At 40.3% G+C, this 247,719-nt stretch overlaps 1 protein-coding gene across 1 annotated transcript; it reads left to right on the forward strand.

Moving 5' to 3' along the window:
* Nucleotides 1–14,784: 14,784 nt before the first annotated feature.
* ANO4 (anoctamin 4) lies at nucleotides 14,785–230,511 on the forward strand. The gene is made up of 26 exons (XM_069541243.1): nucleotides 14,785–14,815; nucleotides 35,117–35,253; nucleotides 37,702–37,860; nucleotides 69,372–69,472; nucleotides 72,809–72,853; nucleotides 82,628–82,759; nucleotides 114,900–115,006; nucleotides 121,267–121,322; nucleotides 123,561–123,682; nucleotides 126,845–126,979; nucleotides 128,055–128,151; nucleotides 133,495–133,555; nucleotides 151,622–151,704; nucleotides 157,758–157,898; nucleotides 160,437–160,601; nucleotides 166,023–166,059; nucleotides 168,165–168,276; nucleotides 169,235–169,292; nucleotides 169,433–169,530; nucleotides 171,370–171,512; nucleotides 198,158–198,310; nucleotides 199,317–199,464; nucleotides 206,461–206,580; nucleotides 225,754–225,859; nucleotides 227,399–227,594; nucleotides 229,754–230,511. Coding segments are annotated over exons 1-25 (2,709 nt in total). The 5' UTR covers nucleotides 14,785–14,814; the 3' UTR covers nucleotides 227,591–227,594; nucleotides 229,754–230,511.
* Nucleotides 230,512–247,719: the final 17,208 nt, after the last annotated feature.

Genomic DNA, 247,719 nt, shown 5'->3' on the forward strand with positions numbered 1-247,719 from the left:
TACTCAGCCATAAAAAGGAACAAAACTGGGTCATTTGTAGAGATGTGGATGGACCTAGACACTATCATACAGAGTGAAGTAAGTCAGAAAGAGAAAAAAAACATTGTATATTAACACATATATGTGGAATCTAAAAAAATGGTATAGATGATCTTATTTGCAAAGCAGAAATAAAGACACAGATGTAGAGAACAAACATTTGGATACCAAGGGAGGAGTGGGATGAATTGGGAGACGGGGATTGACATATATACAATATTGATATTATGTAAAAATAGATAACTAAGGAGAACCTACTGTACAGCACAGGGAACTCTACTCAGTGCTCTGTGGTGACCTAAATGGGAAGGAAATCCAAAAAAGAGGGAATATATGTATACATATAGCTGATTCACTTTGCTGCACAGTAAAAACTAACACAACATTGTAAAGCAACTATACTCCAATAAAAATTTAAAAATAAAATAAAGTTGGGCCACAGAGTTTCAATGGATTAGATGTGGGATAAGAGAGAAAGGAGAGCTAAGTATGACTATATGGTTTTGGACTTGAGTAAATGTGTTTGGTATCAACTGAGATGGAGAAGGCTGAAGGCAAAGCGGACTTAGTGGATTTGAGGGCAGAAGTGGGGTCAGGATCGGAAGTCTGTGGGCAACTGGAGAGATCACGTGGGTGGTGGGATAAACATATTTGGAGTTTGAGAGATTGGTCTGGGAAGGAGATATAAAATCGACTGTTGTTGACAAGTCATCTGAGATGACCAGATGGAGAAGGGGGAGACGATTAAGGGCTGAAATCTGGTACACCCCAATAGTAAAGGTCAGAACATGAAAAGCAAAACACAAGCAAAGAAGGCCGAGAAGGAATGGCCAGCAAGGGTGGAGAGAAGCCAGAAATTACACGTCTTGGAAGTTAAGTAAAGAAAGTTTATCACAAGGAGAGGAGTGATTATCTAGGTTAAATGTTGCTAAAAGTCAAGTAAGATGAGAAATAAGAATTGGCCGTTGATTTTAGTAAAGTGGAGATCGATGGTGATTTTGAGAAGGACAGCTTTGGTGAAGTGGTGGGGATGAAACTCTGATTAAAGTGTGTCTCAGACAGAATGGAAGCATATGAATTGGATACTGAGAATATAGACAACTTTTTAAAAGTAGTTTTGCTGTGAAGGGTAGCGAAGAACTAGGCCAGCCGCCGGGGGAGAAGCGAGGTCAAGAGAGTTTCTTTGCAAAATAGCAAATCTCCAGCAGATAAGTGGCGTTGGGGAGAGGGAAGAATTCATGATGTGAGGATTGGTGAGAGAAATGAGAGCCGTGTGCACCACAGAATCATGAACAGTTTATCTGTGATAACAGATGGGAAGGGAGAGTGTGTAGATGTTGGCAATGTGAGGAGGGTCTGAGAAGTTCTTTTGCTGCTGTTTCAGTTTTATCTGTAATGTGGTAAGGAAGGTCATAACTGAGAACGAGAAGGGAGTAAGATTGTTTGAGAGGATGGTAGGATGGTGTAAACGGTGGAATGTGGTTGCCGGCCCACATTAAATGGCTGTTTGAGGTTCATGGTCATGAAATTAAACTAGGACTAGTTACCATGGTTGTGTGTTTTTCTTTGACCTTGTTTAGCTACGTGAATGAAAACAAAGAATATATCAATATATAGAGTTATATTTAGTCAGGGTTTTGATTTTACCAAGGAATTAGGAAAAGAGGGAGAGAGAGGGAATCAAAGGTGCACTAGAGAGAATGATAACAGTCGATCATGTGTTTTAAGCTTAATACACAGGGAAGTGAAGACATCCGGAGGAGGGAGTGAGTTTCAGTGGAAAGTTGATAGGATCACTTGGTTGGAGGTTCAAGAGGGGATTAAAGCGTACTGAGGTTAGGACAGGGGAAGAAGAGCTGAAAAGAGATGGTAGTGAAAGAGTAGAATGCAGGGCACTGATACTAAGAAGGGCGTTGCTGTTATTAGTAATGATGAGGTTGAGGTTAGGGTATGAAGTTAGTGAGGATGGAGGGCAAGGTCAGTGGAGGAAAGTATTCTCAGAATGAGAGGCCAGGGTTTGGGAAGGATCATCTACATAGATATTGAAATTGAATTGAATAGTTTTGGGAGAGTGACATAAGCCAGGAGGTAACCTCATCAGGAAATGAGGAAGCATGATCTGGAAGCAGCAGGTGGGTGCAGTGATGACACGGAGAGAAGGTGATATAATAAAACAACCTAAGATTCAAGGCTGGGAGAGTTTAGGGAAGGAGGAAGAACAATGGTCTGAAGGTGGCATGAGGACTCAAGGAAGACACCCGCCCCCCCACCCCCCATGCTCCAGATCCTTTGGTGTCAGGGCTGTGGGACAAAAATAGTACCATAGGAAAGAGCCACGGGGAAGCTGTGACCTCTGGGAAGAGCCAGGCTTTCATGAAAGCAAGAAGATGAAGGGGCCAATCTGAGAAAAGGCTGATGGGAAGAGAATTCTGGAAGGCCCAGTGAGCCCAGTTTTTGAAATCTCTACAGTTTCACCTCTCCCTGTTTTTCCTGGCATCTTTTATACTAGGTAACCTGCCTTGTTCTACTTTCTCCACAGCTCTGCACTATTTCTCAAGTAGGCTTTTACTCTTCCAGTTCTCTGCTATTATTCAAGTTCCTCGCTCTTTTTGGAATGCCCCTACCTCAATGCATCTCTCTCAAGCCCTTCTCATTCCTCAAAGTGTATCCCAAATCCCCCCTCCTCCCAAAAGCCTTTCTGATCCAACTGGTCAGAGCTTGGAAGCCTTATCAAAGGCTGATTATTTGCTGTTTGTCGCAATCTATTGCACTCACTGGGTATAGGTTTGCATTCTGAAGCTATGCAGGGTAAATCTATTCTTCTTTCAATGCTGATCTTTTAGTTGTTCAAAAACTCATCTTGAGCTATTTGCCAACTGAAACATTTTCTAGTTCCTTCGATGCTTCCTTCAAACAGCATGGTTTTCACCTTCTTTACCATCCTACCCACTCCACTCTTAGAAAAAGTCTTATTTCATGACTGCATCTTTGGAAATACAGTGCCCAGAATTGTACAGAATATTCTGTTTGTGTTTGACCCAGTCAGAGAAGAGTCAGTCTTTGACATCCTCTACTGATATTAATGTAATAAACATTTGAAGAAATGTTAAGATATTTCCTAATGGTGTGATGTCAGCATATCTTGTCACTGCTCTTACCTTAAAACACGCATCACTACATTTATCTATCATAATTTTATCATCGATTCTTGAACCCTGCTTGCATTGGCTATTGGTTGAAAATATAAGTAAAACCAATTCTTTAGCACATAATTATCGTTAAGAAAAATCATATTAAACAAATTATGATTAGAAACCTGTTTTTGAAAATATATGTATTTAAAACACGTTATTGAGATAGATGTGACTTCAATTCCATCCATTTATTTTTAGTGTACTTTTACTAATGCATCATCGTTCTCTGTTGGGAGATTATAGAAGAGCTCTCAAACCGAGTTTCTTATTTGCAGTGAATCATAGATCTTAGAAGCAGCGTGTGCATTTTAGTCATAGTGAGGCCTATTAAATCATCCATCTACTTTTTACAAAGTTAATAATCTCGATTCCCAAAGCACTTTCTAAAAGCCCACTCAGACTGGTCGAAAAGAAAGAACAAGAAAATCGTGTAGATCTTCTGTGCCATCAGCCCTGAACAAATTCAGTTCATTTATTCCCCTTTGAGTTTACAAACACTTCTGAGTGCCTACTATGTCCTAACAAATATTTATTTGGAGGGTACTTCATTGGGGCTGGAATGGTGTAGAACTCTATTGCACATGGACCTTGGGGAGCTCACAGTCATGTCCAGAAAGACCATCAGTCAGGGCTCTTTGGTTATAAATAACTGAAAGCAATTATTTAATCCAAGCAAAGAAGGAATTTAAATTTGAAGGATATGGATGGAAAGGCTGGAGAACTGGCCTTGGAAAAGGAACAGATACCAAGAGAAGGACTATTTGACTTTCTGGAATAAACGAACCCTTACCATTTTTCTTGGTTTTTGCATCATTTGACTCAGTTTTTGAAGACCTGGAAGAGATTCTATCAGCCATGTGCCTTTCCCTTGGTTGGGCTGTGAGTGATGAGAGATAAAAGGATAGGACAGAGGAGGCCTCCCTCTTCAGCTTTGATAATAGGAGGATAGGACGCCTTGATTTCTCCTCCCACCCAGGCTGCACACAGTAAGGGAAAGACATTTCCCCAAAAGGAAATAGAGGTGATGTTAGAAAAGGGAAATGTATATGGAAGAATATCCACTACTTAACCTGCTATAATAGAATTCATTGTATTAAGGGCTAGAATAGAGATATAAATAAAATTATGGAAACATTATTACTAGGGAAAAGATATAAGAAGGATTCTACAGATTGGACTTTGAAGGTCAGCTAAGACATTAACAGGAAGATGGAGGGGTGACCATTCAGATATAGGAAAGAGCGTAATAATAGTGCATTATAGTGGTGAGCAGTGCAAGCTTTGTTGTTAGATGTTTTAAACCCACATACGTTCCCTAATAGCTGTGCAGACTTGGGCAAATGACTTAATTTCTCTGAATCTTTTTCCTCATCAGCAAAATGAGCAATACTATCTCACAGTGTTAGGATTGCCAGATGAAACACAGGACTTGGTTAAATTTCAGATAAACAACAAATACCTTTTGGTGTAAGAATGTCCCATGAATTGCATGAGGCAGACTTATGATAAAAATTTATTAGTTTATTTGAAATTCAAATTACCTGAGCGCCCTATATTTTTATGTGTTATATCTGGCAACCCTATGTGGCATTGTTATGCCAGGTAAATTCATTCATGTAAAATGCTCTATATGATCCTTGCACAGTAAGGCGACAGGAGCAAAGGATCATTTTTGTTGTCACCATCATCCTAGACAAAATTCACAAGCCTGAAAGTACTTATGTCCCAGAAGCATTTCTCACTCGGTCCTTGAAGCATAGAGCAGTTTCCCAGTTAACTTGAGCCAGGTTAACAATTAAGACGGTTTCCCTTTATGCTTCACTGACGCAGGAGCTGTTTACCTTCATCTTGTATTTGTATGATTTCTCTTTCCTTCTGATTGTTTCAGATGTTTCTCTTGTGTACTGATTTCATTTTGACCTTATCTTTTAGCCGCTCGTAATTAATGAATATCGTTCCACTTTATAGGCCAATAATAAAAGTATTAAATAGCACCAGGCTTGGAACTGTCATTTAAGGGTCAAGAACAGAGTCAACTGAAGCACTGATCGCGAATTTTTGAATTTGAAAGTGTAAAGCTTAGTGAGTATGGGTCACATTATCCCAGTTTAATGACTGTGCCACACAAAATAGAATTAGAAGCTTTGTGAAATCTAAAATATTTCTTCTATTGCTTTTCCTTTATATGATAGGCCCATCGTATAGTCCTAGGGAAATGCCATTAGTCACAGAATTTGTCCTTTATTCTCTTCTGGAGTTGGTAAAATGATGTTTTGCTGATATATTTCATTATTTTCCCAAGTAATTTCTAACACATTCCTTTTATCTCCCTTTCCCCTTTTATGCATGATTATTTTTCCCTTATATAGATATGTATTTAAATGCTGGGACAAGTTGATTTCACAGGAGAGAAACTTTAGGATTTTGTTGTTTCCAGTGAGCTAGAACAACATGTATACATGTCATCTGTATACTGTCGTCTTATGCTATCTGTATACAGACGGTACTAAATGTTTGACAATAATAAAATTACAGCCCCCCTTAAATACTCTACTGTATTCCCAACCTCAAAAACTGTTTAGCTATTTGCATTCATTATTTCATTTAATTCCATAATATCCTCATGCTGTCAGCCTTATTTTATGGTTGGGGAAACTAAGGCACAGAGAAGGTTTAAGTAACTTGCCCCAAAACACGCAGCCAGTAAGTGGCGGAGGCAGGATTCCAACTCTGGTGGTTTGATCCTCTCATTACCTTCTTCAGACAACTTGGTAGCAGTATTTCTAGCAAGTTTGTGTACCAGACCTTTGGAAAATTTAAAGCCCTGTAATAGTTCAACCCATAGCATAAGAAGACTATATTGAGGAAGGGACCAGTTAGATTCCACTGAAAACATAGTCACCGAAACCAGTTATTTCTTTCTATATCAGTGATGCTCCACTTTGTAGCATCATTTTTGTTCTACTCTGCATTAGACCTTTGTTTTTTCATCTTCCCTTTTTCAAATTCCAGTATTATGTCAAGGCCTGATCTCAAATTAGGGAAACAGAATTAACTCAGCAAGTACCTTTCACATTCTGTTTAACGTAAGTACCAGAGGCTGTGGGGAAAAGGAGAGAAAGGGAGCAATTAAGCAGAGATTTGAAAAAAGAAAGACAGCAAAGAAAGACCTGTGTGTTGGCTGACTTGTTTCTAGTTCTGCCAAGATAAGAGTCAAGATTCAGCTCATTCTTTAGGGGAAAAAAGTAAACATATGGCTAATCTTGACCACAATAATAATCATGGTACCACCACCTTATGTTAGATGATGCTCCATTGTCTCCAGAGGGCTTCCACAAATATTTCTCCTGCATCTCACTGAGTTCTCACAGTGGTCTGTGAGGCAGAATTAGCCCTGCTTTACTGTGCCTCAGGAAATGAAATTGCTTGACGAAAAGTACAAAATTAGTCATTGATGGACCCTAGCTAAAACCCATGTCTTTAGTTTCTTACCAGTGTTTTTTCCCACTGAGCCAGTTTTTTTTCCTTGAGGGTGAAAATAGTTGAGTGTGAAATTTAGTGTTTTCTCATCACCTTATCCCGGAACAGACATTTTACTGAGAATTGTGCCCTGAAACTTCTTTGTTGAACCTGAGGAGTCTGGCTACTCTTCTTGAATGAATCTGAATCTTGGATGAAAATATATATTTACTTTTCTATTTGTGAAATGGATTTTTGGTGTGGCTGGAAGATAAGATCTTCCACATGGCTTTGAGAATATGTGGGAGAAAAAGTATAAGAGCTACTTTGGGCCTCTGTTTTATTTCTCATTGCCTTGAAGGTGAATGTGGTATCTTTCTAAACTATGGTTTAGAAATAACGCTAATCATCCTTCATTTGAATCTCTTCCTCTTTAAGTGGGTGTTTTGTAAAATGTGTGATGTGAGTTTAGTAAATAGAGGGGTGCTTAGGAAAAGAAGCTGTTTTGAGCCTTGAAATGTGGGCATTGGGATCTGTGCGCCTTGCTATCATTTGCTGAGTAACAAAATGGAGTTTTCCAAAAATACATACCAAATTCTTCCCTTAGAAATGTTCACTTTTTCCCCTTTGCTGAGGGACATATGCACATATTTTGACCTATGTAGTGCATTTAGAGAGAATTTTCTGAAGAATCTTTTCACAACCATTTGAATATACAAAGTGAGTAAAGAAAAGCTACAGAAATGGCATCCACAGAGACAACTATTTCTGGAAAGAGTGTTGTGTTTTAATGGAATTCAGAACTGCATCTTCTGCCCAAGTCTACTTCAAATAACTTTATATTTAAGAAGCTTGGAGAGATTTAAATAAATACTAACTCAAGATCATATGACTATAACTAGTGGCCTGAGCCCTAAACCTAAACTAAGTTCTTCATCGTGGTAGATAGACGGTTAATAGTAAGCTTCTGCTCTACTGACTTAATTCCCTGAGTTAGAGATAAGAGGCCGATGCACAAGATGGACAGAGCCCTGGCTCTCAAGAGGCTTGTCGTTTTGCAAGGCCATTCTCTTTCATGCATTCATCTTAGGCCCTTCTGAAGATTTACTGTGCAAGTTAAAAGAGTAAACAACATTATAGTGATGCTGAAAGTATCATGGTTTCTACTCCGTAACCCCTCCTAATCCTGAGTTTCTCTCTTCCCTTCCTCGGCAAGAGTCACCGTTGTCATAGCAACAGAACTCAGCATCTAGGAGATTGGAAGACCCCCATGGAGCCCTGCCTACACTCCCACACAAATCCTTCCTGCCATTTAAGGCTTTGCAGCTCCGGTTTCCAGGCCCTCTTTGGAACTCTTAATGCAGGCATTCTGTATAATTTAGGAGATCACTATCTTGCCAATCCTGGGAAACATAGAAGTAATTTTGTTGAAGGTCAGCCATTACTGGCTGAAGCAGTGGGATTATTATTTCTATTTTAGACCTGAGAACCATTCACCCGCTGTTAGCTAAATATGGTTCTCCAGTAAGGACCCAGTCCAGAATTGGGTCCTTAGAACTACTCAGTGTTAATCATTTGAAGAAATGTCTTTAGCTTTGATAGTGATGGGTGTGGGTGAATCAGTCTGCGTATTCCTGCTAATACAAAGCCGAGCTTTCTTCTGTAAAAGAATGATCTTGCAAATCACTAGATGTATAGTTAAGCAACACTAATATGAAAGAGTAGGATTTGTGTGTCTTTTTACAATAGCACGTATGAAGCATCTTCTGTTGTGAAGGTTTTTTAGCTTATGGTACACTAAATAGAGTTTGGTAAGCACTATAAATGAAGTTAAGAAACACAGATGGAAAGTTTTTCCAGAACCAGTGAAATATCCCACAAGTAAATCTAGGGTTTCCAATGTCAGATCCTCCAGAAGAATTGGGTTCATTTCCCCGCTTCCTTCCTAGAAGATTTATTGTGGACACTGGCTGATATAGGGAAAGTCTGAAAAGAAGACAGACTATACCTCCCTCCCTTCTTAATATCATTCTCCATCTTACCACTGTCTTAGGAACACTGAATTCATTCATGGGGAATTGAAAACACACTCCCAGTTTCAAAAATGGTGTCTTTGCAGCCTATTAAGTCCAAAAATATTACATGTGAGGGTTCATTTTAGATATTTATATCAAGTGTTGAAATATCACTGCTCTCTATTCTGTAAAAAATGCTGCATTTGAGGATTTGTATTAAATATACCTCTCTGGACAGGAACTACCAATTTTATTTGCAGAATATAAATTGAATGTAGACAGAAGCTTAGATAGAGCATCATTTATTATGAGGTAGTCATGGAAAATACCATTTGTCCCCTTAAGCTTACTTTACAGGGTCCTCCATCTTTTGTGTTTCATGGGGAAGTTAAGATTTGATTTGTCACACTTTCCTTTACTTGTTTCAATGTGGAGTAACTATTCCAAATCCAAACTACAGGATTTTTTTTGTTACTAAATTGTTTTTATTTAGTATAGGTCCTAAACCTGGAATTGGCCCTCATTTTGCAGAGAAGGAATATATCACTTAAAATTTTTAGTGGATCATGATGGCTTAACACTATGAACCAAATTATTTACATATGTGTAAATAATTGATAATTTTTAAAAGCGCTCAAAAAATTGTCCCTTCATTTTATAAATGAGGAAAATGAGGTTCATTATTTAATGGCTTAGGAACACAGAAAAATGGAATTTGAATCCAGGTCAGTGTAGTGTCAAAATATGCTTTTTGTATCATTTTGTGTTAACTTGCAAATATAAGATCATCTGTATTTGATTGAACAAAAAAATTGAATTTTAAGTAATTTATTTAAAGCTACTATACTAAGGCAATATAATAGAAAAATTATATCAATAATAATGATTTGATGGGTGAGTGGGGGGCAAGGGGGAGTGGCAGTAATAGTAAGTTATATTGTCTTGTATCATAGCAGAAAACTATGTAACAGATATTTGATCCTTAAACAATGGGGGGAGGCGGTTAATCTGCATATAATATATAGTTGGCTCTCCCAGTCAGTGGTTCCTTCCCATCAGCGGATTCAACCACGTGCACTCTTAAGTACTGTACTATTTACTCTTGAAAAATAGTCCTGTATAAGTGCACCTATGCAGTTCAAACCCGAGTTGTTCAAGGGTCAACTGTATAAAATTGATCAAGAAACAATGGGATACACATATAGAGAGATCTAAAGGAAGTAAAAACAGAAACTCTTAAAAGTGGTTGGACTGAGGATATAGGATTGGGGTTGAAGAAGGGGTAGAGTTGTCCACTGCTGATTTTCGTTATAAGCTCTTTGGTACTTGAAGGTTTTCTTTATTATTTGACAAATTTTAAAAAGAAGGGAAGGGAAGAGCAAATGTATGATTTAGAATATGACTTTCATAGTCATCTATAGCAGCGGTCCCCAACCTTTTTGGCACCAGGGACCAGTTTCGTGAAAGACAACTTTTCCACGGGCCGGGGTCTGGTGGTTGGTTCAGGGAGTAACGTGAGCAGTGGAGAGTGGCAGATGAAGCTTCTCTCGCTCCCCCTCCACTCATCTCCGAGGTACCCGTCCTCGGCCCAGGGGTTGGGCACCCCTGATCTATAGATAACCTATCAAGATGTGTTAAAGTTGTGGACGAAAGGAAAGCTGGGGCATTTTCTTAGTCAGTATCCACTGCTGTTGCTAGTAATGTGAAATTGCCGTAAAAGAGCTTTAACCGAGACACTAATATGTTCAAGGCCTTGTCCTAGGTTCTGTAGGAGACAAAAAGGTGGATGCAGTTTGGTGCCAGGCCTGCATCAACTTACAATCTAGTCAAAAGTGCTAGAGATGAGGAAGAAATCTAGGCAGGGAGGACTAGGAACTCACATTTGTCTGTGTCTACACGGTGCTAGGTAATTTTGATGGAAAACATGTACTGTAAAAAAGATAAAATATAGATATAGATATGGGTTCAGTGGGTGAAAAAAGGTATTTACTTGTTAGAATCAAGAAATGCTTGAAGCACAGAGCATTTAGGAGGGGCCTTAAAAGTAGAAAGGGAGGCATCCCTAGTGGCGCAGTGGTTGAGAGTCTGCCTGCCGATGCAGGGGACACAGGTTCGTGCCCCGGTCCGGGAGGATCCCACATGCCGTGGAGCGGCTGGGCCTGTGAGCCATGGCTGCTGAGCCTGCGCGTCTGGAGCCTGTGCTCCCCAACGGGAGGGGCCACAACAGTGAGCGGCCCGTGTACCGAAAAAAAAAACAAAAAAAAAAGGTAGAAAGGGATTTCTATAGACAAGAGATGGTTGGGATGGGAGAGGAATCGACATATTTGGTAACTAAGAAATTCATATTTGAAGCTTTTTTTGGTTCCTTTTGTATATAAGCATTAGCTAAAATCCATGTACGCCAGGTACAAATCTAAAGTGAATTTTTAAGATGTTTGCTCAGCTGAAGACGTTTTATTGAATGCAAGTGCTGTTATCAGGTTTACTTTTATCGAAACTACTTTCAGTTTTACTCATACTACAAATCACAATTAAGATTTGAATTTACTCACTCCTGTCAATCAAGCGTGAGAAAAGCTAAAGGTAAATTTGGAGATCGCATGAATTTTGTTGCTATTTTTCATTTTTAAAAATTGTTCAGTAGGTTCTCCACACCTTTAGGAAATGTTTTTAGCTTCCCTCTCTAATGTAACTTATTTGTTTCCTTTTCTTGGGATTGCACTTAGTTGCATGTCAATTACTGAGGCCCTTCAGTTTGAAGCCATGACACCTTCACCCACTTGCCTAGTTTTTTCAGAGCTTTGTGTTTTGACTCAAAGTCAGAGACATCCGTGACCATAGGAAGAAGTCCAGTTCTCAACTTTTAGAAATCACACCAACACTGCAGGATTAACAATGATTAATTAAATATCAGAAGTCCAAAGTAGACACACAACTTCTTGTATATTGAAGTTATTCAGGCTCTTTCACTTGGGCAGTACGTGCTAAGGGGTGAAGATTGTCACCTTGACGGATTCATTTGAAAATATCCTTGTCCAGTGATCACTCTCCATTTAGGAAGGTGTACAGTAGTCCTTGTTTTACAGCATCCCCTACTTCGTCATCTTAGACTTTAGTGAATGCCTTACTGCCGGAAATTCCAGACCCTTATATTTTATGAAAGTATATTTTCATAAAATACACTTTTTTGGACTTTATGAAATACGTCTTGTATTTCATAAAATAAATAAATTTTGTATTTCTTCTAGAGCAGAGGAAGAAAAATGCCTTATATTTTAAGGATTCTAAATGCGATCTTAATGTTTACTATGAATAGAATGTTGTATCTTGCAATTTAGATTGACTTATATAGGTTAAGAATTGTATTAATTTGGAAAAAGTTTTATTAAATTAGTTCCTTAATGGTTTAACATCTGTAGTCTTTAAGTCTTGAATCCTTAATTTTAAAAACTTAATATCCTCTACTGCCACAATCTGAATTTTTAAATAACTTTAAAATATTTTGCATATTGTGAAAAACATAGAAAAAAATAAAGAATAAAACAAAATATACCCATTTCACAGCTGAGAGAACTTCTGTACCTAATGCAGTATTTTCTTCCTTTTCGAGTCATATAAAATGGTGTGGTTTTTAGTGTACTTGAGATATATCTATATTTTTATCTGTATCCTTATATCCACTTTCTTCACTTTTTTCTTCCCCACGTCTTTAATATTCTTTAAAGACAGACTTTGATGACCTTAATGCCTCTTTATGTTTCTTCTTTTGTGACTTCTTATGCTCTTACCTGTCCTCTAACAAAAAATTTATTAAAAATTATGGACTTTCAGTTATGAAAAATGAGTTATTTCATAGTCATAACTACTTCCACATGAATTTATGAACTCCTGTGACAAACAGCAAGGAAATAAATTGGGCTTCTATTTATTAGACTATTTTAGAAGTCATTTGCTTTTTTAGGTTATGTAATGACTTTTGTCCTGGTGTGGAGTCCTGGACTATTGTTAAGTCCAGTGAAAATTGGTAAATTGTCTTATTTCTAACAGCCTGTGTTTTTGACTGCTTGGATGTGTGATTTTAAAGACCAGTTAAGGGCATGGGTTGGTATTACATCTTTACAACTTAATAGCTTTTGGGGGCGAATTACTACTTCTTACTGCACCTCCTTTTCAAGGTTAGAGTAAAAACTAAGTGAGATAATAAAGTACATAGCACGCAGCCTGGCTGAAAAGTGGTACTGAATTTTTTTTTTTTCCCTGTCGATGTCATTGTGAGATCTTTGGGTCTTTGGTTATTGAGCAGAACAAAGGTGACTAGCGTTAGTAGAGGCTGAAAAGCATCAAAACTTTTCCCTACCCATTCAAGGTAGCTGGCCATGGTGGAGAAAAAAGCAGATAGCTCATTTAAATTCTGGGCCAGCAGGAAGACATCTTTGTTCTGTTCCATTGAGAAGCTTAGTCTCACCGATAACTTCAGCCCTCGCAATGAGCCAACTGAATGCATGCATTTAAAAATTCACTGCTGTGTCTGCAGTGCTTAACTGTCACTTTAAATGCATGCTGGTCCCAAATAATTGACTTACGGATTCTTTCTCATTATTCAATTGGCTGGATAGTTTCTGTAGAAATGCCAGTGTTGCTATATAATAAATTATTATGGATGATAATAGTAATGGCTTCCATTTACTGAGTGCTATGACAGCTAAGAGCTTTTCATGCATTATCTCATTTAATCCTCATGGCTACTCTGTGTGACTGTTACAATCACCCATTTCATGGATGAGGAAACTAAGATCTAGAGAGATTTGGTGTTCCCTAGTAAGAATTTGAATGCTGGTTTGTCTGCCTCTGGAATCTGAGCTTATAGCTTTACTTGTTACTCTCCTGCCTTTGTTTCATAAGTACCGCATATCCTCATAAATTCATTCCATCTACATTAGTTCAGGGCCTACTCTGCTAGACACTGTTCTAAGTGATGGATTATAGCATGCAGACAAAAGTTCCTGCCCTCCTAAGGCTCACCTTCTATTATAGTTACTTGTGTCCATTCCCCTCCCAGAATGAGTGTTCTTGTAAGATAGCAACTGTGTCATTCTTCTTGAGTTCTAGGGATGTAACTGAAATTTTATTCAAGGCTAATAATAATTCCTGGGCTTATAAAAGAATTATTTCTACAAAAATTTTGGAAGCTAGAGTGTGCCCCATTTTATTTATCAGGCGCTCTGTTTATTTTAGCACTGACGTTTAGCCCGTCCAGACTCATCAGATTGAGATGTTCTTACTGATTATTTTAAGAAGCATTCAGAGATTTATTATTATTAATGATAAAGCTACTTTTTGATATCTTGGTTTCTTTGACTTCCTTAAATGTCGTATAGGTGTGTGGAGCAGCATTAAAAAACCCTCTTTCTTTAGAACACACCAAAAATACACTGGGCAAACCTAGTACAAGGGCCTTAACTACTTCATAGAATAAATTAAAGTATTCTGGTATAATTGAAAAGTAAATGATATAACAGGGGAAGTCCAACTGTGAGAGAAAAAATTGATACCGTTTTTCTGTGATATCAGGAATATTAAATCCTTTCCTTTAAATAAATTATTACCATTTTAAGGAAGATGGTTTCATAAAGTATTAGTGGTGAATGTCCCTTTTTAGCCATGTAGAAGCTGAGAATAATTTTAAATGTCCTTGGGTGGAGGCTAGCATATTATATTCTTCACCTAGGAAATCATCCATAAATACTATGAAGTATGTGGTATTTTAATAAAGTAATTGCCTTATTTTTGCCTTGGAAATACAATTAAACCTTTTTGGTCCCATAAGGGGCAAATGGCTGGTAATGTTCCTCATTTTTTAAAAGTCATTTGTCCACGTGGGAGGATCATTGGCAAACCAGCTGGCTGTTCTTTTTAGATTTTGACATTGCTTCTCCTTGGGACCCTGATGCTGGGCTGTCTGATAACCAGTGCAAACTCCATGAATATCTTTCGTTTCTCTAGAAGGAGGTGTGGATTTGCAAAGCTACCAGCTGGATACGCAAATACTACCTGACGGGCCAAAGAGTGATGTGGACTTTTCAGAGATTCTTAATGCAATACAAGAAAGTAAGTTTCACTCCCATTTTAAATTCACCGTGAAAGGAGAAAGTGTTATAACACTTGGGAGGGGTAGTAAAACTAGAAACCTTAGATGCCAAGCTTTAAAATAAAATGATGTCTTAAAAGAGATGCTGTGTAAAATAATTTTGATACCAGAAGAGATGGTTAGTGAAATGCTGGTTTAATTTTTGAAACTGAACCACATAGCTTTGGGGTCTTCGATGAAGCCTAGTGGGAAAACTGTAGAGGGATTATAAATTCTGTATAGTTAGTATGCTATAATATTTAGTAAGTAACTGGGTATTATAATTTTTTGGATTCCTTGATTAATCATAATCAAAGAAAAATCTTTAAGAAAACAGAATACTATTCCTTCACTCAGATATCAGTAGTAAGAAGTAAATGTTGACGCAGTAAGCTGAAATCAGGGGAATTTTATTGTCCAAAATGGGTATTGGAGTCATTGATGCTGGGCCGTGACCGAGAAGTAAACTCCTCTTTTCTAAGCATTTTGATTAATCAAGGTTTACTCTTCTTCCGCTGTTTTATTGTTATACAGTTTTCACTAAGAACTTTATCATAATCAATACATTTGCTCAGGTTAGAGATTTAGCATTGAGGTTGGGGATGCAGTATCACATACTAAGTCATCAGCATTCATGTTCTGCTGTCAGAGCTCTAATTCTAGATAATGTTAGTCTTTTAATATCAAATAGTATTATGTAATATTGGATTTGAAGAGTGTAGACTGGACGAGCCTTGTATAAAGAACTACTGCAATCTTTTGCTACTTTTAGTTTTGTGACATTGCATTTCTATACAATGAAATACATATTTCTAAATTATATTTATATTTCTATATTTTCTGTGAACATTTTAAAGCATTTTAGTACTATTTATCCCCTTTTGTCATTGCACTACCCTCCTGACCTTATGGGGTAATTACTAAGTCCACTTTACAGGTAGGACAGCTCAGGGTGGGAGAAGTTAAGTGCTGACATAATAAGATAAATAATGGAGACCAGAGTGGAATGGAGAGTCTCCTACCCTTCGTTTAATTCCTTCATGAATGTACTTGGTATAGGGTTTAAACACTGAGGTGAAGGATCCTGGAATTGAAGGAGATGAGGCTACTTCTGAGAGAAATATTTTTAATGAAGACTATAAGAGGACCAACTATTTGTTCTGGGTGGGCAATCCCTTCATACTAGGTTACTGAATAAAAGCGAAAAAATGTCCCCAGGAGAATAAAAATCAAATTAATAGACATTGGAAAGAAATTAACTTTTCATGGAAAGTTATAAAATTGTGTAATTACTTCCTTTGATTTGAAAGATGATAGATTATACTTTGCTGAAGGGATTTTTTTTTTAATAAATGATAAAAGCTGGCTTCTATGCAGATATAGGAGATGAACTTCGATTTTTTTAGGGCTGAATGATCTTAGGATGGGAATAAAGACGCAGATCTACTAGAGAATGGACTTGAGGACACGGGGAGGGGGAAGGGTAAGCTGGGACAAAGTGAGAGAGTGGCGTGAACATACATACACTACCAAATGTAAAATAGCTAGCTAGTGGGAAGCAGCCGCATAGCACACGGAGATCAGCTCGGTGCTTTGTGACCACCTAGAGGGGTGGGATAGAGAGGGTGAGACGGAGGGAGATGCAAGAGGGAGGAGTTATGGGGATATATGTATACGTATAGCTGATTCACTTTGTTATAAAGCAGAAACTAACACACCATTGTAAAGCAATTATACTCCAATAAAGATGTTAAAAAAACTTATCAAAAAGCTAGTAATATTGTAAAAAAAATGAACTAAATGTTCATAAGACTATTTTTATCATAGTTTTTGTGAGCACACCTTAGTAAAAACACATTTGTTTATGATGTTAACTGTTTTATAGTTTAGAATGGTGATCTCTTTATGAACAAGTAGAAGAGTACAAGTTTGTGAGAACTTAATATTTAAATTTAAAAACAAGAAAAGGGAAATATTACTTCATTTTAGAAAGCAAATCAAGTTTTATAGGTTTAAGAATTTTCCAATGTTTGAGAATTAATCTGTTTATTTTCTTGTTTAAAAAACAAGTTTTATGCTAAGTAGGTTTGGGAAGCTGTCCACATAGTCTGGGGCAACTCGTGTAAGAAAGATTTGGGCCGTTTATCTACCTTTAGAGTCTAACTAGAGATTCCAAATATGATTCAGATGTTTAACCAGTTCATTGAAATTTCTAAGTATAAAAACACATGGCTTGGTTCTTCAAGGGACTGTACCTTAGATTATTGTTTGTAGAAAGCTTTGAAAGACCAAAATATAAAAAATGTAAAAAATATAGGATTTGAACATCAGTAAAACTCCTTGTCTGCTACAAATGTTTTTATTGGGATTAGCAGGATGATGGAAAGATTTCACTGTTTCTTAGAATTTGTGGACATATATGTATGACCTTCAAGATTGAGCTAGAAGACTCTGTGTGTGTGTGTGTGTGTGTGTGTGCGCGCGTGCGTGTGTGTGCGTGCGTGTATGTGCGCGCATGTTTCAAACATTTCTTGAGTGTCTTAGCAGCCATCATAGTAAGTGCTCTCCCTTACTATCTCTTGTCATTGTTAAAACAACTGTAATTAATAGATACTATTTTCTCCATTTTAAAGGTGAATATACCTCCCCAGGCGATATGATTAATATATGATAAAGTCAATATTTCATTGTATGTCAGTCCTTGTTATGCTAAATAAAAAGTGAGATAAAAATGATTAGGAAAAAATGAACTACTTTGGATTTTTACAGTTTGATTCTTATGTTGTTACATCTGGATGCAAGAAATCCTCTACCATTCTTCTACATGGTAAAATACATTTTTTCCTATATTGCTTATGCCCTAAGTATAGCTTCATCTGTTCAAAAGAAGATGTCTCAGAATGGTTAACCGTCCATAAGTTGTTTTTCAACTTCCCCCGTATCAGATGTATGGCTTATAGGAAGGAAAGAGTTATTTTATCCATCCATTCATGTATCCATCTCACCTGTCATATGCCAGGTACGGTACTAGGCATAACTCTTTAAAGCAGTGGTGAACGTTTTGGTGCACAGTTGGATTCAGGAAAAACTTTGTCTTATTGTTCAAAGTGAAAGCAACCCATTTGCTTTCTAGGAGAAAAGCCTTTATATGTGGCAGTCTAATGTAAGGGGATACTTGTGTTTGGGTGTGTGTGTATTGTTTCCTTCATGTTTTTTTTCCCTCCCTTTCTATTCTCATCCCAAGTTAGCAGCCAGGTCTCTTCAATGCCTTTGTTTCAGCAGAGTTTTTTGTTTGTTTTTTTTTTAAGTAAGTTTATTTATTTATTTATTTGCTTGTTTTTGGGTGCATTGGGTCTTCTTGCTGTGTGCGGGCTATACTTCATTGTGGTTCCCGGGCTTCTCATTGTGGTGGCTTCTCTTGTTGCGGAGCGCAGGCTCTAGGCGCGTGGGCTTCAGTAGTTGTGGCATGTGTGCTCAGTAGTTGTGGCTTGCGGGCTTCAGAGCTCAGGCTCAGTAGTTGTGGGTCATGGGTTTAGTTGCTCCGCGGCATGTTGGATTTTCCCAGACCAGAGCTTGAACCCATGTCCCCTGCATTGGCAGGCGGATCCTTAACCACTGCGCCACCAGGGAAGTCCTCTGCAGAGTTTTGTGTTGCCTAAAGTTCCTGCCTCTTGTTCTCTGAAAGTCTGAGCTCCTGAGTGCCTGATGCTTAGATAGGAGAAGAAGAGAGAGAGAGAGAGAGAGAAATAGACAGGAGGAATGTCCTAAGACAGGCTTCCTTGGAGTGTCCTGCAGTGGTAGCATGGCTTCTTGTAGGTGGATGGGAAGAGAGGGAGTGGTTGTGTTGTGTGCCTGTGGGACCTGTGCCTGGGCTACCTGAACTGCCAGCCATGGCTGAGATTCTGCAGCCTGAGGAAGGAACAGATCCTTCAGCATTCAGGGAACTTTGGAGGCTCTGTGAAGGCAGCAGTCTCATCTTCCTGTTTCTTTGTTGTATACCCAGTTCCTTGAGCAGAGTATGGAGTATAGTAGCTGCTCAGTAAATTTTGTTAATGCATGAGTGAGTGAATTCCACTGTAGACTCACAAAGGGGGCAGCTCAGCAGTAGCCAGTGGAGCACTTTGGAGACCAGAGTAGTTTGCAAAACCTCTAGAACCTTTGTGCAGCTCTGGATATGTGAGGTAGAGGAGTGGGAATGTCAGCAATAACTGAATGAAACTGTCTGCTGCAGATGGGTTGGTTGTATCCTCAGATGGGAAACCTGTGGATATAGAGGGCCAACTGTATAGACTCTGGGGACTCCTGAGCGGCATTCATACCCTGCAGACTTTATTGTGATGTAGCCCATTAGGTTCTAATGGACTAGGGAACGAGAGAGAGCAAATAGCAAAGTATTTGGAAGGAGAACTGGGAGGTTGGAAGGATTATTGGATGATTGTTACGCTATAGTCCGACCCTTTGTGCCTGCATATGCCCCTAAGCAATCCTATAGCTGTTCCCACGTTGGTGGTGCTCTTGCTTCTGTGGGTGATGAGACTTAGTCATTTCTCAGTGACATCCAGTGAGTCGTTTTGAATCCAGTGTCTTGAGCCCTGATTTCCCATTGTATTTTTTTTTTCAGTACGCGGGCCTCTCACTGTTGTGGCCTCTCGCGTTGCCTCTCCCACAGCCTCCGGACACGCAGGCTCAGCGGCCATGGCTCACGGGCCCAGCCGCTCCGCGGCATGCGGGATCTTCCCGGACCGGGGCACGAACCCGCGTCCCCTGCATCGGCAGGCGGACTCTCAATCACTGCGCCACCAGGGAAGCCCTCCCATTGTATTTTTAATTCACATGGCTATGCTGTTTCAAAGGGGAAGATGGGGGAGAGGGAGGAACTGACATCAGTTGAACATCTTGTCTGGCAACTCTGTGGTTGACTTTTTACCTGTATTATTTTATTTAGTCTTAAACTCTCTTTGCCTTAATTTCCACATCTATAAAAGGGAGGTAGTTATAGAAAATCTGTGCAAAACCCTTAGTGCCTGGCACACGGTAAGCGCTGTGGACGTGTTGGCGGCCACCTTCTCTTCATTCCTCACAACAATCCTCTCTGGTACGTTGTATTATCCCCACTTAAAAGGTAAAGAAATTAAAGCTTGAACAAGTTAAAGCACCCAATCTAATAGTAAGTGGGAGGACTAGTGTTTGAACCCAGGTTTGTCTACATCCAAAGCTCACGCTCTTTCCAGAGAAGGGACAATTATGGTCAGTAGACTTTTAGGGTTTTTAATGCACAACATCACTGATCTTGCTTCTAGTTGTGAGAAGGGAACCGAGACTACTGAGCAAAGTTTGCATCAGGTATACAGTCCTTCTCTATGTCGTTCCCAGTGCTGGAAGAGGTGCCGTCATTAGCTGCCTTGTTGCAGAAGTGGCCAAGGTGTCTGTCTTCTCTTTAGAATGGAGCAGTTGCAGGAGAAGCTCCTCTTAAGAAACACGCTGTCTTGGGCACGAGTTAATGATCTCGGCCCCTTTGCAGAGTGTGTTGTGGGCACCCCATGCCGTCGTGTATGCTCTGTAATTTTATAAACAGCATCCTTCCCAACCACACATCTTTAAAAAACTCATGACTTGTTTTTTTTAAAGGCACATTTTGAATCTTACAGCATTTGAGTTACCTTCCCACGGCAGAAGAAAAGTGCCTGCTCTCACATCTGTAACCATTAGAACCCCAGCTTGCTTGTCCCCGTTTTTCTTTGGGGAAATGTTAACATACCCATTTAATTGTTGCCATAACACACTAGCAGCGGTCTCCAAACTTTTTAAAAGTTGGAATCTGTCTTTTCCCCCCCATATATTTTTATATATAATATCAATAATATTGATATTATGTAATATAAATATATAATTAGAATATAATTATATATTATATTATCACATATAATATCTGTGTAAGACAGATAACTGAGCTGCTTGGAGTAGGTAGGGGTAAACGGTGTAGGACTTTGCGCAGTTTCCTTTTTGGCCTCCATGGCCCCTGAAGTTCCTCAAAAGAATCCTGGGGTTCCCAGGAGCACACTTTGAAAACCACTGACCTATTAGAAAGGAATAAAGCCAGCTAAGGAAGGATTTGTGTCCTTTCCAGTTATTTATTTTGAGTTTTCTAAATTAGGCTTACTTTTTCTTCTTCTTGGTCCACCAGGCAGTCTCTGCCTTAGGGACGTCATCAGATTCATTTGAAGAGCAGAGGGTCCTAGAGGGACCCTCTTTCTCTTTTCTCTTTGAACTTCTAGAGGGTCCTAGTCTTGCTAGTGCCATATAAATGCTAAGCAGTGTTTGGTTCTTAAAATCCCAGCCTAAGGTGCTCAAAGCTGTGCTAAGGCTCTGTGTTTTCCTGAATTTTTAAAAAAACATTTAATTTGATCTATTTGTTAAATTTGTAAAAGTGTCAGACTTGTCGGGCTACAGATGTAAAGTCTAGCTTTATTCAGATAAATGTTAAAACTGTGACAGTTGTTTGCTGGTTAAATGACTTCCTGTTCTTGAAAGCCAAACATGATTTAAGAACAGTAGAATGCTTTCCACAAAACCAAGGAGTCAGCTAGAAATAGCCTGGATTCGGGAGTCAGTCCTGGGTTCAGGTTCATCTCTGTCACTTATGAGCTGTGTGACCATACTTAGCACCTCTGAACCTGGCTTCTTTCTCGTACTGCCTGTCTCCTAAGGTGTTCTCAGGCTGAAAGCCTCACAATCCTTCACACCTGGCTGGCTCTGAATAAATTGTCGTCCTTTCCCACTTTCTTCCTGTTTAACTCGGAATCCAAGAGAAAAACGGATTCTTTCAAGCAACGGCACTGAGATAATTAGAATAAGAAGAGAATGACAATTGATATCATCTTAAACCAGCTTTTATTTTAAATGAGCATTGAGCACCTCTTGTTTGCTAGCCAGCCCTTGGGTCAAATTTGGAGCTGCCTTGGGCCTTACCTGAAAGGGACCCTAAATGTAAAGATGAACTGGTTATAAAACAGCCAGGTAAGTGTTTAAACTGAGACATGAACAATCCTTTTTCTTTTTTTTTTCATTTTCTAATGAGGCTTTGAGGTCAATATGTAATACCTTCAGAATTCTGTGCATCAGATGTAATAATTTGGAACTCGGGATAAAAATAGTGTAATGAATTGGCACGCTGGAGGACAAATATAGATACTTGGATTATACTGCACAGCCCTTTCATGTCTTCTTCAGTGACCTATCATTTCACTTTATTTTCTCTGCACCAGAAAATACTGAGATTAAAGTACTCCTGAACTATAATGCCAAGGTGGGGTTATTTTTTAAAAAGAGCAGGGAGTCGAACGATTTGATTTTTTGGAATTTATTTTTTACTCTTTTAGACTGTTTCTAAAACAGTCTAAACATTTGCGATTTGTTTTTTTGTTGCCTTTATAGCACCGCTTCCTCAATTTCATCCTCTTGTCTGGAAGTACAAGGCTTCCCACTCATGTCTTGGTCATGTTTATACCTCCCACACCTAAACTAAATGTTGGTTTAATGAACAAGTGACAGAAGAGAATCAGTTCACTTGTTTGTTTGAGCCCTTGCGGTATATTTGCAGTCTCTTTTCCCAAGAGAATCGAATAATCGCTAACATCCCCAATGATTTTCACTGAAGGAATAATGGAAATAATTGCAGATATTTGATGAGTAGATTCAGTACTCTGGCGGCAAATTTGCCTTCCCACACAGGAAGAATATCAGCATCTCCTGCTTCCTGGCCCTCTGCCTTCTCTGTTCTGCCTCCGTTCTGGGAGAGTATCACAAGCCAGCCCTCAGAAATCTCTTTTCTATGCTGAGTTTGTGGCTTTACTCAGAGGCTGTAGCTGAATTTTGGTCTCCCAGGCAATTTGAGTTTCTTGACCCTTGTTCAGTTGTTAAATGTGATTCCCTGCTGTTTAGTTCCTGGGTCTCTTTAGGCTGAGTGCCTGCTTTTTGCAAAAGAGAATCATTTGGGAATCTCTCTTGCTTTCCCAAATGCATGGTACCCACCTACTGGGACCCATGTTAACTGCCAAGTTTTGTTCACACAGCCCTTCCTGAGTCTGAGTACAATGCAGGTCCATACCTGGTTTGCGTGGAATTTTAAAATTCTCTCTCTTTCTCTCTCTTGCCATTCTTAATTGACTTCTCTGAACATTGGACTCTCTTATTTAATGACCCTAATTACAGAATTCTACCAGGCAGATAATTATCAAACATTTTTTTATTTGAGAAAAAAAGTATGAGGGAGGTAAAGGGATCCATTAACAAGTGACCTTGTTTGCATGAAGAGGATGTTTGTCACGTCTGTGCCAGAGAAGGAGAGGCCCTGCTCCCACCTTGGCTGGACCCTGAGCTCTGTGAGGTCAGGGGTCCTGCCTGTCATGTCTAGTACTTAAGCTCCAGCTTTTAGCCCAGCACACTGTCTGCCCAGGGTAGGTACTCAGTAACTACTTGTTGAATAAATAGATTTCTAAAAATAGGTGAACTTCAGTGTTGGGGGTTTTCTTAAAGAACAGAATGAAAGTTCGCATCAAAGGAGGTTGCACTTTGTTCCTAAACTTTACCTTGTAGTTAAAGTGGATCTACCAGTGACAATGGTGAAATACTGACAAAGGACACATGTTTATTCTGCGGAGTGTTTACACGTTCTACAGTCTTCTTACTGACCACATGTTCAGCTGAGTATTTTCTTTTCTCTTTTTTCTTTTTTTAAAAAAAATTTTTAATTTAATTTTTCTTTTTTTATACAGCAGGTTCTTATTAGTCATCCATTTTATACACATCAGTGTATACATGTCAATCCCAATCGCCCAATTCATCACACCACCACCCCCACCTCCCCGCCGCCTTCCCCCCTTGGTGTCCATACGTTTGTTCTCTACATCTGTGTCTCTATTTATGCCCTGCAAACCGGTTCATCTGTACCATTTTTCTAGGCTCCACATATATGCGTTAACATACAATATTTGTTTTTCTCTTTCTGACTTACTTCACTCTGTATGACAGTCTCCAGATCCATCCACGTCTCAACAAATGACCCAATTTCATTCCTTTTTATGGCTGAGTAATATTCCATTGTATATATGTACTACATCTTCTTTATCCATTCGTCTGTCGATGGGCATTTAGGTTGCTTCCATGACCTGGCTATTGTAAATAGTGCTGCAATGAACATTGGGGTGCATGTGTCTTTTTGAATTATGGTTTTCTCTGGGTATATACCAAGTAGTGGGTTTGCTGGATCATATGGTAATTCTATTTTTAGTTTTTTAAGGAACCTCCATACTGTTCTCCATAGTGGCTGTATCAATTTACATTCCCACAAACAGTGCAAGAGGGTTCCCTTTTCACCACACCCTCTCCAGCATTTGTTGTTTGTAGATTTTCTGATGATGCCCATTCTGCCTGGTGTGAGGTGATACCTCATTGTAGTTTTGATTTGCATTTCTCTAATAATTAGTGATGTTGAGCAGTTTTTCATATGCTTCTTGGCCATCTGTTTGTCTTCTTTGGAGAAATCTCTATTTAGGTCTTCTGCCCATTTTTGGATTGGGTTGTTTGTTTTTTTAATATTGAGCTGCATGAGCTGTTTATATATTTTGGAGATTAATCCTTTGTCCGTTGATTCATTTGCAAATATTTTCTCCCGTTCTGAGGTTTGTCTTTTCGTCTTGTTTATGGTTCCTTTGCTGTGCCAAAGCTTTGAAGTTTCATGAGGTCCCATTTGTTTATTTTTGTTTTTATTTCCATTACTGTAGAAGGTGGATCAAAAAAGATCTTGCTGGGACTTACGTCAAAGAGTGTTCTTCCTACGTTTTCCTCTAAGAGTTTTATAGTGTCCGGTGTTACGTTTAGGTCTCTAATCCATTTGGAGTTTATTTTTGTGTATGGTGTTAGGGAATGTTCTAATTTCATTTTTTTACAAGTAGCTGTCCTGTTTTCCGAGCACCACTTATTGAAGAGACTGTCTTTTCTCCATTGTATATTCTTGCCTCCTTTGTCATAGATTAGTTGACCATAGGTGCGTGGGTTTATCTCTGGGCTTTCTGTCTTGTTCCATTGATCTATGTTTCTGTTTTTGGGACAGTACCATATTGTCTTGTTTACTGTAGCTTTGTAGTATAGTCTGAAGTCAGGTATTCCGATTCCTCCAGCTCCGTTTTTCTCCCTCAAGACTGCTGTGGCTATTCAGGGTCTTTTGTGTTTCCATACAAATTTTAAGATTTTTTGTTCTAGTTCTGTAAAAAATGCCGTTGGGAATTTGATAGGGATTGCATTGAATCTGTAGATTGCTTTTTAGTATAGTCATTTTCACAATATTGATTCTTCCAATCCAACAACATGGTATATCTCTCCATCTGTTGGTATCATTTTTAATGTCTTTCATCAGTGTCTTACAGTTTTCTGCACAAAGGTCTTTTGTCTCCCTAGGTAAGTTTATTCCTAGGTATTTTATTCTTTTTGTTGCAGTGGTAAATGGGAGTGTTTCCTTAATTTCTCTTTCAGATTTTTCATCACTGGTGTATAGGAATGCAAAAGATTTCTGTGCATTAATTTTGTATCCTGCGACTTTACCAAATTCACTGATTAGCTCTAGTAGTTTCCTGGTGGCATCTTTAGGATTCTCTCTATATAGTATCATGTCATCTGCAAACAGTGACAGTTTTACTTCCTGTTTTCCAATTTGTATTCCTTTTATTTCTTTTTCTTCTCTGATTGCCGTGGCTAGGACTTCCAAAACTGTGTTGAAGAATAGTGGTGAGAGTGGACATCCTTGTCTTGTTCCTGACCTTAGAGGAAATGCTTTCAGTGTTTCACCATTGATAATGTTCTTTGCTGTGGGTTTGTCATATATGGCCTTTATTATGTTGACGTAGGTTCCCTCTATCCCCACTTTCTGTAGAGTTTTTATCATAAATGGGTGTTGAATTTTGCCAGAAGCTTTTTCTGCATCTACTGAGTTGATAATGTGGTTTTTATTCTTCAATTTATTAATATGGTGTATCACATTTATTGATTTGCATATATTGAAGAATCCTTGCATCCCTTGGATAAATCCCAGGGATGATCATGGCATATGATCCTTTAAATGTGTTGTTGGATTCTGTGCTAGTATTTTGTTGAGGATTTTTGCATCTATATTCATCAGTGATATTGGTCTGTAATTTTCTTTTTTTGTAGTATCTTTGTCTGGTTTTGGTATCAGGGTGATGGTGGCCTCATAGAATGAGTTTGGGCGTGCTCCTTCCTCTGCAATTCTTTGGAAGAGTTTGAGAAGGATGGATGTTAGCTCTTCTCTAAATGTTTGATAGAATTCACCTGTGAAGCCATCTGGTCCTGGACTTTTGTTTTTAGGAAGATTTTTAATCAGTTGCAATTTCATCACTTGTGATTGGTCTGTTCATATTTTGTATTTCTTCCTGGTTCAGTCTTGGAAGGTTATACCTTTCTAAGAATTTGTCCATTTCTTCCAGGTTGTCCATTTTATTAGCATAGAGTTACTTGCAGTAGTCTCTTAGGATGCTTTGTATTTCTGTTGTGTCTGTTGTAACTTCTCCTTTTTCATTTCTAATTTTATTGATTTGAGTCCTCTCCTTCTTTTTCTTGATGAGTCTGGCTAATGGTTTATCAATTTTGTTTATCTTCTCAAAGAACCAGCTTGTAGTTTTATTGATCTTTGCTATTGTTTTCTTTGTTTCTATTTCATTTATTTCTGCTCTGGTCTTTATGATTTCTTTCCTTCTGCTAACTTTGGGTTTTGTTTGTTCTTCCTTCTCTAGTTCCTTTTTTTTTTTTTTTAACATCTTTATTGGGGGTATAATTGCTTTACAATGGTGTGTTAGTTTCTGCTTTATAACAAAGTGAATCAGTTATACATATACATATGTTCCCATATCTCTTCCCTCTTGCATCTCCCTCCCTCCCACCCTCCCTATCCCACCCTTCCCGGTGGTCACAAAGCACTGAGCTGATCTCCCTGTGCTATGCGGCTGCTTCCCACTAGCTATCTACCTTACGTTGGGTAGTGTATATATGTCCATGCCTCTCTCTGTCTTTGTCACAGCTCACCCTTCCCCCTCCCCTTATCCTCAAGTTCGTTCTCTAGTAGGTCTGTGTCTTTATTCCTGTCTTACCCCTAGGTTCTTCATGACACTTTTTTCCCTTGAATTCCATATGTGTTAGCATATGGTATTTGTCTTTCTCTTTCTGACTTACTTCACTCTGTATGACAGACTCTAGGTCTATCCACCTCATTACAAATAGCTCAATTTCGTTTCTTTTTATGGCTGAGTAATATTCCATTGTATATATGTGCCACATCTTCTTTATCCATTCATCCGAAGTTGGGCACTTAGCTTGTTTCCATCTCTGGGCTATTGTAAATAGAGCTGCAATGAACATTTTGGTACATGACTCTTTTTGAATTATGGTTTTCTCAGGGTATATGCCCAATAGGGGGATTGCTGGGTCATATGGTAGTTCTATTTGTAGTTTTTTAAGGAGCCTCCATACTGTTCTCCATAGTGGCTGTACCAATTCACATTCCCACCAGCAGTGCAAGAGTGTTCCCTTTTCTCCACACCCTCTCCTGCATTTATTGTTTCTAGATTTTTTGATGATGGCCATTCTGACTGGTGTGAGATGATATCTCATTGTAGTTTTGATTTGCATTTCTCTAATGATTAATGATGTTGAGCGTTCTTTCATGTGTTTGTTGGCAGTCTGTATATCTTCTTTGGAGAAATGTCTATTTAGGTCTTCTGCCCATTTTGGGATTGGGTTGTTTGTTTTTTTGTTATTGACCTGCATGAGCTGCTTGTAAATTTTGGAAATTAATCCTTTGTCAGTTGCTTCATTTGCAAATATTTTCTCCCATTCTGAGGGTTGTCTTTTGGTCTTGTTTATGGTTTCCTTTGCTGTGCCAAAGCTTTTAAGTTTCATTAGGTCCCATTTGTTTACTTTTGTTTTTATTTCCATTTCTCTAGGAGGTGGGTCAAAAAGGATCTTGCTGTGATTTATGTCATAAAGTGTTCTGCCTATGTTTTCCTCTAAGAGTTTGATAGTTTCTGGTCTTATATTTAGGTCTTTAATCCATTTGAGCTTATTTTTGTATATGGTGTTAGGAAGTGATCTAATCTCATACTTTTACATGTACCTAGTTCCTTTAGGTGTAAGGTTAGATTGTTTATTTGAGATTTTTCTTGTTTCTTGAGGTAGGCTTGTATAGCTATAAACTTCCCTCTTAGAACTGCTTTTGCTGCATCCCATAGCTTTTGGATTGTTGTGTTTTCATTGTCATTTGTCTCTAAGTATTTTTTCATTTTCTCTTTGATCTCTTCAGTGATCTCTTGGTTATTCAATAATGTATTGTTTAGACTCCATGTGTTTGTCTTTTTTACATTTTTTCCCCTGTAATTCGTTTCTAATCTCATAACGTTGTGGTCTGAAATGATGCTTGATATGATTTCAATTTTCTTAAATTTACTGAGGCTCGATGTGTGACCCAAGATGTGATCTATCCTGGAGAATGTTGCATGTGCACTTGAGAAGAAAGTGTAATCTTCTATTTTTGGATGGAATGTCCTATAATTATCAATTAAATCTATCTGGTGTATTGTGTCATTTAAAGCTTGTGTTTCCTTATTTATTTTCATTTTGGATGATCTGTCCATTGGTGTAAGTGAGGTGTTAAAGTCCTCCACTATTAGTGTGTTACTGTCGATTTCCTCTTTTATAGCTCTGAGCAGTTGCCTTATGTATTGAGGTGCTCCTATGTTGGGTGCATATATATTTATAATTGTTATATCTTCTTCTTGTATTGATCCCTTGATCATTATGAAGTGTCCTTCCTTGGCTCTTGTAACATACTTTATTTTAAAGTCTACTTTATCTGATATGAGTTTTGCTACTCCAGCTTTCTTTTGATTTCCATTTGCATGGAATATCTATTTCCATCACTTCACTTTCAGTCTGTATGTATCCCTATGTCTGAAGTGGGTGTCTTGTAGAGAGCCTATATATGGGTCTTGTTTTTGTATCCATTCAGCAAGCCTATGTCTTTTGGTTGGAGCATTTAATCCATTCACGTTTGAGGTAATTATTGATATGTATGTTCCTATGACCATTTTCGTAATTGTTTTGGGTTTGTTTTTGTAGGTCCTTTTCTTCTCTTGTGTTTCCCACTTAGAGAAGTTCCTTTAGCATTTGTTGTAGAGCTGGTTTGGTGGTGCTGAATTCTCTTAGCTTTTGCTTGTCTGTAAAGCTTTTGATTTCTCCATCGAATCTGAATGAGATCCTTGCTGGGTAGAGTAATCTTGGTTGTAGGTTCTTCCCTTCATCACTTTAAGTATATCATGCCACTCCCTTCTGGCTTGTAGACTTTCTGCTGAGAAATCAGCTGTTAACCTTTTGAGAGTTCCCTTGTATGTTATTTGTCGTTTTTCCCTTGTTGCTTTCAATAAGTTTTCTTTGTCTTTAATTTTTGTCAGTTTGATTACCATGGGTCTTGGAGTGTTTCTCTTTGGGTTTATCCTGCCTGGGACTCTCTGCGCTTCCTGCACTTGGGTTGCTATTTCCTTTCCCATGTTAAGGAAGTTTTTGATTATAATCTGTTCAAATATTTTTTCTCTCTCTCTTTCCTTTCTCTCTCTCTTCTCTTTCTGGCACCCCTATAATGCGAATGTGGTTGCGTTTAATGTTGTCCCAGAGGTCTCTTAGGCTGTCTTCATTTCTTTTCATTCTTTTTTCTTTATTCTATTCTGCAGTAGTGAATTCCACCATTCTGTCTTCCAGGTCACTTATCCGTTCTTCTCCCTCAGTTATTCTGCTATTGATTCCTTGTAGTGTAGTTTTCATTTCAGTTATTGTATTGTTCATCTCTGTTTGTTTGTTCTTTAATTGTTCTAGGTATTTGTTAAACATTTCTTGCATCTTCTCAGTCTTTACCTCCATTCTTTTTCCGAGGTCCTGGATCATCTTCACTATCATTATTCTGAATTCTTTTTCTGGAAAGTTGCCTATCTCCACTTCATGTAGTTGTTTTTCTGGGGGTTTTATCTTGTTCCTTCATCTGGTACATAGCCCTCTGCCTTTTCATCTTGTCTATCTTTCTGTGAATGTGGGTTTTATTCCACAGGCTGCAGGATTGTAGTTCTTCTTGCTTCTGCTGTCTGCCCTCTGGTGGATGAGTCTGCCTAAGAGGCTTGTGCAAGTTTCCTGATGGAAGGGACCTGTGATGGGTAGAGCTAGTGGGCAGAGCTCATTAAAACTTTAATCCATCAGTTGAGCATTTTCTGACGCTTCAGCATTTCTAATCTAGGCTGAAGCTCTTGAGAGACTGGCAGGTAATAATGATGCCTTCATACCACTCATTCTCCAAAACTCAGATTGCCTGACATACTGATTTCCCTTGAGTGCCCAGGTAGCATCAGTCCCATAATAACTTCCAGACAGTAATTCTGGTGGGCAGCAATAAGGAAAGCAAAGGGCTTCTCTCCCTTTTCCCATGATAGCTGGTCCCTCTAGAATCAAGTAGTTGGGCCTTTAATGTAGAGCAGAATTTCTCAACCTCAGCACCGTTGACATTTTCGGCTGGAGAACTCTATGCTGTAAGGGCTGTTCTGCGCATTGTAGGATATTTAGCAGCATCCCTGGCTTCTTCCCACTAGATATGACTAGCATCACCCCTCGATATCAAAAATGTCTCCAGACCATACCAGATGCCTTCAGGGTGACAGTTTAGGGCCAGTTGAGGACCATAGATGTCAAAGGCTTTCTTGAACAGATTGTGCCAACACCAGAAAGTGATACTGGTGGAAGATGACGTGGTAATTTTCTATCCTTGGCGAAAGCATAAGGGCAATTCCTCATGGATGGATGAATGGATAGTCAAGAGTTTCTCCCCAGTGAGAGCCAGTCACCAAGACAAAAATCTCAGTGTGCTCTTTAGCTTCCCCCTTTATCTCTCATCTCATCCCAATCCATCCCTCTGAATAAGCATTCCAACTTGTAAATGCTTCCTCTGCCTTTTTGTATTGATGATGCTAAAATGCTAACTTAAGGTCCCAGAGTCTAAAATTAAGAAACCAACATTTCTTATGGATCTGCCATGTGTCGGCCACCCTGCTAATGTGCACATAATCTCACATAATACTCTCAGCCACCCTTAAAGAAGTTTTCTGTACCTGTCTCACCTGTGAGGAGTTGGGAACACAAATTCACACCGCTAAGCGGTAGAGTTTGGAAAAGAATATTTTTACCCCATTGTTCACATATATCCGATATCTACTTAGAAAGTCATCACTATCTGTTTGAAAATTTAACCGGTATCTACTTGAAACTCTGGAGCTCCTGGCTTGTGAATAAGAATTGTGTTTGGAGAAACGTATATGCAAGGTCCCAGAGCCGTAGAACGGTGGAGAAAATAGGACTCTTACACATCATTAGACAGTGACCACTTCGAGGTCATTCTGTTATTCAACAAATATGAGTTGAGGGCTTACTCCATGCCTGGACCTCTGTACACCAGTCAAGACAGACAGGGTCCCTGCCCTTATGGAACTTATATTCTAATAGGGTAGACATCCAGCATACAAGTAAACAAATGAATAAATAATTACAGACTATGATACATGCTGTGAAGGAAATGAGCAGTGAGAGGAGGAGATGGAGAGTAATTGGGTGAGGGGCAGCTTCTTTACATAGGGTGGTCAGGGAAGTTGTCTTTGACTTTGACATCTCCCACAGCATACTGTACTTCCTCAAAAGTGTTACTGCTTCTTCTTGATCACCTGGCACAGTGTAGATGCTCCTAAACCTTGATTGTATGAAAAGATTATGATGTTTTTCCTTGGTAGCCTCAGAGCCTAAAAACCTCTAGTAAGTGTATTAGTTACTTCTTGCTGCTGTAACAAATTACCACAAACTTAGTAACTTAAAACAGCACAGATTGTTATCTTACAGTTCTGAAGGTCAGACATCCTCAGGTGTCAGTAAGACTGTGTTCCTTCTAGAGGCTCTAGGGGAGAATCTGCTTTCTTGCCTTTTCTATCTTCTCGATTCCTTGACTTGTGACCTTGTCCTCTATTTTCAAAGCCAGCAGCATAGCATCTTCCAGTGTCTCTCTCTCTCTCATTCTGACCTTCCTGCCTCTCTTGTAATTACATTGGCCTACTCATATAATCCTGGATAATCTCCCCATTTTAAGATCCTTGACTTAATCAAATCGATGAAGTCCCTTTTCCCATATAAGGTAACACATTCACACGTTCCAGGGATTAGGTCACCTTTGGGGTCCGGATTCAGCCTATCACAGTAAGCAATAAATGTTCATTTTATTCCCATGCCTGTTTTATTTTACAAATGAAAAACTTGCCGTTAAATGAATTGCCCAAAATCACACACTTGGATACAGCTTTATATCCTGGTCACCCCGTCTAAGTACATTATCATTATTCTCTCTATATCTATATTCTCTCTATATCTAGACTCTGTTCTTTATAGCACTCAGCACACTTCACATTTCTTTGATTATTTGCTTTGTTATTACCAGAAGGGCAGGAAGACACATCACTTATTCACCAAGTTACAGTCACTGCACAGCTCGGTGCCTGACACATAGTGTGAACACCTCTAAAATTTTTTTAGGTGAAAGAATGAATACTCTTTTGTATGCTTGGGTAAATAGAACTCAAATTCCTATAAATGATACTGGTCAGCAGCTTCTCATAGGTTAAAAATCCTTAGCTGTTCTTAAAGCATCAAAGAAAAAAATGAACTTCAATGTTGGCATATAATTTGAGTCAATAAAGAAGGGGCCCCAAAAGCAAAAATAAACAACTGGGACCTAATTTAACTTAAAAGCTTTTGCACAGCAAAGGAAACCATAAACAAAACAAGAAGACAACCTATGGACTGAGAGAAAATATTTGCAAACAATGCGACTGACAAGGGCTTAATTTCCAAAATACACAAACAACTTATACAGCTCAGTATCAAAAAACAAAACAACCCAATCAAAAAATGGGCAGAATACCTAAATAGACATTACTCCAAAGAAGACATACAGATGGCCAACAGGCCCATGAAAATATGCTCAATATCACTAATTATTAGAGAAATGCAAATCAAAACTATAATGAGGTATCACACCAGTCAGAATGGCCATCATCAAAAAGTCTACAAATAGGGCTTCCCTGGTGGTGCAGTGGTTGAGAGTCCGCCTGCCGATGCAGGGGACACGGGTTCGTGCCCCAGTCCGGGAAGATCCCACATGCTGCGGAGCGGCTAGGCCCATGAGCCATGGCCGCTGAGCCTGCACGTCTGGAGCCTGTGCTCTGCAACAGGAGAGGCCACAACAGTGAGAGGCCCACGTACTGCAAAAAAAAAAACAAGTCTACAAATAATAAATGCTGGAGAAGGTGTGGAGAGAAGGGAACCCTCCTACACTGTTGGTGGGAATGTAAATTGGTGCAGCCGCTATGGAGAATAGAATGGAGTTTTCCTTAAAAAAGTAAAAATGATTCTGCAGTGCCAATCCTGGGCATACATCTGGAGAAAACTCTAATTCAAAAAGATACATGCACCCCGATGTTCATAGTAGCACTGTTTACAATAGCCAAGACATGGAAGCAACCTAAATGTCTATTGACAGATGAATGGATAAAGAAGATGTGATACATATATACAATGGAATATTACTCAGCCATAAAAAAGAATGAAATAATGCCATTTGCAGCAACATGGATGGACCTAGAGATTATGATACTAAGTGAAGTCAGAGAGAGAAAGCCAAATATCATATTTAACTTATATGTGGAATCTAAAATATGATACAACTGAACATATTTACAAAACAGAAATAGACTCACAGACATAGAAAACAAACATACAGTCACCAAAGGCGAAAGAGGGGGAAGGATAAATTGTGAATTTGGGATTAACAGGTATACACTACTATATATAAAAATAGATAAACAACAGGGACCTACTGTATAACATAGGGAACTATATTCAGTATCTTGTAATAACCTATAATGGAAAAGAATCTGAAAAAGAATATATACATAAATGTACATTCTTCCTGTACACCTGAAACATTGTAAATCAACTGTACTTCAATAAAAAATAACGAAGGAACCCATACCTGGCATTATATTTTCCCATCCACTAGTGTTGAACTTTGCCATCTGGTGTACTGCAACACTGTGTGCATTTGAGTGTGGTATTCTGTATTTACGACTCCATATACAGTACTTTATCTGTTGACATATTAGCATCAAGAGTCTTTTGGGAGAGTTCCTGAGTAGCTCAATTCGTAATTCCAATTCATGATTAGAGGAAGAAGAAAGGCAAAAAACCTAACTGCATGCTTTATTAGTGCATCAGCTTTTCTCTGTTAGGCCTTAAAGAAGTAACAAAGGGGAAATAAAATCACAGTTCTTACTGAACTATGCAAGTAGCACATTTACGGGTTCACTTAGCAAGTTGTATGGCATTTAAATAAAAACAAAAAATTTTAAAAATATAGGTCATCTCCAACACAAGATGAGTTCTTAGAAGTCTTAAAGAACCTTATGCTAAACAACTGTATGAAGGAAAGCTAAACAAACGCAATGCCTCCTGTTATCATGGAAGACAAGTTATATTTACACTATGAAGATACTTTGCTTCACGTTGTCCATCTTGCCTAATGAAGACACTGTTTGGTCAAACATGTTTTACATCTGACATCCATTTCTCTTAGGAAATAATATACCTGTCATTCAAGGGGTTATTGAAACAAAAAATATGAAGCCAAAGGGAGATGTCTTTACTTTTTTTTTTAAAGTGTCTTAATTTTTTTTTAATTAATTTTTATTTTTGGCTGTGTTGGGTCTTCATTGCTGTGCACGGGCTTTCTCTAGTTGTGGCGAGCGGGGGCTACTCTTTGTTGCAGCGCGCAGGCTTTTCATTGTGGTGGCTTCTCTTATTGCAGAGCACGGGCTCTAGGCATGCGGACTTCAGTAGCTGTGGCATGCAGCCTCAGTAGTTGTGACGCGCGGGCTCTAGAGTGCAGGCTCTGTAGTTGTGGCACGTGGGCTTAGTTGCTCCACGGCATATGGGATCTTCCCGGACCAGGGCTCAAACCCCTGTCCCTTGCATTGGCAGGCGGATTCTTAACTGCTGCACCACCAGCAAAGTCCGGAGATGTCTTTACTTTTAGTATTGCTTTTAAGATCCCAGATTCTTACCCCGACTTGTATTTACTTTGATTCTAGTGGCCAAGGATGTCAATATTCTTTTTGATGAATTGGAAGCTGTCAACAGTCCTTGCAAAGATGACGATTCTCTCCTTCACCCTGGAAACCTGACCAGTACTTCAGATGATGCTAGCAGATTGGAAGCAGGGGGAGAGGTAAGTGTGTGCGATTTCTTAAAAACACAATTCTTGATCCAGGCAGGAACCTGACAAGCATGATCCAGTAGATTGTTTAAAGTCATCATCTCATTGAACTGTGGGTTCCTGAGGGAAAAAAAGGACCAGGTCTTGTAATCCTGTGATGTCCTCTAGGAGTCTAGTACATTTCAGGGATCTGAAATCCACTTACTCTCAAAACAAACTTTCAGTGGGTCATACACTTACCTTATACCTAAAGGCATTTTGTTTTTATAGAGAAGATTCTTAAAACCACCTATCATTTTAAAATGATCTACGTTCTGGGTGTCGCTAACTAGTAAAAAGTTAGCTTTACAAGGATGTTGAAATCTTGTAAAATTGAAATGAAATCAATTTCTGTTGAAATCTCCCAGCATGTAGAACAGTGACACAGAGTGGACCAGACCTCAGTAGGTGTTGGGTTGTCTGAAGGCTCTCTGAGTTTCCATTTGCCTCTGTAATCTGGGAACTCATTGCAATTGTAAATAGACCCATCTGTTCATGTGTCATTTTGGGGGGAAAAATAAGTATTTTGTTAAAGGCATTCACTGTTGCTCAGCTGTGTCTCAGTGGAGTTTAATATCTCCTTTGTATATGCACTAGGTTTAGGTGATAGGAGCACAGATCGGAGTCAACTAATTTATTGTGTATTCTTAACATTCTTTAAGAATACACAACTAATTTATTGTGTATTCTTTATTATTCCAGAGGCTGTTAACTAGTGAAAGGATAACACCTTTGACCAGGGAAAATTGTTTACTTCTACCAAGCTTCCCAGTCCTCTCTATAAATACCATATGCTACTTATCTATGTGTGGGGGGTTTTTTTGTTTGTTTTTGTTTTCTGTAAGAAAAAACTCATTCTATCATCATCTTTTCACACAGAAACTTTGGATGCCATAATCTGGCATAAAGGAAGGACCTTGAAAGGCACCTCAAAAAGCAGCTAGTGTAATCCCCTTAATTTATAGATGATGAAACAGTCTCAGGTAGGTTAGGGCTTTGCTAACCCTCCTCTTGAAGCCTTGGCTGGTTTTGCAGATAGATGCTAATTGTTAAATCTACAGGATAGTTCCCTTCCCTGGCAGATGATTGTTAAGAAAGTGTTTATTTGGGTAGACTTCTGTGTACTTCTTAAAGCAGAAGCCAAAAATCGTCAGTGAGGATTGGTCATCAATTATAAATACCTACACCAGCTATGAGACGTGTTATTTCCATCACTCCCGACTGAGATTTTCGTTTTGGATGAGGTTGCATGCATGTCACTTGTGCGTGAGTATGGATTCTAGCAGTGGCCTTGGAGGTCTGGCCTGTGTTCCTTCTTCATACTACTATTTGGAAACTGACGTGTACTGTGTCCTCCAGTTTTTTGTGTGTTTATGCATACGGTTGACCCTTGAATGACGTAGGTTTGAACTGTGCGGGTCCGCCTATACATGGAAGTTTTTCCATAGTAGACACTACATGACTACGTGGTATGTGGTTGGTTGAATCCGTGATGCCGAGGAACTGTGGATATGGAGGCCCCACTATGACTATAAGTTACACGTGGATTTAACCCCGTTGTTCACAACTGTATACACAAATATCACAAGAAAAATACTTTTCTTATTGTGGGAAAAAAATTTGAGAAATCCTGAACTAAAGTATTACTAAAACCATCAAACCACTTGTGGTCCCATCCTTCTCTCCTCCCGGATGGACTGTCTTCCTGAATTTTTGTGTTTTTTATTCTCTTGCTCTAAGAATGGTTTTACCATGCATACATAAGTAGCCTTAACAACTTATTTTACATTGATTTTATTTAGTGCTTTATAAAAAATGGTATCATGCAGTATAAAGTCTTTTGTGACTTGCTTTTTTCTGTCAATATTGTTCTTAAGATTTTTGCTTACTATTAGATGCATCAGTAGTTCGTTTTCACTGCTGTATAATATTCCACTGTATCACTGTTCTACAGTCTATTTATCTATTTGCCTCTTCATTGATTTGCACTGATTCCTATGTTTAAATTTTTTTCTCTTATGAATAATGCTGCTGTGAACATTCATATACATGTTTCCTAGTTGCTTTACCAGGAATTTCTGTAGGGATATATGTTATGTAAATGTTCCATTTTACAAGATGATGCTAGTGTGTTTTCCAGAGTAAATATATCAATTTTCACTCTCACCTGTAGAATGTGAGAATTCTCAGTAGCTCCACATCCTTGCCAACATTTGGTATTGTTAGGTGACTTAAGTTTTGCCCATTTGACTGCTTTTTCCAATTTTTATTTTGTTTCCTCTTGTTTACATTTTTCATTAATAAAAGTGTAATTTTGATAAAACACAAGGAAATGCATTTAGTTTTAATCGTTCTTTAATATTACTCACCCAAGGCTCAATTTTGAGTGTCTTAAACTGGTCCCTTTCTCTTTGTGTGCAGACAGTACCAGAAAAAAACAAATCAAATGGACTTTACTTCAGAGATGGAAAGTGTAGAATTGACTACATTCTTGTGTACAGAAAATCCAACCCCCAGATGGAAAAGAGAGAAATATTTGAAAGAAATATTAGAGCAGAAGGATTACAAATGGAGAAAGAGGTAAATAGTTTGCTTGGATGAGAAAATTATAAATATACATCTATTCATATTGGGAGACAATTAAAAAATAAGCAGTTAGTCATTATGTTAACTGAATGTTTCATTTGCTGAGGGTTTGCCAATCTGCAGTGTGTGGAGAATGTTCTAGCAATTAGATTTTCGCAGCACAGTTTGCCTTTGAGAGCATTTTAATGCCAAAAGATTCCGTAAAAATCAAAATATTCAAGTTAAATGGATTGTTTCAAAGTGTTATAATTTACCTGATTTCCTACATCTACTGCTTCTCGATGTTAATGGCGGGCTCTATTTGCATGGATTAAAGAGAACTTCGGATAAAATGCAATCACCCCACCACAGAGGCTCTGTTTACATTTCAGGAAACATGATGGGTTTGGGTATCCTCACACACAAGCAGAAGACACTGGCTGATTGGGCCAAAAACAGCTGGGACTTACAGAGTGATTCTGTTTTTAAAAGACATTCAGGTTGTTTTTATCAAGTTCCCAAACTCAAGGATTACCTTATCAGTGTTTACTCTTCCCCTTTTCTCCTCTGCAGGGGAAGTTTGAGGATGGTACAAGAGGCCCAGCCTCTGATAATAATCCACAATGGGATTATTGTGTACCCAGAAACGCTGTGCGCGTTTCTAGAACTTGGCCTTGTTGGCTGGATTATGTAACTCTTCTCAGATTTTCCCTGAACACTGTGCACAGCTTCTGGAGCTTTTCATAGTCCAGAAGAACATGTTGCCAATTAAAAGGGTTTGCTTCTGATTCTGCTTTTCAAGGCTAAAGGATAGATCTTTGAAGTCAGACATCCATGTTTTTCTTTATACGGTGAAGGTTGCATGCTAATCTTGGTACACTTTAGATAAATAGGATGTTTCCAGGTCTGTTAGACTAGCCTCCACTCTGGAGCATTTATAAAACAGAAGTGATATTTTTCTGGACGTCTCCAAAAAGAGAATTAGAAAAACAGTGAGATGAGTATAGCCTTAAGGGAACAGGTTCTCATTCTCAGGAAAGTGGAAGCAGATAGCTCAAAAGACTGCTTCAGCTGGAGTTTCCCCCAGAGCAACAAATGGAGTTAAATATGTTGTTTTTTCCTCTTTTGTGGGGTTCCAGAAAATCTTTCCTATACCCGCTGAACATGCCTTTGATAAATCTTGTTCTTTAAGTTTCTCTTGAGACAGTGGTGTATTCTTATCTTAACATTGATAGTGCAGTAATATTTTATCCCTAAAAATCTTTTCTTCATCTTTTATTCTAAGTTTCAGAATTTTTATGTAAAGAAATAAAAGATCTGTATTGCGACATGATCTGAAATAACGAAAGTCCTTCGTGTGATTCATTCTGACTCTGTCCGAGTTTTGATTCCCATCAAAACTAGGTAACTTGCTTCAGTTAATGAAAGATTTATATTTGGAGCTTCGTAACTATTCTCTCCACTCCTGGGGCTTCTTTTGTGTAGGTCTTTTCAATGTCATTTTGTGGCTTACGAGTTAAAACTCAAAAAGCCTAATACTTTTCCAAAAAAAATACCTTACTAAAGAAATGACACATCTCCTGTATGTCTCCTAAAAATCATCTGTACTACAGTATTCAGCTGCCAGGATTAGAGCAGGTAGCTGAGGACGGTTATTCTGTCTTTTAGTGTGCAGTCCAGGGTTGACCATAGTGTGTTAGATGTTCAGCTCATATGATTTTAGTGGTATACAAGATAATTTTGTTCTAATTTGGTTCTAATTGAAAACAAATTTTAATACCTAGGTATTTATTTTAATGTTTACTGGAAAAAATAGCAGTTGGGAAAAGGGCAATATCACCATATGGCAAAACTTCATAAAAACTTATCTAAGCATCTCTTTCTCTCCCTTCCCCCCAAAAGTTCCTCTCTTGGTGGCAGCTTCCCTACAGTCCTCTATCCACTACCAACAGCTTGGTTTTCTGGAAACTTCTTCCTAAGCAGCTTTTCCCTGTGGCCCAAACTCTGCATAAGCAGCACAGTTTGACTCTAACTCTGTCTCTGAGCTCTGCTTTGCGTCCTCACAGCCACAGCCAGTTCAGCAAGAAGCGGGGGATCTCTGCACATCCTTCCTTGCTTAGAGGCAGCAGGAAATTATAGCTAAATTAATTTTCCCTGTCACAACTAATTAAAATAAAATGTCCCTTGTATGAACAGTAAATCTGTATCTCCATTGTATAATTAGATTTAAAACCCATCGGAAGCACTTTTATTTAAATCTAGTGTTTTCATAAATAGTTTCAGTAGAAAGACAGCAATTTTAATAGCTATTTCAGCTTCCAGAAGTTACTTCCACCTTTTATACATAAAACAAAGCACATAGTTCAAGGTGGAAAAGAAGAAAGAAAACCCAGGGGGCTTCCTGTGAATCCACATGTACCTGATGTATGATCAGTATCGTCTTCATTACCTGTGTGTCATGATGTCCAACAGTTACAGAAAATGTGTCACAGACTTAGAAGCTTTTGTTTCCAAATCAGTAAAGACAGGCTCTGTAGTTGAACAGTTTAATAGAAAGAGAATCTTTATCTCTTTTCACATTGAAAGTCAAGAAGCACAGCCAGGAAAATCTTTAATTCATGATAAAAGTGAGGATGTAGTCAAATTTCATCTTTCGTGGAAACTATGCCCCCCACCTGATTAGTCAGCAGGTAAGTGCTTGTTTTAGCGCCCTGGGTCTTTAATATTCTGTAACTCATCTTTCATATAAGCCCAGAGAAAGCAATTCACAGCAAAGTTCCCAAAGAAAGTATCAAATCCAAGTGATTTTCTTCTTAAGTGTCTGTCTGTTTAAAGAGATTCCCTTCTTTAAAGGTAAATTCATATTTATAAATTCACATTTTGATGAATTTGTAAATAAAAAATAATTTTTTTTCATTTTTAATTTTATGTCCATCATTGACTCTTTGGTACCTATTTTTAAATCATTATCAATAAGAGGTTTATATCTTCCTTCATATGAAGGGTCAGGTCATGGATGACTTTGGGATTATTTGGGGTGTATGAGTACCAGTTAGATTAATGGAGCACCCTTCCTCTTGAGAATCACACAGAGCACGGGTGGAAACTCATATCATCAGTTGTTTACCAAATAACTGTATTTATATAAATTGTACCATCTTGATGGTAGTTAACTTCATTCAACACATATTTATTACACACTTACTCTCTGCCAGGCACTGCCTTAAGCACTAAGAACTCAGCAGTGAATAAAAAAGACAAAAAATTCCTGCTGGGCTTCCCTGGTGGCGCAGCGGTTGAGAGTCTGCCTGCCGATGAAGGGGACACCGGGTTCGTGCCCCGATCCGGGAAGATCCCACATGCCGCGGAGCGGCTGGGCCCGTGAGCCATGGCCACTGAGCCTGCACGTCCGGAGCCTGTGCTCTGCAATGGGAGAGGTCGCAACAGTGAGAGGCCCACGTACCACAAAAAAAAAAAAAAAAAAAAAATTCCTGCCCTGTGGGAAATTAAGAACAAACTAAATGAGGAAATCTGTGTTGAAGAACAATAAATGCTAAGGAGAAAAAAGTAAAGCAGGAAGTGTCGAGAAGGGCTTGCAATTTTATGAAAGTTGGTAAAGGCGGGCCTCTTTCCCAGGGAACAAGAACAGCATGTGCAAAGGCCCTGAGTCAGGAGCATGCCTGGTGTGTTTATGGAACAGTAAAGAGGCCAGTATGACAGGAGTTGACTGAGCAGAGTAGAGAATAGTGAGAAATTATATCAGAGAGGCAACAGAAGCCAGATGACATCAGGTCTTATTGGTCACTGGGCAACTTTAGTTTTTCTCTGCATGACATGGGAAATCACCGGACAGTTTTGAGCCAAGGCATGATAAGATCTGGTTTCTGTTTTATTAGGGTCATTGGGGTTTCCTGGTGATAGTAGACTGTGGGAAGTGGGGAGGTGGTGAGGGCAGAATCAGAGAGGTCAGTGAGGAGATTCGTCACAAGAGTCCAAGAGAGAGGTGATGGTGGCTTGGCCAAGCGCACAGCAGAAGAGATGCTGAGAAGAGTAGGAAGTAGAGCCGACGGGAACTGAAGACAGATTGAATGAGTGATGTGAAGGAGTCACAGGCCATTCATCTGTCATACACTGTTCATTTAAAGAGTTGGAAGAGGGACTTCCCTGGTGGTTCAGTGGTTACAAACCCGCCCTTCCAGTGCAGGGGGCGTGACTTGGATCCCCGATCGGGGAACTAAGATCCCACATGCTGCATGACATGGCCAAAACCAGAAAAATAAAGTTGGAAGAACTGCCATTTACAGGGCAGCAGAGGGAAGTGGGTTCCCTTGTAGACGTGTTGAGTTTGAGGTGTCCCGGTGGTGGAGATGTTGAATAGGAGGGAAGAGTCTGGAAGACAGGCAGAGATCTGGGCTGGAAAACCTAGAGGGTGTGGTGCCTGGAGGGAAGTGTTTCAGGAGGGAAGGAGCAGTTGTGTCAGATGCTGCTGCTGGACGGGGTGAGTAAGATGAAGACTGAAAGTTAGTCACTGAATTTAGCGATGTGGAGGGCTCTGGGGAGCTGGGCAAGAGAAGTTTCCACGGAGAGGTGGAAGTGAAATCATGGCTAAATGTGTTCAAGAATTGGGGGAGAAAATATGGAGACAGCAGATAGAAATAGCTTTTTCACGGAGTTTCACTGTAAAGGAAAAGAGAAATGGAGTGATAACTGGTGTAAGACTTTGGGTCAAGAAAGCGTTCTTTTTATTTAAGATGGGAGAAATAACTGCATGATTTCATGCTAATAGAAATAATTTGAGAGGCAAACTTGATGTTGGGGAAAAGTGAGGGAAGAATTTTTGGAGCAGCGTCCTCAAAGCAATAAAAAAGAACGGCCACGAGTTCCTCCCATGCAGGGACCCACCTGCCTGCATCTATGTCCACAAATGCAGCCGTGCCCCTGCTGCTGAGGGTGTTCTGACTGTGCTCCTAGCTTAAGCCAACCCTTTGCTTTGGACATAACACCCCATCCTCTCAGTCCTACTCAAGGACATTGCCCCCTCCAAAGAGAAAATATAGTAAGCTTTAAAAACAGAAATTCACAAAACAGTGCAATGTGTCAAAATAGCCTGTTTGTGTTTTCACTTGTTTCTCAGAAGGATTGGAATATCTCACTGTAGTAATCACATGCATAGCACTCAGGGTTGGGAATCTTGGACATTTTCTTTGAGATGATGACAAAAAATAGTATTAAATTCTCACTCTTGCCTTCGTGAATCACGTACTATTATCATCTCCATTTTATAGGTGAGACAATTGAGGCAAAGCAGTAACTTGCCCCAGGTGGCAAAGCCAGTAAGAGATAAAGCCGAGATTCTAACTTGAGCCTACTTACTCTTTAACCCTTATATCATGTTGATTCCTGGTATTTAAAAATGAATCTCAGTAAAGAAGATGTGGCACATATATATACAATGGAATATTAGCCATAAAAAGAAATGAAACTGAGTTATTTGTAATGAGGTGGATGGACCTAGAGTCTGTCATACAGAGTGAAGTAAGAAAGAGAAAAACAAATACCGTATGCTAACACATATATGTGGAATCTAAAAAAAATGGTTCTGATGAACCTAAGGGGAGACAGGAATAAAGACACAGATGTAGAGAATGGACTTGAGCACATGGGGAGGGAGAAGGGTAAGCTGGGACAAAGTGAGAGAGTGGCATGGACATATATACACTACCAAACGTAAAATAGATAGCTAGTGGGAAGCAGCCGCCTAGCACAGGGAGATCAGCTCAGTGCTTTGTGACCACCTAGAGGGGTGGGATAGGGAGGGTGGGAGGGAGACGCAGAGGGAGGAGATATGGGGATATACATATGCATATAGCTAACTCATTTGGTTATACAGCAGAAACTAACACAGCATTGTAAAGCAATTATACTCCAATAAAGATGTTAAAAAAGAAAAAGAATCTCAGGGTTGAAGAAGTTAGGACACAAGTGGAGTTATGAAAGGGAACCAGGAAAATCGGGGTGCTGAATGAAATTGGGTGCTATCTTGACTGTATTTCCTTGCACTTTGGCTGCCAGTAGCCATGGATTTGAATCTTGATACAACTACTTATTAGCTGGGTGGTCTTGAGCAGTTTTTCAAACTTCTCTGGATCTCAGCTTCCACATTTTTAATAATGAGGATAATATTATTTACCATGAACTGTGTGAGGATTAAGTGAGCCCGTGCAGGTGAATACACAGTACAGTGTAAATCTTTTTTATTTTACCTGTTTTACCTTCTATTCATGGCAAACAATTTATGACTGTGATATAAAAGTTCTTTGTAAAGTATTTTTAAAAGTGAGTCAAGGGCTTCCCTGGTGGTGCAGTGGTTGAGAGTCTGCCTGCCCATGCAGGGGACACGGGTTCGTGCCCCGGTCCGGGAAGATCCCACATGCCATGGAGCAGCTGGGTCCGTGAGCCATGGCCGCTGAGCCTGCGCGTCCGGAGCCTGTGCTCCACAATGGGAGAGGCCACAACAGTGAGAGGCCCGCGTACCGCAAAAAAAAAAAGTGAGTCAAATTCAGGAAATACAGGAAAGTGGCACAAGCATGATTGCAGTCTGTTACCTGGCTAGTTGTTGTGGTGGACAGACCCTAAAGTCTGTGATGCCTGCCTCCTGGTTTTCATGCCTTTGTGCAATTTCCTCCCCTTGAGTGCACGTGAGACCTGTGACTTGCTTTTACCCAACAGAATATGGCGAATGTAGTGGGATGTTACTTCTGTGGTTATTTATATTATGGTATATAAAACCCTGTCTCAGCTGACTGGAGTTAGAGAGACTCTCCTTTACTGACTTTGAAGAAGTAAGCTCCCATATTGTGAAACAGTCCATGAAGGGAGCCCCTATGCAAAGAAAGGCGGGGGGTGGCCTCTAGGAGCTGAGAGTTGCTCCCAGCTGACAGCTGGCCAGAGAACAGGGACCTCAGTCCTACAACCACAAGGTGAGCTCTGCCAACAAATGGCGGATCTTGAAAATAGATCTTGCCTCAGTCGAGTCTCTCCTGAGACTGCAGCCCTGGCCAAGACCTGTATTGCAGCCTGGTGAGACCCTGAAGCAGAGGACCCAGCTAAGCTGTGTCTGGATTCCTGACCTACAGAAACTGTAAACTCGTTAATATGTGTTGTTTTAAGCCTCTAAATTTGTGGTAATTTGTTACACAGCAACAGTTAACTAACACAGTGGTTAAGAGTCTGGGTTAGACATTCCGAATTCTCATTTGTTTTCATTATTAAAAGCTATGTGCTCCTAGGAAAGTTAGCTCATCTGCAAAATGAGGCTAATGATGAGATCTATTTCATGAGTTATTATGATAATTAAATGAAATCATTCATATCAAGTGCTTATCTTTGTACCTGTCATATTGTAAGCAATTAATACATCTATTACCATCATTATAGTTATCATAACAGCTAAACACAGTGTATTAACATTTTTACTTTTAAAATAGTTTTTCGGGCTTCCCTGGTGGCACAGTGGTTGAGAGTCCACCTGCCGATGCAGAGGACACAGGTTCGTGCCCCAGTCTGGGAAGATCCCACATGCTACGGAGTGGCTGGGTCCATGAGCCATGGCCGCTGAGCCTGCACGTCCGGAGCCTGTGCTCCACAACGGGAGAGGCCACAACAGTGAGAGGCCTGCGTACTGCAAAAAAAAAAAAAAATTTTTCAAGGCAAAGTTTTTGGAAAATTTTTCATACAGTTTATAGATTCCTTAAAATGTAACCATTAGGATAGCAACATCAACTGACTATATATTGCTAATAATGTATATGCATGAATGAGATTAATGATTACTTTCAGTGCTCTTGGAAAAACTTAGAATACCTTAGGTAACATGTTTAACATTGTCAACCTTCAGACATTTATCTGCCCAGAGGATTTGGTTTTAGATTCATCAGGGAATAAAATTATAGAGCAACCCAGAACTGAAAAACTATACTTGATCGCCCATCCTAGTCTGCCTTTACACCTATTCAAGGGAAGACTATACAAAGATTCCCCATGGAAGGTGCTAATCTCACCTAGATTGTTCTCTGCCTTCACAGGCTTCCTGCCCATCCTACCCTTCCTATTTTCATCCCTGTTCATGTTCTGCAACCACTGTTACTATAGATGTTCTCTCTGGATCCAGAGCTCTGAGAATGAAGGGGAAAGAACCAGAGTCTCCTCCTTTCTTTTATAGTTCAAACTATGATGATTGTCTAAAATAAATCTGTCTGGACAAACTGAACTATGCAAATTCCTGTCCTCTACTATTTTCTGGACCCTCAAAAGAGACTTAGACCTTACTCCACTTAATAATCTCCATTTTCTGATATGTCATATATATGTATTACCAAGGGTCTCAAGTTGGAGTTGAAGGGAAAGGAAAATTAAGGACAGTCCTAAGCAAAGAGTGAAGAAGGCAGATTTTCTTTTGAAAATCAAAGCCCTGGAAATTCCTTGAGTATTTGTCTTAATCTAACTGGGCCGCTATAACAAAATACCATAGGCTGGGTGGGTTGTAAATAACAAAAACTTATTTCTCAGTTCTAAAGGCTGGAAGTTCCAGATCAAGGTGCTGATGAGGACCCTGTTCCTGGTTCATAGACAGCATCTTCTTGCTGTGTCTTCACATGGTGAAAGGAGGTAGAGAGCTCTCTGAGGTCTCTTTTTTAAAGGAGCTTTAAATCCCATTTTTGATGACTCCATGACCTAATGACCTCTCAAAGGCCCCACCTCCTACTACCATCACATGGGGGGTTAGAATTTCAACATATGAATTTTAAGGGGATACAATTCAGATCAGAGCAGTACCTTTCAGGAGTTCATTGTTGATCTGTACTGGCAGTGGACTTTTTAAAAAGTGGTGTCTGAGGTTGAATTTCTTTCCTAAACAGAAACAGAGCCTGAGGCAAGGATTCTTGCTAAAGTTGTTGATGGGTGGAGTGCTCTCAGGAGAAAGGGGAGTGAGGGAAGTAGAAGAGGTCAGAGGAGAAAAGCTACACTGAGAGTATAGTCTCTGCTCCAAGCGGGAAGCTCTGGAGCAGAGGGAGCACCGCAGAGGTGGTTCACCTTTAAAGCAGAGGTCCCCCTGCCTATCCGTCATTGGCTGAGGCTGGGGGAGGTGATGGGAGGTGAGTGCTGCTTCTGCTTGGCAGAGGGTAGTTCTTCAACACCCACAGCTGCTCGGCTTCTGGGCTGTCAACCATCAGAATTCATTGCCACTGACACTGATATCTCTACTGATAGTAGAGAGGCTGCCAAATCTGTGCTTTTAGATGGCCCACTTTGAGATTGCAGCAGTCAGGGAATTCATGGTGGTCTTGATGGAAGTGAAAAAAAGAGCAGGTGCACAGGGGCATTTCTTCTGCTTTAATTTGTTCAGATTTTCCTCTAAGTTTAGGATACTCCATCCTAAAAGCAAGGATTCCACGTGGCTGGTATAATCACTTTGAGTCAGAGACGGTGTCTTACGGGTTTTTTACAGTAAGACCGAGCCCAGTGCTTAGCTTGTGGGATTTTGAGTTTGTTGCGAGAGATTGTAAATAGCTGATTTCCATGGCTGTGTCTGGGTAACATCAACCAATTTAGCTCTAGGATTTCTCAACCTCAGCACTGTTGACGTTTGAGGCTGGGTAATTCTTTGTTGTAGGCGGCTGTTCAGTGTACTGTAGGATGTTTAGCAGCGTCCCTAGCCTCTATCCACTAGATCCCAGCAGTATTCCTCCTCCCACCTCACTAAGTTACGACAACCAAAAATGTCTCCAAGTATGGTCCTGTGTCCGCAGGAGCAGGTGTATAAGATTGTCCCTAGCTGAGAACTACTGAGTTAGACTCTTAGTGCCACAAACTGCATAGAGTTGTATCTATGAGATATCTAGAGGAATTCAAGGCAGCTATTCCGTCTTTCTTCCACCTGGACCAGCTAACTTAAGCACTCTTAATATCAGACTCTTGAATCGTGAAGATGCCTATGTCTTTGAGGAGAGAATAGGGTAAATTAAGATTGGCCTTTCAAACCAGACAACAGGGATTCAGATCCACTGGTACTTTCTCACTTACTGAGTAAATATCCAGGCAAGGCTCTTAACCACGCTGTGCCTTAGCTTCTTCATTTATTAAACAGTAGATAATCCTAACTAATGGGGCTACTATGTAGATAAAATGAGCTAATACATTATAACACGCTTAGAAGAGAGTCCAGCACGTATTAGGTGGTTGTTGGTATTGATAAAGAAGGGAGTGGCTCCAGCCCCTGGTCACCCTGTGTTCTGATCTCAGGCACTCAACCCCATGCCCTCTTGGACTGAGGGTCCCTGGCTTGTGTCTAGGGAAACCTGGGGGGATCTGGTGTGTGACAAGACATACCAATAGTAAGTCCCACCTCATCACCAGGATTTGGTCCTTCTGGTGTCACCTACCATTGCCCTAGATCAGTCCATCAGAATTAGAGCCTCATTCTCACTGGTCCCTCTTCCTAAGGTAGTTTCATCAAATGGTGGGAGCGAGGGGGCTCTCTCCTTCTCTCTCTCTGTCTCATTCTCTCTTTCTCTGTCTTTGTTTCTCTCTCCCTCTTTCTGTCTCTGTCTTCCTCTCCCCACCACTCCTCCTTATTCTCACTCTAATTTTTGAGACCAGTTTAAAGAGCTGAGGGCCTACTTATTTTTACCTCAACTGCTTTTGCTTGTTTAGGAAGACAGAGTTTAATCAAAATATTTCTGTTGCCAGGTCAAGATGACCAGTACAAGTTATCCTGAACTGATTTACTCAAAGGATCATTCTAAACCAATACATATTTCATGTGACTCATGCATATTCCTTTGCTCAAGAAAAAACAACGTTAAGGAAAAAATATACCCATTATATAAGGCACAGCTGAAGAACTCATGTCACATTATGAACTATTGTTACCAATCCCACGAGAAGAAAATTAATCTAAGAGATCTTCTCACTGGTCTAAAATGAACTTGTCTGATATAAAACACATTTTGCATTGTCATTTGTTACTTACCAAATGTGGGCATTGTAGAGTTGCAGCTGTGAAAGGAACTGAAAGTCTTTTCTTGACTGTTATTTTTTTTCCTGTTGTTCTTACTATGTGTTATGTTAAATTGCTGAAAACTACACAAAGTATATACTAGGGATATGACATTAATTATTAATTCATGAGATGGAGTGATTTCAGAGTTTTGAAGCAGTCTAGAGAGCTGTAAATCCATGGTCTTCTGCTTGTAATCCTTACAAGTGGATAACTTGAAAAAGGTGAACTGCAAGCTGAAGTTTATGAACCAAGCCTGATGTACTTCAACTGCAAAAGTGATGATGCAGCACTGTCCCTGGAGGCAAAGACCAAGGCTTAACTCGCTTCCTGTTGTGTCTTAGGCATATTTTAAGAGCAGTCAATGGCATCCGATGATTCCATTTCCAGATGGAGTCATTCTTCATTCATTCATCAAATATCTAATGAGCATCGTGTCTACTGTGAGGGAAGAGAAGCATTAAATGTGTCAGGTGCGATGAGTACTGTGGAGAAAATATGCAGGAATCCTGGGAGGGAGTCACTGTTTTGTTCAGGAGTTCAAGGCAAGTCTCCAGGATAATGAGCAAACTAAGAGAGAAGTTGGCATGTGCATTCCTAAACCCAGCTCTCAAAGCCCCTCAGAGTTTTCCCACTGTTGGGACTACTTCTGCCTTGCGTTTTCCCATGTGTGGACTGGGATGAGGGTTGGAAGAATAAGTGGAACCACTAAGTAGGGTGAGGGTGTGTCCTATAGAAGGAGGGGAACTGGCTGGATTTGGCTGGGGTGGGGGTGGGGAAGATGACAGGGTTTGCATCTCCACAGCCTCTCCCAGGGCACAGAGCAGGGACAAATCAAGTGCCTGAGAAGTGTTGGGGCCTTTGCGGAGACCTGACCTGGTTGCAAACCCCTCCCTAACTTGTCCTTTGCTATTCATTAGTTTAGCTTCCACCCCTTTTGGTGCTACGTCTTTCATGGCCTTCCACACTTTTGTCTACACGTACGTCAAGTTTCGTCTTTGAAGGTCTTCCCTCGTGCTTGTAACTGCTTGGCCCCTCTTCAGTTAGAGTTCTGCAGAAAACAAGCCACTCTGTGTCTTCCAAGAATGAAGGCTTTGATACAGAGGCTTACACCATCGATGAAAAGGGCAGGGAAGTCACCTCCAGCTGCTTCCTGAAGCATCGTAGCGGTGGTCCCAAGCGCTGGCCTGGAAGCCCCTAGGGGTCCCAAGAATGCTGGACTGTGACACACATGATTCTCAGAAGACTTACCTGAAGCTGTCTCTAACTTACACAACTGTGTCTAGCTGCCTACCTGGAGGAAAAAACAGCCTCTTCCACTTTCCAGATTTTACTTACCCCTCGTTGTTAACTCTAACCCAGAGCCCCCCAGGGAAGGGGATTCTGGGAAATGCAGTCCCAGCTTCTCCTCAGCAATTCAGAGGAGACTTCAGAAAGAGGGGGACAGAGATGCTAAGATGACAGCAAACAGCGTGGCACAGCCACTAGACCTCCTCCTACCAGGATTGACTGGACACCTGACCCTTCATCTAAGGCTATGTCAGCCCCTTCTCTGTCATACCCAAAGGGTTACAGTTGTAAGTGATGAATACTAATACTGTCCCTCAGGGTGATGGTGGAACAGCTTTTTCTGGTGTTTCATGTGGCCGTAGCTGGATACCTTGACCACAGACACAGTACCTCCCTCACACCCAAACCTTTGTTCTGATGCTACCACTAGACAATTCTTTGTTCACAGCAGAGCTGAATTCATTGAGACCAAATCTTTGGGAGTCAGACAGCAGCAGTCACAAGCCCACATAAGGAGACATCTGTGGGTCTGTGCTGCAGGAGGAAGGGAGAGGACAAAGGAAAGACAAGCTGAAAACTCCTCTCACAATTGAGAAAAGAGGAAGGTTCCCTCCACCACTTGCGGCTCCTATGGTGTTAGAGTGTCAGTCACCATGCGTACAGATGTCTATCACATTCCAGGCTCTGTGCCAGGCAGAATAAAAAATGAAAGAGTGCTCCCGTTATCAATTGTTGCCTAACAGACAACTCCAGAACTTGTGGCTTAAAACAACAGTCGTTTATTTTATTCTCAAGTCTGCAGTTGGGCAGGGCTCTGCAGGACCAGCTCTTCTCTGTTCAATGGGCATCAGCAGGGGCCGTGCTCCCAGGGAGGCTGGCAGACCCCCTTTCAAAGTGACTCTCAGCTGAGAGCTCAGCCAGGCCTGGGGGCTGTAGGCTTGGTTTCTTTCCCTGTGGATCTCTGCACAGGCTTCTCTGAGGCTCCCCTGCCTCAGGCATCCTCGTGACGTGGTACCTATGTTCCAAGAGAATGAGACAGATGTGCATTTTTTTAAACTGAAGTATAGTTGATTTGCAATATTGTGTTAGTTTCAGGTATACAGCAAAGTGATTCAGTTATATATTTTTCAGGTTCTTTTCCATTATAGGTTATTACAAGACATTGAATATATAATAGTTCCCTGTTCTGTACAATAGGTCCTTGTTGCTTATCTATTTTACGTATAGTAGTTTGTATCTGTTAATCCCACACTCCTATTTAATCCCTTCCCCTCCTCCCTTTCCCCTTTGGTAGCCATATGTTTGTTTTTATGACTATGAGTCTGTTTCTGTTTTATGTATAGAGTCATTTGTATTATTTTTTAGATTCCACATATAAGTGATATCATATAATATCTCTTTCTCTACCTGACTTAACTTCACTTAGTGTGATATCCTCTATATCCATTCATGTTGCTGCACATGGTAATATTTCATTCCTTTTTATGGCTGAGTAATATTCCATTGTATATATACACCACTTCTTCTTAAACCCATCAATGGATGTGCATTTTTATGACCTAGATCCAGAAGTGTTTATTCTGCTCTCCATTCGCAGAGGTGGGAACAAAGGGAGGGGACATAGATCCCACCTCTCGATGGAGAGAGGCAAAGTTCTGGAAGACATATGGGGTGAAAGCTATTGTCAGGGCCGTCTTTGGAAAATACAGCCACGTTATGCTCAGTGCGTTTGAGGAGCTCGTTGACTAGAGGTGAAGACAGGCGTGAAACAGATGATTAGGATACAGCCTGAAAAGTTCCTATGAAAGCATGAAGGGAACTTCAGATTCTTCCCAGAGGTTTTAGGAAAATTAGAGGAAGTGACCTAGATCTTGAAAGATGAATTGACAGGGCAGCAAAATACAAGGGCATGGTGTTCGGACAGGAAGCAGTATGAGCAGAGGCACAGTAACTTGTGATGGAGACATCGCAGCTCCTCTGGCAGCTCTGCTTCCCCAGTAGGAGTGGGAATCCCGTGAGGACCACACAGGTTTCCCCACAGAGCCTTGCATAATGCCTGGCTCAGCACTTCACCTCGACTTTCAAGCTGTTTATGCTCATTCAGCAGTTTCCCATGAATGTCATTTACGTCAGATATAATTGTCCTCCTAGGCCTTGATGACTGGACTGATACTGGCCAGATAAGCATTTTTTAGTCACTTTTCTCCAAAATCGTCTAAACGAACATCATTTAGCTTCTTTGCAACCAAATCCATGACACTGTACTTCTGTTTAAGTAAAGTGTCATCTGGTTCCTGGATCTCTTTCAGGCCAACTGTTTTACTAAGCCAACCATACCACTATCACCTGAAAACTCAACCAAGATCATGATGGTCTTCCAGGAAGATGGTATTTATTGCTCACGAGAGTTCTTTGTTTTTCATCTCCGTTCTCCATTCTGACTTTTTCTACATAGGTTGAAATTAAAAAGAGCTTTATAGAAGGCTGGGAGCAGAGCAGGCAGAAGAATGAAACTGTACTGCGCACAATTTTCCTTGACCTTAGCAGTCCAGTAGGCAGGAAAGAAAACGACACGTGGTGAGACCTGGTGTCCGTTAGTGTTTCAGAAATGCGTTCTGTCTCCTCTCAGGGCCTCTCCTCTTCTGCAGCCTGTCGGTTCCTTGGTTTAGCCAGTATACTATTTTGGATTGCACAGCAGTAAATCACTTTGGCATTCACCTGAGGCTGCCTTGATTCAGTCTTTCAGACTCTAATAAGTGCCTGTGGGTCTTCTAAAATCTAGTCCTAAATTCGGTGACTCGTGGATTACACTGTACACATTATGTCTGACGTGTCCACTCTTGCTTCTGATTGCCGGAAGGGCTCTCCCACCCTGCAGTTCTCTATACAAACTCCAGTCAAATGAAAAACCCCTAGTCTTGATTCTTGTTGTCACACAGTCCTTTATTTGGTTGGCAAAACAAAGATAGCAATTAGCAGGTAAGTACTGAAGTTTAGTTGGTAGTTGTCCTTTTCTTCTTTTTCTGTTTATACTTAGCAAAGCTATACCTTAATCTCTCTTTGAAATGAAGTCTCTTTAGGGAAAGACAGTTCTAAGTAAACCCTAAAATACTTGCAACTGAAACCTGCTTTCGAACGGGTTTAAATATTTTAAAATGTCACTGGAGAGTACATTGACTATGATGATTCATTGTCCCAACCACTCTTTTGACCATCATTTCATTCCCCTCCTTACTTCTCTTTGATTCCATGGTCCATCATCATGACCACTCATTTTCAAGCACCTCAATTCTCTTATCCCTTTGTTTCTTTGACTTATTTGCCTGGCAAAGCCGTGACCTTGATTAAACCCCACCTTCTTTGTGCCTCCACCTGAGCATGTTGAAGGTTGCTAGAAAAACATGCTGACTGGTTCACTTTATGGCCACCATCTCAGATGAGGACCAGAGTAACAAAGAATGCCAGGTAGCCTAGTAGGTTTGCTTCCCCCATCACCATAATGAGGAATTATCTTCATTTCTCCTTCCCACCCTTCCTTTCTTGGCCTCCTCCTTTCATTCATTCATTTTTAAAAGTTTATTCATTCAGTAAGTAGACAGTGCCTGGCACAGTTCCAGGCATTCAGAATACATCAGGGAACCAACCAAAGAGCCCCTTTCCTTGAGGTGTTCACCTTCTAATGAGTGAGACAGTGAACAATAAACTTAAGTAAATAGCATAGTATGTTAGAAGGTGATACGGCAAAGGAAAGAGTAGAACAAAGTGTGAGAGTGCTGGGGGGTGAAGGGATATGCATTCTAAATACGCTGTGATGTAGGGGGCTCACTGAACATGACATCCGACCAAAGACTGCATAGGTGAGGGAGTTGGCTAGCTGTGATTCCCCACCATCTTCTTGCCCCTCCACCGTCTCACCTCCTTTATCTGTATCTCCACCACCCACACACAGGCTCTGCTGATAACCTTGTCTATACTTTGATAGAGGATAGAATCAATCGGACAGGGTCTTCTGAGGCCATCCCCACGCTCACTCTCTGCCTTCCCACCACGACTACGCTTGAAGTGTCTGCCACTGTTCCCAGAGCCCCCCTGTTGTGTGCTGAATTCCCTCCCATTTCACCTTCTCAAGGACTTGGCTCCTATGATCGTCTCTTCTCTCTCCTGCATCATCAATTTTTGCTCTCTTTCAATTATTATAAATATGCTCCTGTAACTCATATCTTAAGAAAAATCCCTTGAGCCCCACATTCTCCTCCAATGACCACCTTGTTTCTCTTCTCCACTTCACAAAAGTCTTCTTCAAAGATTTGTCCAGCGTCATTGCCTCCATATCCTCACCTACCATTCTCTCTCTTTTTTTTTTGCGGTACGCGGGCCTCTAGCTGTTGTGGCCTCTCCTGTTGTGGAGCACAGGCTCCAGACGTGCAGGCTCAGTGGCCATGGCTCACGGTTCCAGCCACTCCGTGGCATGTGAGATCTTCCCGGACCGGGGCACGAACCCGTGTCCCTGCATTGGCAGGTGGACTCTCAACCACTGTGCCACCAGGGAAGCCCTCTCTTTTTTTAATTGAAGTATAGTTGATCTACGACACTGTGTTAGCTTTAGGTGTACAGCAAAGTGATTCAGTTATACATTGTTTCGGATTATATTCCATTACAGGTTATTACAAGGTATTGAATATAATTCCCTGTGCTGTATAGTTTGTCCTCATTGCTTATCTATTTTAGGTATAGTAGTTTGTATCTGTTAATCCCATACTACTAATTTGTCCCTCCTTCCCTCCCTTTCCCCTTTGATAACCATAAGTTTGTTTTCTACATCTGTGAGTCTGTTTCTGTTTTGTAAATAAGTTCATTTGTATCATTTTTTTGGAGTCTCCATATAAGTGATATCATATGATATTTGTCTTTGACTTATTTAGTATGATCATTTCTAGGCTCATCCATGTTGCTGCAAATGGCATTATTTCCTTCTTTTTTATGGCTGAGTAATATTCCATTATCAGTATATATACCACATCATCTTACAGCAGTCATCTGTGGATGGCTCTTTTCAAACTACTTGATCTGGGCTTTCTCCCTCTATAGACACTGTTTTTATTAAGGTCAGCTTTAACCAAATCCAGTGCTCGTGCCACCTCTGTTATCTTACTGGCTTTGTCAACAGCATTTGTCCACACGGTGGATTGTTCCTTCCCTGAAAAACATTCTTTTCTTGACTTGGGAGACATATCATGCTCTCCTGGATTTCTCCCTTCTTCGTTTGCTCACCCTCCTCTTCCATTTGACCTCCAAATGTTAGTACATCCTAAGACCTGTTCTGGGTGCCTCTCCTTCTATATCTCTGTCTCCTTGTGATCCCATGAAGTTCCATGCAGAGCTTTTATATAACTTCTATATTGCAGTCAGGGCTTGAGCCAACAGGATTTACTACTTGATCTCAGGATAGCAGGGGAGGGGGAAGAGTTACCAGTTACTTGCGGTTACCAGGGACCCAGCATAACAGTAGCTTCATCCAGAAACCTTCCTCTGTGGAAGGGAATGGCAGATCACACACCAGTCTTCAAGGCTTCTAATCACAGCTCAATGGCCAGAGCTCCAGATGAACACTGGGCCCGGAAGCTCCCATGTCCATGTGCCCAGAGATACACTAATGGCTCCCACACAAGGTTTCTTGCATTATATGATTTTATATGTAATTCATATCTATATATACTTTATATATAGATATCTGGCCATATCTATATCTATCTATCTATCTTAGCCTTATAAAGTAGGCAAAGGAGTTATATCAGCATTACACCAATGAGGAACTGATATGGGTGGAGGTATAATCTATCAGCTACATTTTTGTTATTAAAGATCATGTGAGCCCCATTTCTTGACAGCTTTTTCACAACCGTTAGGTAAAAAGCCATTTGTAAGCTACCACTACATGTGCCGTTACTGCATCCTCTAATTTTGATCAGCATTCCACCAAGAGATAAACAGAATAGGCCTAGGAGGGATGTCATAACCTTTCCAAGTACGTTAGAAAGTATTTCCAAAGTTAAATTGCTGCTTCACTGGCAGCAGACAACCTGCTTACTTGTCCTTTCTGGCTCACGCTTGTTTGATGGCTGTTAATCTCTGCAGTTTATTAAGGGCATAATGACACATGGGTTATTGACTGGGTCACAACTGTGAATACTTATCAGCTGGTCAGTCATTTGTGATCATATAAAGTATAACTGTGATGATATAGTTGTCCCCAAGTTCAACTTATCTAATATACCACCTTGAAGGATGAAAGAAATGTTATGATGAGGACTTTTGATGGAGTTGGGCAGATCAGAACTGACATGGCTTTCTTCTGAGGAGAGATTTAGTACTGCATGGAGGGAACATCCACAAAGGGAGCATTTTCTCTCCTGTGCTCCCATAGGACATGAGACCAACTTCTATTCATATTCATCACATGTCTTAGCCTTCTCTGTATCCCAACATAGTACCCAGGATGTAGTTAAGTTTATCTTTAGGTGTTTGTTGAATGACTTTATGAGTGGTTATGTTGTGAGGTAGATAAGACATTTGTTTTACATAATAGATGCACTGTGATACTAAGTAGGTGTTGGAGGAAGGATATTCGGTATCAGTGTGTATTCATTAGCACTACTCATCGGGTATAATCCCTCTTCCTGGTGGCCTCACAGACAAGTCCATATGACGACTTCTGTCCCGTGAGCTAGGCGCAGAAGTGGTGTATGTCCTTATGAAACCCTCTGAGCTCTGCCTTCCCTCTGGCACAGTGACCCATCAGCATGAATCACTGAGTCACTGCAGTAAGCTGACCTGCAGTGGACATGTAACATAAACAGGAAGTAGACCTTTATCATAGCACCAGGCAATAGAAATAATGTAATTTAAATTTTTTGGTAACAATATATGAAAAGTAAAAAGCAGATGGAATTAATTTTAATGTTTTATTTCATCCAGTAGATCTAAATTATCATTTAAACATGTAATCAGTAGAGAAATTGTTGAGATACTTTACATTCTTTTTTTTCAGACCTCTAAGTCTTCAAAATCTAGTGCATATTTTCCCCAGATCTCAATTTGGACTAGCTATATTTTAAGTACTTAGTAGCTACCATATGGACAGTACAGCGCTACCATTTCAAGTCACTGATATTTAGAGTTACTTGTTGCTGCAGCATAACTTAGCTTATCCTGACCGATAACACCAAACTTGGATTTTCTTCAGCTATCCCGATGCAGTGAGTTTCCTAGGTTTGATGTAGGAATCACCAGGGTTGATGCAGAGTAACCGAGAGCATGTTGCATCAGTGTTCACTTAATTGAAACACAGGGAACCTCTGAAGAAACATGGAAATTTGTGCTTAGCTCTTCGACTTTGGACCTCTCCTCCTTGTGATCTAGAGGAGTGTTTACCTAAGCTTCTCATATGTAAATTTAAACCACCTTGAAACCTCTGTGGTGGCAAGAAGGTGAATTTTTCTGTCTAATAGTAGTGTTTTAACAAGATAATCAATAACGTGAGAAAGTTACTCACCCCAAGTAATTAGTTATTAATTAATTAATTGAGGAATTAATTAATTAGTTAATTAATTCCTCAATTAATCTGTGATCCCAAGATGTTCACAGATTAATTGAGGAAATGTTCATTCTCCATGACTACATGCTTAGTAACATACTAAGCATGTAGTATGTCCTCTCCATGACTACATGCTTAGTAACATACTGGGAATATAGTTGTGGGGAAGCTGTACACTTTCCTAAAGACAGCAGTGAAATATGTAATTTCAGAATTAATGGGGATATAACCTGTATTAGTTTTATACTGCTGCATAAGAGATGACCTCAAACTCAGAGGCTTACAACAGCCCATGTTTATGATCTCATCGTTTCTCTGTGGGTCAGAAGTCTGGATAAAACCCAGTGGGGTCTTCCAGTCAGGATGCCACAAGGTTGCCATCAGGGTGTCAGCCAGGCTGTGTTCCTTTCTGGAGTTCAAGGTCCTTTTACATGGTTATTGGCAGAATTTATTTCCTGGCGGTTGTCAGACTGTGGTCCCCCTTTTCTTGCTGGCTGTCAGTCAGGGGCTGCTCTCAGCTGAGGCTGTTTACGACTCTTAGCCCTCCTGGGCCCTCTCACATTGGTACCTTACTTCTTCCAAGCCAGCAGAAGAATCTCTCTGACCTCGAGACTCTCTTTTAAGTACTGACCTGATTGGTTCAGGCCAATCCAGGATAATCTTTCTTTTGATTAACTCAAAGTCAACAGATTAGTATCCCAACCCCAGGAATGCCATCCCTCATATTCACAGGTCCCTCCCACACTCAAGGAGTGGTGATTATCTGGTTATTCAGGATGTGTAATCCAGTGGGGTGGGAATCTTGGGGGCCGTCTTAGAATTTACCTTGCCACGTAACTTGAGATCTAAAGAAGCAGAGGGCTTCCCTGGTGGCGCAGTGGTTGAGAGTCCGCCTGCCAATGCAGGGGACACGGGTTCGTGCGCCGGTCTGGGAGGATCCCACATGCCGCAGGGCAGCTGGGCCCGTGAGCCATGGCCGCTGAGCCTGCGCTTCCGGAGCCTGTGCTCCGCAACAGGAGAGGCCACAACAGTGAGAGGCCCGCGTACCGCAAAAAAAAACAAAAACAAAAACAAAAGCAAAAAAAAACAAAATAAAGAAGCAGAAATTTATCAGGCAGAGAAAATAGCATGTGAGAAAACCCCAAGACTGTCAGGAGTTTGGGGATGTGGAAAGAAGAAGAGATGAGGGCCATGTGACTGGAACCCAGAGAAAGGAAAAATGATACAAGATAAAGGAGTAGCCGGATCATGCACTGGCCGCCTTAGTGATTTTCCAGAGGGCCATGGGAAACCGTGGATCACGATGCATTTTTAAAGGCGTCTCTGATGTCAGCGACAATACACACGGCAAGAACGGAACTGGAGGGAGCCCAGCTTCGAGGAGTCTTCAAGGAGCTCGATGATGGAGACTTACAGGGGGGTGGGGTGGTGGAGATGGAGAGAAGTGGACGGATTGGAGAGAGATGTAGGAGGTAGAGTCAGTCAAACACAGTGATTGACTGAATGGGGGCCAAGGAAAACGAAGTCAAAGGTGACTCTTGGAATTGAGGGACTGGGAGGAGGATTGTGCCGCTTCCTGAATCCGGGGACACTGAGGAGAAGAGCATTTTTTTCCAGAGAAGTGGGTCTCTCTTAGACACATTGAGTCTGATGTGCCCATGCAACAGCCAGGGGTAGACACCATGTTGGCCGTTGGCGTTGCTGATCTGGAACTCGGAAGAGGGTTCTGAGCCAAAGACAGGGATCTGGAAGAATCAGATGATAGGTGACATCTAAAGCCACACACCTATTTCCTGTCACTGATGCTAATGTCATCTTCAGGGGGTGAGCATTGTGACCATTTAGGAACATACAGTAGCTCAGAGGCTTTTCTCTACCAGGGCACAATAAGTGTGTGTGTGTGTGTGTGTGTGTGTGTGTGCGCGCACGCATGTACATGAGTTGTGGAGAGAGAATTGCGTCCGAATCAGCTGAAGAGTTTTTTTGAACTACACTCCGAAATTCTGATGAGTCCTCAGGGAATTGAGAATTAAAAAAATGAAAAGAAACAAAGTCTTTTTAGGGAGTTATGCCCTCATTTTTCAGAGAAAACTGAAACTCAGGAAAGTGCAAGTCATTTGCCTGGTGACACACAGCTGAGTAGATGGCAGCCCCACTGAGAGGAGTTGAAATGGCTTAGCGATTACTTTGAGTCTTTTAAGCCTCCAGAAATGTACACTTCTCCATCCATTTCAGAGACTGGATTCCAGATCCACCAAAAAAAATTCCGCCATTAGCTATAAATTAGCAGAATGTTCCCCGAGCATTCTATGGGAGGAAGAAGGAAAGTCTTAGCTGTTGAACCACCCGCAGTGGTTGTAAGCTGACAACCGTGTCAGCTTCAGAGCAGTCATGCCTGGTATTGTCCTCATTTTACAGAGGAGGAAACAGGCTCATGAGCTTGTGTCGTGCCAGAAACACACAGGGAGCGTGAGCGGCAGAACCAGGCTTCAAGTTTGTTTCTACCGCTGGCCTTACATTCATTTTAGGATGTTTAGAGGGAACTGTATGCACTGTACCTTGGATTTCAATACGTAATTAAGTATTTTTCAGAAAAAATAAAATGACAATGGAATTGAATCCACAAAGAAAACGTATTCATGAGCCCCACGTTCCTCTTGTGAAGCAGCGGTTCTGGAGCCCAGCTGCCTTGGTGAGAATCCGGGCTCCCTCGTTACTCACTGTGTGATCATAGCCAAGATCTTTGTGCTTTAGTTCCTCATCTGCAGTAAAACAGGATAATGATGCTGGCTGCATAGGGTTGGTGTGAAGATTAGGTTATTTAACATGTGTAAACGTCCTAAAACACTACGTAGCAAGTGGTAGCACTATGTAACTGCTCCCACCTCTACTGTTCCTATTTTTTTTCTCCAAGAGGCTTATCTGAGTTCTCAATTGGAAATTCATCTCTCCTTTCTTGTCCCCAGAGTGTCAGGGGTTCGCTTTGTTCTCCTGGCAACATAGTTATGAGAGAGTGAAATCCAGGTAGTTGCCTGAGGGGGTACAGAAGAGATGCAAGTGGCTATCCTGATTCGACCCTTTGTGCCCAATAGATTGAAACGTGGAGCGTCTTTATGCCTCAGGTTTTCAGCCATTAACTTGTCCCTGCCCGGAATGCGCTCTCCCTGGATAATGGAACAGCCTTCTTTCCTACTTCTTCAGGTTTCTGTTCAAACGTCACCTTATCAAAAGGCCTGTCCGCAGCACTCTGTCTAAATAGCATCTCCTTCTCACCGTTATTTTGTGTTTTCCTCCCCTTCTTTATTCTTCTTCGAAGCACACCGTCAGAAATATCGTGTGTCTGTTCATTGAGGGTTGTGTCCCCCGTAGAACCTGAGCTCCACGAGGGCAGGGATTCGGCCTGTTTCGTTCACAGCTGTACTCCCAGCACCTAGGACAGTCCCTGGCGCATAGAAGGCCCGCAGTGAAGGTTTGTGGATGACGTGAATGGATGAGTGAGTGAATGCTAAATTACAATTCACGTGATGAGATGCGTGGTCAGCTGCAGAGACCACCATGATTTCCAGGTGCCCTTCTGCTGAACAAGTTTGGAGCAAACTGAATGATTCTAGCCCCTTCTTTGCAGGTGAGGAAATCGAGGGCAGGGAAGAGGCCAGGTTCCAAATCTAAGGTGCAGCCAGAGAGCCAGGATTGGACAGTTTTCAACATGTTTTCACAGGCCATTTTAGTCTGCGCCTCAAAATAGCCTTAGACGTTTGCAGCTCCGGGAGTCATGTTGTCTCCGTGTGGCCAGTGAGAGAACTGAGGTGACTTACCCAAACTCGCAAGGCAGAGCTGTGACAGGACCTGGCCCAGGTGTTCTTTCCACCACAGAGCAGCACATGGTTGGCTGTTGGCCAGTGATCACCTAACAAGTCACATCAAGGGGACTTCTAGAAAGTATCTAAGCCTAGGTCTCCTGTAGTCTTCTGTGCTCTAATGAAGTTCCAGCTCTTTTAAAACGGTTTTCTTCAAGGTTAAAAAAGGATTGGGGATCATCTTTTGAGCTGAGTGGCTTTTTTAAGTTCAGCAGCCTCTTGCAGGGCGTCCGGTTGACATAGGATACTCTGGGCTGCCGTAGACCCATGGGGGCTATTTCCAAACAGACCCCTGTTTCGTTCCCCGTTTCCTGCTCACCTGTTCCCTGTCCCTGTTTGGCACAAATGTAACCCCAGGATGCACTTTGTGTCTTAGATGAATGAAATGAGCTTGCATGTGAGAGACAGGCAACTTCCTTCAAGCCAGGCGTTCACTCTGTGATATCTGTGGAGAGGAACATAGTTCAGTTTGCAGATGCAGCTGTCTCTCCTGGTCCCTCCAGGCAAGCACCTTTGTGTTCCTAATGTTCCATGGATATACTTTCATGGCCAAGATTTGGAAACCTGGTGGGAAGAAAGAAATCTTGTTCCTCAATTAAAGCTTTAACTTAAAAAAATATTTTTACCTGCCACAATTATTTACAAGCCTTCCTTCTTACTGTTTAAAGAGTATTTTTAGTGCACAAGGAACTGGCTAAGTACTTTGCATACAGTAAAGCTTGTAGTCCTCTGAAGAAATCTGAAGCGCTGCTGTTGTTCCCATTTCACAGATGAGAGAACTGAGGGTTACAGAGATTAAGTAACTTGTGCAAGGTCACCAGCTACTAATATCAGATCTGGCACTTGAACCCTAACTCCAAAGCTTGGACTTTTAACCACTACACTGTGTGCTTTCTCTACTCTGTTTTCCCTCAGTGTCTAAAGGAAGGTTGCATATCCTCATGCAGCCCTTGTTTTGTAATTCTACTTAAATTCCACATATACATTTCTTATCTCCATGGCTAGGGTATTAGCGTCTCAGGGGCAGGAATTTTCTCATTTTTGTATAGCCCAAAGCCAGTTGCCTTATTATAACATAAACGACCCTTTCTCAGCACAAGGCAAGTGGTTAATGCACTTGCAATAAATGTTTGATAAATGATTAACCAAATGTTTTAAATTGCTTTCCTTTCTCCTGCTACCTTTTAAAATGTGCCACCATCGTTTCAGTATAACCCAGTCAGTGAAAGTGGACCTGAAATCAAAAGAGATTGATAAAAATTTCCCAGAATAAGGTTTCTATGGCAAACGTGATTTCTAGTACATTTCCTTGTTGCATGCACACACATTATCTGCGTGTGACTCTGTACAAGACCGTGATCTCATTCAGGCAAACATCACAGACGTCAAACGGAACCCAAAATTGCAATGAGTTTTTTCTTTGAAATCAGAGATGTGTGTCTAATGAGAGCCTGCAGGGGGAGGGAGGTCCCATCTGCACGTCTACCTGGGGAATCCTTGGAGGTTGCTAGGAGTGTTCATTGTCTCGGAATCCCTGGCAGGTGTGCGAGAGCTACAGCCTGGGAACCTTGGGCACAGAGCGGAGACGAGCCGCTTCTGACTTCTTGACAAGATGCTCTGAAGCGGCGATAGCTTTCCCCAGCGTGGGCCAGGGGAGTCGCATATGGGCTTCATTCGCTGGTTTGTGGGTGGCAGGGAGGTGTGCTTGGGAGACAGACACAGCTTGGTGCCCGTGTGCCCTCCTCGAACTCAGCTCTGACTCAGGAAAGCCAGCCAGAACATGGAAGTTCCAAGTTTCCCTGCAGGGGACAAGCTGGACACTGTTAGAAGTGGAGTTCCACCTCAGCTGTACATCAGCAGCAGGTCGGGGGCCAAGGGCAGTGTCAGCAGGCAAAGGGGAGGCGGCCACAGCAGCAAGGCTGGGACAAAGGGCACTGATGAATGAGGCCACTTCTAGCCAGCAGCCCAGGCGTAGCTGCGGGAAGGGTTACCTGAGCTGCCCCTGGCTTATCTGACACAGCTCATCACTTCATCCTTCTAGAAACCCATTCCTCCTGGGTTCTGCTTTGCCTTTGTCCCTCTCCTTGCTTCCCTCCCTCTCTGATGGCTCCTTCTCAGTCTGCTTTGATGGTTGCTTTCTCCTCTTCCAAACCTCTAAATGTTAGTGTGCCCTGGGGCTCAGTCCTTCCCTGTACTCTTTCCTTAGGTGACCTCATCAAGTTCTATGCTTTTAAATGTCAGCTACATGCCTGCAATTCTCAATAAGTCCCACCCTCTGAGAGCCAGACTCCCATATCCATTTGCCTGCTTCAAACTTCTGTGTACCTATCGCCCAGGTACCTCAAACACGCACATCCCAGAGTAAACAGCCATCTTCTCCCTGACTCTCGTCTACATAGTGCGTGGTATTAACCATCCCAGTTTCCCAGACAAAACAACCTGCACATGCTTCTAAGAGGCCGGATTCTTTTCTCACTCTCCTCGTTTGATCAATCCCAAGTCCTTTCAAATCTACCTTCAGGTAGATCTCAAGTCTGTCCATTTCTCCCTTCCTTGCCGCATTTACCTTCTGGTTCCAGCCACCATCTTGTCTCACCTGGCCTCCTGGAATAACTTTTCTAGTGAATTTTTCAGCCCTGTGCTCCCCCTGGGACATTCCCCACAGGGCATTCAGAGTGTACTTTCTGAAACAAGTGATGCCGTCACCCCTGTCTTTAATCCATTGGTAACTTCCCATTGACCTTAGGAATAAAGTCCAAATTCCTTACAGCACTGAACCTGGCCTGGCAGTGTGTGTCCCCAGCTCTCCTCTTCAGCCCTATTATCAGGTATTCTCCCTGCCTCACACTTTACAGTATCCAGTCACCTGAGCCTTTTCAGTTCCTAGTGTCATCTCCCATCTCTGGGTCTTCGTACTTGCCGTTCCTTCTGCTTGGAATGCTTTTCACTTGGCTTCTCCCATAGCTGACATCTTCTCAGCTTTTGGATCTGAGGTTAGATGTTATGGCGGCAGGGATCAAACAGCTGTACCCTGCCTTCTACTGGCCCACAGCACTGTAATTCTTGTCCTTTTTACCACCTTTCATAATTTTAAATCATATGTTTATTTGTTGTTCAATGTCTGCCTCCTGCTTCAGACTGTAAGTTTGGGCTACCGTAATATATCCAGGCACCTAGCAGAGTACCTGGTACATAGTCGTCACAGTGTAGGTAGAGTGTAGGTAGTCGTCATAGTCGTCAGGTAGACATATGAATATGAATATGGGCTGTCAAACCTCAGAGTCTGCATTCCTAACTAACGTCTGGTCCAGCTAGCCACGTGGCTCTGTACCTGTACTCTCTCCCAGATTGACCTCATCCAATCCCATGGATTTAAATATTGTCTATGTCCTGGCCACACTTACTTTGTATCTGTGGCCCAGACTGCTCCCCTGAGCTCCAGACTCATTTATCTACACACAGGACATCTTCTCGTGACCATCACAAACTTACTTAGCATTTCCCAAACTGAGCTCATGATGTGCCTCCATGCCCCTGCTCCCAGACCCTCTTCCAGCCATGGTTTTGGGGGTCGTGAGATGGAGAGATGTGTGCATCTGCATGTCTCTGAGAGGTGGGTTGCTTGCGTTAGATCATGGCGTGCTATTTATTCTTTTCCTTACTGTTGCCGTATCTAACCTTCAGGTCAAGGACCATGATTTATATATCTTTGCATTCCCAGCCTCTAGTACATAGAAGGTGTTCAATATGTTCTTGTTGAATGAACAAGAAAGAAGGAATGTTTTCTGTGAATCCTACCTATTTCTCCTCCAGGTGTTTTCCATGCTACTTCTTAATTTCTCCAATCATTCTTCTAAGGAGATTTTCCAGACTCCTCTAAATGGTCATTTTTCTTCTCCCCAGTGTTCTAACCTAAGGGATTTTTATTGCAGTATATTAATGAAACAACTGTATGTTTCAAAAAATTCATTTTTATTTCTTTTCATTTTGGCACTTGCACACTTGGATTTATGTGGAAAGGAATACTTAATAACGAGGAAAAACCTATTTAAGCACAGTAGCGTAATCATTCAGCACTGGAGAAAAGAGTGATATATGAGCTATATAATTAGCAATCATCTGTTTCACATTTATTTGTCTGGGCTGAAGTTCAGTTTTTCCTTAAAAACAGAGTATAAGTAATAAGTCCCATAGACACAGGTGTGCAAGCATGCACACACACACACACACGAATAGACACTCATCATCATTAATGGGAATTCAATTAACATTTTTCTCAAGATCATCTTAAATATAGCTTAATTTTCCCTCTTTGTTTTTGTTGCTTTGTTTTCTGAAATACGAAATTCTTTTCAGATTAGTTTGTATAAACTGATAAAGAATTCAGAGATTGTGTCTTCAATGCACATAAAAGCCATGGATTTATTTAAACTTCAGAGTTTATCAGATAAAATTGACAAGGGAGTCAGGGGATGTGGCTGTGGACTCAGCTTTGCCTGGGATAAACTTTCAGTTTGGCTGTGGGTGACTTACTTGACTTAGTCTCTTCCTTCTTTAAGAAATTGAAGTAAAGCCTCTCTTACAAGTTGGAGAATAAGATGAGGTAATGTGTAAAAGTGCTTCTAAAATTATAAAGCAACTAAAAACTAGAGTGATGGTTTTATAATTATTGTTCTAATTGAAATAATAGGAAAATGGAGTTATTTTTATGCTGAATTAATCAAAGCAGTTGCTCTTTTATGCAGAAAATGGTTGAGATCCCACATTAGAAGTTTAGTTGACTCAGTATGTGTTCAGATGAACTTGGCTTTTCCAACACACAGAAGTATGGCACGTAAAACGTGCCCTAAATGGAATGTAGTACTGTATTCTCCTTAATATTTTCATACATTCATGGGAGATCTACAAAATGATTATCCTTGCAATAGAGTGTATATTTTCTGTAAAACTAGCAATCACAGTAATTCCATGAAGAGAGTATATTCTGAGATTATCCTCTATCTAAATCAAGGTTTGATTGATTCTGTAAATCAGTCACATTCCCATCTTCTTTATTTTGCACAATTTTACTCGTTCTCTCATGGGAATATGAGAGAAGAAATAGCAGGAAGTGAGAACCTTGTCAGAAAGCTAGGTGAATTTAAAGCATTCCCGGTATTACCATGAAACCTCCCAAGTGAGGAAGCTACAAAACCTTCCCAGACTCTGAAGCGTATCTTTAGTATAAACAAAAAGGCCCATTTTTTTTTTTTTTTTTTTTTTTTTTTTTTGCGGTACGCGGGCCTCTCACTGTTGTGGCCTCTCCCGTCGTGGAGCACAGGCTCCGGACGCGCAGGCTCAGCGGCCATGGCTCACGGGCCCAGCCGCTCCGCGGCATGTGAGATCCTCCCGGACCGGGGCACGAACCCGTGTCCCCTGCATCAACAGGCGGACTCTCAACCGCTGCGCCACCAGGGAAGCCCCAGAAAGGCCCATTTTAAGGAAAAATAATCTTTCTTCTGCTTTTTAACTTAGAAAACTATATTATATATGGAAAAACAAGTGGCAATCTTTTCCAAAGCACAAGAATGCTCAACTGATAAGCTTTGAGAACATCTCAGATCAAGGCATCAGCGCGTCCACAGACATGAATGGGACACGATGGAGAGTGTGTGTGCTGTGTTTCTGTATATTCCTGTGTGGACATTGCCACCCATGAGCTCATTCACACTACCCCTGGCTACCTGGCTCTAAGAACCCAGTGCAGGGAGGTAATAGGTTACTAAACAGAAAACCAGTCTGTGCAAAGAGACACAGCCCTAGTCATTGCTTCTTCAGTGGTTGCTGGCGTGTTTGTTCCCTGCGTGGGCACCTTATTTGCAGTAATCGGCTATGTGGGCTCCAAGAGTCAATCTTCTTCACTTCTGGCTTCATAGGACTCCCAGCTTTCACTGGAGCCAGGACTAACTATTCACATTTCACTAGACAAATATTGGTTGAGTGTACCGTCTATAGTAGGCACTGTGCTAGGCCCAGAGGATTCACCCGTGAATAACAGAAACTTTCCTTGTTCTCAAGGAGCTTAGAGACAGGGGTCTGCTTATCCTAAGCTGAAAGATAAAACCTTATTTCAGCCCAAACTGCCAGAAAGTTTGATTTTCCTAACCAATATCAAAGGGTACCCCACCACCACCATTGTGGATTTGGGCCTTGGCCCTCCGCCCCATGGGAAATTCAGTGTCACCAAAGTCCCTGAGAACATTGTAGTTGACACCAGCTTGATTTTCATAATATCTTGAGGAGTTCTTATGAATTAAGTACACTATTTATATAAGCCTAACCAGAAGACCCTGAATGAAAATACAAGAGATGAATTACAATTGCATTTCATCTGCAATATAAAAACAATTCCCTGTAGTGCAAATGCACCCCAGCTAAAGCATAAAGTTGAGCTTTTTTTGTCAGCTGTGTAAAAATATTGGCTTGTTTATAAATACTATTATAGGGAGAGTTCAGCCACAAAGGCCTAACATATCTTAAACTACAAAATTTTAAATTGATACTCTTAAACTGTAAAACTTTAAATAGTATGCAGTTCAGAACGACTGTGTGTGAGAAGGATATGGCTAAATAATTGGCCGTTTTGCTAATTTTAAACTGCTCTGGCTTACTGTTTCTCATCTTTCTTCTGCTTCCTTCCACAACTCAGCCCTCCCCCTGGGAAATGACTTCTGAAGGAAATCTCCTAATTGGAGATGTCCCCTTGGTCAGAGGCATAGATCAAAATGTGTTGGGGGGTTAACAGAGTATGAAGCTCTAGTTTTACTTGCTTGTCTAAGTTCTGTGTTGATAAGAAGCCCCAGAGGAGGCAAAGGTTTGGGGCCAAAGAACACAGTCCTTTGAAAAACCCTTGCTGATACTGACCCAGATTTAAGACTCACATCCCTTAGGTCCCTTTATCTCCACCACCACCAACTATTGCTTTTGCCTGTATGATTGAGAGCCTCTCTCTTTCTCTCTGCTTTCGCTGTAACTCTCCCTTGTTTATCCTCCACGCAGTAGCCACAGTGATCTTTGAACGCCTAAATCAAAATGACTTCCCCGTGGCCCTAGAATAAAGTTTAACCATCTTGTTGTGGCCTGTGAAGCACTACATGTTCCTGCCCACCTTTCCACCCTCTGCTCGCTCCGGTCTCCATGATTAATCCACCCCAGCCCGTCTACTTGCCTCCCTGTCCCTCGACCATAGGACATACCAAGCTATTTCCCAACCTAGGGCCTTGGCACCCAGAACATTCATCCCATGCTCTTTATCCAGCTGGCTCCTTCTCTATATCTCAGCTCACATGTCCCCTCCTCAGAGAGGACTTTCCTTGGCCCTTGCCCAAAGAAATGGGTACCCTACCCCAACTCTTCCTCCTAAGACTTTGTTGTCTTCAGAATACTCGTAGCTCTGAATCTGTCCCTCTCTCTTTAACTTGTTTTTGCCTGTCTCCTTTTGTGTGTGTTTTTGCAGAATGTAAATGCCGTGCATATCTCTTTTGCTCCTAAACTGGTTCTCTAGTGCCTGCCACACAGTGGTGTATTGGTTGAGTGGATATATGCGCACATAAGGAGCCAGCTTGTCGCTGAAGAATGCCCCCCATCTTAAACTCTGTACAAGTTCATGTGTTCTAAGTTCCAACTCAATTGAAACCATAGGAGACTTGGATATACTTTTCAATTTAGTTTCTTTTTTCTGTTTCAGTCCTCTCTAATAAATAGTGACATTATCTTTGTGAAGTTGCATGCCCCATGGGAAGTGCTCGGAAGATATGCAGAACAAATGAATGTAAGAATGCCTTTCAGGTAGGTGTAAAAGTATCCCCGCCCCCCCATTCTCTCTGCTACTAATGTACTCCTCTCTCAAAACAAGTAAAACTGAAATGCGGACTGGAACACTCTAAGAAAATCCTTTAAGTGTTTAGGAAATGCAATAAGTACCTCATGGCTAATAATGGCTTCATGGCTTTTTGTGAAAATGTCTGGCTAATTCAGTCCTTAGAAGGGCACATAGTTCACCTGCCTGTGAGAAAGAAATATTTTCCAAGTGGCGTTTTCATTTCCAAAGTGCCATTTTTAGAAACCCTTGTGTACCACTTCTTTGAATGGCCAGACCCCAGGATCAGTGGTGCAGGTCCTTACTGACTGGTCCCTTCCAGAAAAAAATTCAAATCTACTTCCATTGAAACAAGTTCAAGAAATTTCAGGAAAATGTGATCTTATTTATTTTTTTTTGATCTTATTTCTTTAAATAACCTATTTTTAAATTTAAAAAAATCAGGTCATAAATACTGCACAAGCATTGATATTTATTCCTAGGGGAATAGAAAACACTTTGCATGGATTTCTCAGTTATTTAAAGAGATTAATTTTCCTCCATCTTACAGGGAATATTCTTATTTTCCCTATAGATTAAGAAAAAGTGATCATTGGCTAGATGGAAATGAAATAAAGTATTAAACCTCAAGTTATAAATGCCAAGATATGTGGAAATAATGGAATCTCTCAAAGGAGGTGGAGGGATGTAGTACCAAGGACAGTTCCAAAGGGACTAAAGAATTAAATACTTTCAGTTCACAATTTGCCCATAAAGACCAAGTCAGTGGGCAGATATTAGACAAACTGCCAATTCTAAAATGTACCTCTTAATGAGCTGTGGAAAGTTATCGACACAAAGAACCATCTACATTCTTAGAAACGAAGAGGAGCTAGGAACACATTTAGAGAAGGGCAATTTCCATTCATAGGGCTGTAATATATCTCCTTGGTGCACCTTATTTTCTTTGTTTACTGGTCTTTATGTCCTAATACCAATTCAAAATAGAGGCTGGATTTCTAGCATCTATTTTCCTTAAGGCAAAATTCCCGAAAGAATTGAGACAAACATAGTTCTAAACTTTTCAGTTATTTATCAATGTGAATCAATACTATATCACACATAAGGACCAAAAATAAATCTATGCTTAGATAGAGTCATATATCAGACCAACATCTTATAGCCCACAGAGCTAAAAAGTCTACCTTTTGATAGTAGTAGTAGTTTTACAGTAGTCAAACCTAGTGAAACTGATACCCCCCTCCCCAGTAGCAACCTCATAAAACCTTTTGCCAGAACACACTTCTCAAGCACAGAACCTGAGCAGATTGTAGAAACATGAGCAAATTCCCTTAGTACCTGGAAGCATTTCGTCTCTGAAGCGCCTGGCTGCATCATAGATAATACCTCTGTGTGCTCATTACATAGCAGAAAAATGCTGCCTGCAAGCAGCATTAATACTTTTCTTATGCAGTATTCAGAGACTGTGATCCAGGCAATAAAATGAAAACCATAATAGCTATGAATAATAATCTTAAACGTAGGAATTCCTACAGGGCAATATTTTAGGAGGAAATACTGTTAGTGTGTGGCCACTAATTGGCCTCATTAATATTGATGTGAGTTTACCTAAGCATAGCTTCATTTGATGCAACTTGGTGCATTTAAAATTTATGCTTTCATTTTGTCCGGTGTTTTAGACAGATAACTCTAGCTTATTTGTCTGTTTGTCTATGGAGACATATGTATTTCCAAAGCAGGAATTGTCCTGCCATGTCAGTTCACCAAAATGTTCAAATGTCAATTTAGCTGACTATTTAAATGCCTCCAAGAATCTTTATTTATTATTTTCTGTAGACTGCACTTCTGAACCCCAGGTTTAGTCTCCTAGGATTTTTATTTCTCCAATGTTTAAAAGGAAGTCGAGTAATAGGTTTCTTGTGGGAAGTTGTCAATAAAGCCTGCTTCTGCTAAATACCTGTATGTCCGTGGATATGGGTTTTTTAAATAGACTGTTTTTAAAACAGTTTTAGGTTTACAGACAATTAAATAGATAGTACAGAGTGTTCGCATATACCCCCTCTCACCCTACTTACAGTTTCCTTATTATTAATATCTTGCATTAGTGTGGTATATTTGTTACAATGGATGGACCAACATTGGTACATTATTACTATCTAAAGTCCATAGTTCACTTTAGGGTTCACTTCTTGCCTTGTACAGTGCTATGGGTTTTGACAAATGCATAGTGTCAGGTACCCCCTATTATAGTATCACGCAGAATAGTTTCACTGCCCTTAAAAATCCCCTTTACTCTGCCTATTCATCCCTTCTCCCCCCAACCCAAACCCCTGGCAGCCACTGATCTTTCTCTTGTCTCTATAATTTGCCTGTTAACAACATGGGATATGTTTTTATGTTTTCACAGATATGCAAAATAAATTTTGGTGTATAAACTTCCCATTCTCTCTAAGTGAGATATCTCAGGAACGGTTCAGAATTCATACAAACCGTGTTCATTTCATTACCACCCCATTGGTTGAAGCCCACACTATAGAAAGGGAGACTGCATTTTAACAAAGCATCTGATACGTGTGCTCTCCATTCACGCTACACCCAGAATTTACATTTGTAATGCTTTTTAAAATGCAGGTGTATAGAAGTCCAACAGATCCTTAATAAGTCTGATTTTTAAAAAGATTTTTTCCCAGGATTCCTTGGTGTATCTCTTAAATTCACCTGTCTGAGGGCCAGGGGTTAGGCAGTATGTTCTAGTGTGGTTATTCATAACAGGATGTTGACACCTATTTGTTAGTGTCTTTCCCGTACTGATTGTCAAATATGAATATGTAGTTTTATATTACCCTTGCCTATATCACATGAGAGAAGCATTCTCTAAACTTAAAGCGCTATATAAATACTAGTTAATGTGATCCTGTGCCCACTAAATTATGTATGTTGCCAGCAGGCTGGCAACCCATCTCGGCCTCCTGAAAAAAGAGCTGACCTCAGCCGAATTCCTACAAATACCAATTGCTCCAAATTATTGCTCTGCACAGGTTCTGTAGGCGAAGAGCAGCCGTAAACAATGATGGTAACACGGAGAGGGGGCGATATCAATGGAGACGATTTCATATGATTTCATGACTCAAAAAATGCATGCCCTCCGTTCCCACTACATTTCTCACTGTTAATCTCTTTTTAGTTTTTTCTTCTTCACCTCTTACAGGCTTCTATCTTCAATCTCCTTTCCTTCCTTGCTAGTTCAAACTGTAACTGACGATGGGTTTTCTTCTCGACTGGCTTCATTTTTGCTGTTCTTCCAGGAGAAAAATCTATTACCTGCCCCGCCGGTACAAGTTCATGAGCAGGTTAGTAGCATGCTCTGTCATGACGGCGTTTGTTTTAGCTGTTGGCCTGTGCGCTCCAACAGTGACAAGGAATACAAGCTGGGGAAGACGGGCCTTTGTCACACGGGAAAGCCGGCTGCCGTGCCAAAAATCGCTATTTCAGGTTAGGGAAATAGCCTAGGGAAAAAAAAAAAGCAAAGATGGAAATGTTCCTCTTAGAGTCTTCCCTGTGATTTCACACTTGGGAGGACAGAATTTATCTGCAAGTCTACTGAGGCTGGGTTTGGGGTTTTTTCTCTCCCCATTCTATTAGATAAATTACCAGAAAGGCCCGCTGTTTAGAAAGCATCTTTGGTCTGAATGTTACTCTTTTCCCCACACAGATTCCTCCCTCTGCTATAAGTAACTTGAAATCTAAGTGCAGACAATCACCCTCTCCAAAAGCAGATGGTTTCTTGGCCCTCTGGGTGGGGCCTGCCTATGTTAGTAATAGTTTGTTAATAAAGTAGGCAGATGTATGACCTTATTCAGAAGCCCTCCTACCCTCTTTTTACCCCTCCTCCCCAAAAATACTACTGGATGAAGATTGCCTTTACTGTGCTATGAATCCTTCCTAAGCTTGTCTCTCCTTGTTTTCTGAGAAGCCAGGGATGAAAGGGAGGCGTCAGTGATGTCCTTTAATTTGACTCTGTGGTGATCATTGGCATTCTAATTTCAAGCTTTTAATTGGTCTTATGTAACCATTCACCCTGAGCTGAGCTGATAGTTAAACTTGGATACCATTGCATTTGTCTGAAAATCTTAGAGTTCAGTTCTGTGAGATTTAAGATTCCTATTCACTCTGTTAATGTGCTATGCAGAAGGATAAGTAGAAGAGTAGTTGATATATTTTAGTGAGTTACTCAAATACACGTGCACTCAACAAAGTATGACATGAGAATGGGCTTTTAAAGAAACTAAGACGTGGTTTCCAAACATTTCCCTGAGCAGCATCCTTACTAGCAATCCTTCTTTCATCAGGCAGTTGCCATGGCATTTGGATTCACCACAATGAGACGAATCCCTTTTCATATAATGACCTTCTACAAAAACTTGGTGCACACTTTAGCCTATTTCAGTAGTTTTCAAACTTTAGCCAGCATCAGAATCACCTGGAGGGCTTATTAAAACACAGATTACTGGGCCTGTGCTGTAATCTATGATGTAGATGTCCAACTCTCCACCTGGAAGGTATATGAAGGCAAGGATGGCTCATCCAATTCCTTGTTTCCAGCAGCTAGCATGTAGTAGGTGGGGCAAATGAATGAGTGAATCTCCGTACACAGGTGTGAGAATTTGCTTGGGGGAAAAGGAGACCACAAAGAAAAGTATAGAAAAACCAGGACTGCCTGAAGTGTCAGACACAGACTGGGGACTGAAGAGGTGAGGGCTTGAAAGAAAATGGTGATAAAAGGACCCATATAATCTCGGGGTTGGAGGGATATCAAATGTCATCAAGTCTAACCACTCATCGGCTACTTGAACCTCTGCTGTATCATCAGGCAGCCTGTGTTTGAACATCTCTGGAGACAGCGTATTCCTAAACCCATCTGTGAACACCTGACTTAGAAAGTGCTTCCTTAAAATAAGGCATAATCTCTCTCTCTTTAGCTTTCACTCTAAAACATTCAGATTGTAGTTCCCCCTGAATAGCCAAAAGATAGTCTACAAAGTAAACAGCAAAATATATGAGAAAGATTGTGAAATTATAGGCAAAAGGACTTAGCAGGTATTTGGAAAACAAGAGATGGTGGCAGATAGAAAGAGGTTTCCGTATTAAGGGATCGGGAGGCAAAAGAAGAGTAGAAATTCAGAGAGATACAGGTGTGGTAAGGAAGGTGGTGAATTTTGTTTTAATAATTCTACATTGACTCACAGTAGGTCTTTGAGGTGTTGGTGTCCTGAAGGCTTTTGAAACTGATGGCACAGCAGTTGAAGCTAGAGGTAAAGCCAGAGAACCCAGTTTGGGAGACAGAGCCATAGGGGTCATGACCTTAGCCAGGGGAGTAGATGGAATTTCCCAGGAAACGATGCAGGGAGTGAAGAGAAGAGGGCCAGTACCAATTGCTCAGAAAGTCTGCTTTAAGGAGACAGGAAGAGATGGGGGAGGATGAAACGGAACGATTTAAGAAGTAGGAGGAGAACTAAGGGAAGGCAGTGCCAAAGGCACCACGTATGAGTTCCCATAGGAAGGGGTGTTCTTCAGCTACTGATGAAGGATGAGAGATGAGAATTGAGTTTTGGTCACCATGGTAACCACCGTGCTAGCAGTCTCCATGGAGTGGTGGTTCTCAAACTTTAGCGTGCGTCAGGATCACCTGCAGGGCTTTTTAATACTCATGTTGCTGGGCCCATCGCCACAGGTGAGGCTCAAGAATTTGCACTTGTACCAAGATCCCAAGTGATGCTGATGTTGCTGGTCTGGAACTAGTACATTTTGAGAATGATGACTACGGAGTAGAGGGTAATAGAAACCAAATTACAGCTGGTGGAGAATGGACAGGGTCCTGATGAATCAGAGGCAGTGAGGGGTCACTACTACCTTAGAACAGGAGCAAGAGGAGGAAAGCAGAGGAGGCTGTGACCACGTGACTCATAGGTACTCCATGTGTATAGAAGGGAGGCTGGGAGTGAATAAGAGCTGGGGAAACCCTTGTTCCTGGAACTGGAAGAACAGCTTACTAAATACTAATTTTGGGCCTGGAAAACTTGATGCTACTTCCTGAATAGAGAATGGACTTGAGGACATGGGGAGGGGGAAGGGTAAGCTGGGACGAAGTGAGAGAGTGGCATGGACATATATACACTACCAAATGTAAAACCGATAGCTAGTGGGAAGCAGCCGCATAGCACAGGGAGATCAGCTCAGTGCTTTGTGACCACCTAGAGGGGTGGGATAGGGAGGGTGGGAGGGCGATGCAAGAGGGAGGGGATATGGGGATATATGTATCTGTATAGCTGATTCACTTTGTTATAAAGCAGAAACTAACACACCATTGTAAAGCAATTATACTCCAAAAAAGATGTTAAAAAAAATGTTAATACTACTTAAGTGCACACATTACAACTGTAGAAAAATCTAGGCCTTAGGAGGCACCGGAAGACTCTGGGTCAAAATAAAGGGGAAAAAAGTCCGAACTATGGTTTTATGACACACTGATTCAGAATGACCTCTTAAGCTTTACTGCTTACCAATAGGATTAAATCTGGGACATCAGTTTGGTGGTATAACTTATTGAAGCCCAGTGTCTGGTGCAAATTTTTAAATGCAGTTTGTCAGAAAATTTTGTATCTACTTTAACTCTTCACCTCAGAACAGCCTGATTTAGATGATGAAGAGTGTGTGTCTCTTTGTAGCCAGGGATGACATTACAAATTGAAGGGCACATCTATAACTTGTTATCCTAGTTGTACATCAGTAGTAAAATATTGACTTCCAGTGTTCTAAAGTTCTCATGTCATGCTACGTATGGATATTTAATTGAGCTTTTAGTTTCATTCTTACAAATGATATTCCACTTCATTAATCTGTGAAAGCACCCTTGAAACAAACCTACCTCCTTTCAGGATAAGAGAGATGAATTAGAAATTGTGAAGTTTCTGAGCAGGCAGAAAAATAGAGCGTCATTTCACAAATATCTTTATTTATGAAAGGTCACCTGACGTCATAAAGCACACTCATGTAATTCAGATATGTATTTCTGGAGTAAATGCTCTTTTCATTCACATACTTGGTTTATTAAAGGCTGCTTCAACACTTACCTTTGGGCAGACTTACAGGTATTACAAATTACCTATCCAGTCAGGAAAGGAAATTTATCATCGTTCTTCTGCCTTACTATTATTATTTTTTTGCCTTCACCAAATCGTACAAATATAATCTGCAGAAGATATGCTTACAAAGTAATAAATCTGTTGACTGTGGGTGGCTTGTAGCTGCAGTCTCATTACTGCTCATTCTTTTTGCCTCCACGCCCCCATGCACATCCTGCCTGATGTTCTCCTTTGCGATGCTTGGCAGAAGGAATGCTGGTCCCTACTGCATTATACGCTCAGTGCCATCGTAATCTTATCTGATGAGTATACAGGCAACATGACAAAACGGCTTGGATGTTTCCATCCTCGTCTTAAACAAATTAACATACGTAAATGTTCCAAAGCCTTTGGACTCTTCTAAGCTGTGCCCCAGTTAGCAGCCTTGTGACCTAAAAGAATGGCAGTAGCTTCCCAAGATCCCTAGCTATCCAAGGAGAGGCTGCAAATACAGGGTACTCATCTGTAGGTGCTCTCTGGGCACGTGATCTCTGAAAATGTAATCTAACTGTTCGAAACCTAATGCTATTATTATAATATTCTGGTCTGGGGAAAAGCAGGTGTCTCTGAAGTAGCCCGTTTCATTTAATTCAGCCTAATTAAGTTGTCCTTAGTACAAACTCCCTCCTGGGTTGTTAGTGGCTCCAGGGAAAGGTCCTTGTTTTCTGCTTCTTCAGGGTACACCCTCAGCATCCAGGTTGGGACTCTGTGCACAGCCAGCGATTTATAAAAGCCTGCAGACAGGTTAGCCTGTTAGGGGTGAAGTCCTTTGCATGTGGCCTTTTCCGTAATCATCACCACTCCTGAAGGTGGGTAAGATTGTCTCTCTCCCCTCTACAACTGAGATAACTTGACCTTTACAACGGAGGTCAAGTTGTTTTAACAAGGACCTTCCCGAGGCACATTTCCAAGAACACCCTGGAAAGGCACAGCCTGGAAGAAGCGGCAGGTCTGTGCCCATTTGTCTGTGCTTGTTCTGTGCCGGCAGCTCTTTCCAGCTATGCAGAACCTCACCTGTCATGAACCGGCATTTGGTCCAGGACCCTGAACTTACCACCAGAACGACTTTCTTAAGAAAGTAACTCACCTTTTAGTCTAGATATTACCTTGACAGGTCAAGGGCACAAATGCCCAAGTGGATGATCCATCTTTATTGAGGTGCCTGTGCAGTCTGCGAGGCAGCTTTTGCTCAGTAAATGGCAGAAATGGAAGAGAGTGACAGTGTATCCAACCAAAGTCAGTGCTCCCTCATTAAGCTGATGTTTCCTCTTCCCCGTCAGAGGACATTTTACTAAGTATCAGCCCTGCTCCTATGTTGAAGAGACAGATGGGGTGCTTCCTGGTTAGTTGGTTTCTTGACTTTTACAGACCTAAGTAAATATCAGGATTGCCTGTTTAGGGATGTTTGTGAGACATGGAAGCACAGACCTCAATATACAAGGGAGAATCATAGCTCTTGAACGTCTGTTGAGAACTCGGTTAATAAAAGTTCATTGTCATCATCATTTTCTTCATCCTAGAAACCACTACTTCATTGAGCATTTTGTCCATCCAAGGCATTGTGCGAACACTTATGCATTATCCTTCCCACTTCCTTAGGTAATGGGTATATTAGCTCAGAGGAGTTTAGTCCCTTCCCCAGCGTGACACTCACCATTTTCGTTCTGGGCAATGAGGATGTGAATCCGCTTCCAGCTGACTCCAGAGTCGTCATTCTATATGAAAGGTTATCCACTGTGCCTCTTGAAAAGGAAAGCTCTTTTTTTGACCCCAGCATGCCGGATCTTCGTTCCCCAGCCAGGGATCGAACCCACACCCCCTGCAGTGGAAGCGCAGAGTTTTAACCACTGGACCGCCAGAGACATCCCTAAAGGAAAACTCTTTATTAACTCGAGTTTGTTTAAAATGGTAGAGCCAAGATATTATTGCTGAAGTCACCACCATGTATTGAGAAAGCATCTGATTTTTCATCTTAGAGATGAGGCTACTAGGGCCCCGTGAGGATAAAAGGCTTGTCCCAGGCATCCAGCTTAAGTCTCATGCTTTCCAACCTGGTGGCTTTTGCACTATGTGTCTTTCCTTTGCAAGGTGAAAGGGGTCCTCACTGATGTCTGAGTGGCACAGTTTGGGGACAGGAGTGGGTTTGTGGAAGAGTGACCATTCGTCATCCTGCCACAGAGGGACAGACCCCTTGTTCCCCGAGCCACCTACCTGGGAGGTAGGGGCAACGTGTAGAACGTCAGTCTCAGCCCATGGGGGCCTGGCTGGCCAAGGTCAGGTCTCAAGGGGAAGATGGGCCCAAGACTGGAGAGGTGTGTTGGTCTCCCATTGCTGTTACAATACATTCCCGCACTTAGCGGCATAGAACAGCACAAATTTATTATCTCAGTTCTTCAAGTCACAAGTCTGGGCTGGGGGAGGTTTCAACTGGTTTCTCTGCTTGGGGTCTCACAGGCTGAAATCATGGCGTCAGCCAGCCAGGCTCTTCTTTGCAGGCGCTGGGGAAGAATTGGCTTCCAGGCTCAGCCAGGTGGCTGGCACAGTTCAGGGCCATGCAGTCGTAGCACTGGGGTCTCCGTTTCCCGACTGGCTGTTAACCAAAGGCCTTTCTCAGCTTCTAGAGGCTGCCTACACTCCCTGGCTCCTGCCCCCCTTCATCTTCAAAGCCAGCTGTGGCCGGTTGAATCCTTCTCATGCTTTGAATCTCTCTGGCCTCCCTTTTGCCTCATCTCTCCTGTCTCCAGCCAGAGAAAGTTCTCTGCTATTAAATGGCTTCGTGGTTAAATGGATCCCCCTGAGTAATCCAGGATGCTTTCCTTAATTTAAGGCCCATCACCTTACACCTGCAAAGTCCCTTTGCCATGTCACACAACATATTTACAGGTTCCGGGATTAGGGTGCAGAAATCTTTGGGGGGGCCTTTCTGCCAACCGGAAGAGAACACAAGCTGCTGCTCACATCTGAACATTTTTTCTGTCCATTGTGAGCACACAGCCTGGACTGGCATGTGTGGTGGGACCGAGACAGCCCATGCTTTGTCTTCCTGTTTCTTCTCAGGCTGCCCCGATGAAGACCGGTTCACACCCTCCACCCCCAGTTAGTGTCTCAGGGGGCTTGTTTTTAAGATATCTTTTGAATATCTTTCTTCTACCATAGTGTTTCAAAAGCCCACTTCCTCTCCTTTCCATCCCTTTTACCTTAGCCTCCATGGTCCTCAAGGAGTTATTAATAACACTGCTTTCTGCCTAGCAGCTTCTCCAAAGCATTTCATGCACGTCCTCTTTTCTAAGCCTCCTAGCAACGCTGTGAGGTCAATAAGATGATGATGATCGTAATGACCCCATTTTAAAACCCTTGAAAAATAAAGCTCAGAAAGGTGAGTGATGTGTGGGAGGTCACACAGCTGATAAGCAACAGAGCCAGGATTTAGGCATTCCAAGGACAAATCCCAGCTCCTTTCCACCATGCCAAGCAGCCTCCTCTCACTTCCTTTCCCCCCCTCCTCATTTTTCAATGAACTCATCACTTTCATACTCTGTTCTCTCTCTCCACCATCTCCACATTTCACTTAAATTGTGATGCCACAAGCTGGTTGCTGAAAGCTACCATTTCGTTCCCATGGAGTATTTATGCCTGAATTTTTACAGCTTTGTTTTTATCCACACTGAGCACTGTACCCATCTGGATTTAATTCATAGTCATTGCACGCAGAGCCCAGATTCTGTGAGAATGCGAATTTTGCAAAGTGTAATCCGATTAGTGCTGCCGACTGGAGAGATGTGGGAGGTGAAAGCTCTATTACGGAAAACCTCTGGGCCAAAGTCTTCTTTCGTGAACAACTTTTAAGGCAATCAGATGAAATAAAGCCAAGAGCCACAGGGAAGGCAACCAGCTTAACCTAGGAAGTCTAATTTAAGGACTATATCATTGAACTTGGACGAGTGATAGATGCTGGTGAAGCATAATTAACCTTTTGAATTGAAAGGCAGAAGGACAAAAATGTTAAGAGGCAAACTGGTTGCTCAAATGCTTGTCTTTGGGAAAAAAGAAAAGATAGTGATAATAGCCAGTGTTCACTGTGCACCAGACACCGTTCTGGAGACATTGTATACGTATTGATCAGTTAATCATCACAACCCTATGAATTGAGCATCGTTATCATGCCCATTTTACAGATAAGGAAATTGAGACATGGCAAAGTTAAATAACTTGCCCAAGGTCACACTGCTAATAATTACAGAGCCAGGGCTTGAATCTGGGCACTCCAGCCTCAGGGTTCATGTTCTCAACCACTGTGTCATATCACCTCTCTGAAGCTTATCATCTCACTGTATTTTAAGTGTCTTTAAAGAGATGATGGGGAGAATGGGGTGGACTTGAAGGATGAAGGAGATGGGAACTTTTTCCCTTTCTTCAGTCTTTGGGCCATTCTAATCTATTATTCTTTTCTGGGTACATGACCCTGAGTAGGGTCTTTACTTCTGTGTGTGTATATGTGGTGGGGACAGGTCCTCTTGGAGACGAGGGTCTTAAAGAAGCCGGAGGATTCTTTCCAGTTTGAACTTTCAGGGACTCTGGAAAAAAGACAGCCACCACCAGGCAGAGTGGGGGGTTGTGGTGAGGCTGGAACAAAGCTGAGGATAAAAGGTGGTAGAAGAGAAGATTACTGTTATTTTTCATTTTGAAGTTGATTGGTTATATAAAAAATAATCCCTTCAGCTGAGAGTTTCACGGAAAAGGATAAATTGCCATGTAAATGATTTTAATTGGGAAAAGAAACAAAACATACCCAAATTCCATATGTTGTCAGTTAATGGACTTAGAAGGCATTTAAAGATTTTCATCCCCAGTGAAATGTGTCCCTTGAATAGCCCCTAAGTGAAGATTCCCATTATCAACTACTTTGATGGGGGTGATCTTTAAAATCAAGAGTGTGGGATCTGCCATCTGGTTCTGGCTTTATTCACTGGCTGGATAATCACCCTTTTGGGTCTCTTTTGTGATGTGTAAAACGCGAATGGTACCTGTTCAGTCTGCTTCACAGAGATGCTATTTGATATGTGCCCTTGGAGAAAAAACATTTCAGGGGTACAGATACCTGAGGTAGCATAATCATTTAAAAGTCTGCTGTGGTATTTGCTCCCTCTAATGGTTGGCCGTGAGTGGGTGAGAATCTGGTCACTTGGAAGCCAGATGTTTTCATCAGCAGAAATCAGAGGGAACAGGGAGGTAGCGGGGGGGGGGGGAGAACCATGGCTTGAAAACCACTTTGGAGACAGTGTCATTTCCCTTGCCTTGGTATCATCGTGTGCCCTGGCCAGAGTGACACACGTGTGTCATGATGCCCCAGCACCTTGAGAACTTTCATGTCTCAGCTTGAAAAGAGACATGAAAGTTAAACAGCATGCCATCTGCTGAGAGCCTGCTTGGGGAAGGTGTGAGGGGCAGGAAGCAAATCGTGCCGTTGGGCTCTCTGTGTACGGTCCATCCCCTGGGATGCACTGTCACCCCTCACTCAAAGCTAACTATAGCTACAGCTCTTCCCAGACCTCAGATGGGGAGATTTTCCAAGCACACAATGAGTTTCTGGAATCTGCAGGATGGACAAAGTTAAGGTCTCCGCTGCTTTGCTTAAGGGACTGTCCACTTCCTTTCCAGAGCCTTCCAGCCTTGTTCTGTTCCTTGGTCATTCACTGGCATGTGTAGACATATGACTCACAGCTGTGATATCATGGACAATCATATCAAAGCCCCTTGGTGAAATCCCAAGAGCACTGAGTTTCGGCTCTCTTCTTTCTGTCTGTTGAGTGGGAGTTTCGTGAGTGCAGTGAGCATGCCTGCAGTGTGGGGGTCATATTTACGGCTCTGTGGAGACTTCCCTCCCGTGTTTTGGGGCAATGCTGACGTGCTGTACCCTTTGGTCTTGCCTTTCATGTACCACAGGATCGATAAACAAATAAGCAGTTTTCGGAGATGGTTACCTAAGAAGCCAATGAGGCTGGACAAGGAGACACTGCCAGACCTGGAGGAGAATGACTGCTACACTGCCCCTTTCAGCCAGCAAAGGATCCACCAGTGAGTGTTTCCCGTGAAAGCCCTTGTCTTACTAAGGACATGCAGCTGTGGTAGAGCCCTCTCTGCGCGCCTTTGATTCCTTGGAAGGAACAGCGTAGTGCCCTTCTCCCCTGACAGTCCTGTGAGTGTTCATATCCCTTTTATATTAGTCAGGGTAAGCAAACTGCTCTAACAGACAATCCCCACGTCTCAGCGACTTAACACAATTGAACGCTCGTCCGTGTGTGTGTTGGTGAACCACATTCTGCGTGGTGATTCAGAGACCCAGACTTCTGTCTTGTGGCTTCGCCAAAGCTCAGTGCTTGGAGCCCCCTGAAGGCTCATCTGCCTTAAGCCAGCAGGTAAGGAAGCTGGTCTACACCTTGCCCTATTAAAAAGAGGGATTGTTGAGTTAAAAAAAAAAAAAAACTCAGTTCACCTTTCAGCTCCCCTTTCTTTAAAAACTCACCAAGTTGCCCCAGGAAAAGCCACAAAACCTAGCAGCTGGCTTCCTGGCTCATCTGTCAGTCTCTGAACAGTAATTTGTCACTTTTTACATGTGTGGTTGGGGGAGGGAGGTTAGCCAAGTAATTGAGTGTTTGAGGAATTGTGAAAGTGATAAAGAATTAACTCTGAAGCTTCTGATTTGACAAGAAATCATGGCCGGACGGCAGGGTCGGTGGTAGGAGAGAAAACCATGCCAAAGACGATAAACAACCAGGCAAAGACAGCCTCTTAAAAGGAGGATAAATCAAGTCAGCCTGGCCTTGATCCCAGCCAGGCTTCAGGAATTCCTGGCTCTCCCTGTTCCAGCCATATAACAACAGCCTCAGTAAAAATGACTTGCCTGAAGGGAAGAAAAGGGGTGACAGATTTTAAAAAAAATAGGTTGCCAACTTTGACAAAAAAATAAACCAAGTGGCAGTTGCAGGGAGTGCAAGCTGGGGGCACATTTCAGCAACAGAAAATCAGTTAAAGCCTGTGGGCTTCTAGAGGGCGAAGGAGAGAAGAAAAATCAAAGAATAGATGCTCTGCATCAAAACGTATAATGCACGGGAAGCAACTCCATTAAACTACTGAAATAGCCAAACTTTGGATCCGCACAGGTTAGATTGATGCCAAACAAGCCCCATTATGTGAATGTTTAATAGGGTTATTGAAGAAGACGTGAAACTCAGAGCCCACCCTCAAAATTCTAGTTAAATCCTCCATGGGAAATAAGAACTGAGCGAGATTTCATGTAAAGTCAGAGATCAGGACCTAGCATGTTTTCTGAAAAGAAAAAGACAGATGAAAGCTGATGTGTTTCCACTCTTAATTTAAACCCTCACTGTGCCTGTGTTGTTCATCTTGAAGTTTCTTACACAAGTGGTTGTTTGTTTTTAAATCCTCCTGGAGTAGAGTCTGGTGTACGTGCAGGTTTTCACTTTGCTTCTTACCTGCTCGAGAGAGTGCCTAGCACAGTGTAGGAGGGTCTCAAAAATTTTAGACGGATGGATGGGTGGAAGAATCAATGAAATATATGTTGTGTGCCTGGGGTTTGTTTTACTTCAAAGGGACACAGGTAAATGGAAGAGGAAGATTTCCTACTCATTTTCATGCTGGTTATGTTTCCTCATGTTCTGGCTTTAGAACAAAGTTTCTCAGGAGGGTTCTCAAAATCTGAAGCACCTGGGCACCCATCAGGATCTTTAGGGACTAGAACTGAGAATCATACCTTTACAGGTATTTTAAACTATATAATAAATGAGAGATGGTAGCATGTGGGATGGCGGCGTTCAGCCATCTCTCACGTATATTTGAGAAGGTTTTTTGACATGTTTTGGTATTCACTCACTGAATTATTGATTCATTCAGCGGTCACTAATTTGATGCCTGCTTCTTGCCAGACACTGTCTTGGTACAGGGGATATAAAGATAAATCAGACACAGCCTTGACCTTACCTAGTAAATAGATCATTTTATTTTACTTTAAATTATGTTGGAGCCTAGTTGATTTACAATGTTGTGTTAGTTTCAGGTGTACAGCATAGTGATGCAGTTACACATATATTCATTCTTTTTCAGATTCTTTTCCCATATAGGTTATTACAGAATATTGAGGAGAGTTCCCTGTGCTATGCAGTAGGTCCTTGTTGGTTCTCTGTTTTATATATAGTAGTGTATATATATTAACCCCAAGCTCCTGATTTATCCCTCCCCCACCCCCCTTTCCCTTTGGTAACCATAAGTTAGTTTTCAAAATGTGTGATTCTGTTTCTGTTTTTTTTTAAAAATTAGGTTCCCCTAATTTTATGATATGAGTGATATCATATGATATCACATCATATGATATGAGTGATATCATATGATATTGTCTTTCTCTGTCTGACTTACTTCACTTAGTATGATCATCTCTAGGTCCATCCATGTTGCCGCCAATGGCATTATTTTGTTCTTTTTATGGCTGAGGAGTATTCTTCTTTATCCATTCCTCTGAGAGTACACCGTTTTAAATAATTGTAGACAGTATGTTGGGTGTGACTTAAAAGAGGGAGTGCTCCATCCTCCAGATTTGGAAGGAGGTTGATAAGAGATGAGGGTGGGTCACAAGAAGAAAATGCTTGAGATGGGTCTTGAAGGATGACAGGTGTCCAGGTAGGTAAGGGAGAAGCACATCCTAAAAAGAGAGAATAACATATGTGTAAAAGTATAAAAACACGAGCTTCCCTGGTGGCGCAGTGGTTGAGAGTCCGCCTGCCGATGCAGGAGACACGGGTTCGTGCCCCGGTCCGGGAAGATCCCACATGCCGTGGAGCGGCTGGGCCCGTGAGCCATGGCCGCTGAGCCTGCGCGTCCGGAGCCTGTGCTCCGCAACGGGAGAGGCCACAGCAGTGAGAGGCCCACGGACCACAGAAAAAAAAAAAAAAAAAAAAAAAAAAAAAAAAAAATATATATATATATATATATATATATATATAAATATATATATAAAGACATGAAACAGAATGGGGTGCTTGAAAAACCACAAGTAGTTTTCTGTGAGAAAGCCTGGCATTATTGTTTGAAAAAAGAGAGTGATCAGTGGAAAATGAGCTTTCAAGATAGGAGAACTAAGGAGGAAAAAGCAGAGGGACAGTTGGAACAAAGCAAACCTAAGAACCAGACCTCAGTGGGACCAAGAGAATAGTGTAGGCAGTTCTGTTGTGCCATTGGGAGGTGAAAAATTGAACAAGTGTCTTGAATGTTATGGGCGGGGGGATTTCTTTCTCTTTGAAAATTGTCATGCCACGTGGACAACATCTCTTTAATGATAGTATAAAAGTAAGACGTGAAGAACACTGGCTGTCAAGTTGGAAACAGTTGTTTGGTACAATTAGAAAAGGGTTTCCCTAGGATGGTTCGAGAGTGATTTTAGTGGGTTTAAAGTAATCAGAAGTAACTGGTTAATGAGCTCTGGGATTTATAACATGATCTCTTGGTTTTCCAAATGCAGTCAGAAATCTCATGTGACTTCTCAGTTTTGCAGAGTGTTTGATATTGTGTTAATCTAGGAATAAAAAAGGATAATAGAAATTTAGGGGTGTGTGTACATGAATGTAGGAGAAAGAGAAGACAATTGGAAATTTAACAAATAATGACCAAAATGGAAAAGAGCCTTAAGAATACTCTGCTCTCAGGATAAAACCCAGAATCCTAGCTTGGCCCACCAGCTCCTGCTTCTGTGGGCTTTGGCCGCGCTGAGCTGCTTTGACCTCATTAACTCTCTGTGCACTCTTGTCTCCTGTCTACACGTGCTCTTCCCTTGCCTGGAATACCCTTTCCCTTAGGCTCCCTTCTTGCATGTTGCATCAGAGACGTTTCCTCCAGAAAACCTCCCATAATTTCCAACCTTCACCCCCGATTCTGGGTGTGGGGCACTCTTCTATGTCTAAGTAATAATTTTTTTCCTATCGTAGCTCTTAACAGTATCACCCGTTTTCATAGCTTTCTCCTAGACCATAAGCTCCTTGAAAGACTGTCTGCATCACCACTGTGAGTCCCATAGTTGGTACTTAATAATGATTTGTTAAATGAGAAAATAGATGAATACATAGAAATGAAAATAGGAGAATCATATTATGAGCAAAGAATAAAGATGATGTGAAGTTAGTTCACTGCATACTCATCTCAAACCAAACTCGACATTTTCTCCTCAAACGTGGTCCACCTTCATTAGCCCCTGTCCCGTAATGGCACTAATTTTTGTCCAGTTGCAGAAACCAAGGCCTGAAAGCTATTCTAGACACCTCCCTCACCTCCGCTTCCCACATCTAATACATCTCCAAAGGCTGATGATTTTATGTGCTAAGTGTCCCTTTAATCCAGCCATCTCTGCCACCATGCTCTCACCTCTAAAACCCAGAAATAATATAACAGGTTCCCTGGCTCTACCCTTGCCTACCTCCATTCCATTCTCTTAAGTGAGTACAGAATGAGGTTTTAAAGATGCACGACTGGGCTTCCCTGGTGGCGCAGTGGTTGAGAGTCCGCCTGCCGATGCAGGGGACGCAGGTTCATGCCCCGGTCCGGGAGGATCCCACATGCCGTGGAGCGGCTGGGCCCATGAGCCATGGCCACTGAGCCTGCGCGTCCAGAGCCTGTGCTCTGCAGCGGGAGAGGCCACAACAGTGAGAGGCCCACGTACTGCAAAAGAAAAGAAAAAAAAGAAAGATGCACGACTAATCATGTCACTTCACCCAGTTTAAAAACCTTAGAACAAATATGAAAATTATTGAGAATGACCTACAAGGCCTTGAATGACCTGGCCATGCTGCCAACTCCTCTCCAGCCTTATCTGCCTTCACTGCCTTCCACCCCTCACTTCTTATGATCCATACACATACAGCCTCCCTCAGTTCTTTGGATGTACTCTGCCTCAGGACATTTGCACATGATGTTTCCTTTCCTAGCATTCTCTTCCCGTTCCTTCCCCCCTTCCCCAAGTTTATTCTTATTCATCCTTCAAAACTCAGCTCAAGAGACTTCCCTGGGAAGCCTTCCTCCCATCCTTCCAAAGACCAGGTCTCTTTGCTTTAGCAGAATGTTTCCCATGTAACATTTTTCATATATTAGATTTTATAATTATTTGGGTGTTATATGATTAATGCCTCACTCTCCAGGTAAACTTTGAACTCCATGGAGGCATAGGCCATGTCTGTTTCTGCTCACAGTTATATCTCCAATACTTAACACAATGCTTAGCGTACAGTAGATGCTTCATACTTGTCTATTAAATGAAGTAAGGATCAAAGTAATAAAGATAACATGGAGTAATCATAATTTTTTGAACTGCATTGTACAAAAGAATTCAAACTTGAGACTCAAAACACAAATAGCCTAGCTTTCTAGTTTCTAGTTAGTTCAAACAAATACCCATGTTGGGAAGCAATAAAAGCAAACCTGTGGGTACACATCTTTATATAAATCAACGTATAGTGCCGTCAGTCACTTTATATGGTGTCACCGAAGGTGGTCCTACAGATGGGAAAACTTTATTAGATGCCAGATGCTATTTTAAAGACTTTAATCCTCACAGCAACCTGATGGGAGAGGAGGTATTATTATCACCATTCAACAGAGGAAGAAATCAAGGCACAAAGAGGTTAAGGAACCTGCAGTAGGTTACACAGCTAGACTAGTCCACCTGCCTGAACAACCCCCAAGTATCAGCGGTTTAACTCTGTAGAAGTCTGTCTGTTGTTCACATCATGGTCTAGTGCGGGTCACCACATGGAGGGAGGTGCATTGTCCCTTCTCCATACAGACATTCGGGTACCCAGGCTACTTCTGTCTGGTGACTCTGCCATCCCCTAAATCCCTTCCATCTGGTTTACCAAAGGGGGTGGGGAAGAGAGATGAGTGATTTTGTAGGAAGTTTTATGGGCCAGTTTTAGAAGTGGGGTACAGCACTTTTGCCCACATTTCATGGGCCAGAGCTCTTCAGGTAGCGACCCCTAACTCGAGGGAGGCTAACATAAATACCTGTGTGCCCAGGAGGAAAAGGGAAATAGGTTTGCTGAATAACTAGACAGTGATGGATCAGGAATTCAGATTCAGCCAGAGAGGCACTAGGTCCCACACTGTTCAACATCGTGCTCCGCTGCAGGATGTCTCAGCCTCGGCACTTTGGTATTTTGGGCTGAATAACTCTGCTGTGGGGGCCTGTCCTGTGCATTGCAGGATGGTTCATATTATCCATGGCTTCTATCCATCAGATGCTAATAGCAATTTCCTGCCTCTCCCCTTAGTTGTGAAAATCAAAAACGTCTCCAGACAGTGGCACGTTTTCCCTTGTGGTGGTTGGTAGATTGAATACAAGATCCCACCCCCTCCCTCCTTGAGAACTGTCTCTCTACTGTCTTTTATCACATGGCACCCTTCAGGCAGGCCCACCCACTCTCTGAGATAAATTAAACTCTGGTTGAAGCTGATGGCTGTGACGGATAAGTCCATTCGGGAATGAATTTCTTCCTCTTCTCCTCCTTGCCTGTGAGTGTTGGCCTTCTTCAGTAGCACTGCCCTTCATTCTTAAAATGGCATCAGCAGTAATACCCTTGAGGCAATTACCTTCTAAGGTCGATACTCATAATAAACTTTTTCTACTGGGAGACAGAGAAAAGGAAATGTGCGAAAAAGTGTCATGTCACTTTTTGTAATATAAAAATACGGTGTATTCTTTCAAGAAATAGATCAATTCTAAAATGCCTTTCAGAAAAATATTTGTGTAAGGTACAGAGAAAAATGTTCCTTCCTGAAATTGAAATTTTCTATCATTACCATTATTTTATTTTGATGAAAATCCATAAAAAGTGAGGTGAAATTAAATACTGATCACTTCCTAATGGAAGAATCTGAAATGTTTGTTTGTTGTGTGTGCGTGTGTTTAAATAAATATTCCTTCATTCCCATGCTCCACGCCTGTTGTTGTTCTGGGGGCTTGGGAATCAACAGTGGATAAATAGGCCGAGATTCCTGCCCTCCTGGAGCTTCCATTTTAGCTGGAGGTGACCAACACTAAGTTATAAACCAGTGGGTCTCAATCAGGAGAGTGATTTGGCAACGTCTGGAAACATTTTTGGTGATCCCAACCTAGGATGAGGGCTGCTACTGGCATCTAAGGGGTGGTATGGTATCTAAGGGGTGCTACTGATATCTAAGGGGTGCTTGGTATCTAAGGGGTGGTATGGTATCTAAGGGGTGGTATGGTATCTAAGGGGTGCTACTGATATCTAAGGGGTGCTACTGGTATCTAAGGGGTGGTATGGTATCTAAGGGGTGCTACTGGTATCTAAGGGGTGGTATGGTATCTAAGGGGTGCTACTGGTATCTAAGGGGTGGTATGGTATCTAAGGGGTGCTACTGGTATCTAAGGGGTGGTATGGTATCTAAGGGGTGCTACTGGTATCTAAGGGGTGGTATGGTATCTAAGGGGTGGTATGGTATCTAAGGGGTGGTGTGGTATCTAAGGGGTGCTACTGATATCTAAGGGGTGCTACTGGTATCTAAGGGGTGGTATGGTATCTAAGGGGTGCTACTGATATCTAAGGGGTGCTACTGGTATCTAAGGGGTGGTATGGTATCTAAGGGGTGGTATGGTATCTAAGGGGTGCTACTGATATCTAAGGGGTGCTACTGGTATCTAAGGGCGGGGATGCTGCTTGACATCCTTCAGTACGCGGCAGCCCCACAACAAAGGATTATCCAGCCCTGGAGGTCACTAGTGCTGACGTAAAACTTTTTTGGAGTCTAGTCGATTTACGATGTTGTGTTAGTTTCATGTGTACAGCATAGTGATTCAGTTATACATATACATATACTTGGAATGGAATTTCCTCACTTGCCTTTCTCCCCCTGCTAGACTGAGCCACTGAGTGCAGGAACCATGTGCCTGGCGGCCAGCGGCACCCGGGGCTCGATCGTAGGACCAAAAGAAAAGGAGAGGAATCAGCAGAGTTGGCATTCTTGCCACCCCTGGAGGACAGAGCCTGGGCTCTGGAGTCAAGTTCGCTCATCTCCTAAAGCCAGGACACCCAGAGGAAGGGTTGAAAAACATAAATAGTATGTCATAAAACATAAACATCAGACATCAAGAGTCAGTGGTGGTGTCCGTGTTCAGCTTGAAATTACCCCTGGCTTGCTGATTTCTTTTTTGTCTCAATTCTGCTGAATGACCATTTTTCCTCTCCGTTAAATTCTGATGTCAGGACTAATGCCTGACCCCAAGATATTTAACTCATGCCTCAGACATTTTAATTTCATGTGTCATGTGCATATATGAAAAGGACAGTATAAAAAGACCACTTGACATGAAATTGGCTTACATGCCTTTTCTCCCCCTCTAGACGTTGAGCTAGGAAATCGTGTAACAGTCTAGGGAGTAACAGAATGGCACACCTCTTGGTGCCCAAGAAAGCACTAACCATGGAAATCTGGGTGCTGGGCCAGCAAGGGCTAGTGAGGACGGGAGAAAGTTGCTGAAGGGGATGGGGGGTGCAAGTTTCTCTGTAACTCACCCCCCCGCCTTTTTTTTTAACATCTTTATTGGAGTATAATTGCTTTGCAGTGTTGTGTTAGTTGCTGCTGTATAACAAAGTGAATCAGCTATACATATACATATATCCCCATGTCTCTTCCCTCTTGCGTCTCCCTCCCTCCCACCCGCCCTGTCCCACCCCTCTAGGTGGTCACAAAGCACTGAGCTGATCTCCCTGTGCTATGCGGCTGCTTCCCACTAGCTAACTATTTTACATTTGGTAGTGTATATATGTCCATGCCACTCTCTCACTTGGTCCCAGCTTACCCTTCCCCTCCCCGTGTCCTCAAGTCCATTCTCTACGTCTGCGTCTTTATTCCTGTCCTGCCCCTAGGTTCATCAGAACACTTTTTGTTTTTTTTAAGATTCCCTATATATGTGTTAGCATACAGTATTTGTTTTTCTCTTTCATGACTTCACTCTCTATGACAGACTCTAGGTCCATCCACCTCACTACAAATAACTCAATTTCGTTTATTTTTATGGCTGAGTAATATTCCATTGTATATATGTGTCACATCTTTATCCACTCAACTGTTGATGGACACTTAGATGTAATCCCCCTTTGATTACATAATCACTTGAACCTTCCTGTCAACCGAATAGGCCAGCAGACCATGGCAGTGAGGTGTGGACAAGAGTGGTCAGCCAAACGGCAGTCTTCAAGTAGTAGCGGTAGCCATTGCAAGATAAGGGTGACAAGCGCCCACTGTTAAAAAACAATCCTGTGTTCCAGAATTATAATGTAGACGCATTACAACTCTGAGTGTACAGGCAGTATGATGAAGGTCAGAGAGACTAAGTGGCTTGCTCAAGGTCAGTCCAGTCCATGGCAGACTAGTGAACAGGAGAGAAGTGTGTTTTCTCCACAGTGCTGCCACCTCAGGTATGTGCCACGTGAACGGGGCCAAAGTACATAGAGTTTTTCAGCCATATTACGCTAGCGCGAGCCTGTAAATATAAAAATATTGGATCGCCTTTGGAGTTTATGGTTGAAGCATTTGAAGTGGGGTAAAGAGAGAAAGAAAATAAAATGGTAAAATATAAGTAAATATTCAAGCCAAGGAAAATCTCTTTTAGAGTAGGCATTCAAGTTTGGGGGAAAAAATAGGCTCAGATTTGCAGACCTTGATGGCCTATATATCTGTAATGGTTGACAAATAAGCCAGTACATTGGGCCCTGAGTCTAGTGGGCAGAACAGAGGGAGAAATCTGCTTAGCAATCCCTCAGAGAAGTAGTGCATTTCCTAGCATTTTCCTAGCATTTGCAAGAAATAAAGTTCTTGCACAGGGAAGGGGGGGCTCTGAGTGAAGTATCCTCAGCGACGTCCTAGCGCAAACTCCTGCTAGGGCTTCTCCAGGGACTGTTTCTGGCAGGCCCCTCAGTGTGGTTCTGGAGAATTAATTGCTCACGGACATAACCTTCTGTAGGAGTTTAGGCACGTCTTCAGCAGAAGGCTACAGTCTACCCTAAACTAACCTCATTGTAAATCTCTGTTGTTTGAACTACACTTTACAAAAATTAAAGTTGAGAACTTATTAAAAAGCAGATAGCCTCACATTCCGTTTGAACATATATTCATGCTTGAGAAGCAATAAAAGCAAACCTATGGGTAGGCATGTTTATAAGCCAATGCATGATGCCGTTTGATCGTTTTATGTGTATTGTCGTTTTATGTGTATTTTGTTTACCAGCCGTGATTGTATGGGCACCTGAAATTTGATCCCACAGAGGACTCTCCTGCACTAGCCACCTGAGGGGCCCAAGGTTGTCAGCATTAGGGACAGTCATTTTATCGAAGAATTATAGTTCAGGAGACCCCTCTCAAACTCAATTTCCGAGAAGGCAATTCAACACAACAGTAGGGAGTTTACTGAAGGAATAATGACATCTCATATTTCTGTGGTGCTTACTAGGTTGCAAGTACTTCACAGTTACAAATTCATTAGCCCTGTGAATAAGGTATAGCCATTATCCCCATTTTTATAGAGGAGGAAACGGAGGCACAGAGAAGTGAAGTAACTTGCCCAAGGTTACACAGTTGGTAAGTAGCAGGGCTTGGATTCTCAGGTCCCATATTCTGGCTCCAGTCTTATCCTCTTAACATTATGTATTATGTATTTGTGGCTGCTGTAAAATATTACATAAATCCACGGCTTAAAACAGCACAAATTGTTTTACGGTTCTGTAGGTTAGAAGTCCAACATGGGTCTCACTGGGCTAAAATCAAGATGTGGAAGGGCTGCATTCTCTTCTAGAGGCTCTGGGGGAGAATCTGTTTCCTTTGCCTTTAACAGCTTCTAGAGACTGCTGCATTCCTTGGCCTCATGGCCCTCCCTGTCTTTCATCTTCAAAGCCAGCAACAGTCCTTCTCACATCACTTTATTTCACTCCTTGCCTCTGTCCTTACATCTCCTTCTCTGACGCTTCTGCCTTTCTCTTCCATCTTGAAGGGCCCTTGTAATTACACTGGTCCCACCTGGATAATCCAGGCTAATCTCCCTGTTTTGTTTTGTTTTGTTTTGTTTTTGCGGTATGCGGGCCTCTCACTGTTGTGGCCTCTCCGGTTGCGGAGCACAGGCTCCGGACGTGCAGGCTCAGCGGCCATGGCTCACGGGCCCAGCCGCTCCGTGGCATGTGGGATCTTCCCGGACCGGGGCACGAACCCGTGTCCCCTGCATCGGCAGGCGGACTCTCAACCACTGCGCCACCAGGAAAGCCCCCTAATCTCCCTGTTTTAAAGGCAGCTGATTAGCAACCTTAATTCCCTTTTGCTACGTAGCTTAACATGATCACATGTTATAGGAATTAGGATGGACATCTTAGGGGACTGTTATCCTGCCTATAGCTCAGCTATGTGAATGTGCCAATCCGTAAAGCCCCAAGGATCTAGAACAGGTAAGTTTTGATGGGGGAAAGAAGGAAGAAAGGAAGGGCTGGAGGGTTTGGGCAGTAGGATTTGGAGACATTCAATGAAATGATATGTAAAATACTTAGCCTGGTACCTGGCCCATGGTAAAGCACTCAGTAATTGATAGCTATTATTATTTTTATTATTAATACTAACAGTATTAGTAGTTAGTATTACTACTACTATGAACCAGGAGTACAGTGAGAATCCTTCGGAGAATCTCTAAAGACTTGCAGTTGGTGTATAAAGGGAAGGTTTGAGGTACAAACAGTGATTTTTGCAATGGTAAATATATGACCCGAACTGGAATAGCATTACTTTTTTTTTTTTTTTAGCATTACTTTTAAACTAAATTCTACTCAGTGTTCCAGATATGGACTGAATGTTTGTGTCCCCCAAAATATACACGTTGAAATCTAATCCCCAAGGCGATGGTATTAGGAGGTGGGACCTTTGGGAGGTGATTAGGTCATGATGCCCCAATGAAGGGGATTTGTGCCCTTCAGAGATCTAGCTCACCATCTTTCCACCAGGTGGGGATACAGTGAGAAGTCTACAACCGGCAAGGTGGGCCCTCCCTGGACCTTGGTCACGCTAGCATCCTGATCTCAGATTTCCAGCCTCCTGGAAATAAATTTCAGTCGTTTATAAGCCGCCCAGTCTATGGTAGTTTGTTATAGCAGCCCTGGACTAAGCCAGGCTGTATTCCCATTTCACGTTTATTTATCAGTAACATGTGCGTATTTGTTTTCTAAACCTCTCAGCCTGGCTATCTAAAGATACTGATTTTTCTAGCGTGTGCCTTTTACTGTATTTTCTTTTCAGCGTTTGGAGGTTTTGTGTTGTTTTCATTGATCTGAAATCTTGAGAGAGTCCTTTAGGCAGAGAGAGACTGAGATGGATTTCAGTAGGATTAATGTTCTTTTAGCGCCCCCGTGACTTACAGCTGTCTCGGAGCGCTTGTTGTAGAACAGACACGTATTCTGCATCCGTCTCCTCAATGTGCAGGTTGCTGGTATTGATCCATAGAGTCAGGGGAAACAGATCTTTCCTGGAAAGTTTTAAACTGAGATGAAAGCGAAACAAGCTGCATAGCCTGAGATTTGTGCTTCTTGATGGCGTGGCTCCTTTTAGGTAGCGCATAACTTAGTGACTCCGGTTTTAAGGCACAAAGAGGGCGCCTAGTCATGTGGGAAGCGTGTACCTTTGGGTGTCTGGAGATCCAGTGGTTAGTTAGCTGTGTTCTCTTAGTATTTGTGGGACCCACTTTGGATAATCCCTTAGAACTCTTTTATTGCCATTTATCCATCTGTAAATAGTTCTTTAACATTTATCAACTTATTCATTTAACAAATGTGAGAGGTCCGCGTACCGCAAAAAAAAAAAAAAAAAAAGACCTGGAAGTGGCCTTGGCGCTTTGGGGACGGGCTCTGGTGGGCACATGCCCTTGGCCTTGCCGACAGCTCACCTCATGAGGAGCAGGCAGCTGGGGGAGGCCCACGTCTGAGCCCTGTGAGGTCCTGGGCCTGGGCAAGGTACTTCTTACCTCTAAGAGTGGCACTAAGGAGGGGATCGAAGTTAAACCTGTGGCCTTTGGGAAGAGTGCTTTATTCAAATGACGGCTGATTCAGGACCATGTCTTAGAAGTGTTTTATCCTTGGGGGTACGCCCCATTCTTCTCATTTCCCACTTTGCTCACAGCACCCACACCATCAGTTTTGTGTTTCCCACTCCTGACTTAATGCTATCACCACTGCACGATGGTCACCTTCCTCACCGTCCGCCATCACCACCAAATCCTTTTGGTCCTAGTTCCTCCTTTCTGACCTCACTGCCACTGCCTTGGTTGAACTGGCCACCACGTCTTGGGTGAACAGCTATAAGTCTCCTCGCTCCCTCTGTCTCTCCCCGCTCCCCAGTCTGCTCACCACACTCATGTCACAGGTCATTGGCCAGGCTCTGGTCACCAGCCCGTACAGCGATTTGAACAATTCCCTTCCTCCGGAATCCACAGCCCACAGATTGGCTAGCAGAGCCTGGGCCGGATTCCTCCCTTTCCTCAGCTCCTTAGCCAGGCGCCCTCGGCAGGGAATTCCACGCACTGCCCCACGTGGCAGCATTGCTTCCTTGCTCAAGAGCTTTCAAAGATTCCCTACGTCCTTTGAGATCAAGTTCAAACTCCTTCGCATGGCACCTAAAGCAGCTTCCCCAGCTTCTCCCCTCCCACCTAGCCTCCCGGGCTGGATGATCCTACGACATGGCAGCGGGGGTTACCCGAATGCCTCGTGACCGATGCTCCCTCTTCCTGAGGTGGGCTCTCATTCTGCTCATTGCCTGGTGAAAGCCTTTTCTTCCCCCAGGAGCTAGTCCAGATACCGCTGTCTTTACGAGACCTCTTATGTCTCACGCAGACGGCATTAGAATTCTGGGCCCGTTAGCCTTTGTAAATGTTGTGACGATGGCACTGATTATATACAATTATTTGTTTCCATCCATGTCTGTGTGTGGCACAAAGCCCAATGCAGCAGCCAAAAGTAATTAGAAGGCAGCTCCAGCCTTTACTTGAGTTTCTCAAAGGACACAAAGAGAAGCCAAGTACGTGGTCCTCAGAAACTACTACTCATTCTCCTTCCTTCATACCATCCCGTACTCAGGTGTTGCCCTTTTTCTCCCCCGACAAACCCATTCCTCCTTCACCCCAGCCTGCACAGTTTTTCTTTCCTCTTCCTTTATTGTTCCTCTCCTCCTCACAAACCTCACTGCTCTCTCCCATCGCTTTCTTATGAGGACTGACATAGCTTCTCCACCAGGGGAAAAAAGAAATCCATCCTTTTCAGGAGAGGGTAAATTAGACCATAAATTACAGGATTGTCTTTGTTGGGTTAGAGACTGTGCCAGTCAGATTATGCTACGTTCTGCTGCAGTAACAAACAACCCTCAAATCTCAGTGTCTGGCTTATTTCTTGCTCACCTAACACATCAGCTGTGGGCCAACTGAGGCTCTTCCTCACAGGTCTCCTTTCTTACGAGATCTTGCCTGAAGAAGCGACCTGTGCCTAAGGCGCGCATTCTCTCTCTCTTTTTAATTGAAGTAGAGTTGATTTACAATGTCATGTTAATTTCTGCTCTACAGCAACGTGACTCAGTTATACATACATATACATTCTTTTTTATATTCTCTTCCATTATGGTTTTTCTCAGGATATTGAATATAGTTCTCCATACTATATAGTAGGACTTTGTTGTTTATCCATTCTACAATATATATATAATAGTTTGCATCTGCTAATCCCAAACTCCCAGCCCATCCCTCCCCCCTCCCCTCCCCCTTGGCAACCACAAGTCTGTTCTCCATGTTTGTGAGTCTGTTTCTGTTTCGTAGATGGGTTCATTTGTGTCATGTTTTAGATTCCACATATAAGTGATATCGTATGGAATTTGTCTTGCTCTTTCTGACTTAGCTTCACTTGGTAGGTAAGGCATGCGTTCTCATGACAGAAAATAAAAGGAATTGTCGAGCCACACGATGGCTCTTAAAATTTCTGCTCGTATTTCATCTGCCAAACAAGTCTCACAGCCAAGCGTGGTAATAGGGAGAGGAATTATACTTCTCCCCAGGGAAGGGGGCTGTAAGCCCTTGATAATGGGTAGGGATATATAATCCTCACAAAGAGCAACCTTTTTTTTCCAATTAGGAAAAATAATGCAATTTACCTAGGAATAATAATAATAATGCAATTTACCTAGGAATAATAATAATAATGCAATTTACCTAGGAATAATAATAATAATGCAATTTACCTAGGAATAATAATAATGCAATTTACCTAGGAATAATAATAATAATGCAATTTACCTAGGAATAATAATAATAATGCAATTTACCTAGGAATAATAATAATAATGCAATTTACCTAGGAATAATAATAATGCAATTTACCTAGGAATAATAATAATAATGCAATTTACCTAGGAATAATAATAATGCAATTTACCTAGGAATAATAATAATAATGCAATTTACCTAGGAATAATAATAATAATGCAATTTACCTAGGAAAAACCCACGTTAGTATTTTTTTTTGTCCCATCACATTTATATAACACAGTAGTCTGTGAGCTCTTTCAGGGCTCAGATGATGTCTTATGCTGTTTTGTTTTGTTTTAGAAACCTTTTAGTTTTTTAGGAGAGGAAGTTTCCACGAAAGTTAGCAAAGATTCGGGCAGAAGAGAGAGAAACTCTGGGGGACAGAAATCAGACATGGGATTGGAAGTTTTCAAAATTCAACTTCATAGACCATCTTTTTTTTTTCTTTTTTTTTTAATTGCAGTATAGTTGATTTACAGTATTGTATTTCATGTGTACAGAATAGTGATTCAGTATTTTGCAGATTATACTTCATTAAAAGTTACTCCAAGATCATGGCTGTAATTCCCAGTGCTATACAGTAGTACATCCTTGTTGTTGATCGATTTTATGCATGGTATACCGTGGTGGTATTTCTTTCAGATTAACAAACAGGACAGGTAGATGTCTGCTTATGTGGTATGTGATTTCTAAGAGAAGGAGTCAGCCTCTTCCCCTGACCTGTTTCTTTGTCTACCGTCCTGTATCACTCAGGCTCCATTCAGGAAAACTGAAACTCAGCAGTTATTTTAACGGAGGTTAAGGCGGGGAATTGTTTAGGTAGATATCAGAGAACTAACATGTCACCCAGGGAGCCCTGAGGCCACACAGAAAATAACTTCAGGAAGTGAAGCAGCTACTGCTCCAGGGGCCAGAGGAACAGAAGGAAGAGGGTGAGGTTTTCAGAACCTTTAGAAGCTCAGAGGAGGAGCCCTGGAGCTGAGCCCTGTACTTCTGAGGAGATGTTGCCCTGGCTGGTACCTCTGGGGTATGGGACAATGCAGTGAGTCTAGTTTGGGGTATTTTTTAAAAGATGAAAACTGGAACCATTTGCCACGATGAGGTTGAAGAATCCCTGCTGGGGTGACATCGACAAGGAGAACAGGCAAACAGGAAAGACCGAGTCCCCTTGCCTCCATTTTATTCCCCTTCCAGTGCCTCCTACTGGCAGAACATATCAGAGAGCCAGATGCAAAGCGGAATTGTCGTTGGCAGGGTCCCTGCTCCAGCACATACAGAATATAGAAGAGGGAAGCTAAGAGATAACTTAGTGAGCAGTACACTCCCTAATCCCTGGAATTTTACAGTATGAACTTTAATCCTTTGGCTAAAGTCATCCGCATTTAAAATAAAAAATGTCCCTGGGAAAAGTGAAATTTTTTTTTTTTTTTTGCGGTACGCGGGCTTCTCACTGTTGTGGCCTCTCCCGTTGCGGAGCACAGGCTCCGGACGCGCAGGCTCAGCGGCCATGGCTCACGGGCCCAGCCGCTCCGCGGCACGCGGGATCTTCCCGGACCGGGGCATGAACCCGTGTCCCCTGCATCGGCAGGCGGACTCTCAACCGCTGCGCCACCAGGGAAGTCCGGAAAAGTGAAATTTTTAATGTTATTTTTCCTTTATATCCCATTATGAATAAGTTTATCAGATCTTTTCTAGAGAGTTAAAAACAAGGGGAGGAAAGAAGAGCCCTAGAGGGGGTACTGTTGCTGTAGCAGGAATAGATAGAGGTTGCCACTAAGATGGTAGAGGGGGGAAAAATGGTCAAAAAAGAAAAAAAAAGACAGGGATTAAGGAAGGTAAATTTTTACCAAATTCCAAATTTTGCAGATGCTTGACGTAATTTCTAGGTCTTTGCTGATCACAACAACCAAAATAAACTGCAGGAAAGTAGACAGATCTGTCCCTTTGGTCAGCACTTGGACCTACTCAGCTCCAGTAAGGGAATATAAAAACAAGACCCATGACCAAGACCAGACTAAGACAACAGCCATGGATGAGTCACTGAATGATTAATTTACACAGTGACAATTACTTAGGTAATTCAGGAGAAACCTTACTATTGACTGAATGACAGCACCCTAATTAGTAGAAAGCTAAGGCCTGGGTTATCCTAACTTGGATTTTTCTGGTCTGAGGATTAATTAGGAAATCACTTATGTTTCCAAACTTGGTGCACAGATTTTTTAAAAAATGATTTCCTCTTCATTCTGGCTCACTTGAGTGGCAGATAAAAGTGATCTCTGGGGCTTCCCTGGTGGCACAGTGGTTGAGAGTCCGCCTGCCGATGCAGGGGACACGGGTTCGTGCCCCGGTCCGGGAGGATCCCACGTGCCTCGGAGCGGCTGGGCCCGTGAGCCATGGCCTCTGAGCCTGCGTGTCCGGAGCCTGTGCTCCGCAACGGGAGAGGCCACAACAGTGAGAGGCCCGCGTACTGGAAAAAAAAAAAAAAGTGATCTCTAATAAATTTAAATATTGCAGTGCTTTCATGTTTCCATTCTGAATATCCATTTCAATTCAGTCAGCGTCAAGAACCATTTCTCTGACAGGCACTGTGTAGGGCTGTACAGAGATGAATGGATCACAGTTTTTATCCTTAAGGGTTAACGGTTGAGCCCACAGAGGCTCTGGAGTTTTCGGGTCCTGGACCCCAATCCCAGCTCTGCAACTCACAAGCGGTATGATTCTGAGCTTCAATTTCTTTACTCATAAATTGGGAATAATAATAATACCCATGGAATATTGTAAAAAGTAGCAACACAGTATTTAAGTACATATGATAAATGTTCAATAAATTTGTTATTGTTAATAATATATGTACCTGATATATAAATAGATAATTTTGATATATGTGAACTTTCTCACTAAAGATGCAGATACTTTAGGATTGGCCTGAATTGTTACTAATTCCAGGATATCACTTTTCTCTCTCTTCTTCTTCCCTCCATCCTTTGCTCCTCCTGCCACCTCCTCTTCCCCCAGAATTATCCAGATAACTGTCCATCTCCCTAGTTCGCTTGGTTCTGTGTATACCTAGCCAACATCAGAGATACTGTTTGGCCTACCATGTCTTAACAGTAGGCCAAGTGAATGCATATTCTCGTGTTAGGTGACCGACATTTTAAAAATATTTGATTCAAGCAATGATTCTCCAACCTTTTTTTTACCATGACACACGGGAATGGTTACTTACGCAACACACTCCTTTGTGCTTTACTGTTCCTCTAAACAGTACATTGGTTTTAAAAAATAATTAGAATGGATTTGAGGTACCTTTATAATAACATCAATTTACTCCCATATATTCCATTCCCAAATTTAGGCACTTTAACTGTTACTAGTGTCAAATTAATCATGACACACCTCACCACTAATCATGTCCTGATGTGACATGTAGATGAGACTCCCAAGTTTGTCTGTTGCTTCTTTCTTAAAACCTGTCCAAATGAACATACCAGAAATTCCACTCTTAGATATGTTCTTCTTTGAGAAACACTTGCTCATGTGCATTTTGCAGCATTGTTTATAATAATGAAACATTAGAAATAGCCTACGTATCCACCAGCAGGAAAGTGAACCAACAAACTGTAGTGTCCTCATACAACAGACTTCTAAGCAGCAGGAAATGTGATTGGACTAGAGCTCCTTTTGTCAACATGAATGAAACTCACATGGTTGCACAAGGAAAGTAAGATGCAGAAGAATGAGTAGAGCATGATACCATTTCTGTAAAGTTTTTAAACATACAATCTAATGCTGTATTTTTAGGAATACAGCATTTTTGTGTATCTGAAAATATTTTGTTAAAATAAAGACTTTTTAATACTTGATTTCAAAATAGCAGGTACTTATTTATCAGGGCGTGTTAGAACTTTGAGGATCAGTAATCTTTATAAAAAGTGTCAAAGAGAGAGCTAATAATATCATAAACCTTCCATTTATGAGCACAGTGTGTACGTGAGTACACTGCAGGCAACACCTCCTAATCTTCAAACTTCTCTCTGAAGTGGGTATTATTGTTGACCCATTTGAAAGATCAGGATACTGAGGCTTAGAGAAGTTACTTTTTAAAATTCAAATAGTTAGTACTTGGCAGAACCAAGACTCTAACCCAGGTTTCTTTTACCTTGAACCAATAAAGTAGATGCTATTATAAGAGCTCGTGGGTTCATAAAAAGTATTCTATCTATCCATGAGGCAGCTTCTTCCTTCTGAATTGTGAGAAAATAAATTTCTATTGTTTAACCTACCCAATCCATTGCACTTTGTTATGGCAGCTGTAGCAAATGAATACACGTAGTTGTTATACTTCATTTGTAATGATAGTTTGACTAAGTATAGAAATCCTTTTCCCTTAGAATTTTTAAAGTCTTGATCCTTTGATTCTAAAACTCAGTATTGCCGCTGAGAACTTTAAAAACATTCCAGTTCCTAATTCCCTCTGTGTAACTTGTTTTCTCCTCTATGGAAGCTTGTATGATCATTTCTTTGTCCCCCGTGTTCTGAAATATTGTAGTTACGTATCTTGATGTGGCTCTGTGGTCATCTGTTGTACTGGTCCCTTTCAACTTGACTACTCTTATCTTTCAGTTCACAGAAATTTTCTTGAATAATTCTTGAATTTTGTGGATGAGTTGTTCTCCTTCTAGAATTTTTATTTTTCAGATATTGGACTTCCTGAGCTGAGACTCTCACATCCTTATCTTTCCTCTCCATTTGTTATGTATACCTTTTTGCCCTGGGAGATTTCTACAACTTATTTTCAAATTCTTCTATTGAGCTTTAATTTCTGCTCTCATTTTGTTTTAGTTTCAAAGGACTATTTTATTCTCATAAGGTTCTAGCTTTTTAAGATCATATTTTGAGCCTTTTTCACAATTGCATTATCTTCTTAACTCTCTGAACATAATGATTTTTTAAATTGACATATAACACAGTGGTTTCAGGTGTACAGTATAATGATTATTTGTATATACTGCAAAAGGAACACCACAATAAGTCACTTAACATACGTCACCATACATAGTTACCAATTTTTTTCCTTGTGATAACTTTTAAGATTTACTCTTAGCAACTTTCAAATATGCAATACAGTATTATTAACTAAAGACACCATGCTGTACATTACTTCCCCGTAACTCATTTATTTTATAGATGCAAGTTTGTACCCTTTGATCCCCTTCACCAACTTTGTCCACCCCCACCCTGAGTAACCACCAGTTTGTTCATTTGTTCTCCGAATCTAGGAGCTTGTTTTCTTTTTTAGATTCCATGTATAAGCAAGATCATAGGTTATTGGTCTGTCTTCCTCAGACTTACTTCACTTAGCATAATGCCCTCGGTGTTCATCCATGTCATCACATGGCAAGATTTCCTTCTTTTTTATGTCTGAGTTATATATATACAATAGCACATTTTCTTTATTATTCATTTATTGGTGGACACAGGTTGCTTCCATATCTTGGCTATTATAAACAATACTGTAATAAATATGGGGGCACATATATCTTTTCAAGTTAGTATTTTCATTTCCTTCAGATAAATACCCAGAAGTGGAATTGCTGCATCATATGGTATATGGTAGTTCTATTTTTAATCTTTTGAGGAACATCTGTGCTGTTTTCAATAGTGGCTGTACCAGTTTAAAATCCCACCAGCAGTGCAAAAGGACTCCCTTTTTTCCACATGCTCACCAACACTTGTTTCTTGTCTTTTTGATAATAGCCATTCCGATAGGTCTGAGATGGTATCTCATTGTGGTTTTGATTTTATTTTCTCTGGTGATTAGTGATGTTGAGCATCTTTTCATGTTGGCCATCTGTATGTCTTCTTTAGAAAAATGTCTGTTCAGATCCTCTGCCCATTTTTTTTATATCAGATTGTTTTTTTGCTATTGAGTTGTATGAGTTCTTTATATATTTCAGATATTAACCCCTTATCAGGTATATGATTTACAAATATTTTCTCCCATTTCATAGGTTTCCTTTTCATTTTGTTGATGGCTTCCTTCTCTGTGCAGAAGCTTTTTAGTTTGATGTAGTACCACTTGTTTAGTTTTGTCTTTGTTGCCTTTGCTTTTGGTGTCAAATCCAAATAAATCATCACCAAAACCAATGTCAGGGAGCTTACTGCTTATATTTTCTTCTAGGAGTTTTATGGCCTCAGGTCTTACATTCAAGTCTTTAATCCATTTTGAGTTAATTTTTATGTATAGTGTAAGATAGCGGTCCAGTTTCATACTTTTGCATGTGGCTCTCCAGTTTTCCCAACACCATTTATGGAAGAGGCTGTCCTTTCCCCATTGTATGTTGTTGGCTCCTTTGTCATAAATTAATTGACCATATGTGTGTGGGTTTATTTCTGGGCTCTCAGTTCTGTCCCGTTGATCTTTGTGTCTGCTTTTATGCCAGTACCATATTGTTTTGATTTCTGCAGCTTTGTAATATAGTTTGAAATCAAGGCATGTGATACCTCCAGCTTTGTTTTTTCTCAAGATTGCTTTGGCTATTCAGGGTCTTTTGTAATTCCATACAAATTTTAAGATTTTTTTTTCTATCTCTGTGAAAAATGCCGTTGGAATTTTGAGAGGGACTACATTGAATCTATAGATTGCTTTAGGTAGTATGGACATTTTAACAATATTAATTTTTCCAGCCTATGAGCATGGAATATCTTTCCATTTGTGTCTTTTTCAATTTCTTTCATCAATGTCTTACAGTTTTCAGTGTACAGGTCTTTCACATCCTTGGTTAAATATATTTCTAGGTATTTTATTCTCTTTGATGCAATTGTAAATGAGATTTTTAAATTTCTCTTTCTGAGAGTTCATTATTAGTGTATAGAAATGCAACAAATTTTTGTATATTGATTTTGTATCCTATAACTTTACTGCATTTGTTCTACAGTTTTTTTAGTGGAGAATTTAAGGTTTTCTATAAATAATATCATGTCATCTGCACATAGTGACAGTTTTACTTCTTCCTTTCAAATCTGAATGCCTTTTATTTCTTTTTCTTGCCTAATTGCTCTGCCTAGGACTTCTAATACTATGGAGTTTGGGGGGGAAAGAGGGGGTTGTCTTTTTTCCTCCCATTTTTATTGAGATGTAATTGACATACAGCACTGTATAAGGTTAAGGTGTACAGCATAATGATTTGACTTACATACATCATGACATGATTATCACAGTATGTTTAGTGAACATCCAATAGTATGTGAATAAAAGTTACAACAGTTGGCCTCTTGTCTTGTTCCTGATATTAGAAGAAAAGCTTTCAACTTTTCATCATTGAGTGTGATGTCAGTTGTGGGCTTGTCATATATGGCCTATTCATAATGATTTTTTTAATATTTCATCACTCTACATAGCTGATTTCCTCTAACGTATTTCTTTCTGATTGTTTTTGTCTCTGCATTTTTCTCTATCTTTTATGTTAATAGATTTCTTCGGATATGTAGTAATCTTTGGCTGGCTGTCCATATTTAAGAATAGGAAATGCAAAACTTGAGAAGAAGTTTAGAGTATAAGGTGGGGCCTGTCAACTGTGGGCTTCGTGGCTGGGTAGTTTTATTTTGGAGTCTCTGATGTCACTAGATTTTTCATCTTAGGCTGCTTGGATTCCCCAGAGAGGTCTCTGCCAGTCTTCTGCCTGAAAAGTCGAGGCCTGGCTGCCAGTGTTATAGAGCCTAAATGGATGAAGATAGCTGGGAGTCTCAGCTTCCAGGATGCAAATATTCACTTGATCCTCCAGAGTTCACTATGGTACCCCTACTCCTAACCATGCCTGATTTCTCAGTTCAGAGACTATATTACCCTATCAAAACAAACAAACAAACAAACAAAACTCCAGTACTCTGTTAGAGTACAAGTGAGGATCTGGGGATCTGACTTCTTCCTAAACAGCTTTCAGCCAGTACTTATTTAAGCATCCCCTTCAGCCCACTTCTAGAGGTCACTGGTGCCCCAGTTCTACGATTTTATGAGATTTTGTAGCATAAATATAATTTGTCTTGGTACTCTCCAGAGCTGATTTAGTATTCAGCTTTTTCTGGTCTCCTAACTCTGTTACCACTTGTCGGTCTACTTTTCTCATTCCAACATTTTCTTGCTATTTTCTTCTGCTATCCCTGTCCCTTGAGTGTTACACCTTTATTTAAACACAAATACACACACATTGCTATTGTTTTCATGGGGTTTTGAGAGAGAGAAAAATTGAATACAGGTGTTTAATTTTCCATCCTTACCTGAAAGTCTCAAGAGCAAGTATTTCTTAATTTGTATTTAACATTCAAATAGAAAAGGTGAGATTGTGAAGTACAATTAAAAATGACCATTGGAATAAAAATGCCTCACATTCCAGTAGCTTATCGCCTAAAAAGAGGCCTGGAAATTTTTACCAGTCAGGACTCTGAATATTATATATTTAGTTCGATAATCATCTCATCCTTTTCCTCATAACAAGTATACTTAAGAAGTTAGGGGAATTCCCTGGTGGTCCAGTCGTTAGGACTCCGTGATCTCACTGCCAAGGGCCCAGGTTCAATCCCTGGTCGGGGAACTAAAATTCCACAAGCTGTGTGGTGCAGCCAAAGAAAAAAGTTATTGCACTGCAGTTGCCTAAAGCCCCCAAAACTATCAAAATAGGGCTTAAAAAAATTAATTGGTTGCTTTGTTCCTACTTAGATTTTCACTAATTTGAGGACGTAATTTAAGTGACAGTTAACAGTATCACCTTTGCTTCTCTTTGTTAAAAAAAAAAGGGAGGTCTCTATTTAAAAGTCTAATTAAGAAAGTTTCCTGAAATATTTATCTTTAAGGCATTAACCTTCACTGTTCTTTTTGTATTATGAAATGGTACAATTTCAACCATCACGAGAGACTGGTCTGTTGGTCATCTACTGCTATGTAACAGTAAAAGTTACTGGCTTAAAACAGCACACGTTTTATTTGCTTATGATTCTTTTGTTTGAGCAGTTTGTGCTGGAATCAGCTGGTCAGTTCTTCCACTGGTTTCAGCAGGAGTCAACACGTGGTTGCAATCATCTCTTTGCTCAGCCAGGCTGGACCGTCTGAAATTCTCTCCCTTCCATGTCTGGTGGATGGTGCCAGCTTGTGGCTGGGTTTCTCTCTCTATGTGGTCATTTATCTTCAGAGAGGCTAGCTCAGGCTTCCGTATGTTGACGGTCTTGGGGCAGTGTTCCAAGTGGACGGGAGTGGGTGCTCAGAGCTTGGACCTCAGCTCAGAACCCAACAAAAATCACTTCTTCCACATTCTGTTGATGAAAGCCAGTCATAAGACATACTCAGATTCAAGAGGTGAAGAGATAGACTCTATCTCTTGATGGAAGAAGCAGGAAATTCACATCACAACGGGATGTGTATATAGGAATGGGAGGAATTGTGACCATTTTTTGCATTCCACCACAGTCTTCCCTCTGGCATGTATTTTATTCACATTTCTCCCACAGAGAAAATATGCTTATTCCCATTTCAGGATCCCCAAAGTTCTCATCCCAATGTGACATTAGGCTCAAAGTCCAGGATCTTTTGTTCCAACATCAGGTTCAATTGGGGATGAGAATCCTTGGAAGCAGCTCTTGAGGTATAGTTCTTCTTGGACCAGAGACCTGTTCATATAAAAGTCAAACTAACTGCCCCTTACGTTTCCAGCAGACCATGAGGAGAGATGGGCCCAGATAATTACAATAGATGCTTCCGTTCAAAATGGAGAGCAACAGAAGCAGAGCAGTTCTGAAATCCAGTGGGGCACGTGCTTCAAGCCCCTGTACTCTAGGGCCAAGAAACATGCCTTGATTAATAATCTGTTTCTGTTTCTTTCTTTGCCATATGCCTTAGATTTTTAAATTTATAGAAGTCAATAATGTGGCTAAGAATCTAAAATACGTATACAGCACCATCTATAGGTAGTTAAATGCTTCTTGAGAAAGTTTCCACTTGAAGTTTTAAAACATGGAGATTTTCATATCTTGGAGGATACTTGTTTATTTTATCAATTTCAGAAATGTCATAAGGTAGGTATTAAACCAAATTTTTTAAAGCCTCTTCATTGCCTTTATTTCCCCCAAAGTAGTAACACATACGAAGAAAGCATAATTATAAAATAAAACTGATTTTCAGAATCTTTAAGTTAGAGAAAAATGTAAAATGTATCTGTGATATAATCTGACAATCTCTGCAACATTCAGTGGGTCTCTAGGTATGGAAAACACATGGTCTGATTATTCACTCGGGCCCTAGAATAAGGAACAAGGCAGTCCAAGCCCTGCCTGCATTCTGCAGGAGAAGGGGGGCAGACAGTGAACATGCAGATACATCTCTCCCCACCCCTGCCCCAATAAAAAAAAAATTCAAAATAAAACTTAAGAAGAAAATAAAACAAGGTAATGGAACAGAGAGGGAGTAACTGGTGAAGCAGGAGAGTGACAGTCCTAGCTAGGATGGTAAGGACGTGACATTTGTGTTGAGACCAAAAAGTGATGCAAAAATCTAGGAACAGCATGGGCAAAAGCCCTAGGCAATAACAAGCTGGATTTTTTTTCCAAGGACAGAAAAAAGGGCAAGGTTGCCGGTTTACAGTGACCAAGGGGAAAAAGAAAGGAGTTGAAGTCATTGGTGTAAGCAAGAACCAGACCATGTATGAGCATTTAGACCATGGAAAGGTGTTTGGGCTTTATTCAAAAGTCGGTGGGATGTCATTGAAGAGCTTTAAGCAGAAGAGGGATAAGATTTTATTTATGTTTTAAAAGATCATTGCCTCATAGATTCATAGAGGATGAACTAAAGGGGAAAGAGTGAAATTAGAATAGTCAGGCGGCTACTGCAGTAGTCCTGGAAACAGCTTTGAAGCAAGAAGTGTGAGAAAGGATCAGATTCAGGGTAACATTTGGGAAGAGGAACCCAAAGAACTTGATTGGATATCAGATATGAGAGACAGAGGATCAAAGATAATTTCAAGTTTGTGACTTGAGAAATTGGGTGCCTAGTAGTGCCATTTTTTAAGATGGAAAAGACCAGGGAGGAAGCAGGTTTTTCTTTTAGAAAGGTCGGTTTGAGTTGTCTCTTAGACTACAAATGTGATCTCAAATAGACGATTGGACACTATATCCAACTGCCTACCAACTAGGTTTAGTGATCTATCTCAGTAATTTATTGTCTCGCTTTGTGACTGCCTAACCCTGTCCTTGGGCAGTTAAGGCATTATGACCCTCATTTTCCTGACAGATTTCTGTGTCTCAAGAGAGACTCAGTGACCTCCCCCAAACCACACAGCTAAAGGAGAAGAGCAGGCCTTGAATTCAGGTCTTCAGGCAACCTGTACATGGACCTGGAGGGCACGCTCACCCCTCGCCCAGTTTCCTGCTCCAGTTTCTGTAGTCAAAGGGGGATGCAAGATAAGGACCCCATCGTTAGGCTCGTCCTGCTTACTCAAAGTGTCGTCCACAGTTCAGGCCCTTGTTTATCTGCACCGTCAATATCAGTTAGCTCCCAGCCACGTGCGGCTGTTTAAATTTTAATCAGTTTAAATTAAAGTAAAAATTCACTTTCTCAGTTACACTAGCCACAGTTCAGGTGCTTAGCAGATACATATGACCAGTGGCTACCATATTGGATAACACAGATATAGAACATTTCCATTATCTTAGAAATTTTTATCCAACAGTACTGGCCTCTAGCCAATTCAAACTGAAGTAATTGTGAAGACAGTGTAGTCTTATCCTCACAGCTGTGGCCTAAGAGGAAAGTTTAGGAAAAAGAAATGAGTTGTTATCTGCTTTACAAGTGGCACGCTTCATAAGCTGAGTTTATACCCGTCTCTAAAAAGCACCTTTCCCCAGTTCACACCCTTGAATGTTGGCGTGTTTCTCATTTTATCGAATAGGAATATATAAGAAAGGAGCTGGGTTCTTTCCGCTTTTGCAGTCCCCTGATTAAAATACATGCATACCTAACATCCACGTCCCTTCCCACCCTCCACCCACCTCCATGTATAACACCCTCAACACACAGTGCTTTGCACAGAGCAAACAGAATGCTTGACTGATAAACACCCGGCATATTGTGATACTCTACCACACTGCCGTGGACAGGTGACCAGAGGAGAACATATCAGTAAAGAGCAAATAACCACAGCCCCAAGAGGTCTGGAGTTGAACCTCAGTTTCACAGCGTTTTCCTTTTCTATTTCATCCCTCCTCGAGTAAAGGAGGTCGGAGCCTTCCCAAGTAAAAACCAAGAGCTGTTCTCCTCCAGGGAAGGCAGGAGGGTAGAGGTCCTGGAGGGGGTCAGCGGGAGCCTCAGGCTCAGGTCTGCCCATTACTTAGTGAGCAGGGCCTTCCTCGTAGGGCAAGATGGAAGCATTCAGAAAGCCCCCTTCACACACATGCACACAGGCAGACCTTCCAGCAGTTCCTTTTACAAAAGAATGGGAAGATTTGGAGCAAGGCATTTGGGTTTTTTTATTATTATTATTATTTGTTTATTTTTGGCTGTGTTGGGTCTTTGTTGCTGCACACAGGCTTCCTCTAGTTGCGGTGAGTGGGGGGCTACTGTTCGTTGTGGTGTGCAGGCTTCTTATTGCGGTGGCTTCTCTTGTTGCGGAGCATGGGCTCTAGGCGCGCGGGCTTCAGTAGTTGTGGCATGCGGGCTCAGTAACTGTGGCTCGCGGGCTCGAAAGCGCAGACTCAGTAGTTGTGGCGCACAGGCTTAGTTGCTCCGCGGCATGTGGGATCTTCCCGGACCGGGGCACGAACCCGTGTCCCCTGCATCGGCAGGCGGATTCTCAACCACTGCGCCACCAGAGAAGCCCGGCGTTTGGTTTTTTAACCCTTTCTCAACACCTGCTGGTTGAATGACTTTGGGCATGTTGCAGAATTCCTCTAAGGGGTAGGATAAGGAGATAGATGTTTAGAGCCTTAATCATATAGTTGATCCTCCACCAATTCAGCAGTTTATTCCCCTCCTCACCACGGAGGGTGAAAGTAAGAACAACTTAGAACAGAAATTGCATTTTCCCTTTAAATTTTCTTTTTTCTAATATTTCAGGGTTTTTTTTTATAGGTAGTACTTACTTATGATAAAAACGTCTTAAGTGTGTACAGTGAAGTTTCCTTCCTACCTTCCCAGTCACCTAGTTCTTCCCATAGGCAACCAGTCTTTCCAGATGTTTATATATCCTTCCATGGTCATTCTCTGCATGCACCAACAAACATACATGTCAACACATATATCTGTGTACTCCTTTACATGTATATGTTTTCCTCTTGGACACAAATAGCTGTATGACTGTTTTGAGCTTTATTTTTGCCCTGTAGTATCTTGGAGATTTTTTATATCTACACTGAGCATCCTTTAATCTCTTTACAGCTGCAGTGTTCCATTGTAGCGTTGTACCATTATTTGTTTATCCCCTCCTCTGCTGATGAATTATTTAGTTCATTTCCAGAGGTTTGCTGTTATAACCCATGCCACAGTGAACATTCTTGTACATCTGTCACTTTGCACTTGGGTGAGCATACTTGTAGAATAAATTTCCAGAGAGGAATTGCTAGATCAGAGGAGATGTGATGAGGCTATATGAATAATTTTGATAGACCTGGTCAAGATGCCCTCATACAATTTGTACTTGTTTGCTGCCCAGCAGCAATGTGTGAAAGCAGAGCTGAGTTTCTAAGCCTGGGTGGAACCCTCATACCTCAGAGATTGAGTACCAAGTCTTACATTTCCCCAACAGCTCCACTTACATGGTGTTTGTGTGCGATTTCATTTGAGGAGGGTTGTTTTGTAAGTGGCTAAGAAAAGCTTGAGAACCGTGATGTAGGAAGTCATCACTGTTCTTTCTCTTAGCCCTCCAGTTTGAAGGAGTGACAGAGAAAATGAGATTGCTCCACCCCCTACAAGAAGATCCTTAGACAAGTAACGTGGAGAGAATAGTTCATATGGTAGCTGGAAAGATGGAGTGGGTAGAAAGATTTCCAGGAAGCAGAAATAGAGGCCAAGGTATAATGAGATGAGAGTTAGTCTCATAGGCCCCCACATTAGCTGGGGTTCTCCAGAAGATCTCATTTGTTCTCATCTGAGCCAACTTTAAGGGCTTATCGTATGCCAAACCCCATACCAGTACTGGAAATAGAGATGCACATGGTCGGTCCCTGCTCTGAAGAAGCTCTTACAGAGAAGACAGTCATGTAGGCAGACAAGTTCTATATAATGTTATAGAAACAACAGCAATGGTGACAGCTAACTCTGAGAGCTGATTAAATGCCAGACTCAGGCTCAGCAGTGTTCCTCACCTCACCTAATTCTGCAGAAACCCTATGAAAATGATTACAGTGCTATCCCATTTCACAGATGAGGAAACCAAGACCCAGGGAAGTTGAGGGACAGTCCCAACACCACACAGTAAGTGGCAAAGCTGGGGTTCAGGCTGAGGTCTGTCTCACTTCAAAGTCTTAAGGGAAAGTGGGCATAATGCTGAAGCTAAAATTTCATCTCTCTCCTTCATGAAATGGTTTTTCTGCTCCCTTCTCTTTTCGTAGCACCCACCACATTACTCTTCAGGGTGTGCGTGGGGGAGTTAGGGAAGACCTCCAGAGGGAGATGTGACCTGAGCTGAGGCTCTAAGGATAAGTAGAAACAAGGAGAACATTCCCAGCAGAGCACCTCTTGGGCTGATCCCCAGGAGAACCAACGTCCAGGAGTCAGAAGTTTCTGCCCCAGGGAGGCAAGTGAGTGGCACGGATAAGATGACAGCCTCTGGAGCCAGACTGCCTGAGTTCAGATCCTGGCTCTGATCCTTACTGAGTGACTGGGGTGCATCACTTAACCTCTCTGGTTCTTCGCCTGTAACATGGGGCTGTACAGTACTGACCTCCCGGCTTATTATAAGCATGGAATGAGTTACCATATCTGGAGCTTAGAATAGTGCCTGGAAGCACATGCTCTATATATTTGTTCCCACTGTAGAATCTCCAGGACCCAGGTACAACCTAGATGTAAAGAAGAGGAAAACAAAATTGTGAAGTTCACCTGTGGTGCTTATTATAGAGAACATGAGCTCCCAAAATGTAATGGGGTGCTATCAAAAACAGAAGGAAGCGGAAAACCATTTAGTGGAGGAGGGACATGCGCTTTTAGCCCAGAATTGTCTTGTCAAGCACGGTCATGCTTATCAGCTTTCAGTTATCTGAAATTGTGAGTCAAAAATGGGCTTTTTTATTTGTTGTCTACTTCTTTATGCCATCTTTATTGGTATTAAAGTGCAGTGGTCTGTCTCAAATAAGGTGAAAAAGCAGAGGAGGATAAAATAAAAGGAACCGCATTTGATGTAACTCTTAGTTTTCCCCTCTTCCTCTTTGATGCCATAAAATGTTTTCAGAAAACCCTAGAGAAGATATAAGATAAATGCTGCAGCTTCCTCATTTACCCACATAGCATTTATCTCTCCTCCACCAAGTCAAATTACTTTTTTCTGAGAACAATATTCTATAACAGAATACAGGAGAAGTAGAAATGAGAGGAAAGTCCTTCTCCAGGAAGTCGGTCCATGTGATTTACATTTTGTCTTCATATTCTCTGGCCTTTTTCTCCTTTACCCCAAACTCACATTCCCAGTTCAATTCCCAAGCCAAACCCCATGCTTGGACCACCCTTTCTCCAGGCCAGTTTTATCTCCGAATGATTTGAGCAACACCTAAGAATTCATCTTCTTGGGAAAAGAAATTTTAATAGAGAGAGAGGAGAGAGTACTGAACTCTTCGGGTGGCAGAAGTGCAGTTGGAGGGGTGGCGAGACTCGCTGAGGAAGGTGACTTCTGAGCTGGATTTTGAGGGCAATGGCTGCTACCATTGATAAGTCTTGCATGGTGTCCAATTCATGCAAAGTACCCAATAAAAGTTTGCTGAGTTAATAAACTTTATAATTTACGAAGCAATTATACTTTCCCAGTATCTCTAATATTCTACCATTTAACATGTTCTTGGGAGGGGAAGACCTGGCCACTTCATGCTGCGTTGTATGGTCCTGGAAGCTCTATCTGTTACCTGGAAAACCTCTCAGTAGGGTAGGAACACCTACTGGGAACTCAGTGTTGTGTGTGTGTGGGGTGTGTGTGTGTGTGTGTGTGTGTGTGTGTGTGTGAGTGAGTCCTGTGAGAAACTGCAGAGGCTGGGTGGGCCCTTGGCTGAGAGAGCAGCAATCTTAAGTATATGCTCTAGAAGAGAGGGGGACCCCTTCCAGGAGAGGAGGAACATGGGAAAGGAGCGGGAGAGAAGCAATTTCTAGAGACGCGCCTCTGACCTCACCCCTGAGCCAGGCCAGAGCTCATTACCTAACTCTTGTGTCTATCACCCAAACCAGTTTCAGATATTAAAATTCCTGAAAATGACACGGGAGGGGATGAGGTAGACGACAAAAGGAGATAAAAACAAAATGAATTTTTAGTTGAATTTATCTAAGGACCTTACTGAGGAAAAAAAAAACAAGATATGAGGCTTAGCCTTGGTATTAGTTGAAAGTCACTTAATTTCATTTAGCTCCAGCTCTCTCCTGACATAATGATGTGAATGTTCTCAGGAGGCTGAGAACCGAGCTGCTGAGAGTTGTGAGCCTCTTGCCTCTGGTGTGACCTCTGGGTTCTCTCATTGCTGTTCCAGACATACCCTCTCTGTGACAGACGGAAGACACCTCTGTCTAAGTCACACCAAATTATATCAAAGATTAGATCCCTTGCCTCCAATTAATCCTCAATTTGTGCTTTCAATGTGTGTGCGCAGCTTCATCATACACAACAAAGACACTTTCTTCAACAATGCCACGAGAAGTAGAATCGTACATCATATTTTACAAAGAATAAAGTATGAAGAAGGAAAAAACAAAATTGGTAAGTAGTATATTAGTATAACAAGTTACATTTGATTTGGGGGATTACAGACTCTATCCTTTGGTCTTATTAAGTTGATATCAATTCTAGAAATGCTCATGATTCATAAAGCCTCTACCTGCATACTCCCCTGATGGATGACTCAGAAGTGTAAAATCTTAATAGAATCCTTAGATCGCTTTTAAAAAATAACATGGCATCTCATTTATCTAAGATCATGGAGAAGTGCTCTCAATTCAATAAATATGTAAGGAGCGCCCATTATGTGCCAGGTACTGGGTGAGGTGTTGGGGAGATGGGCACCATTCTCTCCTGGAGCATATGTTCAAGGAGTTAAAAACAGACAATAAATAAGTAAACACAATACATAGCATGAAGAAATCGAAATAGATGATGTTTCAGAGATAGACGGCTAAGGGGTGGGGGTGAGTTCAAGCTGAGATGGATGGAGTGGTCAGGGAAAGCTTTTCTGAGACGCTGAATTTGCACTGAAACCTGAATGACAAGAGGGAGCCAGTGTGGGAAGTTGGAAGAGCAGGTGTTCCAGGCACAGGGAGCAGCAAAGGGCAGAGAAGAGCCGTCACACGTAAGTACATCCTCCCAATAATCACCTGCCCCAGTAATAACCTCCACACAGTATATTTGGGGCATTTGTACGAGAGTCTTTCCATAATATATTACCAAATATCCTTCCTTATTAAACAGATTACTATATATCAGGAGGATTTGGGTGGCTTTGTTTTTGGGTATCTCTGTCCCAGTGAGATTTTTATCAATACTTTGAAGGATGACCTATATCAGTCAGGGTCTAATCAGAACACAAAAGCCACACAGAATTTGAACAGGAAAGTTAATATATAAATAACTAACTGTGACAGAAGTTTGTAGTTAATGGAGGATTGGCTAGTAAAGGGTAAGAAAACCTCTAAAGAATAGAAAAGGAGCAGATATTAGGAGCAGCCACCAGCCCTACAGAGACTCCCCACAACAAAGCTGAGATGCAGACCTTGTTGGAAAGGGTGCGGCTGCGGTTCACTAGATGGCAGAAAAGTTTGCTGGGGGTTCTGTGCCAGTAGGACTCTGCGAATCTGCCATCTCAAGTACTGGGAGAAGCTGCCTGGAGGGGTTCCAAGGAAGCCATTCATTCGGAGGTGTTGCACCAGCGTTATTACTCTGTGAAGCTGTTCAGGGGGACACCCGCCCTTAAGGAGGGGCCAGGGCTGCTGGCCACCAGGCACTGCAGGTGCTGGATTCCACAGAAGCTATGAGCTGCAGAAGCCTACTGAGAGGAGCATGCTAGTACCAAGAGGACAAACTCCTTCCTCCCCCATTGTCCCTCCAGTGCCTTCTGCTGACAAAGCTTAACATTGTACTACCTGGCAAAGGAGGAGTATTTACAAGGTCCAGCTCCATTATTGCAAAGCAGGCAATGAACCTGCATTTGGAGCTAAGGGGCAATAAACTGATAGCTGGCACATAACCTAGACAGTGTTCTCATCAGGCTTTCAGGTGGGGTGGAGACTGGAAGGATGCATTATGTTAGTCATTGGAGTCAGATCCTCATAGATCTCAGTGATGGCATTTAATAGTTTGTAAATGTAGAGTGCTGCACTCAAACTCAGCGAAACAGCTACCCTGATACCGTGTGGGAGAAATGTTGCTCAACACATCATGAAGAGAGATAGACTTGGGAGGTTTAGTTGAATGCAAGTGTGAGTCACTAGTATGCCGAAGCTGCAAAACACTACTTTGATCCCAAGCTGCATAAATTAAAATACTATAGGGAGAAACAGATACCTAGTCCAGATCTGAATACACCTGGAATCATGTGTTCAGTGAGAGTCAATGTAGGTGGGTGTGGTGAAGTTGAACCTGACTTAGGGCTTTCTTGACTTGGATGGGGTTGTAGGTTAGCACGTTCTCATATTCTCTGCGGCAGCCATCCATCCTTGGGACACATCCCCCACCAGTAATGTCCTCCATGGCCATTCTGGCTCCAAGGATTTCCTCTTCTGAATTCCAATGGCAATTATTTTTGCAGTGTCTATTTGACGATCATGTACAACTCTTCTTTCATTACGTTGAATTATTTACTTTCAATGACATTATGAAAGTTCTACCAACTAAAGAGAACCACTGTTGACATTTTTGCGTACCAAATAACTTAAGTATCACATTAATTACTCTTTTCATCTTTATACCCCATTTGTCCATGTGATTTTTTTTAACAAACTTAGGATGTGCTATACATACTTTTATCATACTTTTCTTGGTTAACATCATATCAGGAACATGCTAGAAAACAAGTGAGTGGAAGTGAAATGATTATGGCAGTAGCGGATTATTTCATAACATGCAAATAATTTTTAAAAACAGTCCCTTCGCTAATATTGGTAGTATAATACAAGCACACCTCACAACTCATTATAACATACTAGGGTATTGAGAACCTGCAGCTAAAAACTGCTGATCTAGATAATAAGCTCCTCAATTGTAAATAAGTTGCCTTGTTCACCTTTGTATCATCATTGCCTAGCACAGTATCTGGCATATAGGAGGAGTGCTTGTTGAACTGAATTGAAAATCTTTTAAACATGATCAATGTCTAACCATCAGCGTTTGTACACAATCAAAGACTGTGTACAGTGAGGCCATATAGCAATTATTGTGCTTAACTTTTGCATCTCAAAATGTGGGTTATTTTTTACAACTAGTCAAGATGGAGACAGAAAAGGGCAAAGACAATAATTTTTAAATGTTTTGAAAAAACACGAGAAGTGTAATATTGTTACTAGTAAGAAATGATCGTTGTAAAAGTTTCTCTCATTAGATGAAAGAAAGAGAATTCTCTTCAAGAACCCCAGTGCTTTGAAAATCAGTAATGCCGAACTGAAAAAATATCTGGTTAGAAATAACCGATCTCAGAATAAATTACTAACCCAAGATCAGACATTATGCTGAAAAATATGGAGTAGAACTATAAATGCTCTGTTGACCCAGTGTTTCGTTATCATCTTTGGTTTCATAAATAAAAGAAACAACATGTTAGAAGAAAATTTAATTTATTGATAGAATTAATGTTTATCCTGTGTTATTTTCTGCCTGAAACTCTTTCTGAAAGTGGCATCTTGCATGAGCCAACATTGATTAGAGATAATACAAAAATACTGTCTGTAAACATGACTTATAAGGGTATTTCAGTGGAGCAAAAATTACCACTATGTAAGTTTTTCAATTTCACTCTGAGTTTATTACAACTCTGAAAATCAAACCTAGTGAAATCCATTTTCAAAATAGAGCAATTAATAGATCAACAAAGGTTTATTTAACAATATAAGTGCATAAAATAAATCTTGAGATGAAGTCATATTTTCAAAACTGGTGCTCAAAGGGGAAATTACTAAGGTGATAGATTTTAAATATTAACTACTTTCTTACTTTTCAGGTCTGTGATAAATTATCATAAATTTACAAAGGTCATCATGAGAAGTCTCTTATTAGGTCCCCGTGAATCTTATTTTTTCTGTTATTCCGGGATATTTGAAAGTTATTGATGATATATGTAGAATTCTTGATAGAGGGAGGCTCCAGAAAATCAAAGCTTTCTACATAATCATTTATTCATTCATTACAGAGGTATTTATTGAGGGCCTCCTGGGTGCTAGACAAAATACAAAGCCCTATGGATATTTGTATTTCAGATGCTTTTCTTAGACATTTAGTGTTAATGTCAAAGCATCTTAAAATACATTTACATGTTACCATGATTAAAAATACATAAACATTAATTGACCCTCCATCAATAAAAGGTGAATCAGTGCATGTTCCATTTTCCAGTCAGGCTAAGCCTCTGGACTCTCATCAGGATCTCAAGCATGGAGAGACCTCATCTCTAAGCCACTTGAGAGACATCCTTCCAGCCATCTTCTCTGAAGTACATTTTAGGAAGTAGTAGTATTCTTGATCTGAAAGAAACTTTAAAGATCAAAACATTACACTTCCACTTCTGGCCAAGATGGAGTAACAGGCACAGGATTTGCTCTCCCACCTGAAACAGTCAAAAAAGGAAAAACAAAAAATGTATGAGATGACTATTTTCAAGACACTGAACATTGGGCAGTCAAGGACAGGGAAGCCCGAGGACAGAAAACAAATGAGGTGAGCCCTACAGTTGCCCCAGCTTACTACAGTGAGATGGTTTCTGGACAGCAACACAGGGAAAAAGAATCCAGGCAGAACCTGGTAGACTCCCTGAGTTGAAAAGATGTTGCTGGGAGTCCAGGGAGACCCAGGCAGCCAGAGTTCACAGGACAACATACCAGAAAGCAGAGAGCTTCCCAGAGAACCCTGAAGATCTGCAGAGGGCCACCTCAAGTATTTAGCAGAGTACCGATTAGTACACACATCAGGAAACTACCCAAGGCCAGAGAAAGAGCAATCCAAAAGGATTTCCAATGAGATTGGAACACCTCTTAATTCACAAAGGATTAAATATAAATGGTCTGAAAATCCCAGTCCAAAATTCAGAAGTTGCCATTAAATTTAAAAAGTAAGACCTGGGCTTCCCTGGTGGCTCAGTGGTTGAGAGTCCGCCTGCCGATGCAGGGGACACGGGCTCGTGCCCCGGTCCAGGAAGATCCCACATGCCGTGGAGCGGCTAGGCCCGTGAGCCATGGCCTCTGAGCCTGCGCGTCCAGAGCCTGTGCTCCGCAACGGGAGAGGCCACAGCAGTGAGAGGCCCACGTACCGCCAAAAAAAAAAAAAAAAAAAAAAAAGCAAGACCTAATTTTTTTGCTGCCCGCAAAGAAACACTCTTTAAAGACACAAGTAGGTTAAAAGTAAAAGGATCAAAAATATATATATAGCACACTAACCAAAAGAAAGCTGAAGTGGCTATATTGATATCAGACAAAATAGATTTCAGAGCAAAGACTGTTACCAGGGATAAAGAAAGCCACTTTACAATGATGGAGGAGTCAGTTCATCTGGAGGACATAACAATCCTAAATGTTTATATGCTTAATAACAGAGCTTCAAACTACATGAAGCAAGAACTGCTAAAAGAAATAGGCAAGTCCATAATTATACTCAGAGGTTTCAATACCCCTTTTTCAATAATTAATAGAACAAGTAGACAGAAAATCAGTAGGGGTTAGAAGAACTGAACAGTACAGTACAATTAACTTTATTGATCTTTTAGACCACTTTACCACCAACAGTAGAATACCCGTTTTTTAAGTGCACACAGAACATTACCAAGCGACCATACCTGGGGACATAAAACAAGACTTAATAATTCTTTGACCACAATGGAATTAAATTAGACATCAATAAGACCATCTCTGGAAAATTTACAAATATTTAAAACTAAATATATTTTTAAATAACTCATGGGTGAAAGAAGTCAAAAGGGAAATCAGAAAGTTGCTGTATTCAATGAAAACACAGTATATCAAAAAGTGTGCAATATTTAGGGAGAAATTTATAGCACTATATGCCTATACAGGAAAAGAAATGTCCCAAATTAATGACCTCTCCTTCCACCTTAAGAAATGAGGGAGGGAAAGGAAATTAGATCTAAAGTAATCTAGAGTAGGTAGGTGAAAGGAAATAATAAAAATCAGGGAAGAAATCAATGAAATGGAAAACAAAAAAATAGAGAAAATCAATGAAACCAAAAGCTGGTTCTCTGAAAAAAATTCATAAACCTCTGGTGGACACACCCTAGGGTGACTCCCCAGTGTGTAGTCCCTTCCCCTTAAGTGCGGGTGGAAACTGTGGCTTATATCTAACCAATAAAACATTGCAAATCCACATATCCAATACCCCTCTCCCATTTTATGGATGAGAAAATTGAGGCCTGAGGACAAGAGGACTTTCCAAAGTCATCTCACTAGTCTAATGCAGAGGAGTTAGGTTTGTCCATATTGAAGCTTCTGGATGAAAATGGGAGAGCTCCTGGTGGAAAATCATCTTTTTGGTATGATTAATTCATCCACGTCTCTCAGCGCACGCGCTTCTCTATGCCAAGCTAGGTGTGCTTCACTATTTTGTTTCTGTTTGAAAACCTGATTTTCTAGTCCTTGATTCCAGTTTCCTAGCAGGTGGCAAAACTTTCTAAGCTGTTGTCCCTAAGTAGTTTTGAACCACTTTTGAAAACGTAGATTGTTTTCTCCCAAAACAACCACCCTTACATTAGTCTTACGTTGTGATGATTTCAACTCAGTATTGATTCACATTGGACTTTTTTATTGTTACAGGTCTGAATCGTTTGCTTACTAATGGCTCCTATGAAGCTGCATTTCCTCTGCACGAGGTATTGTCCTGCCTTTTCTCCTTCTCTGTCAATTCCGTGTTATTAAATCAGCTTCTGGGGATAGTGATTAATTGAGTTTGTTGATGTGATATTTGTTCAGAATAATTTGTTCAGTGGGTAGTGGGGGAGGGCCTATTTGCATTGTGATATCTCTCCCCCAGCCTGGATTTATTTCTCTCTGTCTTTTTATTCTAATTGCATGAGTACTTGAATCAAGAGTCACTCAGCGTGAATTTAGAGGAATAGCTGAGGGACCGCAAGTCATAAAATGAAAGAGGCATTGAAAATTTGCATGAGGCGCCAGACCCAGCGGGAAAATGTCTCTGAAATATATAGTCTCTGCAACAAAAAATTTTATAGCTAATCCTTAGAGAGTGGGAGGAAGCCATTTTGCAAAGTCTCTAGGAACTAAAGGATGATAAATAGAAATTAATAGTATTGTACTTATTGTTGCTTAAGACGTATAAATTTTTATATTCTTATTTACTACATGGTCTTTGTCATCTATTAGGACTTTTATAAATGTAACTGTGATTACCCTTAACTCTGTTTCCCCCATTAGACTTTGGGTAATTTAACCCAGAATTCACTTTATATACATGGGTTTTCAGGGACGTAATTCTCATGACTGGTGAGAGATTACTGTCATTTTCATGGTACTGAACCTGTACCAGTCGCAGTACAACACAGAGAACACAAAGATAAATATCAGAGCCCATATCCTCTAGGACCTCACACAGTAGCCAGGGTGAAACTACAGTTAGAGAGAATTTCAGAAAAATCTTCTATGGGAAACAATGTTAACAGTTGGCCAATTAAGCTTGGAGGACAGTTCCAACTATCCACCCATGGCAAGTCTTTCCAAAATATATTTCTTATTTGGCTTATGGTGTTTCTTCTCTTGATTTTAAACACCAGGAGGATGGAGAGGATGGTGTCGAATTTTTAAGCCTTTTTCATTAAGGAGACTAGAGGCTTTCGTCTGAGGCCCTATTATAGACAGCCATGAAACCTTTGTGGAGTGATCCTTTTTGTGTAACAGAAGCAAACATTTTGACACAAAGGTTTTCTGGAGTCACACACAGGTGTTTCTGAATGTTAAAGACAGATGTCCCCAAAGCATATCATGTGGTTATTAGTTGGCATTGCCCCCCAAAAAAGGGTTGCAGTGATGACTGCATCCTCCCCCTGCCCATCCCTTGCCCACGGTAAGGGCAGTGTCTGAGCAGCGGTAGGTGGACAGAAGTTTCTGTGCAGGCAAGTGGGTGGTGGGCATCTTGCTAAAGCCCTGTATTTTATAAAAAGAGAGCTTCCAAATTAGTAATAGCAGCTGCAGTAATAACATAATCGCTCTTTTGAATTTTTGCTCTCAGTTTAACTTGATTATATTATTTGACCACATAACAGCCTTTGGAGGCAGGAAGGGCAGCTCTTGTTGCCTTGTTTTATGGTAAAAATTTAAATAGAGGTTTAGAGAAATGTTAGAGTGAGTTCGTGTTGAGCTGAGCTAGAACCTGAGTTCCTTGTCTCTCGGGCCTGTTCACTTTCCACTAAGAAAGGGCTTCTCGAGTTAAAATGTCAAAAATTAGTTCACCTCCAGAAAGTACCTGTTCTATTTGTGAAACTAGCATTTCTACTAACTGAACTTAGAAACGCCCTACTCCACTGGCCCACGGTCTCCTCATTTGTTCCGTGAGGAGGTTGAATTATATTTGAATTATTGTAATTTTTTAGCTAACTTACCACTCTTGCATTCTGGGGTTTTCTTACAGACAGGACCATCTGACCAGGTTACAGCTATGGCTGTTTACCAACTACTCTATCTTGAGACAAGTGGTAAAGAGAACTCATAAGTCTTGGGCATGGCCTCTGGGGCAGGATGCTCTAGTCATTCAAACCACAGAAGAAACCTAATGAGGCAGGTGTTCATTCCACTATGACCTGGGAATCCAAGGCTCAGAGAGTATAAGATCTCGTAGCTAAAAAGTAACAGAACTGAATTTTAACTCAGTTCAGACCTGCCTGATTCCTGCAAGCACGGGCTTTTTACGACATGGCATCAACATCAAGATTATGTCCAGAATAACTAACCATACTGCTTTCCCTTCAATAGAATGGATCTGTTTTTTCCTCATATCACCCCTGTTGCTACTCCTGCCATAAAGGCTAGTATTACTATCAGCTTTTCCTTTTGGCTTTTGTGGGTATTACCTCACCAGCAGTGGTGTTTTTATCCAGGGAAGTTACAGAAGTAAAAACTCCATTAGAACCCACGGAGCAGTAAACCACCGCCATCTGCTCCATGAGTGCTGGGCTTCCTGGGGCGTGTGGTATAAATACCAGCCTTTGGACCTTGTAAGGTGAGTTTTTAACCAGATGCAAATATAAAGCTTACACAGGCTGATGAGGGCAGACTGTCAACTGGGACAAGCCAACGTTGGGGAAAAACAAAAACGGTCTGCGGTGCACAGCTGACACTCAAATCTGACTTATTCCCAAGAGGGCAGCCTATCAGAGGACATGGGTCGCTCTTGGTAAACCTGACCTCCCTCTGATGAGGCTGGTGTTTCCTCCAAAACAGCCTTGGAAAGGGGCATGTGAGATCAGCCAGGCCTCCCCCAAGATTCCATAAGAAGCTCATCACCCGTGTGACTGTTAAGGACAAATTATCAGTAACAGTTATAGAGAGGTAACACTGCTTGCATATATTAGTGACAAATGGAATATTAGTTACTATTATGCAAGTAGGAAATAGAGGGTGCTGTCGTTCTAATAAATTTCAGGCTTACTTTAATTTTCACTTAAAACTAATAACCTTTAAAGATTGTTTTAATTCTGCAAGTCAAAAGAGTATATCTGCTTTTAACCTATGATATTTGTGCAGTGAAAATGTGGGTTTTCTTTAACTGTCTGTGTATGCCCAACTTTCTGCCATGGAGGCATTATACTCTGACATCTCATTATTTATTTAGAGACCGATTATTAAGATTGAGTAGTAACAATCCACACTTCATGGATTCCTTACTAAAAAGAAAGTCATGTCTCATTTCCTAGACTAGCCAGATTTATTTCACTTTTCCCTGAGCCCTTCAAAAATGATGCCAGAGGAAAATGAAATAATAAGACAACTCACTTTACATTTCATCTCCCCGGAGTCCTTGTTACAAGGGTTTACTCCTGTTGACCCAAGGCCATTGACGAATTGTGTCCCCTTCTCTGTGTGAGTAACAGATGATCCAGATGATCTGGGCGAGTGGACAGTATTTTCTGAGATGAGATCACTTGCCTTTGACGAGTCTCAGTATACGATAAAATAGTAGGGAAACAATATCAAAGCCAATTCTCTTCCCAGCCTGAGTCCCACGTCACAGGATTACATCGATTAAAAACTACAGAAGATTGCTGCAGGCAAAGCAGCTCCCATCCGTGACAGTTTCTTGATTAAGATTTTATCATTTTTCAGTAAGTATTAATTAACTGCCCATTGTGTTCCTAGTACAATGCTAAGTACTGTTGGCAAAGACACACAGAAGCCATGGTCTCTGGCTTTGAGAAATGCACAGTTTCCTTCAGGAAAACCAGCCCTGCAAACTTGAGACAACTGTAAAACAAGACCATGCATAATTTGGTAACATGTGTGATGGAGGCCAAAAGTTTTACAACAATTAAGAAAAACGGAAAGGATGGATATGGGCCAGTGCCCCTGTGGAAGGTGCGGAGCTGAGCCCTGGAAGAGCAGTGGGATTTGTGTTGGCCAAAGGGAGGGGACATGAAAAGCACAAGCAAGGTTTGAGTGGAATGAAGTTGTGGAGCAACTGGGGAATCTCATCTCTTAAATAGTTCTTGTCCTATATCTAGATTTTGCTTCCTCCCTATCTCTGGAATCTGGCCACACCCCACCACCTCCTCTACCACTGCTGCTTCCTTCACCTGTGACCTGGACTATGGCTGTTTTCCCCTATGTGGTCTCCCTTTTTCCTTTCTGGCCCTTCCACTCCATTCTCCACCCTGGAGACAGAATGTGAAACTGGTCATGTCCCCAGATTGGCTGCAGTCCTCTCATGGCTTTTCATTTTTCTCAAGAGAAAAATCAATGCATTTAGCATGGTCTGCAAGGCCCATCGAGGCTTCTCCTGTGCCCACCTCACCAGCCCATTTCTTATTATCAGTGTTCCAGCCACACCACCCTTATTTCACCTGGTCCCTCCTATCACACGGCCTTTGTAGGTTCTGTTCCCTCTGCTGGAAGCACTCTAGCCCACCCCTAACCCCACCCAGTTAACTTTCATGCATCAACCCAACAGTCACGTCCTCAGAGAAGTCTTCCCTGGCTAGAGTTGTCAGATGACTTTGTTATACGCACTTATCGTATTGTGTTCCCCTCCTTTGTAGCCCTTTTCCCAGTTTTGTAATTATAAGCTTATTTCTTTAATTGATTGTCACCCTGCAAGCTTCATAGGAGGAGGGACCAAGCTTATTTTGCTCGCCATTGTGTTCTCAGAACTTAGCACAGTTTTTGGCACATAGTAGGTATTTTTTAATTTGTTGGATGGATAACTGAATATTTGTGTATATGAATCTATGTTGGAAAAGTCTTCTGGAAGTGGAAGGTTTCTGTTGGGACACAATAGAAGATAGGATAAATAAATAATCCATGCTTTTAGGAGCCATTGAGTACTCTAGGAGGCAAGCAGCAGACAGCATTTGGAAACATGGTTAGCATTCGTTTAGAAGGAGAATAAGAAATAATTCGAATATTCTTACATTGGACTAAGAAGTAATTAACTTCTAAGTTATGAAATTTAGCTGTTGAAGGGCATAGAAAACACAATAATGATATTTAAGAAATAAAAACCAAACTTCACAGACCACAGGGCACTAGGCAGGCTGGTTAGTCTCAGGAAAATATCTTATAGAGGTAGATATCAATGCCTGTGAAGAGTCATCACTTAAAAGGGAAAGTTGCTCTCAGAATTGATTCATGTTGAATCTCAGTAATTAGAGTTCTTTCTTTGTAACATCTTATGATTCTAGCATTTTAAACATCTTGTAAAACTACAAAATATTGAAAGCGGTGTTTAAAAGTTTTTCACAGTAATTTTGTTTACTATTTTAAAAAATATATGTAATTATAATACATGCATTACAAACAAACACACTCAGAAATGGCAAAACTGAGATTATGTGTTGGCACCAACTCTTCAAATTCCCCTGGTTCCTTGTCAATAACAGTATCATGTATAACTTCCTGAATGAGCTGGGTTTATTCTGTGTTTTCAGAACAAGCTTGCATACAATCCTGTTCTTTTACGGAAGGGTTCATTCTATTTCTGATCTAGAGTAATAGGAAAAGAAACTTAAGTCCAGAGCTTAAATTTGGTCAAACGTTCCATTCTCTCCGCTTACTTTGTCTGCATGGTTATCAGCAAAACCACAACAAAGTAAAATGACTGAGCAAAGTGTTATAATGCCTAACTTTAAACACTTCAGTATAATTTGCAAGGCTGCTGTGTCTTAAACAGGCGGTACTTCGGAGAGAAGATTGGGCTGTATTTTGCCTGGTTGGGCTGGTACACCGGCATGCTCTTCCCAGCCGCTTTCATTGGATTATTTGTCTTTTTGTATGGAGTCATAACTCTGGATCACTGCCAAGTCAGGTACGGGGAGCTCTGGGTGAGCCTGCCTTTGCTTATATTTGGAGTTGGGCATTTGTGTTTTGGGGTGTTCACAGACGATCGGCCCACTTAGCTATTCATTTTAACTTCTTTCCAATCTCTCCTGGAAAAATTCAAAACGTTCACTTCACCAGGTCTGCCCATCCATTGCCCTTGTTGCTGTGGTCTCCAGCTACCAAGGAAGCAAAGCTCACATTTATGGGTATACAAGCCACTACGTATCCACAGAACAAATCACTTTCCTTCACTGGCTCAAAGTTGCTCTTTTTCTGACTTTTTCACCTTTTTCTTTCTAACTAATACTGCAAAATAGTGGATTAATCATCCTTTTTTTTTTTTTATCAATTGTGTGTTCTTACAAGGACCCTGTAAGCTGGAAAGACATCTCACCAACTTGCTGAAACCTTGTGAATGATTCAGTGTTAACAATTGTTATCTTGGCTCTTTTGCTAGAATATAGTTTAAGGTATTCATAGAGATCTTCGTACAAGGCCAGACAGTGATCTTAAATAATAAATAAATGTGCCTTTTAGAAGTGACTGCAAAAATAAAAGTGACCTGCAAAAATATTTTAATTTCTGGGGAAATTGTTAATGAGATGTGGTTTTCTCCCAGAACTACTCCCTAGTATTTTTATTTATTCCTCCATAATTTATCCTTATTTATCATGCACATAGAAGTTAAGACTGACACTGTGAGGTATCTCATTGTTCCCATAATTCAGTATGAAATCGCTTCCAACCTGTGCAGTGTTGTGAATGACTTCTGTATAACCTGAGGTATAAACAATCAATGTTTTGCTTCATGTATTTTCCTGAGCTTAACTAATTAATATGTAAAAGCCAAGAAACAGCCTCATAAATACGTAGGTTTATCAAACTATTAAACTGTGCAGGGACTTGTTTATATTAATAACTAAGAAAAGACTAAGAAGCTTCTGAGGGCAAAAATTTAATCTACTGAATCTTATTTCCTGGTCGACTATTCTGGTGAAATTGAAGGAGAAAAAAATGCTGTTATGTCATCAGAAAGGGTCCTTTTTTGTTCTCTTTTCCAGTAAAGAAGTCTGCCAAGCTACAGATATCATCATGTGTCCTGTGTGCGATAAATACTGTCCATTCATGAGGCTGTCAGACAGCTGCGTTTATGCCAAGGTAATTTCAACTAGGCAGCATTTTAGTCAGATTGAATTTATTTATTTGTTTGTTTGTTTATATAAATTTATTTACTTATTTTTGACTGTTGGGTCTTTGTTGCTGCGTGCAGGCTTTCTCTAGTTGTGGCGAGTGGGGGCTACTCTTTGTTGCGGCGTGGGGCTTCTCATTGCGGTGGCTTCTCTTGTTGCGGAGCGTGGGCTCTAGGTGCACGGGCTTCAGTAGTTGTGGCACGCGGGCTCAGTAGTTGTGGCAGGCAGGCTCAGTAGTTGTGGCTCGTGGGCTCTAGAGCGCAGGCTCAGTCGTTGTGGCGCATGGGTTTAGTTGCTCCATGGCATGTGGGATCTTCCTGGACCAGGGATCCAACCTGTGTCCCCTGCATTGGCAGGCAGATTCTTAAGTACTGTGCCACCAGGGAAGTCCCAGATTGAATTTAATATACACCTTCCTGAGAGATGGTGGTGACCACATTCTCTCCGTCCTTTCTGGTCTTTGATTCTCAAGTTTACCTTGTAGGAGAGACTTACCTTCATCATTCAGTATTCTAATTCAGATATTCGTTTTACTGTATATGTATTTAAAATGTATTTGGCTTTAATTATTATCACAGGAAGCAAATAGAACAGTTGATGGAATCCGAGAAAGTTAGGTTCAAATCTTGACTGTGCTGTTTACCACTTGTCACTAGAGGGACATGTTATTTAACCTCTTCTGAGCCTCAGTGTTCTCATCTGTAAAATGGAGAACATGATACTCATTTCACATGACTGCTTTATAAGACATGTGATAATGAGCGTAGAGTGCTTAGCAAATGGTAAGGTCCCAGTAAGTGACAACTGCCATTATTTTCCTCCTCTTCATCATCATTATTGTCCAAAAGACCTAGATTCAAGTTCAGGTCAGCTACTTACCTCCTTGACCTTGCACATGTACAGACTCTTTGAGCCTGAGCTTTCTCTTCTCTAAAATGCAGGCAGTGATACCTGCCCTCTTTGCCCCATGGCATGTCATGAGGACCAAAGAAGATAGCATATGTGAAAGTGCTTTGGAAAAAAAAATACATAACACCATTATGTCTATATGTTATTACATACCCCTTTCTGATGTTACACCTCACTTTATTAAAATTTTAGACACATTCATCAAATTTCTAGAGTTCATTACTGAAGGGCAGTATCGCTAATGCAAAGCAATGGCTGGAGTATAGACTGATGGAGAATTTTTAAGACCCACTGCCTATCAGCTTACCCAGATTCCAGGTATGAAAGGGGTTGGCAGATTTTATGTAACCTCTACAATCACTGCAGCTTGGATCCGTCTAATTATACTGTTGGCATTGCAGAGTTTTGCTCAATTTAAGTGTGGGTACATTAGATAGGCAGCCCAGGATCCCACCCATCCATGCTGTCTCTAGCCCTGTAGGTGGCCAGTCTGGTGGGAGGAACAGCAGCCAGCTGTGATTTTACAAAGATTTGGGCTTTTAGTATGTGCTGCAAGGGACCAGAAAAGCCCAAAATACTCTCCCTTCCTTTGGAGAACATACAGATAGACCTGCCTGGATGAGGACAAATTCAACAGAGTGAGCTTGGGAAATAGAGATGTGGTGAGACTCAAAAGAGGTTGGTCAGTAATATAATTTTGCTTAAAGATCATGAGTTAGGGGCTTCCCTGGTGGCACAGTGGTTGAGAGTCTGCCTGCTGATGCAGGGGACACGGGTTCATGCCCCTGTCCGGGAAGATCCCACATGCCGCGGAGCGGCTGGGCCCATGAGCCATGGCCGCTGAGCCTGTGCATCTGGAGCCTGTGCTCCGCAACGGGAGAGGCCACAACAGTGAGAGGCCCGCGTACCGCAAAAAAAAAAAAAAAAAAAAAGATCTTGAGCGATGCTGTTTGTTATGTTAAAGATCTGCCTTGAGTGAAATTCCTTTTTTTTAGGGGAGCTGTAATAATTCCTTAAAATAATCATCATGGATAGTTTAGCGTGCTCAGGTTTTATAGGGCCTTCATTGGTCGGTCGTCCTACCAAACTCTCTAGATCTAAAACGATAATAATTATAATAATAGCTAGGCAACCTACATTTATTATTTCTAATTCTCACAGCAACTTCAAGGTAGGTGTTATTATTCCCATTTTACTCAGAGACTCAGAGAGGTAGAAGTTGTTTATCGGTGGTCACACAGCAGCAAGTCGCTGCCTCTTGGTTTATCTGAGTATAAAACACGTCGTTGTGTCATACTGAGCTTCAAGATGCTTAGATTCTAAATTTTGGATTTGGCCTGGCCTGGAAACTTAGTAAAAGGAAGGCTTAAGGGCCTCAGAATGAAATAACTGAAGTTAGACAGAGTCTCCTTTTGAAATGCCGGACTGATTTAATGAGACTGAGGATGCATAGAAATATTGGATCAAGGAGGAGCCCAGATCCAAGTCAGTCAGCAGCTCTTGTGCTCATCAGGAATGTTTTATCCCTGACCCTCGCACTTGTACTTGCAAGGGTCAGAAACTCAATCAAACCGGCTTAAGCAGAAAGGGATTTACTGGCTCTTTTCACTGCAGAAGATACTAGAGCAGCTCACACTGTCCGAGCAGCAGAACCTCATGCCAAGAACTGGTCATCCAGGCCCTCAGATCTCACTCTCTGGCCGCCTGTCTATGTGATCATTCTGTAGACAGGTGCTCTTCTCATGACGGGAGAGATGGTTGCTGACTGTCACAGCCTCCACAGGCCTCCATCTTCCTTCCTGTATCTCCCTAAACATATTTGCACGCTTATTTTAAATTCTTGACCTGCTGTTACAGAATGTCTGTTTCAGAAGGTGTATATTGCCTACTTTGGAATTTTTTGGAGGCAGCTGTCTTCCCCAGATATTCTGTGATTTTGGCCCGTGGGTGCTTGTCCCATGGAGGTATCGACCACTTTGGGTGAGGGTCAGAGGCCAGGTCAGTCCTGGTGAGTTTACAGAGAGAAGAGGACAACGTGTCCCAGGCACCACTGTGCGCTGTCGCTCTGTCAGAGGGCTTTTCTGGTCAGTTTCATTTGTAAGCCTGCTTAGAACAAAGCAGAATTGGAAGGAGGCGCTCTCCCTTGATTGTAACTACCAGCCCTGGGGTTTAAAAGGGAAAGGACCGAGAAGTGAATGTTCGAGGCCAGCCGGCCACGCAGCACCTACATTCATCATCTCTCCGACAAAGCGGGACTCTGGGCGTCCCTGATATTACCCCCAAGAATACCAGCACTTGTGATTTGACCTGTTGCAGCTGATTTCTGAGGGAGGGGAAACTAATTTTCCAATGCCATTGAGGGAGAGGCTAGACTGGAACTTACGTATTTCTCTAACCTGTGTTCTCACTCTGCTTGAGAACCACTACCACTCCCCACCATCTCTCTCTCTCTCCCTCTCTCTCTCTCTCTCTCTCTCTCTCTCTCTCTCTCTCTCTCTCTCTCTCTCTCTCTCTCTCTCTCTCACACACACACACACACACACACACACACACACACCAGCTTAAGGCAACCTTCTGTTTCCCCTGGCATTTCTCAGGATCTTGGTTTGTGTGTTTGTGTGTTTTGTCAGTTCCTGAAATCTGCTCTCCTGCTTCTCCAGGTTTGATTTTGGCAGAGGGAGCCATTAGCCTGTCCTAGCTTACCATCGTAGGAGGAACTAGAAGTCCCTATTAATTCACCCTGATTCACATATTTCCAAATCGGTAACTGCAGCGGGGAAATGTGTCTCTCCAAGTGTTTTCATACCAGTTCCAGGGAAGGACTCCGATTGGTTGTACTTGAGCCATGTTACCCAGAGAAGGAGGAAAAATGATCCCCACACCTAAAACAATGACAACCACAATCCATTCCAGAATCTTCCCTGATGGTGCAGGGAGTGTCCACCAGGAAATACCCTAGGAGGGAGCACAAACCAACCACTTACCACCAAGGCTTTCGGGCTTGGTTTGATGCTGACCACCTGATATACGTAGTGTAACACTCCTTCTGGCATCGAAATAAGTTGGCTTTAGACTTTTGTCTCACACTAGGTGTTTGAATGCTCTCTATCTCTCCTGTGTTTAAAGAAAGAAAAGTCATAAACTTTTGGAAAATTTTGAAATACTTCACAATCTGATATAATAGGAAAAGACCTGTTTATACTTGGCACGTTCTCCAAGGGACAGTAAAGTATACTTTATAGAGAGCTATTAAGCACCAAAAAAAAAGGTTATGCTTTACGAACGTATCAGTCATCATTTCAGTTTGGCTTGATGCTGGTGTGATTTATCCTGGAGGTGGAAATGAGCTTGGCAGTGTTACAGTGAAAAGAGATATTTTTGCTTTCTGCTATGATGATTGCAATAGAATAGATTATTCTAGCAATAAAGTATTTGCTAGCTGTCTTTGTGTTATGTGTAAGAGGTAAATGTAGTGATTACCTGAGGCTTTAATAAAGGTAGAAGTGGTTTGTGTTAATGGGTTGCTCTTCTTTATAATGCCATAGTCCGGGGGCAGCCCAGAAAACGTTTGCTCAAAACTACACACACAAAATGGCCATGTTTTCAAAGAGAATAAATGAAGCATTAAAAATAGTGCTGGGGAAATCAGAAACCTTTACAGCAGCAACATTAATACCTGCCTGGTCTTTTTTCTTTTTTAAATTTACTTATATTTGGCTGTGTTGGGTCTTTGTTGCTGTGCAAGGGCTTTCTCTAGTTGCGGCGAGCAGGGGCTACTCTTCGTTGAGGTGCACAGGCTTCTCATTGAGGTGACTTCTCTTGTTGCGGAGCACAGGCTCTAGGCGTATGGGCTTCAGTAGTTGTGGCACGTGGGCTCAGTAGTTGTGGCACGTGGGCTCAGTAGTTGTGGCTCGCGGGCTCTAGAGCGCAGGCTCAGTAGTTGCGGCGCATGGGCTTAGTTGTTCCGCAGCATGTGGGATATTCCCGGACCAGGGCTCGAACCCGTGTCCCCTGCATTGGTAGGTGGATTCTTAACCACTGTGCCACCAGGGAAGCCCCCTACCTGGTCTTAAATATAAATCTATCCACATGAGATAAGCATGTGTATTAGTTTTTATAGTGTGCGAAAGGAAATTCTTAACAGCACCATTGGGGCTGCTGATAAATGCTAAACTAAGTGATAGCCACATAAATGGAACAAATTCTCCTTTCTGTATCCAAACTATTTCACAGAAAAAATCCCTTCTTCCTTATGGTCCAAAAGGAATATCCCCCAAAGAAACCCTGTCAAATTCATTGCATTGTCAGAGCTATTTTTACAGAACGTGAAAAAAAAAAAAAAATGTGAATTGCAATATTATATATAGGAAATTAGTTTAACTGTGACTCATAATGTTCCCAGGTAACCCACCTTTTTGACAATGGAGCCACTGTCTTCTTTGCTGTTTTCATGGCAGTCTGGGGTAAGTGTTCTACATTCGTATAACTTGTTCCCATCATCTGCTCTATGATATGTTCCTTTAAAGTCTGATTTTGGATATGAGAGGAAGAAGCTTGAGTAAATTCAGTTGGCTGTTGTATTAGACACAAGTCGATAAATAATTCATTTGGTTTATTTTAAAAGTGATGTTGTAGAGGAGAACATGTCTTATTTCTCTTAAGCCTTCAGCAGTTTCATCAGCATTCCATTATTGGAGTAAAATTCACCTTCTGTTGGAGACAAAAATAAAGCCTATGGTATACCAAAAGGTCTGCTGACACCTGAATACCCATCTCAGTATATATAGGACTTTCTGTTGTGAGTGGAATCTTTTCATCTAATATGTGAGCACCCACCTCTAGGCTTCTTCCAGTTCTGGTCAAAATGACTCCTCATAAACAAAATCTACTCACAATACGGAACTGAGTCCTTCTACATCACTTCACGCCAATAGCCCTATAATAACAAGGTATGATAGAACATTCACTTAAAGAATTCCTTAGCCCAAAGAAGTTACTTAACCCACTTTTTGGTAAAATGGGTTTAATAATATCTTCCTAGTCAAATAATTATAGAGCTCTAATTTAATAGTATAGAAAAGAGTCAGGACAAATACATAATAAACGATGAATGGCGGTTACCTTTGGAGAGGAGGTTACCTTTCGCGGAAGGGTAGGTAGACAGTGATGAGAGTCAGGCCTTTTACACTATATATTTTCCGTTTGGTTTGAATTTTTTGACAATGATTATGCATTTTTTCTAGAACTTAAAAAGCCAAAATCTGAATTTTGAGGTTATAGAACTCTACTAACTCAAGCTTAGGTTCACGTTGTTCCTTATGTATGGAATGAATATCAGAATCTTTGCCATCTTTCAGGGCCTAGCTGAAGTGGCATCTTCTCCAGCCAGAAGATGTCTTCCTCCTTTGAATTTCCATACCATTTGGTTTATGCCATTCTTTGGGCACTGATAATGATTTGCATACACAATTTTTCTCGCCAATAGATTCATGGTCCTCAAGGACTATTATGGTCATGGAAAACCTTATGCATTTCTTTTTAAGACAGAGAGATTAATATTCATTAGATGGATGGATGGATAAATGTATGGATTGGGAAAAAAGAAGGGAAAGAGAAGAAAATTACCAAAAGAGTTTCTTTATAAGACAATAAATACGTTTAAATGGTCTCTTTGGCATGTAGAAATATAAAACCTTGTTTTCTTTGGGAGGTTTGTTCTAAGTATGTTATGTCTTCTTTACCTCAAGCTCTTCAAAAGCAAGTTGTCCCACCCACCGCAGCTCTGTTGAAGAAAAATTTTTGAACCCTATGACTCCAGCCCCTTTTCACCCAGTGGGCATTTGTCCCAAGAATAGTCAAACCATAGGTTGGTGAGTGTCATGAGAGAAGGTTCTGCCCAAACAGGAGCTGGCAATGCCACCCAGAGTCTTATTCTTAAGAATGTGGATTGGCAAATGTGGAGCGACACGAGAGAGCTAGCAGTAGAAACAGGCACTGAAAGATGCAGAGAGGGAAGAAACGGGAGGGAGGAAGGGAGAGAGGGAGATTGAGATTGACCAGCAGGTAGAATTGGGGACCAGGAGGAATTATGAGCAGGTTGAGTTTATGAGAAATTGAACCTAGAAATAAGCAGAAGCAAAGAACTAGTAGAAAAAATTAGAATAGAGGGTACAGAAGCCAACTGGTAGCCATCTGGGAGAAAATGCAAGACAATCCCCCAAGAGAAGCGAAGAAAGAATGTGGCCAAGTCATGTTATTAGTGGAGTATCAGGTGAAGACCCAGGGTGTCTTGTGGCTGTAGTCTCTCAAGCTGCTGGCTTCCATATCCTGTCTGAATAGGTCCAGTCTTTTAATTCCCATGGGATTTCTGCCTCCCTTGGTGGACCTTGTGAAAGCCCTCACTATTTATGCTACCCCTTGCTGCATCTCTTGCAAACAAAGGAAGGTAACCATAATAGAGTTTTGGTTACAGGAATGACCTCTCAGGTCAAGAATGTGTATCTGACTTTTCTAGAACATATTAGTATTGGTAACCATGATCATGAAATATAATAAGACATCCAGTACTTCAACTTTGCCATGATCACAAATGAGGAGACTCTGGAAAATGTATTCATTTCCTAAATCAGTGGTTCCCAAACTTTTTCAAGTCATGACACATAGGAAATGATAATATTTGCACAGCATGCTGATGTCCATGAAGGAACCTGCTCATGGCCAGGGATAATACTGCCCTAAGAACCTTAGCCTCCCCCAAAACTGATGGGATTATCACCTCTGGCAGACCTATAATCCATTCCTGGCATACATATTGGGAAGCTCTGTTTTGGGCTACTGGTCTACTGTGTAATAGGTTAATACTTCTGTAGAGAGAGTGGTATTCAGAAGAATTAACACACAAAACTCCCTTATCCATTTCAGTGTTCCACCAATTTTACATATACTTTGGCTGAAATAATATTTTCTTCTCCCACAGTTACCCAGAAGTAAAATTCTGGTAGAATGATAATAGTCTATAAGGTAGAGGTTGTCATCTCCACCCCTCACCCAGTACCACCATTGTAAAGTGGATGGCATCCCTTTCTTGCAAGTTGGAATGTCTTATACTGGGGATAACAGACAGACTTTATTATTTTATCTCTGCCAACCTCAGTGGACTGGTAGTGATTGCCTGGAGCATGGAGGTTCCAAGTAGGTAGACTGGAGATCTGACAGTCCTTGTTCCTCGGAGGGCACTCAGTAAGAAGCTGATAGATGTTTTGTAATAACCTTTGAACAAAGGGAACATTTTAGGGCCATTCCAGGCAACGCAAGCCTGGAATAATTCATTTTCAGAATTGCTTTGTCTTCGTAGACAACTTATTACTTAAATCTTGTATTGTTCCCAGTTTGAGAAAAAGAATCATTTACCCCAGGTGTTTCTTTGTAGATAGGGCTTTGCCTTTTGCAGAAATCTAGAATAGCCAATAACAGTGATAATTAGAATAATAGCATACACTTATTGAGGGCTTACTATATTAAGCATTGTTCAGTATCATCTCAGTTAATCTGTATAGCAACCTTTGAGGAAGGGAATATTACTATTCCCATGTGATAGATGAGAAAATGGAGGCAGTAGCTAGAAAAAAGTGGTAAAGCCAAGAGTTAAACTAGACAAGCTTTTAGCTCCTCCACTCCACTGCTAGGACCATGTGCTGTCTGTAATCCTGTTTGCTTCTGTTTCACGGATCTGAACTTTAAAATAAAAGACTGTTACACTTGTCCCGAGCCCAGTATAAACATGTATCAGTTCTAACGGAGCTCGGTTTAATGGTCTCAGGATCATCCTTTACAGCTGACAAGTTACAACATTTAGGAAAACAAATGCACTTTATTTTCGGGAAATTGCTAGGTATGGAGATGATGAGAACAGATCTAAGGGGTTTACAAGTCCTCAGAAGGGATGGGGTTGGTGTGTCTGTTTTGTTGCCTTTTGCTTTGTATGTTCACCGGAGAAACAATAAGGCTCCATTTGGAAACAGTCTGTAGTTTCTGGAAGGGCCTTTGTGTGGGGTTAGAAATCTTGACAGAACTCCACCACCTTTGTTCCTGTTCACACTCGTGTGATGCAGGGCCTCCTAGGGACTATTCTGTGAGCCTAGGGCTTGAATCAGAGTGGCTCTTTCGTCAATGATCATTTTGGTTCAGAAAGATTCAAGGGACAGACAATTATGGTCTAAATTAGCTCTCTCCCTAGGGGAAAAAAAATGAGTCATTAGGGAGTTTGATACTGGCAGAGACTTGCCAGGAAGCATATTATCTCGCTGTTCTTTGTTTCTGTTTTCTTTTTTTCTTTTTTTTCCTCTTTCAAGTGTTGCCAAAAATTAAATTATCCCCAGTAAACAAACAAATCGAGGTCCTCAGAGCTTTCCAATCAAAATCACAAGATTGTGGTTGTTTAAATGCAAATTCAAAGATTCTGCATATGGTCCCATCAGTAATTTAAGAACGAAGTATGTCTCATTTTTTGAAAATAAATTTTATAATAATTTGCCTTTTGTTTTTAGATATTTACATTAATTTTCATAATCTTATCTATATATCCAACGAAAAACGGTGATTGTATATTCAGAAAATGAAAATGTATACATTTACTAAATGCCTACTAGGTATGTAGGTGCAGTCACATATGATACCTCATCAATTTCTCATAACCCACCAGGAAGAAATTCCTATCTCCATCTTATAGATGAGGATATTCAGGCTCAGAGAGGTTATGCAACTTACCTAAGATTACCCAGCAGATGGTAAGTGATGGAGTCTGGATTTTAAACCAGATTTCGTCTGCCAAACTCTGGAGTCATTCTGAAGTATGTCCACTGTGGCATTCACCTCCTATAGGATGTTATAAGATTTCATTACTCAGCAGACAGTGCATATTCACTGTCCCTTGGCACTGGGCATACCTAAAAAATGAGTAAAGTGTGATCTCTGCTTTCAGAAGTTGGTAATTATAATGCTAGGTGTTAAGTCCAATTTATAAAGAGACAGTGAGGGTCCATGCAGCCAACTTCCTGAGGCAAAAAGGAAAAGCAGAAAAGCTTTTACCCATGAATAGATATTGGAACCAAGTCTTAAATTTGCCAGGCAAATAAATGGAGTTGGGGGAGGTATGAATAACATTCTGAGCTGAGAACAGTGTGAGCAAAACTCTGAAACGAATGCTTAGACATTACATGTGCTAGGGACATAGATTGTGTCCTGGTTTCCTAGGGGGTGCTGTAACAATATACCACAAACTGGGTGGCTTAAAACCCCAGAAAGTTATCCTTTCACAGTTCTGGAGACGAGATGTCCGAAATCAAGGTGTCAACAGTGTTGGTTCCTTTGGGAGACCCTGTGTGGGAATCTGTCCCGTGTGTCTCTCTTAGATTCTTGTGCTGGCCAGCAAACCTTGGCATTCCTTGGCTTGGAGAGAACATGGCTCCAATCTCTGCCCCCCATCTTCACCTGCATTCTCCTCGTGTCTCTGTTGTCTTCACGTGGTGGTCTTCTTATATAAGGACACGAATCATATTAGATTAAGGGCCCACCTTACTCCAGTATGAACTCAGCTTGTTAATCTGCAGTTATTTTATTTCCAAATAAGGTGACATTCTGAGGTTGGAGCTTAGGACACCAACATATTTTTTTGCAGGGGGGACACAATTCAGCCATAAAAGAGTATATGTTGAAGCCTGAGTTCTGTTTATCACACAACACCTGTACCACAACAGAGAACCATGGCTTCACCCTGTAGGCAGCAGCAGAAAGCCAGCTGAAGTTGTAAACTGGGGAGTGACATCATCAGTTGTGTTTGGGAAGCAACTGTGGCAACAGTGTGGGGAGGGGTGAAAGTGGGGACCAATAGGTAGCAGGTAGCCACTAAGAAGGCTGTTCCAGTGCTCAGTTAAAACATCATGCAGAATTGGGTGTCAGGGAAGATCTTAATTACAGAATAAAAAAATATATATTGGGCTTCCCTGGTGGCTCAGTGGTTAAGAATCCGCCTGCCAATGCAGGGGACATGGGCTCGAGCCCTGGTCAGGGAAGATCCCACATGCCACGGAGCAACTAAGCCTGTGCACCACAACTACTGAGCCTGTGCTCTAGAGCCTACGAGCCACAACTACTGAGCCCACGTGCCACAACTACTGAAGCCCGCATGCCTAGAGCCCATGCTCTGCAACAAGAGAAGCCACCACAATGAGACGCCCACGCACTGCAACGAAGAGTAGGCTCCGCTCACTGCAACTAGAGAAAGCCCGTGCACAGCAACAAAGACCCAACGCAGTCACAAATAAGTAAAGATAAATAAATTTTTTAAAAAACAAATATATTATAAACATATATAAACATATACATAAATATATTTTCCTTGCTTTAGTTGTTTGTGACAGACAAAAATTGGAAATAACCTAAATATCCAACAATAGAATGGTTAAGGAAATTATAAGTAGCCATTAAAAATCGTCTTTCCAAGCATATAATAATGTAACACAAAGCTATATTTAACTTTTTTTAATATAGGATACAAAGTATACAAATAAAGTGTGATTTCAGGTATAGAAGTGTCACCGAGTCCAAAGTCCTACTGCTCACTGCATGACAGGCCAATAAATCGAGAGATGATATACTGGGGCAAAGAATAGTGACTTTATTCAAAAAGCCAGAAGACTGAGAAGATGGTGGACTGGTGTCCCAAAGAACTATCTTGCCTAGATTTCGATGCTAGTTTCTTTTGTGGAACAAAGAGGGGGGAGGTGAGGAGGAAGAATAAAAAAGGCTATAAGTCATTGTAGATATTTCCTAGTTCTGGACAGACTCTGGAAGGGGATGTGTTCATTTCTTCTTACTTGCAGCCATTCACAGTTGGGCCTGGTCAAAATGTTTCCTATGAGCTAAACAAAGGTATTTTATATTATATTAATGGTGGTGTCCTCTGGGTGATAGGACATTTTTATCAGTTTTAGTTAGGTATAATTCACATAAAATAAAATCCAGTGATTTTAAGTGTACATTTTGACGTTATGTCAAACATATATAGTCATGTAACCGTCACTGTAATGATGACATAGAACATTTTCATTTTCCAGAAAGTTTCTTCAAGCCTCTGAAGTCAGCCCCTTGGCAGCCTCAAACGTGCTTTCTATCGCTATAGTTTACTCTGTTCTAGAATTGCATACAAATAGAGTCTTTCAGTATTTAGCATTTTGTTTCTGGCTTCTTCCACTAAGATTAAAGCTGTTGAGATTCATTTATATTGTTGCATATGTTGGTAGTTTGTTCTTTATAGTACAGAATAGTATACCATTGCCTGAAATATACCAAAATTTGTTTATTCATTTTATCCATTTGTTTACCCAAATGTTGATAAACATTTGGATTCAATCCAGTTTTTAGCTATTATGAATACAGCTGAGACTTAACGGCTATTATAAAATTTTTTTGCACATTTGCATAAAAGTCTTTGTATTTATTTCTCCTGGGAAAATAATTAGGAGTGGCATTGCTGGATCATAGAATAAGGGAATGTCTAACTTTATAAAAAATTGTTTTCTGAAGTAGCTGTGCCGTTGTGCGTTCCCAATAGCATTATATGAGAGCTCCAGGTGTTCCACATCCTCACAAACACCTGAAATTATTAGTCTTTATAATTTTAGTCATCCTAGTGGGTACATAGTGTTATCCCATTGTGGTTTTAATTTGCATTTCCCTGATGACTAGTGATGTTGAACATCTTTCCGTGAGCTTGTTTGCAATCTGCACATCTTTAGTGAAGTGTTTGTTCAAATGCCCATTTGTTATTGGGTTGTTTGTCTTCTTATTTTTAAGTTAAAAGAGTTATTTATATAATCTGATAAGTCCTTTAGCATACTATGTTTGCAAATATTTTTCCCAGTTCATGGCTTTCATTTTTATGTTCTTAATGGTATGTTTTAAAAAGCAAGCACTTGCAGGGAGATCAGCTCAGTGCTTTGTGACCACCTAGAGGGGTGGGGTAGGGAGGGTGGGAGGGAGGGAGACACAAGAGGAAAGAGATATGGGAACATATGTATATGTATAACTGATTCACTTTGTTATAAAGCAGAAACTAACACACCATCGTAAAGCAATTATACTCCAATAAAGGTGTTAAAAAAATAAAATAAAAAATAAGAATAAAAATAAAAAGCAAGTGCTTGGAATTCACTGGCAGTCCCGTGGTTAGGACTTCATGCTTCCAACTGCAGGGGGCACAGGTTTGATCCCTAGTTGGGGAACTAAGATCCCACATGCCTTGTGGCATGGCCAATAAATAAATAAACAAACAAATAAATAAAAAGTTTAAAATGAAAAATAAATAAAAGGCAAGAGTTTTTATTTTTGATATATTCCAATTTAATTTTTTCTTTTATTCTGTGATTTTTGTTTTTTTAAGAAATCTTTGCCAAACTCAAGGTCCCTAAGATTTTCTTCTAGAGAGCTTGTAGTTTTAGAACATATATTTAGGTCCATGAGTTATTTCAAGTTGATTTTTGTATATAGTGTAAGGTAAGGGTCAGATCCATTTTTTTTGCATATATGGATATCCAGTTGTTCCAGTACTACTTGCTGAAAGATTATCCTTTTCTTCCTTGAATTTTCTTGGCATATTTTGGTTGAAAATCAGTTGGCCATGTATAGGTCTATATGTGAAATTTTTTTCTGTTTGATCTATATGTGTACTTTTATGTAATAACACTGTGTTGATTATTATAGCATAATAGTAAGCTTTGAAATCTTCCACTTAAAAAATTGTTTGGTCTGCTTTAGGTCCTTTGCATTTCCATATAAATTTTAGAATTAACTTGTCAATTTTTACCCTCCAAAAATGCTGATATTTGATTGTGATTTAATTGAATCAATAAATCAGTTTGGGAATACTGAAGACTTACTATCAAATATTTCTACCCATGAATGTCATTTAGCTTTTCATTTATTTAATTTCTTTAAGCAATGTTATGTAATTTCCAATGTACAGGTCTTGCATGTTCTTAGAAAATTTTCCAGAATCATATTGTCTAGTACTCCAATTACATGTATGTTAGACCGCTGAATATTGTCCTACAGGTTACTTATACTTTGGTTACCCTTTTTCAGTCTTTTTAATCTTTGTGTTCTCCAGGCTCCTTTTTATATTGTTTCTGTTGATTTGTCTTCAGGTTCACTGATCTTTTCTTCTGAAAAAGCTAATCTTCTGTTAATCCTATCCAGTGTATTTTTCTTTTCCTGTCTTGTATTTTTCATCTCAGATTTTAATCAATTGGATCTTTTTGTATATTTTATCACTTTCCCCATTGTGTTCAGGTTTTTATCTACCTTCTTGACATATGAAGCATATTTATAATACAGTTGATTCTTGAACAGCGCAGATTTGAACTGCACAGGTCCACTTATATGCAGATTTTTTTCAATAAATATGTACTGCAGTACTATATGATCAGCAATTGGTTGAATCCACAGATGTGGAACTGCTGATACGGAAGGCCTACTATAAAGTTATATGTGAATTTTTCAACTGCATGGGGGTCGGCACCCCTAACCCCCACATTGTTCAAGGGCCAACTGTAGTTGTTTTGTCATCCTTGCTCTATCATTTCTAGGCTGTCAGTCTGAGATTGATTGAATTTTCTCTTAGTTATAGGTTTTATTTTCCTGCTAATTTGCATTCCTGGTAATTTTTTATTCAGTGCTGGAAAGTGTTGAGTTTTGGGGTTTTGTTGTGTTTCTTTAGTGCTGGACTTTGTTCAGGCATGCAGTTAACTAACTTGCAGCCCTGTTTGATCCTTTTGAAACTTGTGTTTAGCTTGTTTATTGTAAGTCCAGAGACTTACAATAGTCCACAACTAAGGCATCACCTGTATTAGGCCTCTTATAATACCTATGTATTATAATACTCTGCATTCTGACTAGTGGGATTGTGAACTACTTCTGGCCCTCTGTGAACTCTGAGGATTGTTTAGCTACCAAGCAGCCTCATGTAGTTTCACCCTATGCATGTCAAGAGTAGAGGGGACCTTGTTGCTGATATTGCAGCTTTCTTTTAGTATAGCTCCTTCCTTTCTGGTATTCTGCCCCATAGATAATTGCCAACTCACCCTCCCTACTCAATCTCTGTCTCCCCAGCTCAGTAAGACCACTAGGCCCTGTTTTTGTTCTCCCTGCCTGAACTGTATCCTGGGAACTGCCTAGAAGCAATGAGTTGGTATGCTCCTAGGGCCCACCTCATTTATTTCTTTCCTCTCGGTGTCACAGGTTTGCACTGTCTCTTGTCTAGTGCTGATAACAGCTGTTTCTTATATTGTAGTAGTTAATCCTCATGAGTGGAAGCGAAAGTCCTCAGCCTGCTGCAGTTTAACGGCTTCTTATAGAAGGGAAGCATACGCTCAGACAAGGCCTCAGAGAATTGTGGTTCCCTGGAGAAACTGCCATGATCCATGGTGTCTCCTAGGCAATACCAGTTCAGAAACACTGTTGGAATACCCAGAGCTAATCTGACCTGGGGATACAGACTCTTCTAAACTCTGCAAACACCAGTGCCTAAGCTAGTATGTGAAAATACAGGTATATGGTAGTGAATATTATTTTATAATGACCATCACATTATTCCTCTGTCAGGAAACTTGGGAAACCAAATTAATCACCATATGTTGTTTGAGCATGGGAATCAATACAGCTGGCAAAATCCCTAGAACATTAAAAGAATGCAATTAATAATTGTTAAATGAACAAAAGAGGGGAGCAAGAACTATTTTTTTTCTGCTTGATTAATCATTCTTATCCCATGTCAGGATACCTTTCTAATATCTACATTAGATGAAACTACCAAATTTGTGTTCTTAGGCCCTTGTTTTTCCTCAGCTACCCTTGTTTTTCCCCTATCTGGACACACTGACTTTCTCCAGAAGAGGTCCCAATGCCAGTAATAGTTTCGGCTTCTTAAAATGGAGTCACATTCCTGTCCTTCCTGGATCCTGAGATTACCCTCATCTTGGCATTTTAGAGTGTTTCACAAATTCTCCAGTCACTCATTTATATTCATTTGCATTATTACTTCCAATGGCCTACCTCAAATGTTGCAAATTAGCAACCCATAAAAATATTCTGTTTGGTTTTCACCAATTTTTAAAATATATGAATAAACTCTTAACATTTTAAAATTGAGATAGTCCATGTGAAAATACATTTTCATAGTTCCTTTTGAAAAATTTGAAGAACTTGCCACAGCAGAATCAATGAGAACTGAGAAAAACCTACCACTTTACATGGTGCATACACTTCCCAATTTGTCCCAAACCCCACCACTCCCTATTGTATGGCTTCTTCCAGGTTTTGTACTGATCTGACCCATTTAGCATTTGAGTTTGTGACTTCTAACTAAGCTCACTCATTGTGTGAAGATTTTACAAGTTAAGCTCTCAGGATGTGACTTATTCCTTTATTTCTAGGTTCTTGAAAAGCACATCATTTAAACTCCTCTGCTCTACCCAGCATGGCTCTCATTCAGATTCAGTGGAAAAGTCAAAAGCTTTCCAGACAAGCAAAAGCTAAGAGAATTCAGCACTACCAAACCAGTTTACAACAAACACTAAAGGAACTTCTCTAGGCAAGAAACACAAGAGCAGAGAACAAAAGAGGAAGGGAAGAAAAAGACCTATAAAAAAAATTAAGAAAATAACAATAGCAACATACATATCAATAATTACCTTAAATGTAAATGGATTAAATGCTCCAACCAAAAGACATAGACTGGCTGAATGGATACAAAAAACAAGACCCATAGATATGCTGTCTACGAGGGCACTCACTTCGGGTCTAGGAACACATACAGACTGAAAGTGAGAGGATGGAGAAAGGTATTCCATGCAAATGGAAATCAAAAAAAACTGGAGTAGCAATATTCATATCAGACAAAATAGACTTTAAAATAAATTCCTCTGTTCTTCCTCCAAATGAACATTCTCAGAAAGTTATAAAGGACTGAAAAGACGAAATCTGTTAGTATTATTAATTTTACTTTTAAAAATTAAAATTAGCATTGGGAAAAAAATGACTGAAGGTGTGTATGAAGTAAGTCATTCTGCTTTCCTAGGAAGTAAGAGAATCATCTTGACCAGGTTTCTGAAAATGCTTTGAGTCATCAGACAGCAGGTCATCATTCTGAAATTAAAATCATAAGTACTCACTCATAGGTACTCCTCATTTTATTCCTGGCCAGAGCTCAATTCTTCTTTTTCTCCAAACAAATGGAACATAATCTTTTCTCAAGGAAAGACATTAGACTGTAGGATCTTTAAGCTCCTTGTTTTTTCAAAAATAAGAAAAATGCCTTTAAAATTGTTTTCTGGGATTAAACATAATTTTCCTCTGGACTACCAGTGCAGACATTTTTAAAGTGAAGAATCAAATTAGGCCTCTCAATATCTATTATGTTACCAGAGGGCAAAAATTGGCAGCATTGTATCCCTAGTAGCTTTGGGAATAAGTGTGGACTTTTCCAGGCCTCCCAGAAGAAGAGTATAGATCAGAGAGAAGGATACAGAGCTAATGTCAGGCTCCCACAGTGAACCTATAACCCTGGGGCACAGCACTTCTGATTTATAACTAGTTTCAGCTCCTGTGGTTGGGAGAGTAGGCTTTCTTTGTCTTCCTTTGTCTCTCTTTTTGGCTTTTCCCATTTCAATAGAAGTTAAAGCTCCCAGATTAGAGTGTGGGCTCGTAGCTAGGAGTCATGTAGTTAGCACCTCTGGCTCCTACTCTAAATGCCAGTTGTGCCCCTAGTCCTTGTAACAGCCCAAGCATCCCTGTTGTGGGTTGCATTGTGTCCCCCCAAAAAGGATATGTTGAGGTTCTAACTCCTGATACCTGTGAAAGTGACCTTATTTGGAAATAGGGTCTTTGAAGACGTAACGAAGTTAAGAGGAGGCCATACTGGATTACCAGTATGACTGGTGTCCTTATAAGAAGAGAAAACAGAGACACAGACACTCACAGGGGAGAATGCCATGTGAAGACAGAGGTAGAGGAGCAGTACCTCTGCAAATCCAGGGATGCCAAGGATTGTGGGAAACCACAAGAAGCTAGGGGAGAAGCATGGAACAGACTCTCCCTCAAAGCTTCCAGTAGGAACCAACCCTGCTAACACCTTGATTTTGGACTTGTAAGCTCCAGAACTGTGAAAAAATAAATTGCTACTGTTTTAAGCCAAAAAAGAGGCAAATCAGGTTCAAATCTCAGTTCTGTTTTTTACTAGCCTTGTGAGTTCTCTGTACCTCAAATTTTTCATCCATAGAATAATGAAAATAATACCAAACTTTACAAGCTTTTTAGAAAATAAAGATTAGTACCTAAGATGTAATAAATACTTACTATACAGTAACTAAATAAATGGTACAGTATTTCAACGCTGCCATGGAACTTAAGATATGCAGCTGAAAGAGGAGATTTCCCTGCATAGGTCTCTATAAATGCCTTAGGAAGATGATGAAAGATAGTTATTCAATGGGTTTTTTTCTAACTATTTGCAGAATGTTAATCATGGCTATACTTTCCAGAAAAATCCCTATATCAGTTAGGATGAGTAAAGTTAGCTGCCGTAATATACTAACTGCAAAACCTTGATGCTCAGTAGAACCCACAAACTTAAAACCCAATCAGGTGTTCCTAGTTGTCAGATAGCCTTCTACCTGGTCATCCAAGTACTCAAATTCCTTCCATCTCATGGCTCCATCCTCTTCTAGATCCTCAGAGTTCTCTCCATTCATCGAGCAAAAGGAGAAAAGAAGCATAGGGAGGATACACCTACTTCTTAATTCCTCAGCCCAAAAGTGACGCACATCACTTCTACTTACTTTTCATTGGCCAAAATTTGGCTCATGGCCACATATAACTGCAGTTAAACCTGGGAGGTATAATCGCACTATGCTTAGAAAGATGATAAATGGTTTCAGTAAATGCATAGGAGTCAGCCACAAACCATAATTATTCTATTTAAGAAAATGATAATAGAGTGTGGCCTGCCGAACACTCTATGTCATGTATTCCTTTTGTGTCCCTTATGGGCTGCATGTGACAAACTTCTCAATTGTGTGTGATTCGGAGCCAAGAGTGTCTTGCTATTTGAACACTAACCTACCTGAACACTAATCCTGACCCTGTCTGCACTGACAGAAGTCTCAGAATTTCCTAATGTGTCAACTATTGTTGTGAGAGGATTGTTGTTTGAGATTGGCATTAACATCTCAGGTGAACTTGTTTGTGGGTAGATCAGGTAGAAGTACAGGGTGGAGAGTTGGGCACAAGCAGGGTCCTTAGGATCCTTGTATCCTGGGCTGGTAACAGGGCTTTATTTTATGGGTGATGTGACTTTATTGACGAGCTCCTGCTCGGAGACCTGGTTAGATTGGGGTTTAGAAAAATCATTAGCAACATGGAAAGATAGATTGGAATCTAAGAAGTTCAAAATGCTAGCAGTACGTAGCTGAGAAAAAGGAAATTTGGGGGCCAAATTCTTGTGGAAATAATTGCATATATTAGAAAATGTTGACAAAACACGTCAGAATGTTCAGTCTTTTGAGAATCAATATATAAAAGAAATATACTTTTTAAAAATTTTGTTCAAAGATTTTTTTCATGTGGACCAGTTTTAAAGTCTTTATTGAATTTGTCACAACGTTGCTTCTGTTTTATGTTTTGGTTTTTTGGCCCTGAGGCATGTGGGATCTCAGCTCCCCAACCAGGGATCGAATCCACACCCCCTGCATTGGAAAGGCAAAGTCTTAACCACTGGACCACCAGGGAAGTTCCAAAAGAAATATACTTTTAATCAAACTTAATCATAGTACTGGGCAGTATAAAAGAAAGATATAATATAAAGATATATATATAGATGGATACATATACGTATAGCATAAGCCAGCTTCAAAGGAGACAAAGAGGAAAGTGTGAGCTCATGACATAAGGCAGCATATAACTTACCACACCCAAAGCACATGGGCTCCCAGAGCTGTGTATTTAGAAAAGGACTTAAATCATGGAGTTATGAGGGTGGGGGATTGGAGCTTTGCCTTGAGAAGAGATCACCTATATTGGTTTGATTACATCCTAGTTCATACATAGAGATAGAAGCATATTCCTCCTCAGATGAATGGGGATTTTCACACAAAGACACAAGAAAATGGCAGCTGCACAAACAATTCATTTCTTCTTCTCATCTTCCCAAGTTCTAGAATGGAAGAGAGGAGAGGATTATTGGCTGAAGAAGGGAATTACTGCTTCGAGTTTCTTTCTCCTTGAGGCAGGGTTCAGCACATGCTGGGGAGAAGGAAGCTGGTGGAATAATTCTTACAGCCACTGGCTTGTCTTGGAAATCAGTTCCTACAGACGAGAACCACAGATGGGTCAATGGGGCTTGTTGGGAGCAGCAACAGCCTATAAGACAGACTGGATGTGTATCCTGTGGCCTTAGGCCATCCCAGCATGACCCCTGAGCAAGCCTTTCTGAGGCCAAGGGGTCCAAAGCTTTTCTTCTTACGGAGAAAAGCCACACATTCAAGGCTTGGCTGCCTTGTCTCTTCAAGGCTAGGAGGGACTCTGGAGACCAAAGAGAGAAAATCAATAAAGTGGCATTTGTTTGAAGGGCCAGAGGACCTAGTCAAGGAGATGTTTCAGGGACCCCATGCAAGGAAAAGATAATTTGGTGAGGCAGAGGGCAAATGTGCAGAAAGAAGTTAACACAGCAGGCCTGCCTTAGAGAGTCCTGCTTTACAGGGCTGGCCCGTGGCTGGCATCTGGGAACTTAAATTTCAGGAGAGTTTCTACCACCCTAACTGCTAAGAGTAACTTGTTTTACATTTGAAACGGTTTGCTCAAACATTATGGTTTGTGCTGAATACCTCCTGATTTTTTGTGAGGCTTGGGAATTTTGGAACGTGCTAGGCAAAGGATGCCTATGTGACCAGCCCCTGATAAAAACCCTGGGCACTGAATTTCTAATGAACTTCCCTGTTAGACGACATTTCACGTGTTGTCACAACTCATTACTGGGGAATTAAGTACATGCTGTGTGACTCCACTGGGAGAGGACTCTTGGAAGCTTGCACCTGGTTTCCACCAGACTTCACCCCATGTGCCTTTTCCCTCTGCTGATTTTGCTTTATATCCTTTCACTGTAGGAAACCTTAGCCATATGTACCACTATATGCTGAGTCCTATGAGTCCTCCTAGTGAATCATCAAGACTGGAGGTGGTCTTGGGAACCCCTGACACAATAAGACTCCTGGCAAGGATTCCAGTGGAAAATAGCTGCTCAGTTTTTGGCACTTTTCTTTCTTCATTTTTAATTGGAGTATAGTTGATTTACAATGTTGTGTTAGTTTCAGGTGTACAGCAAAGTGAATCAGTTATACATGTACATATATCTATTCTTTTTTAGATTCTTTTCCCATATAGGTCTTTACATAGTATTGAGTAAATTTCCCTGTGCTATACAGTAGGTCCTTATTACTTACCTGTTTTATTTATAGTAGTGTGTATATGTCAATCCCAATCTCCCAATTTATCCCTCCCCCCTTTCCCCCTGGTAACCATAAGTTTGTTTTCTACAGCTGTGACTCTGTTTCGGTTTTGTAAATAAGTTCATTTGTACATTTTTTTTAGATTCCATATATAAGTGATATCATGATACTTGTCTTTTCTCTGTCTGACTTACTTCACTCAGTATGACAATCTCTAGGTCCATTCATGTTGCTGCAGATGGCATTATTTCATTCTTTTTTATGGCTAATATTCCATTGTATATATATATATACAATGTATATATATTGTAATGTATATACAATATTCCATTGTATATATATGTGTATATATATCTTTACTCCTCTGTCAATGGACATTTAGATTGCTTCCATATCTTGGCTGTTGTAAATAGTTTGGCACTTTTATTAACCTCCAAAGACATATGTTTGTTTCCATTTCCCACTTCTAGAATTAAGCACTTGATTATTTTAGGCGTGACTTTCTTAACGACTATACTCTGAATTTTTCAGATTTTAGAGAGGCACTGTGGTACATATATCATATATTCTATAATACCCCATGAGGTCTGGGAAGTACCCCATATTCAAATACATCAATATGGCTGCTTTCAACGTATGTGTACTCTCACTAAGAGGGATAAATGAAGACTTTGAGTAGCCTCACCTCAGTCGAAGTCACAGCTTGCCACAAGATGAATTTGTGCCAAACTTAGGGGAAGAAACATACAATTTTTAGAGCATTTTGAATTTTGCCATCGCGGATAGGGATTATATTGCCATCCCTCATTTGCTTAGCAGGAAATTGAGAATTAGAAAAGTAAATTCGTTTGCCAGTGATAGCACAGCTTGTATCTGAACTGGATTTCAAATCTAGGAATGTCTAGGTCACAAGCCAGAGAGCTCTTAACTATTACCCTATACTGTCTTTCCAGTTACTTATTTTTAAACATGTCTTCTGTGTCCGAATACCACTAATAAGGAGGTAGTGTGAGAGCAAGGGGGAGTAGAAAAGAAGGAAGTAGTTGTCTCTCTTTGGAATGGACATTTGGATGTTTACCTTACCCCATGAAACTGATTCCAAATATATGACATATTTTTCTCTTTTGAAGTCTGACTACACAGCAAGGCCCAATAGAGATGGTTAACAATTACCTCTCCTAGGGTATCTCTGTGATATCCTTAGTTGCAGTCATCCTCTGAGTGAGTAGCTGAGTGTATGTGTTCCCTCATTGGGCTTGTGACTTCCAAGGCAGCAGGAATGTGTCTAGATTATTTTTTGATCTCTCTATCATTTTATAATGCTCAACAATTCACTTGTGTTGATATTTTTAAATTAAACTGAGTAGAAAGTTACTTTGGCTAAATGAGGATCACTCCCAGCTTTACCTGGGTAGGGAGTCCAGCAGGTTGGGAAGGGTTCTTAACAGAATTTACACACTTTTGCCTTCAATGTGACAATAAAGAGATGGTTTGGAGAAAAGAGAAGCAACAGGACAGCTTCCTCCAACAAAACAGCTTCCTTCAGTAAAATAGGCAGGTACAGTCTACACAGATATTTATCCTGAGGGGAATTTGGGGGACAAGGGATCACTGGCAATCAAATACATGTGAACTGCTAAGCTTTGCTTTTCCTTTTCTGCCCCTCACTTTTCAAATGATGTTGGTAACCTAGTTTTCTGTATTCTTACATCTCAGGAGCTTCGTCATTCTAGTAAGTCTGCTCTGCTGTGACTTGCAAATCAGCTTAATTTAAATCTCTAAGTTTTCATTGTGTTTGACACAGACTTAGTAATTCTCAGAAAATGATCCTTGTTAAATAAAGTTTATCTAGAAATTCTGATATTCAAGAATGCTTACACAAACTGTCATTCTTTACAATGGCCTCATTATCCATTGGCACAGTTAAAGGCATTGTTTTATTTGAAAATGTCTGCCTTTCTCTGCTTGTTCCAGCGACAGTTTTCCTGGAGTTTTGGAAAAGACGGAGAGCAGTAATTGCTTATGACTGGGATTTGATAGACTGGGAAGAAGAGGAGGTTTGTATCATTTACCTCAATTTTCTTTTTTTAAAAAAGCCGATAACCAAGAAATACACAGTCCCTCTTGAGTCATCGCTCTCTGGCCTGTGATGGAAGTCAGGTTGATTCATAAAGCATTTTTTATACCTGTCTTTATAGGAAGTTTCAAGAGGAATTAAAAAAAAAGCACACAACATTTTGATTTCTTAGTGGAGTAAAATTCCATGACTAAGTAAAGCATTTCACTTGTAGGTAGAGGCATCAGAAGAATTGGTAGTAAGATTTGTTTAGTTTCCTTAAATATTATCCATTCTCTTTACTTTATCAGAAGGAGAATATTAGCTTCACAATTGTAGGCACATGGAAGCAGACCTCCTAAGTACTCCAAGGAAATGGTTCTGTGAACTCTATAGGACCCTGGACAGTGACCAGATGTGCACAGGCTCAGTAGTGTTCCCCTAAGTGATAAATACTGAAGGGAAACCACTCCTCAAACAGCCTATTTGGTGGATGTGGCTAAAAGCAGAACCAGCTCTAGATAAAACCGTCCAGGAGAGGTAAACTCAGTCCCACAGACTTCACTTTCTCAGCATGTCACTCTCCCTTTATCCCCTTCTAGGCCAATACACTATGCCCTTTCCTAACCCGTGTCTGGTCTTTATCCTCTCTCTCCTTGCCCCATTCCTGTCAGAAGTCTCGAGGACCCATGGGTGGGTTTGGTCACCATGTGCCCGGCCTGAACTCCTCTTCCCTTCCTCTCATCCATTATCTCCTACCTCTCCTGAGTACCATTTCCTCAGAGCCTTGCTGGGCCAGTAAATCAAATACACTAGTCATATATGATATGATAATGGGTATCAATGGGTGTTTTCCTTCCAAGAGACACAGATATATATTTTTATAAATTAAAAGGAATCTTCTGTAAACATAACTGAGAATTTTAGCCCTGGGATAGGCTTGGTGGGGGAGATAATTTTGAGGGGAGTGTTTTTTCCTTCAAATCATGCCTCGTGGATGGCTGCCTTTTCTCCTCACACCCATGAACACATTTGGGTAGTTTTTAAATCTAGAAATGATACTGGGATTCTCAGCAATCCCTGTTCTTGTGATGAGGCCTCTCTCATGCTTTTATAAGCATGCATTCTCTAGAAAATGGTTTTCTGAGTTGGAAGAGACTGCCCAGGTGACTTCTGGGGGCTACCAGCCACAGCCAGGCTGCATTCAAGACTTCCTCCTGGGTGGAGCTGTTCTGGTTTTTGTTACACGTGTTTATGGGAGTGGCTTTCGAGTGGGATGGAAAATGCTCTTTCCTGGGAAGCCGAGTCACCACTAAGCAGCTGTGTCATCTAAGACAAATTACTTCATCTTCGTTTTCATTTATAAAGAAAAATGTTTCTAAATTTTCCCCTTTCAGCTATAAAGTAGGGCATTAAATAATTTTGACTAAACCAGTCTAAAGTCACTGTTGGCCCTTGTGGTAGGCCCACAATGTGAGTACCCTTAGGGTAAACATGTCCCTTCAGAAGTCTAGACCTTCTGAACTCCCAGCCCTGTTAAAAAGCGTGGAGTGCTGAACCCTGCCTTCACTCAGCACACCTGTGTACAGGAACTCACGTCAGGGGCCACGTGCAATTCTATTTCTGTTTGGGATTCATTGTAGAAATGCCTCTTACTTCTAGCCTGTGGTTCTCAGCTTGCTGTACAGAAGAGCCCAGACATGCTGCATGCCTTCTTCAGGGGTAACCCAGGATGTTACTTTGCTAGGGCCGCCGTAACAAAGCGCCACTGACTGGGTGGCTTAAGCAAAAGAAGTTGACTGTCTCACAGTTTGGAGGCTAGTCTGAGATCAAGGTATTGGCAGGGCTGGTTTCTTCTGAGGGCCATGAGGGAAGGGTCTGTTCCCAGTCTCTCTCCTTGGGTTGTAGATAGCCATCTACTCCCTGTATCTTCACATTGTCTTCTCTCTGTGCATGTCTCTGCCTAAATTTCCTCTTCCTATAAGGAAACTAGTCATGTTGGATTAAGGTCCACTCTAATGACCTCATTTTAACTTAATTACATCTGTAGAGACCCTGTCTCCAAATATAGACACATTTTGAGATACTGAGGGCTAGGACTTCAACTTATGAATCGGGGGGTGGGGTGGGGACACAATTCAGCCTGTAATACCCAGGATGACAGGTCTGGCTCCATGATTGGCCTCATTTTCTGGATGATTAACTCAGTGACCCTTGATGACACTTACAGCCTAATGAATTGAGTTTCCCAAAGAAGCAGAATATTCTAGATCTGTTTATATCCTAAAGTGTAACTACCTAAAATAAAGGAGGCAGAGGCTGTTTATAACTGTATCTCCCCCTGACCTTCCCCATTACCTGCCACTGTGTAAAGTCAGCATTGGGCTTATCCTGCAGCAGGAGACGGGCTGCCCTTCCTCCTACACAGGGAGGCCACTACCAGACTGTGCCCATCCTCCATAATCTCTCTTCCGTCAGCTCCTTCTTTGCTTTCTGTCAGTACCTTCATCTAAGTCTTGAGTGTTTCTGCCTGGACTAACTCAGTCTCCACTGCACCAGAGTTTGTGCTTATTTTCCCTCCTCTTCCAAGACACTCATGTAGAACAAGTTCTTAATTAATCAGAATGACTTCAAAATACCGTTGTGCTGATTATCTTTTCCTAATCCCATAATTGCTTTTTAGTCAGAAACTTTTCACATTGGATGGGACTCAACTCAATGAAATGAAATCTCAGCTTGATTTAGAATTAGAGGAACCTTGATTTTAGCTGGATTTGAAAGGTATTTACCTTGTTTTCAATACTAATTAAGAATACATTTCAAGTGTCTCCCATCAAAAAACTTGCACAAGCCTCTTAGATACCCTCATCCACCAGAGGGCAGACAGCAGAAGCAAGAAGAACTACAGTCCTTCAGCCTGTAGAACAAAAACCACATTCACAGAAAGGTAGACAAGATGAAAAGGCAGAGGGCTATGTATCAGATGAAGGAACAAGATAAAACCCAGAAAAACAACTAAATGAAGTGGAGATAGGAAACCTTCCAGAAAAAGAATTCAGTTAATGACAGTGAAGATGATCCAGGACCTCAGAAAAAGAATGGAGGCAAAGATTGAGAAGATGCAAGAAATGTTTAACAAAGACCTAGAAGAATTAAAGAACAAACAGAGATGAACAATACAATAACTGAAATGAAAAATACACGAGAAGGAATCAATAGCAGAATAACTGAGGCAAGGGAACAGATAAGTGACCTGGAAGACAGAATGGTGGAATTCACTGCCACAGAACAGAATAAAGAAAAAAGAATGAAAAGAAGACAGCCTAAGAGACCTCTGTGACAACATTAAACGCAACAACATTTGCATTATAGGGGTCCCAGAAGGAGAAGAGAGAGAGAAAGGACCCAAGAAAATGTTTGAAAAGATTATAGTCGAAAACTTCCCTAACATGGGAAAGGAAATAGCCACCCAAGTCCAGGAAGTGCACAGAGTCCCAGGCAGGATAAACCCAAGGAGAAACATGCAGAGACACATAGTAATCAAATTGACAAAAATTAAAGACAAAGAAAAATTATTGAAAGCAACAAGGGAAAAACGACAAATAACATACAAGGGAACTCCCATAAGGTTAACAGCTGATTTCTCAGCAGAAAGTCTACAAGCCAGAAGGGAGTGGCATGATATATTTAAAGTGATGAAAGGAAAGAACCTACAACCAAGATTACTCTACCCAGCAAGGATCTCATTCAGATTCAACAGAGAAATCAAAAGCTTTACAGACAAGCAAAAGCTATGAGATTCAGCACCACCAAACCAGCTCTACAACAAATGCTAAAGGAACTTCTCTAAGTGGGAAACATAAGAGAAGAAAAGGACCTACAAAAACAAACCCATAACAATTAAGAAAATGGTAATAGGGACAGACATATCGATAATTACCTTAAACGTGAATGGATTAAGTGTTCCCACCAAAAGACACAGGCTTGCTGAATGGATACAAAAACAGGACCCATATATATGCTGTCTACAAGAGACCCACTCTTCAGACCTAGGGACACATACAGACTGAAAGTGAGGTGATGGAAAAAGATATTCCATGCAAACAAAAATCAAAAGAAAGCTGGAGTAGCAATTCTCATATCAGACAAAATAGACTTTAAAATAAGACTATTACAAAAGACAAAGAAGAACACTACATGATGATCAAGGGATCAATCCAAGAAGAAGATATAACAATTATAAATATATATGCACACAACATAGGAGCACCTCAATACATAAGGCAACTGCTAACAGCTCTAAAAGAGGAAATTGACAGTAACACAATAATAGTGGGACTTTAACACCTCCCTTACACCAGTGGACAGATCATCCAAACAGAAAATAAGGAAACACAAGCTTTAAATGACACACTAGACCAGGTAGATTTAATTGATATTTATAGGACATTCCATCCAAAAACAGCAGATTACACTTTCTTCTCAAGGGCACACAGAACATTCTCCAGGATAGATCACATCTTGGGTCACAAATGAAGCCTCAGTAAATTTAAGAAAATTGAAATCATATCAAGCATCTTTTTTGACCACAGTGCTATGAGAATTGAAATCAGCTACAGGGAAAAAAAAAAAAACGTAAAAAACACAAACACATGGAGGCTAAACAATACATTGCTAAATAACCAAGAGATCACTAAAGAATCAAAGATGAAATCAAAAAATACCTAGAGACAAATTACAACGAAAACACAATGATCCAAAACCTATGGGATGTAGCAAAAGCAGTTCTAAGAGGGAAGTTTATAGCGATACAAGCCTACCTCAAGAAACAAGAAAAATCTCAAACAATCTAACCTTACACCTAAAGGAACTAGAGAAAGAACAACAAACAAAACCCAAAGTTAGCAGAAGGAAAGAAATCATAAAGATCAGAGCAGAAATAAATGAAATAGAAACGAAGAAAACAATAGCAAGGATCAATAAAACTAAAAGCTGGTTCTTTGAGAAGATAAACAAAATTGATAAACCATTAGCTAGACTCATCAAGAAAAAGAGGGAGAGGACTCAAATCAATAAAATTAGAAATGAAAAAGGAGAAGTTACAACAGACACCACAGAAATACAAAGCATCCTAAGAGACTACTACAGGCAACTCTATGTCAATAAAGTGGACAACCTGGAAGAAACAGACAAATTCTTAGAAAGGTATAAGCTTCCAAGACTGAACCAGGAAGAAATAGAAAATATGAACAGACCAATCACAAGTAATGAAATTGAAACTGATTAAAAATCTTCCAACAAACAAAAGTCCAGGACCAGATGGCTTCACAGGTGAACTCATTTAGAGAAGAGCTAACACCCATCCTTCTTCAACTCTTCCAAAAAATTGAGGAAGGAACACTCCCAAACTCATTCTATGAGGCCACCATCACCCTGATACCAAAACCAAAGGTACTACAAAGAAAGAAAATTACAGACCAGTATCACTGATGAATATAGATGCAAAAATCCTCAACAACAACAACAACAAAAAGAATACATTTCAAACCTATGGTTAAGGGTGAATGACATCTATAGGAGCTTATTAAAAAATAGATGCACCATGTTTTTAACTGCCTAAATCGAAAAATTTAAAAATTGTAGAAAACTAAGAATTATATTATAACTCACAAAGCGAATTCTGAACATTTTGCTGTTCAGAAGCTTTCTTTGTCCTGGTGTCCACATCACTCCCCGGTAATAAAAGTAAAAGCTTATTAGTTGTTTCAAACCACTAGGGACAGGACAAGTTGGTCCCTTTTCTCATTCTCAGTTTCTTTCTTCAAGTATAGTTTAAAAAGATAATAGAGACACTTAACTATTAGTCTAAATTACATAGCCTTGATGATAAAAAGTCTAGATCATTCTGCAGATTTTCTTTAAGTGGCCGGTTTCCAAGCCCATGTCATTGACTGTGGCATTTGTTGACTCAGTTTTCCTATGGGGTAAAATGATTTTTTTCTTATTGTCTGAACAGTTCTTCAGTACATAAAAATGTGTCTGCTTGTTCTTTAGGAAGAAATACGGCCCCAGTTTGAAGCCAAGTATTCCAAGAAAGAGCGGATGAATCCCATTTCGGGAAAACCAGAACCATATCAAGCATTTGCAGATAAATGCAGCCGACTTATTGTTTCTGCATCTGGAATATTCTTTATGGTCTGAAACTTTTTTACAAAACTCTTTCTTTCATAAAGTACAAACCTGTAGCATGGTAACAACAATAATCATATCAAGTGTTTGGATATATTTTTGCACGTTCTGTTATTTAGTCCTCACAACCATTCTACATGGTGGTCAGGGATGGCATTGCTGTCTGCATTTTACAGGTGAAGCAGCTGAGACTCCAGAAGGGTAAAGGGCTTGCCCAGATTAGCCAAGAAATAGACAAGAGCTCAGATCCTCTAATCTGCTGTTCTTTGCATTTGTCTCTCTATGTCATAATGAAAGGAACTAAAACTATGAGATAGTATTAATACCTACAGCAGTGTTTTTCAAACATTTTTTTACAATGCCCACACAGTAAGAAATACAAACGTTGTCATAACCTAGTATATACTACGCAAATAGATGTATAAAACCGAATATAGTAATTGAAACAATGTTCATCTTTACAATATGCAAGGAACTCTGATTTTTTTTTGCTTTATTACAGTCTAGTTTTTAATAGACTGTATATAGCCAGCTATAACTCCCAAACATTTATTTCACTAATGATTATACAAGTTTGCAAAACACTAATTTGAAGCTGGATCGTTAGCTTTTCCTGAAAAGAAGTCGTTTTATGATCAACTTTGACCCTGTCAATTACTGAACAAAACATATGCAAATATGTCAGAAATGTCATTTTAGACAGGAAAGGATGGCTAAGATCCTCCTTTCCTCTTTTCAAACAGCAAGTGTTTGTAAGTATATATCCTAGTTGGTTAGACTGGGAAGGACAAGACAATAGGAAATTCAGACAGTCTACCCCCTGTAGCCAGAAAGGAACTGAGCCCAGTGTCCCTCGGCTCAGATCAGGACTCAGATCCGTGCCCTTCTACAGATGCTGCTTTGATAGCAATTGTGTTGGGCCTTGCCTTCTATAAGTGCATCCACATTTATTGTTTGGGGTTTGTTTCTCACGACAAGACCTAAGGACATAAATTAAGTTCTCCTTGTTCTACAGATGGGGTAGATCATAGAGGTAGAAGCCATGGAAAGAACAAGCTACGTGCCCAAGGTCACACTGCTAGCTCGTAGCTGACCCAGGACTCAGACCTAACTTCTGACTCTGAGTCCAGTGAACTTTCCATTCTACCACATTGCCACCCTTGTCTATAATTCAGTGTAGTTCTCACCTGTCTCCCTATCAGCAGCTCCAGGATTCAGACACGGGCGATTTTTGTTTCTTTGTTTTCTATTATTATTACTACTACTACTACTTTAGCCAGTTCAGCTGGGGCTCATACCTGACCTTTTAGAGCATGTCACTCATAGTAAGCCAGAAATAGAGTCTGTGAGAAACACAGAAAAAGCTTCTATAAAGAAAGGAATCTCTAAGTTGGCAGACGCTGTCCTGAGGCCCAGCTTTAAGATCCAGTTTTTGACAACTATGTAAGCTAAGGTCTCTGCTCAAAGACATATTAAGCAAGTCATCTAACGAAAGCCACAATACTTTTTGGAATCTCATATTCCCATTATTCATAGAGAGAGAAGATATGCCATATTCTTCTCAAACACCATGAAATGTTCAGAGGAAGATGCCTCAGTTCAGTCTGTGTATATATCTGATAGATAAGAGTATGCACCTCTCACAGGCTTCTTCAGCAACAAATAACTGAGCACTTGGCATGATGCTAAGTTGCTGCAGAAATGACAGTTACCATCCTTACCCAGATGGAGCTTACCATCTAAGTGGGAGAGACTAGCAATAATCAAACAAATTGTTAGAAATTATAAGTTGTCTACTGAAAGAAGAGTACCGTATAACAAAAAAAAAAGCCTGGGGGGAGGAGAGGGCGTTCATGAAAAGCATTAATTATGAAGTAGTTCTTGAGCTGAGATGTGAAGAATGAGTTAGGTATTAACTAGACTGCGTGAGGGTGTGTGTGTGTGTGTGTGTGTGTGTGTGTGTGTGTGTGTGTGTGTGTGTGTGTGTGTGTGTGTGTGTGTGGTGTGTGTGTTTGGCAGGGGGATGGGTGAATCAGCATTTTGGGCAAAGGAAATGGTCTTGAAGATTAAGGCTGCTTAGCCCATTGGAAACAATAAGAAAAGGTCTAGAGTCTCCAGAGGGAGGGGAAGAACACTCAGTGGTGCTGGAGAGACCCTTCCAGGCCAACATAAGGGCTTTGCTTTTATCCTAAAAGGAAGCCAATAAATAGTTCTAAACAGAAGAGTGACACGATAAGATTTCCACAATAAATATTTGTTCATTTGCTCAATCTGATATTCTGTTTAATAAAGTGTTACCCCATAGCCTAACGGTTTATCAGCTCTCAAGTTCTGTGGCTTTTCTATTTGGATAACAAAGAACGTACAAACAGACAAGAGAAAGCGTCAACCACATGAAAAGTGTGCATTTTGTTGTGGTGTCTTGAGTCAGGACCACTGCCGCTTTACCTCGTTTCCTCATCCGAGGATTTTCCAGATGGCGGGAGCCCCTTCCTCCAACATTCCATCACAGTGCTCACTGGGTGTCCTCTGTCTTCCTGCCAGATCTGCGTGGTGATCGCCGCCGTGTTTGGGATCGTCATTTACAGGGTGGTGACCGTCAGCACTTTCGCTGCCTTCAAGTGGGCGTTAATCAGGAATAATTCTCAGGTTGCAACCACAGGGACTGCCGTGTGCATCAATTTCTGCATCATCATGCTGCTGAACGTGGTAAGTGAGCTGCAAGGTAACTAGTCAAATGGATAAAATGTGTGTGCTACAGGTGAGTCTTCTTCTGTTTCTAAAGGGACCTGGCCTTAGAGAGGCTGGTCAATTATGTGGCACTTATGGCCTGGCTGCAAAGTGCCTGGCATAAGGTGTACTCATCTGGGGATACAGAAGGCTTGAGTCAAATCTGGCCTCCAGGATTTTCTACATTGTAAGACTGGGCAAGGCACTTACCCTCTCTGAACCTCAGTTCCCTTATTTATCCAGTAAGATAACACTGTATACCTCTTGGGGAAATTTAGAGAAAAAATATATTTTAAAGGCCCAGCTCAGACTCTGTGACATAGCTCAGTAGTGTTGGTTCCTGTTTCCTTTTGCTTCTGAAGGATGGGAAATTAGTATCCAAAGCATTTCTTGCAATAACCCAGCAAGGAGTATTTCAGGGTGGTACTTGTAGCTTGTGTTGATTTCAGGTTTTTTTCAAATGCATATTTCAGCCCAGCTGTCTCCCTTGAACCCCAAACATCTTCACCGAACACACACAACCCCCAACTCCCCATCTTCCCTCCAGAATGAGCTCCTCCTGCAGCCCCCATTGTAGTCGCCTAGGCTGAAACACCTCTGCTTCTCTCAGCATCAAAATGTATCCAGAATTTGAGCACTTTTCACACATCCCCAGTCCCCACCTTGGTCCAGGTCCCCAGCATATCCCACCTGGATTACTGCAGTGCTTTCTGAGCTGGTCTCCCAGCTTCCACGTCTGCTTCCCTCAATCCAGGCTCATCATAGCAGCTAGAGCAAGCAAGCTTCATCCATGTAAGTCAGCCTCTGTTCACTGTATCCAGTGGCTTTCCTGTCGCTCAGAATAAAAGTTCTGTCTTCACATGGAGACCCAGGGTCTCCCTCATCTGGCCCCAGCGAGGTCTCTGACTTTGTCTCCTCTCTCCTCACCTTGACTTTCCTGCTTCTCACTGGCCTTCCCTTTTCTCTTCAATGTGCCAGACAAGCTCTCACCCTAGGACTTTTGACTTGCTCTTCTCTCTGCCTGGAACATTCTTTCCCATGGGGTCTGCAGAGTTTACTCCTGCACCTCCTTCAGGTCTTTGTTCAACTGTTACTTTTCCAGTATGCGGCTTCCCTTGTCACTCAATTTAAAATTGCAACCCACTCCTGCCGTCTGACCATTTCCTAGCTCCTTGCCTGCTTTATTTTGTTCTATGGCGTTAATCGCCATCTAATAGGCTATTTTTAAAATTTATTTTGTTATTTATCTTCTCCACTGGAATGTAGCCCCAAGAGGGCAGAAACTTTTGTCTTTCCTGGTAAGAGTAGTAGAAGATCTAAGTTTCCAAACTCTGGCAACAGAAACAGGCTCTGGCTTATAGTAGGCTCTCAGTAAATTGTTGTTACTATTTGCAGAACAAAAGGCAGTGGCTGACATGGTTAGACTTGAGGTTTGTAGGAGGGAATAAATAACGTATGTAGAGTGCCATGTATAGTGTTAGGCATGGAGTAAGTGTTCAATTATAGTTCCCCTCACCCTTATTTATACTGTAACTTAAATCTGGGCCATTGTGCTGAAATCACCGAGATAATGAAATATAGGAAATTTATTATTATTATTAAAGATACAGGAACTTCTTTATTATTTTAGAAAAAACGTTTAAAAACCCAGAAGGTAGGGGGAAAAAAAGCACCTGCAGATCATTTTGCCATGATGACTGTGTAACTGCTTGGTCAAGTGGAGATTGAAAGTGGCTGTTTGTCACTCCCTTGCACTCCCCCTGTCCCCGGTTCAGCTAGTCTCAAAGTTAATTGTGGAATGAATATTCGTTGTGAAGGGGAGTGATTCATAGTGCAATTAACCAAACAGCCTGAGCAGTGAAAGATTCTGCGTCCAGGTAGGAGGCAGTGAATTAAAGCTTACTGTATTTTATCATCTCTCTTCTCCAATGTCTTATTAAAATTTAATTTATACATCTTAAGAAATCAATTTCTGCATATATGCAGTGGCTCTATAAACACATGCTTGCTGGTACATTTTGACCAGGAGCCAGTGTTGCCACTTCAGTTAACTGAAAATCATTTATCCAAAAACCTCTGCTTAGTGGAACACAGCCAAGAAAAGAAGAAATAAACTAAAAACAAAGCAGGAGGGGAGAGGATATAGTATATAATTAGGGCCACTACAAACCACCTACTGTGTGCTAGGAGCTAGACAGGTAGGCGTTTTACATGTTTTATTTAACAAAGGGTTTCTGAGTCACCAAAACAGATGACCAAGCCCACACACTAAAGCTGACATGTGTCATTCTTAGGAATGCCCTTAAGGTTTCTTTTCTTTTCTTTCTTTCTTTATTTTTAGATACAATGTGAACACATTTGGTGTTCTGATTTCTCAGCCAACATCAAACTAAAATAACAGAAGGTTACTAAGGCAAGAATACTGACAAGGTCAGAAAATGACAAGCCATAGCAAGGGGAAAGAAAGAAAATAAAAAGCATACACACTCTAAAACCAGCATCATCCAGGACCCTTTTGTGCAGTGACCAATTGCCTTACCCTCCTTGGCCATCTCTGAGGACATCCTCATCCAGCACACACCTCTTTACACTCCTGTCTTATGCCCTGAAGCTTTGCAGGTTCCATTATGAAGGCAACCAAATGTGTAATATAGCTGGGAAAGCTCTTCATCAAAATATATTTTTAAAAATTTTAAGTCCTTAAAAAGCAAATATTGAATAAAGGACAAATGACAGACTAATGACTATAACATAGCTTTGACCACTTCAGAACTAAACTATTAATGACTGCTGAAATAACCCAATTTAAGACATTTTTATGACTCAATAATATAGTTTTTATAGCTATATAAATTGTTTTCAATTACTTAAAATTTTGGCCATACTGGTCTTGCAAAAAAAAAAAATCCTTTGGACATTAATCATGAATACTTTTTCATTAACTGAATATAAAAATCTTGAGAGCTAGATTGGTATTTAATTTATGTTCATTAAAGCCTCTTTCAAATAATTATTATAGATCATATACCCTATTTCTGACTTTCTTCCAACCCTCACTGAAGAAGATGTATAAGGAATGCCTTTTCTGGATTTGACAATGTGTGTTTACTTTTATGTGTATTTAAAAAAAAATAAAGCTCATATTATTTTACAAAAGTATTCTGGATCCTAACAAACTATTATGCCTCTTAGTGACTAGTTACGGGGTTGTCATTTTATTCCATGTCTTGAAAAATAAATATTTCAAAGACAGAGTGAATAGACAGATTTCCTCACTCCTCCTCGTCATGCTCTTTCAATTTTATTCTGCTTCACTAGTGACCAAAGAACATCTCAATATAGTGGTCTCAAGCTATATATGCCAATAAAGGAAGACATTAAAGGTCATTACCATCCTTTTTATTCAGCCATACCAAAATGAATCTGACATTTCATTATAACCTGTAAACAGTGAAAACCACAATGACTTGTTCCAAAAAGAACTAAACCAGAAAATATGGCTTGCATCAGAACAAACCCACATATATTGATCAGGTGGACAAGATAAAATTAGAAGTGCTCATAGCTTCTTTTGGACATATCCTTAGGATCAGAAAGCTTGCTGTTAGTTAAAGATTCTGACAGTAACCATTTGTGGCATCCAGTTTGGAAACTTAGATCTTCTACTACTCTTATCAGAACAAACCATCCGTGCTTTCTGTCTCAACTGGCTAATGAGAAATCAGGCCTTTTCCAGAAACCACTCATGTGAAGCTCTCTTGCTGGCTCCCAGTCCCTTTGTTTATGTGCTCTTTTCTGTTGCATCCTGCTCAAAGTCTCACTCTCCATCTCATTGTATCATCCAGATAAAATGTTCACAGATGCCATGAATCCCAGTGTCCTCATACACTTTACCTTACTTTTCAAAAGGTTAATAATAATTATATTTCAACTCCTGTGCTGTTCCTTTTTTAAATTCCAATTTTTTCAGTTTCCAAACAAAAATAACGATGGCATATCACCAGCTCTCAAGGCCTTTGAGGCAAGTGTGCAAAGCGAGGCACTTTAACAAATGTACATCAACATGAAAGATTAAAGGATGAACTAGGTAATCAAAAATTATATTTTTGAGAAAGGTTGTCTCACCAGTTGAATTTAATTTTCCTTGATAATTATGTAAGTAACTTTAATAATACCATGCCTTTGTAATATTAAAATAATTTTGATTAGAATATCTGTCCTAATATGTTGTTTACCAGTATTTTATTTTTATGATAAAATTGAAATGTATGACTCATCTATAACACAAGATTTCTTACTGAAAATTATACCAGTCTGTTTTAACATTGGACTCCAAGAGTCTGAGATTTCTATATACAAAATTTGATACTGTGGCCATATGAATAATTTATATCTTAATATAACAAACCCCAGTCTTTGCTGAAAGTTTAGAGTCATACAATCTGAGTATTTAGACTATTTCTGTAGTTAGAAGAAATCTGGGGTAAGAGAATGCAAAAGTTAGGAAGGACCTCAAGATGAGTGTGTCCAATACCCATTCTCAACCACATGTAAGGAAAACGATGGTCTGAAGAAGAGGTGAGGTAACATGCCCAAGACCTATAGCTTGCTGGCTGGTAAAGCTGTTATTCCAGCCTGGGGAATTTTAACCAGTGAAATTTCACTACTTTAGTCTAAATGTGATCTTAATTTTCATATTGTTCAAATCCATTTGACTAGTTTTCTTTTTCGTTTTCATTTATCATCTTTCATTTTAGAGAAAGCACTTGCTCTTTTCTTTTTCAATTTATACCCTCCCTGGGGAATCTCCTAGAGCTGGATTTGCCCTTAACTGTACCCCCTGTACTTCCATACACACACACAAGCACAGGGACACACACCCCTTCCATCCTATTAGGACCCTCCATTTACCAGATGGCTGGGTGAGTTAGGGATGCATCTAATTCACTAAGAGAAAAGCAGATTACCATAAGTTTGGCGGTTCCCAATAATGTTTGATCACTTTGGTGTTTAGGAATGCTATAATCTAGAAAATCAGCCCATAAAAACAATAGGATTACAGACCCTTATCAGAAGCAGTCTTAGAGATTTTACATTGAGGAGGCCCAGGAATGTTGTGACTTGCCCAGCATCCCTTAGCAAGCTGATAATTAGTGGCAGCTGGCCTGTTGTTACAGAATTATTCGCCCCAAAACAAGAAGTGAGACTTTTAAAATATTAAAATGGGACCTTGTACAATTCTTTCTGGTCCTGAAAGGACACAATTGTTGATGATGTTTTCATTGTTTGCACAGTGGATGGTTAATGAAATTATTTTCATTTATGACTTACCTATTTACTTCATAATTACAGATTTTAGAACATCTACAGTTTGTTAAATGTATTAAATTTATTTTACAGCTCTATGAAAAAGTTGCACTGCTTCTGACAAACTTAGGTAAGTGGAACCCTCTTTATTTCACAGTACAGTATTGTGGTCTGAAGAATACCTGCTCAAAGATTCATTTCTGAAACACTGCTGAAAACAAATATTCCCTTTATTTTGAATTGCATACAACAATTTGTTCTTTGCCCTCAACAGGACATGTTAGATATGTCTAGGAATTGAGAGAATCTTTCCTACCTAAAGCTTTAAAGCATTTAGACATTATCTTTCTTGAGCTAATATAATTTAAAGTAGGTTTTCTCTTACAAAAGTACATGTGTATGAAGTACCTATAATCATTTAGAAAAGCGTTCGTTTGCTGTTGCCTACAATTTTTATTTAATTAAAAACACAGCAAGTTTTAATGGCATATAAAATCACAGCAAAATTAGTTGCTTTGAAGACTGGGAGTCTTTTATGTAGACAGGCTAACCATTACTGACATCCGTGGAAATGACATTCATCTGGACAAGTCATCCCTAGGAACGTTTCTCTGACTCTTTAAGGCACCAGAACAATCTGGCAACCAGCTATGAGCTGTACCTTTACTACATTTTCAAGATGGAGGAATTGTCCCAATTTCATTAATGAGATATTAGTCATTTTACTCTACGCAGTTTGAGAAAATTACATGCTCCCACACAAAACCTGTTTTAGCAAATTCCCATATTTAGCTTGCCAAAGGGAGAAAAAAATCACAAAAGTGTTTTCATTTATAATCATCATTATAATAAAAGATGCCAGATACATCTGGCATCTCATCTTTTTGAGCCCTTCTATGTGCCAGATACAGAGCTAGGCACTTGGCATATCTCCTTTGAATTCATTGAAATCTTCCATCACCGCCACTCTTTGCCCAAAACTATAGAAGTTTATGTCCACAGAAGAGGTAACTGCCCATTGATAGACTGTGTCCAGGGGGCACCTTGCTCCAGGCTGGAAAAGATGCCTGTGGAGATATCAGCCATGGTCAATCTTTGGTTGGGCCACCTGGGAACCCACCCAGCTGGCTGATGAGCTAGGAGACCTTCCTGTGTAACCAAGAGTTCATTAGCAGAAGTGAAGTAAAGCTAAAGCCCTTGAAGCGTCCTTTGTCATTTCTTCCCTCAACAGCAGTATGGCCTTGTTCTGAAATTGACATTTAAACCATTTTAAATCCGATTCTCATTCTTTCTCCCCTCCCTTCTCAGATATACTCCTGGGAAGCATTTTGAGCTATAACTTGTGGGAAAGGAATTGATGGGGTAAAATGGTAAATGAGCAATTAGAAGCTCAGGGAATGTGGAACTAGAAAGTGCTATTGCATTAAATGCATTTTCTTTGACGTTGTTTGAGGTGAGGATGCAACTTCCGGGGAAGGATAAGCACATTTGACATGAGATTTCAGGTTGGAGGATTGATCCGTATTTTTGGTTTGCATCACCATGTCCAAAGAGCATTTGCTGTAGGGAAATTGAAATACAAGAAGATGAAAATTGGTGCCTGACTGAGGTCAGGAAATTGTAAGACAAAGATGCTGCTATACAATAAAAGCTCTAAAGATGAGGTCACCTCTTCGGTACTTGTCCTTGAGAATGAAAATGATGATGGATGAGGGTGACAGGTAATGGGGTCAGATGCTCATTCTGAGATGGGGGGTCTGACTCCCTCTCTCCCAGTAGCACCTCACATCACACCAGAAATAGAAGTCGAGACCAAGGAGTTATTAGGAGATGGGAGGGGACCTGATGCCACACAGGCCCCACCCCACAGGTGGAAACTAAGAGCAAAAGGAGAGGCTCCTGCAAGGAGCCAGGGCCGGGAGTGCAGCCCCTTCAGCCTGGTTGTCTCTACTCCAGGCTCTCTGGGCATCCTGGAACAGCGGAACAAATGATATTCCCTGCCCTCGGACAAGTTAGTAGTCACTTCCCACCAAAGCCTCGCTGGGGCTGGTCTGGGAGCTTGAGGAACCCACGGATGGTCCATTCTGTCGCATGTCATCTGTAGGCAAGCTGGGCTCTCCTGCAGCCTCCTTAGGAAGCCTCTGCTCCCACCCCGCGCATCTGGGGAGCTGGACAGAGGGAGTTGAGAAGGAGTCAGATGCAGCCTCTCAAACTCTGCTCCCCTTGTGTCCACAGAACAGCCTCGCACTGAGTCCGAGTGGGAGAACAGCTTCACCCTGAAAATGTTTCTTTTTCAGTTTGTGAATCTGAACAGCTCCACGTTTTACATCGCATTCTTCCTCGGAAGGTAAGAACCCATTCTCTCCACACCTCCCCCAGCCAGGGACAGAGCGCACAGAGGTCACTGACCAGGGTGACAGAGAGGCCAGCCTTTAGGGTGATTTTTATAAAGTGTATAAAGAGGAGAACAGTCTCCTCCTTTCCTTTCCCTTCCCATTCTGGGGAATGGTCTCCATCAAAGTCCCTTGTACCTTTTCTTGTTAAGGTGAGTAGAAGAAAATAGTTTGCACACGTGAAGTGTGAATGTAAAACTTGCAGGCTCCATCTGTACCTGAATCGGGCCTCTGGATCTCACACCTATAAGAGCAGGTGGCATCAGGGGGAGGACGGCAGGCAGCATGTCCCAGATCCCTGACCTCACAGAGGAGGGAAGGACATTCAGACAGGAAAGGGGGCTGACGTAGGATGCCGAAGGAGACTGGGCAGCTTCTGAATCCAGCAGTTCTGAGGATGTGGAACGTCCAGGTACCATGAACTTCATTACACCAGGAAGCGTGTCTGAGGAGACGAGAACCAGGGAAGAGCCGAGTATTGGGTTTTAGTGAAATGGATGAAAAGCCTCTCCGCAGTTTCCAGCTACTTCAGTGTGGAATGCTAGTCAAATAGTTTCGTTTTAAAAAATAAAAAACACGGCATTACTAATATTCAAAAAGATCTGATGTGTTTAAACCCAACCTGCTGCTTACACCACAGCCCCTTGATATTCAGCAGAAAATGTTAAAAGCCACAGCAGGCATCGAGGACTGGCCTCTGTGTTCAGGAGCCAGACAGAAAGGCCAGGAGAGAAATATCCTCCAGAGAATTCCAGAAGCTGCCATTATGCCAGTTCCAGAGAGTTTTCCTAATTCCCTGACACCTGTTCCTTACTGCACCGGTAATTTTCACTGGAGGATGTGCTAATCTGAATATAATATTCACTGAAGGCTACAGGATGCTAATGGTTTGTTTTTCTGTGTGTGTTGAAGATTCACAGGACACCCAGGTGCCTACTTGAGGCTGATAAACAGGTGGAGACTAGAAGAGGTCTGTATTCTCCCATCATTCCTTGTTTCCTACAGACTTGGCGTTAAACAGGCTTAGGGCAACTTTGTGCAGATTAGAAACCAGACAGCCTTTCTTCCTGACCATTGATTCTTGAATTTCTGTGTTTGCTTACCTCGCAGTGCCACCCTAGTGGATGCCTTATTGATCTCTGTATGCAAATGGGTATTATAATGGTGCTAAAGCAGACCTGGAATAATTTCATGGAACTTGGCTACCCGTAAGTACCTTAGATATCTATACTTGAGAGGCAGCATGTCTCATTGGCTTTTCTAGGTGTGGCAAGTACGATAAGCAATGCAGACTCAGCAGTTAAGCCCGTGTGTGTGTGTGTGTGTGTGTGTGTGTGTGTGTGTGTGTGTGTGTGTGTGTGTGTGTGTGTGTGTGCGTGTGTGTGTGTGTGTGTGTGTGTGTGTGCCTGGAGCTAAGTCTTCATGCTTAGATATTCAAAGACAAATCATGAAAATAATAAACATTGGCTCTTTTGGAAGATTTAGCACAGATCGCATAAACAAAAGTGAATATTCTTTAAGAAGTCTCTGTGGGCCCCTAAATAATTGGATACCTGCTTCCAAGCTGCTTTATATGATGATGACACATTAACGAGGTCTTTACTCCCCAACCCCTGCAATAAATCAGAAATGGTAATTTCTTTAAACTTCCTTAAATTCAACTGTACAGGAAAGGAACTTATGGAAAGAAGACCTAAAAAAATGATTCAGAAAAGAAACTGGAGTATTTCTAAGTAAGCCTATCCTAACCAGTAAAAACATCATTATCTGATGATGACAGTTTATGTCGATGGCAATGGGCAAAAACTTGCATCACCTTTGTAAGGATGACCTTGAATTTGGCTGTGTCTGCTCAGTTCTGGTCAGTTAAGTTTTAAAGGGACATAAATCAGCAGCACTTCTATTTCTTCTTTAATTCTACACCTACAGGTTTCCAGGTCAGCTCAAGTGTCTCCATAGAGAATTCCAGGTTTCAGGGAAGACCACTCAGCCAGAACAATTAACTGGAACTTGGTTCACTTCGAAAAGTCATCTCTTAGCTCCCCATCAGAACCACTGCCAGTAATTTTCTCTTCTTAGATTTATTTTTAGAAAACTTCTTCCAAGTGTTGATGTTTTCTATAAAACTTAAAAAAAACAAAGCATAAAATTTTAAAATTAGAAGCATTATATTCTCTTTTAAAGTATCATCCATAACTTATCAAAATGTCATAGACATCAAAGGGAACTGTATTTATCTTCTACTAATATGGACATAGAGCAAAATTGTGAAGTAGACAGAATTGTCTTTGATACCCATCCCCTTATTTAGTTTATTTCACATTTGTTTTTGCTTTGGCATCACTACTCTCAGATACCCCTCAGCTTTCTCCTTGCCCCCTACAGCACACAAACCTGACCCCCCCACACACCCCAGTTTCTTCAACCCTGTTCCGTAGCATAAGATGCACTTCTGAACACTGCCGAGGATTAATGTACTAACCTCACCAGTGTGAGATGCATTTTATTGGGAATCAGAGCCTCTGTCAAACTCAACCCAAAAGCAGGCAGATCCAGTTGTGGACCTGCGGGCTTCTGTGTGCCAGGAGAGGAGGAAACCTTTGTGGGTTTTCAGACCTTCTAGGGCCCTCGAGTCAGAGTATGCAGGTCAGCACCCCATGGTAAGACTGCTCACGGGTCCTCAACTAAGCCAGCTAGGCCAAACCATCTTCTTCTCAGAGGCCTGCGGGTTGCCTTTGTACTGGGGGATCAGGTTATCAGTGTTCTCAGTCCTCTACCCAACCCTCCGAGGTAACACTGGACGAGAGACAGTTTCGTGAATGATTAAAATAAGTTCATCCATCATTCTGTTCACTTGCAAGTACAAATGCTTGAAGTGTAGCCTCCATTGTTATTTCTCTTCTAATCCAAGGCTTCATTTCCTTGGCAACGTGTCCTAAATTTTTTAAACTATTGTTCTATATTCTAACTCTATTTCTTATTACTTAAGTCTTATGAACAGCTATATACATATATATTTTTTTAAATAAATTGATCTTGTTGTGCAGGTTAATTCAGAATTGGTGGACTAGAAGGAAAGTACGACAAGAGCATGGACCTGAAAGGAAACTAAGTTTCCCACAGTGGGAAAAGGACTACAACCTTCAGCCGATGAATGCCTACGGACTTTTCGATGAATACTTAGAAATGAGTATGAAAATAGCCTATTTTATCTGATTTTTAAAAATTTTATTGAAGTATAGTTAATTTACAATGTTGTGTTAATTTCTGCTGTACAGCAGAATGACTCAGTTATAATTCTTTTCATATTCTTTTCCATTATGGTTTATCATAGGATATTGAATATAGTTCCCTGTGCTATAGAGTAGGACCTTGTTGTCTGTTTTATCCTATTAATTATAAATGTAAGTTCTAGCTACATTTAACTAGACATACACTGTTATCATCGAGGCTAGCAGTATGGGGGGATTCTTGAGCTAAATGCAGAGGAAGGGTGTTCTTGCTTTAAGAAGCTTTATTGACAGAAATAGTGCCAAGTCACTTCACATTCTTCATGACACTGTGTCCTGTCCCTTGTAATAAATCACCAGAAAAAAATGAGCTGAAAACTTGGTGAACCAAAGAAAAAGGAGCGATCACTCATGGTGTGATTGATTCATTCATTCAGCAGACATGTTTTTTTTTAATTGAAGTATAGTTCATTTACAATGTTGTGTTAGTTTCAGGTGTATGGCAAAGTGATTCAGTTATACATATATACATAAAAGAATATAAACATTCTTTTTCATATTCCTTTCTATTATAGTTTATTATATTTAATATAGTTCCCTGTGCTATACAGTAGGACCTTGTTGTTTATCTATTTTATATATAGTAGTTTGTATCCAGCAGACATCTTTTGAGCCATGTTGTGTCCAGGCAGACATTATGTTTGGCACTAGAGACACAAGAAGGAATCAGGCACAGTCCCAGCTCTGAAAGAGTGCACAGTGAGGGAAAGTCAGAGATACAAAAGGTAAGTGCAATAAAGTGGCATAGATGCTGCAGTATGAGTCAGTAGGGCGTAGACGGGGGACAGTCATTTCCCTTGAGGGGGTGGCAGGAAGCTGGGAATGCTTAAGCTATGCTACACTTATATTGAAGGAATCTGATTTCTCTATAATCAAATCCAAGCTACTTACTTTAGCATGTATCTGAGAGCATGAGCTTTAGAAACAGATTACCCGAGTTCAAATCCCAGCCCCTCACTTATTAACTGTGAAACCTTGGGCAATTACTTAATCTCTTTGTCTCACTTTCCTCTTCTTTATAATGGGGATAGAAAAAGTAACCACTTCAGAGCACTTCTATGTGGATTAAATAAATTAACACATGGAAAGGGCTTAGAACAATGCCTGGCTCGTAGTATGTACTTGATATATGTCATCCTTGTCATTATTATTATTTTTCTATTCTTATCTTCCAGGGGAGAAAAGCGTAACAAAATCCCTTAGCAGATACACTGAGTGTGGATAGCTTTTCTCCTAATTATGTTTAAGCTCTGTAACATTGGGGTGAAAGTGGGGGTAGGGATGGGCAAGATACATTACTTCTGAAAGAAGTTCTTTCTGGGCAAATCTGAAAATTAAAGCAGTAGTAGAGTTGATACTTAATGTTTCTTAGATCGCTTATGTCCTGAGTACCTACCAATGTTTTTAGAGTTTCAATTATAGAATGGCAGAATGATATAACTTGGAGAAGAAATCAATTTGGGCAGTAATAATAACACTTAATAACGGGAATTCATTAAGTGAACTAAGCACTTGGAGGTCTCTTAATGGAGTCTCCTCCCATAAAGAAGGAAATGAACAATAATGTTGGTATATAGAGTGCATGAAAAGAACTGGTAGTGCTCCAAATACTCCAGTATCTTTGCAGCAAGAAACACATCTCAGAAGCAGCATTTCAAGCAGACCAGTGAATCCTAACTGCTTGCTTCTGCTCTTGTTGTTTTTGTTATTTTCTTAATGACTTTCCTGCTTTGTTGTATTTTTTAAATGTATTCATTGAAGTAGAATATATAGTGAGAAAAGCATATAAATCAAAAGTGTACAGATCAATAAATATTCACAAATTTATGCACAAATGTAACCAAACTGTGTAGGTGAGGGGTTAACACACTACTGCCCTCAGACCCAAAGCCAGTCCACTGCCTGGCTTTGTAAATAACATTCTATTGAAACACAGCAATACCCGTTTATTTACACATTATCTATAGTTTTTTAATTTAATTTTTATTTTATATTACAGTTGATTTACAATGTTGTGCTAGTTTCGGGTGTACAGCAAAGTGGTTCAGTTATACGTATACATATATCCATTCTTTTTCAGATTCTTTTCCCACATAGATTATTACAGAATACTGAGTAGAGTTCCCTGTGCTATACAGTAGGTCCTTGTTGATTATCTATTTCATATATAGTACTGTGTATATGTGAATCCCAAACTCCTAATTTATCCCTCCTTCCCACCTTTCCCCTTTGGTAACCATAAGTTTGTTTTTGAAGTCTGTGAGTCTCTTTCTGTTTAGGAAATAAGTTCATTTGTATCATGTTTTTAGATTCCACTTGTGATATCATATAGCACTTGTCTTTCTCTGACTTATTTCACTAAGCACAATATTCTCTGGGTCCATCATGTTGCTGCAGGTGGCATTATTTCATTCTCTCTTATGGCCGAGTAATATTCCATTGTATATATGTACCACATCTTCTTTATCCATTCCTCTGTTGATGGACATTTAGGTTGCTTCCATGTCTTGGCCATTGTATATAGTGCTGCAATGAACATTGGGGTGCACGTATCTTTTTGAATTATGGTTTTCTCCAGATATATGCCCAGGATTGCTGGGTCGTATGGTAGTTCTATTTTTAGTTTTTTAAGGAACCTCCATACTGTTCTCCATAGTGGCTGTACCAATTTACATTCCCACCAACTGTGTGTAGGAGGGTTCCCTTCTCTCCACACCTTCTCCAGCATTTATTGTTTGTAGACTATTTGATGACAGTCATTCTGACCAGTGTGAGGTGATTCCTCATTGTAGTTTTGATCTGCATTTCTCTAATAAATAGCGATGTTGAGAGTCTTTTCATGTGCCTGTTGGCCATCTGTATGTCTTCTTTGGAGAAATGTCTATTTAGATCTTCTGCCCATTTTTGGACTGGGTTGTGTTTTTTGTTTTGATATTCAGTTCCATGAGCTATTTGTATATTTTGGCAACTAATCCCTTGTAGGTCACTTCGTTTGCAAATATTTTCTCCCATTAAGGGTTGTCTTTTCATTTTGTTTATGGTTTCCTGTGCTGTGCAAAAGCTTTTAAGTTTAATTAGGTCCCATTTGTTTATTTTTGTTTTTATTTTCATTACTGTAAGTCAGGGAGCCTGAATCCTCCCGCTCCATTTTCTTTTCTCAGGATTGCTTTGGCTATTCAGGGTCTTTTGTGTTTCCATACACATTTAAAATATTTTTGTTCTACTTCTGTGAAAAATGCCACTGGTAATTTAATAAGGATTGAATTGAATCTGTAGGTTGCCTTGTATAGTATAGTCATTTTGACAATATTGATTCTTCCAGTCCAAGAACATGGTATATCATTTTTCCATCTGTTTGTGTCATCTTCATTTTCTTTCATCAGCATCCTATAGTTTTCAGAGTACAGGTCTTTTGCCTCCTTAGGTAGGTTTATTCCTAGGTATTTTATTCTTTTTGATGTGATGATAAATGGGATTGTTTTCTTAATTTCTCTTTCTGATCTTTCACTGTTAGTGTATAGAAATGCAACAGATTTCTGTGTATTAACTTTGTATCCTGCAACCTTACCAAATTCATTGATGAGGTCTAGTACTATTCTGGAAGCATCTTTAGGATTAGTATCATGTCATCTGCAAACAGTGATAGTTTTACTTCTTCTTTTCCCATTTGGATTCCTTTTATTTCTTTTTCTTCTCTGATTGCCATTGTCTAGGACTTCCAAAACTATGTTGAATAAAAGTAGCGAGAGTGGACATCCTTGTCTTGTTCCTGATCTTAGAGGAAATGCTTTCAGCTCTTCACTGTTGAGTATGATGTTAGCTGTGGGTTTGTCATATATGGCCTTTATAATATTGAGGTACGTTCCCTCTATGCCCACTTTTTGGAGAGTTTTTATCATAAATGGGTGTTGAATTTTGTCCAAAGCTTTTTCTGCATCTACTGAGATGATCATATGGTTTTTATTCTTCAGTTTGTCAATGTGGTGTATCACACTGACCGATTTGCTCAGGATGACTTTAGGCAGCCTGTCTGCTGATGGGTGGGGCTGTGTGTGTTCCCACCCTGCTGGTTGGTTGTTTGGCCTGAGGCATCCCAGCACTGGAGCCTGCAGGCTGCTGGGTGGGGCCAGGTCTCAGGTGCCAAAAAGCATCTGCCACCAGTGTCCTTGCCCCCAAAGTGAGCCACAGCTGACCCCCGCTTCCCCAGGAGAACCTCCAAGACCCGCAGGTAGGTCTGGCCCAGGCTCGTATGGAGTCACTGCATTGCCCTGGGTCTTAGTGCACGTGAAACATTGTGTGCACCCTCCAAGAGTGGAGTCCCTGTTTCCCCCACTCCTGTGGAGCTCCTTCACTCAAGCCCTGCTGGCTTTCAAAGTCAAATGCTCTCGGGCTCCTCCTTCTGATGCCAGACCCCTAGGCTGCAGAGCTTGACATAGGGCTCACTCCTATGGAAGAACCCCTGCGATATAATTATTTTCCAGTTTGTGGGTCGCCCACCCAGCAGGTATGGGATTTGATTATATCATGAAAGTGCCCCTCCTACAGTCTGGTTGTGGCTTCTTTATCTTTGGGTGTAGAATACCTTTTTTGGTGGTACTGTGTCTTTTTTGTTGATGGTTGTTCAGCAGTTAGCTGTGATTTTGGTGTCTTCATGAGAGGAGGTAAGCTCAAGTCCTTCTACTCTGCCATCTCGTCTCCAGGCCTCTACATATTATCTGTAGTTACTTTTGCACTATAGCAGCAGAGCTGATTAGTTGTGACAGAGACTTTATGGCCCACAAAGCCTGGAATATTTACTATCTGGCTCTTTACAGAAAATGTTTGTCATCCTGTGAGCTACATCAAGAAATAGGATATTATCAGTATCAAAGAAGGCTCCCTTGTTTCCTCTCCCAGTTATAACACCCTCCCCAACCACTTTCCTGACTTCTAATTTTGCCTTTTTTTTAAAATCTCTATAGAAATGGAATTATACATTTTCTTTTGTAAATGGCTTATTCCATTCAATAACATATTTATAAGATACTTCCATTTTGCTACAGGTAAAATTTCATTTTCATTTTTGTATAGTATTCGTAGAATGTGTACCTGAAGCAAAATTATGAAACAAGTGAGTTTGTCTTTGATACCCACCTCCACCTTTCCTTAGTCACATGTAGTTTTTTTTTCATTTCCAATCCCAGATACTTTCCATTCCATCTTTCTCCCCTTCCCCCACCAATCCCTCAGTCCTTTCCCATATCACGAAATGGACTTCTGAGCACTGCTAAAATGAGCTAGATAGTTGCATTTTAGTAAGAATCAAAGCCTCTGTCAAACTTGAGTCAAAAAAAAAAAAAAAGAGGCAAACTTACTTGTGGATGTGCAGGCATCAGTGTGCCAGTGGATGAACTAGTTTGTGAGTCTGCAGATCTTCTAGACCCCTGAAAACTGGAATTCACCACTATTTACCCATCCATTCTACTGGTGATGGATTTGTGAGTTGTTTCTAGGTTTGGGTTCTTACAAACGATATTGCTATGAACATTTTGGTACATGGGTTTTGGTTAACATTTGTATGTATTTCTGTTGGGAATTTATGCAAGAGTGGGGTTACCAGTGGAGTGGCCATGATAATGTACGCGTTTGTGGCTCTTCAGTAGACACCTGCAAACAGTTTTCAAAACTCCAACTAGCCATATAAGAGCTTCGGTTATTCCACATACTCACTAAAACTTGTTAGTGTCCGTCTTTTTAAATTTTGGGCATTCTGGTTCGTATGCAGTAGTACCTCATCATTGTTTTAATTTGAAATTTCATGGCAACTTAAAATGCTGAATACCTTTTCATATGCTTCTTTCTGGTCATTTGGGTATCCTCTTTCGTGAATTCCCATTCAGGCCCATGATTCTGTTCTGTTTCTCTTTCTTAGTGATTTTAGAAGTTATTTATATATTCTGGATATGAATCTTTTGTTAGCTGGACCTGGAATATCTTTTGTAGGAAAGTTTCTAATTATAGATTTAATTTCGTTAATAGATATATGACTATTCAGATTTTCTATTTCTTCAAGTAACCATTTCAGTAGTCTGTGGTTTAGTTGTGTTTTTCAAGAAACTCATCTGTTTCATCTGAATTTTCACATTTAGTGGAATGAAGTTGTTTATAATACTCTTACGAACTTTTAATGTACATAAGGTCTGTAGTGATGTTCTCGTTTTCATTTATACTTTCATAGTTTGTGCTTTTTGCTTTTTTCCTTTAACAATCTGGCTAGAGGTTTATTAATTTTTTCATTTATTTCTGCTCTTATTTCCTGCCTATTCTTTCTTTAGGCCTAATTTTCTCTTTTCCAAACATCTTCAGATGGAAGCTTAAATAACTAATTTTCTACTTTTCTTCTTTTTCTAATCTAGGCATTTAGAATTATGATTTTCTCTATGAATACTGCTTCATAGCTGTAGCCTATAAGTTTTGAGATGCTATATTTTCATCATCAAGGCATTTGCTAATTGCCATTGTAGTTTTTTTTAACCTATGGGGTTTTTTTTTTAGAAATGTGTTGCTTAATATCAAAATATTTGAGGAATTTCTAGCTATCCCTCTGTCATTGGCTTCTTACAGTTTTTTTTTTTTTCCTTGTAGTTGATTTCTAATCTCATAGTGTTGTGGTCAGAAAAGATGCTTGATATGATTTCAGTTTTCTTTAATTTACCAAGGCTTGCTTTATGGCCCAGCATGTGATCTATCCTGGAGAGTGTTCCATGTACACTTAAAAATGTGTATTCTGCTGCTTTCGGATAAAATGCTCTATAAATATCAATTAAGTCCATCTGGTCTAATATGTCATTTAAGGCCTGTGTTTCCTTATTCAGTTTCTGTCTGGATGATCTGTCCATTGATGTAAGTGGGGTGTTAAAGTCCCCCACTGTTACGGTGTTACTGTCCATTTCTCCTTTTAGGGCTATTGGCATTTGCCTTATGCTTCTCTGTTGAGCACATGTATACAATTGTTATATCTTCTTCTTGGATTGATCCCTTGATCATTATGTAGTGTCCTTCTTTGTCTCTTATAGCAGTCTTTATTTTAAAGTCTAATTTGTCTGGTATGAGTATTGCTACTCCAGCTTTCTTTTGATTAACATTTGCATGGAATACCTTTTTCCATCCTCTTAGTTTCAGTCTATATGTGTCCATAGATCTGAATTGGGTCTCTTGTAGACAGCATATATACAGGTCTTGGTTTTGAATCCAGCCAGCCAGTCTATGTCTTTTGTTTGGTGCATTTAATCCATTTGCATTTAAGGTAGCTACCAATATGTATGTTCTTACTGCCATTTTGTTAATTGTTTTGGATTTGTTTTTGTAGGTCTTTTCTCGTCCCTTCCTCTTTTTGTTTTCTTCTCTTGTGGTTTGATGACTATCTTTAGTGTTGTGTTTGGAATGCTTTTTCTTTTGTGTGTGTGTATCTATTGAAGATTTTCAGTTTGCGGTTCCCATGAGGTTTTGATATAGCAGTCTATATATATGTATATATAGAAGATTGTTTTAAGTTTCTGGTCTGTACATTTCAAATGCATTTCCAATATCCTGCATCTGTACACTCCTCTTCTCACAGCTGCTGGGGTTTTTTTGTTTTTTTTTTTTTTTGCGGTACACGGGGCTGTCACTGTTGTGGCCTCTCCCATTGCAGAGCACAGGCTCTGGAAGCGCAGGCTCAGCAGCCATGGCTCAGGGGCCCAGCTGCTCCGCGGCATGTGGGATCTTCCCAGATCAGGGCACGAACCCGTGTCCCCTGCATTGGCAGGCGGACTCTCAACCACTGTGCCACCAGGGAAGCCCCACAGTTGCTGGTTTTGATATCTTATTTGTGTTTAGATGGTTTCCTACCTTTACTGTATGTTTGCCTTTACTGGTGAGCTTTCCCATTTGTAATTTTCTTGTTTCTAGTTGCGGCCTTTTCTCTCCACCTAGAGAAATTCCTTTATCATTTGTTGTAAAGCTGGGTTGGTGGTGCTGAATTCTCTTGGCTTTTGCTTGCCTGTAAAGCTTTTGATTTCTCTGTCAAATCTGAACGAGAGCCTTGCTGGGTAGAGTACTCTTGGTTGTAGGTTCTTCCCTTTCATCACTTGAAATATATCATGCCACTCCCTTCTGGCCTGCACAGTTTTTGCTGCGAAATCAGCTGATAACCTTATGGGGATTCCCTTGTTGCCTTTAATATTTTCTCTTTGTCTTTAATTTTTGTCAGTTTGATTACTGTGTGCATGTTCCCCCTTGGTTTTATCCTGTATGGGCCTCTCTGCACTTCCTGGACTTGCGTGACTGTTTCCTTTCCCCTGTTAGGACGTTTTCAGCTATTATCTCTTCAAACATTTTCTCAGGCCCTTTCTCTCTCTTCTCCTTCTGGGACCCCTATTATGTGAATGTTGGTGCATTCAATGTTGTCCCAGAGGTCTCTTAGACTGTCTTCATTTCTTTTCACTCATTTTTCTTTATTCTGCTCCATGGCAGTGATTTCCACCATTCTGTCTTCCAGCTCACTTATCTGTTCTTTTGCCGTACTTATTTCTGCTGTTGATTCCTTCTAGTGTATTTTTCATTTCAGTTATTGTATTGTTCAACTCTGTTTGCTCTTTATAGCCTCTAGCTCTTTGTTAAATTTCTTGTATCTTCTTGGTCTATGCCTCCATTCTTTTTCTGAGATCTTGGATCACCTTTACTATCATTACTCTGAATTCTTTTTTGGGTACATTGCCTATATCTCCACTTCACTTAGTTGTTCTTCTGGGGTTTTATCTTTCTTTTTCCTTCATCTGAAACATATTTCTTTGCTATCTCATTTTGTCTGACTTTGTGTTTGTGGTCTCCATTCTGCAGGCTGCAGGATCGTAGTTCCTTTTTTCTGGCATCTGTCTCCTGGTGGGTGAGACTGGTCTAAAAGGCTTATGCAGACTTCCTGGTGGGAGGAACTGGTCCCTGCCTACTAGTGGGTGTAGCTGGGTCTTGTCCCTCTGTTGGGCAGGGCCATGTCTAGGGGTGTGTTTAGAGGTGGCTGTGTGCTCAGGAAGACTTTAAGCAACCTGTCTGCTGATAGGGGGGGTGCTATGTTTCTGCCCTGTTGTTTGTTTAGCCTGAGGCATCTCAGCACTGGAGCCTACTGGCTGTTGGGTGGTCACCAGGTCTTGATGACAAAATGGCAGCCTCCAGCAGAGCTCACATCAATGAATACTCCTTGTTACCTCCACCACCAGTGTCCTTGTGGCTACAGTGAGCCACAGCCACCCCCACCACCCCAGGAGACCCTCCAAGACCAGCAGGTAGATCTGACCCAGGCGCCTATGAAGTCACTGCTTTTTTTTCTGGGTCCCAGTGCACACAAGACCTTCTGTGCACCCTCCAAGAGTGGAGTTCCTATTTCCCCTGAGGAGTTCCTGCAATCTAGCCCCACTGGCCTTCAAAGCCAAATGCTCTGGGGGCTCCTCCTCCTGATGCCAGACTCCCCGACTGGGGAGCCTGACTCGGGGCTTATAACTCTTACTCCTGTGGGAGAACCTCTGTGGTATAATTATTTTCCAGTTTGTGGGTCACTCACCTGGAGAGTATGGAATTTGATTGTATCATGAATGCACCCCTCCTACCTTCTTGTTGTGGCTTCTTTGTCTTCAGATGTAGAATATCTTTTTTCATAGGTTCCAGTCTTTTTTGTCGATGGTTGCTCAGCAGTTAGTTGTGATTTTGGTGGTTTCATGATAGGAGGCAAGCTCAAGTTCTTCTACTCCACCATCTTGTCTCCAACGAGCATCAAACTTTTTTCTTCTAATTCTACTGTGGTCAAAGGATACTCTGTGTTATTTTAGGCTATTAATATATGTTGAGATTTGCTTTATGCCCTGCATATTTACTATTTAGATAAGTGCTTCAAGTGTGTTCTGCAGTTGTTGAGTATAATGTTGTCTATCAATTGGCAAGGTTGTTTAATTGTGTTGTTCAAATCTTACATGTCCTATTAAACTTTGTCTATTTTATCTATTAGTTACTAAGAAAAGGGTGTTAAGTGCACAGTCAAACTGGGAATTTTATGCTCCTTCTAGTTCTGTCAACTTTTACTTTATATATTTTGAAACTGTGTTGTTATGTGCAAACAATTTAGGATTATTCTAGCTTGCTTACTGTTGAGTTGAAATTCTGTCTTATTTAAAGCCATTCTTCATCTCTAATAATGTAATATTTTGAAGATGTGATGGGCAAGAGGCTAAGGAACTAACTGTAAAACCTCCCCAAGGACAGAACTGAGCCTCTTGTGGTCTTTCAGCGCCAAGATAAAGGCCCACCACGTTCTCAGTCACAGCCAGAGAGGTGGACTGAGCTTTACAAATTTACTGTACCCCATTACCAGCCTGGCTTAACTCGTGACCACATTGAAGTGATCCTCTCTTTCTTTAGCTGCCTAAGCGCAACATGAGGAACCTTTTCTGCTGGAAAAGAACACTGAGAGCAGAGATTAATAACTTGTTCTTAAAGGGCTAGTAGTAAATACTTTAGGCTTTGGGGGGGCCAAGAGGCAAGATTGAGGCTATTATATTTTAAATGGTTGTATAAGTATTTATATAACTACTTAAAATGTAAAAACCATTCTTAGCTCACAGGTGGGTTTAAAAAAAGAACAGAAACAAAGCAGAGAGCTATTCAGATTTGGCCTTCAGGCTGTAGTTTGCTGACCCTTGATCTAGAGCTTCTATATGTCTGGCATACGATAAAAGTTACTAGGCTTATAACCTATTGAAAGAAGCAAAGTAAGTACAAATTCTTAACTGGGGAAGGTGTCTGTTACTTCAAATGTGAAAGCAGAAGTGCATATGGTCAAACACTGAAAAATCAAGGAAATACAGTGTTTCGTAAAGAAAATAATGTTGCACTCAAAGTGATAAAGAATTCAAAATAGATGTCATGAAGAAATTCATTGAGCTACAAGAAAACACAGGAAGGGAATTCAGTGAACTCAAGAATTCAGTGAACTCAGGAATAAAATTAATGAACAGAAGGAGTTCTTTACCAAAGAGATTGAAATTGTAAAAGAGACCAAACAAATTCTGGAGCTGAAGAATTCAATGAATGAGATGAAGAATGCAACAGAGATCACAGGTAATAAGACAGACCAGATGGAAGAAAGAATAAGTGACTTGGAGTATAGGAATATAGAAATTATTCAGTCAGAAGAAGACAGAGAAATTAGATTTTTTTAAAAATGAAGAAACCCTATGAGAACTATTAGATTCGATCAGAGAGACAAACCTAAGAATAATTGGTGTGCCAGAAGAAAAAGAGAGAGAAGAGGCAGAGAGTTCATTTAAAAAACATTAACTGGGAACTTCCCAAACCTGGAGAAGAAATGGGACATACAAGCCCACAAAGCTACCAGGACACCCTATTACCTCAATGCAAAAAGACCTTCTCCAAGCACATTAGTGAAACCGTCACACATTATAATGAATATTAAAGGCAGTTAGGGGAAAAAAAACTAACATTAGTCTGTCAGTGAAATTCTCAGCAGAAATTCTACAGCCCAGGAGAGAGTAGAATGACATATTCAAAGTGCTGAAAGATAAAAATTGACAGCCAAGAATACTTTATCCAGCAAAGTTATCCTTCAGCTATGAAGGAGAAATAAAGGCTTTCCCAAACAAAAGCTAAGGGAATTCACCACCATTAGACTTGCCTTGCAAGAAATGTTGAAAGAAGTCCTTCAACCTGAGATGAAAAGACACTAATCAGTGACATAAAAGCATATGAAAATATACAACAATGAAAAAGGTGAAAAATAAACAATCACAAAATGGTAACTCTGTATTAGAATGGTATATTAACTACTTAACTATACTATAAAGGTTAAAGGAAAAGATCATTAAAAATAACTATAGCTACTATAATCTGTTAACAAATGCACAGCATAGAAAGAGGTAAATTGTGACATCAAAAATGTAAAAGGGTGGAGCCCTTGTAGGCAAATGAAGATAAGTTGCTATCAGCATAAAATGAACTATTTTACCTATGAGATCTATGTAAGCTTATTAGTAACCTCAAAGCAAAAGTCTAGAGTTGATTCAACAAACGTACAAAAGGGATAGACTGAGTGTATCACCATGGAAAACCACCAACTTCCAGAGGTAGGCAGAAACACAGGGGGAAAAGGAACAATAAAGATATAAAACAACCAGAAGGCAAAAGATAAGACGGCAGTAGTAAGTCATTACATATCAATAATCACTCTAAATGTAAATGTAAATGGATTGAACTCACCAATACAAAGGCACAGAATGGCTGGATGAATTAAAAAAACAAGACCCAACTCAGTCTCCCAAGGCAATAGAAATAGCAAAAATACACAAATGGGACCTATTCAAACTTATAAGCTTTTGCACAGCAAAGGAAACCATAAACAAAACAAAAAGACAACCTACGGGCTGGGAGAAAATATTTGCAAATGATGTGACCGACAGGGGCTTAATTTCCAAAATATACAAACAGCTTGTACAACTCAATAACAAAGAAACAATAACCCAATCGAAAAATGGGCAGAAGACCTAAATAGACATTTCTCCAAAAAGGACATACAGATGGCCAAGAGGCACATGAAAAGATGCTCAAGGTCGCTAATTATTAGAGAATGCAAATCAAAACTACTATGAGGTACCACCTCACACTGGTCAGAATGGCCATCATCAAAAAGTCTACAAATAATAAATGTTGGAGAGGGTGTGGAGAAAAAGGAACCCTCCTTCTGTTGGTGGGAATGTAAATTGGTGCAGCCACTATGGAAGACAATATGGAAGTTCCTCAAAAAACTAGAGTTGCCATATGATCCAGCAATCCCACTCCTGGGCATATAATGGGACAAAATTGTAATTCAAAAAGATTCATGCACCCCTATGTTCATAGCAGCACTATCCATAATATCCAAGACATGGAAACAACCTAAATGTCCACTGACAGATGCCTGGATAAAGAAGATGTGGTACATACACACAATGAAATACTACTCAGCCATAAAAAAAGAATGAAATAATACCATTTTCAGCAACACGGATGGACCTAGAGATTATCATAATAACTGAAGTAAGACAGAAAGAGAAAGACAAATACCATATGATATCATTTATATGTGGAATCCAAAATATGACACAAATGAACTTATCTACGAAACAGAAACAGACTTGTGGTTGCCAAGGGGTATGGGGTTGGGGGAGGGATGGATTGGGAGTTCGGGATTAGCAGATGCAAACTATTATATATAGAATGGATAAACAACAAGGTCCTACTGTATAGCACAGGGAACTATATTCAATATCCTGAGATAAACCATAATGGAAAAGAATATGAAAAAGAATGTATATATATATGTATAACTGAATCACTTTGCTGTACACAGAAATTAACACAAACTGTAGACCAGTTATACTTCAATAAAATAAAATTTTGAAAAAAGACCCAACTATATGCTGCCTTTCGGAGACACATTTCAGATCTAAAGACAAACATAATCTCAAAGTCAAGGAATGGAAAAAGATATTTCAGGTAAGTGGAAACCAAAAGAAAGGGGAGGTACCCATACTTATATCAGACAAAAAAGGCTTCAAGCCAAAAACAGTAAGAAAGAAGAGACAAATAAGTTCATTATATAATAATAAATGAGGTCAATACACCAAGATATAACAATCATAAATATATTTGCCCCCAATATCGGAGCACTTAAATATATTAAGCAAATACAGTTGACTCTTAAATATATTAGGCAAAAACAGTTGACCCTTGAACAACAGGTTCAAAGTGCACAAATTCACTTATATGTGGATTTTTTTCAATAAATACATACTGCAGTACAACATAATCTGTGGTTGACTGAATCCATGGATGTGTAGCCATGTAAATAAAGGGCCAACTGTAAAGTTATATGTGGATACTGTGCAGATGGTTGGGGCCCTAACCTCCATGTTGTTCAAAGGTCAACTATATTAACAGATCTCAAGGAGAAACAGACAACAATACAAAAATAGTAGGGGACTTCAGTGTCCTACTGTGAGTGACAAATAATCCACACAGAAAATTAACAAGCAAACATTGGAATTGAGGCATACTTTAAACCAAATGGACTAAACAGACATATAGAGAACATTCCATCCAATAGCAACAGAATACACATTCTTCTCAAATGCACATAGAACATTCTCTAGGATACATCATATGATAGGATACAAAATAACTCTTAGCAAATATAAGACGATTGAAATCATACTATCTTTTCTGACCACAGTGGTATGAAACTAGAAATCTACCACAAGAAGAAAGCTGTAAAACATAAAAACACGTGGAAACTAAACACATTTCTGAACAACCGACAGATCAAAGAAGAAATCAAAAGGGAAATTAAAAATTATCTCAAAACAAATGAAAACGGAAACACAACATATCAAAACTTATGGAATGCAGCAGAAACAGTTCTGAGAGGAAAGTTTATATGAATTAACGCATATATTAAGAAATTAGATCGCAAACACTCTAACTTTACACCTCAAGGAACTAGAAAAAGAAGAACAATTTAAGCCCAAAGTTAGCAGAAGGAAGGAAATAATAAAGATCAGAGTGGAAATAAATGAAATAGAGACCAGAAAAACAATAGAGAAGATCAATGAAACCAAGAGCTGGGTTTTTTGAAAAGATAAACATAATTGACAAAACTTTAACTACACTAAGAAAGAAGAGAGAACTCAAAATTAGAAATGAAAGAGGAGACATTACAACTGATACTACAGAAAAAAATAGGATAAGAAGCTATGAACAATTATATGCCAACAAATTAGATAACCTAGAAATGGATAAATTTCTAGAAACACACAACCTACCAAGACTGAATCAGCAAGAAATAGAAAATCTGAAAAGACCAATAATGAGGAAAGAGGTTGAATCAGTAATCAAAGGCCTCCCAACACAGAAAACCCTAGAACCAGACAGCTTCACTGGTGAATTTTCTAACAATTAAAGAAGAATTAATACCAATCCTTCTCAAATGCTTAAAAAAATTGAAGAGGAGGGAACACTTCCAAACTCATTCTGCAAAGCCAACATTACCCTAGTACCAAAACCAGATAAGGATACTATAAGAAAAGATAACTTTGGACCAATATCCCTGATTAATATAGATGCAAAAATTCTAAAAATATTAGCAAACTAAATTCAAGAACACATTAAAACAACTGTACACTACAACCAAATGGGATTTATCCCTGGAATGCAACATACACAAATTTTTAAGTGTAATATATCACATTAATAGAATAAAATATAGAAGGAACCAAGATGGCAGACTAGAAGGATGTGCTCTCACTCCCTCTTGTGAGAACAACAGAATCACAACTAGCTGCTGGACAGTCATCAACAGGAAGACACTGGAACTCACCAAAAAAGATACCCCACATCCAAAGACAAAGGAGAAGCCACAATGAGACAGTAGAAGGGGTGCAATCACAGTAAAATCAAATCCCATAACTGGTGGGTGGGTGACTCACAGACTGGAGAACACCTGAAGTCCACCCACTGGAGTGAAGGTTCTGAGGCCCCACGTCAGGCTTCCCAACCTGGGCTTCCAGCAACAGGAGGAGGAATTCCTAGAGAATCAGACTTTGAAGCCTAGTAGGAATTGATTGCAGGACTTTGACAGGACTGGGAGAAACAGAGAATCCACCCTTGGAGGGCATACACAAAGTACTGTGTACATCGGGACCCAGGGGAAGGAGCAGTGACCCCAGGGGAGACTGAACCAGACCTACCTGCTAGTGTTGGAGGGTCTCCTGCAGAGGCAGGGGGGAGGGGGCTGTGGCTCACCGTGGGGACAAGGACACTGGCAGCAAAAGTTCTGGGAAGTACTCCTTGGCGTGAGCTCTCCCAGAGTCTGTCATTAGCCCCACCAAAGAGCCCAAGTAGGCTCCAGTGTTGGGTTGCCTCAGGCCAAACAACCAACAGGGAGGGAACCCCACCCCACCCATCAACAGTCAAGTGGATTAAAGTTTTACTGAGCACTGCCCACCAGAGCAGCAGTCAGCTCTACCCACCACCAGTCCCTTCCATCAAGCCTCTTAGATAGCCTCATCCACCAGAGGGAAGACAGCAGAAGCAAGAAGAACTACAGTCCTGCAGCCTGTGGAACAAAACCCACATTCACAGAAAGACAAAGATGAAAAGGCAGAGGGCTACGTACCAGATGAAGGAACAAGATAAAACCCCAGAAAAACAACTAAATGAAGTGGAGATAGGCAACCTTCCAGAAAAAGAATTCAGAATAATGATAGAGAAGATGATCCAGGACCTCGAAAAAGAATGGAGGCAAAGACCGAGAAGATGCAAGAAATGTTTAACAAAGACCTAGAAGAATTAAAGAACAAACAAACAGAGATGAACAATACAATAATTGAAATGAAAACTACACTACAAGGAATCAATAGCAGAATAACTGAGGCAGAAGAACGGATAAGTGACCTGGAAGACAGAATGGTGGAATTCACTGCTGCGGAACAGAATAAAGAAAAAAGAATGAAAAGAAATGAAGACAGCCTAAGAGACCTCTGGGACAACATTAAACGCAACAACATTCACATTATAGGGGTCTCAGAAGGAGAAGAGAGAGAGAAAGGACCAGAGAAAATATTTGAAGACATTATAGTTGAAACTTCCCTAACATGAAAAAGGAAATAGCCACCCAAGTCCAGGAAGCACAGCGAATCCCATACAGGATAAACCGCCAAGACACATAGTAATCAAATTGGCAAAAATTAAAGAAAAAGAAAAATTATTGAAAGCAGCAAGGTAAGAAAAGCAAATAACATACAAGGGAACTCCCATAAGGTTAACAGCTGATTTCTCAGCAGAAACTCTACAAGCCAGAAGGGACTGGCATGATATACTTAAAGTGATGAAAGGGAGTACCCTACAACCAAGATTACTCTACCCGGCAAGGATCTCATTCAGATTTGATGGAGAAATCAAAAGCTTTACAGACAAGCAAAAGCTAAGAGAATTCAGCACCATCAAACCAGCTCTACAACAAATGCTAAAGGAACTTCTCTAAGTGGGAAACACAAGAGAAGAAAAGGACCTACACAAACAAACCCATAACAATTAAGAAAATGGTAATAGGAACATACATATAGATAATTACCTTAAACGTGAATGGATTAAATGCTCCAACCAAAAGACACAGACTGGCTGAATGGATACAAAAACAAGACCCATATATATGCTGTCTACAAGAGACCTACTTCAGACCTAGGGACATATCCAGTCTGAAAGTGAGGGGATGGAAAAAGATATTCCATGCAAATGGAAATCAAAAGAAAGCTGGAGTAGCAATACTCATAGATAAAATAGACTTTAAAACAAAGAATGTTATAAAAGACAAGGAAGGACACTACATAATGATCAAGGGATCAATCCAAGAAGAAGATATAACAATTATATATGCACCCAACATAGGAGAGCACCTCAATACATAAGGCAACTGCTAACAGCTATGAAAGAGGAAATCAACAGTAACACAATAATAGTGGGGGATTTTAACACCTCACTTACACCAATGGACAGAGCATCCAAAATGAAAATAAATAAGGAAACAGAAGCTTTCAATGACACAACAGACCAGATAGATTTAATTGATATTTATAGGAAATTCCATCCAAAAACAGAAGATTACACTTTCTTCTCAATTGCGCATGGAACATCCTCCAGGATAGACCACATCTTGTGTCACACATCAAGCCTCAGTAAACTTAAGAAAACTGAAATCATATCAAGTATCTTTTCTGACCACAATGCTATGATATTAGAAATGAATTACAGGGAAAAAAACGTAAAAAGCACAAAGACATGGAGGATAAACAATACATTACTAAATAACCAAGAGATCACTAAAGAAATCAAAGAGGAAATCAAAAAATACCTAGAGACAAATGACAATGAAAACACGATGATCCCAAACCTGTGGGATGCAGCAAACTCAGTTCTAAGAGGGAAGTTTATAGCTATAAAAGCCTACCTCAAGAAACAAGAAAAATCTCAAGTAAACAATCTAACCTTACACCTAAAGGAACTAGAGAAAGAAGAACAAACAAAACCCAAAGTTACCAGAAGGAAAGAAATCATAAAGATCAGAGCAGAAATAAATGAAATAGAAACAAAGAAAACAATAGCAAAGATCAATAAAACTACAAGCTGGTTCTTTGAGAAGATAAACAAAATTGATAAACCATTAGCCAGACTCATCAAGAAAAAGAAGGAGAGGACTCAAAAAATAAAATTAGAAATGAAAAAGGAGAACAACAGACACCACAGAAATACAAAGCATCCTAAGTGACTACTACAAGTAACTCTATGCTAATAAAATGGACAACCTGGAAGAAATGGACAAATTCTTAGAAAGGTATAACCTTCCAAGACTGAACCAGGAAGAAATAGAAAATATGAACAGACCCATCACAAGTAGAAATTTTTTTTTTTTTTTTTTTTTTTTGGCAATACATGGGCCTCTCACTGTTGTGGCCTCTCCCGTTGCAGAGCACAGGCTCCGGACGCGCAGGCTCAGTGGCCATGGCTCACGGGCCCAGCCGCTCCGTGGCATGTGGGATCTTCCCAGACCAGGGCATGAACACATGTTCCCTGCATCGGCAGGCGGACTCTCAACCACTGCGCCACCAGGGAAGCCCACAAGTAGAAACTGAAACTGATTAAAAATCTTCCAACAAACGAAAGTCCAGGACCAGATGGCTTCACAGCTGAATTCTATCAAACATTTAGAGAAGAGCTAACACACATCCTTCTCAAACTCTTCCAAAACATTGCAGAGGAAGGAACACTCCCAAACTCATTCTGAGGCCACCATCACCCTGATACCAAAACCAGACAAAAGTACTACAAAAAGAAGAAACTTACAGACCAATATCACTGATGAATATAGATGCAAAAATCCTCAACAAAATACTGGCAAACAGGATCCAACAACACATTAAAAGGATCATACACCATGATCAAGTGGGATTTATCCCAGGGATGCAAGGATTCTTCAATATACACAAATCAATCAATGGGATTCACCATATTAACGAATTGAAGAATAAAAACCATATGATCATCTCAATAGATGCAGAAAAAGCTTTTGACAAAATTCAACACCCATTTATGATAAAAACTACCCAGAAAGTAGGCACAGAGGGAACCTAACCTCAACATAATAAAGGCCATATACAACAAACCCACAGGAAACATCATTCTCAATGGTGAAAAACTGAAAGGTCAGGAACGAGACAAGGATGTCCACTCTCACCACTATTATTCAACATAGTTTTAGAAGTCCTAGCCATGGAAATCAGAGAGGAAAAAGAAATAAAAGGAATACAAATTAGAAAAGAAGAAATAACACTGTCACTGTTTGCAGATGACATGATACTATACATAGAGAATCCTAAAAATGCCACCAGAAAACTACTGGAGCTAATCAATGAATTTGGCAAAGTTATAGGATAGAAAATTAATGCACAGAAATCTCTTGCATTCCTATACACTAATGATGAAAAATCTGAAAGAGAAATTATAGAAATACTCCCATTTACCACTGCAACAAAAAGAATAAAATACCTTGGAATAAACCTACCGAGGGAGACAAAAGACCTGTATGCAGAAAACTATAAGACACTGATGAAAGAAATTAAAGATGATACAAACAGATGGAGAGATATACCATGTTGTTGAATTGGAAGAATCAGTATTGTGAAAATGACTCTACTACCCAAAGCAACCTACAGATTCAATGTAATCCCTGTCAAATTACCAATGGCATTTTTTACAGAACTAGAACTAATCATCTTAAAATTTGTATGGAGACACAAAAGACCCCGAATAGCCAAAGCAGTCTTGAGGGAAAAAAACAGAGCTGGAGGAATCAGACTCCCTGACTTCAGACTATACTACAAAGCTACAGTAATCAAAACAATATGGTACTGGCACAAAAACAGAAACATAGATCAATGGAACAAGTTAGAAATCCCAGAGATAAACCCACGCACCTATGGTCAACTAATCTATGACAAAGGAGGCAAAGATATACAATGGAGAAAAGACAGTCTCTTCAATAAGTGGTGCTGGGAAAACTGGACAGCTACATGTAAAAGAATGAAATTAGAACACTCCCTAACACCATACACAAAAAAAAAACGTCAAAATGGATTTGAGAACTAAATGTAAGACCGGACGCTATAAAACTGTTAGAGGAAAACATAGGAAAAACACTCTTTGACATAAATCACAGCAAGATCTTTTTTGATCCACCTCCTACAGTAATGGAAATAAAAACAAAAATAAACAAATGGGACCTAATGAAACTTAAAAGCTTTTGCACAGCAAGAGAAACCATAAACAAGACGAAAAGAAAACCCTCAGAATGGGAGAAAATATTTGCAAACGAATCAACAAAGGATTAATCTCCAAAATATATAAACAGATCATTCAGCTCAATATTAAAGAAACAAACAACCCAATCCAAAAATGGGCAGAAGACCTATATAGATATTTCTCCAGAGAAGACATACAGATGGCCAAGAAGCACATGAAAAGCTGCTCAACATCACTAATTATTAGAGAAATGCAAATCAAAACTACAATGAGATATCACCTCACACCAGTTAGAATGGGCATCATCAGAAAATCTACAAACAACAAATGCTGGAGAGGGTGTAGAGAAAAGGGATCCCTCTTGCACTGTTGGTGGGAATGTAAATTGATACAGCCACTATGGAGAACAGTATGGGGGTTCCTTAAAAAACTAAAAATAGAATTACCATATGATCCAGCAATCCCACTACTGGGCATATACCCAGAGAAAACCATAATTCAAAAAGACACATGCACCCCAATGTTCATTGCAGCACTATTTACAATAGCCACGTCATGGAAGCAACCTAATGACCATCGACAGATGAATAGATAAAGGTGATGTGGTACATATATACAATGGAATATTACTCAGCCATAAAAAGGAATGAAACTGAGTCATTTGTTGAGACATGTATGTATCTAGAGACTGTCATACAGAGTGAAGTAAGTCAGAAAGAGAAAAACAAATATCATATATTAACACATGTATGTGGAACCTAGAAAAATGGTACAGATAAACCTGTTTGCAAGGCAGAAGTTGAGACAGATGTAGAGAACAAACGTATGGACACCAAGGGGGGAAAACCACAGTGGGGTGGGGATGGTGGTGTGCTGAATTGGGCGATTGGGATTGACATGTATACACTGATGTGTATAAAACTGATGACTAATAAGAACCTGCAGTATTAAAAAATAAACAAACAAAAAAAACAACTAATACTAAACTTTCTTTGGGTTATTTGTATGGAAATATATTAATATAAATGTTTCAGACATTACATGAAATTTCTAAAAATCTTATATGTTCTGGTATAATGTTATAAGTCATAAGTCTAGTTATTACTTTAAAATGTATATCTCAGAAATAACTAAAATTTCCTTGTCAATTGCATTATTATGAACTTTCATCAAATTTTTAACCGTGGTCATTTTTAAGTCTTTTGTCATTTACAGACAGTTCTGAGTGTACTCTGATGCTTTCACAAAAATATTCCTGTAAAAGGGTTTCATCTTCAAGGAATTCATGGAAAAGACTGACAAGTACAGGTTTCTGGTAACTGACTACACTGCTGAACTGAATGAATAAGCATTTTCAGAACTCTAATGGAAAACTGATGAATTCATAAAAGTGCTAACAAAAGTTTAAAATGAAAAAAATTAATTGCTCGGGACTGAGTGAACTGATGAGGATGATTATAATTTTTGTGACTTTCTGTTTGGATAAAAAAAAAAATCCCACAAGGACTCAGAGGCAAAAAATATACAAATCAATTTTCACTGCAAAGTAAAGGAGCTGCTACAGTGGAGGATTACTGGACTGAATGTCAATATTATGATATAGTATGAGTGTGTTTCGTGTTTGGTAATTGCAATCACTGTTGCTTTTGTTGTGGTTATCCACTTACAGTGCTTGGTGTCGGTTGACTTATCTCTTGTAAAATAAAATACCGTGTGTGTGTGTGAAAAAAAAAAGAAAGAAAAATGAGAGACAAATTAATCCCATCAAAATGGCAAAGATTCTTAAAAAGTCGTAAGATGAAGTTTTGCGAAGAATGAAGGGAAATGAACTTCTCATAATTGCTTTTGGGTTTTACAATTGGTACAGCGGCCACAAGGGCAATTTGGCATATTTATAAAAAATCCTAGATGTATGCATTATCATATATCTGTCTTCCTGTGCTAGGTATTATGCTAGGTACTAGGAGAGTGATGGATGGTAAGCGAGATATTATTTCTGCCTTCCTGGCAGGAGAGACAACTAAATAAGCAATCACAATAATGTGATCATTTGATGAAGACTATAAAATAGATTTTCCTATTTTTGCAATAATGATATCTCTGTATGTGTGCATGTAGAATATTAAATACACTAAAAGAATATATACCAGAAAAAAAAATCCTCTAATGCTAAAAGAAGATAACTGACAACTCCACTTCAGACTCTTCTAGGAAATGACACATTTTGTCTTATTTTTTTTTTCCCCAAAACTATGGTTTGGAGTTGAAGCCCTGAGTAGGTCCAAAGCTGTTTTGATAAACACCATCTTATTCTTGCTTGGGGACATCTTGTCCCTCCCCCCATTAAAATTTTAAGTGGTTTTGGAATTAAGTGGACTTGAGTTCCAGAACAGGCTTTGATGCTAATTATTAAAAGAACTTGTACTACCAAAAGAAAAAATAGAATATAAAAATCATGATTATCTCAATAAATGCAGGAAAAGCATTTGCAAAATTCAACATCCTTTCACGATAAAAAACCTTGACAGGTTGGGCATAGAACAAACATACTTTAACATAGTAAAGGCCACGCACAACTAACTCACAGTTAACATTATACTCAATGGAGAAAATTGAAAAAATTTCCTCTAACATCAGGAAGAAGACAAGAATGCCCACTCCCACCACTCTTATTCAATATAATACTGGAAGTCCTAGCTAGAGTAATTAAGTAAGACAAAGAAATAAAAGTCATCCAAATCAGAAAGGAAGAAATAAAATTATCACTATTTGCAGATGATATGATTTTACATACAAAAATCCCAAAGACTCAAAGAACTGTTGGAAGTAATCAACAAATTTCATAAAATTGCAGGACATAAAATCAACATACAGAAATCAGCTGCATTTCTGTATACCAACAATGAAGTATCTGACAAAGAAATTACCCCATAAGCAATAGCATCAAAAACAATAAAATACCTAGGAATAAATTTAAACAAGGAAGTGAAAGATCTGTACAACAAAAACTACAAGACTTTGCTGAAAGAAACTGAAGAAGACACAAACAAATGGAAAAACATCTCATATTCATGGATTGGAAGAATATTGTAAAATGTCCATATTACCCAAACTGATCTATAGATTCAATACAATCTCTATCAAAATATCAAGGGCATTCACCATAGAAATAGAAGAAACAATCCTAAAATTTGTATGGAACCACAAAAGACTCCAAATCCATGGAAATCCTAAGAAGAAAAAACAAATCCAAAAAGTATCACGCTTACTGACTTCAAACTATACTACAAAGCTAGAGTAATAATAAAAACAGTACAGTACTGGCATAAAATTAGACATATAGACCATCAGAACAGAATACAGAGCCCAGAATTAAACCCTCCACATATGTGGTCAACTACTTGTTGACAAGAGAGCCAAGAATACCCAATGAGGAAAGGATAGTCTCTTCAACAAATAGTGTTAAAAAAACTTGATAAACACATGCAGAGCAATGAAATTGAACCCCTATCTTACACCACTCACAAAAAGAACCCTAAGTGGATCAAAGACTTAAACATAAGACCTGATACTATACAGGTAAAGAGCCATAAAATTAAGAGAAAATAAGCTCTATGATGATAAGCAGAGTTGTGGGAGCTACAGAGGAAGCAGTAGTTAATTAAATGTGCCCAGAGGAGGGCACATTTGAGCTCACACTTGGAGAAAGAATAGAATTTCACCAGAGTATGAACAGAAACACTAAGTACATGACATGACCCCATAAAAATAGAAGTGTAGTGTGGATGGGTAGAGGACTGTTTGGGACACCTGTCTGGGTCATGGGGCATGTTTGGACATGAGGCTTGGAAGACCCTTGAATGGCATGGAAAAAGTTTGGGATTTAGTCTACAGGCAACAAGAACCGACTGAAACATTTTGAGTAGGAAGGTGATGAGTGATGGGCTTTAACCAACATTAATAGTAGGGCAATGGGGGAAGGAGGAGAAAGCCTGAGGCAGAGAAGCCAGTTAGAAAATCAGAGTCTGATCTGGGGACAGTAGAGAGGAGGGACAGATGAGAGACATTTTTGAAAGGTAATTAATTTTGGGACTTGGAGGCTTTTAGTTCTCAAGGCTGAGCTAGCTAAAAGCTGGTTTTTATGTAAGACAGCTCCGAGGGGAGGTGAGGACGAGGGACATGAATGGCGGAGCAGGTTTAAGGATGAGATTGAGAGATTGGTTTGGAAAGTGCTGCTTCTGTAGCATAGCAGCAGGCAACGGGTCGGGGTTAGAGAGAGAGGGAATTGGGAAACCTCATCAGACAGATATTAAAGTCATGAGAGCGGATGGACTCACCCAAGGAAAGAGGGAAGTCAGGAGAAAAGTAGAACCAAGGGAAAAGCTGAAGGGAATGCCTGTGTCTATTGGTGGGTGAAGTGCCAACCAGCATAGTCACTGAGTATGAATGTAACCAAAGACGGGGGATACCTTGGAGGTGGCAGTACCACAGAGATGAGGTAAATGGACTCTTCAGGACTCTGGGACCATATCACCCATGTTAGAATTGCTTCTTAGTGATGTGTCTTGGGCAAATTACTTGACTTCTTTGTGCCTCAGTTTCCTCAGCTGTAAAATAAGCATAATAATAGTATCCACATAAGAGAGTGGTTGTGAAAATTGAGTTAAAATTGGTGAAGTAATTAGAACAGTGCCTGTTACATAGAAAATGGTGTATGTGTTAGTCATTGTTTTGTTGTTACTTTCTAAAATAAGGTTTTAAAAGTAAAAACAGTAGAAAATATGCAGTCATTCATTCAGCCATGTGCTTTTAAAATTTTTTTCAATTACGCCATCTGGTTGTTTTGCGTCAGGCACTGCCTTTTTTAAAACTTTTTAATTTGCAAAGTTGCAAACATCGTACAGAGTTCCTAAATACTCTTCACCTTGTTTCTCATAAGGTTAACATCTTACATATATATTGAAGCCAGAAAAGTAGCATTAATACAGGACTGTTAACTAATTACCTTATTTGAATATTGCCTGTTTTCCACTGTTTTTCTTGTCCATGACCCATTCCAGCACCCAACATTGCATTTAGTTGCATCTCCTTGTTCCCTCCATTCTATGACAGTTCTTTTTCACGAACTTAACATATTTTAAGACTACTAGTTTTGTAGAATGTCCATTTGGGTTTATCTAATGGTTTCTCATGGTTAGGTTGAGGTTATGCATTTTTGGCAAAAATTCCACAGAAAGGATATTGTAGCCTCCTCAGTACACCGTCTTGGGGGTATGATGTCAATATGTCTTATTACTGGTGATATTAACTTGGATCACTCAGTTAAGGTGATGTCTATCAGGTTTCTCCATAGTAAAGATATTTTTTCCTTTGTAATTACTAACGTGTAGGGAGATACTTTGAGAATATAAAAATCATTTTTTAATATAATTTCCCCTACTAATTTTAGCTACTAATTTTAGCATTCTTTGATGGCTCTTGCCTGCAACAATTACTACTGTGGTGTCTGACTACTGGTGATTTTCTATTTTTAGTCATTCCTTCTACATTTATTAATTAGAATTCTGTTATAAGAAAGAGCTGTCCCTTTCCCCCCATTTATTTATTTCAGTATATATTTATACTTGTATTTATTTCATTATGGACTTGGATACTTAGTCTTTGGGTTGTAATCCAATACTATCCTTATTTATTTTGTTGTACAAATTTTTCCAGCTTTGGCCATTGGGACCTCCTTCAAGTTTGTCCTGTGTCCTTTTGATGTGTCCCCATCATTTCTCAAGCACTTCCTAACTTTCTGGCATCACAAGATATTCCAGACTAATCTTGTCTTTTCCCTGCCATAGCTCTGGAATCAAACATTTCTCTAAGGAGCCCTGGTTCCTTTTATTAGAGAATGGTATTTAGAAAACAAGCTCTGGACTCTAGGTATGATCATTGCTCCTAGGATACCACTGCTTCCAGGCTCAGGGAGTACCTCTTTTTCAAGTGTCCTGGCCATCTTTCTAGAAGAGATGTTCCCTGTGCTTTGGGGAAAAATATGGGTTAAAACAATGACACATTCAGATTATTATCCTTTTGAACATAGTACTGGAAAACCAATACTCTTTGTTCTTTTTCCTTTTTCCTTCCCTAGTTCTCCAGTTTGGATTTACAACTATCTTTGTGGCAGCTTTTCCCCTAGCACCACTTCTGGCCTTACTGAATAATATAATTGAAATTCGACTTGACGCTTATAAATTTGTCACACAGTGGAGGCGACCTTTAGCTTCAAGGGCCAAAGACATAGGTAAGTTGGATTTGGGGTGTTTTTAAAAGATATTAACCACATGGTAGATAAAATAAAACAGCTACCAGCTTTAGATTTTTACATATGGTTTCCATGTAAGATGATTCAACTAACTCTTACAAAAGAATAATTGTTAGCTTTAAATAATATTAGATAACAAGTACAGCTACCTATTTGGAAATTTATAATTTCCAGTGCTAGAGAATTTGTGCTTAAATAGATTCTCAATTTGGTTGTTTCTATCCTAAGACTCTGGAATCTAAAAATTTGATTTATTACCACCTTTTTCCTTTTTAAAGTAGATCTCCCATTTGCTTAACTTTGTTTTGCTCTTTCCTAAATATTTGCCCGAGTCATAGGAAGTATGATCCAGTTTTTCTATAGGCAGAGATGGCCTTTGGTTTTTGACTAGAGATGCTGAGTTGAATCAGGTGCAGCCTCTCAAAAGCTGGCAGAGATCAGAGACTGTGTTTTATTCATTTCTGCATCCAGTGCTTAGACTAGAGCAGGCAGGTGCTCAGCCAGTGTGTGTAGAAGAGAATTCGGTGTGCATATGCTTAACTCAGTGGTTTTTGAACGTCCCAATGAAACAAACACACTCAGTGAGCACCTACTCTGGGTCAGTGCATCAGGAACTTGGTCCATAAAGATGAACTGGAGAGACGCTATAGGTACCCGCAAGGAGCTCCCAGTCTGGTGGCATCTTGACATTGCATGTGCCAGTCTTATCAGATAGTGTTTTGTGCCTTATCATTGACCAGAATTCTCTACTTATATCTGAACCCGATTGATTTTTAAGTCATGAGCATGGGCACTTCCATGCAAACTCCTTCAATGCCAAGGTTTTTGAAGGTACGAATTCTTCCTCCTGGTTGCAAGAATCAGTATTTGGGATGGTGGAAGGACCTGTGCAAAGGACTACTGAAAATGAATTACCCCAGTTGTTTTTGTAGTTATCACCTCTGCTGTTGTGTCTGGAATTAATTCAACACTTCTCTTTGAATAGGAATTTGGTATGGAATTCTTGAAGGCATTGGAATTCTCTCTGTTATTACAAACGCATTTGTCATAGCGATCACGTCTGACTTTATCCCTCGCTTGGTGTACGCTTATAAGTATGGACCTTGTGCAGGCCAAGGGGAAGCTGGGCAAAAGTAAGTGCGCCATAAAGCCATCATGAAATCCCCATTTCCTAGCCATCGTGTGCTGTTGGACACTCAGACAGAAGCCTCTGCATTGGAGCACATGGGACACAAGCCCAGGACAGAAGGCCTGTAGTGGGGAGGTGGAAATATGATACAATAACACTTTTGGCCAAAGAAAACACATTCTGATCTATTGAAGTGTTGGAAGTCATACAAGTCATACAAGTTTTAGGTGGAATCCAATGTAAGAAAAGCAAAAAATCATTTTCCCCCCTCCTGCCCACCATGAATTCAGAAGTGTGTGGTATGCTAATGTGTGTAGCAAAAAAAGTGTTCCATGATATATAGTTATGCCATTTTTATGAGTTTATAAAAGTATAGTTATAATTTGATTCCTCTTGTGTCATGTGAAGACTCTGAAAATTTTACATGGGAAATGTGCAGTCATGTGCCAAGTACTCACAAGGTATTCCATAAATATTTGTGGAATAAGTAACTGAATTATTCTTTCCTGGCTGTGGACTTGACCAGTGTCTATATTACCACAGGCAAATTGGGTGAACTTAACTCGCTGAGAGATCAATACTATGGCATCACCTCAATGGTTCCCAAAGCCAGAGCTCTGTATTTCTGGTCAGCTAAAGTCTTGGCAAAATTATAACATGTCCCCTAGCTTTCATTTCTACACCCTTGGGAAAAAAGTTTAAAAGTCCCAACATACTTTAATGGGAAAAAATAAAACAACCCTGTTTGGCTAATGTCAAAATAATATAATTAATTGTGGGATTTAAATGTCTGTAGGTTAGAGTGGAATGTGTGTTGGGATCATAGGGTCCTTTTGGTTCCCCAGAAGTCATCTCACTTAGGCTCCTGCCTATTCCTACAAGCAGCCCTGCCTCTTAGTTTACTGGTCTGAACCAAACTAATTCATCCTCTCTAGCCAGGGTAGTTCCATCAGCCCCCAAGGAGTACAGTGCCACCAAATCAAGTCAGCTGAATTTATACCCACCTGACCCAGGTCCAATTTCATTATTCATCCTACATAAATGCTCTAAGGCATAGATAAATCCAGCTATTTGAGGAAGCTTCTATAAAGTTCTTCACTCACCACGTGGCCATTAAATGTGAATTATCTAGCCACTGTAAGTGAGCATAGCATCCCATTTCAAGAGAGATTTAAAGACTTACATGGTACTATGCATGCATTTCTTTCTACCTGTAACTGTTGTGAACATTCTCTGCTTGACTCAGCCTAGAAAAGCTTATCTTTGTTCAAACCACTTGCATGTATGTTTTGCGTTTGATTCTCAAAACAACGCGGGTAGCGGGATATACATCATTAGCCTCGCTTTGAAGGGCAGAAAGAGATTGAGAGAGGTTAAATCCATAATCACAAGGCAGAGTAACTGATGGAGCCCACACGAAGGTAAAGCCTAGACTCAGACAGTGCCCTTCATCCTGAACCTCACAGCCCTCGGGGCCCTTGCCAATAAGTGCTTATCCAACTCATCTAAGAGTCAACTCCCTGGGGTTTAAATCTTAATGGTTATTTCCATTCTTCCGCTACTTCAAATATGGTAATACCTTGTTCTGGAGGAAACCAAAAAATAAAGTGGGAACATTTATGTGCAGTTGATAATTAATCAAAGCTTTAGAATTTTGACAGCCTATTAGATTTAAGACAATGTTCATGGTGATTAGAATTTCTCTAAATAGCCTCCTTAATTCAGTTTTACTGAGCTCTTTGGGCCTTTTTTTTTTTTAAACAATGTTTCTCTTAAGATCCTGTTGCTACCTTCAATATTTGTAGATCTACTTTTTATCTGCTAATCCATTAGTCTTATTTTTTCTTATTTTTATATTTTTCTTATTTTTTATATTTTTTACTTTATATTTTTATATAAAGTATTATAAAAGTATTATATTTTTATAAAAGTATTATATATTTATATATATAAAAGTATTATAAAAGTATTATATATTTATATATATAAAGTATTATAAAAGTATTATATATTTATATATATAAAAGTATTATTTATATAAAGTATATAAAGTATTATATATTTTTATATAAAGTATTATAAAATACTTTATATTTTTCTTATTATTTCTTATTTTTCTTATTTTCAAATAGTTACATTTGTGTACGTTTCTTCATGAATCTTATTTTCTTCCCCACCAGCTACTCTATTATCCTTTTTAGGTTTTTTTCTTTTTCCAGTTTAAAAATGCTTCAGAGATGACTGAACTCGTAGAGGAGCAGCATTGTCAAATTTTAGACGTCATAGGCTTTTAAGGTAGCATGTGCAGTCAGAGTGAGATCCCACTGAGATTAAATCCAGCTGTGGAAACGCCATATTTCAATTTAAATTGACCCTAAATCAACAGTATTCCAACCAAACCAATCACCTTTCTCCAAAACTCCAGGCTTCCCTCACCTTACACGTTTCCCTGGCTCCTCCACGGATGAGAATTTCACTCCTGTGTCCAGGGTCATTCAGTTCACAGGCCCCTCGTCCCTATGACAGCGTGCTTCAGTTATTCCTGGCTGCGCATTCCCCCCCCGGCCCCAACACTCGTCTGCTCAGCAGATCAGTCTTCAGCAGCACAGTGGGGAAGACATTCTCATTTTTCAGCCAGATCTGTACGTGAAAGGAATACTGTGGTTTGAGGCAGTGGTCTCCACACAGCAGGTACACAAGAATTTTTCAAATGTTTTCATCTTCCCTCTTAAGACATTCTGTCTTTCCAGCTGCCGGTGATCAGAGTGTTGTTCATTGCCTACAAAATGAAGTCACTTCGTCTTTCGGGGTATCTTCCCAAGGGCCCTTTAGAAAGAGCTTAGAGAACTAAAATCACCTCTGGGCAGACATCAGGAGACAGAAATTGTGAAGTAAAGTTGAAGATGTATATTATAAAATTGTTCTGTCAATCAGAGTTAAAATTTCAATCAGCAAACTAAATTTTTTTTCCAGAAAGCACAAATAACCAGGTTGATCCCTCACCCTCAATGAATGCAATAAACTAATTACTTTGTTATCAGGTAGACATGGATTAGAGTTTGGGAACATTCTCTAAGGATATATGCAGGCCTTAGAAAATTACTGTGAGGTATATACCTGGTCTAGTGGTATAAATCAAGCTGATTTTCCTGTAAAAATAGTGATACCATAAGGAGTTAGAGATTTGATCAAGGACACAGTGCTCGAATTTTCACAGAATGAGCTACAAATATCTTTTTTTTTTGGCAATTTATTTATGAAATTTATTTTCTTATATAAATTATGAATTTCTCTGGGCAGACAGCCTTCACCTTATTGCACGAATAGCACATCTGTATACCAAGCCACAGGACAAGTCTTAACAAGGTCTGTATTCAACGTAGCACTTGTCTACCAGGCACTGTAGAGGATGAGGAGAAGCCAGGATCCATCCCAGGTGAAGAAGGGGCAGGGGGCAGTGTGTCTCCCCTTCTGACAGTTGGTTTTCTCCCGGGAAGGGGAACATGCAAAGTTATGTCTGGATTCTGAAAGTGGGAGGAGATCTTGGAGGCTGAGAAGCCCAGTGCAGCACTGCAGCTCAGCTCCCTTCATCTCTGAGGGGAGTAGGGACTCCTCTTTCACTCATCTGTAACACATCACTGTGGCCTAGCTGATGCTTCGGGGAAACAGGGCCAGGGGTCATCCTGGAATCAGCAGCAATTAAGAACAGGCCATACACTGCCACAGTGTGGGGGTGTCGTCCTGGCCCCAGGGACCTGAAAGCTGTGTATATCCTAGGGGGAGGTGCCACTCAAGACCCAGAGCTGGCTCTGGAAGTCTCTTTATCTAATGGAGCAGGGGATGATGCTCGGACGTCCCCATGACCACAGCTACAAATATCTTAATGAACTATAAATAATGTATTTATATAAGCTATAAATCAATTAAATCGATCAACACCAAAACCAATTGCAAAGTTGTATTTCAGAAGATAAAGCTTAGGGTTACAGAGGGCTACTCTTCTTATATCATAATGTCTGACGTTTTCAATGCAAGAAGTCAGAAGCCTACTTTCTTCTGTGCTTATCTCATTAGCCTAATTTATTACCTATAAAGTTATCTACAAATTAACCTATAAATAAATTAGTCATTTGTTTTCTACAAAGCATGTCTGACTTTAAATGCACAAACCTGACCTTATTTCCCCTTGCTTTTTTGCCCTTTCAACCCTATCCCCATGCTATTTGAGTCACAATGCCTAAAACCTCAAAAGCAAATTTAGTAGCGGAATTCAAAGACACTCTGCAGTGAGTTTGATCTGGAATCTACAGACTCAAAAGTCAACTTCTGATTCTGTTCTCTCCCTTGAAAATGATGAGAACGATCACTAGTTCATCCTCTTCCCCCATAGTAAAGGATGGAAACCGATAAGTAATGAATGGTTTTAAAACCAGAATTCTCACATTTAAATAAATGTCTTCTCAGAAGTTACTTGGAAAACATATGCATTCTAATTCAAACAATGCTGCCCTTGCATAAGACACTTTTCTGAATCTTCTTTCTTGGAAATGCCTTTAGAGGCCATCTGCCAAGCCCTTAAGAAAACTGACTTCATTATTTTATATTCTCAGGAAACTCTTCCTTTGTCTGCTACTTTTTTCTCCTTCCCTCTCACTTCTCCCTGATCATCAGTGTAGCCTTGTCTTTCCTCTGTCTCACCTGGAGCTGGGGGTGTGTCACAGTGAGGATACATAGACCTCCTGCCAGCAAACTTAGTAGACATGGGATCTTCTGCTGCCTTTGACCTTCCTGCTGTAACAATAGGTCACTGAGTTGACACATGGATGCCACTGGCTGAACTCTATGCGATGAAGTGTGGGAAACCTCATTTCCCTGAATTGATGAAGGTCTCAACTGTTTGATGTTGGCAAGCTAAGATTCTACCACAGTGAAAAGAATTAGATAAATGCCTAGAAAATTCAGTATTAGCAGTTCCTCTTCTTCCCTGATGATGGAAATTATATGGAAAGAAGACTTACTAGTTCCGTGTGTAATGCTTTGCACCCAGAAGGAGTACATGCCCACTAAAGGCACATTTTCAACTTGATTCATGACTGACATTACAGGAATATGCTTAATAAAGAGTTCAGCTATGTCTCCTTTTTATCTTTTATTTTGAATGTAAGGTATTCAGCCTGTGAGACGGGTAATTCATTCGAATTTGGGCTCTCTATTGAGTTTTTTTTAACAGAGTAGCCATGAGCAGCTTTAATCTTAGTAAAGCTCAGGGCTGCTGTGTGAGAGAAGAGTGTAGGAGGGGTTGTAATTATTCCATTTCAATGCTGGGCCTGCTTTTGCCAGTTTCCAGAGCACCTTTCACTTCCCACAGCTCAGCTCCTGAGAAGACTCTGCTCTATTCTGTATTTCACAAAACTGGCTCCCTCTCTGTGACAGCTAATCATCATCAAGACTCTGTTTTCATGTCATGTTCTAGGCAGTTCATAGATGAGGGAGAAATCATTTCAAATTACCTTTTTATGGAGTGATGGGAGAGGCCTGCTGCCAGTGGGAGTAGGGCGTGTTACACATGCACTGACCATTTGTTTCATCCATGAGTGACTGTTGACAAATGGGTCCTTCTGCTTGGTTCATTTCTTTTAAGGCCATGATGAAACCAGTGACTTGTCTTGAGCAAGACAACACATGCAGAGAACCCATGTGCTCTCAGAACTATGTTTGTGTTATCACTTGGGTTTGGTATTCAGCAACTTTGGATAATCATATCAGACATGTTAATGAAGAGAGTCTGAAGACCATGATTTCTTCTTTCAATTAATAATTAAATATTTATTGACCTCCTGCTAGGTGCATGAAATAAAATACCACTCACATTTATTAAGATCTTGCTATAGGCTAAGCATTATATCACTTGCTTTACATATATCATTTCATTTCATTCCCACAATGACCCTATGAGGTGGACACTTTTGTTGCTTTAAGAATTGCATAATTTGCCAAGATCACACGGCTAGAAAGCAGCAGAGCTACAATTTGACCCTAAAGCCCAAGTTTTTTGTATTGTAATATACTGACCCCCATTCCCCAACACAGAATGAAAGCCATGTCCTCAAGAAGCTTATAATCCCTGGGAGGTCCAGGCAATAGTTTTATTCCTGATCCATCTTCAAGACCTTGATAGAATCTCTGGTACTTTACATTGAATTCAATATTTACTGGATTCCTACACTGCACGAGACTGTCCGAGGATACCAAAATATCTGCGACACCTCTTCTGATCCAAAAAAGAAAAAAACCACTATAGTCCAAAGGAGAAGACATACATGTATGCAGCCAACTCTAGTATAAGCTATATGGCCATTGTGAAGTAAACAGAGCTGCACCACAGAGAGAAGGGAATGAGTCTTCTGACTGGGGGGATTAGGACATTTTCACAAAAGAGGTGACATCTCAGGTGGTGAACACTATTACCACTTGTAAACCATGAGTAAGGAATCCCAAGAGAAAAGACAACATGAGCAGAGGCATGAAAGTATAGGATACATGAAAGGAACATAATCTAGCATGACTGTAGCATCATGGGATGTGAGTTGGGAGGGGGGTTATATTCATACTAGTTATATTCAGGGCATTATGAGAAATTATAGATAATCATTAATGAAGGAATGTGATTATGTGTGCATATGTGTGTGTGTCATCAATGAAAGAAGTGGCGACTTACTTATGCTGATCATGCAATGTTTTTGCCCATTTCACTGAAGCACTGATTAGGGTAGTGATGGTCTAGATGATGATTCTGCACAAAAAGGACTATAACAAAAGAATGACTTGTTCTTCATTCAACATACCCAGGGCTTTTCAGTGTATTCCAACTTGAGTGCTGTGACAAGGCAGGTCCAAGTAAGGCACCTATAACTGCAGAGATTTCTAGGAAGTAGAGCCTTGGTGAATTGGATGCAGAGGTGATCAGAGTCCTAATTAGAGAATCTGTTTTCTTTTGTAGGTGCATGGTTGGCTATGTGAACGCCAGCTTGTCTGTATTCCGAATTTCTGACTTTGAGAACCGATCTGAGCCTGAGTCTGATGGCAGTGAGTTCTCGGGGACTCCTCTCAAGTATTGTAGGTAAGTGTGGCACTCTTAGCCTCAGCTGGGCTGGCTCTGCCGTGGGGAGGTGTTGCTCAGACAGTGGCCCTTTTCGACTGAGTGGATTTACAGCTGCGGTTCTCAAACTTGATTATGCATTACAATCCCCTGGAGAATTTTTAAATCTCTTTATGAGGCTGTGACCCAGACAGATTAAAACATAATCTCTGGGGTGAAACCCGGACTTCCAGATCCAGGAAGCCCATGTAAGAGGAACCCAAAGAGACCCCCACTAAGACATTATAATTAAAGTATCAAAAGTTAAGACAAGGAGAGAATATTAGAAGCAGCAAGAGAAAAACAATTTGTTACACACAGACATATGTCATTTTTGTGCACTTCGCAGATACTGCATTTGTTAAAAATTGAAGGTTCGTGACAATCCTGCATCGAGAAAGTCTGTCAGTGCTGTTTTTCTAACACCATTTGCTCACTTTGTGACTCTGTGTCACGTTTTGGTAATTCTCGCCATATTTCAGAGTTTTTCATTATTATTATATTTGTTGTGGTGATCTATGATCAGTGATCTTTGATGTTACTATCGTAATTGTTTTGGGGTGCTACAAACCCTGCGCATATAAGACAGTGGACTTAATGTGTTCTGACTGCTCTGTTTCCCCATCTCTGCCTCTCCGTGGGTTCCCCTCTTCCCTGAGACACAGTATTGAAATTAGGCCAATTCAATTAATAACCCTACAGAGGCCTCTGAGTGTTCAAGAGAAGGAAAGCCACACATCTCTCACTTTAAATCAAAAGCTAGAAATGACTAAGCTTAGTAAGGAAGGCAAGCTGAAAGCAGAGATAAGCCAAACAGTTTGCCAAGCTGTGAATGCAAAGGAAAAGCTCTTGAAGGAAAGTAAAAGTGCTACTCCAGTGAACACCAAAATGATAAGAAAGTGAAACAGCCTTACTGATGATCTGAAGAAAGTTTTAGTGGTCTGTACAGAAGATCAAACCAGCAGAAACATTCCCTTAAGCCAAAGCTTAATCCAGAGCAAGACCCTCACTCTCTCAATTCTGTGAGGGCCAAGAGAGGTAAGGAAGCTACAGAAAAGTTGGAAGCTAGCAGAGGTTAGTTCATGAGGTTTAAGAAGCAGCACCCATAACATGCAAGTGCTGATGTAGAAGCTACAGCAATTTGGTTCAAGATGGCGGAGTAGAAGGACGTGCGCTCACTCCCCCTTGCGAGAGCACCGGAATCACAACTGACTGCTGAATAATCATCGACAGGAAGACACGGGAACTCACCAAAAAAGATACCCCACACCCAAAGACAAAGGAGAAACCACAGTGAGATAGTAGGAGGGGTACAATCACAATAAAATCAAATCCCATAACCACTGGGTAGGTGACTCGAAAACTGGAGAACAATTACACCACATAAGTCCACCCACTGGAGTGAAGGTTCTGAACCCCACATCATGCTTCCCAATCTGGGGGTCTAGCAATGGGAGGAGGAATTCCCAGAGAATCACACTTTGAAGGCTAGCAGGATTTGATTGCAGGACTTCGACAGGACAGGGGGAAACAGAGACTCCACTCTTGGAGGGCACACACAAAGTAGTCTGCTTATCAGGACCCAGGGGGCAGGAGCAGTGACCCCATAGGAGAATGAACAGACCTACCTGCTAGTGTTGGAGGGTCTTCTGCAGAGGCCAGGGGTGGCTGTGGCTCACCATGAGGAAAAGGACACTGGCAGCAGAAGTTCTGGTAAGTACTCCTTGGCGTGAACCCTCCCAGAGTCCACCATTAGACCCACCAAAGAGCCTCTAGCTCCAGTGCTGTGTCCCCTCAGGCCACACAACCAACAGGGAGGGAACTCAGCCCCATCCATCAGCAGACAAGCAGATTAAAGTTTTACTGAGCTCTGACCACCAGAGAAACACCCAGCTCTACTCACCACCAGTTCCTCCGATCAGGAAGCTTGCACAACACTCTTAGATAGCCTCATCCACCAGAGAGCAGGCAGCAGAAGCAAGAAGAACTAGAGTCCTGCAGCCTGTGGAACGAAAACCACATTCACAGAAAGATAGACAAAATGAAAAGGCAAAGGACTATGTACCAGATGAAGTAACAAGATAAAACCCCAGAAAAAACAACTAAATGAAATGGAGATAGGCAACCTTCCAGAAAAGGAATTCAGAATAATGATAGTGAAGATGATCCAGGCCCTCAGAAAAAGAATGGAGGCAAAGATTGAGAAGATGCAAGAAGTGTTTAACAAAGACCTAGAAGAATTAAAGAACAAACACCTAGAAGAATTAAAGAACAAACAGAGATGAACAATACAATAACTGAAATGAAAAATACACTAGAAGGAATCAACAGCAGAATAACTGAGGCAGAAGAATAGATAAGTGACCAGGAAGACAGAATGGTGGAATTCACTGCCATGGAACAGAATAAAGAAAAAGAATGAAAAGAAATGAAGACAGCCTAAGAGACCTCAGGGACAAAATTCAAACACACCAACATTCTCAGTATAGGGGTCCCAGAAAAAAAAGAGAGAGAGAAAAAGGACCCAAGAAAATATTTGAAGAGACTGTAGTCGAAAACTTCCCTAACATAGGAAAGGAAATAGCCACCCAAGTGCAGGAAGCACAGAGAGTCCCAGGCAGGATAAATCCAAGGAGAAACACACCGAAATCAGAAATTACTGATTTTGTCAGTAATCAAACTGACTAAAATTAAAGACAAAGAAAAATTATTAACAGATAACATACAAGGGAACTCCCATAAGATTAACAGCGGATTTCTCAGCAGAAACTGTACAAGCCAGAAAGGAGTGGCATGATATATTTAAAGTAATGAAAGGGAAGAACCTACAACCAAAATTACTTGACCCAGCAAGGATCTCATTCAGATTCGATGGAGAAATCAAAAGCTTTACAGACAAGTGAAAGCTAAGAGAATTCAGCACCACCAAACCGGCTGTACAACAAATGCTAAAGGAACTTTTCTAGTGGGAAACACAAGAGAAGAAAAGGACCTACACAAATAAACCCAAAACAATTAAGAAAATGGTAATAGGAACATACATATCGATAATTACCTTAAACGTGAATGGATTAAATGCACCAACCAAAAGACACAGGCTTGCTGAATGGATAGAAAAACGAGACCCATATATATGCTGTCTACAAGAGACACACTTCAGACCTACGAACACATACAGACTGAAACTGAGGAGATGGAAAAAGATATTCCATGCAAATGGAAATCAAAAGAAAGCTGAAGTAGCAATGCTCATATCAAATAGACATTAAAATAAAGAATGGTACAAGAAACAAGGAAGCACACCACATAATGATCAAGGGATCAATCCAAGAAGAAAATATAACAATTATAAACATATATGCACCCAACATAGGACACATCAATACATAAGGCAAATGCTAACAGCTATAAAAGAGGAAATCAACAGTAACACAATAATAGTGGGGGACTTTGACACCTCACTTACACCAATGACAGATCATCCACAAGAAAATTAATAAGGAAACACAAGCTTTAAATAACACAATAGACCAGATAGATTTTATTGATATATATAGGACATCTGAAAACAGCAGATTACACTTTATTCTCAAGTGCACATGGAACATTCTCCTGGACAGATCACATCTTGGGTCAAAAATCAAGGCTTGGTAAATTTAAGAAAATTGAAATCATATCAAGCATCTTATCTGAACAAAACACTATGAGATTAGAAATAAATTAGAGGAAAAAAAGGTAGGGGCTTCCTTGGTGGTGCAGTGGTTGAGAGTCTGCCTGCCGATGCAGGGGACGCGGGTTCGTGCCCCGGTCCGGGAGGATCCCACATGCCGCAGAGCGGCTGGGCCCGTGAGCTATGGCCGCTGAGCCTGCGTGTCCGGAGCCTGTGCTCCGCAACGGGAGAGGCCACAACAGTGAGAGGCCCGCATAACGCAAAAAAAAAAAAAAAAAAAAGGTAAAAAACACAAACATATGGAGGCTAAACAATACATTACTAAATAACCAAGAGATCACTAAAGAAATCAGAGAGGAAATCAAAAAATACCTAGAGACAAATGACAACGAAAACACAATGACCCAAAACCTATGCGATGCAGAAAAGCAGTTCTAACAGGGAAGTTTATAGCAATAAAATCCTACCTATCCTACCTCAAGAAACAAGAAAAATCTCAAATAAACTATCTAACCTTACATCTAAAGGAACTAGAGAAAGAACAAACAAGACCCAAAGTTAGTAGAAGGAAAGAAATCATAAAGATCAGAGCAGAAATAAATGATACAGAAACAAAGAAAACAATAGCAAAGATCAATAATACTAAAAGCTGGTTCTTTGAGAAGATAAACAAAATTGATAAACATTTAGCCAGACTTACAAGAAAAAGAGGGAGAGGACTCAAATCAATAAAATTAGAAATGAAAAAGGAGAAGTTAAACAGGCACTGCAGAAATACAAAGCATCACATGAGACTACTACAAGCAACTCTATGCCCCAAAAATGGACAACCTGGAAGAAATGGACAATTTCTTAGAAAGGTATAACCTTCCAAGACTGAACCAGGAAGAAATAGAAAATATGAACAAACCAATCACAAGTAATGAAATTGAAACTGTGATTAAAAATCTTTCAACAAACAAAAGCCCAGGACCAGATGGCTTCACAGCTGAATTCTATCAAACATTTAGAGAAGAGCTAACACCCATCCTTCTCAAACTCTTCCAAAAAACTGGAGAGGAAGGAACATTCCCAAACTCATTCTATGAGGACACCATCACCCTGATACCAACACCAGACAAAGATATTACAAAAAAGAAAATTGCAGACCACTACCACTGATGAATATAGATGCAAAAGTCCTCAACAAACTACTAGCAAACAGAATCCAACAACACATTAAAAAGATCATACACCATAATCATGTGGGATTTCTCTCAGGGATGCAAGGAGTCTTCAGTATATGCAAGTCAATCAATGTGATAAACCATATTAACAAATTGAAGAATAAAAACCATATGATCATCTCAATAGATGCAGAAAAAGCTTTTGACAAAATTCAACACCTATTTATGATAAAAACTCTCCAGAAAGTGGGCACAGAGGGAACCTACCTCAACATAATAAAGGCCATATACGACAAACCCACAGCAAACATCATTCTCAATGGTGAAAAACTGAAAGCATTTCCTCTAAGGTCAGGAACAAGACAAGGATGTCCACTGTCACCACTATTATTCAAGATAGTTTTGGAAGTCCTAGCCACAGCAATCAGAGAAGAAAAAGAAAGAAAAGAAATGCAAATTGGAAAAGAAGTAAAACTGTCACTGTTTGCAGATGACATGATACTATACATAGAAAATCCTAAATACGCCACCAGAAAACTACTAGAGCTCATCAATGAATTTGGTAAAGTTGCAGGATGCGAAAGTAATGCACCGAAATCTCTTGCATTCCTATACACTAACAACGAAAGATCAGAAAGAGAAATTAAGGAAAGAATCCCATTCACCACTGCAACAAAAAGAATAAAATACCTAGGAGTAAACCTACCTAAGGAGGTAAAAGACGTGTACTCAGAAAACAATAAGACACTGATGAAAGAAAGTCTGCAGTCTGCAGGGGGTTGTTGCACCACGGCTAGCCGGGAGGGAGTCTGGGGAGAAGTGTGGACCTGCCGAAGAGGCAAGAGACGTTTTCTTCCCTCTTTGTTTCCTGGTGCGCAAGGAGAGGGGATTAAGAGTGCTGCTTAAAGGAGCTCCAGAGATGGGCGCGAGCCGCGGCTAAAAGCACGGACCCCAGAGACGGGCATGAGACGCTAAGGCTGCTGCTGCCGCCACCAAGAAGCCTGTGTGCGAGCACAGGTTACTATCCACACCCCCATTCTGGGGAGCCTGTGCAGCCCGCCACTGCCAGGGTCCCAGGATCCAGGGACAACTTCCCCGGGAGAGCGCACAGCGCGCCTCAGGCTGGTGCAACATCATGCTGGCCTCAGCTGCCACAGGCTCGCCCCGCATCCGCACCCCTCCCTCCCCCCCGGGCTGAGTAAGCCAGAGCCCCCTAAGCAGCTGCTCCTTTAACGCCGTCCTGTCTGAGCAAAGAACAGACGCCCTCCGGCTACCTACACGCAGAGGTGGGGCCAAATCCAAAGCTGAGCCCCAGGAGCTATGCAAACAAAGAAGAGAAAGGGAAATCTCTCCCAGCAGCCTCAGAAGCAGCGGATTAAAGCTCCACAATCAACTTGATGTACTCTACATCTGTGGAATACATGAATAGACAACGAATCAGGCCAAATTGAGGAGGTGGACTTTGAGAGCAAGATTTATGATTTTTTCCCCTTTTCCTCTTTTTGTGAGTGTGTATGTGTATGCTTCTGTGTGAGATTTTGTCTGTATAGCTTTTCTTTCACCATTTGTCCTAGGGTTCTATCCATCTGTTCTGTTTTCTTCTTAAAACATTTTTCTTATTTTTTATTTTAATAACTTTATTTTATTTTATTTTTTCCTCTTTCTTTCTTTCTACTTTTTCCCCCTTTTATTCTGAGCCGTGTGGATGAAAGAATCTTGGTGCTGCAGCCAGGGGTCAGTGCTGTGCCTCTGAGGTGGGAGAGCCAACTTCAGGACACTGCTCCACAAGAAACCTCCCAGCTCCACATAATATCAAACAGCGAAAATCTCCCACAGATCTCCATCTCAACACCAGCACCCAGCTTCACTCAACGACCAGCAGGCTACAGTGCTGGACACGCTGTGCCAAACAACTAGCAAGACAGGAACACAACACCACCCATTAGCAGAGAGGCTGCCTAAAATCATAAGTCCACAGAAACCCCAAAACACACCACCAGACGAGGACCTGCCTACCAGAAAGACAAGATCCAGCCTCATCCACCAGAACACAGGCACTAGTCCCCTCCACCAGGAAGCCTACACAACCCACTGAACCAACTTTAGCCAATGGGGACAGACACCAAAAACAACGGGAACTACAAACCTGCAGCCTGCAAAAAGGAGACTCCAAACACAGTAAGATAAGCAAAATGAGAAGACAGAACAACACACAGCAGATGAAGGAGCAAGATGAAAACCCACCAGACCTAACAAATGAAGAGGAAATAGGCAGTCTACCTGAAAAAGAATTCAGAATAATGATAGTAAAGATGATCCAAAATCTCGGAATTAGAGAAAATGCAAGAAACATTTAACAAGGACCTAGAAGAACTAAAGATGAAACAAACAATGATAAACAACACAATAAATGAAATGAAAATAGTTGTGGGCTTTCCTGGTGGCGCAGTGGATAAGAGTCTGCCTGCCAATGCAGCAGACACAGGTTCAATCTCTGGTCTGGGAAGATCCCACATGCTGTGGAGCAACTAAGCCCAGGTGTCACAACTACTGAGCCTGTGTGCCATAACTACTGAAGCCCACGCACTGCAACGATGAGAAGCCCCACTTGCTGCAACTAAGACCCAATGCAGCCAAAACAAAATAAATTAATTAAAAAAAAATACTCTAGTTGGGATCAATAGCAGAATAACTGAGGCAGAAGAACGAATAAGTGACCTGGAAGATAAAATAGTAGAAATTACTACTGCAGAGCAAAATGAAGAAAAAAGAATGAAAAGAACTGAGGACAGTCTCAGAGACCTCTGGGACAACATTAAGCGCACCAACATTCGAATTATAGGGGTTCCAGAAGAAGAAGAGAAAAAGAAAGGGACTGAGAAAATATTTGAAGAGATTATAGTTGAAAACTTCCCTAATATGGGAAAGGAAATAGTTAATCAAATTCAGGAAGCACAGAGAGTCCCATACAGGATAAATCCAAGGAGAAACTCGCAAAGACACATATTAATCAAACTGTCAAAAATTAAATACAAAGAAAACATATTAAAAGCAGCAAGGGAAAAATAACACACAAGGGAATCTCCATAAGGTTAACAGCTGATCTTTCAGCAGAAACTCTGCAAGCCAGAAGGGACTGGCAGGACATATTTAAAGTGATGAACGAGAGAAACCTACAACCAAGATTACTCTACCCAGCAAGGATCTCATTCAGATTTGATGGAGAAATTAAAACCTTTACAGACAAGCAAAAGCTGAGAGAGTTCAGCACCACCAAACCAGCTTTACAACAAATGCTAAAGGAACTTCTCTAGGCAAGAAACACAAGAGAAGGAAAAGACCTACAATAACAAATGCAAAACAATTAAGAAAATGGGAATAGGAACATACATATCTATAATTACCTTAAATGTAAATGGATTAAGTGCTCCCACCAAAAGACACAAACTGGCTGAATGGATACAAAAACAAGACCCATATATATGCTGTCTACCAGCAACCCACTTCAGACCTAGAGACACATACAGACTGAAAGGGGATGGAAAAAGATATTCCATGCAAATGGAAATCAAAAGAAAGCTGGAGTAGCAATTCTCATATCAGACAAAATAGACTTTAAAGTAAAGACTATTAGAAGAGACAAAGAAGGACACTACATAATGATCAAGGGATCGATCCAAGAAGAAGATACAACAATTGTAAATATTTATGCACCCAACACAGGAGCATCTCAATACATAAGGCAAATACTAACAGCCATAAAAGGGGAAATTGACAGTAACACATTCATAGTAGGGGACTTTAACACCCCACTTTCACCAATGGACAGATCATCCAAAATGAAAATAAATAAGGAAACAGAAGCTTTAAATGATACATTAAACAAGATGGACTTAATTGATATTTATAGGACATTCCATCCAAACATAAAAGAATACACATTTTTGTCAAGTACTCATCGAGCATTCTCCAGGATAGATCATATCCTGGGTCACAGATCAAGCCTTGGTAAATTTAAGAAAATTGAAATTGTATCAAGTATCTTTTCCAAACACAGCACTATGAGACTAGATATCAATTACAGGAAAAGATCTGTAAAAAATACAAACACATGGAGGCTAAACAATACACTACTTAATAACGAAGTGATCACTGAAGAAATCAAAGAGGAAATAAAAAAATACCTAGAAACAAATGACAATGGAGACACGACGACCCAAAACCTATGGGATGCAGCAAAAGTAGTTCTAAGAGGGAAGTTTATAGCAATACAATCCTACCTTAAGAAACAGGAAACATCTCGAATAAACAACCTAACCTTGCACCTAAAGCAATTAGAGAAAGAAGAACAAAAAAACCCCAAAGTTAGCAGAAGGAAAGAAATCATAAAGATCAGATCAGAAATAAATGAAAAAGAAATGAAGGAAACTATAGCAAAGATCAATAAAACTAAAAGCTGGTTCTTTGAGAAGATAAACAAAATTGATAAACCATTAGCCAGACTCATCAAGAAAAAAAGGGAGAAGACTCAAATCAATAGAATTAGAAATGAAAAAGGAGAAGTAACAACTGACACTGCAGAAATACAAAAGATCATGAGAGATTACTACAAGCAAGTCTATGCCAATAAAATGGACAACCTGGAAGAAATGGACAAATTCTTAGAAATGCACAACCTGCCAAGACTGAATCAGGAAGAAATAGAAAATATGAACAAACCAATCACAAGCACTGAAATTGAAAATGTGATTAAAATTCTTCCAACAAACAAAATCCCAGGACCAGATGGATTCACTGGTGAATTCTATCAAACATTTAGAGAAGAGCTAACACCTATCCTTCTCAAACTCTTCCAAAATATAGCAGAGGGAGGAACACACCCAAACTCATTCTACGAGGCCACCATCACCCTGATACCAAAACCAGACAATGATGTCACAAAGAAAGAAAACTACAGGCCAATATCACTGGTGAACATAGATGCAAAAATCCTCAACAAAATACTAGCAAACAGAATCCAACAGCACATTAAAAGGATCACACACCATGATCAAGTGGGATTTATTCCAGGAATGCAAGGATTCTTCAATATACGCAAATCAATCAACGCTGATACACTATATTAACAAATTGAAGGAGAAAAACCATATGATCATCTCAATAGATGCAGAGAAAGCTTTTGACAAAATTCAACACCCATTTATGAAGAAAACCATGCAGAAAGTAGGCATAGAGGGAACTTTCCTCAACATAATAAAGGCCATATATGACAAACCCACAGCCAACATCATCCTCAATGGTGAAAAACTGAAAGCATTTCCACTAAGATAAGGAACAAGACAAGGTTGCCCACTCTCACCTCTCTTATTCAACATAGTTTTGGAAGTTTAACCACAGCAATCAGAGAAGAAAAGGAAATAAAAGGAATCCAAATTGGAAAAGAAGAAGTAAAGCTGTCACTGTTTGCAGATGACATGATACTATACACAGAGAATCCTAAAGATGCTACCAGAAAACTCCTAGAGCTAATCAATGAATTTGGTAAAGTAGCAGGATACAAAATTAAGGCACAGAATTCTCTTGCATTCCTATACACTAATGATGAAAAATCTGAAAGAGAAATTAAGGAAACACTCCCATTTACCAGTGCAACAAATGTTGAAAGCCCAGAGATAAACCCATGGACATATGGTCACCTTATCTTTGATAAAGGAGGCAGGAATGAACAGTGGAGAAAGGACAGCCTCTTCAATAAGTGGTGCTGGGAAAACTGGACAGTTACATGTAAAAGTATGAGATTAGATCTCTCCCTAACACCATATACAAAAATAAGCTCAAAATGGATTAAAGACCTAAATGTAAGGCCCTCAGAAACTATCAAACTCTTAGAGGAAAACATAGGCAGAACACTCTATGACATAAATCACAGCAAGATCCGTTTTGACGCACCTCCTAGAGAAATGGAAATAAAAACAAAAGTAAACAAATGGGACCTAATGAAACTTCAAAGCTATTGCACAGCAAAAGAAACCATAAACAAGACAAAAAGACAACCCTCAGAATGGGAGAAAATATTTGCAAACGAAGCAACTGACAAAGGATTAATCTCCAAATTTTATAAGCAGCTCATGCAGCTCAATAACAAAAAAACAAACAACCCAATCCAAAAATGGGCAGAAGATCTAAATAGACATTTCTCCAAGGAAGATATACAGATTGCCAACAAACACATGAAAGAATGCTCAACATCATTAATCATTAGAGAAATGCAAATGAAAACTACAATGAGATATCATCTCACACCAGTCAGAATGGCCATCATCAAAAAATCTACAAACAATAAATGCTGGAGAGGGTGCGGAGAAAAGGGAACACTCTTGCACTGCTGGTGGGAATGTGAATTGGTACAGCCCCTGTGGAGAACAGTATGGAGGTTCCTTATAAAACTACAAATAGAACTACCATATGACCCAGCTATCCCACTACTGGGCATATACCCTGAGAAAACCATAATTCAAAAAGAGTCATGTACCAAAATGTTCATCGCAGCTCTATTTACAATAGCCCGGAGATGGAAACAACCTAAGTGTCCATCACTGGATGAATGGATAAAGAAGATGTGGCACATATATACAATGGAATATTACTCAGCCATAAAAAGAAACGAAATTGAGTTATTTGTAGTGAGGTGGATGGACCTAGAGTCTGTCATACAGAGTGAAGTAAGCCAGAAAGAGAGACAAATACCGTATGCTAACACATATATATATATGGAATATAAGAAAAAAATGTCATGAAGAACCTAGGGGTAAGATGGGAATAAAGACACAGACCTACTAGAGAATGGACTTGAGGATATGGGGAGGGGGAAGGGTAAGCTGGGACAAAGTGAGAGAGTGGCATGGACATATATACACTACCAAATATAAAACAGATAGCTAGTGGGAAACAGCCGCATAGCACAGGGAGATCAGCTTGGTGCTTTGTGACCACATGGATGGGTGGGATAGGGAGTGTGGGAGGGAGGGAGATGCAAGAGGGAGGAGATATGGGAACATATTTATATGTATAACTGATTCACTTTTTTATAAGGCAGAAACTAACACACCATTGTAAAGCAATTATACTCCAATAAAGATGTAAAAAAAAAATCTTAAAATTTGTATGGAAGCAAAAAAGACCCCAAATAGCCAAAGCAATTGAGAAAGAAAAACAGAGCTGGAAGAACCAGGCTCCCTGACTTCAGACTATATTACAAAGCTACAGTAATCAAAACAGTATGGTACTGGCACAAAAATGGAAATAGATGGAACAGGATAGAAAGCCCAGAAATAAACCCATACACCTATGGTCAATTAATCTACAACAAAGGAGGCAAGAATATACAATAGAGGAAAGACAGTCTCTTCAATAAGTGTTTCTGTGAAAATTGGACAGCTACATGTAAAAGAATGAAATTAGAACACTCCCTAACACCATACACAAAAATAAACTCAAAATGGCTTAAAGACCTAAATATAAGACCAGATAGGATGAAACTCCTAGAGGAAAACACAGGCAGGACACTCTTTGACATAAATCGCCACAATATCTTTTTGGATCCATCTCCTAGAGTAATGGAAATAAAAACAAAAATAAACAAATTGTACCTAATTAAACTTAAAAGCTTTTGTACAGCATTGGAAACCATCAACAAAATGAAAAGACAACCTACAAATGGGAGAAAATATTTTCAAATGATGCTACTGACAAGGGATTAATTTCCAAACTATACAAACAGCTCATAGAGCTCTATATCAAAAAAACAACCCAATCAAAAAATGAACAGAAGATATAGACATTTCTCCAAAGAAGAGATACAGATGGCCAAAAGGCACATGAAAAACTGCTTGAAATCACTAATTATTAGAGAATTCAAATCAAAACTATAATGAGGTATTGCCTCACACCAGTCTGAATGGTCATCATCAAAAAGTCTAAATAAATGCTGGAGAGGGTGTGGAGAAACGGGAACTCTCCTACATTGTTGGTGGGAATGTAAATTGGTACAGTGACTATTGAGAACAGTATGGAGGTTGCTTAAAAAACTAAAAGTAGAGCTACCATAGATCCTGCAATCACAATCCTGGGCATATATCTGGAGAAAACCATAATTTGGAAAGATACACGCACCCCAATGTTCATTGCAGCAGTATTTACAATAGCCAAGGCATGGAAGCAACCTAAATGTCCATCAACAGAGGAATGGATAAAGAAGATGTGGTACATATATACAATGGAATATTACTCAGCCATTAAAAATAATGAAATAATGCCATTTGCAGCAACATGGGTGGACCTACAGCTTATCATACTAAGTGAAGTAAGCCAGATAGAGAAAGATAAATATCATATGATACCATTTAAATTTGGAATCTTAAAAAAAAAAAAGATACAAATGATCTTATTTCCAAAACAGAGACTCACAGACATAGAAAACAAACTTATGGTTACCAAAGGGGGAAGGGGGGTGGGTGAGGGATAAATTAGGAGATTGGGATTAACATATACTCACTACTATATATAAAATAGATAACCAATAAGGACCTACTGTATGGCACAGGGAACTATACTCAATATTTCATAATAACCTATAAGGATTATTACAAAATCTGGGAAGAGTATACATATATATATTCTGAACTGCTGTGCTATAAACCTGAAACACGATATTGTAAATTGACTATACTTCAGTTTTTAAAAAGTTGCTAAGGAAGTAGATCTTAAAAGTTCTCGTCACAAGAAAACAAATTTTTTTAATAATAAATAAAAGCAGAATCCAGAGTACTATGTAGAGCACTGCAACCAACTTTTACCCAAAGGGCATTTGCTGAACTGGGTAGACTTAACAGTTTGTTTTTTAAAACTTTACATGGTTAGGGAATTTGAAAGGAAATAGAGAAATGACCAGCTTGTGAGTATAAATCGAAATATACACTACATAAAACCACAATATATTCATACTAGCGTCTGTTGTACAGCAATGGCCACATGCAACAGCACAGATAAATCTTAGTAGCACAACGCTAAAAAAAAAAAAAAAAAAAAGGCAAGTCTCAGAAGGCTGTGTACCGTATAGCATCCTTTCTAGAGAGTTCAAGACAAACAAAACTGAACAATATCATATTCAGACAAATGAATATACATAACAAAAATATGTTAATGATAAAAATGAAGTTCAGGATAAGGGAAGCAAAGAGATGAGATGAAGGAGGAGCCCAGAGGCGGATATAAGTTCCCGATAATATTTTAATTCTCGGGTTGCATGGAGGATTTATGATCGTTCATTATGTTATTAAACTATTAAATACATATACATAAAAATTGCAGAAAAGAAGAACATGAATGGACCAATAAGATTAGTTATAAAAACTAAAAACTGTGATTAGTCCAATTTTGTGCAACAGAGGGCCAAAATAATGTTATAAAGAAATGCAAAGGATGAAGAACAGTCAAGATATTTTTGAAGAATAACAAGGTGGATATTTACCTTACATTAGATATAGTATAAAATCATAATAATTATATCAGTGTGGTGTTTAACATAAGAATAGAAAATGGAATAGAAATGAGAACTCAAAAATAAATTGTGCAATAAAAATGTACTCACAAAATAAAACATACAGTATCATTCCATTTATATAGAATTCAAAGCAGATAAAACTAAGCACTGTTTTATTTAGGAACACTTGCATAGGTAGCATAGTTATAAAGAGAAGCAGAAAATTACAATAGTCATCACCTCTCGGGGTGTCTGGCTTTGCCAGTGAGGCATTTCTAAGCCACTGACCGTGTTCTGTGGCTTAACTTGGATGAGGTTCACTTATTATTCTTTGAAATGTACATATGTTTTTATTTTCACAGTTTAAAAAAATGGGAATGAATTAACTGGTGCTAGAATATACCTGGTGCTAGAAAAATAATGTTTGCAAGCCAATCATCCATTTCCTGAGAAATAAAAGCAGCTATAGAGAATTCACTAACTTATGCCAAAAGGGAACACCCCGCCTTTCCCACATGTAAAATTGAAGCCAAGAAATTTAAAGTTTTTCTTTCTGAAAAGAGTTCTGACTCACTTGGAAAAATCCTCCCAACATTAGCACCACTGGGCTACGTTGTATCTTGGAAGGTACTAGGCTAAAAGATCAGAAGAGTGAAACTGATTGATTATCTTAACGCTTGGTGTCCTGGCTGTTTCTACAGAAGGGCAGGGAAGTGTTTTCTTTGTACAAGTGCCAGAGAACATGCTGCCGATCATTTTGCAAAAAAATTAGACTGCATCAAAAACAGAAACACGGGGTACAAATGACATCTGAGCACGGCCCTCACCGAAACCACTGCTGCGTGGAAAAGGCCAAGAGACCAGGGGTAGACTGCAGTGTGAACTGAGAGCTCCACTTACAGCAGTCATCTGCAAGCTCATAGAAGAAAAGAGTGAGTCCAAAATTTTAGAGCAGGGTGGGACACACCCTAAGTTTGTTGATAGGGAAAACTGATGTCCAGCGACACTTCATGAATTACCCAAGATCATTATTAGTCAGGCAAACCCCAAACATGGTTCCAGTATACTTTCCAGCACATAATTCTGGAGACAGTTGCCAGCAGCAAAGCAAGTGACAAACTCATTGGCACCAGTGAGTTTTAATTCCCTTAGGGTAGCAATAAGAAATTTTCTAGAGAGAAACTTGACTTTATGGTACAATGGCTTAAGAGAGTAGGAAGCCAGAAACCTGCTGCTTCTGAAAACAAACTTCCTAAGAATTTCACAACTTCTGATTCTCGTTCTCAGAACCTAAGTGCCAATGTAGATGCGTTGTGTTCCTCTGAGTACAGGTTAGCAGAACTCTGTGACAGATCACAAATGGATGTGTATGACACACAGGCTGAACAAATAGATGCATATTCTCAACAACTTGATCCCTACATAGAAATTATCTAAAACGTTGCCAACTTACCATAGCCATGAGTATGTGTTTCCTAAATATTAAAAAGCACATGTAAAGAATATTTTTAAAATACTAAAAAAACATAAATTAACATTTAAAACCACCACTTAAAACCCTTTACCTTTTGCATATCGTATGTGTACAGTTTTACAAATGGTCATTGTGTTTGATAATCTACTCTCGTTGAGTGATAAAAGTATTTCAACTTTCTAGTTTTCATACTTAAATTCAATGGCTGTTTATATTTGATGTATACGAGTTTATTCAGCTATGCTGAATAAAGGAATTCATTTATTTGCTATGAGTTTACAGCATGAATTTTAAGAATGACACATCTGAATCGTATTTTTTGGAAATGGTCAAGGAAAATGGTCTGCAAGATCAAGGAAAAACTATGATTTTCCACCCAGTGAATTTAGAAGGTATCTGAGGAGGAAGAGATTTGTCAAAATTCTTCAAATTAAAAGCCAAACAAGATCTGAGAAGCTAGGAGATGGAGCAGGCAAAACAAAGGGCGAAAGTCAAGAGCAGAGAACAGCATAAATAGGAAAGGGACCAGTGGGTCCTGAAAAGAACTTCACTTTTCTAATGAACACTATTGTGTAGAAAGTTGAAGGAGTCAATGATGGTGACTCTTTTCTTTTAATTAATTATTTGTTTTTATTTTTGGCTGTGTTGGGTCTTCGTTGCTGCATGTGGGCTTTCTCTAGCTGGGGCGAGCAGGGGCTACTCTTCGTTGTGGTACGCGGGCTTCTCATTGCGGTGGCTTCTCTTGTTGCGGAGCACGGGCTCTAGGTGCATGGGCTTCAGTAGTTGTGGCTCACCGGCTCTAGAGCACAGGGTCAGTAATTGTGGCACATGGGCTTAGTTGCTCCGCGGCACGTGGGATCTTCCCGGACCAGGGCTTGAACCCATGTCCCCTGCATTGGCAGGCAGATTCTTAACCACTCTGCCACCAGGGAAGCCCCAATGATGGTGACTCTTGAAGCAATTCAGGTTCCCTCCTTTTATGTATACTTTTGTCTGATAATTAACCATGTGTATAATAAAAAGCATACTGCTCCTTTTCCGTCTAGAATATTTACTTGGACTATATTTGAAATATAGGTAGCTAAAGACAAATAAAGGAATTACAGGGCTTCCCTGGTGGCACAGTGGTTGAGCGTCTGCCTGCCGATGCAGGGGTCACGGGTTCGTGCCCCGGTCTGGGAGGATCCCACATGCCGCGGAGCGGCTGGGCCCGTGAGGCATGGCCGGTGAGCCTGCGCGTCCGGGCAACGGGAGAGGCCACAACAGTGAGAGGCCCGCGTACCGCAAATTAAAAAAAATAAATAAATAAAGGAATTACATGTTATCTTAACTGGAAAACACAATTCCTGGTTCTTGACTACCTGTGCTCTGCAAAAAGTAAAAGAAGGTTAGAATAGTCTATGCAAACTTTTAGTCCTGAATAAAATTATTCTTCCTAAAATTTCAGGCGTTGTTTATTGGACCTATGACAGGAGCAGATTATGTAACAATACGTTAGAATGAGTGTTTTCAATGATTATCTAATCCTTATCATCATAGGGAGAGCCAACAGTTTGAAGTCACTAACATTCACTTTTTTTTTTAAGTATGGTTGATTTCCAACTTTGTATTAGTTTCAGGTGTACAACATAGTGATTTGATATCTTCATAGATTATACTCCAATTAGTTATTATAAAATATTGGTAATAATCCCTGTGCAGTATGTTACATCTTTGTATATTATTTATTTTATACCTAGTAGTTTGTACCTCTTAATCCCCTCCCCTATCTTGGCCCTCCCCCCAGTCCTCTCGCCACAGGTAACCACTAGTTTGTTCTCTGTATCTATGAGTCTATTTTGTTACATTCATTTATTTGTTTTACTTTTTAGATTCCACATGTAAGCAGAAACATACAGTATTTGCCTTTGTCTGACTTACTTCACTAAGCATATGCGTATATATTCAAAGAAAATGAAAACACTAATTAGAAAAGATATATGCATCCCAATGTTCATTATTTACAATAGCCAAAGTATAGAAGCAATCTAAGTATCCATCAAGGATGGATAAAGGAAATGTGATATATAGATATATGTGTATATACACACACGCAATGGAATATTACTCAGCCATAAAAAAGAATTAAATTTTGCCATTTGCAACAACATGGATGGACCTGAAGGGTATTATGCTTAGTGAAGTAAGTCAGACAAAGAAAAACAGATTCATTCTTAATTTCAACACCAAGTACTCATCATAAATATCATGTTACTGGCAAAATAATCATGATACATTACTATTATATTCCATAGACACTAATAATAATTAAGATGATGATATTGATGATAATGGTCACAGCTCATATTTTTGTAGTCCTTGATATTTTCAAGGATGCCCTGCATAGAAATTATCCTGTATCCTCATATGCAAATTAGTGCCGGCCTTAAGGTTAGGTGCCTGGACAATCATAGTTTTTATTCGGACAAGGGAAATTTAGTATGTCTACACAGAACTGTTGTAATAACCAATATTTCCATATCTTCTCACATTTCTGGAGCGAATGAAAAGAACATTCAAAACACATGAACACTGTATGACGTTGAGAGTCACTTCTCAGTCTTCCCACCTGAGAATAGTAATGATACGGTAAGGATAAAATGGAGCCTCATGGATCTAAGTTCCTAGGCTAGTGCTTGGCACCTAGTAGATAACAGACATCTGCGGAAGTTGATGCTTACTCAGAAGTTACAGCTGGAGCATATTTTAGGAAGGACTCTAGTGGCAAGTGGCAGAAATCCAGTATAAACTGACTTAAAAAGAAATTCATTGGTTCAGGTAACCAGCAGGTTGGAGGGGTGATACTGCGTTAGTAATGACTTGATCCCCAGTCTCCAGCAGTGTCAGCAAGAGACCACCTTTCTGCTGGCTCTGCTTTTTGTTCAAGCAGGCTCACTTCACACAGTTTGTGCTGCCCACCAGAAGCTCCAGGCTTTTACCTTCTGTGGGCTTCGTGATAATTCACTAAGTAATCATTCTAGCAGAAGATCTGGTGATGAGTCTTACTGATCAGGTCTGGCTCATCTTCTGAGCTGGGGTCAGCGAGGGGGAGAACTCTGCCCAGCCCACACGGATAATTCTTCAGAGAAGAAGAGAGATTCTTTTACCAGAAGAGATGCTGGACAAGCAAAACAACAGATGTCTAGTGTACAGAAACTTTGTATACTTTTCTCCCGTGAATGAGGACTACATAGTGGGGATGGAAGAGATTTGGGAGTCAGGAAAATCATAATTTGGAATGTACCACTCTCCTGTGTGTTTATAGATACCGAGACTACCGTGACCCTCCTCATTCACTGGTGCCCTACGGCTACACACTGCAGTTCTGGCATGTCTTAGCAGCCCGACTGGCTTTTATCATTGTGTTCGAGGTAAGTTTTCTCAACCAACTCCTTTATTTCCTTTGACATAATGAAGTAACTAGAAGTAATACATGAATGTAAGTTATGAGAACTTTCAATATGATTATTTACGTCCAGAAGCAGGATAAGTAATACTATGTAATCTCTTTCTCTTCTTTTTCTTCTCTTTAAAGTACTTGAATTTTCTAAGAAATATTTGAAAGTCCAGGGTTGACTGTTAAAGAATAAGTCAGGAATCATTGGTCCTCAATTTATTTTTTTAGTTTTTTTTAATTTATTTATTTATTTTATTTTTATGGCTGCGTCTGGTCTTAGTTGTGGCGCGCAGGATCTTTGTTGAGGCATGCGGGATCTTTTGTCGCAGCGTGCGGGCTCTTCGTTGCTGTGCACGGGCTTCTCTCTAGTTCTGGCACACGGGCTCCAGAGCACATGAGCTCTGTAGTTTGTGGCACGCGGGCTCTCTAGTTGAGGTGTGCGAGCTCAGTAGTTGTGGCGTACAGGGTTAGTTGCCCCACGGCATGTGGGGTCTTAGTTCCCCAGCCAGGGATCGAACCCGCGTTCCCTGCATTGGAAGGTGGATTCTTTACCACTGGACCACCAGGGAAGTCCCATTGGTCCTAAGTTTAATATTCTAGGGCTGCTGTTCTTAAAATTCAGGAAAATTGCAGTTTTTCCATCCCCACTCCCAGAGATTCTGATACATTATGTCTGCAATTTGTTTTTCACAGCCCTCCAAAATGCTTCTGATGTTTAAGGACAATGTTTGGAAAACACTGAACTGAGTGTTACAAGTGGTAGCCTCTGGTTATGCATCATCATGACATTACTTACAAAGTATAATCTGCCTAGTAATTGCCTGTATTATGTGTCAATAAAAATACACCATCTATTTTTTTAGTCTTTAAGAAAAGTGCTACTAAAAATAGTTTGCATTCCCATAACTATACCCAGAAATGGAACTTTCATCTCTCTTGTTACATACTTATATTAAAGCCAGATTAATACAAGTAAAGGCTGCCTCTTGGCTCAGACTAGAAGTTTCCTGTTCAGGCATACCTCGGAGATATTGTGGTTTTGGTTCCAGACCACTGCAATGAAGTATTTCACAATCTGTGAAGCATTTCAAAATATTTTCTTAAAATTTTCATAATAACACCCATTTTGTGGATGAGGAAACTGAGGCTCAGAGTGACTTATCCTCAGGTAAACAGATAGCTCTTAAGTGGTAAAAGTAGAGCTGGAATTCAAACCTGGGCTTTCTGATTCCGCAGTATATTCTTCTGGCTCTCCTTTGCCAGAAAATGGCCTTTGCTTCTCCGCCTTCTTTCCTGAGTCCTCTTCTCATTTCCTGTATGGTGCCATTACACCAAGTTCAGTCCTCACCTATCCCTGTGACTCTGTTTCCTCTCACACCCACCCCCTGGCCTTATTCCACTCCCCAGACACACCAGAGGCTCCACATCCCTGTTCTCGACCAGCTCCCAGCGCTCTTTCCGCTAAGGCTGCACAGTAAACCTGACTCTGTTGTATTCTCCCCTGTGTTTTTAGCACCTCGTGTTTTGTATAAAACACCTCATTTCATATCTGATCCCGGACCTCCCAAAAGATCTAAGGGATCGAATGAGAAGAGAGAAGTACTTGATTCAGGAGATGATGTATGAAGCAGAACTGGAGCGTCTTCAGAAGGAACGAAAAGAGAGGAAGAAAAATGGAAAAGCACACCACAACGAGTGGCCGTGACCAGGTCGGTGAGAAGTGTTTCACGGTCTGAGACCTCTCCTTGGCTGGGAGGGGCGCTTTCAACTCCCTGAATCAAAGCTTGCCATTGCTCTCCTGATAGGGGTGCAAATAAATCCTCTAGGAGCTTTCAAAACCAGCTTGTCTCTTACTAAAATTGCACATTTAACGTAACCTTCCCTTTGCACGCAGCTCCTGCAACTCTTCTCTGTCTCCGTGTCACACTCCGGCCTGGCAGCCAAGGTCTTCATGAGTCGGCCTAGGTGGCCCCTGAAATAAACCCTCCTCCCCCTTCCACTCTAGCCTGGCTATTCTCTTTCATCAGAAAGAAGGGGCGTGTTACCATGGGGATATTAAAGTCACTTTTTCATCTCACCCAAGACGGCCTTCCCTCCGTCACCCATTTATTGTTTCCTCCCAGGCTGATCCACGTCGGGCCACACCCACTAAGGTTTCCTCAGACTCATCAGCCCACTGAGACTTACTCTTTATAAACACCTCTGGTTACTGCATCAATACCACATATTGATATTGATATGTGTTGTTAATTTGTGATTTTCAAATAGTTATTAGGCTTCCCCAGCACAACTGTAAGCATCTTTAGGAAAGTCTCTAGGGACTGTAATTTATTCTTCCAGTTGGTTAGCACAGCGGTAAGTACTTGGCACCCATTAAATGCACATTTAATTAATAAAGGTTGGGTGCATTACGCTTAAAAACACTGTAAGAAACTTTCATGATGTTCCCACATATCAGAAAGTTCTTCTGAAACCTTCTCTCTGGCAAGGCAATTACTATCTGTGTGTCCTTGGACAAGTCACTTAACTTCTCTGTGCCTCAGTTTCTTCAGTGATAAGATGAGCCCTCAGTTTTTATCCTCTGTGAATCTAGTATTCCAGCATTTCTTTTGCCTTCCTTGCCTTCATTCCCCTCTCTCCACTTGTTTGGAGACTAACTTTGAAACGTTTTCCAAAATTTGGCCTCCAAAAGAAAAATGAGATATACAGGAAAAAATGTATGTTTTTCACTTTTCATATAGGTTACAATATAGCAGATATCTACAGAGATGTTTGTTGTTAAAATTAGCGAAGTTTTATCCTGCATTAAGAGTCCAGGAGGTTATTGTGAGTTGGGTATGAGGGTGGACTTGGAGGATATCACCTAGACCCCAGGCCACAGGGATAATATAATAGTATACAGATGTTGAATTGGTTCTGCCCTCAATTCCGAAGTAGGCCTTGGCTTCACTCAAGGCAAGAAATGTTTTGCTACTTAGTAATTTTGCCATTTTCCAGATCTGCCATTTGGCTATATGAGTTCAGGAAAATTACTTAATTTTTCTGAGCCTGCTTATTGGGTGGAACTAATTTGCAGCTCCAATAAGGTTATGAGTGTGAGACATTTACAAAACAAAATGCTATCAAATACTATATCGGATTTGCACTGCTATTAAGCGTTGCACTGTAGTCCAGCGGATCTAGATCTGGCTGTCCGTTCTCTATCTGTATGACCTGGGGTGGAGCATTCCCGTGGATTCGGTGTCCACATCTTCAAGAGAAAAAGAGTTGGACTAGACAATACTTTAAGAGCCTATCTGGCTTTAACCTTCTGGGATTCTATCATTTGCTCCAAGCCCCTGGCCCCCTGCACCCATTCTGACCACCTTTTCTCTGGCTCTGGTCAGCTTTCAGAGGAGAAAGGCTGACTATCGGACGGCTTGAGTTGGGGTAGGAGGCACACATTATTAGTGAAGAGAACTGCTCCAGCGCCCAGAGACCAGCGTGCCGTGGTAGACTGTCCTCACCCCAGGGCTGTGCCGGGCTACAGGGCCCTTCACACTTGAGAGCTCCTTCCAGCCTCAGCATTATGGGCTGGTTACTCCCCAAAGAGGACATCTGTGCATCTTGCTTGAAAGCATAGTCTTTCTGTCTCTATTTTCCCAACAGTTGGCAGGAAGTCACCTTCCTTCAGACTGCCTTTCTGACTCAGTCTGTTCATCTGTCAAGCAGGCACAGCAATGTTTATACCATACCTGACTTGGTTCGGGGTTACAGATTCTTCGAATGCCTTTGATTCACACTAAGTACAGACCATTGTACATAATGTCCTTTAAGCCATCATGTGTACTTCGGATTTTAATACCTTTTTTTTTTTTTCTTCTCCCAGGTAACAGTTCATTTGCAGGCCAAGGACCTGAATTCTGTTTACTTCTCCCAGCTGTGCAAAAGCACATTCCAGTGAATGACTAAAATGCAACCGCAGTGCATGTCGCCGAGGTCGGCAGTGGCAGGGGGGTCAGCACTCTTAAAGGACTGCCTGGGAAACCATGCTGCTGTGAAATCACACTGCAGCCCAGCACACAAATGCTATCCATCCATAGACCATTCTTGACCAAGCAAGCATGCACATCATGGGCAGTTACATTCTCAAGTTTTTAAAACCAAGGGGAACTTGTATACTGGGCCTGTTTTTCAGCCTGTTTGCTACCTTTTTTGCATTCTATCCCATGTGAATTTTACAGACACTGGGCTGAAAAGGGTATCTGGACACCTGGACACACATTCCTAGAATGTCACATGGTCCTAATTCCGTGTCACCAAACAACACAAACAAGACCCTGTTTACAACTTTTTCTTTCTTTTTTTTAATTTCAGATCTTTCTGAGGAGATTATATATGACATATCTATAGCTATGTGTATGGCCATAGATGTATTTCTGTGTGTACATATGTATAGTCATGTATTCTTACATATGTACATACAAATATAGAGATATATAAAAGTACATAGAACTTCCTTACTTGTAAATAGCCAAAAGGTACGGACATGAATGATGAATTTTCACATTTAAATAGTCATCAACATGAAGCCATGTTTAATGCTTGTATAATGTGATGCGATAAAATTCAAAATAAATTTATGCACATGGAATATTTTTAGCCGGGTCTTCTGAAATTCTGTTGTAGTTTCTTCTCACAGAATACGAGGAATCACAGAGTGGGGTCTTTAAAGAAAGTCTGTCACTCCCAAACACGCCTGAGAAATCACTTCATCCTTCAGAGAGACAACATTTTCCTTCCTAACCTACCTTTTCCATATTGCTTCCATTCTACCTTCTTAGAGAGGGTGCCGAGCCAACTCATGAGAAATCACTCAGAAGAGTTTGGAAAATGCCACTGATGCCCTTTGTTGAGGAAATGTGAACTATAACCAATGATATATATGATGCTTTTGATTACCCTGCCTGCTAGTATGCTCTGCTGATCCCAGCAAAGGGACTGTCTGTCTGGATGGGGGAAGCGGGGGCTGGTGGGGGAGTTTCCTTCTAAGCAATGCCTGTTGTTGTAATTACTCTTCTTCCAGAGATTGCAGAACCCGACTTTGAATTATGTTATCAGCTGGCCTGTGCCAGTCAGGGAAATGGGAATGCTCCCATTACCGCATCCATCAACACTGTCTCATTTTGGCTGCGGATTCCCAAGAACCTTAAATGTTTCCCTAGATGGGAACAGTTGGTCAGAGTGGCTTTGGGCAGGCTAGAACTTCAGCCATTTCGTAGTTTCTTTTTTAGGACTCCTTCTGACCTGATGTTCCTAGGAGTGAAATGCAGTTAACCCTTGAACACCACAGGTTTAAACTAGGAGGGTCCATTTATAAACAGATTTTTTTTTCAATAAATACGTAATACAGTACTACAGGACCTATGATTGGTTGAATCCATGAACCGTGGATATGGACGGCCAACCGTAAAGTTATATGCAGATTTCTGACTGCACGGAGATTGGCACCCATAACCTCTGCACTATTCAAAGGTCAACTGTACTAACCCTAGCAGAGCCTAAACTAAGGAGATGTATTTTATGGGAACTGAAGACAAGCGGCCATTGGCAGAGTTTTCTTTTCAATCATGGCTAAGAAGTCTGTGAAATATTTCACATCAGCCCTGGGGAAAGGAATTTCCAAGGAAAGCCTCAAAAGATGAAATACAAAGAGATGCTCCAGACAGACAAATTGCTCTACTGACCCAGTATTGTGACTTTTGCTTGTTATGCCTGAAGCTCTACCTCTAAGCATCATGAACCAATAGATCCTTGGATTTAATACATCCATAGCTTCTCTCCTACTCCTTGGAGCAGGAAGAGTGGCAGACGCAGGGGGAAGGAATGTGAACCCTCCTTGGGTTTGCAATGGGCCATGAACATTCAGAACTAGGTAGAGGACCACCCAACGCACTGGTCAGGATAAGGAAGTAAACATTTGTTAAGTATCGCTTTCTACCTGGTCTGAGTATAGACTGAACCTAAGACTCTGGCCGGAAATATCTTTTGCCCATGGAATTCTGCCTTTGCTATTGCCAGTGCCTCTGGCAATCACAATCCCCGATGCATTTCTAGCATATAATTCTTCTCTTTCCTCCCTTCCTCTCTGCCTCCCTTCATCTCTTTCTACCAGCACAGTGAATACACTCATTCATCTTCCCTGTTTTGGGTACAAGGAACACATAGTGAATATCTTAAGATGTGTTTAGGTTTGTAGAAGAGAAAGGCAAAGAAGGTTGTAAAGGGTAATTTCTGAGGGACTTTGTAAGAAATCAAGTGTTGGGAGTGACATCACCAAAATAGTGACATAGTGACTTTCTGACTTCCCTCCCTGTCCCAAGAAGAAAACTAACAACTATTCATGGATAAGACACACTAAGAAAATCCTAGAACATGGCGGTGAGGCTGAAGCACCTCCCCCGCACCACAGAGACGGAGACAGACAACAGTATGGAGGTTCCTTAAAAAACTAAAAATAGGTTCCTTAAAAAACTAAAAACAGGGCTACCATGTGATCCAGCAATCCCACTCCTGGGCATGTATCCGGAGAAAAACATGGTTTGAAAGGATACATGCACCCCAATGTTCATTGCAGGGCTGTTTACAATAGCCAAGACATGGAAGCAACCTAAATGTCCATCAACAAAGGAATGGATAAAGAAGATGTGGTACATATATATAATGGAATATTACTCAGCCATTAAAAAGAATGGAATAATGCCATGGACGGACCTGGAGATTATCATACTAAGTGAAGTAAGTCAGACAGAGAAAGACAAATACCTCATGATACAAATGAACTTATTTACAAACAGAAACAGACTCACAGAGAACAAACTAATGGTTACCAGGTGGGAAGGGTGGTGGGAAGGGATAGATTGGGAGTTTGGTACTGACATGTACACACTGCTGTATTTAAAATAGATAGCCAACAAGGACCTATTATATAGCAGCAGGGAAGTCTGCTCAGTATTCTATAATAACCTAAATGGGAAAAGACTTTGAAAAAGGATACATATATATGTATAACTGAATCACTTTGCTGTACACCTGAAACTAACACTGTTAATCAACTATACTCCAATATAAAATAAAAATTTAAAAAAAATCCTAGAACATAGGGGTGAGGCTGAAGCGCCTCCCCCACACCATAGAGACCAAGACAGGCGATATTAGAAGGTAGGAAGAATGGCTACATGCTGACCACATTACCCCTCCCCCAGGCCAGCACAGCATCACACTGAGAGGTCCTCCCGAGCCTAGGGTTCCTTTATTGGGAAATAAGACCCCAGGGTGAATATCTAGCCCCCACTGTGTTGTGGGTCGCTTCTTGGAAGCCCCCACTCTCGTCTCACCCCACAGAAATCGGGGGAAATCTATGGGGCTTGAGCACTGAGAATCTAATTATGATAAAGAAGCAGGTAGGGGCTTGCAACAACCAGCACTCGGATCTTGATGGACCAAGCTCCTACCCAGCAGTCCCAGTCAGAGGCTTTGCTCACCTGCAGAGCCACGACTAGGGAACTCAGTGGGGTGCAGGTCTGCCTGACTCGGGTCCTCAAATGAAGAACCTTGCTAGCCCTGGAGCCTGGTCTGCCCTACCCAGGCAGGGGAGCTGAGTCATAGCCCAGCCCACTGCTGAGTGCAGCTCCCAGCACCCCCTGACCAGAAAGCCTGGAAACTACATAGCTCAGGAATGCTTGAGCACAGAATGGCAGGCTGAGCTGAAAATCGCAACGTCTGTGTCACCACAGGGCCAGGGCACTTGGAAAGAGCGGATCAGATTGAGTCAAGACCACAAACAGCGAGCCTTGCCAGGCCTGCAGGTGTCCAGGGCTCTGTCCGGGGAGGGAAACTAATTCATAGTCCCACCCACTACTGAGTGTAGCTCCTGGCCGCTCCTGACCAGAAAACCTGATCCAGAACACCTGAGAGCACGCTTGGAGCTGGCCTTCCCATTTCACCCAGGCAGAGGAGTTAAATCATCACTTTATCCACTGCTGACTGTAGCTCCTGGCCCACCTGACCAGAAAGCCTGGCCAAAACACCTGGAAGCTACATAGCTCAGCAACACTCAGAGAGTATGGCAGGCAGAGATGATTGACTGCAAAGCAAAGCCAGCAGCCCTGTTTGGCCCCCTGGGGCATGGGTTGACTTGCCTCAAGACCACAAAGAGCCTTGCCACCCTTGGAGACGATTCTCCTGCTCTATCTGGGCAGGGAAACTAATTGTTGCCTGCCCTTTGCTGAATACAGCATTCAGCTTGCCCAACCATAGCACACTGGAAACTGTGCAGCCCATCCAACAGCCTTGCATACAGTGGTACTTGAACAGAGAACACAACCCATGGCTTTTCTGTCTGCAGAGCAAAACCAGTGACCTTATCTGGCCATAGAAATCAGTGCACACTCTTGCCTGATTCAGACCCCCAAACGATGAGTTGTGCAGGCCCTGGAGCATGTCCTGCTGCCATACCAAGGCAGAGAAGCTAATCCACAGTTCTGCCTACTGCTGAGTATAGTACCCAGTTCCAACTATCTAGTAAGCCTGAACAGAGAACTCTGGTAACCATGGAGTCCATCCTACAACCTCACCTAAGTAGGGAACAGAGCCAGAATTCTTATCCAACTGCTTTCAGCCAGCAGTACCCACCCCAGACTCCAGTTTGGGCAGTGGGCTCACCTGAAAATACACCCTGATAGCAAGCCCCACCTGCCCAAAGTTATTACCAGCAAACATGTCCAGAAACCCAAACTGAGCCAAATGGTGAAGAACTGTCTGTATCAAAGAGAACCTATAAAGTCTGGAATTGGAGACCATTTACTAAAATGCACAGATGTCAACGTAAGGAATCAAGGATCAAAAAAATCAGATAAACATGACACCGCCAAAGGACACAAATAAAGGTCTAATAATTGAACCTAAAGAAATGGGGATCTATGAATTGTCAAAGAATTCAAAATGATCCTCCTAAACAAATTTAGTGAACTATAAGAACACACAGCAGACAAGTAAACAATCAGGAAAACAATGCTAAACAAAACAAGAAGTTCAACAAAGAACAGAAACCATAAAAATAAAACAAATCCTCGAGCTAAAAATTACAGTGACTGAACTGAATAATTCAAAAGAGAGATTCAAAAACAGACTTCACCATGCAGAAGAAGGAATCAGTGATCTAGAAGACAGGACATTTGAAATTGTCCAGTCAGGGGAGCAAATAGAAAAAAGAGTGAAGAAAGAATATGTGACTTACAGGACACAATTAAAAGAAACAATAGTGGCATTATGGCAATTCCAGAACAAGAGGAAGAGACAGAAAGAGTATTTAAAGCAATAATGGCTAAAACCCCCCCAACCTGAGGAAAGAAACGGATGCCCAGATTCATGAGGCCCAAAAGTCCCCAAACAGGTGAACCCAAGGAGGGCTACACCATGACACATTATAATTAAGTTGTCAAAGTGAAAGACAAAAAGAATTTTGAAAGCAGTGAGAAAAAAGAGTGGAGCTACATACAAAAGAACCTTCATAAGACTATTGGCAGATTTCTCCACAGAAGCTTTGCAGGCCAGGAGAGAATGGGATGATATATTCAAAACATTGAAAGAAAAAAACTGTCAACCAAGAATTCTATACCTGGCAGAGCTGTCCTTCAGAAATGGATAAAGACCTTCCCAAACAAAAGCTGAGGGAGCTCATTAACACTAGAACTGCCTTACAAGAAATGCTAAAGGGAGTTCTTTATGTGGTGGTAAAAGGATGCTAATTAACATTACAAAAACACAAGAAGGTAGCATAAAACTCAGTGGTAATGTTAAATATAGTGTCAGACAAAGATTCTATAATATAGTAATGGTGGTGCATAACTTATTTACAACTCTAGTTTAAAAATTAAAAAACAAATGTAGTAGAAAATAACCACAACTACAATAATCTGTTATTGGATACACAATATAAAAAGTATGTAAACTGTAACATCAATGTGAGGCAGGAAGTAAAAGTATAGGAATGCTAGCAAAGTTAAATCGTTATCAGTTTAAAATAGGGTGTTAAAATTTTAAGGTTTTATATGCAAATCTCATGATAACCACAAGGGAAGAGTCTATAGTAGTCACACAGACACACACACACACCATGATAAAGAAATAAAGCATACTGATAGCAAAAGACATCAAAATAGAAAAAAAGATAGCAGTAAGAAGAAACAGTGGATCTACAAAACCATTAGAAAATAATCAATAAAATGGCAATCCATTTAAATGTAAATGGATTAAATTCTCCAATCAATCAAAACACACAGAATGGCTAAATAAGATCCAAAAAAAAGAAACAAGATCCAACAATATGAGACTTATTTAGCCTTAAAGACACCCATCAACTGAGAGTGAAGGGGTGGAAAAATATTTCAGCAAATTGTAGTTAAAAAAAAAAAAAAAAGGCAGGGGTAGCTCTATCAGACAAAACACATTTTAAATTAAAAATGGTAAAAAGAGGCAAAGGTCAATACATAATGATGAAGGGGTCAACCCATCAAGAAGATATAATTGTAAATACATATCCAATATCAGAGCACCTAAAAATGTAGCCCCAAAACTAACAGAGCTGAGAAGAGAAATACACAGCAATATAATAATAGTTGGGGACTTTAATACCCCACTCTCAACAAGATAGATCATCCAGATAGGGAATCAATAAAGAAACAGGTTTGGACAAAATTATACATCAGATGAACCTAACAGACATACACAGAGCATTCTGTCTGACAACAGCAGAATACCCATTCTTCTCAAGTGCACATGGAACATTTTCTAGGATAAACCATACGTCAGGTCACAAAACAAATCTTAGCAAGTTCAAGGAGACTGAAATCACACCAAGTATCTTCTGTGATCACAATGGGATAAAACTAGAAATCAGTAACAAGATGAAACTGAAAAATTCACAAATACATGGAAATTAACACTCCTGAACAACCAATGGATCAAAGAAGAAATTAAAGGTGAAATAATAAAATCTCTTGAAACAAAAATGGAAACACAACCTACCAAAATTTATGGGATGCAGCAAAAGCAGTTCTAAGAGGAAAGCTCACAACAATAAATGTCTACATTAGTAAACAAGAAAGATCTCAAACAACCTAACTCTATACCTAAAGGGACTAGAAAGAGAAGATCAAACTGAGCCCAAAACTGACAGAAGGAAAAAAAGATTAGAGCAGCAATAAATAAAATATAGAACAGGAAAACAATAGAAAAGAGTGATGAATTAAGAGTTGGTTCTTTGAAAAGGTAAACAAAATTGAGAAAACTTTAGCTAGACTAACCAAAGAAAAAATAAGAAACAAATCAAAATTATAAATGAAAAAGGACACATTACAACTCATACTACAGAAATACAAAGGATGATAAGAGACTACTATGAACGACTATACATCAACAAATTAGACAACTGAGAAAAAATGGAAAAATTCCTAGAAACATACAACCTACCAAGACTGAATCAAGAAGAAACAGCAAATCTGAACAGACTAATTACTAGTAAAGAGATTGAATCAGTAATCAAAAATCTCCTGATGACAAAAATTCCAGGACCAGATGGCCTCACTGGTGAGTTTTACCAAACATTTAAAGAAGAATGAATGCCAATCCTTATTTTAAAACTTCCAAAAAATCAGAGAGGAGGGAACACTCATTTTCTGAAGCCAACATGGGCCTGATATCAAAGCCAGAATAGGACACTATAAGAAAATAAAACTACAGGGCAATGTCCCTGATGAATATAGATGCAAAGATCCTCAATAAAATAGTAGCAAATCAAATTCAGCAGCACATGAAAAGGATCATTCACCATGATCAAGTGGGATTTATCCTTGGAATGCAAAAATGGTTCAACATACACAAATCAATAAATGGGATACATCACATTAATAGAAAGAAAGAAAAAATATATGATCATCTTAATAGTGGCAGAGAAAGCATTTGACAAAATTCAACATCCATTCATAGTAAAAATTCTTAACAAATTAGGTAGAGAAGGAATGTTCCTCAACATAGTAAAGGCCATATATGACAAAGCCACAGTTAACAACATACTTAATGATGAAAGGTTAAAAGCTTTTCCTCTAGGATCAGGAAAAGACATGGGTGCCCACTATCACCATATTCAACATGGTACTGGAAGTCCTAGCCAGAGCAATTAGGCAAGAAAATAAATAAATAAATGCCGTAAGAATTGGAAAGGAAGAAGTAAAATGGTCTCTGTTTACAGATGACATGATTTTATATATAGAAAATCCTGAAGACTCCACAAAAAACTGTTATATCTAATCAACCAATTCAGTAAAGTTGCAGGACACAAAATTAACATACAAAATCAGAAGCTTTTTATACACTAACACAAATTATCTGAAAAAGAAATAAAGAAAATAATCTCACAGAGGCAACAAAAATAAGATATCTAAAAATAAATTTAACTGAGGAGGTGAAAAATCTCTACCCTGAAAACTACAAGACATTGATGAAAGAAATCAAAGAAGACACAAATAAATGGAGAAATATCCCTTGTTCATGGATTGGAAAATTTAATATTGTTAAAATGTCCATACTACCTAAACCATTTATAGATTTAATGCAATCCCTGTTGAGATTTCAATGGCTTTTTTTTTTTTTTTTACAGAAGTAGAAAAGACTATCTTAACATTTACATTGAACCACAAAAGACCCTGAATAGCCAAAGAACTCCTGAGAATAAAAGAACAAAGAGGGGGGTAACATACTTCCTGATTTCAAGCTATATTATAAAGTTACAGTAATCAAAAAATATATATATATGGCTGGTTCAAGATGGCAAGGTAGGAAGAACCTGAGCTCACCTCCTCCCACAGACACACTGAATCTACAGCTAAATATGGAACAATTTCCTCTGGAAAAAAACAAAAAACAGAAAAAGCCCAAAACTAGGTGAGCAACGCATTGGGAAAAAGATAAAAAACCCACAAAGTGGGTAGAAGAGGCTGAGACACAAACTCACCCTAAACCCCACCCCCCGTGTGACAATCTACAATCAGAATTCAAAACCTGGACCTTCTCCCTGAGGAGGAAAGGGTTTGAACCCCACATCAGGCACCACAACTTTTAAGGCCTGCACCTGAGAGATGAGCCCCCAAAACAGCTAGCTGTGAAAACCAACAGGACTCACATCCCTAAGAGCAGAGCAAACTGATAAATGGCTTAGAGGGTTCACATGCTCAGACGCACTCATCCCAGGGACGAACACAGAGGCAGCCAATTGTGAGGTGCTTAGGATACTTATACAGAAAACAAGTTGGTGGTAGCTAGAGGCAGGGTCAGGGAATGGGTGACATGGGAGAGGCAGTCAAAAGTTACAAACTTCCAGTGATAAAATAAATAAGTCATGGGCATATGATGTACAGCATGGCGATTACACTTAATAATACTTTATTGTATATCTGCTAAGAGAATAGATCTTAAAAGTTCTCATTACACACAAAAAAGTTGATAACTATTTGTGATACTGGATCTTAACTAGACATACTGTAGGCATCATTTAGTAATATACACATACTATATAGAAATATCAAATTATTATGTGGTATGCCTGAAACCAATATAATGTTATATGTTCAATTATATCTCAAGAAAAGACAAGTATAGGGATATAATGCACAGGATGACTATAGCTAACACGGCTGCATGGTATATTTGAAAGTATTAAGATCCTAAGAGTTCTCACAAGGAAAAAACTTTTTTTTTCTTTTTCTTTTTTGGATTTATATGAGATGATGGATGTTAACTTATTATGGTAATCATTTCACATTTTATGTGAGTCAAATCATTATGCTGTACATCTTAAAACTTATACAGCACGTCAATTATATCTCAGTAAAACTGGGAAAGTAAATAGAAATCAAGTGTTTATTGAACGAATGCATGCAAAAACAAACAACGTAGCCGGCAAAAAATTAGCATATGTTTCTGATGAACTCTGTTTCCCAGTGTTGATGGTGGAATATGTTCATTGTCAGGTATAATGAGTAAGCTGTCATTTGAGGATTTTTCAATATACCTAATCTTATGAGTCTTCATAAGACTAAAATATTCGAACTATCCTACTTCAACACTATAATCTTCATTAAAACCTCACCTGTGTGGATATAAAGTTATCCAAATAGTTGGCAGGGGGTTAATCGTGGAACTGGCAAAATTTTATCTTAGCTGATTTTTTTAAATGGAAATCTCTCTAGAAATAACTTTCTATGTAAATTTTCTATAAATATGCTTTCCAGGGGGTCTTAAATAAAGGAAATTGCAACCCATTTATCCTTCCTTTGATGATTCATTGCATTACTGTAAGTATAGTCTAATGTACACTAGAGGCAGATTAAGAATACAGCAGAGGGCTTCCCTGGTGGTGCAGTGGTTGGGAGTCCGCCTGCCGATGCAGGGGGCGCAGGTTCGTGCCCCGGTTCGGGAGGATCCCACATGCCGCGGAGCCGGTGGGCCCGTGAGCCATGGCCGCTGGGCCTGCGCGTACGGAGCCTGTGCTCCGCGGCGGGAGGGGCCGCAGCGGTGAGAGGCCCGCGAACCGCAAAAAAAAAAAAAAAAAAAAAAAAAGGATACAGCAGGGGCTTCCCTGGTAGCGCGGTGGTTGAGAGTCCGCCTGCCGATGCAGGGGACATGGGTTCGTGCCCCAGTCCGGGAGGATCCCACATGCCATGGAGCGGCTGGGCCCGTGAGCCTCGGCCGCTGAGCCTGCGTGTCCGGAGCCTGTGCTCCGTGGAGGGAGGGGCCACAACAGTGAGAGGCCCGTGTGCCGCAAAAAAAAAAAAAAAAAAAAAAGAACACAGCAAATGCCCCTGGCAGGCAGCAGACCCTCCTGGATTCAAAGGGAAGTTCTGGTAAAAGTCCTAACTCTGCATCCTAGTCCTTCAAACCAGCCACTCTACTTACATAATGTTTCTTCACCTTAGTACCAACCTCCATGCTAGCCAGGATCTCCTCACATCCCCTAGAAGAGCAGGTTCCTTCACTCCTTCCCAAGCTTTACTTACACCTTCCTCCATGCACCACACTCCCTGGAAAAACATTTTTCCTCTCTTCTTTGCCTAGTCAGATTATCTCTAGTTTTAAGGTCTAGCTCAGACTTCAACTTTTCAGCAAGCGTGTCTCCCAGCTAGTCCTGTCCACTGGGCTCCCCTCTCCCCAGAAGTCTCCTATCGCACAACCTGCCCCACTCACTCAGACTCTTTCCCCATGTGTTATTCCTCCACTGGTGCATGCATATCTGTCTATATCCCCAGAAAGCTTGTAAGTGATAGAAATCAAGAACCCCACCTTCACTTTCCCCAGTGCCTAACAGAGCGTCAAGTATTTAGTGCTTATAGGATGCAATCAGTGTTAACTCATTTTCCCGCAAATAAATTTCAACATGAAAGAGCCAAGTGTAAAACCTCAATTCATACAATCCTCTTAGTGAAGAAGTTAAACCCACTTAAGTCCAGCTATTGTTTTCCCAGCAGGGATATTGAGTAATTTCCCCAGATCACCCATTGACTATCTGGTTTTAGACACCAATTTTATAATATTTTCAACAAAAAAATTAAGGAAGCTTGCTGAATAATGTTTCTATGGCATGAGTGGTTTTAAATACTTGAAGTATTCAATTTGGAGCCCATTAATATCCTGGTAGGGAGGGGTAAATACTAAAGGTGTTATCAGTGGAACCCTATGCACAGCTGCACTCAGCTTGCCTAGACCTTAGCCCTCAAGGAGGTAATCTTTAACTTTCATTAATTCAGACCTCACTAATTAGGAATTTGTGATCATTTAGAAGGGCTGGGGTCCAATATGCAAAGCAAATCCAGTGAACAAATAGAGGAACTATTCAAACCATTTTTAAAGGAAACACTTATATACAGTTTATTTGCTATTGCAAATCCAGTTTCTTTTTCCTACTAATTATCACTATCTAGTCCAGTATTTCTCAAACTAAACTCTAGCTTATATTAGAATCACCTGAACCTGACCACTACCTTTTCTGATTCAGGAGTTCTAAGGTAGGCCCAAGGATTTCAATTGCTACAAGTACCCAGGTGGTGTTGATACTGTTGGCTGGGAACCACACACTGAAAACCACTGATCTACTCAATATTTTGCCGTAATTTGAATACACTCTACAATGCAAGCTGAATTGTTCAGTTTTATCTGACTGTATAATATTTTAAAGAATATTATCCTGGTGGAAAGGTCGGTGGGTAGCAATTTCAAGCTGTAATAGTTATCAGTTATCAGTTAATCATATTTAATACAAAGCACTGTCACTGCAGTTTCCTTGCTGAGCAGAGCAGTGGGCGTTGCTTAAAGGAGTGGGTCAGGGCCACACAGAGGTCTGCCACTTTGACTTGCACTTTGTATCTCAGAAGCCTGAGAATAAGCCCTCCTAACTCCAAGCCCCACCCTCACCAATTTAGGAGTGAGCTTACATCAACACGTTCAATAGAGCAAAATATCAAGGTCATGGGCTTTGGCATCAGACAAAACTAACTTCAGATCCAAGGTGTCTGACCTTGGACAAATGATTTAACGTCTCCAAAATGCACTTACCTTGTGAAGTAGACACCGTAGTACACTGCCGAGATACCCCTTCAGTGAAGGACTGCTAGCCTCTGCCGTTGGGAGGGCTACAGCAGACAGCTTCCGCCTCTCAGCTCTTCGGGAAGGCCTTATTGCAGAGGATCACGTGGTCCAAGACCACGCCCCTTCCTGTGCCTACCCACATCAACGACTGGATGTGAAAGCCTGACTACCTTGGCCCAACGGGGTTAAGTCTGAAGTTAACTCCCCGCACTTCAGAGTCTGTGGGGAGACCATCCTTGGATTGGCATTACAGCTCAACTTCCACCTCTGCCCAAACCTGCGTCTCTCGTCTTCCTTCCACAGGTCGCTTGCCTTTCTTCCACAGGTGTGGATCCTAAAGGCGCCCCTTAATAAACATTAAGCACACCAAACTCCGTGTCAGACTCTGCTTCTCAGGGAATCACACCTGTGACTCATTTAAAAACAAACAAGTGGATGAAAACTCTAAGAGGCAGTAATTTTGTAGATTTGTGGCTAGGCTCTTGTTCTAGACGCTAAGAATACAGCAGTGAACAAAGATGACTAAGTTTAAGTAGAGAGATCGTGAAAAGCATTAAGAGATTGAAATCAATTTTTAGCTACAGTATTGACTGACTACTTGCTATAAAAGGGAATAATACTTCTTCCCGTCCTCACTCCCCCATCTGCCTAGGTTTTTTCTTAATTGTCTAAGCTTTTAATATTCATCTTCTGTTCGGAAACCATAAAATAGTTGTCAATCTCAGCCGGTCTCAGCCTGTTTGAGCCTAGTTCCCCTATTGGTTTCCTTCTTTACCTCCATACTGCTCTTACACTACACTAGGTTGTATGAAACCGTGAGGCTAAAATCCTAGTCACCTAGACATTTTGTGCAGTAATTTCTGCTTCTGTGCTTATAAACCATGGTAAAGTCTAACACCCCAAGGTCATATGGCTGCCCAGATACACCATTCAGCGTGTATTTACTGGGGTCTTGTGGCTCTCAGCTCTAAGCAGGAGATGGGGCACAAGTTTTGCTGTTTCTCTCAAATCCCACAAACCTATGGTGGTTTGCTGCCGCCATCCCAAGGCTCACCACATAAAGTGGGACACAGACCCTTCCTCAGAGACTCATTAATATATTAACCCTCCTGGCTTCCCCTAAACCCTCCTAGCATCAGAAATCCATTTCTACTCTAGGCATTTGAGAATTTAGTTCTTACCTCCCAAGATATTTTATCCCTGTCAACCTAAGAGGCTAGACTTTTGACACTTAAAAGCCAAGAAGAAATCTCTTTTTTTCTCTGATATTTGTGGAAGCATTGCTTTTCTGAGCTATAAACATCAAACACCTGATTATTTGAATGTGAAGAGCCGAGGAGGCAATCAAATGCTCCAGGGAGTGGGTAAGATCATTGGTTCAATTTTCTGAATATCTTTTTCTCTGCTTGGTCACTTCCCCTGTAGATGGCCTTCTTGAGCCAGCCTCTTACCTCTCCAACAACGTGTAAACCAAGGTATACCTTGACTCCTATCATTTTTTGCAGTTTTGCCTTTGCCTGGGTATCCTGGCTTCTACCCATGCATGGCCTCAGCAGAGTCTATGTATTTATCTTTCTCCTATTTCTTATCTCTCCACCTGCTTCACCTGTCTCCTTTTGTTTCTCCATCTACCGCCACAACTGGCCCTATTTTAAATTGCACTGTACTTTGTCTTATTTACTGAAACATCATGCTTCCTACTCTATCTTAACTGTGTGAATAGGCTTTATGTTCTCTACTTTGAAACTTGAGATCTGTTTAGATCACATCACTTTATAACTCAGAGACTTAGAAAACTCTCCAACCCATGGAGTGGAGGAAAACATTTGTAAATTATATATCTGATAAGAAACTTGTATCTTGAATATACAAAGAACTCTTACAATTCAACAATAAAAAGACAAATAAGCCACTGAAAATGGGCACAGGATCTCAGCAGACATGTCTCCAAAGATGATGTACAAATGGCCAATAAGTATAAAAAGATTCTCAACATCATTAGCTATCAGGAAACTGCAAATCAAAACCACAATAAGATACCACTTCACACCCACTAGAATGGCTATAATAAAAAATACATTTAACAAGCGTTGGTCAGGATGTGGAGAAATTGGAACCCTCATACACTACTGATAGAAACGTAAAATGGTGCAACCACTTTGGAAACAGTCTAGTAGTTCCTCAAATGGTTAAGCATAGAGTTACCACATGACCCAGCAATTCTATTGCTCGTATATACTCAAGAAAAACGAAAACACACATCCACACAAAAACTTGTACACAGTGTTCAGATCAGCATTATTCATAATAGCCTAAAAGTGGAAACAACACAAATGTCCATCAACTGATGAATGGATAAATAAAATGTGGTATAGCTATACAATGGAATATTATTAGGCCATCAAAATGAATGAAGTACTGATGTATGCTACATGAATTAACCTTGAAAACATTATGCTATGTGAAAGAAGCCAGTCACAAAAGACCGCTGTGGTCACAAAAGACATACTGGGGTCTTTTGATTTTCATGTGATTTCATTTATATGAAATTTCCAGAATAGAAAAATCTGTGGAGATAAAAAGTAGATTAATGGTCACTTAGGGCTAATGGGGTTGGGCGAAATGGCGACTGACTGCTAATGGATATGGGGTTTCTTTGGGGGTGATTAAAATGTTCTAAGATTGTGATAAATATAAAAATATAACAATTATGAACCAGATCAGGAGACAAGGGGGATGAGATAAAAAGCTACAACATTCATCTAATAGGAGGTAAGGAAATACAGAATAGAGAAAATGGGAGAGGGGGAATATGCAAAGAGATAATGGCTAAGAAATTTCTAGTATTAAATATGTTATTTTCTATTGTATTTTCAGATACAGTCTTAATTGCTTAAAATATAAAATATCCTTCAGTGATATGTTCTACATGTTTATTTGCTTACACTTTTAAAATCCATACATAGTACATAGGAAGAGTGCTTTGTGTGGTAAATAGAGTGGAAATAACTTTCTGTAAAAGCTGATAAAGTTAATTATATTCTATTTGATAATTATCCCCCAAGAATAGACAGCTGCAAAGGCACTTGTAGAGTTTAATCAGCAAGTTGAAAAGTCAGAAATGCAACCATGTTTTACATTATAATATTCAATCTCAAGTTTTTTCACAAACAATGGGCATACAACTTAAATGTAAAAGTGAATTTTACAGTGATTAAATTATACAGTGAATTTCAGTAACTAAAGGGTCATTCACTTAGTTGACTCCATATCAACAATCGTTATTGGATAAAACTCAGAATTTCCTATAAGAATCAACACAGAGAGTTACCTCCCCCATCTCAGCTCCATCCCTGTCCCACGTATCTACATCATGGACAGACACTCAGTTGTTAACAATAAACTATATTTTCTGGAATTATCATAAATAGAATTATGAAACCTTCATACTCACATATTTAATACTTCATCCTAATGTGTGTTAATATTGGAAATCATGTTAAGGAATTAAACTCTCTTTTTTAAAATAAATTTATTTATCTATTTATCTGTTTGTTTTTAGGTGCATTGGGTCTTCATTGCTGTGTGCGGTCTTTCTCTAGTTGCCGCGAGCAGGGGCTACTCTTCATTGTGGCGCGCAGGCTTCTCATTGAGGTGGCTTCTCTTGTTGCGGAACACGGGCTCTAGACACGTGGGCTTCAGTAGTTGTGGCACGTGGTCTCAGTAGTTGTGGTTTGCGGGCTCTAGAGCACAGGCTCAGTAGTTGTGGCACACTGGCTTAGTGGCTCCATGGCATGTGGGATCTTCCAGGACCAGGGCTTAAACCCGTGTCCCCCGCATTGGCTGGCGGATTCTTAAACACTGTGCCACCAGGGAAACCCAAGAAATGAAACTCTCTTAAGAGTTGTTTTCATAGTTATTCACAATTCTATAGTCCTTAATATTTTCAAAATGTTGTGAAAATATATGGTCATTATTCTGCATCGTAACATTCCATATGCTAGCAATACTTTAATCCTCACCTGTAGATGAGTCAAGGCAATTTCCTTAAAAGAACACAACCAAGGTGTGTGACTTCAGGAAAATCAAGATTTCAACCTTGGCCTCTAGGGCAGGATTTCTTGAACTCCACACTATTGATAGCTGAGGCAGGATCATTTTTTGTTGTTGTTGTGGAGGAGAAGGGCTGCCCTGTCCACCATAAGACATTTAGCAGCACCTCTGAATTCTATCCACTAGATGCCAGTAGCACCTCCTCACCAGATGTAACAACCATAAATGTATCCAGATATTTCTACATGTCCCCTGAGATGCAAAATTGCCCCATTGAGAACCACTGGTCTAGAGAGAAAATGATTGCATAAGCAACTAAATAGATGAATATACATGTATACTGTTTTATATCCTACATATAAAATTTTCTTTTCTCTATGGAGTGAATATGATTGGTCTGTAGCTTTCTTTAGAGTTTACATTCTCTCTGTTAGAATAATCCTGCTGATTCCTAACTATATTTTAGTATTTCTATGGCATATATTTTTTTATAGTAAGGAACTATTTCCATATCATTACACTGCAAATTATTAACGGCTTATCTTCTTTCAAAACTAGCAAATAAACTTTGTCTCAAATTTTGACTCCCAATCAATTTCAATTGAAATTTTAAGTAACACTATTTGAATTAATAAAGCACTATCTGATCTTTGATGGTCACATTATTTTTGTGAGGTAGGTACGTGTTTAGTGTTAAGTTCCATCATTAGAAGAGTAAGGATAAACTCAAGGTCATACAACTTATTAGTGGCAAAAGAAATAGGTAACTTATGTGACTTTTCCCTCCCATTAGAATTGTTGTGATTCAAAATAATTAAGAGCATTAGATTTTTAAATTTACATTAACATTTTACCTTTATTTGGTTTAACCCAAAGATTTAGATAAGATAAATAATTTTTAATAATTAATAGTAACATTACTTTGATTTCTTAAGATAGAAATCTGGTACTCTCATGTGTTATAAAAGTAAAATAGCGACAATTCCTAATGTCACAAAGACAGATTTTCCTAAAAGCAAGTGGACAAGAATGGAAGTGTTATATCTCTCATTAAGAATATAGGGCTTCCCTGGTGGCGCAGTGGTTGAGAGTCCGCCTGCCGAT

The sequence above is a fragment of the Delphinus delphis genome, chromosome 11, assembly GCF_949987515.2.
Source record: "Delphinus delphis chromosome 11, mDelDel1.2, whole genome shotgun sequence".
In the NCBI taxonomy this organism is placed as follows: Eukaryota; Metazoa; Chordata; class Mammalia; order Artiodactyla; family Delphinidae; genus Delphinus; species Delphinus delphis.

What these genes read in the sequence shown, in the direction of transcription:
- ANO4 (XM_069541243.1), top strand. An exon ending in CGGTACAAGTTCATGAGCAG is followed by an intron (nt 72,854 to 82,627) that starts GTTAGTAGCATG and finishes CATGTACCACAG; the next exon opens with GATCGATAAACAAATAAGCA. An exon ending in AGAAGGAAAAAACAAAATTG is followed by an intron (nt 115,007 to 121,266) that starts GTAAGTAGTATA and finishes TTATTGTTACAG; the next exon opens with GTCTGAATCGTTTGCTTACT.